Source organism: Lates calcarifer, linkage group LG9 (genome assembly GCF_001640805.2).
Source record: "Lates calcarifer isolate ASB-BC8 linkage group LG9, TLL_Latcal_v3, whole genome shotgun sequence".
In the NCBI taxonomy this organism is placed as follows: domain Eukaryota; kingdom Metazoa; phylum Chordata; class Actinopteri; family Centropomidae; genus Lates; species Lates calcarifer.
Genome location: NC_066841.1, coordinates 19,301,773 through 19,590,130, shown reverse-complemented (window position 1 = coordinate 19,590,130; position 288,358 = coordinate 19,301,773). Strand labels below are relative to the sequence as shown.

Genomic DNA, 288,358 nt, shown 5'->3' with positions numbered 1-288,358 from the left:
AGACTGAATCTGAGCTCACAGAATGCTCCTGTACACCCCTGTATTCACCCTATTGCTTTCATCAGCAGTGATATCATCAATAAATGCTGATGTGCCAGTTCCACTGACAACAATTCATGTCCAAAACCATAACAGAACCAGCACCATTTTTGACAGATGAGGTGGTGGCTATGGGTCATGAGCTGTTCCTTTTTTCTCTGCACTTTCCTCTTACCATCATGTTGACAGAGGTTGGTTTTTGTTTCATCAGTCCATAGAACTGTTCCAGAACTCTTTCTTCTCTTTCTTTTTGTATTTTTTTTTTTGTGGACTGTAACCCAGCTTTTTGAGACTTACCAGGTGCATCTTGTGATGAATCCTCTGAGGTTATGGTCATGAAGTCCTCTCTTGATCTTTGACAAGGAAACAGTGCAATTATAAAGAGGTTTTTCTTCACCATGCAAAGACAGTGTGCATGTGCTCAGTATATTAACTTGTTTCCTGAGTGCTGCTGCTTTTTAAAATTTGTTGATTTTGGCAAACTAACTCCCTTCAATATCTCTCTGATAGCTTTTTACTTTTTTCTGAGCCTCATTATTATCTTCCTCACTTGCATGGTCCGTATGTTTACCTGATACTCAAAGTCATGTTTATCTGTTATTTTCTATTACTGTGAAACAAAAATAATTAAGAACAGAATTAACATTTATTTATATTTTAAATAACAAAACAGCAGCAAAGTCACTCAAAAGAATAATAATATTCTTGACATTAAAATATTGACTTAAGTTTAACTGCTGAGCAGAGGGATGGCTGGTCTCTAATTCAAAACTTACACCAATCAGCCATCAGCCATAACATTAAAACCACTGACAGGTGAAGTGAATAACATTAATCATCTCTTTACAATACAAAGTTCTGCTGGGAAACCATGGGGTCTGATATTCATCTGGATGATACTTTGATACATGCCACCTAATTTAACATCGTTGTAGACCTGTTTTAGCAACACAAAGGGGACCTATGCAATATAATGCAAGTGGTTTTAATGTTGGCTGATCGGTGTATATTATCATAGACCAGATTATGTTAGCTTTGGCTGCTATCTACTTTGGTCAGAATTAGTTTGTGTGATGCATCCTGTTTTAATTAAGTGAGTAGGCTAATTAAGAGCTTGTGCAATTGACTTCATATTATCACAAATTTAGAACAAGTTCTTGTTCAGAACCAGGTTTTCCTGCTGACTGCTGTTATTCTGCATTTTGAGCCTTTACTCCTCCTCCTCCTGTGTATTCAGTTATTTCTTAAATAAGACATAACATGTCTGTCTCCACCTAGTCTCCCTGATTTCTCAGTAATAGAGGAGATTTAACAGTTTATCACCTTGGCGGTTCAGTGGCAAAATTATAAGGAAAAAGATGGAATATGTGGACAGAAGGCTTGAGACATGTAAACACAGTTTTTTTTTTTTTTTTTTTTTTTAGATTACTCTGGGTCAGTGTGAAACTCTGCTCACTCCGCTGTGTTGGGATCAATCTCTGTCTGATTATAGAGGAGTGTAAATCCAGGTCAGCAGGCCGACAGAGATAACAGGATATCAGCAAGAAACACAGAACATCAACAGGCGTTTTATCCCATCAATGAAGCGTTTACAGACTCAGAGAAACTCTGCTGAAATGGGTCAACAAACCAGATCAGGAGGTCACTAGGGTTTCATGCGGTTCTTTATACACTTTTATGATTTTTATAGAAGCCTTTTTGTCCGTGGAAAGTGGAAACTACCTGGCAGCGTGTGGCTTCTGGATGAGCTTTTATGGTCTCGCTCAGATCGGAAAGTGGGAGGTCAAAAGATCACATTCTGTGGGCATTACACAGATTAATGACAACCTTACGGGTGTTATTTGTCATTTAAGAGAGATTTATGTCACCTGTTGAAAAGGAACACAAGAGTTCAAAACTAGATACAAATGTTTTCAAAGACTCCGACTTTGCATCAGTAGAAGCCAAAAGTATTATTAAGTGAAGCATTATTGTATTTTCAACATATTTGGTGGGACAGTACTGGAGGACCTTCTGGATGCATGTACCATATTTAGTTCAGTTGACAAAAGTAATGCAATTACTTTTTCAATGAATTATGTGTAATGAGTAAAATGTAAGTAATAATTATGGTTTTCAAGTAACATGCCCAACACTGTTCACAAGCAATGTTCCCCCTAATTTTTCATATGTCTGAGCATACACACAAACTCCCTGAGAATTCCTTGGACCACTGTGAGCAACATCAGACGTGCACACTGTTACACACTGTAATTTTATGCGCTACATAGTTTTGCTGTGCGCGGAGAAAGCGGGAGCAGTGCGCGATTGCGCAGGGGCGCAGCTTAGAGGGAACATTGTTCACAAGTATTAACAAGACTAAAGGTCTGTGGCCATCTTAACAGCTCTGTAAGGCTGGACACAGCAGCTAAATGTTAAAGTCAGCATGCTAACATTCTCCATAAAATAGTAGTGATATTTCAGTCTGCACCAAAGTGGTGGACCTCCCACTGCCTTTCCAGCTGTTAAACAGGCTGCTGTTGGTTGATTCAGGATGTTTGTTGGCATCCTGCTGTGATTGGGCCCCACTGGTGGTTTAAATGGAGACGATATAAAAATCTATATATGACTGGAGGGGGAGTTCAGTTGTCCTGAGGCAGAAACCAGTCGAAAGTTGATCCAACATGACTTTCTGGTCAGCTTAAAAGCTTTAACTGGACCAGACTGATATCTGATTTTCAAATCTGGATCAGCAGGTCTCTCTCAGGCCTCTCTGGATGGAGACACAATACTGTTCTAAAATGGCTTTCAGGACTATATACCACAGACCACACAGATTATTTTACATGATATGATCAAACATTTACATTGTCTAATTTTTAGCACATAATAACAATTTTTACAAATTCTTACAAAATACAAAATATTATCTCAACCCTTCAATATGAACAGGTTTAAACTATTTTTTTTTGTGTACAAAATAGGAAATTCTACTCATTAAACTTAATTTCAAAGACAGCTATTGAGTTAATCAATATGGTCAATGGAGAGGAAACAACATTGGTCTCTGTCACATGTGATATTTAACTAGTTATCTTTAGGTTTTGGAGTGTTTGGTGGGACAAGAAAGGCAACGAGACCATTTAAAAGACATTTACAAAACATTAAGAGGAAATTGAGCTGGGTGTTTTCCATTATTTTCTGTAATTTTACAAGTGATTAAGTGATAAAATAATCAGCAAGTTAACTGGTAATGAAAATAATCCTTAACTGCAGCCATCATGCTCAAATCTTTTTTTCTCTCTAAACAATTATGGATAGTGAGTAAATGTACATTTTAAAAACATTGCTGTTTTTCAAAACAAATGTAGCTTATTGAATTCTACAGTAATGATTTGATTCCCACACAAATGATTAAACACAAAAAACAATTTGTAAAGTGCACTGTTGAGTGATTCAGATTATACTAATTACTGTGTATTTTCTAGTTGATCCAGTCTATCTTTAACTTCAAGAACATTTCCACAGCAGCTGCACCCAGTGGCAGTGCCTTAGAAAATACTTGTTCTCTGGAGTGTTAGTTAAGCCGGATCATTGTATTATAATGAAAGATTTGTACAATGACCATATACATCACTAATGCACTACAAGTACACATAGAAGGTTTTGTGCTTTGACACAAACCCTGAGGTTTAAGTGTGAGAAATATGTATGCCTTTATTGGTTTTCCACAGCACTGAGGAGAATATTGAATAGTTTTTTCCAACTGCAAGGACAAACTCTGCATGAAGGCCACGCTCAATATAACACACTGAGAGATGTGCACTTGACTGTTTCACTCGCGCACACATTCACAAACACACAGATGGAGGCACTAAAGCCGGCCCACTCAGAGGTGACAGTTTGTATAGCTGGACCAAACATGCCATTACACAGTGATCACAGAGTATCTGCAGGATTAAAGTGCAGCCGTTCACACTGCGAGTGTGTCCTGTCCTTTGAAATGCCTGCAGACCAGTGACAGCAACAACTCCAACATATTTGATGTGGTTAACTCCGAGGCCTACTGTTATCTGACCTGATGTGACACAGTTTGTGAACATGTACGTTATCACTGGTTTTATACTTGATTTTGCCCATTAACTTGAAATCATGTGAACTTTGCATTTCTGTTGGTTAGTTTCCAGCTTTTTACTTTGATTTCCTTCCCTCAGGCAGCCATTGGTTTCACTTCAAGTCAGCTTGCAGAGACTTAAAACTTGCTGCTGAGAGATAATCCATCACAGTCAACATAAAGTCACCTTTTATTTTATTCAGTTATAAGTGCAGATTTAAAAGTCTGCACTCCACTGCCAGGCAACAATAACTGAACTCTGACAGAAATAAAAACAGACATGACGTTCATTGTGATGGATTAGGTATCTGCATCAACTTTCTAGTCTATGCAAGTTGACTTGCACAATAATGAATGAATGAGTGAGAGGAGGAACACAAAAAAATGGAATGTATGACCAGGGAGGTGGTAGGGAGCAATGAAAACTATGTGATTTATGTCCTCTCCACTGGTTAGGTACCGCAAGTTTTAGTCTTATCATTGCCAGATTGTGTGCATTTCCACTGCATACTAACAGCAGGGCCAACTGTGCTGACCCATGTTATTATTCTACAAAAAGTTTGACTCTGTTAAATGGTAAACTGATGTGAAGCCATGAGGTGACAGTGATATGATTGGCAGGTCAAATGATGAGAAAACATCTGTATTCTTCTCATCTCATCATAATAAAATCCTAATGCACCATGGAGCATCTCTCCTGCACAGCTGCTAAACTGTCAGTTGGAGGGCCAGTCATATGAGACAGAAGTCGAGCTAACACTACCAGAGTTTGGTTTACAAGTAGTTCAGCCATTTTCTCTCGCATTCGCCATTGAAGCTAAGAGCATTGTGGCAGCAAGTAGACTGTTCATCACTCTTCTATATTTCCATTAGGGTTAGGTGAGTTCATGTTAAGACAAGGTCTAGGTTCATAGTTGGGCAGACTGTATTCCTGTGTTGCTCTGGGATGCAAGGAAAAAAAGGCTTCTTCAGCTGACAACATGAGGTTTGAAGCAGGGCCTCTTAGAATGATATTAATTCAGGTTTAGGGTGCAGCATCCCACACAATATTCAAGCAGGTTTTTGTAAAGTTTACAGCCTATGAAACCTCTACTTTCTGTCTTCCAGGTTTATGAGCAGGATGACCTGTCGGAGCAGATGGCCAGTCTGGAAGGACTGATGAAGCAGCTCAATGCCATTACCGGATCCGCCTTCTAACCTCTGACCCCAGCCCGGCCCAGTCCTCAGCCATGGTCCAGTCTGGATCCCTTCTTCAAGCCTTGATGTTACCTGCTGTCCATTCACTAAGGGTGGCAATAGGTCAATCTGGGTTTGAAGATGCCTCTGTGGAACCTCCCTCTGTGCTGGGTTGAGTTTCTACTGGTCTTGGCTAGTCTCTACTTTTTGGGACCGGGATTGGACAGAAGGTTATTAAACAGAGGATAAACACTACAGCAGCACAGCATCAACTCCAAGAACAGGACAAGGGTTGAGGGGCTTATTTAGGAGTTCAAACTGAAACCCCTATAGACCCTTCAACCTCAAACACAAAAATAGAAAAACCCAATGCCTAGCGCCTCAACATGAAACAGGAGGAAAGGATTATCACAAAAAAAGAAGACAAGGTTATAAGAACCCTCCTGTTTCTCTTCTTCGTGGTATTTATTAGCATCCTCCTCCGCTGAGTTCTCCACAACTCAGTTACTGTGACCATACCTCACTTATTTTTCATGATTACTGTTGAAAGTATTCCTTTGTTCTCCTTTTTTGGGGGGGTGGGGGGAAGGGTTACTTCAATTTTGTGCAGTTAAAGGATGTGTATATGGTTTGAAAATGCTACCAGATTCTGAAGCAAGAAACAGAGAACACATCCTCGGCCACCAAAGTTTCACCAAAACTCCAAAACTTTTCACCTGGAACCAAGGATGCCTGGCGTGGTGATGCGAGGTGATACTCTCGGGCATTTCTTGGCCATTTTTCCTCAATATTTCTCTTTTTTCTTCTCCTGAACAAGACAGTTTGGATTTCACCTGAATCAACCATCACCCATAACCCTTGCAACCCTTCTGCCTCTGGATCCCGAGGTTAAAAAAAAAGAAGGGGGAAAAAAGATAGGATTTTGGCCGGACAGAAAAAAAGTGTGAGAACCCACTAAACTGGTCTGAATCATCTGAATCTGGATCCAACTTACGCTACTCTTAAAGGACTGTATAGAACCCTCTATAGACTCCCACAGTCTGTTGCTGCTCTCGACCAAGCCTTTACTCGCCCTAACCAAGACGAACTACAGTCTTTACCTATAAGGACTTGTGTTGTTGCCAAATTTTCATCTTGGAAAGCTTATTGTAACTTTATTTGTTTTTGCTCCTTGTTACAGTCTGTCTAAGTCCAACATTGTTTGGAAGTCAGTGAAAAGCTGATGATTTGTATGGAACAAAAGCTAAAATCTGGATTTGGATTGGTAGAACCCATCCCATCCTGGACAAATGAAAGTTGGCTTTGGATGAAATGCAGTGATTGGTCCTTTTGAGTAACATGTTCAAATTCAGTCTTAACACCTCGTTCACAATTTACCACATTGCACTGTATGTACATCACATTTCAGTGCATGCTCTCCCCCTGCTGGTTGGAGGACTAAAGCGTACTAAAGCGAATACAGTGTTTATTTTGGCTGCACCTGTTGATGTGTTCACAAAAGACAGACAACAAGACAAAAGACAAAATGGTTATGAGAGCCATCAAAACACAGTATGTTATTTTGGGAAAGAGATAATGAAGTCATCATCATGAGACAGATAACTATCTCTTAATCAGGCTTCAGTTTTAAAATCACAAAAACGTCATCTTGTTTTCTTAAGAAAACAGTTTGCTATCTTGATTTGAAAAATATCATGAAGTCAGGATATTGAAACAACTGGGTCTAACATATACTGTATATCAACAGCAACTATAGTTGGATTCTGTTTACATAAACTATAACAAACAGCCGTGCACCATGTTACTCCTGTCAAATGAATGAAACTTTGGCATTACTGTGATGGAATAGTCAATTGTGAAGGAGGTGTTACAGCAACATGATTAATCAGGATTATTATTATTATTATTATTATTATTGATTATAAGAATGGTCCCTTTATTTTTTCCACTTTGCAGTTTCAGTATGTGTTTGACTGAAGGTGAGTGTGTTGTATTTGGGCCTGCTTTTGATGAATCCATATTTATTTTTCTTGAGATAAACACACATGTACCTCTGTCAACCTTGATTGCGCACATGGGAAAATTGCAAAACCGCCAGCTTCACTTTGAGTTTACTCCAGGTGGCTCCATTTTTATATGAAAATAAGGAAAAACAAAACAAAAACAATTACGCAAATAATACATATTCCACAAAGTATATTTTTACATTCTCTATCCTGTCAGAAGTGTTGTTTTTTTTTTGTTTTTTTTTCTTCAAATCTGGTTTTTAAAAACATTTCCACAGAGAACTACTTTAAATACAGTCATGAACCACTGTGAAAATTGATAACATACAAGCCACAGTTAAACACAGTTTAATTTGACTGTTCAGCCATCAGCTGGTATGTAGAGAACTCTTTGTGCCATTTGTTGTTTTATTTTGAGCAGTCTGTAAAAATTGGAATGAGGGAATCAAATCTATAGGATTTTGGTTTTGAGGTGTGGTCTGAGGTCAGGTCAAGGTGTGGACGCAGAGAGCATCCACATCTCAGTTCTTTAAAACAACTAGATTTATATCAACAGCAGGAAAGAATTGAGATTTAGTGTGAGATTAAATGGGTTTGTAAGGGAGGTCAGGATCTTTCTTTGTCACTCTTTGTGAGAGCTTTTGCTGCTCCTCAAGAGAAACGGAATTTGACCACTGCACTCTGTAAAAAAATCTAAAGTTCATGGGTTTTTGAGCCATAAAATTGTGTACTCAGATTATTGACGTGATCTGCCAATTTTTTATACTACTACAGTAATCCATTTTTCAAAATATCAGCCCTTATTTTTACAAATTTCCTGAATAAGTGGGAATAAGAAGAATTACCTCCATTGTTATGAGGAGAATTCTCATTTGGAGGTATATGAGTATGTGACCAAACGACTTATGAAGATGGATATTTTTTGGAGTGTGCAGAAAGTCAGGAACTTAAAAAGACAAATTATTCATTAATCAGCCTAGGAGAAAAAAAAAAAACAGGCCATCAGTATGTTCCATATTTGACTGCATCACCCCAGTCACCATATTGTAATTTACAGACCTTTATCTCTCTGTGATGAAAGGAAAAAGCTTGGGGGAAACAGAGAGAGGAGAGGCAGAGGAAGGTGACTTGATCTTCAGAGGTAGTTTGTATGTGTGAGCTAGGGCACAGAGGAATGAGGCCGGGAATTCATTATAACGCTGTTTCAAATATTATGATTCAAGCTCACGCTCGTTGGGCTGTTACAGCGGCGGGGAAAAGTCCCAGGGACAGGGTGGATGGAAAGGTAACGTCTCTGCAGAACGAGTGCGGGGATGAAAGGTGAACGAATGCAGGCAGGCAGGCGGTGTGGGGATCAAACTCATCAGCCTGTTCTGGGAGATACATCCAGCCTTAGCCAAGTGCTTTCATTCTGCTCTGAGTCGCTCTTCTCCTCCTCCTTCAGAACACGGAGCACAGCTGCAGACAGATGGAACGATCAAACACTGCAGGGCGAGACTGAAATTTGATTTAGAGAAAGGAAATCTGATTTTAACAGTAAATGCTAAATTAAATGGGCTGTTGACACGAGAGATTTTGTCTTTTCAGTGTCAAAATGGGAAAGAAAGATGAAAGCAGAGGGAATTATTAGAGCTGGATGATCATACGTGGGGTTTTCCACACTTGTGCTTGTTAAATATGAATTACATTAAATATCAGTACGGCTCATCATTTTCCAAATCAACCATTGGTCCTTCGATTGAGGTCTGTCCTTCCAGGCAGACACTCCTTCGGTTCATTCACTCGTGTGTGTTGTCACATGTGTTGTTCAATTCTATATAAATCAAACTGCAGAGACTTGCAAACCTCTGGATCACCACACACATATCAATTTTTTCTTAGTCTTGTAGACAGGATTAGGAAAGAAAAGGTCAGTGTTAGACGAGATCGACACAACTGTAAAAGATGTGGTAAAACAACCCAGAGACATGAAAAGTCTTAAATAGACCTTAGGTCAACATGACACATATACTACTGACTGATTAGACCAAACAGTGCACGTAATGGCAAACATTAACACAGTGTCAGACTGAATAATGAAGTGAAACTGAAATTCTGTCTCTATTTCAATCTTCGTAAAACTTGCTGCAGATAGATTATCCATCACAGTCAAAAACTGGTCAACTCAATTTTAGTCTATGTTATATGTCTACAGTGGACAGCTTGGAACTGTTTTGAAAACTGTTGCAGATGAACTCATTTGTGAATACAAATGTGTGGAAACACAGGAAATTCAAAAAGTTGGGAAGGTGGAAAAGTTTGTGTATCGACAAAAATAAAACGCAACAAAGTGCAATGGAAAGAGACTTAGTGAATAAATCATGATGTACATGAAGCGTCCACTGAAGCTTTCCACTTCACCCAAGAGATCAAAATACCAGCAGGTGATGTGTGTGGATGGCTGAGGAGACTGTAACCTTCCTCTATTGAATACATAAAACAAACAGAAATGTCATATTTTCTTTGTTTTCCACTTGGTTTCTGTTTGAGGTTTGACTGAAGCTCTTTCACTATGGTTTTATGGCACCTGACTGAAGAATGTTTGCCACCAGGGTAGTGCCAAATTTATAATATTCAAATAACATTAACACAATGGTGGAGGGAAACACACATTAACTCACACTGAACAGGACCAGGTCCAAAAATTTGAAACCACACAGACTTTTTACATCCAAGTCTCTGCAAAATTGATTTTCACAAAAAAGAACTGAGAGGAGTGGCAGCCTGAAAGGAAGGAAATCAATCTAAAAAATGATGGAGGATCTTCAAAATGACCAGCAGGGTTTTAGGTGAGCTAAAACAGGGAACACCACCAGTATGGTCCTCTTAGTTCAATCAGGAGAGACTTAGAGAAAAACGTGCACAAATCTGGATTAGAATAGAATTTTATTGTGCACGGGAGAAACAGAGTTTTGGCGCTTAGACCCCAGCAGGAAGTAGATCCCCATGGGAAGCATTCAGATTTTAAGTGGTGCTTCCGATATAGGAAACTACCCCCCTGGAGCCTAGACCTGGTGGCGGTGATGGTGAGTAAGGCTTAGTCAGGACAAGTATTTATAGCATGAACAAAGTTATCTCGTGGCACTTTTCGTATAGAGCATAGATTGTCTCTTATGCTATTGCGTGAGAGACCCAACAATTCCCACTATGAGCAAGCACTAGGCGACAGTGGCAAGGAAAAACTTCCTTTTAAGAGGCAGAAACCTCGAGCAGAACCGGACTCAGAGTGGGCGGCCATCTGCCTCGACCAGTTGGGTTTAGAAAGACACAGAGAGAAAGAGACATGGGGGAGGAATGAGGCCTGAGGTTGGGGCGGCTTTCTGTGAGGGGACTTCTGATCAGGGGTAGATTAAACGTGGCCAGGCATCCACAGTTGAGGTGGTGAAGGGGAGGAGGTGGGTCGTACAACGTCGCGATGCTGAAATGACAGCAGAGAGAGAGAACATTTTAAACTGATACGACTTACAGGTGATTGGCTCTAGATGAGCGACGGTTGTAATTGGATGAAAACAGAATTAGTGGGTGGGGCTTAGAGATAACAGGAAGCAGTTGAGAGTCAGCAGCCCAGTGCAGATAGACAGTCTCCCTGATTGAACTTTCGCTAAGCTTCATTTCTGTGTTTATGTGAGACATTTGACGACTGTTGCAGTGAGAAGTCAGGTGTAGGCCATGTCTAGAAACATTTTCATGCAATGCAGTCACATTTCATTGGCTGATTAAATCTGTTATTGGATGGCATTTCCCTTGCTCACTTCAAGGATCCCGATGATCTGAGTTTAGACATTTATGAGTGACTGATTACGTTAATTCCAAGTCACTCATCAAGACAGACATGATTAAAATACACATGATCTTCCCATTCTTTATTTGTCTAAATACCTGAAGAAATTCTCTGTGTTCATTTATCATGATTCATTTGCCCTTCAGAGTTTTAGTTGCCATTAAGATAAATAAGACGGTCTATGTGCCTTTACTTTTCACCACAGCATTATTTTTCTTTCTCTGTATTTAGTCACTTTATTTGAAGTCTTTGTGAAATGTTAAAATGTGCTCTGTGTTATGTTAATTTGTTCCTCCTGCACAGTCGACACACAGGGAACAGACGAGACGTTCTGCTTAGCTGAGGGCTTTTCCCAAAAGCACCATGTCCCTTTTAAACAGAGAGACTTAAAAGAGAACTGGTTCTGTTACTTCAGTGGCACAGATGCGGCGTTTCAGCAGCTGTCTGACAAACAGACACATCAGATGTGCTAAATCTAGTGATGACAGGGACCGTCCTGCACCTGAAATATCACGCAAAACAGCCAGGGTGTCTGTCAAAATGTCTCTGATCCAGATGCTAAATCCCCAACTGACTCACTCACTGACTCTCACAACACAAACATATCCATCTCAACAAGTCATTGAGTCATTGAGTGAGATCATTTCTTTTTTTTTTTTGTTGTTTTGTTTTTTTTTTTTGTTTTCAGGATTTTATAGAATTTGTCAATTTATTGGCAATAGAAGTTGATTTGTGTTGGAAGCAGATGGTGTATTACCACATATCATTGCTTGTTAGTTTTATTTATTTTTTTTTTTTTTTTTTTTTTTTTTTGCAATGGCAGGGAATAGAATTTGGCTGATTGCCCAAAAATAATAAACTAATAATAAACTAATACAAGTAATAATGAGCAATTGATATTGATCTGCTTCTTCACTGAAAACCCACTGGAACAGAATTGGATTCTTGTTTCTGTGCAGACATGCAGGAGGTTGTATCTGTGTCACTGGTGGGACAGTAACAACAGCAGCATAACATCGCAGAGAATGAATGCAGACATGTTGACTAATGATGAGCTCAGTCTCAATTTTCACAGAAATAACTGAAATCAATGGCTGTGTGAAGGGAAGTGAATCTATCAAAAAGTCCCAAAATACTGGTGTGGTTCTGATCCCAGATCAGAAACAATAACAATCATCCTCCCAAAATGAAATTATCACCACAAAACACAACAATATTAAACAGTTCCATTTTCTCAACTGTGAATCCCAAATGTTCCTTTACTTAAACTTTAAACACTGAATCCTGAACCAAACTTCTCATCTCCAGTCAGATATTAGGGTTTTTGGGTTTTGATTTTTTATTTTATTTTTTTGTTTTGTTTTGTTTTTTGTTTGTTTGTTTTTGTACATGTGTGTTTTACTGTGGAGAGACGCATTGCTGCAGCAGAGCATCATTACAGAAACCTGCTTTTTTACAATGTACAGTACCATTAGAGTAGTAGTAACTTTTTATAATCAAATTTAATATATTATTATCATTATTATTATTATTATTATTATTATTATTATTACTTTATTTCGAGTGCTCTTTCAAACTATTATTTATAACCTTGTGATGATATTTCTGCAGATGTAAATTTAGTTTAGCAAAGAACAAAATGAAAAGAGGACTGAAGCACCGTTCAGAAGTTTTGTTTTTCTTTTAGTTTATAGCCTTAAAGGGTTTCAGTATTTTTTTAATAATATTGTAGAAAAATTATTTATATCTCTTGATGAAACATTTAGATCACATATGTATTGTTCACCACCATACTGGGTCTACCTGAGGACACACAGTCACCACCACTTTATATTCATTTTTAGTCTCTAATCTGTAGATTGTTCCTCATCTATGCAGTCATCTATAACCTGTACATAATGACAGACATAACCCTACGGTCTGTTGATGTTTTGAAGCCAGTTTTGTGTTAGACACATCAACCACCACCTGGAGCCAGGAAATCCAGGGCAGATCCTGGGTGGAACTGAGGTGTGATTCATTTCAGTAGAATCTTGTTCAAGATCCATCAGTCAGTCTTTCAGTTTTATTTAAGGTGATGCGATTAAGAGCAGTGACTGTTTAGTGAACTGCTTTGGTGTGTTCAGGGACGCTCCAACATCAGAAATAATTTTTTAACTGGAAAAATTCACATTGTCCTTTCTATATTGTCCACCTTTCATTATTTGTCGTCTGACAAGGACACATACAAACAAATAAACAAAAACATATGTCGGCACTAGAGCCCAACCAGTGGTAAATTTTCTACATGATAGAGTTTAAAGAATCTGATACTAAAAAAAAGATATATTGGCCAGTGTATTATTAAGGGTCCCTACAATTTGGTTGTTTAAGAATTATGTAAACAAATGTACTGACTGGGACATTTACAGTTAAAAACAAACTTGTATGCACAAGTGTTATAAACGTATTGTTACTTATCTGTGGCAGTATGTTACCAATATCTTTTATCTGCAATAATCTAATATTGTAAGTCCATGTGGATTCCAGACATGGTGTTTGTTTATTTGTTTGTTTGTTGAAAAAAGGCCACCTGAGCATCCTTAATTTCCACCACCATAAAGAGTTTATTAAAAATAATCCCTACTCTCAACTGCCTTACCACATGATGACAACTTATCTGTGGCAAAAAATGGCTGCGTGGAAGGAACGTAATCATTGTAAAAACTGATGCTATTGGAAAATGCTCCACAAGAAAGAATAGTGAATATGATTTGTAGTTAATGGGCTAAAACCTGAAGACACACACCAGGATGGTCCTTTAAAAAACACCTCGTCCTCTATCTGTAAAGACCCTAGTCCTTGTGAATTTGTCCTGTGGTGACTGTGTGAAACTCAGAAACAGCAACCAGACCTGATAAGGTGGAAACCGGGGAGACTCAGGCTCCCGCATTTCAAAGGGAAACTCGACTTCATTAACTTCTTTCTTTGGGCGCTTTACTCCTGTGTGGGAACCACTGATGATCAAAAAAGGGACAAATTACACGCTCAAGAAAATAAAAAAAGAGAGGAAAAAAAGAGACGAAGTGAAGTTGGTCAGGGATGTGCTGACTTTGAAAGTGTCCTGCTGTTGGTGTGAAATTGACTCTGTCAGTTCCAGTACAGACAGTTTCGGGTCGACGACTAACAAAAAGAAAATAATGGTGCAGAAAAAAATAAAAAATGATTTGGACCTCATCTCATCGGGGTGAAAAGGGCCAAATTAAAACGGCCCTTATCTCCTCACACACAGACAATTACTTCATTTCCAGAACATCATTGTTCGACAGAGGGGCCGACAGATGGACAGCTCAGAATAAATACAGTTTGACTTGATCCTTTAAAAAAAAAAAAAAAGTCAAATCCTAGAGTCATTATAACCAAATTAGCTAAGTGACTGCAATATTTTAGTGTACATTTTGTTCATTTGAGTGAAGGGAAGAAAAGATGATGATGATGATGATGACGATGATGATGATGATGATGACGATGATGATGATGTATCTCAGATGAAGTAAAGCGAAGTTTCTATCCACAATGTTGTATACAATTGCTGGTTTTGTAATGCACTGTAGAACAGTCCCATGGTCCTTTTTTATAGAAATGTTATTTCAATGGTGCATTCTTTTTGTTTGATAAATAAAGTTTTGATACAAAAGAAAATATGTATTTGTGTGTGTGTGTGTGTGTGTGTGTGTAGTAGTAGTAGTAGTAGTAGATTATGTGTAGTCCTGCTAGTCCTCGGTGGTGCTGGAGGAAAGTCAAAGGGTCTTTAGAATTAATAGGGTTCATCATTGAATGTCATCAGGAGAGAGAAAGATAAATGTTGTACACATGCAGTGACAAGAAAAACTGTGAGCTCATCAGAATGATCTGGTTCATAACAGGTGATCTGACCTTCACCTGAGTCACAAGTACAGACAACAATATGCCTAAGCTAATAACACACAACACACACCTTAAGCACCCACAGTGCAGGTGGAAAAAGTAAGTGAACCCATGGATTTAATAACCAACTCAACCTCCTTTGGCTGCAATAACCTCAAACAAGAGCTTCCAGTAGCTGTGGATCAGACCTGCACAATGTTCAGAAGGAATTTTGGACCAGTCTTCCTACAGAACTGCTTCAGCTGATTATCATCATCGTCTGATCAGGGGTAGATAGAAGATAGCCAGGAATTTGCAGCTGAGGTGGTGAAGGGGTGGAGGCGGGTCGCTCAAAACCGTGGTGCTGAAACGACAGCAGAGAGAGAGAGAGAGAACATTCTAAACTTTCACAGCTTACACGTGATTGGCTTGATGTCACGCAGGTCAGGTTGTGACTGGATGAAAACAAAATAAGCAGGTGTAGCTCAGAGAAAGTGGGAGACTGTTCAGATGGTATGTGCAGGGGCAGCACGGTAGTACAGTGGTTAGCACTGTCGCCTGCATAAAGATTACGGGTTCGAGCTCCGGTTCGAGCCTAGGGCCTTTCTGTGGGGAGTTTGCATGTTCTCCTTGTGGGTTGTCTTAGGTGTGAATGGTTGTTTGTCTGTGTGTGTTGGCCCTGCGATGGACTGGCGATCTGTACAGGGTGTACCCCCCCGGAGATAGGCTCCAGCAACCCCGCAATCCTTAACGGATAAGATGTATAAATAATGGATGGATGGTATGGCTTCCTGACTGAACTTCTGCTAAGCTTCATTTCACAGTGTCTCAGATCTCAACCTCTAATGGTGGATTTTCTTCGATTGAAGTGAGTCTTCACATATGAAAGAGGCAAAGCTGTTAATTACAAGCAACAGCTTTGCCTCATAAATAAAGTGCTTAATATGTTATGAAAAGAATTAACCTGCTGATACCTGTAGGTTACTGCAGTTAGACTCCAAGAGTCATATTCAATGAGGTGAAAACAATAATGATCACATAGAAGAGCAACACCAGAAATAATTTCCAATTAACAAAATCAGGGTATAAATATACTTTAAATAAGTACAAGAATTATTATAAAGTTTCTGATTAATTAGTATTTTTGCTCTTTTACCTGATGATGAACAAACTATTAGGCAACACCATGTGATGCAAATAAAAAAGGAGAATTAAGTACTTAAGGCCTCATGAGGTCAGTCTGACTGAAATGTTTGTTTTTCATTTATAATCCTGGGAAATATTTAAAGCCATGAACATGATAGTTATTATGTATGCATGCTGCAATGGTACTCAGTTTTTTCTAGGTACTATGAATATTTTCAAGAATAACTTAAAAAGTTTGTTATTCCAGCTGATAGGTTCATTGAGATACTTTACAGAGAGAAAGAGATGAGGGACCAGCAGGGATAGGGACAGTGGCAGCAGGAGTGAGAATGGTAATTTGTTATGATTTGTATGTAATATGTTAAGTCAATGTCTACACTTGTTCAATTAGCTAATTAATTATCTCTTCCTCATAGACCAGAGAGTGTGTGGATGGACCTTTGTGTCCTTTATTGGGTCAGTGTTTGTCTAATGTAGAGAAATTGTGAGTATTTGCCCAGGTGGAAGTCCTAGGGTCAGGCTATATCCTTAAATCTTTGACCTAAGGTCCTGCTCCTTTCAAGTGGTAGCACCTGCATACTTTTTAAAACCATGATGGTGAATTGAGTACAAATATGTGCCCATGATTTAGTGCACATACATGTGATTAAGCCCATGGCATCACAGTCTCACTCCAGCCAGTTACCCAAAGTTGGTAACCCTGCAATAATAGAGTAGGAAGATTCAGGGAAGACAGCCTTACAGAACCGACAGACTGTGCCCAAAACACATGACACGGGAACGGGATGGGATGAGAGTGATTGTTCTGGGATCTGGATTTTTTTTTCTAATTTGACTTGGGATTGGGATGGGATTATGTTTGTGGGAGTGGGATGGGAGTGAAAGTTTCACTCCTGTGTCACCGTCTACTTCCAATACAGTTTGTATATGTTAGAGCTTTTATGCAATCACATTTAGCCCCATGTTGCCAAGTTGACAGAAATCTGCCTTGGGGCCTTCAGAATCAACAGGGCAGGCCCGGTAATTCAAAATGAATGGCAATGATCCACATCCAATGTTGCCTCGTGGATCATTTAACCAATCAGATTTTCCTATCAGGAACATAGCACTCAGGAACTGTAGTGACTTTTTTTCCTAAATCAGGTCCTAACCCTAATTACCATGGTTACCAACCCAAACAATTAAGGTTCCACAAGTTTCTGTATTATGGCCTCAGAAGCTCAATTCAGAGAAGTCAGTATAGCTCTGAGACTCTAGCAGCTAATTTCTGTCTCAGCATCAACTTCCATTCCCTAGCTCTGGCATCATCTTAATAGTAACTGGCAGAGGTGGATAGTAACTGCTTGCATTGCTCTGTTACATGATTTTAACTGTTTTGTGGCCCAGTTAAGAATATCCATAAATAAATCATGGTCTGTGATAAATGGATAAAAGGAGTACGGTCACACGTTTTTTACTGTGTTGTGAGATGTTCTTAAGTAAGGATGTTAACAATGTTAAAAATGCATATATCCATTTTATGTAATTTCTTTTGATAAAAAAAGCTGCTAATTGGATGTAGTTGTATTTTTCTATGGAAGTGTATCTAGTCACACAGGCTTTTTCTTGTTAATTGGCTGATATGTGTGTGCACACAGGGCTGGGGTGAGAGTGGGAGAGAAGAGTTGTAAGAATAAAAAGAATTGAATGAAGTAATGCAGTAGGTTTACCAGGGTAATTTGAGGCTGTGCAGGGAAAAAAAATTAATAACTGATTTCTGAGATAATCTGCAAGCTCTCGAGTAACGTTTCTGCTAGCTGACCCGCAGTAGTTTCATCTGGAGTGCATCTGACCTGGAAACAAGAAACATTTTAATAAATTATATTTGTCAGAGTTACACCTACTTTAGTAGATGTCAGGAGAACTCATTATAAATCATTACTGTTATTTTTGCTTTTGCTATCTGGATACATTAATCATGCAATACATTCCACATTCCATAAGTGCTGCTCTGTTATACTACCACAACTGTACTCATGACTCATGAAATTTCAGCAGGAGATTCAGATGAGACAAAACATCCGCATCCACACTTTTTGTCCTTTTTCCACTGACAAAGTTTGCCTTTACAGAGTCCAGCAAACTGGTCTGAGGCCAGTACATCTGACAACCATGCTGACACTGAGCTGACAGAGTGTGTGAGAGAGAAAACAAAGTGTTCCTGTTGTGTTAATGCAAATAAGTTTAATGCCGTATACATCATGCTGCCACTACTCCACTGTGACTGATATAATGTTTGAACCATAGAGTTCAATTCAATTCAGTTTTATTTATTTAGTGTCGAATCACAACAAAAATCATCTCAAGGCGTTTTTCATAAAGCGGACCATAGACCACACTCTTTAAAATGTGGTATTTACAGAGAGAGACCCAACAGTTCCCACCATGAGCAAGTACCAGGCGACAGTGGCAAGGAGAAACTTCCTTTTAACAGGCAGGAACCTCGAGCAGAACCAGACTCAGGGTGGGCGGCCATCTGCTTCGACCGGTTGGGTTGAGAGAGAGAGAGAAAAGGGGGGAAGGGGGGGGGGGAGGGGGGTAGAGAATAGCGAGAGAAGAACATAGCATAACGGGTTCCATGTAAAAAATGTAAGGTGATACCAATAATACAGTAGCAGTAATGATAGTAGTGATAATTAAAGTATTAACTGCTAATGTAGCAATAAAACTAATAGCAGTGCAGGTAATTTATAGCAGCAGGTGTTGAGTGGAGTTGTAGGAGCAGCAGGAGACTTGTCATCACAGATCAGACTAGTGGAAAGGGGAGATATTGAGTTAGTAACGTGTATTTATGGGATGTGAATCTGTGCTGTGGAGAGAGAGAGAGAGAGAGAAAGAGAGAAGCTCAGTGCATCATGGGAAATCTCCCGGCAGTCTAAGCCTATAGCAACATAGGGTTAAGCCTGAGCCAACCCCTAACTATAAGCTTGATCAAAGAGGAAAGTTTTAAGCCGACTCTTAAAGGTACACAGGGTGTTTCTGCCTCCCGGACTGAGACTGGGAGAAGGTTCCACAGTAGAGGAGCCATGATAACTGAAGGCTCTGCCTCCCATTCTACTCTTGGAAACTCTGGGAACCACCAGTAAGCCAGCATTCTGGGAGCGCAGTGGCCTAGTGGGATTGTAGGGGACTATGAGATCTTTAAGGTAAGATGGAGCCTGACCATTAAGGGCTTTGTAGGTGAGAAGGAGGATTTTGAATTCTACTCTGGAATATGACTCGGAGCCAATGTAGAGAGGCTAACACAGGAAAAAATATGGTCTCTTTTCCTAGTTCCTGTCAGTAATCGTGCTGTAGCATTTTCAATCAGCTGCAGAGTCTTTAGAGACTTGTTGATCATTGTCATTTCGCAGCTGAATGAGTTGTGTGAAATCAGACACTTCCAGTAAGACTGATTTGAGTACCTCTGTACCTCATCTTTTTATCTTCAGCTGATTGGATAGCTCTGGATATGTTGGATTCAGACCTGATTTGTGGGTGTCAGTGGTGGAAACTGTGACTTGGGACCATCTGTGCTGGAATGATCAAAGGTTAAGAACAGTATACATGTTATTACTCTTTATATTTACATGGTCCATGCATTAGTATTGCAGATTTATTTGTTTGTTGTTATCATTATCTATTGGCAACAACAAGCAAATAAACCAATGTCTTTACTTTATGTTCTTAATAGACTATATGGTAAATGGACTGTACTTATATAGCGCTTTGCTAGTCGTGTGTCACATTCACCCATTCACACAGCGCTAGCACATTCACACAGCACTTGCACTACTACAAAGCGCTCTAGCACATTCACACACCGATGTTACAAACAACAGGGGCTCAGTATCTTCAGTATCTTGCCCGGGAGGAGCCGGGAATCAAACCAGCTGACCTTCCGATTAGTGGGCGACCTGCTCTACCTCCTGAGCCACAGAATTCAGTATTCACATGGAAATTTTGTGAGCACACTTCATTGGATACAGACTGGGAATATTGTCATGGTGTAACTGTAGCAGGTTATATCCAAACAGGAGATGATGATGATGTGACATTTCATCACAACCATTAATACATGTATATATTCACCTGGAGTTTGCATGTTCTCTCTGTGCCTGTGTGGGTTCTCTCCAGGTGCTCCAGCTTCCTCCCACAGTCCAAAGACATGCAGGTTAACTGGTGACTCTTGCCCTTGTGTTTATATAGTAACTCAAGTTTTACTTGAGCTCCATTTTTGGCTTCCTCTGGGTAGTTTTTAAACAACAGAGTTTTTGAAAGGTTTCGGGCCACATTCTGCTTCAGAACAGCCTTTAGGAGTTCTACTGCACTCTGTTTGGTTCTACTGTCTCCTCCATATCGAGACTGACAAGTTGCCGTCTGCCGACTGATGAGGCGGATGAATGAGGCCTGTGTTGAGCTGGTTGTTAGCGGAGGACGAAGGCTGCAGAATAAACTGTCTGACAGTTCGTCTCTTTCCTCCATGCTGAGATGTCAACCTCCATCTGCTGCCTGCCAACCTGACGGACACTGCCGACCAGACAAAGTGATTAGTTGATACAAAAAAAGAGGAAGAGAAGAAAAAAATAATAATTTGCAAAGATGGTTTAGGACAGGAGGAAACAGTGAATCCTCATTTTACACGTGGAAGAACCAAGAGGCTGAACGTAGAAGAGTTCTGGTTTGGGAAAGCTTAGATTCAGAGCAGTTTACATTTTGAAAAGTTTAGTTTTTTTATTATGAAGTTTAATTTACGTTTGGTAATTACATTTAAGAGTCATATTTAAGAACACGATTTTCTTTGGTGAAAGACCTAAACTAGTAGCTCTTCAGTGAGGTGTAATTAAGCAATATTAACCGAGAGGGTGTGATGCTTGCGGGCCGCATCACTGTCGTGCTCAAATAACGTTAAAGCACACCCTCGAGTTTAATATTGCGACTATACAACTATACAACAAAGCAAAATGTATAATCAAAAATCTGTTCACGTTGAGGAGCAATTTGCTTTCAAAATTAAAAGGTTTTAGCGAGTGTTTTTCCCGTCATGGTGACTATTAACTGGAACACAATCAGTCACGTCAGTGGACTCCTACGTGCAATGGAACCGAGTTCACCACTACGGCAAATAATCAGACCCTTAGTAACGACCTAGCAACAGAAATGATTTTCTAGTCCCAGATGAGTGAACTCTGAGCTGACGTTAATGCTTTATCGAGGTCTCGGACTTTACCGAACTAAATCAACAGCCTACTGCACAAATAAATGTTACTTTTATCAACCACGTTATAACAAAGACGCTGCATTTATTTACTCACACAGATGTAGCTTCTGCAACCGCAAACTTTTACATGAATTTTGTGTCGCCGGCACAGCTGATGGAGAAAGCCGACGCGCTTTGCTCAAATGACATTAAAGGACACCCTAATAGTTGTGTGATCACACAACTATTACCAACAAAGTAAAATCTATATGGCGGAGTAATATTTTTAGTGATGAGTAAGGTGTGCTGTCATGCTGATTTGAGCACATTCTAAATGTCTTGTGGACCAATCAGATTGCTCGGTCGGAACTACTTGTTGTATAATCTGGAATGCAGGTACTATTGTGTGTTCTTTTCAGATATGCTGCCAGATGTGTGTCTCTTATATGTGCTGGCTGCATATCTGCAATATTTAGGAATTATTAGTTATTTTTATTACCATAGTGACAATGACAGAAATTTAAAATAGTCATTAACAGTAACAATACAACAGACAAAGAAAACTAGAGTGGTAAGGCTGAATGATGTTAATAAATAGTAATTGTACTCAATTTCAGGGTCTGACATCTCTGCTGTTTGTGCTCAGTGGGTTGTATTTTTGAGAGAGACAGAGAGGGAGCATTTTTGCCTTGATTTAACAAAAACGAGAGCAGGAATTCTGCCAAGTATGTCTACTATTCTGCCATTTCAATGACCCAAAATTGAAAATGACCACTTTGGTTTATTATCTTGATTGTTCTTTTCTCTCTAATAGCTTTCTGATATTATAACATCTTTAGAATAAAAACAAAAATGTGTTTGGACATTGACACAAATTTACTTAGAACAGACTTTTACTGCTTGATGAGAATCATTTTGAAATTGAATTAAAGATAAATTCTTTTAGTAAAAGAGTGGAGTTTGTGTGTGTGTGTGTGTGTGTGTATGTGTGTGTGTGTGTGTGTGTGTGCAGAACTTGCCCACAAATGCAGCTGAGGGATGTTTGTATTCAGGGGAAACAAAAATGAAACTGACGTTAAAATGACTGGCTGAAATTAGATTATCAGCTGCATCCTGTTTCGGCTCAGTTTCAGAGAAAGCTGGTTGTCTGAGACGTTCTGACTGCAAAGAAAGAAAAACAAGACATCCAAAACAGTTCAGGAGGTAAATGATACCTGTGATAGAGGTAAATATTCATAATTAGATTGCAGACTGTTGTTGGAAACCAGAAAAAAAAAGTCTCATATGACATAATAATTATCATTGGACATTTGCTTTTATTTTGAGTTGGGATGAGAATCAGCACCTCCAAGCCTGAGGCCATGGTTCTCTGCTGGAAAATGGGTGGGTTTTTCTCTCTGGGTCGGAGGAGAGTTGTTGCCCCAAGTGAGTTCAAATATCTCAGGAGCTTCTTCATGAGTGATGGAAGGATGGTGTGGGAGATTGACAGGCAGATTGGTGCGGTATCAGTAGTAATGCAGGAGCCCAGACATCCAGAGGGAGCCGGGAGTAGAGCCGCTGCTCTTTTGAGCCAAAAGGAGCCAGTTGAGATGGTTTGGGCACCTGATCAGGACGCCTGGGTGCCTTCCATTTTGCAGGCACGTCGCACCAGGAGAAGACCCCGGGGTAGACCCAGAACTTGCTAGGGAGATTATATATCCCAGTGTGCTGGTGAGAGGGGCATAAGCCTGCTGCCACCGTGACTTGAGAGGAAGAAAATGAATGAATGCATAATATACAGAGCATCCAAAAGGACAGCCCTGTCCACATACTTTTGTGTATTATGATCTGGAGCTTGTCTTCCGTTGTAAGCACCAGGACATTTCCCAGTGGCCTGAGGGTCATTTTCAGGGCCGGTTTTTGCTATGGGCAATGTGGGCGACCGCCCAGGGCACAATCTATGTGCAAAAAAAAAAACAAAAACAAAACAAAAAACTAAACTCAAAACAAAACTCGCAAGTTTTCTAGACTAATGTTCATTTCCATGTCAAGTTAGTGGAGTGGGCTCTGGGGCGCCATCATTGTCACGTCAACTTGCTGCTGAGAGTCATACAGGTTGTGTGTGTCCGAAGAGGCAAGGGGGAGGGGGGGCGGGGGATCAACTTGCGACTGCAGAGGTTGGCAAAGGGAAGCAGAGAAGCAGAGAGGAGTTTTTCCAAGCTGAAGCTTATTAAAACGTACTTGAGGTCCACTATGTCACAGGAGCGTCTCTCTGGACTTGCCATCATCAGCATTAATCATACCGTTGCACAACAGATTTTGTATGATGATGTAATTGATGTCAAGTCAAGTTTTAGATTGCACTTCACACCTGTTAATGTTAATGCCAGTTCTAAACAGGGTGAAAAACCCAGGTTGCCTTTTTTTGCTTTCTTCAGGGATTTCTCAAGCATGTGCAATTTATATACTGTATTTTATTTATTGATCTTGTTTTTTCTCTGTTCTAGTTACGTTTTTGTATTTAAGATTATATGTAATAAAATAATACAAATAATATAATATATTGTTGTGTTGGTGGCGGGGTTTGCTTGTCAGCTTGACCAGCGACATCATAGCAAGCAGGAATGAGCTGACAGTGTAAAAAATGACACCATCTCTCTGTGCATAGCAACCATGTACCTGTTTCTCCAGTAATTACATTTTAGACAAGTCACCCAAAATTGGACAGTAGACAGCTTTCACATTAATATTACTGTTTTTCTGTACCTGAGTACACTTGCATATCTACACATATTGCATTAGGTGGTGGTATGCACCTAGTTGGTTTATGATCTGCCAATAAACAAGAAGATGAGTACACTTGCATTCACTTCCTAAATAGCAGTCCACTTCTGTGTTTGGGTACAGTAGTTATGAACTTCTAAAGTAATGAAATGAAATGGATACTGAGGTCAAATGTACTTGGATGCAGGCCCAGACCCCTGATGTGAGAGCCCCTGAAGTTGACAGTTTGGGGAATGTAAAATATGGAGAGACCATGTGTGTGAAAAGTTGCTTTCTCAAAAGAATTTTGATTAAATTTCACTTGAGAGGCACATTATCAGTTTTCTAAAATGCTTGTCCTTCTCTTTTCTGTGAGTAAATTCACTTTAATTCCATGTTATCCTCCCACGGTTGCACTACAACATGGTTTTAAATAAAATCTGTTCTGTCATTAACATATCTTCCTACATTGCAATAACCTTGAATAAATAACTTGCATATATTTTTGTCTTTGTAAACTCTAATAGACTCTAAGTTTCTTTGTAAACTCTAATAGACTCTAAGTTTCTAAACCATTTTAAGTTCAATAATGATGTTCAACAAGGTTGATTAATGTTCTCTACAGATGTCAGTAACCTGTATAATTAGATGCCCAACCTGAATAATTAATTCAAAATGTGCTGGTATTACAGCAGTGTACAGAATAGGCTGTGCAACGGTGTTAATATGTAGCTTACCAGAATAAACTAGTAACCATTTAGCTCACTGATGATCGACATTCAGAAACATATTTATATGATACTGATATTTTACTACTGCCTTTGCCAAAGAAGTTAGCAAAGCAAGATTCTTTCTTCTGGCAGGTGTAGGTCTACCTTGTCGCTGCAGACGGCTTCTTTCAAGTGAACTGTCCAGCTGCTGCTCATGCACTGGCAAACCTGCCGGACTGCTGAGGTAACGTCACTGTGTGTACATGTGCGTACATGCCTGTATTTGAGGGTGTGGGGCACGGTCTCCTTCGTGTAACACCAGCCCGAGTCAGCCGCAGATACTGAAAAAGCATTGATTACGTTATGTTGAATGCTAATGAACAATCTGAAATTTCTGCTGCAGCTCTTATAGTTGCTGAATGCATGTAGGGGATACACTGAGCAGTGGAGATTTTTCCCAAGGGCCTCACTAGAAGAAAGGTCATGGGGTCATTAAAATGTAAAGGCTTCATCTGGGAAGAAAGGATGGGATCAGGAAATTACCTCACAATCTGGTGAGTAATTGTAGAGACATATTGCTCTGAAGAAATAGACTGGCAGATCGATATCATCATCATCATTAAGCTCCATATTTAGTGAGGCAAAACCAGATGTGATCAGCAGGTATGGAAACACAGATGCAGATGCTGCTGTAGGTGAAAGCAGCGACAACACAAACATCTCTGCAGAGGGAACTCTGACAACGTGTCGCTGCAGCAGCAAAGAAGACAACTTTTCACTTTAATGAAGGTTTCACTTTCCTCTGCTAATTACATCCTCTTATAAAAGAGCAGAGAAGAAAGACCTCTCCTGTGGATAATATAGGTGCACTGTGAACTGTTGACTGCTCTTGTGTTCAGGGTGAATTTTGAAACAGATGATAGATATTATGTTGCAAGAAAATCATAATTCGGATTGAATGTCCATTAAATCGTATACACAGATGTGTGTGTAAGTCTCCCCACTGAGATAAATGATTGGTTGCTGGTGATTATTGGCTGGTTGTTGATTTCTCATTGGTTTGATGCTGCTGGTTGCCAGTTGGTTAGTGATTGCTTACATTGTTGGTTGCCGGTAGATTGGCTGCGTGTAGTTTTTGTTGAATGTTAGTTGTTGATTGGACTTTAGTTGGTGGTTGCTGTTTGTTGGATCATTGTTAACTTGTTGCTGTTCGTTATTGTTAGTTGTCATTGTTGTTTTTTCCACACTTTTCTCTGTATTTCTGTTTACTACTTGCTTTGATAATGGTGATTTGATGATTTGTGTGAATTCTTGCAATAAATTCCTAATAGACCAGTATTTTCTTGTCGTTTTATTTCTGTTTTTCGACAGATGGAGATGGTAAGGAAGGTTGGAGCACAAAAGGTGGAAGTGATGAAAGATCAGAGACCTGTGCCAAGGAGTTAAGTGCGTGCGTGGTGAATGAGAAAAAGCAATCATCAATGGAGCTCTAATACTACAGTTCACCATGGCAACGGATAAAGAGCAGAGCCCCCAATTTAATCCAGTGAAGCTAGAAATATTAATGTGTGACAATACACATTTATCATTCTTTTTTTTTAAAGCGCAAGAACAGCAGTGAAAGACCCTGAGTTAAGTAAAAGAGTCAACAAGTTCACACTGTTACATTTTATTTAGTGTATTCCACTCATTAATTAAATAGCAGACTTGAATGACTTTAATTATACGGCTGGAATTCTACTGTATGAGTGCATATTACATTACATTTCTACATCACCATTAAACTTCCATCTGTGCATCTGTGCACATGCCAAAAGTAATGTACCCAAATTATAAAGAAAACCAGTTGAGTTTTTGGATTTGCTCTCCATGACATGATGTTTATTGCACTAAAATGTAGGTGCATTTTGTTCCATAGAATCTTGTGGTGAAAGTGGTGTGAAGTTTTTAGTGAATGGACATGTGTCTTCCCGCACAAATGACCAAAAACAGGTTAGTTGTACTTCCTGGATGTGCAGTGTGTGATGTAACTAAGGATTAGGGAGACTGAGGAGGATAGAAGGTAGTCAGGATTAACCAGCCATGAGAAGCTGCTGTCAGACTCTGTGTCTCTGCTGGAAAGAGCCTGGTGGAAGTTTGACAGTCACTAGAAGAATGAGAAGAACATCTTTTGCCCTTTGAGAGAGACACTGTGCGGCTATATATGTTGCAGCTGAAACAGCAGCTCTGTTGTCACAGACTCTCCGCTGAGGGGGGGAGTGTCAGTACATAATTGTGGTTAAACTAAATGTTTAGCAGCCTTAAATGTTATGTTGAGCTCTGAATACGGCACAGTTACCAGTTATAGTTACATTCTCACAGTTATAGTGAGAATTAGAGGACTCATAGTATTCCACGATGCATTGTGAAATGTAGTGTACAACTGATGGTCACCAACCAAGGAATATATACCGTCATGCATTGTGCTTATGCTGAAAGAGAGAAGAATGATCTAGTGCATTTTAATTTTGAGACAGCAGTGACGTAATCAACGGTGCAGAGAAATGACCTGAGTAGTGTCGGAAGTGCTCAAACACTTTGCAGTTGACCTCACTATATAGCCCTCTACAGCATCTTTACCACCATCCTCCTTTTACCAAAATCTTGATATTGAGCTAAAAGCTTGTAAAAAAAATAATAATAATAATTGCACATTCAGGAATGAAACAAAGTTGAGAACTGATCCTCTACAGTGCAGTGCAATGTCAGTCCTTCTAGTTGTGTCCAACTTTACTTTTAATCCACTTTATTTCTACATTAACAATTCAGAGTTCCCAGTTATGACCCCGATAATGTTTACTATTTCAGTCTTAGTCACATTAAACATTTTAATGTTTTTTCTCCAATCAAGGACAAGGAAAGTCAAGTCAGCGGCACAAGTTCTATCACATACCAGCATTCAAACCAGGCTCAAATATCCAGGATTTAGAGAATTTTCACCGCCCACCCCAGAGTAATAAAGCTCCATAAATATACAAACAACTGCTCAAACTGAAAAATCTGAAATAAACACAGACTTTACAAAAGCATCTCGTCTCAGAGTCTGCAAGTGCAGACAAGAGAGTATCCTAACTTATTGTATTCAAGGTTGAGCCAAAAAGCATGAGTAAGTGCTGGCTCATATGAAAATGTGTAAGGTTCTAAACATAAACTACAATAGCTACAGCTTTTTACTTTACTACCATTAAACATACATCACTGTTCTTTAAACAACTGCATGCCTCTATATACAGTGAGAATGAGAGGTCAGGTGTACCCTCTCTCTCAGACTGAGGAGAGCTTTGCAGTTTTATGTTACTGAGTACAGTTAGACAACTGGAGAAAAGCACTTGTGTAAATGCAACATATTTCTTGTATTTGCTTCACACTTAAAGTTTCACCATGACTTACCTACGTGAAGCTTTAAATGTGAAACTAATTTACATTTGCCGTGGTTGTTGTCCCTCAGGAAAACACTGATTTGTGGAAATTACAAGCTACAACCTTAAACAAAAATACTGTGGGTGAGGTAGGCTACTCAACAGGAAAGACACGATTAGAATAGACACTTTTTGTTATATTAGTTAAATGCACCTCAAGGTAAAATGTATTTTGGCCAGCGTGACCTTCCTCATCCTCTCTGTGTTTCAGACATAGTGTTGTGTACAACACATTCTTGTTTCCTTGATCCATCCATATTTGGTGTTGGCTTTGGCTTTATTCAAATCAAGTGCAACCTGCTTTACTCTACCTTGATCCTCAGATGATGGGCATTAAATTCAAATAAAGTAAATCAAGCATTATCACATGCATTGGACAGAACATGCATCAGTGTCATTTTATTCCTTTCATGAACCCAGACCTCATGTTCAGTAGACATACAGTATTTATCCCTCTGACAGGGGACTGGAGATTTTGAGGGAACTGAGGTCTTTGATTATTTTCCATCCACGATGACGGGCTGTACTCTGAGGAGTCACTTCAACCTGTGCAGTCTCCTCTTCATAAACTGTGTTTTTCATTTTCAAGGATGTTCCTTTTCATCAGGAGTGCAACAGAAAGGTGCAGATCGTATCAGCTGTGTCTAATTAATGTTAATTCCTTGAGTTATTTGATAACATTTAATAGATCTAATACATGGCAAATCAGTCAGAAATATCAGATATGCTTGAGTTTCAGGGCTGAGATGAAAAAAAAATAAAAACCCAGAAACAAAAATCAAAACATTAGTTTAAGGTTGGGGTGAGAATAGATTCAGCTCATAGGGAGAGCTCTTTATGTGCTCTGTCTGAACTCAGCTTGAGATGCATGAACTGACTTTAACAGAAGGTTGGGGTGAGAATAGATTCAGCTCATAGAGAGAGTTCCCTTATTTCTCTGCCTGAGACCTAGAAAAGGAGGAAAAGTTGTGGAAATCTGAGAATTATTTTAGAGCTCGATGAGATCTCTTTTGAAACTTAAAAGGAGGCTGATTTGAGACTTCGTGCATCTTTCTGTTTAGACCTCAAAGTTGTCTAGGAGAAGAAAAAAAAAGAAACATTTCTGAGAGTTCCTCTCGGGAGAGAACCCCCAGATAGTGAGTAAGTAGTAGTGAATGAGTGAGTGACTGCAGACACAGCCTTATGTGATCACTTGATAAGTATGTAAAGACCTTGAGGCTGTGGTTATCTTACACTGTACTTCTTATACTTGGTGCAACGTACAAACCAGACCATGGCATCTTACCTATTAAACCATCAGAGGATTCAAAAGATACAGAAGGAAACTAGCTGAATTTGACCCCAAAATGTTTGTACACACATAACAAATATGAATTTGTTGGAAAAATTCCTGCATCAACATCACATTACAACTAAGCTATGTGTGATTATGTGTACAGCACAGGAAAAAAAATTAGCATGTACTGAAATCTATTTATTTTTAGCCTTAGCCTGATGGGGACAAAGTCCTAGGGGAAGCAGATGATGAAATCAAACAGATAAGATGAGTTTATTTATAAGCCCATGACTGTCATATCATAGTCTGTAAACCTGAGTGTACATGTAAGTGAGTATAAATTAAATTGCTCTGACATACACTTTGACATCGACTATATGAAAGAGGAAATGCAATACTGTGCCAGAAGCTCAGGAGGAGGAGACAGAGAGATTCAGGGATTGTTGACATAAAGATTCCAGTGAGCAGGTTAGCTTCACAGAGCAAGTAACCACAATAACTGACTCAGAGTTACAGTCATCTCTATTTCTGGAACTGAGAAGTCAGTTTCCTTTAACTCAGGGTTAACACACTCACAGTTTTCACTCGGTCAACATTATGGAATAAATTTCTGTGTTTTATATCTGCTCTTTTAATTGCTGTTGTTGTGATTTATGTTTAAAATAAAGTACTATAGGACACACTCACCCCAAACAGAATATTTAAACATAAAAAAAGTAACAAAACAGAAAACAAAAATGAGAGTGGGAGTAAGTAAGAGAAAAAATAAACTAGAAAAGAAACATTTGAAAATATTAACAGCACTTGGTTGTTTTTGATTGTCACTGTCTAGTTATGATGTTTTCTATTTGCAACTACCTTTTGGTATTTCAAGCCCATGAAGCACCTCAGTATTTAAATGAGATGCAGGGAAGGAGAGGGAGAAGAAAGAAGGAGGCAAACTAACACGTGAGCTGGCTCTTGCTTGTTTCCGTCTGCAGTCTCAAGGCAAACGAAGACAGGTTACTTCTTGTGTTTATTTCACTTGCCTTCTATTGGCACTCATTAAAGATAACTGATGGCAAAAGACAAAACAGGACAGAGGAATACAGGGAGGGGAAGAAGAGAGTGATACACAAGAGATGATGGGACAAGATGAAGAAGAAGCCGTCAAAAAAATCTCATTTCAGGACAAGTTTGTATATCAAATCAGAAATTAATTAACGCTCTCTCTCTCTCTACATGACTCACTGTCTATAGGCAACCAACAAGACAAACCACCGCTAATGAGCTGCAGCAAAGCAGCTACATGCTGCGAAGAGCCTCTTCAGAGCAACACAGTGTGTGTGTGTGTGTGTGTGTGTGTATGTATGTTTGTGAGTGGAGAGTGTGCGTAGGTGTTTGTGAATGTTTTAGGTACATGGAGGTGGAATTGAAAACATGCATGAGACTGTGTGTGCTCTTATTTCTACCCCTGTGAAGACTTTTTAAAAGAAAAACCTTGAGAGTGAGGACATCTTTGGAAAGTGAGGATTTTTTTTTAAAAATACTACACACATGAATATGTTTGTATTTTTAACAGTACACAGTATATGCAAAATTTCGAGTGGTTGCCTGGCAACATCACTATGACGACAGCACTCACTACAACAGCTGGGACCAGTGGCAGAAAGTCACTTGTCAAAAACTAGTTCCAGCATATATCTCCCCCTGAAACCACAAACTGTGGTTTTTGGTTTGTGTACAGATTAAACAAACCAGACACACTGTGCTTTAGAGGATGCTAAATGCTGTATGGCAGCATCAAGAAGAGAGACCTTCTTGGCCTACTGGCAGAGAGCTGACCATTCACTGAACCACACCCCTCTGACTTACTGTTACAGCTGTCAGTTTTGCTGACTGAACTACCAATTACAGATATCACCAGCCAGATGATTAAGATCTGTGTGTTGGTTAAAAATTATAATATATTTTCACATCACGTTTCACTTTAAACTTACAAGATAAAAGGCTCTTAGGATGAAGTTTGGAAAATGTAATGCTATCTCAAATAATGTGTTTGGTTGGGTTTGCTTCCAATAAAGAGCAAGACAGAGAGGCTAATGTTAGCCTAAACTCTAATGGACTGACCAATTGGAGCTCATAGTGTAGATAAACACACTGTGTAATCCATTCAATACACCTTTCTGTCTTTTCTGTTTTGCAAGGAAAGACTTTTTTAATGCAGCCTGCTGCAGTCACTTCTGTTTGCTTTCTTGTTTTTCTATACTGTTGTAAAACTTTTTGACTAGTTTTACTAATCAATAATTGTCTTCATCAATATAGTAACATGGCTGCACAGGTGGTGCAGTGGTTAGCACTGTCGTTTCACAAAAAAGGTTCCGGGTTCGTGCCCCGGTTCGAGCCTGGGGGCTGTGTGGAGTTTGCATGTTTATATCCAGAGAAGGTCCCTGTGTTGTGGGACATCCTGCCTGATTCCTGGACTGAAGAGGACCTGTTCCAGTACTGTCAACAACTACAGGCTTGGAGAGTTGACCTCATACATCAGGCCTTTTTGAAAGACTGTTCTTAGATTCCCTCCAGTTCGCCTCTCAACCAGATGTCGGAGTGAACGATGACATCAAATGTGGGCGTCCACATGGACAGCAAATTTGACCTGGAACAGGAACTCAGGAAACAGCTCTCTACAGGAAGAGTCAGAGTCAGCTCTTTAACCTGTGAATGCTCTGGTCCTTCAACATCTGTTGCACCATACTGTGGATGTTTCATGAATCTCTGATGGCCAGCGCCTTTCTCTGTGCTGTGGTCTGCTGGTGCAGTAGCCTAAGGGTGGCTGACACAAACAGAATCAACAAACTGATTCAGAAGGCTTGATAGTCCCGGGGGTTGAGCTGGACCCTCTGCATGTAGTTGCAGAAATGAAGATGTTGTCAAAACTCCTTTTCATCATGAATAAAGTCTGCCACCTTCTACACAGTGCTCTGGTTAGCAAAGGAGCATGTACAGCCAGAGACTCAGAATAACAATGTGCTCCACTGAATGTTACAGCAGATCCTTCCTTCCTGTGGCTATCCAGATAATTTACTGTTGACCCACATTCATTCAGTTTATCTTTGCACATTTCACTTAGTTTACTATTAAATCAGTTTATTGTTAATCTGCTTTGCACATTTACATTTTTGAACTGTTGTCAACACTGATGATTCTACCTCACACATTACTTTTTAATTTTGCGCATTTGTTTTTATTTCTCTATTCAGTTACTGTGTCTTTGATATTATTATTACTATTATTATTTTTTAGTAGCTTTTACTTTTTGACTTATCTACTTCCTCATTCCTAATTGAGTATAGAGCAATTGTAACAAAGCAATTTCCCTGAATGGATCAATAAAGTTTTTCTAATTCCAATTGTGATAGATTATGTACTTGACACCATTTCATTGTTGATTCAGTCATTACTATCTGGGTTCACTGTCAAGTTTTTTCCCAGCACCCTGGTCTTAAGACCCATTGTTTTACAGCTGCTTTATAGTCCATTCACCTGTCTCAGGAAAACATGGCCGATCTCTCTGCTCTCTCTGCTCCTGTCTTGAGATCTTAAAGAATTAACATACATCCTTTACACAGACCAGAGGATCCTCAGTCTGACAGACATGAAGGTTCTGTTTCTCTGTGCTTCTTCTTCTCTCTGTGCTCAGACAGACAGCTGAGGTAACATCCAACATGTCCTTTCACTTCTCCTACTGTGTGAGGTCTGTCATTGTCTCAGTTTTTGCTTGGTGAGTTTGTTCCATTTTAATAACATTAACCCAATCTGAAGAGAAAAAGATAGAGATCTAAAAATCTGAGTATGGGAGAAAAAAAAAAAAGTTCTTTGAAGTTTGTGTGTATGTGTGTGTGTGTGCATGCGTGTGCAGATCTCATGCTGTGATATGAATCGTCCAAATCGCCTCAGTCCAGCCCTGAAGTTAGTCTGAGTTATTGGACATCACACACACGCGCGCACACAACCCTTTCCCATGATGCCCTGCAGGGTGCCATCTCTGAACAGAAAATGAGCAGGCGGTCAGAGCGGCAGGGAGCAGACAGGAAGGGCTCTGAGTGGAGAGTCGATACAGTCGCTTCTCACCATCAGATCTGAGTTTAAACAGTGAAGAGAAATGTCACAGGATAACCCTTTAATGAGACGCTTGAAACCTACACCGTTAAAGTACGACAGTACAAAACTGCTGCAACTTGTAAAATACATACTAGTTATGACTAATTTTTTTTGGCAAATGCATTTTTGAGGAAATGTAATCATGATCTCTGGCAACAGTTTTTCCAACAATTTGTACAGTTACCGATAGAATATAACTTGTTGATCAAAATTGATGATGTTGCTTCTCAGTTGAGTAGTTGTACTCTCCAAAACATGTGTGAATTCTTTCATAGTGTGAGTCATCACATACACAATAGTCCATTCAACTGTCAGTAATATGGATTGGACATCCACTAAATAAGCAAATTGTCTGTCAGGTGAAACTTGAACCAATCACACGATCTGTCAAGCTGGCTGACAGGAGCTATTCATGAGTATGGATTTTGACGAACATATTTATAAAGCATAATCACGATGAAATCAATACAACTTCTGAATGTGAGGAACCCAGCCAGGTAAATAATGAACAGGGTCAAATGCCTGCTTGAGGTGATGTAGTGAGGGGAAGACAGCAGAATAGTACAAAGATGTAGAGCTGTTCCAGATGAAATACAGGCTACAGCTGTAGACCATGTAATTAACAATGGCCTTACGATGACAGAGGCTGACAGCCAAATGTAAACTGCTACAGCGTCTTCAATTATCCAAACATTCTACAGGGAAAACAATTATTTTCTCAGTCAATACCATAATAATAATAACACATTACTGTATTCCAGTTATGGCAATATAGTAAAATTAAAGTTTAAGAAATACAGTAGAATTCTGTTGGATTGCAAGGAGAAACATCAGGCGTGATTATGCTGAAAATCTATGGCAAGACAGCCAGGAGTGACAAAACATCCGGTACAGTGTTATTTTCCCTTTTTTTGTGTTGATGGATTTTTGTACTACACTGTTCTGTGTAAGTATTGTGCTTACTGTAGTGCAAGAGACTTATTTTACTTAAAACAGGAACAATTTTCTCGGAAATGTGGGTGCAAACCTGTACGGCAGAAATCTGCATCTGAGTAGATAAAAATAATTTTCTACAAGCAAACAGTGTCAGTGAGTTAAATGTTTTGGGTGATAATTTGTGCAAGTGAGCCATAGTGTTGTTTTGACACATTCAATCAGAGCTGTGACAGTATTTATACTGTTCAAGAAAGGAGCCAAAGCAAATGAGAAAAACTGTAACAACATGTTCGTTTCTAGCAGCACATAGAAATGATGTGAATGACATCTTGCTAATTTTACTGCACTGAGGACATATTCTTTTTGTCTGGTGCATTTGAAGTTCTGTGTTGTTATAGTGTGATCCTTTTTTTTCATTTATAAGGAGAATTATTAGTTACAGAAATAATGTATAAATAGATATAGAATAAATAATCTATGTTGACTGGATTTTCCTAATGACATTAATGAGTCATGATATGCATTTTTGTATTTGTCTACTCTGGTATCATCATGGTAGTCTGCCATAATACTACCATGGTACAATATGGTACAAATCTTCCATAAGGCAAGAACCTGCAACATTGATGACTGTTGTTTTTTCATTTGTTTGTTTGTTTTATATCCAATACCAACCTCAAAAAAAATCCCTTTTACAGTATCATTGTACAATATTATAATTATGTACTGGCACTGAAATATCTCACTGAAATACTGATTAAGATTGCACGCTTATTGCTCCTCCCCCCAAGCTCCTCCCCTCTACACCAAAACAGTGACAGACAGCTGAAACTGAAAACCAGTGACATATCAAATCTGCAGATTGACATTGACGTAATGTTGATGAAACACATCGATCAATGCAAAAAAAAGAAGAAAAAAATAAAATAAAATAACATCATGAGATATGTCTGTGTTTTATTTTTCAATGACACTTTTTTCATAAATTGCTTCAGTGCCAGTGCAACTTTTTCCAGTACATGTATTTCAATGCCAGTGTTTCCTTTGATTTCAATGCCGAATTTTAACGCCAGCGCTAAAATGTTACTGTCACTGTTCTAGCCCCACACAGTATGAGAATTTTTGCAACTGCCAAATATGTTAATTAACATAATTTCTTCATTGTGTCAAAGGAAAATATAATCCAGTCACAATTTTGCAACAACACATTTTCAGGGAAACAATTAAGTTTCCCTGAAAATGTGTTGTTGCAAGTTAGCTGTATATCAACTTAATTTCTTGTTTTTGGTCCGTCCAGACTCCTGAGGGAAATATCAGGCTCTCTAGCTGCCAAATGCTCCACTATGTTCACCAGCCAGTCTCTAACTGTGTCTGTCTGCTGATGCTGAGCAGGTAGTGCACAGTTTATTTTTAGAGCATTTTTTGCTGAAAACAGTGTCAATCAGCCAAATTGTTATTTGATACACTGTTATGATAAAAACATATCACAGCCACTTTAAGCATCAGGGAAACTGATTGTTTTGGATAAAAATTTGAAAAGTACTAAAAAATGACTCGTGTTTCAGGTCAGGATCAGTCCAGTTTCAACCCTGAACCAAGACCACAATCTTTCCTAAACAACATAGTCCTTTCAGTTGCCTATACAGACATATAAAACCATTAGTTATACTTTAGAGTGGATATTGAGAAGAAAACAGATGACATACGTTGTCATGTCAGTATCATCTCCCTGCAGATGTTTTCAGTACATATCACAGAAAAAAAAAATCTTATTTTCACATTACATTATGAGCTTTTTTAAAAAAATAAAATTCAAACAAACCTGCTAAGGAGATTGAAGCATGAATAATAATCAGAGGTTGAAGCTGAAGAGCTTTTCACACATATAATTCCTGTTAAATGTATGTATAGTGTCAGCTGTGAGCCGATGAGAGGTGAGAACCTCATTCACAGCATGCTTTCATTTTTTTTCATTTCCACAGATAAACTCAGTGGAGCTGTGAGTGTCATGCATGTTTCATGTGTGACTGCGGCTCTTTGATGATGTGAGCAGGGCTTGTAATGTAAAATTCTGATTATTGCTCAGTGTGTTTTATGAATGAGCAGCTCACAACTCGACTGAAGAAACTTCACAGGAAAAACCCGACTGGCAGATTTGTCCTGTTTTGAGAGACATGATTGAACAGTTAATTATATTGATCTGTTGCAACATCAGCACAAGGAGACCCTTCATAACAGTAATGTGTTCATATATTCTGCATCAGTGATAGCCTCTCAGCGTTCAGATCCTTTTTATTTATTTAATATTTATTTAAATTTAACAAAGTAAGTCCTGTTGAGGTTGTATGACATAGGGAAAAAAATAGTTATAAAATCATGCAGATACAGATCGGGAGCCACATGTTCACAACAAGCACCAAAATGGGGGAAGAAATATGATTTACACCGTGGCGCTGGTTTGAGTATTTCTGAAGCACTGGGTGGCTGTTTCCTCACATTTACGTTTCATTTTGATTCCCAAATTAAAATCTCTTTAAACATTACTCTCTGACTGTCCAGCTGCCAGAAACCAGATGAGAGAAGAGGGGAACTGATAAAATGTTTCTACATTCATCTGCGTTATCTTCATTTATTACCACGTGCAGTAAATACCCTACCTGCATTAACAGCAGACAAGTGTGATAGGAATACCTGCAGACACTATTCCTTATACTTCCCCATGTCCTGCATGTGTTTCAGTGAAACAAACCAGCTACAATATATTTAAATTCACAGGTACAGATAAAAAATAATTAGATAATGGAAAGTGGTTACGAGTAGAAAGAAAGCGGAAAAGGAGAAAAAACAGAAAAGTCATGTTCACTTTACCTAAGTTTGAACTCACTGTACACTACTGGCCAGCAGACATACACACTTACAGGCTAGCTTGTGAACATAGCAGAGCATTTAGCAGCTAAAAAACAGAACAGCAGACAGATGGGTACAGGTATGGCAGTATTAGAATAACTACTCCAACGGATAGCATAGTCCCCAGTGGCATACTGGAAAATGCTGAAATGTATAGTTATTGAGACACAATATATGTCTTATTAAAGGATATCGAAGTGTGTAATATGGACAACTAAGTGATTACTCTGCTCATCTTGTGTGGGCTCTGCTGCTGGAGTCACCATCATCCCTCTGCCTCCTTGACTACTCATTGGATTTCCACCATCTTCATCTTCTTCATCCCATTGGGAGCCTGAATGGACAGTTGGCTTTGCTGAAGTGTAATGATGCACTCTTAAAACAGAGAGAACTAACACAAACACAAACTGATTTCATATCACCTTGGTTATTCCTATTTTCCAGACTGTTTTTATTTTTTTATTTATTTATTTTTTTTTTGTGGTTCTCCACAAAAGAGGTTGGAGCACACTGGGTTTAAAATTAATTAATTTGCCATATTGACTAACCTAGTTATCCATATTAGACTTTCTGTCAAAGGAACTTTGTATCGCTTCAAGTTACAACCAGTCTTCAGATGTGGTTGCAATTTGTTTTCAGGCCCAAGACGTGTAGAAGTTTAATTGTTCTCGTAACAAAAATGGAAAGTGTAGTGCTGCAAATCAAAAAGGTTATGTTCTAAAAATTGAAAGGAAATTAGACAGAAAAAGTGAGTCATGTAGGGAAGAATTAGATAATGCTATTGGCTGCTGCAGTACTCCATTGTATACCAGTCTTCACTTAGAACCTAGACGCTTAGACGTACCTGCTAACTTGGCAGAACACATCTAGTTGGGTAAAATCATTGGATGTATTAAGGGAAAAGTGGGATCCAGTGGATTGGGAGCTTTACCTAAACTATACTACTAGACTATAATTCTGAATATCTCTGCTGCCTGAATTTGAACAATTCTTATGGAAATGCTATGCAAAACCACATCAATCAAATAATTGACAGATTAACTGATAAAATGAGTAGTAGTTTAATCAGTAGTTTAAGCCCCTAACGACCTTGTCTGTGTAGGCCAGGGAACATTTTTTTTTTTTTTTTGTCTTTTTTGTGTGTCCTCTGTGTCACTCTGGTGCACATTATGCAGTGTGTATCCTTGCATGACTGTGTTCAGCTCCTCTCTCTCAACTGGATTCTTCACTTCCAGTGTCAGTGTGCTGCAGGATGCAGTCCCCTGATCAATAATGGAATCATTTCATTTATATACCACTTTTCAAAGCTATGTAGTTGAATCTCTCTCTCTCTCTCTCTCTCTCCTCTCTCTCTCTCTCTCTCTCTCTGTGTGTGTGTGTGTCTGTGTGAACTTGCACCACTGGTGATGAAAGTGCACTGCTCAGGTCAGACAAGGTAAGGTCAAAAATTATTTTTTTTAAAGTTTGAGAAAAACAAGAATCAAATATTGAAGGCCATGTAAGCTTATTGCTCAACTTTTCCTCCAGAGTATGTCACACTTCCTTACTTTCTTAATCTAACCTCTAAAAACTGCTGAAAACTATGAAACTAACCAGGAGAGATTAAAGTGAACTCCCACTAGAGGCCCCTAGAGGCTGCAGGAACAAACGAAGTACTGATGATTTAGCTATTCTTTCAGACTTACTGGCAGTGGGAATGATGCCAGGATCAAAAAGTGGCTAATGGTATGTCACTGTTGCTTCAGTGGAATACGATGATTGGTACTTTCAGACAGTGAGCTGTTACCTCCTGAGTAAACCTACACACTCCACCTTACATACGCCATTATTTGCTGCTACCGCTTCAGTTGTTGACAGTTGGGATTTATGGCACGATTTGTGGCACGTGTTACTATGGCAACCACAGAAACCACACCAAGGAAAATTAGCCTAACTGTGGCAACAGCTTGTATGATACAGGTTGTTAGTTAGGTGTAACCACTATTCACTATCCACTGTGGCACAATATTTTTTAAGATAAAAACTCCTTGGAGACAGATGTCATATTGGCAATAAGAGGACAGTTGAATACACTGCCGTCGCTTGTTTACACTGAACCACATGAAGGCGGCATAATGGTGCTCCAGTGTGATTTTATACAGCATGCCAGTAATGCAGATCAGAGGCATGATGTGTAACACAGCAGCCTCAGCGTTGGGTGGTGTCTGCTCCACCGTGCTGGCTCCCAGACATTGATTCAGCTCTGAGACTACGTCCAAAGTTCAAGGTCACTGTGACCTCAGAAATACATTTTTTAGCCATAACTCAAGAGGTCATACTCTATAACAACATTTCATGCAGATGTTTAATAGGATAAAATGATGAAGTGATGACATTTTATATCCAAATGGTCAAAAGTCAATTTCACTGTGACATGATGCTCAGCAAAAACACTTTTCCAGTCATTATTCAACATCATAACTCAGGAACAGAAGTGGGGATTGGGACTATTTTTCATATGTGGACAGATACTGAATAGGTGACACTAATTTTAGGTGCCCACTTTGAAACTGTGGTGATTGCATAGATTTTCTGCGCTTCATCCATATTCACTGTGCACTGTTCACTGTCATGGTTGCAATTCCTTCAAAGTCCTCACTAAATATATTATGTTACATCACTCTGAACAGACATGGATATAAACTGCAACTTGACTGGTTGGTGGGGGCATACAATCATGAGGAGGTAACTCTAGTTAATGATTTTTTTTTTTTTTTCATGGAAAGAAGGGACTATTATGCCAGGAGGAATCTGTATATGCTGGTGGGAAGTGTTATCTGCAGGTGGCAGCCACAGCATGCCACTAAAAATTAGCATATAAGTAACCCTGAAACAAGAGTGGCATACCATTAGCCTACTCTTTGATCGCAATGCAGTGTTTTTGTTTGTCCTGAGGATAGCAGTAGAGCAGGAGTTCTCAAACTTATTACTCAAAGGTCCACATCTGATTTTTACTCAAGGTCAGACATCCAGAGCAATTGGCAACTCATTGTTAGGCAACATACATTCAAGGTCAGGACAGTCAGGACAGATGATTTATGACAAAGTTTTTGTGTCCTCACCTCTGTATTCTGTGGAACAGCTGTTTGAAATTGCTGTGCTTGGTATCATGATGATGTTTTATATTGCCACTACACTGTTTCTGTGCAAATCAAACACATGGGCTGTGTGCTGGACTGGGGCAAAATGAATGCTATCCGTCTCTCCACTCATGTTTGAATACTTGGTTTTCTTGGTCAACTTTTCGATGTCTTTGGAAATTTTGACAACATTCTCATCTCATTGGTGATAGAACATGACCTGCTTGTAGGCTACTCATTGTTGCAAGTGATTCAACTGTCAGTGTTGTTTGGGCACATGCCCCATATCAGCCCGTGAACTATGATGTGTCATTACACCACAAACATGACTTCGCTTGTGATTGGGCCAGCACACAACTGAGGCAGATATCAGAGGAAATGAGCTGTTAGCAAAGTCACCTCATATAAAATTATATGTATAACATGAGGAATGAACTGACTAATCACCATTACTGGGCCCTTTTCAAATTGTTCAAAGTGGAAAAATTAACCTGTTAGCTTAATCATCCTTTTGACTCAGGCTTAAACCTTGCTAATCATCATTTGCAGCTTTATCTTGTGCAATTTTTTTGTTCTCTCTGAACCACAATGATTTACAACCTCAGAATTAACCTTGAGTCCCGGAACACCGGCATTACAACAGTAAGAACATGCAAATCACATTTTAGTCATCAGGCTGGCACAGGCTGTCGAATGATTCATTCAGTTCATTATTCATGACAAATCCATTTGTATTTGTCAGTGGAGATTCTCTCGCAGCTGTACAATAAGAGGCCACCAGTGTTTCCTTCTGTCTCCTCTGTGATTTTGAGAATATCATCTGGGGATAGATCAGTGATCAGTCGATTGACTCTGTCCGGTTGCAGGACTTTTCTACAGAAATACACAGAGGTGAATATTGTTAGAGTGACCTTGGACAGAGACACAGTGTGTGTATATAAGTATATGGGGATAGCATTGCCAAGGACACTGTACCTGAATACATACATGCCCAAGAATGAAGCTGCAATTTTTTCAACAAAAAGTCATAATTCTTAGCAATTTTTTGAGAATAAAGCCACTTCCCTAAACTTTGTCTCATCTAGAGATGGTCACAAACAGGTCTATAGATATCTGTCAGACCAGCAGAGCACGGAGCAATAATGTACTGCACAGTATACTGTGTGACAGGTAGTTTCTGGCTGCCGTTCATATAATTTCCATATAGTCCACTGAGCTTTAATCACATTCTGCTCCATTTGCTGCTTTAAAACATATCCAGTCATTGGCTCATACATCATGTGACTCATTTCATTTTAATATCCTAAATATAATACAGTGTTTGTTGGAGAAACCCATAACTTCAGGTCATCAGCATCATGGACTACTCTTATCTGTATACTACAATGTAATCTTGTTTTGTTTTGGATTTTTTTTTTTACTTTATTCCTAAAATATTTCCAATTTTTCCTGAAAAAATGACAACATGTTTTCTCAATTTCTTAACTTATTTTATTTTATTTATTTTTTTTAAAACAATTACCCTAACATTCTGTCATACAGTCTATGAAGATGATAACAAAACATTTTAGTGAGCACCATATATCATTTATTTACATACTGTATGTGTATGTGAGTCCATTCCTCTCAAATCTGTATAGTTTTGGCTCTGTGTTGCTCTGTGTTATCCACCAACGTAGTAATTTTATTTAGTTTAGTCTAGTTTCCTGAAGAACAGGGTGACGGGGGGGGGCGCCTGCCTATCTGTATGTCACCCTCTTCTTCTTTTTGTTTTTGTTTTTCTTCAGTCTTTCTTTTTATTAAACCCTGCAGGGTTTCATTCTCCCACCCACTCTCTTTATAGGTTCTGTTTTTCTCCTTCTTTGTAAATAAAGTGAATATTATGCTATGAACTTTCTTCTCTTTCTATCATCAGGGACTCAGTACAGCTGGAAAAATCCCAGGCTCACTTTTACTGTGATTCTGATGAGTTTTGAATATATTTCAGCAATATCGTAAATGAAAGTTACCTTAACTTTCCTTACCTTCACATTTACATGTCCATTATGATATACAGTACATATACAGTGTATATTAAAATATGACAGTTCTGTCATGTTATAAATATGTTCCACCATTCTTGTCTTCCTCGCTTTTTAAAGCATTTGGCAAATATTAAAATAAATCCTGATACAAATAAAATCATATTTAATGTGCGCCATTTTTTCTAGAGTTGAGCAGAATAATCCTCTCAGATGAAAGTTGTTCTGTCAGAGGTCACAGGTTCACAATGAAGCATGAAACCAGTTAGAATTCATTTTCATGCAGCGTTAGTGACGGCCACCGTGGTAATGGATTGCGATCGGTCCTTCACATGCTCTCAGACTGACGTGTGAAAGTGAAGACTGTAACTGAGTGTTTAATTTGACAGTGAGAGAGACTGCCATGGTATACACAAACAATAGCAGTGAAGGTTGATACAAGAGACCCATGACATGTCACCACAGAGTCAACGCAGCAAGTCCTGGATCATAAATCTCTTGAATAAACCCTTCAGTTCAGGTCTGAGGTTGAATTCTGGAGGACAAACTAGGGAGAGGAAGCCTGTGCCAAGACCTGTCCATATTGACAATGCTGTGGTGATGCCAACTTGGACAGCAAGAAATGTCTGTCATTGTCAGTTAGCATGGCAGCTCTACCCTCACCCCCAATCAAAAACCACAAAAGAGAAAGATTGTGATTCTGTTTGCAGGACTGTGATGGGACAAGAGCTTCACTGGATTTATCCAGCATGGATGTAATATGATACTGGGCTCAGGGCATTGGCCTAGGTGGTCGCAGGTGTTTGTCATCTCTTTTCTGGACAAGTGCAACTGCCTCCTGGCCAGAGCTCCTGTGTCCGCCATCAAACCCCTGCAGCTTGTCACTCCCACACCATATGTTCTTTGTTCACTGCACTGGCTCCTTCTTGTAGCTCACATCTAACTGAAGAATCTGGTCCTACAGGACAATGAAGAGAAGTGCTCCCACTTAAAAGCCGTGGTTAAGCCCTACACTCCAGACTAACTGTTGGCCAACTCAGGGGACCATGTGGTCATCCATCTCAGTCAAGGCCTTTCTCTGATCTGACCATACAATGAGGGAATGAACTCCCCACAGACAGCAGGGTCACGATTTGTCTTCTATTGCCAGCTATTAACCTCAGCTTTTCTGGCTGTAACTCAACACAGCAACTTACCAACTCACCTGAATACATGTCTGCTTATTTGTTGGGAAAGTGGCTGAGGCACAAAAACTTAAAGTTAAATCCCAGCAACATGCAGTATAGGTGTTTTTATTTCACAGTGGCCACCAACATTCCATATGTGCAGTGCTGTCCTGGTAACAATTTTTCAACATTTAGTTTTCAATTAGTTTTCAATTACCAAACATACTGTGCAAATACTCATTGTGAATCCAGTTATTATAGCATTGCTTTTTTGCATAAAAAATAAACACCCCTCCAACTCTACCGTACTTGTTGCCTTCCCCTGGCAGCACACAGGATATGTGCAGTAGTCTCACTATCATCAGTGTTTGGGGTTTGGTAAATGGACTCCACTTATATAGTGCTTTTCTAGTCTTATTGACCACTCAAAGCGCTTCACACTACAGGTCACATTCAACCACTGACACATTCACTCATTCATACAGCAAATACATACATTCAAACACATATAATAAGACTTCTACAAGACTTGCCTGGAGCTTAAAACCATGTATGTATTTATACAAATGGAAACAGGAACCAACAATGATGATAATGTTCCAAAAAAATACAAAAAAACATGCATCTAAAACTAAGAAAAAATCTGTTCCCTGGCCTATTTATGGTCTAAATATGAAAATTTAAACAATAAAAGCCACAAGCAGGTCAGAAAAACAGCTGGCTCTAATCTGGAGCAAATGGGGAACTATAATAATGACTAGAACAACAACAAACAAGAATAAAGTTTTGTATATATATGGGTATAAGGGCCTCAGAAATACTTTTTACTTCATGTATTTAACTGTCCCAGCTTGGCAGCCCTCCACTGGCATCTGTGGGCGATGGAGGACAAGATGATCATCATCCCTGGGAACTTGTGATACTGCAGGTCCTGCTTTATCACCAAGACCTATGATGTACCCATAATCTTCCATGTAATGCTGCACAGACTATGACGAGATTACCATACTGAGACAGTTAAGTCATAAAATAAACCAAGCTGGCATGATTTAATTATTCGTCTAGGTGGTGTGTGTCTTACCTTACAGGGTATGGGCTAACCCTGAGACAGACCCAATCTAACATCCACCATGACATAAGCTGAGTCTGAATGCAATTATAATGAGAATTATTATAATTCAGGACATCTATTTAAATGAATATAACATAAACCCTGATTAAAATCCAGTATCCCCTGAAATCATAGTCCTGTTAGATGAATTTGTACCTTAAAATGGATATGTGTAGAGGTTGAAGTTGTGTAGCACTTTCAACCCTCATGCAAATGACTGGGCATTGTGTTCCATCACAGACCCGCAGTCAAAGTTTGCCATTTTATTAACCCTATCAACAGTCTTTCCCTAACCTTAACAAAGTCTGAAATTTCCAATAGAAAATGGACATAAAAAAGCTTAGCGACGAATATAATCCAGGGTTGTGTCTCATACCAACTGTCTTGTCATGGGTTTGGTTAGACCAGGCCCGCAGTATCATGTTTCAGAAATGTTTGAAGACATGTAAATATGATAAATATGACAAGATATCTCAGAAATACTACTGTTACTACTGAGTATACAAAAGTTGTTCAACAAGATGTTTCCAGTTTCCTACTGCACTGTGACATCACACTTTTCATACTGATGTCACAAATCTTACCTGTAGGGACACACCTTTAACGCTGAGTTAGCATGAACCGTGAGAAATGTTGCTCTTTCAACTGTGAACGTGAAAACCTTCTTTTTCTTCTAGTGTCAAACGCTGCACATACGTGATTTTTGAGTGGGGAAGGACTTTATACAGCAGCTAAGCTAATGCAGAGCAACATCACCATAAACAGTTGTTTTTGTTGTCAGTGCCACCAAAATAATATGCTGCTTTTGTTTTCACTTGACTCTGGACATCTATCTGCTCGGCTCAGTGTAAAACACACTCACAAAAACACACACAGTTTATATGCCATTGTTTTGCCCATATAATTGTGTTGCTGTTGTGTTTTTCAATTTAAAACAAAAACAGGCGAACTAGATGAATAATTCATTTACCATCTGGTGTGTGTGTGTGTGTGTGTGTGTGTGTCTATGTGTTTGTGTATGTATGTGTGTGTGCGTGTGTGTGCATGTGTGTGTGTTAATCCCTTCAGTTTTGCTGCTGATTTCCTTCGTCAAGCGTGAGAGAGTAATTAATCAGATCTGAAATGAGATTCTGGAATTAAAACCATCGAGTGAGTGTGTGTGTGTGTGTGTGTGTGTTTCTCAAGTTTAGCCCTAATGAATTCTGACAGGCAAATTATATCAGCTTCCTCCTCCTCATCAGTTCTCTGCTGCATCTCCTCTCTGTCTTTTCTCCCAGCTTTCCTCTTTTCTGTTTCTTCCTTACTTTTCTTCTCATATCTTTTTCTTATTCTCTTATTATTTTCATTGTTTGACAACAGACTGAACGAAGATTTATAATCCTGAAACACTGAAACACTCTTTACTGTGACTTATTCTTCATTGAGACAGAAACATTTTCTACTGTTTCTGTGAAATGCAGTCAAATTGTAATTACATGTATTATGACAGGAAGTGATTATATTCTCCATATGACATGGAAGGTGTGTTGTACCCCTGACCTCATTACAGATCTATTATAATGACCCATGTTGAGCTCCTCAGGCTTGCTGACTACAGTCTGAAGAATTTTCACCCATAATCTGACACACACACACACACACACACATAAACACACACAGTGCTGCCTTTGTTAGATCAGTGTATTGAGCTGTGAAATGACTTTTTATTGGAGGACATTCGTTTATCAGTCACGCCAACATGCAAATGACAGTGTCTTCATTTCAACATCAGAAAGTATACAACAAAAATAAACAAAAATCAGTTAACAACAAAGACTGAATAAGCAAAGTTCTTCTCCACCTTTCCTTTACCTACACCCCTTGGCTGATGCACATACAGTACGTTAATCATGACACTGGCTGGCAGTAACACTAGACTCAGACTGCACCATGTTTGAGCCAATTTTCTCCACCAGGTAATCATGGGAAAGTGCTGATGGGACTTCTTGGTCTTGACATGTGACTTACTTACTACTTAAATAATAACTTTGTCTCCACCTCAACTGTAGAGTATCAGCGACTGGTGATGTATAGAGTAAAAGACTCAAAACCACAAAAAATACCAATGTTACTCTTGTCTGATGAGGGAATAAATCATGATTTCTGATGGTATATGGTTCCAGCAAACAACCACATAACCCTCCATGCTAGTTTTTAAAAATCAGATTTTATTCATGTTACGAGACACATATAGACTCTAATTAGAATTTTTCTTGCTACAGTGAAATTACATTAAATCAGAAAACTTTAAAAAACAACACAACAGTGAAACATGTCACATCGATTTATAATCCAAGAATAGCGTCTGTTTAATTTTCGTGTGGAAACTGGGCTAATTGGCTGTCAGTTAGCGAACACAGCGCTGTCAGATCCACTGCCTGCTCATTTTCGAGAGATTAGCAAACAGCATGCTCATAATGCAGCTGAGAGGAAACAACACACACAGCTGATGCTCTAATCCAGAATGACCTGCAGTGATTCAAAGAAATGCTGAGGAAAATGTTAAATTAATAGAGGAAATTGAAATAGTTGGAGAGGCTGAAGTTCTTACCTGCCAGTTACAGGCCTCAGTGCAGACAGATTTAAAGGGCCATACCTGCACTGTTGAAGTAGAGTAATGCTAATGGCAATAGGTTTGTTGTCAGAAGGAGGGAGGACACAATCAAAGATTTAGATAACAAAGACAACTTTAAAATATGTGAATGTTATTTCCTACATTTACATATATTTAAATCCAACAAATAACACATTAACTTTTTACTGTGATAGTCCAACAAACACATTAAGTTTGTATCTATCATCAAACCAGTCTACCAACACTTTGCAGCGCTATCATGGGTAAAACCTTCTCTGTGAGGGTCCCTTCTTCAGTCTGGAGTGGTACAAGGTTGCACCCTCTCATCTGTCCTCCTTCTTCCCACTATCGATTGGATCATGTCCCAAACCACAGCAGATAAACCCAGATGAGTTCAGTGAACCTGAAGATTTGGAGATTGCCAATAACCACCAGCTACCATAACATACAAGTAAAGACAGATAGGATAGACATATTTCCAAGTAAGCAGGTAACAACATCAGCACCTTCAAACCCTAGAGACACCTACAGCATCATATTTAATAAATGGAAAATTAGCTCACAGCAGATAGCTTATGGAAGACATGCGATGTTGCCACAACAATAGTAACACTAACACTACTGCAGAGCTGCATATTCATGCTGCTCATCTCCTGTTCTACTACATCCCAAAGATATTCTAATGGATTCATATCTGGTGACTGCAGAGGCCACTGAAATACAATGGGCTTATTGTTGTGTTCATGAAACCAGTTTGATACAACTTCTGCTTTGTGACATGGAGAATTATCGTGTTGGAAGTAACCATTAGAAGATGGTAAATTGTGGCCATAAAAGGATGCACATGGTCAGCAGCAATACTCAGACAGACTGTGGGTTCAGACAAATATTGATTGGCATTAATGGGCCAAAACGTGCCAAGAAAACATTCTCCATACTATTACACCACCACCACCATAAGCCTTTACTGTTGAGACAAAGCAGGCTTGGGTTCATGGATTCATGCTACTGGCACCAAATTCTGGCCTTTCCATCTGCATACCTCTGAGATTCAGCAGAAACTGAGATTCATCAGACCAGGCTACATTTTTTCCAATGTCAACTGTCCAGTTTTGGTGAGGCTCAGATTTCCGGTCATCTGCTGTAGTCCATCCTCCTCAAGGTTGGACATGTTATGCATGCATGCTTTTCTGCTCACCTCAGTTGTAAAGAGTGGTTATCTGAGTTACTGTAGCCTTTCTATCAACTCCAACCAATCTGTCTATGAACCTCTGACGTGTCTCATTAACAAGGCATTGCTGTCCACAGACCTACCATTCACTAGATGGTTTTGTTTTTCGCAACATTCTGAGTAAACTCTAGAGACTGTTGTGTGTGAAACACCAGGAGATCAGCAGTTTCAGTTTCAATACTCAAACTAGCCCATTTGACACCTACAATCATGGTCAAGGTCAAGATCTGTGAGATCATATTTCTTTCCATATTCTGATGTGTGATGTGAACATTAACTGAAGCTCTAGACCTGTATCGGCATGAGTTTAAACATTGCACTGCTGCAACATGATGAATGAGCAGGTGTGTACAGATGTTCAACAAGGCTTGGTGAGTGATTTCACTGTATTTTCTGTCCTAATCAGTAATTCAACTGATCTTTCCGGATGGCATTTTAATAGAGGAAATTACAGAATATAGACATGGACAATCTGCGATGCCAGTTGAAAGAGAAGGCAAAAAGCCTCCCCAGGGGGCATGGAAGGGCTGAAGTACAAGCACACAGAGAGAGAGAGACATAAGGAAAAGCTCCAGTGTGAGATGAATTTGAGCATCAAATTTTTTGATCATCACAGGTTTTCAGTATCACAATATCAATAACAGCATTCTAGAGATAACTGTCCATATATCCATATACTGCAAACAGGAGCCGCTAATAACTAATTCTGCATACTTTTAATGGTGCCAGTTTGCAAAAAATGTAATCAAATACAGGCTAAAACATGTTGTTTCAGCAGTCAGACATTTGCTGCAGGTCATACTACTTTCTCTCTTCCTTCATTTCCTGTCAGTCAATATTCTCTGCAATTAAGGCAAAAGTTTGTTCATGCACTGAACACATTTACTCAGACAGTCAGCATACACCTCGGGGAGTTTCTCTGTGCTCATTTTTGGCGGAATGGTGGTGCTGTGGTTAGCCCTGTTGCTTCTCACCAAGAAGGTTCTGGGTTCTGGGTTCTTTTCCGTGTGGAGTTTGCATGTTCTCCCTGTGTCAACGTGGGTTCTCTCCGGGTACTCTAGTTCCTTCCCACATCCAAAGACAGGCAAGTTGGGTTAATAGGTGACGCTAAATTGTGAATATGAGTGTGAATGGTTATTTGTCTATATTTTTTGGCCCTGCAATGGACTGATGATCTGCTCAGGGTGTACCCTGCCTCTTGCCCAGTGTCAGCTGGGATATGCTTCAGGACCCCCCCGTGACCCTTAATGGATAAGCAGTATAGATAATGAATGGGCTCATCTTGAATCAAGTTTTAACATAAGTATGTACAAAGAGGACTTTGTTTGTACATACCTTTAATTTGAATAAATCTAGAAGCTGGCTCACAATCTCGATACTCAAATAAAATCTCTGCCTCTAAGAACCATTTTTATTGAAGAATGATTATGTGATAAACAAACAATATTGAGAATTATAAATTTAAATATATATTAAAAATAATCTATTTAAGAAAGAGACTAATAGAGTGCATTAGCCAGTACAAAAGACATGCAGAAGACATATAGAATTCTCTATGAGATTCATGTTATTCTGTGTTAGCATCTGTGTCAAGTTATGGTTTACCAGAAAATGATTTTTTTCAGTCTCTAATTTTTTTTCTCTAACCAGAAAAGATGCTAGAAAGCTTGAAGCCCTACAAAACCTTGAAAACAGATTAATAAAATCAGGATATTGAAGGAAGACAGCAAGAGAATACACAGCACTGTAATATACAATTTAGTATACAGTTTAGACTGTTTGGTACAATTATTTGGGCCTTTGAAACAAATATACATGCCAGCCCACAGTCCTTAGGAAAGAAGAAACTCAAACTTTGATTTTGAAAGTTCATTTGAATGTTTATTCATGACTTTATTGGGCGTATGAACAGAAAGTGAACAGCTGCTGCATTCTGTTCCAGTGTTCAGTATTCATTAAAAGTGGACTGAATGAAATCCACAAATGAAAGTGTGTTAGTGATGATGTGATATCTGGACAGAACGTCAGATTAATTTCCTGCTTGATAAAAGAAAAATGCTAATTAGCTTCCAGACAGACAGCAGAGTCCGCTTTGTTTATCAGGACCACAGCTGCAGAATATTAAAGAATGTCTACACCATCATCATGTCTTTTTTTTTTTCTTTTTTTAATGCATTTTCACAGTTGTTTCTTACTTTATGTCTTAGGTGATATGTCAATACTGCACACAAATATGTTTAGGGACAGTCTCTTAACACAGATAATGTCCAGTGTTTTACTTAGTGTGTTGGGGAGATAACATGTTGCTGTTGCTGTGGTTTCAGCTCTCAGTCAGACAGCAGGTGATGAAGGCAGGATCCTCAAACTGACTGTCAGCTGGATGCTGGTCCAGCAGACACTGATCAATAACTCTGCTGTGGCAAGCTGAATCTATGAGCTTCCATTTGTGCCAAAAACAGACCAACTGTACATCTATCAGCCTCCACTGTCGTCATCTGTTCAGCCTGACAGACAGCTTTTTGCTGTGTTTGCTTTGTCACTGTCATCCAGATGTGTCTTTCTGTTAATGTAACTTATAACAAGATAACAGAAAATCCTGGTTTCTGATTGGCTGGCACCTCAGTTTGGCCATTCTTCACATAACTACTTATCTCACTTTTCATGCAGCACCATGAATGCCTTTGAGGAGGGACTTTTGGAAAGTGTGCACTGTTGTCTTTATTTGAATAATTCATCAAAAGACAGCAGGCTTTGAACCCCACCTTCAAGTGTGGTCATTCATAACAGGCAGACACACTTTTTGATGGTGGTCAGATGACACGTGCCTGCAGACTGCAGACATGGCTGGGAGTTGACAGAATTTTTTTTCCTCTTTTGACAGTTGAACATTTTTTGGCAAACTTTATTTAAAAAGAAGCTGAGGGGGACTTTGTTCTGGCTCCCAATGTTCCAGTCAAGCTTTTATTAATTCCTTGTACTCAGTAACAAAAGAAAGAAACAGAAAATCATAGACTACGACTGATTCATTTTAGATACAGTAGTTAAGAAAACCTGTAGGTACTTGTTTGCTAAAACTGTAAAAAAAAAAAATCCCATCCCAGATGCAGATGGAGTTCACCACAGCATCTTTAATCAGATAAGCAGGACGCAAAAGCTTTGTTTGGTTCTCGAGGAGCTGCAACATTCATAGTGGTGCTTGAAAGTTTGTGAACCCTTCAGAATCTCATATATTTCTTTAGAAATATGACCTAAAATATCATCAGATTTGGTGCAGGACAATTATGTTCATGTTTCTAATGTAGTGAAGTGCATTCCCTGAATGCACCCCAGAGAAAACCACTCCTCCCTTAGGCCCTCCCCCTAGCAGGTGGGGTATAAAAAGCCCTCACCTGCCTACAGTCAGTCTTTTGCTGGTCCTTGATGGTGTTTGCCTCTACATGAGGTGGTGAGTAGGGCTCCTAGTTTCTTTCTTCTGTTAAGTTTAAAGATCTGGCCCTAATAACTTTGTGTCTTTGTTTTTAGGCTCACCTGCTGCTGCTGCTCTGCTGTTTTGCTCAGTTCTGTTCTGTTGTTGTTTGTTGCTTTGTGTTACCTTTGGTTTTGCTAGGATTAATTCTAGTTTATTTTTCTTAGTTTCATCTGTTTTGAATAGTTCTGTTCTATTGCTTTGTGTATATATTGTTTGGGGTTATTGATTCATTTGTCTATCAATTGCGTTATGGCTTTTGTGGGATGTTGTTGGATGCTGTTGAATTTTGTTAATTCTCTCTTTGTGTTGTAGAAAGTCTCTCTTAATATTTTTTTTTCTTTCTGTTGCTGGGTGTCATAAGGTGGGGGGGCTAGGTACTGTGGTAGGGGCACTGGGACACATTATTGATTGCGTGTCTGCTGTGCTGCATCCAGGTGAGGGAGACAGGGCATCTAGGCTGTCATCTAGGCTGCCTCCCCACTGGAGGCCCCAGCTCACTGTTTACAGCTTTAGCAATCAAGTGAGTGCTGTACTGGATTTTTAGCCCACTGTAATTAATAGTCTGGGCTTGAGTAGTTTTAACTAATGTGCTGACTGTAACTTTGATAAATGAATCTCTCTTGCTAGTCCCCTCACCATTTGTTGCTAATCTTTGTCTTGTTTCCAACAGCTCCAGTGTTTTTTTTTTTTTTCTTTGTTTTTTTTTTTCTCTCCAATAAAATAAGTTTTGATTCTCAATGCTGTCTGCCTGTTCAGTCACGAACCTGTGTCCTTGTAGTTTACAGTGAAATAGTTGAGGTAGCCCAGGTGGTGTTGTTGGTTCCTTTAGTTAGTCCCTTGTATTCGTCCCTCCCTGATATTTTGCAAACCCAAATTCTACTCTGCTCACCCACACTAAGTTGGAAAACAAGGAGACTGCTTATGTGGGTTGTCGTTCAGAGTTTGTGGCTCATTTTAGTGGCTGCTGTCTGGCTCAGTGTGACCATCTGCTCTGCCTATGATACAACACTGACCTTACTGGTTTAGACAGGATTTGACCAGCAGTGTTAGTTCTCCATCTATGTAGACACACTGTCTGAATTAGTTTCTCCAGAGAGACCAAAAAATATGAAGATATTTTTGAATGGAATTCTTCATTTCAAATGTTAACATCAGCTTAACGGTGAAAAGTTGAATCTCTGAAAAATGTTTGCTTTTCATAATATCTTGTTTGGTATGTCAACCTTTTGCTTTAATGGCAACATGCACTGAAGTTGGCTTTGTCTGTTCAGGCAAAACCTGATCACCCATCTTATACCAGCACAATTTGACAATGCTCTAAAAGGGCTTCTTGTGCTGCTTGGTTTTTCTCAGTCTTCAGGTGCCCCCATAAATGTTCAATGAGGTAGAGGTGCAGTGACTGTGGAGGAAAGTCCATGACAGTCAGGACTTCCTGGTCTCCTTTGGTCTCTAAGTTTTCAGGTGTGCTTGGGGTCATTATTCTGCTGTAGTGGGTATGGGATGGTTCTGAAGAACGGGTCAGGCTGTAGTCAGTTCAGTACAGAGTAGGCAACACCAGAGAACAAAACTTGAAACTTGCATATTGCCACTACCATGTTTCACTGTCAGTGTGACACACTATGGTATCACTCTCTCTCCTGTTCATCCTCTTATATACACCCTTCTGTTACTGCCATAAATCTCAAACTTGGATGGATCAGTAAATAGGACTTTCACCCTCAGTAATCACTGTGAAATGCTGGTATCTTCTAGCCCACTTCAAGTGATCGACCTTGTTTCCCCTTTTGAGAAGTGGTTTAGAAAATATTATTCATCCTCTGAGACCACTACAAGACATCCTTCTTTTTGCTGAGTGGAGTCTTGCATTCTTTATTTAGCAAATTCTGTATTTGTGATGAGGTTGCTTTTCATCTCTCAGGAAAGTAACCTGGATGTATTGATCTTCTGGTGGTGTGGTCACTTCTGGTCTGCCTGATTGTGCTTTGGATACAACTGATCTAGCTTCTGCAAAGCATTTTAGAGTTCCATGCACTGCTCTCTTAGAAACCTTTAGTCTAGCCTGTGATTTGATGGTAAGATATCTTTGACTTCTGACACTTTCACTTAGTTCTGAATTTTTCCAACCATCACAATGCTATTTAGAAGAAATTATCTGCTGGAAAGTTGAGGCACAATATTCACTTATTTATAACAAGTGAACACACACTAAAGCTTTCCATCTTTGATCTACACTGATGAGTAGTGTGTCAGCTGAATACATGCTTCAATACAAGGGTAATAGAACAGTTACAACTCAACTCCTGTACAAAAGAGTTAAGTTGGTCAGTGCTTCATTTTACATGACATAACTTCCTCTGTTTTTGAATGTCTCTGAGTCCTCAAACTTTCTGATTAATTCCAGGTTTACATGAAAATATTTTAGATTTTCATGTGGTTCTTTTGGACCTCAAAAGAAATCATGGGACAGGTGATTTGCAGAGCAAATAAAAAAGGCATTTAATTTCATTTGGCTGTGTAATAATGACTAGCACTTTACTTCAGCTTTTTTCAGCATGTTAACCACAATGATTGTGTGTTTTGCTCTTAGAGCTGTGAAAATGCTGCTGGTTTTCTGCTGCTTCCACTACCCAGCCTATGTAGGGTCAGTGGAAGAATCAAGTTAAATGTAAAGGATGAGTCTGGTAATATTTAATACTTTTCTAATCATTGATTAAATCCAGTGAAAAGACAAAACCAGCAATGAATATATCCCACTGACATTCTATGTGTATGCAAAGTCTGATATATCTTATTTCTCTGTGCTGTAGAGTTCAATTGTTATTCAAAAACTGTTGAAACCACATCAGTAAGCCACACTGTTACACTAGGTGACATGTTCCTTCATCACCATGAACAACCACACTATAGTTTATTTTGACTCAATCTCACAATATCCTGCTGCCCCAAATACTCACTAGAGCACCAAATGTTGATTAATCTGCCACTGAAAAACTAGTCCAGAACTAAAGCACTATTTTCTCCTGTTTAATACAAATGACAGTGCCCAACTGTTTTAGGGAATCAGTAAGCCTTTTTTAAAGTGACCCCACTGTATTTATCTGTGGGCAGTGTTTAAGGATTTATGTTTTTAGTAGAAACCAGTGACCTTAGGACTGGTTTATACACCAAATTACCTCTGGTTCTTGGACCAGTTCTATTCAGTATTCTTGGAACCCCGGTGCAGTGCTTTTTAGCAAACCAGCCAGTGTTTCCAGCAGTTTTGAGTGCAACCACTGTAATCAAGAATGTGTCATTAACAGGGGGTGTTGCACAGCACACAACGGGACTATTTCCTACCTGTAAAATGTGACACACCCACTGAGGCTGTCAGTGGGTGTGTCACAGGTTCCAAATGGTTCAAAATTAGGTGTGCAAACCCAAACAGAACCTGTTCCATGCTAGTGGAAAAGGGGTATGTGAGTCACAGACAGGGGAGTTAAGCCTGAAAGCACTGAGAGACAGACTAACATCTTTGTCCTTTCTGTGTTTTTTGTCTTTGTGTTTGTTTTTTTCTTTCTCTCGGTCATTATCTATATCTGTGTTTTTTGTGTTTTCTGTCATCTTTCTATCTTGTTTTGCTGCTGTTATCATTGTATTGATGCTCCCAGAAGCTGTCTGACTGTGAATGTTTTGTAGCTCATTTGTGAACTGTTTTGTGTTTCTAAGTACCAACAGTGTACTGGAGGGGAAATCTGAGGGATTTAGGGTCACTGCTGAGCACTTTATCAAATGAGCTTTGCTGGGTGAGAGCTTTAGTGTGTGAACAGGCTCCATAATGAGCCACTGAGAGCTTCAGCCCTGAAAATCACAGAGCAAACAGAGTCATCATGGAGGGGAGTCTGCCTGTTAAACTCAGCACTGATACAGATTACAGCAGATAATGTGAGGAACCAGCCGCTCTCATCTCAGCAGCACTGAAAATCTGAATACAGACGGCTCTGCCGGAAACACAGCTCTCCACTGCCCCCTGCTGACCAGCACTCACACTGCTGCTGGTGGTTCCAACCTTCTGGTCCTCAACTGTGAAGGTAACTTCAATGCTGTCTTTCTTTACTTCCAGACAGAATTTTCAGGATAGAATTTGGAAAAAGTAAATAAGGTTTTTAACCATATCACCAGAAAAGTCAGGATTCTTTACAAATGAAGCAATCTGTTTCCAAACACTCATAGCCCATCCACCTTTTCATTTCCAGCTCTATGGCACTTACACCTACCTGACTGAGAAACCAAGCATGTATACTAGGGAGAAACTGGGGGGCATATAAATCTTAAGATGCCCATAGCTATGTCCTGAGTGGTCATTTACAAGAAACGATGCTCTGGCTGAATATAAGAAGGTCTGTTTTATGAATACCTACTGTAAGTGTGCCAACAACACAGCAAAATGACATTTTCACTTGGTTATGTGGCCTACTATTCTGAGGTGATCTGTTTTTGCCTCCAGCTAACATTGTGATGTAGTCGTGACATCAGCACCTAAAGAGTTCATATACATATACATATGTGTGTGGGTGTATGCATGCATATGTATACATATACAGTTTCAGCCATAACATCAAAACCAATATTTTAATGTTGTGGCTGGTCGATGTATCTCCACTGGGTGAAAATGGAGAAAATGGAGCCTCTGCTCTTTGCTTAAAGGTTTGCAATGGTGAAGTGTAGCACCAGAGCTCAATTTACGAATGCTTTTTGTTATTCACTACACGCTGACTTATCTCAGAGTGAACATACTCAGAGGGGATTGCTGTGCTGGAACCCAAAATTCTGTGATTCATGCTTGAGGGTTAGTCAAATCAGAATAAAGAGTTAGAGTTGAGGGTTTGAGAGTTTGTTAAACCTGCTCTCTGGAACAGGCCCCAGGCCTTGCTGCCAGCGGGACCAAAACATCAGCACCATCATCGCCACTGTCATCATCATTATTTCTAATCACAGGACAGCTCTCTCTGATTGTCTACTCTGTGTTTTTATCAGTGGCAGCTGTGACTCAGGTTGGTCTCTGCGTCAGCAGAGAGGTCAGTGTTTATATATGGCAGGTCACGTCCATTCCCATCTAGTCACAAAGTCTGCTAAAACCCAAACAACATTATTTCCTGCCAGTGACACTACATACAGTATTGTTTCGTCAGAGGCACTGTGTGGAGGAAAGGACACAGGGAACATCAGCTGAACCGTTCACTGATTTAATCTGTACAGAAACTCCAGGTTTTTTACATTCAGGAAATGCAGAATGATATTTTCAAAAATACAACTAATAAAGTGATGATTTCCAGTCTAGAATTTTGACTCATTATATATATGAATTTTATCTTCTATTTATAGGGTCATAAAAATATTTACTGGACTTTTAACACTGCAGTTATGAACAGAACAAATATACCTATATCAAAATATTTCTAAGGTTTAAGGAGTATTTACTAACTTAAATTCCATTTGCTAAAACTGTACACTACATGGCCAAAAGTATGCAGACACCTGAACATTCCACCCATCTGTGATTGCTGAGTTCATCTGCTGATATAACAGCCTTCCCACCAGATGTTGAACCTGCTGCAGGGATTTGCTCCCATTCAGCCACAGGAGCATTAGTGAGGTCCAACACTGATGCTGGGTGACAAGGTCTGACTCACAGTCTGTGTTCCAGTTTATTCCAAAGGTGTTGGGAGGAGTTAAGATCAGGGCTGTGTGCAGACTGAACCGTAAAAAAAACCCAGATTCATTTCTTTATGAATCTGGCCTTGTGTGTGGGTGTGTTGTCATGTTGAAACAGGAAAAGGTCCTCATCAAACTGCTGGATCTAAGAAGCAAAGTCAAGTCAAGAAAAAGCAGCCCCAGACCAAAAGTACTTTAAAAAATGTTGAAAGGGCTGTCCACATACTTTTGACCGTGTGATAATAAAAAGAAAAGGACATTTTTACATTGCTCCAGTTACTGGTTGGATGTATTACTGTGTGTTGCTGCTCCCTGCTGGTTAGGAAAAGAATTGCAGCTTCATTTAGCAGACTCCACGAGATTATTCCATCCACTTCATATAATAAAATACAAATGTCTTGAACAAATACCAAATTATACATAAAACATGCTGCTTGACTAGAAATCTGATGCCAATTTGGAAACATTGCAAATAACAAGTTAAAGGGTGACCTAAGATTTATTGGTTGATGTTTCCCTGACATTTTTTTCATGTTATTCAAGCAATGAGCAAGCCTTCTGTATTTATGTTAGAGTGTTGCATTGTGGGACCACGGCATTCACTGATACCATCCTGTACTTTTACACAGCAGTTCATTTTTAATGGTCATTTGATCATGTTGTTTTGTCATCCCTTTTTGTTTGTTTAGTTGCAAGAAACCACACCTACTTTTTTTCTCAGTTAATTTTTATTTGTGTGTAGAAAATTCAGCCTCATAACAAAACTCCACACAGGTTGCAACTTCCAACTATACATAGACATTCTTGTTTATATTTAGTCTGACACCTGTTTACACTAAGAAAAGGAAGTGCAGCTCAGTTAATGTTTATTTTCATGATCCTGATAAACATTCTGATCAGCTGATCTTCTCATCAGTAATCCATTTGTAATTATTCTGCATGTGACAGCTGATGTAGTTCAGAGATACCTGATAGGTGAACTGGTTTGTAACAGAAATTTTGTTGGTTCAAACCCTGCCTGGATGTTTAAATATATAGCTTGTCTCTTGTAAGATAAAATACTCCTATGTGTCAGTATCATTACCACATTTATTGATTTCAATAAATTAAACCTATCAGAGACACATTGATTTGTTGGGTTTTGTTTGCTCTCTACCTGCAAAATTTCAGCTGACATGTCAACACAAGTGAATAACATCGATCATCTCATTATAACACAATGTTCTGCTGAGGAACCTTTGGTCCTGACATTTGTTACTTTGTCACGTACCACCCACCTAAATATTGTCACAAACCAAGCACACACACCTCCAATTGCAACAACACTCCCCAATGTCAGCCATACCACAAAAACTGCTCATAAATGTCTTGAGTAACATGACAAAGAGCCAAAGCTGTTGACATGGGCTCCTAAACTCCCCACTACTCTCCTGTAGTGTCTGGCACCGGGACATTGGCAGCACATCCTTTGGGTCTTGTGAGTTGCAGGATGGTGGGAGCATTATCCTGCTTTGGGAGGCCCCTGACATTGGGGAGTGTTGTTGCCATTGGAGGGGTGTGTGCTTGGTTTATGACAGGTGGGTGGTACGAGACAAAGTAACGTCCAAATGAATGTCAGGACCAAAGGTTCCTCAGCAGAACATTGTGTTATAACAAGATGATCGATGTTATTCACTTCATCCACCAGTGGTCATAATGTTATGGATGATTGTGTATGTACTAAGTTACACCAAAGAATGAATAACATCCCTTCAGTTACAGCATAACTTTCCAAATTTGAAATGAAAATAACCCTCTTTGTTGCACTTATTTTCCCCATTTTAAAGATTTAAGTTCACCTCAAGCACTTTGGGATTGCACTTTTTACTCTTATCATGTTAGAAGGAAACGTCCTCCCATTAGGAAATGATTGCATAGGTAATTTGTGCAAGCAGCTTATTATGACCCATAGTTACATGTTGCAAGTGACAAAGTCCTCCAGTGACTGTGTGACAGCACCAAAGGAGGAAACCAGATGAAAATGTCCAAACCTAACCAAGTAGATCTGTGCCTGCACCTAACCAAATAGTTCCATAAGCTTAACTGCATATTTTTTATTGTTACCATGACAGCTAACATTTGGTACACCTGCCACTCTATGGGCACTATTTCAAGAGAGGCTCCCATGGGTCATATCAGATTGTAGGGACAAAAGACCTTTATAGATATTCAGGTTGGGGGACTTATTGAAATAAATTGTTTCAGGATGAACATGAGATGTTAAAAAAAAAAGCAATTGACCAAAAGAAAGAATTGAGCAGCTGACAGTGACTGAGTTGTTGTGATTTGTGTGTAAATAAATAAATCCACTGAAGACATCTGTTTCAGACCTGTTTGAGAACATGTATATTTGTGACTGTGAAGCATAGCTGGCTGGTGGGATGTGTTGTCAGTTTTGTGATAGTTCTGTTGATGAACTCATTCATTCAATAATTTCATTGAATCAATCTGGAACAAAAAAAAAGGAGAAAACAAAATAGTCTGCATGCCTTCCTGTTTTATCTTGAAACATATAATTACATTGTACCATGCCTGACAACTGTGCCTGTTTCTTTAAGCCGAACCTAGGGATGGAACATTACTGTTCTCTTTGATTTGACATGCTCCTGTCAAACAGCTACATCATAAGCATTATCAGTGATTGTGTAATCATTATCATGCTGTAGCATGACTTAATGTGAGAGTATAGTGACCAACCTTGCATGTCTTTCCAAAATATGGGTGAACCTTGGGTGAATGTGTTCACTTAGGCAACACATTAAACAGACCCATGCTAGATGGTTATTTAAGTTACACAAGATCACGCATCAGCATGGGGATTATTTTGGAAAGGAAGTCTTGTGAGAATAAACAAATACTGTGGGAGTTAGTGAATAAGTGTGAATGTGCTGGGGGTTTTTGTTTGTTTGTTTGTTTTTTAAATATATTTCTAATGTTTTAATTTCATCTATGAAAGCATAAGAATCACAAAAAAAACACTTCAGATATAGACTGAGTTTATTTAAGACCATCAATTATATGCTATGGAGTAACAATAATAGATCACAATAATGACAAAACACTGGCATCAGGCAGGAATGAAATGCAACACGAAAGGCAAAACATTCTCCAAGAAGTCAGTTATTTTAGATATTGTTTTTCACCAACAACAATAAAAATAATTATTGATTTTCATATGACAGGTCTTGTATTTTTCTCTGATTTTTTAGCAGATTTAGTCATGGTGACATTTTTCACTTTGTCTCTTTCATTTTTAAAATACTTACTTAAATATGTAATTACTTAAATGTGAATGCTGCCACTGGACAGCTGCTCTTCACCTGCAAGCTGATTGGTGGGGGTGTTAGTGTTTGTAACCTTCTTCAGGTTCATCTCCTGAGTTCAGGCTGAATTGAGCTTCCTGAAGCTCTGCTGAGCTTTCTGAGCTCGTCTGATTCTCTCCTCGAAGAAACTCTGCTGGTGCTGATTCCTCTGATCCAACCTGACCACCCACTGCTCCCTCAGCCTGGAGAGAGACAGAGGGAGAGAGGGCAATGGGTGAGAATAGAAATTAGCAGGTGTCCAAACAAACAATACTGCACAGTGTTTCCAATATTATGAGACAGGACTTAGCAACTCCAGAAAGTATAACGGCAGTAATCAAGAATTATGTTGTTCATCCATCGATCCTTTATCTGTACTGCTTGGCAGTCTGGAAAATCATTTAATGTCAATGGAATTAGCAGTCAGTGAATTCATGATACAATATATATATCTCTATATCCTTATAGAGAGGACAGTCTTTTGACAATTGATGGTGTCATTTTACTGTCAAGGACATTCTCTGACCCCACTGAAGCCCTTAGCCTTTTCAAGGTGGGGGTGTTGTGCTGAGATCGCACAGTCATGCTGGCCATGTACATAATGGCCAATCGATTTTCACTTTGGAGTGGGGAAACAAGAAAACAGATGACAAGCTTTTTCCCATTTTGGAGTAGGAAACTGGAAAGGAAAAACAAACAAGTTTTCCAATTTTGGTTTTGAAACAATGAAATTGGAAAATAAAGGACAACAAGTATGTTTTAATTTTTGTTTTGTGTTAACACAGGGAAAATGAGAAATTCAGTCATTTTATTTGTATTTTGCCCCGAAAGTAACCCAATGAACAATAGCAAAGGATCCCCATAAGCTAGCACAGTGAATAAAAGTGAATAAAGCTAGCCTTAGCTTAGCCTTCACCCATGTAAGGTGAAAATCGATGAGCAAGAACCACCCTGCTAAAAGCCCAAATCTTCGTGTTTCAGTTGTCCTTTTCTGTGCTGCCCAAAAACAGCGAAAATAGCTAGCTAAGACCAGCTGTATTAGCCTTAGCTGGGCTGTAACTAATTTTTCATTTTTCTGTGTTATCTGTGAAAATCGAGAAAAGGCTCGTCATCTCTTTTCTTTTTTCCCACTCCAAAATGAAAATCGATTGGCCATTATGCACACAGACCCTGCCCTGTACTTTATTCTCAGCCATGCTTTGAACAAAATGCTAACAAACTCACACTGACAACTGCTAATATGTTAATGTTTGCCAAGTTCACTGTCTTAGTTCAGCTGTTAGCATGCTAACATTTGCTAACTTGCACTAAACACAAACTACAACTGAGGTTGATGTGAATTTCATAGGTATTTGGTCAAAAATCCAAAGTGGAGGATCAAGTTTTTCAAGTTCGACCTGACGGTGGCACTATGTGTAAAATGAAAGTATTGCAATAACATGAATGTAACAAATTTCATGACAGTCCATCCAATAGTTGTTGAGCTACTTGAGTGGTGGACCAACTGACAAGACCAATATATTTAGCCTTTTTTTTAAATCCTCAAATCAAAGCAGTGCTCACTGAGACTCCCATAGCATCTTCTTTACGGTCCTCAGCAGCAGTCAAAGCCTCTTTTCTTTTGCAGAAAATATATATACCTCTTTTGCAGAAAATATATATACACAAAGTTTATGGATGACTAAAGTAATTTATATTTGGCATTGTGTAGGCTGCATTCAGTGTTTGGGAGGCAGAGATGAGCAGAGGTTTTGTCACAATATCAGAGGTTAGTATTTACCCTGACACCATAACTCCTGGGCTTAAATTAATCGTGCAGACATCCAGTGAAACTTGATCTGTAGGCATCACTGTCAGGGATAATTGTGTTACAGACAAAAGAGGAACCGTGTGTGTGTGTGTGTGTGTGTATGTGTGTGTGTGTGAGTGTGTGTGAGAGAGAGAGAGAGAGAGAGAGAGAGAGAGGCTGTGTTAGCTGTGACAGGATTAATATTGTGTCTGTGTTAGCATGCATTTGTCTGTCAGCACACTCTGTCATGTGTCTGTTAATCTGCAGCGTTCTGCTCGTCTGTCCTCAGATATTCACACTGATCTCCAGGATTCAAACGTATAGCCGAACTGCCTCTAATCAACATTCTCAGGCTACTATGTGATGACAGATAGACGAGCTGTAAACATAACTGAGGCATTTTCAAAACTAATCAAGTTATGATGCAGGGAGAGGGATGAAAACTGAGGAGAGTAATAAAGTTTATTTTTAACACTCCTCTCCTTTCTGATCTGGCTGGATCAACAGTTTATTCATCTTAATAAACTCATGTTTGTCAAAACTTTCTTCACACTCACAGACAATTTTTTGAGAATATCCCGAAGTTTCCAGAGATATCAAATATGTCAGAAAAAAACAAAAACAACATTTCACTAGACATACTGTATAAAATATTTCCTTTTGATAGAAAAGTGCAGCCGCAAAAAAACATATTGGGCTTGAATATTTCACTCAGTGTAAACATCATACAGCTTCAATGAAAGGCTGGAGCAACATGAAGCAGAATACATGTATATGACACTGTCAGACAGAGTGAGGAAATTAGATTTTTGTAAAATTACAGCTGCCAGTGAACTCGACTTCTGCGTTGTCTGTGTCTTGTAACCATGACCACCATCTTTCCCTTAAAGTTTAACTGAAAATCAGAATTTCTTTCACCTTATGTGTACAGCTATTGTAAATATTTTTTTCAAAAAAGGATAAAATTATTTTTGACACACAGTATTTGTGAAAATGAGTGGGTGTGTGAAGTGTCAAACAATCCAGCCAGCTAACATCAAATGCCTCAGTAGCACCTAATAAAGATGTCTGGATTTAATATATCTAGTTTCACAGTGGAGACACAGGCTTTATACACAAGTGATGTAGGAGTCATGCTGGTGGTGGTCATTACATAAAGATTTCTTGTTCATACAAATCGACAAGTTGTGCACCATGATGTACACTGCTCCTGATTCAGTACAACATACACCACACTTACCTGTATATGTAATCTCACATGTATATATGTCTTATCAACACACAGCACCTTACAGTTTGATAGATCTAGGTCGTATAGGTACTATAGGCTAGATATATGCTAATACTTTAATTATCACTACTATCATTACTACTGCTGTATTACTGGCCTCACCTTACATCTGATATGGAACCTGTGTTATGCTATGTTCTTCTTTCGCTATTCTCTCCCCCCCTCTCCCCCTCTCCCCCTCTCTCTCTCCTTCTTAACCCAACCGGTCGAGGCAGATGGCTGCCCACCCTGAGTCTGGTTCTGCTCGAGGTTTCTGCCTCTTAAAAGGAAGTTTTTCCTTGCCACTGTCGCCTAGTGCTGCTCATGGTGGGATCTGTTGGGTCTCTCTCTGTAAATACCTATGTTTAAAGAGTATGGTCTAGCACCTGCTCTATATGAAAAGTGCCTTGAGATGACTGTTGTTGTGATATGGCGCTATATAAATAAAATTGAATTGAATTGAATTGAATATGACATGTTATGACCTGGAGCATACGTCATATTTATATCACATACGATATGTGCTCCACTTACAATGCATACCCATACACACACCTAGATATCGCTCAAATAGTATGATGTAGTGTGGAGTAGGTGTATACATGTTACGCGTACTTTATCCATAGCAGGTATGTGGTGAAGGTACAGTGCATTAGTTGGCAGAATCATGTGACACCTTGAGTGTGTGTGTGTGTGTGTGTGATTGTTATTTCCCATTACTTTCTGACAGATAATGTTGTTTTCTTTACTACAGCCTGTGGAAAAGATGTAAAGATATATATAATATCTTTGACTGATGATTAGCTTTAGTGTCCTGGAAGGAGAATATTAACTTCAAACTGGAGCTATAAAAGTGAGGGGGACACTTGCGTTTCCATTGACATCATTACAGGGGATAGACTGGACCACTTACTGACATAGTCACCATTGGGAGTAGTAAAGATTATATTCAACATCGGGCTAGAATGTGTATCAGATTTCAGTCCAGGTTGAATGTTTCTTGGATTCGTTTACTCTTAGCTTTGATATCCAATACCAGTACGCAATCTGCCCACGATGCATGATGTAACTAAATGTAAATCTCCACTAATTTTTCAACCTAAACTCAGCTGGGATTGTAATGAACAAGACTCTCAGCTGATGATAGCTGTTTTGTGAACTACAGACTAGAAATATGGAACAAGCACCTACCAGAACTGCAGATTTGAATATCTAAAGTGACATATTTAATAACTTTGGTGCTGACCGTGCCAGAGCACTGCTCCTCATGCGGTTTTCCTCCTCGTTCATGTGCTCACTGTGCTGAACAATCCTCTGCTCCCAGAACGACCTCAGCTTCTGTTTGTCATGAATTCGAGCTGCGTTCATCACCTGACAACAGGAAACACACAGCAGCCACTCAGGAATGGAAACACACTCTGCAGAAGCGCACAGGTTTGCCTCTTGTTACTCGTCACTCGTGAAAAAGAATCATCTCTTCCATTTCAGTGGTTAAATGGCTGCCATCATCTGTCACATTATCCCTGAAGATCCTGACTGAATCTTGTTTGGTTACTTACTGCTGTTTTCCAGGTTTTAAACTTTTTTTGTTGTTTCTTTCTTTCTTCTGTCTTTTTTCTTTTCTCTTGTTTTTTCTCTTTCTCTTTTCTCCTCTCAACCTCTTGCTTTACTTCTCATTGTCATTTCTTCTCTTCTGTTTTACATCTCTTTCTTTTGCTTGTCCCCTTCTCTCTCTACTTCTCCTTTCTCTTTTTATCTCCTCTTTTAACTCCTCCCCTCCTCCTCCCCTCTGTCTTATCATCACTCTAATCATTCTCCTGTGTCCTGTTTTCCTCTTTCCTCTCCTTGTGTTCCATCATTTCTTTTTTCCTCTCCTCCTTTGTTCGGCCCTGCTTTTTCATCTTTACATGCTCCCTGTTCCCTTGCCCCTCTTCTTTCCTCTCTTGCGTCCTCTCTCCTCCCCTTTCCTGCCCTCTTTTTATCACTCATCTTTCCCTTGTTCTTTCATTCCCTCCTTCTCTCAATATTATTGTCTTTCTCTTAACTTTTATTATTCCTTTTCTCCTCTCTCCTTTTCACCTCTACCTTTCCTTCATATGACATGAAACAGCTTCATTCATTCTTCTTCTTCCTCTTTCTTCCTCTCTTCTGTATTCTCCTCTCCTCTGTTACTTCTTTTTTTGGGGGGGATGGTGACGTGTTTGTTAAAATCACAAAAAGGATGGAGGAGGATGATTGAAAAAGAGTAATTTTGTTTTTCTCATAACACTCTAAAAATCAGTGCACTGTGTGCCTTAATGTCTTCAGCCTTAATAATGTCTTGTATGGCTCTGAAGTCTTTTTTGTGGTATTATTTTCAGTTTGTATCTAAAAAAAAAATGGCTGTGTGAAGATTGACAGATGAGGGTCCATTATGGGAAAATGTAGGATCCAGTGTTTTTGGAGGTTGGTCAGAATATCTCTGCCTCTGCTGCACAGATTCTGACCATTGTTTTGTCTCTCACAGTTACACACTTTACTAGAGTAACCCAGTAATGGGAGTAGGGAGGAGAGACACTGTAACAGCGCAGCTTCTTCACTTAGAAGCAACAAGTTTCCATGTGTTTGTGTTTGCGTGACATTCCACAGATTGAAGCTCTTGAAGACAGTCACACCAATACCTGACATTTACTGATGATGTTTTACATTCACAGCACTGAATGTCTGTTCAGATTACAGAGTGTGAGGGCATTTAGATTTTGTTGTTTCTATTCATCCGTCCACAGATGTATTATTACACACACACACACACACACACACACAGTACACAGTACTGTACATAAAGGCACAGATGTCACTTGGCTTAACCAAATGGCACCAGGATCTTAACCACAGCTTATTTGTCTTTACACTCCCTGTGTATCAGAGTCTGTGTGTGTATGAGAGAGAGAGAGAGAGAGAGAGAGAGAGAGAGAGAGAAACTCTGATAGAGATATGTATTTCACTGAACATTATTTAGCAATATTGACATTCTTGTTTAATTGGTATATTCCAACCCTGTTTCCTAGAGATGATATTTATATATTACTAAATTATTTTCCCAATTATCTGCAGTGAAAAAGTAATTACCTTTAGAGTTTTTTTTTGTTTGTTTGTTTTGAATGAATGAATAAATGAATGAATGAATGAATGGGTGAAATGCTACATTTATGTGATTTATGAACCATGTCATTAGCAGGTGGTTGAGATGGATGGTGGGTGTACAAAGCACATGCCTGAGTTCACATTCCACAGTCCTATCTGTGGTTTAGACAACAGAAGCACTTTGGTTAAGGTTAGAGAAAGATGGTGGATTTGGTTCAGTGTAAATAAACCTGTTGTATCTGAAGTCACTGTAAACTTCTTCTCCAGACCTTAAGCGGATGTTAAAGTGTCTAAACATAACCATTAAAAGATTTGATAACACTGTAGTAACACTATAGTAACACACAAGTGCATATTGTGCAACAAGACGACATTTAGGCAGAAAACGACTTGTTGAGTATTTTAGTGACACATTTGCATGTTTCTGATACATGTTTGTGACTTGCCAAATAAGCCAACAAAATTTCCTAATCATGTTAATAGAAAACATATTATCCAGTCAAATGTTTTCTCCTAAACATATTTTCTATTGCAAATTTGTTGTACATAAATTTCTAGAAGACAGGAATGTACATAAAGTATACACTACAAGGGTTTGCTGCTCCTTTTATATGTAAAAAATTATTCAGTAAACCCATGAGTATGGACAGAATATGGGAACCATCCCTATACCTTAGAAATGATGTTTTTTTTAATACTGCTAATTTGCAACAGCAAACACATTTTCACCTGAATTCTGCTTTATATGAATAAAATGAGAAACATTTAAATGAATGTCTATGCAAAACATTCAGTGGCAATATATTTCATTTGTTTTCCCATCCACTTTTGCACTATAATACCTGCACATACGCAACTACAGCATAATTCATATTTTTATGCTTCTGTCTAAGGTGATTTGAAGACAAGACATGTTGTCTTTAAAAACATTTCACCAATTGCCAGCCCCGATCTTTTCCTAACCTTAAGTGGTTTGATTGCTTAAACCATGTGGGATGTGAGCTCCAGACTGTACATCCTACTATCCACCTCTTCCTCCACAATAAAAGCTTTGTTGGAAAGAGTGTTACCATTGCACATAATCCTGACCTCAAAATATATTTGGCAAAACAAATAAGTATTATGTAAACAGAACTTCTAGGAGTCAAGTTTGGATTTTTACTGAGGTTATGTTTCTCCTGTGTCTCTTGGTCAGTTGGTCTGTTTATTTGTCAGCAGGATTGTGAAAAAAGTACTGGACCAATTTACACTAAACCTGGTGGGGGTGGGGCATGGCTCAGGGAAGAGCCCATTAAATTTTGGTGCAAATATATCATTTATGTTATCAGACCATTTCCTTTTTTCCTTCTTTTCTATTATAAGAGCTAGACAGACGTGTGGGATTGTTTGGCCTTGGTAAAGGGCAGAGCGCTCTACTGAATGCCATTCTAGTTGTTACTTTTATTTACACAAAGTTCAGTGCTCGCTCTCTTTGTCCCTCTCTCCATCTCTCTTTCTCATTAACACCACAGCTGTTGGAGTTAAGCTGCATGTGTGTGTGTGTGTGTGTGTGTGTGTGTGTGTGTGTGTGTTCCCCAAGCTACTAATATACCCTAACATCATCTAATGTCATAGCAATGAAATGATGTACACATGGTCCACACACCCTTCTATGGAAGCCAAAAAAAATGAAGAACAAAATAAATACATTTGTTACATTGTTTCACTACATCTGATACACACTTCCCAAAAAGACACAACTCGTAGTGCAACTTTAAAGCTGAGGCAGGTGAAAAACAGAGCACCTGTACTGTTTTATTATTATTATTTTTTTGTAAATCAAACAATTTTCATATCTGAATCTTCAAATTAGAATTTTCATGTTTGTGCTCAAACTCCACTGATCACTCATTTAAATATGTGTGTGTGTGTGTGTGTGTGTGTGTGTGTGCGTGTGTCTGGGTGCATGTGTGTGTGTGTTGGGGGTGGGGGGGGTGGGGAGGTCTGAATTACATTTTAATGTGCGACTTCTTGCGGCTGCTGACAAAATCCCTCGTCAGGTGAGTCAGACGGAAGGCATCACAAAACTTTGATATCATGTCACACACACACACACACACACACACATACACACACAGACACCAATGACTTATATTCAAATCCATTCAGACAGCTGATCAGCGGGACAGAGCAAACTTCCCTGCTGGGATTAAAACAGCTGACAGTAGCATGTCTGTGTGTGTACAGTAATAAACCTGGATGTTATTAAAGGAGCATTCACTTGGTTTTGTATGTTTTACTTGTTAAAATGATTATCTGCCCAAACGCTGTGAATGTAGCATCAAACACTGAAAATTTGGGATTTCCTACTTCTGAATAACAATTGAATGCTATAGTAACATCTTTACACACCAGAGGACATAATAATTAAACCTCTGCTATCCATCTGTATGTTCAACATATTAATAATTAGTGCTCTCCCTGACCCATAACTATCTCATTATTTGGTTCAACTTTAGAATGTTATGGGACATCCGTCTAGGAAGGTGACATTTGAAATCCATAATAAATTTCTAACTGAGGTCATCTGACTCCAATCCCTGAATATGAAAATGTCAAACTTTGGTGATTAAAAAGAGATCCCTTAGCAGCAGAGACGTTCACATTTATCTACAAACAAAACCAGTTTAACGTTAATATAAAAAGCCAAGGTAGCTTTTAAACCTCAGAGCTGACTGCAGTGACAAAGTGTTATAAGGACTACAGTCATGTATGCCCTCCTTCAAGTACTGAGTACAGAGCTTTATTTATAGTATCATGTGTCAGAGCTTGCATCACATCAATTTTATCCATACCTTGTTTACTGATCATTCATTACGTTATGAATGCATGCAATAGGAAAAGACTGTTTCCCTTAGGTTAGGATGATAATATCAGTCTATGATATTTGGGACCTTATTGTATATCCATCCATTATCTGCTGCTAATTGCTTATCCACAAGGGCCGTGGGGAGGCTGGAACCTATGCCAGGTGACACTGGGCGAGAGGCAGGGTACACCCTGGATAGATCGCTATCACAGGGCTGACATATAGAGACAAACAACCATTCAAACTCACATTCACCCCTGCAGGCAATTTAGTGTCACCTGCATGTCTTTGGACTGTGGGAGGAAGCTGGAATACCCAGAGAGAACCCACGCAGCACAGGCAGAACATGTAAACTCCACACAGGGTTTGAACCCAGAACCTTCCTGCTGTGAGGCGACAGTGCTAAACACTCCATCACTGATATTATCCATAAACATTTTTGAAGAAGTTACAGAAGAATATATGGACAATTTGAAATGATAACCATCTGTGCAGGTCCTATAAAATGTATACATGTTTAAAATGTGGCTTTATTCGTCATTGTTGCTTTTCAGTCACCGGGCTTATTTTTTATTATTTCAGTATAATATCAACATTAAAAGACTTTTTAGAAGTGTATGAACATTTATGCTGAATCCATAATGTTGAGATTTTTATCATTTCAGTTTTTTTATGTTGGGAGATTGGTAGGCATGGTTTGTGTTTTTGTTTTGTTTAGTCAATTTATAATCATACTTTTCCAGAATCTCTTCGTTGTGTTGGACAGTGTGTGTCCTTTGCCTCCGCGAGAAGACCTCTGGACCACTCTTAGATATTTTGGGAGATGACACCAAGCCTGAACAATTCCATTTATGCACGGCACGTATGAATAATTTTCTGAATAAGAGCAAACTTATGTCATTCTTAGAATTAGAATGATTATTCTTAGACACTCAAACAAAATTGTTCTTTGGCTTTATTTATATATATATCATCTGAAAGTTTGGTGTTTCGGTGTGTAGCCTGTCAAAGTAGAGCAGCCATTAGCAGCTGAACTGAAGGAAAGGCAGTTCAATACATGAACACAAGGGAGTAATTTCCACTGGGAATGGGAAGAGACATGTTCTCCTAGCTTTTTAAATTTCTATTATAATTTTATATATTATTATTATTCCTACTTTTGCCCATCACTTTATTTTTAGGTGCAGTATAGCACAGAGCTCTTTGTAGAACAGATGCAAATAAAATATTTTTTGAAAGTGTCAGTATGTAGAAAGGAAACCTTTAACTAAACAGATGTTTAATTAGCATTTGTTTGTTAAACTGCCTTTATAAGGAAATGCAGAAGAAATTACATCACAAGTACTTCATTTCTTTTTCGATGGCTTGATTTCTTTTCATTTCTTTTTCGATGGCTTTGTTGGACAGTGAGAACATCTGGGGTTTAAATTTTTAAGGTGACTAAAATGTAAGAGAAGGTGTGTCCTAACAAGTACAGTAATACAAAGTAACACAAGTGTGTGTGTGGTGTGTGTGTGGTGTGGTGTTAATGGCAGATACCTGCAGTGTGTTCTCTCTGATTGCTGCTATCAGCAAGTGGAAGTGTTGTTTGAGGAACAGAGATAAGAGGCCCACAGTTTACTCCTCATTATATTTGTCTCTTGACTCTCTCTCTTCCAGCTTATTTGTTTTATTCAACTCTGAAATTGAAATGTACTTTTCTGAACTGCATCAGATGGAGCTAGAGTTTGACAGTGTACAACCTGACAATGGGTTGTTTCCATGTCTGCTTTTTTCCTCTCTCTCTTTCTCTATCAGCATTGACAATAGCTGAGCACCGAAGCATGATGAGACTGAGAATATCGCTTTAGTCACAGGAAGACGTGGAAATGTAGGATAAAATCATTAAACACTCGTCCGTCATTCATGCTGTGGTTAATCCTTTTAAATCTGTTCCAATCTCCTGCTGCTCCTCCTCTGTGGAAACTCCTGAAGCTCCTTCGTCTCTACCTGCAGCTCTTTAAATCTCCTGCAATCCCTTTAACCTCTTCAGGGGATCGAAAAACAGAAAATTCAGGAACCAGCAGACGTGATGCTGAGCAGAGAGATTTAAAACTTGTCTCCATCAGCCGGCAAACAGAACAGCAGGAGCTGTTTCAAGATCTCCTTAAGGAAGTTATCTGACCAGTCAGAACACCCAAATTACACAAAATGTTAGTCTATGGATAATGATAACAAAGGAGAGATTACAGTCTGATTACTATGGGATGGAACTATGAAAACCCCCTCTGCTCTTTGACAAAAGCTCTGATATCCATCCACTTTTCCTCCTCTTTCTCTACTTCATTCTTTGTACTCCTCTTCAGTAGCATAGCTAATGCTTTGTTTTACCTTAACAGAAAAGTGAGGCTAACTGAATGCAGCTAGCTGGACAGACAGATCAGTGGGGGAAGGAGATATACTTAAATACTTGAGTAAAAGTTTGAGGTATGTTACTTGAATGCTGCATATGAATTTTATGAAACAAATTAACTTAGTTATTAGAATCAGATTCTTTTAAGTTAGTCCATTGTTGGAACTTGTCTGATCATCTGATCGGTTGTCCTGTTAGTTAGCGATGTCACCATGTTCTGGGACAGTATAAAGTTAGTATTCCTGATAGAAATGGAAAAACTACAAACATGAGATGAAAAGTTTTAATAAACCAGAATGACCCTTTAAGGATCATTTATTTTAACTCTATTTCATTATCGCAAATTTTATTCTTTTAAAACTGTGAGCTGCTGCAGCTGGCAGGCTAACAGACTGCAGAACAGCAGCTGAAGTGTTTGTTTAAGATAAGAGAGCAGCTGATAGTCAATCCAAAACTCTGCAGATAAGAGACACAGAAAAAACAACTCCCACTGAAAATACCTACAGATAACAGAGAGAGGGGGAGTTTGAAGGCTTGGAGGGTCTGTTAGAAAATCAAAAATTTTGTTTTTAATATTTCCTTGGGAAGTGTGGTGTATTTTCATATCGTTTCATATCTTGTTATACCAATATACCTTCCACAGACAAAATAGTTTAACTCAACTCTTGTGCAACACAATAACAAATCTTTGATAAACACATAATGAATACATGTTTATATTTAAAGGACAAAATGTGACATCAGCTCAGTGTGCAAACAGACAGAAGACGCCAAATTAAAAACAATAAAATCTGCATCTTCTTTTTACAAAGAAAAAAAATTCGGCTGATATTTAGTTACAGATCCTAAAAACAAAAAACATATTTTTCATAAAAATCTTATGTACAACCTCCTTCACACACATCGTGTTCTTCAAGACATCATAGACACAAAGACAACCTTCCACTGGAAGGAAAAGTTTTTAGAAATTATAAGAAACACAGAGTTTGGACAAGAAGCATTTCACTGCTGCGTTCACTGTTAAACTGCTTAGTTACTTCACAGGCTTTAAAAGACACTGAGCATAAAATCATGCATAAAGCTGAAATACTATGCTGTAGTCATTGCTATATATTTAAACAGGTACAGCTGAGTTGTTTGAAGACAGACCACTCTGAGTTTACTGAATTATTAAAAATGTTAAATGTTAACATTGATCCAACAGTTAAAGTATATTCATCCTTCAGTCTTCAAAAAGATTCACATTTTCACACATTATTCAGAAAAGGTTTTGGAGCCTAAAACAGGATTTAACACTGAATACCTTGGTTCTGTGCAGAAGACCTCTTGTCCCCATAAACCACAACACAGTCTGACTGCAGGGTTTTAAATACAGGGGAATACAGGATGACTAAAAGCAGTATAGGAGGAAGGAGGAAGGAGGAGGAAGGAACAACCTCTGATTTCCAGTTTTGCAACAATATTTTTGGGCAAACCCAAGCAGTGTCATTTAAAAGTTTATGAAAGTCAGATTTGGAAATCCAGCTTGAGAAATCTTGCAGTCCACAGCTCAGTGTTTCAGTGTTGTACTCCTGGTGTTTCATCAGAGGAAGTGCAGCAGAGAAAGAAGCAGCATCACATACAGGAAACAGCTGTTCTCAACTATCCTTACAGCTGATGAGCGATGCCAACGTACCTCCTCTGAGTCATCTGGAAAGCAGAGAAAGAGAAACAAAAACAATGAAGAACTGGATTCATAATTCAGTGTATTCTCCGATGAATTATTTATCACAACTCTGTCATTTTGTTTGCAACTTATGAGTGATATTTTGTTTAATGATACACTTTGTAATCATTATATAATATCTTGTATTTCTGCGTTTCCGTGCTTCATTTGTATATCATTATGTTCATTATGCATATGGTATTTCTGGTTTCTTAAAGTTACATATCTGTATTACGTATCTGTTCTTGTACTTCTTTTTGCTGCTTCTAATTTCCCTGTGAGGTATCAATAACATTTGTCTTTGTTGTATTTTAATTTTAATTTATTTTAAATTCTTTGACCAAAGATAAATCAATTTTAAAAAGTTACTTAAAAAAAAGAAACGATATCAAACTGGAGAATGTTATATCAGAATAAATATGATTGTCCAACAAAATCTAACCATAGACTTTTTTAAAATGAGTAACCCAGGGAAAAGAAAGCCTTCCAAGTATTTGCTGCTGCTTGTATGGCTTAATAAAACTAACGTCTTTCAATGTGTACTCACTGGAGAGTTGTGGTTATGGTTAGAAAAAACACCAGATAAGTGTGGTCAGAGGGCTGAAATAGAGAGACACGATGTGTCTTTATAAATTATTAGCTTAATGTGATAGTACTTTATATCATTGTTGTTTGTGCAGGAGGTAATGCCTTGAATTGCTAATGAATGGGTGTGGTTTGTGGTCGTTCAGAGCTGCATTCACACACAGTGGGAGTTAACTGTGAACACCTGGGTGGATGTTTTTATTTTAAGGCTGAAAAGTGTGAACGACACAGTTTTCAAACAGATGCCTGACTGCTGGCTGGTAACAGTCCATCCACACCTTGGTTGGAACTCCTAAGCTGGTGAATGGAAAAATACCAACCCCTGTGTGTAAAATGTGTGAGGCGTGTGCAAAATGTGTCTTACCACAGTCTTTATGGAAGATGTGGGGGAAGCAGTGCAGGATGCCATAACCACAGCGACAGTAGGAACATCCTTTCTGAACCCACTCACCGTGAGGAATCAGACCACAGCTCCTGCAGAGAGGTGGAGAAGATACAAATTATAAACCTGGAAAACCCAAAACTACTAGTTTGAAGGACTGCTAAATAAAAGTTTCCTCCTTGATCACACACAAGTTTACTTAACGATTTTTCTTACTTTAGTGGGAATAATATATTAAGCAGGGTTTCCATCATGTGTTATGTGATATCAGTTAGCTTAGCTTTTTTTTTGCATTTTCTTAAATTGGCAATTCATGTTAGTACTGTAACCATGGATACAGACAACAATCAGTAGGATTTCTCTTGCTACTGAAGAAAAGGCCTAAATAAGGTAATTATAAGATGTGTGTAAATTGCACTAAATTATACTTCTGCCGTAAACAGCTAATGTTCAACCTGAATGTATGTGTAGACCAATGAACCGCAAGTGTTGCTGTGTCATTTTCTTGCTCTTTACCTGATGCGTTGGTCGTACTCACAGCTCCTTCCGGTGAAGAACGGAGGACAGGCGCAGAAGCTACCAAGGATACATGTTCCTCCATTCTTACAGCAGCTTCGACTCTGTTCAGCACCTAGAAGAAAAACCAAAGAGAAACATCAGAGCTGCAACCAACAACACCTGAAAACGTCTGTCCACATTTATTTCCTTCAGCTACATCCGTGTACTGAGACAAATATTTGGAGCATAAAACAAACCTTTACTTTCACACAGTTAAAACTCCAGGCTGCAGTGTCAAACTCAGCTGAATTTTAAACCATTTTGCCTTTTGCATTGAAGGTTTCTACATTTTTTTGTTGAGTTCCATTTTATTGAATTGTATTTTTATTAACCTATTCTCCCTGTGTTTCTCTTCAGATATTGCCCATTTGTTCCTGATGTTTCATTTTTTATTCTTCATTTAATTTGTGTATATTTCAGCTTTGATGCCAGTTCTTATTTTTATAATCTATATGGGTTTTTAATGTGTTGGATCAGGTGAGCTTTGTAAGTCCCTGTGAGATCCGGTTGTGGTCCTCAGACCTCAGGTTGAGCCTCTCTCTCCCTGTATCTGTGAGACAAACCAGACTCTCCATCTGGCAGCACATTCCTGTCAGTCTCTGCTTCACATCAGCAGACAAACACCGAGAGTCAGAACAAACATCCGAAAATAACGTAAATACATTAAACTGACGACAGCCTGAAACATCCAGAGGACTCTTCGTCCATCTGTTTATCACAACATCTCATTTTAGGAGATTTTTGTTTGTTACGTTTGTTAAGTCAGAAAACTGGGGAACAAGTTTAATACTAAACCTTTAACAGTAAACATATGACAATTAAAAAATGTAAATTTGTTTTTCAAAACCATTTCCAATATATAATATAATATATATGTTGTAAAAAAAAATTGACATGAAAATTAATGTGTTAAATATTTATCATAAACAGTGAGTTCACGAGTCCACACAGCACACAGCTCTGAAAATTCAGCGAAAACGTTTGTTAACTTTTTTTTGTCATTTCCTCATTTAATTAAAAACAGCAGCATGTCTCAGGGCTGCTCTGCATGGGGGTCTATAAGTCGTCTCCGTCTTGAATTTATTCTGGTGGAAACTGTTTAAATTGGTTTTTCCCTCCTTGGCCCACACTTGAGTCTAACAAACACTAGTTTACTCAATTTAAGAAACCCACTCACATAAGACATAACAAGTTGATTGTTGTTGGAAATATTCTACAGCATTTGTAGATATCTTTGGGTCCCAGCTACAGACAGTGAACTGTGAGATAAGGCAGCGCTCTTGCTGTGTTTTGGGTGAAATGGCAAGTTGTTGCCTTCATTGGTTTCTTGGGCTCATCACCTCCATCTGTGCATACAGTGGTGAAGTGTGAACTTACTGCCTGTGAGGCCGATGAAGGGCAGGACTGCGCTGGCGTCGCGGTGTTTACGGTCCCCGCCGTTTGGTGAGTTCACCTGGGTAAACTGACCCAGGAAGTCCTTGGAAGGCTGCTGGGATTTCACCGCTGAAGAAGAAGAAGAAGGAGAAGAAGACTGGCCTCTGATGCACCCATCTCCCTCGCAACCTGAAAAATAAAATGATTGTCAGAAAATCTGAATTGTGTGATGACAAATGTAACAGGACATCCAGATAACAGCTGCATTAAGTCCATTTCTCCCCCCTCCTCCATCCCATCCCTCTTTTCCAGCCTCCTTTCTGTTCCAGGCTCTGTTGTTTAGCCTACAAATCACTACATACTTTAAATCACAGCTAACAGCTCTGTTGGTGAGTTTTAGAAACTGAAACAGATTTTTGTTCAGTATGAAAATCAGTCTTGAGTCGTGCAATTATTTTTGTGAGATAAAGCAGCACAGACTTCTGCACTATAACTGCATTCCCATGTGAATATACTGTTCACTGTGATGGATCACACAGTGAAACCAACACCAGAACAGAAATAAAGTGAAGTGAATAAAACACAGTCTTGCAATAAACATGAAAAGGTTTTAAAACCTTTAACCCTTTAATTTCAGTTTGTCGCTTGTTGTTTTCTGTACATGTCAATCAACTGACATTTACCACCAAAAAACATTATGATACAGTGCCCAGTGCAGACAGGTATCACAGTAGAAGTTTACATCGTATCAAACTGAAAACTGACCCGCAAGTTCAAACGACCCAGTAAATATACAGAACTACTCACAACTGGAATTAAAATCAGGATTTTTGGATTTATGTCGGAGAAATCTGAAACATTTATATGTTTTACATGAATTTATAATTAAACCTCACTCACTCATAGAAAAATAAACACACCAGAGTGATGTTTGTATGTGGAGTGTGATAAACTGACCTGAGGCCGGCAGAGCAGCACCACCGTGGAGACAGATCACTGCACAGAGAACACTCCTGCAAACATCCAAACAATTAAACGTTATCAACAAGTAAAACAAACAACAGACTATTCGTTTGTAAAAAAAAAAAAATAATAATAATAAAATAAATAAATCAACAGCTCCTGGTTGACGATTTAAGAATCATTTCTTTGTTTCACAGATGTATTTTGTCTTCAGACTCACCTGAGCAGCTGCGACAAACTCATTTTACCGAAGAGGAAAAAAAAAACTCACTTCTCCTCACAGAGGAAATTAAAAGGAAGGAATATTTCAAAAAAGAAGGTAAAACAGTCCGTGAACAAAATGAATTCTTCACTCCACCATCAGTTTTTTTTTTTTTTTAAACGAAAAGAGGCCTCGAGGTTAGAAAACCGCCACTTCTCTTCTGCTACAGGAGGATGTACATTCACAGAAAGCCGGTAGATCCACCTCGGTGTGAGCTCTGTGTTCAGCAGGGAGCCTCTGCTGTTTCTCCTCTCCAGGTGACTCTCACTCAAGGGGAGGGGCCCCGGAAACCCCGCCCACTCTCGGTCGCTCCGTGTTTCCGCCCGTCTCGAGAGTTTGGATGAAATCAACGATAAGGAAAATGACAATAAATGAAGTTACATGAGCTAAGAAGAATAGTGACAATCAATTTCTCAGGTTTCCAGTGGGCTTTTAAACGTTGTAGACAATTTTAACTTCGGAATAGTTATGGTTTTAATTTAGTGTGGTTTTACTGGCAGAAAAGTCTTTGTGAAGTATTCAGTACAAAGACAGAGTGAAATGAAATCTGTAAAAAGAAGAAGAGAGTAAATTTTCCTTCTTCTTCTTCTTCTCTCCCGTTTTCTTCACCACCCCCCACCACCCATCCCCCCTCTCTCTCTCACTGAGCCCCTCTCCTCATACACATGTATATTAACCTCCCTCACCCATCCAGGCCTACCTTCACATGTTAATGAACCTGCTGCTAAAAGAGAAATCCACCTCTAAAGGAACATGCTCCTCAGTTTTCATTGCAGACAAGAAGAAACCTTCTTTTCAAACTTCTCAGTGTTCATTCCATTTAATAGCTTTTAACAGCTAAATCTACAATTGGTAAAATGTTTCATTCCTTTGACATATAAAAAAAATACACAAGCAATAACCTGAAGCTTAGGTTGAAAAAAAAAAAATCAACCATCAGTTTTTATACTGGCAGAGCTAAACACTAAACACTGAGATTATGTGTTCAGTGTGTTTTTTCTGGGGCTGGGAGTTAGAAACCTGGTGTGTTTACAGTCTCCAGTTCAAATCTTGGTTGATGTTTTATGTTTTGATTACAGTATTTTAGATTCAGTATATTAGTAGTTTTACCAAGAAAATAAACACATACTCAACAGAGGATTCAGCACTTCTCCGTCAGAATTTTATTTCTGTCAGCAAGGACTTTGAAGCGACAAGTTTAATGTTGACAGATAAAACGGTTTATGATTATGTCACACGATTTGTCCTGGAAAAAAATAACAATTTTGGTTGTGTAGGATTTATAATCACTCCTTTCCTTGAGAGAATCACTGTTTTCTAGTAAAATATATTTGGACAGTTAATGATTAACTGAAGGTTTGAAAAGTAAAAACATCTGAGACTTTTAAACTGTGAAGAAAAGAGCATAGGCTGCCCCATAACCTCTTACAATATATACCATTACATTTTGTTCAGCTTATGCTAAAGAGATTTCTTCAGATTCCTCCTCTTTTCAAATCTTGTACAATGTGCAGTATTTCACACTGACACCATTATAAGGCCTGTCAAGTTTCTTTTAATTGATGGCAATAAGAAGCTTTGTAATGGCAGCAGGAAATTTTATTAATGAGGAGTTTTTTAATGAACAACAAAAAGGCCATAATCCATGAAGAGATTTCAAATGATTTACATGTCAGTAAATCATATGAAAGCCACTGCGTCATTAGACCTCTGTGTCCGTCTTTGCATTCAGTATTTAATGAAGCCGGATCATTACCAGATCTGGCAGTAGCCAGGAAACATGTTTTTATCCATCTTGGGGATATTTTTCTTCTGATTTATGAATTGGTATGAATTACTACTCCCAAAGTTTTGTGTTTGATGAGAGAGAAAGATGGCCAGCTGTGCGACACATGGAAGCACAAAAATAAACATTTCTCATTCAGTTTCTTCTTGGGTAATCTGTATCTTTAAAGTGTAGGTTTTTGGGTTAAAACCAGGACAGAACCCCTCCCTCCCCTCCCCAGCTCTCTTAATCTGTCTCTGCTTTAACCACACAGGGACTATCAGAGGTGGAAATGGGTATTTTGTAATCTGTGCAGCATCACAATGCAGTCTGGTCTCATGCTAATACACAGCAGGAGAGTCAGCAGCAGGAGGCAAAACCTGATCTGAACACAACAGGAAATCTGCAAGTGAAAGCTCACAGACTGCTCAGAGGGGGAGAGGAAGACACATTTATATGAAAGGTATCAGAGCTTTATCACTACAGGATGATGCAAAGAGTCTTTCTCCTGACTGGCGCTGGCAGTGGCAGATGAAATCTATATGATTTTACTGTTGTACTCAAAGTATTTTGCATTCATTCATCCATTATCTATACCACTTATCGGTTAGGCTGGAGCCTATCCCAGCTGACATTGGGAGAGAGGCGGGGTACAACCTGTACGGATCACCAGTCCATCACAGGGCCAACACATACAGACAAACAGCCATTCACACTCACATTCACAGCTACAGGTAATTTAGAGTCACCCATTAACCTAATGTGCATGTCTTTGCACTGTAGGAGGAAGCTGGAGTACCTGGACAGAACCCACGCAGACACAGGGAGAACATGCAAACTCCACACAGAAGAAGAGCCCCAGGCTCGAACCCGGAACCTTCTTGCTGTGAGAACCACTGTACCACCATGCCGCCCAATTATTTTACACACAAATGTAAATGCACTAAATCAAAACTCTTTCATGTCTTTCATAATCATTTCTATAAAAGCATTTCCCTCTACACCAAATCTTTAGAATACATGAACAGTCCCCAAGTTATAATGATTTCTGTTTCATTCAGCATGTCCTTATCTCTGTTGGGTACATTGTATTTCTTATGGATAAGAGACTTTAGGTTTCAGGGTTTTGAGGCTTTCTTTATTTATTAATTACTTTCTATTACTTTGATATTTTGTTCATGTTTGATGAAAATAAAGTTGTTACTAAAACTTAATAAAATAATACAGTAAATCATTTTAAATGATAAGCCTGGTTTAAATTACAATTTAAGAGTTACATCAGCTCTTTCATCACACACTGCCAGTCAATTTGTGTTTTAGTTGTTTAGTTGTTTAGTTGTGTTTTGTTTACTGTCATAAGAACATGAGCACACCAGAGCTCCACAAAGCTGCAGGCTGAGATGAGCCTCAGGGTCTCTGTGACACTTTGTCTCTCTCTGGTGGCTGATTTACAAAACACATAACTGGAGAAATTAAAAGGTCAGATGATTTTTTTTCAACCCGGATTTTATTTAATTGTTTCTTCCAAATACAATTCAGCATAAATAACTTTTAACTTTACAGCTTTAGTTAGTAGAACCCCACTATCACCTCTAAGTAAATTATTTAAAGAATTGTAAATTGTTGGTTCGTTAGTTACTTTGTGGCCCAAGTACCATCACTGAAACTGCCCCTGTGGATATCAATTGATGCAGAAAAGGTTCCAGTAAAGCTGCACAGGGAGGCCAGAAGAGATAATATCAGTATAGTCAGTAATGTCAATAAGCAGTAGTGGAATTTCTTTAACAGGATAAATATGGTGTTTGTATAAGTCCTGTATAGTGTGTACAAATATGTGAGATAACAACATCAGCACTGCAAAACCCACAAAATGCACCTTCTGTGAATGCTGCAGTTTGGTTCTATGACTATGATTGTGAAAGCTGCATACAGTTACTATGTTTAGCTGTTGTTCGTCAAGAAATAAAACTCCCACATAAAATGACACCAAAATTACTACAGTGTAACCACATACAATGCTCCACCATCCAGACAACAACATAATTTCCTAAACAATCATCTTTCTATTTGTTGAGTTGTTGTTGTCATGCGTCCCTGGGACAGGCATAGAGCAATGAGACCAGTGATGTGAATGTCTCAGATCTATATTCCACTTAAAGTAACTCTTTTGCTCTGTGCACTGCTGCACCTGCATGAACCAAAGCAGCAGTTGCACTTGTAGACACCCACAGTGTTGAACTATTTCCTCAAACTATCTTAAATCACTGTTAAAGATGTGTTGCTACTTGGTACCACGATGCTAAATACAATATAAGTCACATAAAAACAACACAGACTATTTTGTTTGACAAATGGTTTAGAACTTTAATAAAAGTTGCAGTAAAAATGCATATCATTATACAAACTGTTAAGACGGATTTCCACATTGTGCATCTACACTGCCATCCATTCTCTCACTTCCCACTTTCTACATATTTTGACACATTCCTTCTTTGGCATCATCTCACCTTACAATTGCTTCATATTCCCAAACTGTCACTACCTCATGTTAGCATTTGCTGTATTTGACCGTGAATACGCTTACTGTTTAGTTCATGTCAAAAGAAAAGAAAAAGAATAAAAATGATTTGCCAGCTAAATCGCTCAAAATGACAAGTCAAGTGATACTGGTTGGAATTTGAGGCAGAATATGTGTTTCTTTGCCACAGTCATTGGCTTTCTAGCAATGGAACATAGTTAGCAAACATTAGCATTTTGTGACAGAAGTTAGGGGAATCAGCTAAAATAGTATAAGAGACAGGGTGGACTTTGAGGTGTCCACATAGCAACAATAATGATGTTATTGTCTAATATCAGGACACCTCCTTGTGCGTTGTTATTGTATTTTATTCAACCTCTTACCCTGATATGTTCGGATAACCTGAATCATGAGATTGGGTTATATACATGGGAACATGAGTACAGCATTATATTAGGCATTCAAGCTGCTTGAACACAGCCTGGAAATTAACACATTTTCAATACTAGGTGTGATTTGACACCTTGGCTTCTGTATCAACACCAAAAGTGTGTTTTGTTTTGTGTGTGTGTGTTTTGTTTTTTTTAATTTCGTGAAACATTTCATTTTCTTCTTGACATTTTACTAAAGAAGCCAAACTTCTCACACGTCACAGGAAACCTATGATTTTCTCACAACCTCTGTTTTCATATATCATAACGTAGGGTCATAGGTTCATAGGATCTCAGAATGCAGCAACATCACAACACATCCAACGGTGCAATGCACATGAGCACTCAGACAATCATATAGGTTGAAAGTAGGCTGATAGTAGCTATCACTTTATGTGAACATAAAAAAATCAGTTATCACACCTGTCAAATCAGTTATTATCCCTTATTGCAAAGGAAAATCACCTTCTCAAAACTTCGGTAGATATTGAAATCAAATATTAAATCAAAGCTGAAGCAGGAAGAGAGTCTGTAATCTGTGGTAAATATTTACAAAAGGATTGATTAATAATTATACCATTAGCCTGCTTTTCCATCTCCAAATAAGTTTGACTAACCTGAGGATTTAGTTTCTGTCCTGTATGATCATGTTTCTTGTCCTGCTGGATGTATTTTTAGCTGTGTTGCTATGCTCCAAGATCCCAGCACCTTAAGTCAAATGCAGTATGCAAGAATTTCAAAAGCTCTGAGGAGCTGCTCAAACCACAATGATATTTTGAGTTAGACTGTTGTGACAGGCAGACTACAAATTACAAAAGTCTTGTAGTCTGCGCTAGCCCTTCCTTTGTTTTATTGCATTGCACTTAAGCAGGTTTCATATGCCTTCTGAATTGCTTGTTGAATGGTCATTTAGCTTTAGAAAACCCCTTCCCCCACAGCTTTCCAATGGCAGATCCGGGAGGGGTCTATATCACCAATCCAACATTCACGCCCACTTCATGCCATGATGACTGTGTACTGTGTGGTGTTGGACCAAGGACTGAAGGTGTCTCTCTAACTCTTTGTTCGTTTACTGACTCGTTCTGTTACTTTTCATGTGAACAACTGAGAACAACACTACAGATACATACACACTTTGTAACCAGTTCTTTTCTAGCATGAACCGACCCTGAGCCTACTTTGTTAGTACAATGTTATCATAATCAGTATGACTACTCATACAAAGCCCTAACAATTTGATTTGATCAAAGTATAAGCAAGATAAAGAGCAGATGAATATGACCAGTCAGTCAGTGCTTTGCTATGGACACATTCCAACACATTCAGTACCTCAGCATTGATACCTAGCCCCTCTAAAGCTGGGCTCAAGTTACAGGAGTTTTGAATTCCTAACCAATTTTGAAATCCCAGATGTTCTTCTCTCTAATCTAAAACACACAGACACTGCAAGATTTGAAAAATAATGTCACATTTCAGTGCATCACCTCACATGATATCACAGGAAGCAGATGTAAACAAAATGGAGACTACAGTGCAATTTGCTGTATTGTAAGTAATACAGTGGTCGAGGAGCAGCAGACACACAAGTTGTCTATTCTTCAATTAGGACTGGATGTGAGATTTTAATATCTGTCAACAAGAGTGTGTTAGCTGATGGAAGGGCTAGTATGACAATTGTCCACTGTTGCAAAGGAGAACTGTGCTGGTATAATGAAAATAAACAGGTGGCGCTCTTGTGAAAAAAGTGGTAACATGTTTCAACATAGAGGCAGGAAATGCAGTGACTGTTTGCAACAGCTGGTCATCGGGTGTATGTAGCTGGTGACTTGCGTGAGTACTGACATGATCTTTATTGTAATCGTCCAGATTTTAGCTGGATTCATTTTCATATCAAACATGTTTGATATTACTGGGGCTGCAAGCAGTTCTGGAGGTTTAAGACAATAATGTGTAAACCTCTTACATTGTCAGATACTCTTGGGCAAACATTGGTACCAACCACGGTCCTAGACCAGATTTACACAGTGGTTGTCAGGAGGGATGAAATGAGAATGTATCGGTCTAAAACTCCCATAGTCTGAGCCCAGCGTAACTTTCCTGGGTTTCTTCATTAAAATGTCAGTGCCTTATTTCACAACTTGTAATCTTCAGCCATCATAAAAGTTCAACCTTCTTCTTCTTCTTCTTCTTCTTCTTCTTCCTCTTCTTCTTCTTCTTCTTCTTCTTCTTCTTCTTCTTCTGCAGTCTTGGTCATCTTCCAGCTGAGAGTCCATTCACTCTTTGGCATACCGTCGTCTTCACGCTTCAGTCCCATGTATCTCTGACTCCGGTTCTCGGTGGAGAAACACATCACCTCATCCTCATCCGGCTTCTTCCAGCGGCAAATCCTCCACGACTCTTTCCAAGCGTACCACTCCTCTTCCTCCTCCTCATCCTCCTCCTCCTCATTTTCATCTCCTGCTCTGTGAGCTACTGCCACCATCCCATGACCGCCTCCAAGAGGAGAAGGAGGCATTCACTTTGTGGAACTGCAAATGGAGTGGGACGTCAGGTTTGCATTTGACTCGTTTACGCAACGTCTTCTCCTCCTTTGTGTCTTCTACTTTGTTTTCCTCCTCTTTCTCGTTCACTTTCTCACTGTCATCATCTTCCTCTGCGTCGACTGCATCATCATCATCATCGTCGTCAGTCTCCTCCTCCTCATCTTCATCCTCCTCTTCCTCCTCCTCCTCCTTGTTTTTGTGTAGTTCATCCTCTTTGTCCTTGATTTCTTCACCCTCCACCTCATCCACTTCTTCATCATGGTCTTCTCCATCATCTGCTTCTTTTTCCTGGTCTTTGTCCACTTCCTCCTCCTCCTTCTCCTCCACCTCCTCCTCCTCCTCCTCCTCCTCTTCTGTCTCTTTCTCTTCTTCATCAACATTATCCTCATCATCTTCCTTTTCATCCTCTTCATTTTTCACCATCTTGTCTGCTATGTCCTCCTTCGCATCTAGATATTCATCCTCCTCTTCCTTCTCTTTCTTTTCTTGTTCTTTGTCCAGTTCTTCATCTTCATTCTTCTCATCCATTTCTTCATCCTCCTCCTCCTCCTCCTCATCCTTTTCATCCTCTTCATTTTTCACCCTCTTGTCTTCTATGTCCTCCTTCGCATCTACAAATTCATCCTCTTCTTCCTCGTCTTTCTTTTCCTGTTCTTTGTCTAGTTCTTCATCTTCATCCTCCTCCTCCACTTCATCCGATTTTTTGTCCTCTTCCTCTTCGTTTGCAGCTTTTTCTTTTTCTCCATCTTCCTCACTCTCCTCTTCCTTTTCATTTACTAATTTTTCCTCCTCCTCGTGTTCTTCTTCATTCTCCTCCTCTTCTTTCTCTTCCTCCTTGGCTTCACTGTCCTCCTCCTCCTCCTCTTCTTCATCTTCATCATCCATCTTGCCACTTTCGTTTGCTTCTGTGCTCTCCTCCTCCTCTTCTTCCTCTTCATCCTTGTCCTCCTTGTCTGATGTTTTGTCCTCATCCTCTTCATCCTCCTCACCATCTTTCTTTATGCTTTGGTCCTCCTCTTCTCTGTGTACTTGTTTGTCCCTCTCCTCTTCAGGAACATCCTTCGCTTCTTCTACATCCTCCTCCTCCTCATCTCCAACTGTCCTCTCCTCCTCCCCTTGCACTTCTTTGACCTCATCCCTCTCGTTTTCTTCGTCTTCCTCCTCCTCTTCTTCCGTATCCTCATGTACTTGTTTGTCTCTCTCTGCCTCATCACCTTCTTCCTCCTCATCCTCTTCCTCCTTGTCCTCATGTACTTTTTCGTTCTTCTCCTCCTCATCAACTTCTTCATCCTCTTCTTCGTCCTCCTCGTCCTCTTCCTCCTCTACTCCTTCATCCCTTTCCTCCTTGTCTACTTCTTTGTACTCCTCATTTTCATTGACATCTTCCTCCTCCTCCTCCTCCTCTTCCTCCTCGTCTACTCCCTCATCCTCCTCCTCCTCCTCCTCCTCCTCCTCTTCCCCCTCCCCCGTCTTATCTATTCTCTCCTCCACTTCCTCCTCCTCTTCTTCCTCCAGTTCGTCCTCCTCTGGTTGGATCCATACTTTAGGAGTCCTCCAGGCCTCTGTCCACTCTGTGCTGTCTGTGATCTCATCGTCCAGCTGTGATATGAGGAGAAGGTTTGTGGTTTTACGTCTCCTAGTCATCATGTTGCTGTGTTGATGATGGGACTCCAGTGAAGCCTTGCGCCACCTATGGATATAGTTGTAGTTGGGCTTTTAGTTTGATCAGATAAAAATAAGTTTTAACAAAGCAATTAAAAAAAGCAAAGAATTTTTTTTGTTTGTTGTTGTCATCAGCAAATTCCATTAAAAGACCAAAACCAACAACATCCAATTAACAAGTACAGTGTGTGTCTAAACCTTGCCATAGAGCTCCATTGTTGTCCAAAACTATTAAAAACACACCAATAAGCCACAACGGATGACACATTCCTTTGTGACAATGAACACATAGTGTGATAAAAACTACAGTGTCCAGCTGCTTCAGGAAATTAATGAGCCCTTTTAAAAAATGAAACAATATTTCAGTAGTTATCAGCAAGTTTGGGGTTGAGTGCCACTGAAAGGGCAGGGAAAGTCAGAAAGTAATTAGAGGTGGACTAATATGTTGACATGTTGGTCTTTTCATGGGACTTGTTGACAGTAAGAAAAATAATCAGCCTCATTGTTATATTCTCCATTATCTTTTCAGTAACAAATACTCTTTGTGTGTAGGACTGGGCAACCCACCTGATCTGCTGCCTGTATCCCCAGCAGGAGCTCCAGTTCTTCTCACGTTCTTCATCTTCCTGCTAGAGGAGCTGCAGAGATCAGCCAGGAGTTGCTCCACCCGGGCATGAACACGTCATTTATCCTCAACACCACTGTGATGTCAGTGGTCAAAGAGGCTGCAGATAGCGTCTCATCATCCTCATCTGTGACGTCTTTTGGTTCAAGTTCTGTCCCCGGACAGTTTCCATGACTCCTCCCAGTCTGAAAGCTCATCCTGTTTGACAATCAAAACACACATTTTTAATAACATAAAAATGAGTGTCCTGGTTGGCTCAGCGGCCATGTAGCATCTGGCCTCTGACTTGACATGTAGCTTTTGTTGGTATTTCTAATTTTGCTTCTATATGGCAAATAAAATTGAAAGAGCAAAAAAAAAAAAAAAAAAAAAAGTAACATACTGTAATTACGCTGATCCCAACCTGCTCTGCTAGTTGCTGTAGTTCATCAAACTTGTCAGTGCGGTTCTGTTGGTAGTCGGGCCAGATACAATCCCAATTCTGCTTCTGCTGTCTGAAGACAAAGTTCATAATCTTCCACGTACCGGCCCAGACAGGAAGAGAGAATTCTTCTCTTTCCAGCTTCGCGAACTACTTTTCTTTCAAACAAAATCTCCCACTGGAATTGTTTCTCCTCAGAGAGCTCCAACTGGTCTGGAATCTTCACCTGGGAACAAGAACCATTAAGACAAAAGATGGTTTACAAAATTTTAATCGGTCACTTTGTACCGGTCTCATAGTTATCTGGTGAGGTCATGAATAATTTAGCATGAGACAGATGTTTATTGGTCGTGATGCTGTGTCTAGTACTGTTTTCACCTCTCTGTGCACATGTGTGTAATTAAGATGTGAAGGAAAACTATTCCAGCTCTAAGATGGAAAAATGAAAACCTGGGAGGAACCACCACATGGGTGCTTTTGTTTATATATCTGTCTGCCTGTGGACAGATTTTGTCTTCACGATAGCATCACAACCATGCAATTCATTAACAATTCAAAAGTCCCAATTCCATAATAGATGATACTTCCATCACTATTCATGTATGTATAGTATTGAATCACTTACACTGCCTGTTGTCAGTGGTGTTCTGATTAAATATGCTCAAGACATTATTGTCTAACTATGCAATTGCCTTATTAGAAAGAACATTGTTTCTGCAACTTTGGTGATTTTGAATTCAAGCAAAGGAAGGATTAAGTGAGCTTTTATGGTCTCCTACTTTAAGCTGAAAACAGGCCTGAGTGCTAACAATGTAAGTGTTACTTCATTTATATTAAAATGACATGCTGCTGAAATTCTTCCCAACAAGATCAGTCATTCAGTACAAGGCAAAATCCTCATGTACAATACCAAGCGTCAGCTGGAGTCATATAAAACACAGCAAAATTCCAAAATCTTGCTGCAGATAGTCATGCGTTTGGAATCAACTATCACAATGGCTGCAACGTTAGTGTGCCCACATTCTTTTGAACTGCACTTTAAGTCTTCTCTTCTGTTTCATCGAGCCAACTCTCATCTTACCTGACTCACACACTACAAATACTTGGGACTTTGCCCAAACTCTCTGAAAATTGGCTCTGGTTCTTAATATATTTAAAGTGAAATTATGAGTTTGTGACAGTCTCAATACCTGTTTCCAGGAGTGAGTCCATTCATCAGACGTCACTTCAGCCTCTAATCTGTACCTCTTTGGTTTGTACTTCCTGTTGTTAGTCAGCTCTATTGTTGTGAATCCCAGGAGTCTGGTTTTGAACTCTTTGGCCCTCAGGTAAAGGTACTTTGGAGGTTTCAGGCTCATCCAAGACTCTCTCCAACAAATCCGGAAGGCATCCACCTCTACTTTGCGTCTTGGCCTGAGAGGTTTGGGAGAAGCTGTCCTCTTGGGAGGAGGTGGAGGCGGAGTAGGCTCAGGTTTGTGTTTGGGAGGAGGAGGGACGATTTTGAATTTAATTTTTGGCTTTTTGTCTGCTTCATCTATGCCGCTGGTGACCCTCTTGAAGTCAGACATTTCTCCATTGAGGGACCAGTGATAATTCCACTTTGAGAAAAGTCTGCAGGTACAAACACACACAAAAAAACATTCATATATTGTTAGAATGAATGGACACAATCAAATGTAGCTCTGGCAAGTACATTAAATGCTGAAATGCATTGAAAGTGGTTTTAATGTGTTTCATCTCCAAAAATCATAGGTATTTGAACAGAGGAAGACCAGATGTTGATGAAGCTTAAAACTGCTCAAATTATGCTTATTTCCATTATTTCAATTGTCAGACCTGCTTCATAAAGCCATACCTCTAGAGTTATTTACCCAGTGGTTTTACTGCATTATATATGTACATTCTACTTTGTATAATACTACTTTTTCAACTTTACAGATATATGTTGCATTGCAAGAAAAAAATTGTGTGTAGCTCTAGTGAGTCCAGTTTTTGAGAAGATTGTGGCCACAGTGTATCAATACTTTCAAGGTCTGTGGTGTATGGTGAGATAACTTTGTATGTGTAAACAGTTGCCTTATAATAAAAACATTGTTTATCTTACACTTTGACGGAACTCTTTTCTCTCCATTCAGCCTCTTGTTTGCACTGGTCCGCAATGTTCTGAGCTCTCTTCTCCCATTGGTCTCTCAGCGGCCCGTTGCTGAATGACCTCTTCTCCTCTTTTTTGGACAACATCATGTTGCCTGAGAGACACACACAAGTAGGCAATAAACAAGCCACAAACATGTCACTCACAGCATTTCTCACTTGTAACTTAAATTTTGTTGTGGCTGTATGTGGTGTGTTCAAGTGCTGGTGAAGACTCTCCGGATATCAGATGTTTGATCGTCAGCATAGTTTTTACAAGCTTTGCTGTTAGAATTTCAAAACCAAACAAACAAACAAGATGCATTCATTGAATTTGTCATAATAATATGACTTTCAGAGCTTCCTCTCTCACATAAGATGCTATTTATCAGCAGACAATAAAATACTCATAGTCTAAACCTTCCACAGAAGCTATGGGAGTATATCAACTACAAAATCTTGGAGAAAGCACAGACCAGATTTTGAGTGCTGTACATTTGTAAGAGCAAAATATGATTTGTGTGAAGGATGACAGAATCATGAGTGTGAGCATGCAACAGGAATTGTATAGATGTCATGATTCATCTCTGAGCTCTCTCATTCCCTCCCCTGGACTTAAATCCCTACAGTAATTATTCCTGTCTCTGTCCTGTACATTACCACTCTCCATCTGCCCACCAGATGTCCTCAGAATTTCTTCACTATCCCAGTCACCTGACTGCCAGATCCACCCATCTCCTATTCCTCATCTAAGCTTCCCTGCCCACTCACACACCTGGTCCCAGTTTCACCCCAGCCAGTATTTCAACCAGGCATTGCCACCAGCTTCTTCTCAATGAGCAACAGGCACTCTGCATCCCAGAGCGCTAACTCAAACTGAGAGCAGAGCATCACCTGTTCAATTTGATGAGAAGTGAAGGACCATCCTGTTAATTCGTTCCTTCTACTTTCTCGTTAGTCAAATTAATTTAAAAGTAGTTACTAGCTATATATGACAGTGGCTGCTAACTTCTGTTTCTGAACCAGATGTGGGGTTTTCTTATTTTGTATTGTTCATTTTTTACATTTTATCAGAGCACATTATTAGAACTATTATAAGAAAAACGTTTATGAATGAGGCTCATTGTCATTTCTGAGCAGAAATGTAGATGTAGTCAGTAATCTGAACAGATTATGATTATGATTATGATTATTACATTCAGAATGACATCATTTTCAGAATAAGTATGGAGCACATTCAACAAAAACGGTTGACAAATGACCTCTTGACAAATCCATGCCTGTATATTCTCAAATGTTAACTTACAGAATGAGTAGGGCTCAAAATTTGGTGTGTGATTGCTCAAATTTTTTGTTGTCAACATGCTTCCATAATGTAGTCGCAACAACAGTGGTTTCATTTCATTTTACCACAATATAAGAAGTGCGTTAGAGATGTCAGCCATCTCACAGTGAACATTAGCTCGGGACATACAGTATGTGATACGCTCCTTTCTGACCTTTCAGTCTTGTGTCTGCTCTCAGGTTTTGACAATAATCTACACATTCATCTGTACATTCAGACTTTGGTTAGCACTACAACACTGACCATATCTGAAAAAAAGAACTAAACTAAATAGGCGGACAAAATACTGACTTTCTGATTCCTTATCTCAGTCCGTATGTATAAATAAATGACCAACACATATGAAATATTAAACAAACAAACAGAATGTACAAGCTTCACTATTTATACAGTACATACCTACAATACAAGACAAACAGATGAATATATTAGTCCAGTTTTGGTCCACTTTTCAGTGTAGTGTCTTGTTGAAGACCGACTCACCAAACTGTGACACAAGACGACCAGGCGTCACTCTATAATTAAACACTGCTCAGCAACATGCTTCAGGGAGCAACAACAACAACAAGAAAACCACTGAGTGTGTGGTCTCACTTCACGATTCAATGATCGGTAAAGGGTAAATGGTTAACTGGCTGAAATATACTTAAAAGACCTGTATTGTTCTTTAAATTACTAATATCACAAGCCATAGTGTAAAAAAAGTCAGAGGTCACAGACTTTAACTCCTGTCTGTTAGATGATGGACTCTGGGACTTGTGCATGTGTTGACTTATGAGGCTGACTTATCCAAATGACGATAACTTAAAATTAGAAGATTAGCTCAGGCCTCATCCACCACCTCATCATATCAGGGTATTAGAGAAATCCCCAATGAAAGCATCTGAGAGTCAAATAACAGTGCCTCCAACATCTGAAGTCTTTCTTAGGACTATGAATACAAAACTATGTCTAAAACTATGTCTGCTAGAAATTACATCTATATACAACTTGAGAGAGAGCAGCCCAGTGGTGCAGTGGTTAGCACTGTCACCTCACAGCAAGAAGGGTCCGGGTTTGAATCCCGGTTCCCCAGGGGCTTCTCTGTGTGGAGTTTGTATGTTCTCCTTGTGCCTGTGTGGGTTCTCTCCAGGTACTCCAGCTTCCTCCCACAGTCTAAAGACATGCAGGTTAACTGGTGACTCTCCGCGACCCATATGGATAAACGGTGTAGATAATGGATGGGTGGACAATTAGAAAGAGCAAAATACACATTGATACTGACTTTTCTGTCAACATAATGAGGAAAGGTTGCTAAATTACCGTGCATTTGGCCAGTCACAAATATGTTGATATTGAATGTATTTGTTAGATGTTCACTTTTTTCTACCAAAGTAACTGATCAATACCTCACTTGCAATGACCACAACAGTACAAGTTTTTTTATGGTTAGGCACTAATAGCATAACGTAAAGAGTTAGAAAAGGATCGTGGTCTGATTTAATACAGAAAAAGTTCACATAATGTGAATTTGTGTGTAACCAAAACCATGATTGTTTCCTAATCTTAAATTCTTATCTGAATGGGAACCCTGGATTTTGGTGCCACAGTCCTGCCATCAAAACCACCACCTGATGTCTCTGGTGCATTCATGCATAAATAGTGCCTTGTGCAATCAATCACCCTTTCAATTACCCTTTCACAGATGTTGCCAAGCTATCCAGGCCATACTTCCTTTTTGTTTAACCACATTGCTATATATTGCTACCAGACTCCATTGACAAATATATATATATATATATATATATATATATATTATTATATTTTTTTATATATATATATATAAATATTATATTATATTTTGTCAATGGAAAAAAGAGAAAACACAGATAAATAAAGCCAAGGTTCAAAAAATACTAGCGTTATCCTTTTGCAGTGTCTCGGGCTACCTTCAGCAGTCACATGACCCTCGCTTTGAACACTGTAGTAGTTTAGAATGGTCCAGAGTGTTTAGCCTAGCTCTAGCTTAGCACATAGGCTTCTAACCAAGTTCTTTCAAAAGTGAAAAAAAAAACCTCCTTCCAACAACCTCAGAGCTGTTGTTTTAAAATATAAAATATTTGGTTCAAACTAAAACTGTGAAACTAAAAAATCTTTAAATTTACAAACTCAGGTGCAATAAAATCAGAGAGATCAGTCCTGACTTACCTGATCTTTCTGTCTCTCTCTGTCTCTGTCTCTGTCTGTTTACATCCCCCGTTGTGTCCAATAACAGTATATGTTAAGGTGATCTACAGTCTGTGTCCACTGTCCTGTCTGTGTTTACCCCCTGGCCCTGTCTGTCTCTAATCTTTACAGTAGTTATGGGTACCTGTCTCTCTGTCTGTCTCTCTCTGCTTGTGTCTGTCTACATTTAGTTTCTGTAGTTCACTTTTACAGCTTACACTCAGTCTGTCCTGTATATCTGCTCTGTAGGTGAGACGGTTTCCCACTGGGCTATTTTTACATTATACGTTAACAGATCCAGAGCTGCAATGCTAAATTTAGTGTCGGGGTGAGGCGATGCCAAACACGAGGAGAGCAGCCAACAGCATGGTAATTTCAAGAAGTGACATGAAATGAATGAAAATACTCAAGTGAAATGAATCTTTATTCAACAGGTGCAACAACAAAAACAAACAGAATAACTGTAACCAAGTTTGAGCCAATCAGAAACCAGTGCTGTGAGCTAACCAGACTCATTCTGCATGGTAATACACAGCAGTGACATACATTACTGTGACCAAATGCTGCTCCACCCCCAAACAACACTCTCACTGCCTGACAGCCAGCCAATCAGAGCGGAGAATGTAAAGCATTCTCAGTACAGAACTACAGGCATCCATGGTCCCTACAGTAAAAGTCACAGTGACTGTCTCAGCCTCAGGCATTCAGGAACTGTATTGAGTTGTAGGTCATATTGGAAGCACTCAGTCCCCAATACATGCACTTGAAACAAAGAGAATAGGAGTTGAAGCGTCCTGGTTAGACAGCTAGATTGTTGAAAATAGAAGCATGTCTCCTCCCCAGAGAATGAATTAAAATTACTTTGATCCACTGATATTCTATGCAGTGCCATTATCAGGTAAATTAGTAATAAATTTAGAACTAAATTTCGAAATACTTGCAAAACTGACGACGTCCCCATGAGCCTCACTTGTGCTTTGTGCTGACTACTAATTAGTGAATATTAGTCTGCTAACAAACTAAAATATGATGATGAACATGCCAAACAGTACAGTTGCAGATGTATGTTAGCATGCTGATAATAACATTTAGCTCAAAGCACTGCTGTGCATAGGTGCAGTCCTACAGAGCAGCTAACATGGCTGAAGCTTTTTAGTCTTGTTAGGACACTATACATGCGTATTACATCACTTTGGGATGAAGTTTGTTTTCCTTTATCATGTGATTGTGTCCTGATTGTCGGTGGAGAAAACCAACATAATGCGTCATAGCGAGGTGTTGGGCCACCACAAGCCACCAGAACAGCTTTAATACACCTTGGCATTGATTCTTTAAGTCTGTGGAACTCTACTGGAGGGAGTGAACATCATTCTTCCAAAACATATTTCCTCATTTGGTGGTGGAGAGCACTGTCACACACGTCAGTCCATTATCTCCCATAGGTGTTCAATTAGGCTGATATCTGGTGACTGTGAAGGTCATAGCATATCATTCACATCATTTTCATGCTCATCAAACCATTCAGTGATCCCTCCTGTCCTATGGCTGGTGGCATTGTCATCCTGTTTCTGCAATCATTTTTTCAGAATTTTCCTTTAATTTGTCACTTGTCTGTAAATTCACATGGATGTTTGCATGAATGTTAAAACATTACTTCATTAAATTTTTGGTGTGCCAACTATCTGTCTTTTTCTTTTGAATGCTGATTTTGTATGATGGACAAAATTACAAAAATAATATCTAAGTTGCAATAAACTGCAGTAGACCACATCAATCCATTTTTTCTAGCTCATCAGTATTTATGACAGTGAGGTTGTGCTTTAGTCTGAACTAATAATGCTTGTAAACAACTATTTCTTCAGATGATAAGTAAAGCCACATGGGTCAGTGACTCAGCAGAATAAACTGTGTTTGGATTTTCCATGATGTGTACTTATGATTCAGGGAAACACCTCTTGCCTAATTTGTAAACAGACAGAACCAATAGAATATTTATTTGTTTTGTCTGGAGAAGTGCACTAAACCTTAGGCGTGAACACAAATGAACTTTCGAGATACAAACCAAAGTGGGAGAGTTGTTGTTGCTGCTGTTCACAGGTCATTTTTCTGTGAGGTCATCCAGCAGCAGGAGATCCCTTCACCTGTAACAGGATCCTCAGATCATCCTGCTGCTGATGACAGAAAACTGCAGCAGGCCCTACTCAAGACCCACAGACCAGGCGGGTCTCAACCAGGCTTCACTACTATTTTTACACTGCGCACTTCATATCAAACTGCAGGAATCTACCCTGAGACCATGTTTACAGTATAGAGGTGCTTATGGAAGAAAACATTTTACTGAGGATCTCATGAATATAGTATATTTTCCAGACTGTATATCTGTATGGGTGGATTGCCACAAGCTGACATCAGTCCTCAAACAGTTGCATCCAATCTCCTCAATGTTCAGCATCAACATTGAAACGCAGGAGTCTCCTGGATAATTTAATCATGCTCTAGGTTTATGTTGTGACCATCACTTTGAATCATCTCACCTTTGTTTCTGAGTAATCTGTTTTTACTGTCTTTTGGTAGCTCTAAAGACTGTAATAGCCACGAGCCACAGCTGCTGTTGCTATGGGAGAGAAGTTGGTCTGAACTGTGAATCAGGGTTGTAGCAAATTAAGAGGATTTCACTGTTACAGCTGAAAACAAAACCTTTCTTCCTCGAACTGATCTGACCTGTTGAATCAGTATCAGTTTCTTCATCTTCAGCACCATGTCAGCAGTGCACACAGAAGAATGTTCAGTTCTTTGAACTGATGTTTTATATCAAGATGCACTTTAATGTTGCAGTTAACTTCCATCCTTTTGTTTTTGTCCTGTGCCTTTGTTTATTTTTTAGCCATACTAGCATCATGAAATCTTTCAACAAATATTTGATGGATTGGAATGACATTTTGAACTGACATTCTTACCAAGTGATGAATACATATGATTTTGGCAATCCCCTGACTTTTCTTCATAAGCAGGCTTACATTGTGCTTTTCACTAAAATGTCTCAACAACCACAGGGCAGACTCCATTGAAATCTAGTAGTAGTCATTCATGTCCCCCTCAGGATGAGTAGTAACCACTTTGCTGTTCTTTTGCCTTTTCCTCTAACATCACCATCATGTCAAATATTAATCTGTCCAGCAATTTGGTTTCAAAACTAATGACATACTTCAGCTAAATCCTCAAACTGCTTTCATTCTAATTGCGTGTGGGTGTTGCTGTTGCGATTTCCTGTTACGACTGTGCTGCAAACTCTCTCACTTCCCTTTTGACGTGACTCTGCTGCACTGTTAACAGTATACAAAAATTAACGCACTGTGTTGCACAGACAGGAAAGTATTCAAGAGCTGATTGGTTGTGGAGATACAGAATGTGAATAAATATGTGAAGGCCTAGCACACTCAGAGCTGCTTGACCTCCTTAGCCTCACGAATCTTCATCGACCAAACAGGTAAGAACACTCAAAAGATCTTAGGCACCCATACTAAAGTTAAATGCAACCAAAAAAAAGTATTGTTTGCTTAATTCAATTTAATTAACAACATTGCATTGATGGTCATGTAATGCTAATAAAGAAGTCTGTAAAAGTGTCACACACTGCAAACAATCAATTTTAAACTGGTTTTGTAACATGATTTTGTTTTTACAGCACATTAACTCTTTGGTTTAGTAACAGCTCTCTCATCAACCATGTTTCCAGCAGCAGCAGCAGGCAAGCTCTGATAAACTCACTGAACCTAACATGCCCAGAACCAAGCAGCAGGCTGACAAAGTTAGAGACTACTGAAAAAAGTCAAGCATTAAGAGCAGATATTTTTCCTTAGGGGATTTGGGGGGAGCTAAGAGGGAAGTGAATGCCTACACACAACAGCTATTTGGTTCTGATAAATCCTGTCCAACATTCACTCTCTTTTTGCCTTTTTTTTTTTTTCAAAATGCTACACTATGTTCACCATTCTCTAACTGTGTCTGTCGGCTTATTGCTGCTGAGCAGGTGGTGTAAAGTGGTATTGGACAAAAGAGAACCTGTACAGTGTTCTTGAAAATTTCTGTCACCTATTTGGCTAAAATGTTTGAGATAAATAAGTCAATAATGCAGAATGTACAGTCAAAAGATTTTAAGTCAGTGACTGCCTTAAAATTGTTTTAATCGGCCAGAGCCAGACACTAAATATGATACTCAACTCATATTCAAAATACACTGCTGTTTGTTATCACCATCTACAGTACACCATGAAATATGCCCCTTTTTTTTGCCTGTTTTCTGTAGGTCACACTAATGCACATCCAATACAACAAATTTGCAACAAGTTCTTTCCCGGAAGTGTTTCTACGAGTTACTAAGAAAAACCACAAGAGTATAGTTAATTTATAGTTGACGTTTATTTTCTTTTTCACTTCCTCTCATCCAGGGACCCACTGCATACAGTTCAGGCCTAACTCTGTGAAGCTCTCTGTACCAGACACTGCCAATGCAATGTGAGTAAAATCAGTCCTCAAACCTAAATGACCATATTGGTCATTTGCTCCTACTCTCATATAGGACTCATAGGAGTCTGTAAGGGACATGGTACATTTTATTGTTGTTCACTTTATATAAACTTTGACCCCATTCACACTCTTCACTTCATGTCATGTTTTGGGTCTGTCCCCCAACAAAACAACAAACAACAAATATAAATGCAAATATTAAGACAATGAAATCATATGAATTTTATTCACATATAAAACTATTAATTAGTGGTCACAATATAACTTAAAATGTTATGCACTATTATGTATTTCAAGAACGAAACACAAAACATCACCTTTGGTATAAAAAAAAAAACAAAACACAAGAGGCAAAATACTGAGAAAAAACAATTGGACTGGTATGTGAAGAGGTATGTGTGGTTATTCTCTAACAGCCTGGTGAGGTAAATGCTAGGATGAGCTTAAATAATGGCACTATGCTCTGTCACAGCAGTTCTCAAATTTGAAGCTGAGATGGCTGCAGGAATTTAATGAACTGTAGGAGGAGATTTTCATATTCATTTTTAGAAAAATGAAGACAAATTTACAGATATTCCCTTTTTAATCACATTTAATGTTGACTTTGATATACATCTGTCTACTAGTTAAAAAGTGTTAACTTTAAAATAATTCAATTTGACTCAAAGTGGTGTTGCACCAGGAACAGACTTAGTTGTGAGACATCTATTCCCATCACATCTAAGACACATTTCCCACTAAAATATCAACAGCTGGCTTTGCGCTGCCTTATTAGAGTGAACTACCCATTTGCTTGAGCTTCTCCTCCTGCCTATGCATTGTGTGCTTACCATCAAAATATTACACAGAGAGACAAAGCAAATTTCAAAGGTTAGAATGCCACTTGTCCTGGTCATTGTGTCACCAAGAAAATAGTGCCCTTGAAAATAAGTGTAATTGGGGCTCAGTGTAAATACTGATGAAAGGGGGAAAACCAAAGTTTAAATAATTGTTGAGTGAATCTTCTTACTTTTCCACAGGAAAAGTAATACTTCATCAAAATATGAAGGACATCATCTCCAGAAGCAACTGTATTTATTCTGGACATCCTTCACGATACCAGCTAATAGCAAAGACAGAGTATTTTGGAACTCTACAAAGAATAACCTTTGGTGTAAAAGATCACAACAAGATAAACAAAACCATCTTGCTTGTTGGTGAGACAGGAACAGGAAAGTCTACGCTGATCAACGCTTTGGTCAACTACTCCATGGGTGTAAAGTATGAGGATAAAGTCTGGTTTGAGCTCGTAGATGATGAGAAGACAAGTCAGACAGTCAGTCATACAAACGATGTGAAGGTGTATGAAATCTGTGACTTTAAGGAAAAAACTCTGCCCTACTCTCTGACGATTATCGATACTCCTGGTTATGGGAATACCAAGGGGATTGAACATGACACCAACATTACAGAGAGAATATGTGACTTATTCCGCTCTGAGAATGGAGTTCATGAAATTAATGTGGTGGGTCTAGTGCTGAAGTCAACAGTGAATCGACTGGATGAACGACTAAAATATATCTTTGATTCAGTGGTGTCTCTGTTTGGCAATGACATGGAGAAAAACATCGTGACACTTATCACTCACTCAAATGGGAAAAAACCTACAAATGTCCTGGAAGCCCTTGAGACTGCAGGCATTAAGTGTGCAAAAAATGAAAAGAATCAGCTTGTTTTTTTCCAGTTTGATAACTGCCAGCATGTACCAAGGACAGATGACGAAGACGATGATTCAGAAGGCGAAGAAGATCATTCATATAAAGTAACAATGAAAGGAATGAAACAATTCACAGACTTCATAGGAAAAACTGCACCTCAAAAACTGCAAAAAACCCTGCATGTCCTGAATGAGCGGATTAGACTGATTGCCTGCATCCAAAACCTGCAAGACAAGATTGAATTGATTGAGCTAAAACAGACAGAGATCCAACAGATCCAAGAGGCACTCAAGAAATTTGAACAAGAGATGAAGAGCAATGAGAATTTTACCGTAGAAGTGGATGAGGCTTACAAAGACAAAGAGCCTATCGACGGTGGGATGTGGTTGTTGGTTTTTTTTGCAGGAGCTGTCTGTTGTACAATCTGTGAAGAGAACTGTCACTATCCTGGATGCACATTGGCTTGGTATCCCAGGGACTGTGAGGTGTTTAAAAAAGGACATTGCACTGTGTGTACCAGGAAGTGTCCTGTATCAGCTCATGTCAAAGAGAAGTGGAGATATGAAAACAAGACAAGAAAAGTTAAGAGGACTACACAAGAAATGAAAGAGACATATGAAAAGAATAAGGAAGAAAGTGAGAAGATGATGAATATTTTGGAGAAGCTTGAAAAAAAAAACAGACACTTTCAAGTGGACAAAGCACAGTTGCTGGAAGAGTCTTATCAGCATATTGTCCATCTGGAGCAGATTGCCCTAAATGTTAATTCATTGTCCACTCACTTCTACCTGGAGTTCTTGATTGAGAAGATGAAGGAGAAAGGAGACGCAGTGAAGGTCCATAAACTGGAAGAGTTGGCAAGTCGAGTTGATGAAGTAACCAGAGCAGGGCTGTGCTACATGAAGACAGCTAAATCAAAAAAAAAAAAAATGATTTAAGAGGCAAGGCTAGAGATCTAAAATTCCATGCTGGAGCCAGTCCCAGCTGATGCTGGGCAAGATGACCAGTCTGTCTATACAGAGACAAGTAAAAAGTAAAATGCCTCGTTGCCACTCCATTTCCTTGCCTGCCTGCCAGTCTCCAAACCCCCCTCTTCACCATCACTCACTTGCAACCTGCCAGCCAGTCTCCACTATCCCTCATCGTTACACCCCACCCTCCTCATTCTCTAAGCTGCCACCTTCTCTCTGGATCCCCAGCTCCTTGATGCCCCCCCACATCCATTCCCCACCATAGACTCTTTTTTATTATTTATTATTATTATTTCCATCAAAACCACTCACATCCTTTTAGTGGATGTCCATGTTTGTGTCTGCTCAGGTGTCCAGAACAAAACACTTCTGGCACTTCTGGCTTCTGGCTGTAACACTGATTTCATATATAACTGTTCTCTTCCCTTATTCATATGCACATGTGCACTCACGCATCCTGTACATGCATAAAGAGCCTGATTCTGCAAGTTTAGTTAGATATGTATTCTAGGTATTTGCTAATATAATTTCATTGAAACCAGACTTGTATCATGAGTTTTTCTCTGATTTTATATATATATATATATATATATATATTTTTTTTTTATTTATTTATATTTATATATTTTTTTTTTTTTTTTTAATGAATATAAATCTGAGATAAAATGTAAATTTAAAATTGACATAAGATAGTCATGCCAATGTGACAAGGAAATAAATGTATTGAAAAAAAGAAAAACCTGTCAGTGAGGTACTCTGTCCCATCAATTAGTTACCTGTCAGTTTAAATGATGTTATATCTCTTAGTTTGTTTATAATTAGTGTGAACAAGAAAATGGATCAAAACTAAAAGGAGACAGTGGATAATTTTTTCCCTTGGACAAGACTGTCTTAACCAATTTGCACGTTTGGAAGCAACCTAAGGAGATGTCATCCTTTAATCCTCAGTGAGATTTTTTCATCAGGTTTAACTATGAGATTTGGTATAGAGAGTAAAAATATATAAACTGACAGACTGATTGAGATTCAGCCATGAAGGCTTCTTGTCCTTGTTGAGTGCTGTTGGCCCTCAACCGATGACCCAAGTGTGTGTGTGTTCTAATGAGTTTTAATATTTGATTTAAACTGAGTTGATTTAGAATGGAATCGAAGAGTTTCATAATACGTTTCTATTTCAATTCTCAGATAAAAACTAATAATTGGTTTTTTTTTTTCTCTACAAACTTGAAATTTCATTGTTCCTTATTTAGTCATGAATAATCAGTGTCATAGAGAAATATATAATATATAACTATCAATGAACACACTGTACATCACTTTAGACAAACTATTTTGGGTAGAAATACAATTATGTGTTTTCTGTAATAACTGTCTTGAAATTCTTAACCTGTAAATCCTTAACATTTTGAGTTACCTGTATTTTTGTGGTGCAGTGCAGAAATACAAACTAGAAATGAATATGTTCTGTATGCTTTAATCAAAACACAATTATTGGTGCATATCCACATCCATCCAGCAATGTACTTTCATGTACATTTGTCCTTCAATCTTTAATACTACCAATCCTTCAACATCACAATTCAAAACTCAACTCATAGTTTCCCTCTTTTCAAATAGTTTTCAGACATGTTAATTTTGGTTTTCCTTCCATCATAAGGAAGAGTTCGGATTATTATCTTAACAGCTGGCATAACTCTCACAGCAGTGTGTACCTAAACAAGACTTTGAACCTTTGAACTGCTCTAAAAAATACTCTGGTACTATTGGCTTGAGCAACTGTGAAGAATATTATTTAACATACAACATACAAAAAAGTGAAATCCAAATAAAATGTTCTGTCTGATTTGTCTGAGCTGAAAGTTGCTTGATCCATGCCTTCTACTTGAACTTGGGGCCATTCAGTGGTTGGTATGGTGGAAGGAGAAACTTCCATGACTCAACCCAACCTGAGAGTGACTTCACGGGCATCTGCTTACCAGGTCGGAAAAAGAACCTCCAAGATTCTACCCACTCTTCAAAGAATGTGTCTTCTGGGTCATCCTTCTTAAGCTTCTTTACTGATGCAGTGCCTCTCTTTGGACGTGGCTGGGTTTTCCCCAAAAGGTGGCATCCTGCCCACTTCCTCTCTGATTGTTTCTCCTTTTCAATGGTAGTGTACAAGTGCTTCCTTGTTTTGGTCTTCACTGTCACAATCACCCTTGAATCCTTAGGCTTACTTTTGACTTTAATCCGTGCACTGCCACCTTGCTGAAACTTATGGGAGTTTCCCCAAAGTCTGAGGGTTGCAGGGTTGTTGTTAAAGAAGGTGTTGATTTTGTTTTGTATGTTCTCTCTTCTTGACCATATAACTGTATAGTGACATGGGTTAGAAGAGGACTCCACCCAGGGTTGTTCCACATGGGGCATGGGGTTGGCAAGTCTGAATGACCTTCCCCAGTTAGATCCATGCTCAGTGTTGCTTATGCTTTTCAGAGATATTCCTGAAGATCCATAAAGATTTTGTTGATGAACTTTCCATGAGGCACTCCATTGTTTCTCTGAGTATCTTTCTCTGAACATCTGGTTATCAAAAGACCAGTTCATTTTAGCATTGGCTCTCTGCAAGGAAATCACCTCTTTCAGGGGTTGGATCTCCATTACCTCATCCACCCAATTCTCTCTAGGCACCTGCTCAGTCCAGTGCTCTGTGTGGAAGATGGACCACCTCCAAGCTTCCCTCCACTGGGTTAGTGAGGGTTTATCATGGTGGAATTGAGTTTCTGAGACCATCCAGGCTGCCTGCCAATCAGAGACTGACCTAACGTACCTCCTTTGAGCACCTAAATCATTAGGATGATGGCAAGCTACACTTGACCTTCCTTGGCTGGTTTGTATATTACCTTGCCCAGGTTGTGATCGGTGCTGGTGCCTAGAGAACCTCCATGATTCTCCCCAACTTCGCTCCGTAGTTGGCCCATTCTTAGGGAGTTCCACAGGTGCAAAGTGGTTCTGGTCCCTTGCCCGATTTACTCGAATTTGGGGTGTGGTGGACCAACCCTGCTGCCAGAGTTCGGGTTCTTGACGCAGAGGCTGACAAGTGAATTTCCACGAGTCTTTCCACTCTGAGGCAGTGGGCCTTGTGTTTCCCCTAGTCTCTGACTCTCTGAAAGGCCTCAAAGGGTCAGGCCTCATTCTTCTTCTCTCCATCCTCATTCTATGTTTCAGTGTACTCCATGAGTCCCTCCATTCTGAGGAAAACAAGACATTTTCCACATGTTTCAGAAGAAGCAGCTTAGATTGGGTGAGTTCTCTCTTCGGCCAATATATTATGCTGTGTTTCAGTTGCTCATGGTTTGGGTCTGCATTCTCTGATGTGGAATAATGTCCCTTTGGATTCTTTTCCACCTTCTGAGCTTCCAAACTAGTCTCCATCTTTGGTGGTGAGGCCTTTAGGACTTGCTCTATTTCCTCACATGGTTTCAAGTTGTTTTTGGTTACCTGCCATGACTTGTTCCACTCCAAGAGAGCCTTAAATTCACTGCAGAGCTGCAAATACAGATCTATGTACTTCTGCTCATGTGATTTTTTCTGGTGGAGGTAATCATAATAGGTATCATTGTGGTCTTCTCTCAGAGAGGGATCAGGTTTCTTGTGGTTGTTGAAGACCACTGTAGCTGCTCTCCATGAATTAGTCCACTCTGGACTATGAGATTTTTTAACTTCAGATATCTGGGATTTGTTGCACCCATGATGGTTGACAAGTTTCCAACATCCTTCCCACCTGGAGCTCATCTCAGTATTCTTATCTTGCTTGTTAGCAACAGACTCATTCATTAAACCATTGTTTGGAATAGTAAAGTCTTCCTGCTGACTTGCTGGTTTGGTGGCTCTCCATGACTCACTCCACTCCAATGAGGACAAGGCTTCATTGTGGTGCTGAGTCTCCAGCAACATAGTGAAATATCCATTCTCTTCATTTATGGTGTATGTATCCTCCTCCTTATTGTTTTTGGCAGATTTTGTCCAGGACATCTGCCACTCCTCAATGGGAAGACTTAAGTCTAGCACATCTAATTCCATCCTCTTGTAGTCAGGTTTCTTCCAGAGATGAAAACTATGAGGGTCCATCATGTTGGGCCCATTTAGCCAAGGCTTTCCTGCTTCAGAATAAGGCTGCTGAGTAGCAAACATCCAACACTGGCCCCAGTCTGATCTACCTCCCTCTGTTGGTAATGGCAAAGATTTGTTATATTTCCATGACTTCCCCCACACCATAGCAGAAGGTTGAGTCTGGGTGATGGACAGGAGTAACCATAACCTGTTGAAATTCTTGCCCTGTCCATTTTTGTCCTTGTAATTCAGGGCTTGAGAGGAGAAGCCTCTCCTCTGACCTCCTTGTTTGCCAAGTGGACCTGAACCTGCACCACGAGGAAGAGCAGGAGGAACTTGGGGTTTCTTGCTCTTCCAGACATTGTTGTCTGTCTGAGTCTCAGCAGTTTTAGCTTTCTTTTCCACCCTTCTGTATTTTCCCTGTTTAGCAGCCATACGATTTGCCCAGTCCTGATTAATACTGTGGAAACAAATATAAAAGAAAAAATATCAAATATATAAGATAAAAGAAAAAAGTCTTTACTCAATACAAAGACAGTATGCCAAATATTCATTTCATTTTAATTTCCAAGAAAACTGTAAATGATGGTGATCTCATTCTTCAATGTAGGTGCAAAATGATGGACCTACATTGCCATCGTGTGGCCACGTCATGAATGGAGAAAAATATATCAGGATCAGTCTCAGTTTTCAGGTGCTAAGATTGGTCACATCTGCATACTTTATGATGCTGTGTTATGTAACAGCTGTACTGTACAGTAATAAATGCAGAGTTTGTTGCTGGGTTTCAGCATGTGAGATGCATTACTATCCACGAAGCAAGTTTGGAGGTGTGAGGTCTGCATTATTTATGTTTTTTATGTATTTATGTTTATGTTTCAAGTCAAGAATTATTACAGGGTTTGTGCTCTTGAGTCCAGGTTTCTGACAATAAAATAAGATACTCTAATGATATTCTCTGCTCCTCCTCTCTTTCTCACTACAGAGCATGGAAAGGAATGTAAAGATTATCTTGTATGTGTGGACTCTTCCTGCCCCCTTGTGGGGTGACTCACAGATCCCTTATTACAAGAAAACCACCACATTCACAAGTCACTCTACAAGCAAACCCTACATCACCAGTTGCACATTTGTTGGGGTGATTTACCTTCTCCCATGCCTGTGTGGATGTCAGTTCATCAGACCTGCTATAATACACATGCTGGAGCACACATGTGCTCAGAAATGATTTGAAGTCATCTGTTGTAAGATATTTTAAAGAAGTCACTCTATGCCAAACATGTTGACAGTTCATATTTCGACCTATGGCAACAGTCTGTTAGGTGACATAATGCTGCTGAGTGATGCACTAATAATCTAGTTGATAGCACTTAAGTAAACCACAGATTATATTTATATAGAAGAACTGAGTGGTCTGCTGTTAGGTCAACAGATATGTTAAGGAAAATGTACTACTGTTACTCGTGTAGATATAATGTTACTTTATCTTAAACCTAAAAATTACTTGCATCTTGAAAAGTAGTACTACTGTGAGTAGTACTCACATTAGTACCTAGTCTAGGTAACCTATTTACTATGTTATTACAAAATACATTGCAAAATACATTGGCACTGTAGTTGAAATACTGAGTAGTTGTCACCTTAAAGTTGGTTTAAAATGTTGTATGTCATTGAACAGATTTACACAAATCTCCATAAAGAAACCTTGTATTTACTGTCTTATGTGCAGTAACTCTATCCTGAGCTGCCCTCCTTCAGTGTTGAGTGTCAGGTTTAAAAACAGTATTTATGTCACTTTGTTCAGGTATTCATTACTCCCTCCACTAAATCTGTCCAGCTGTCAAAGCTATAAAAATGGTTGTTGCATATAATCCCCTCTAATACTTGTAGCTAGTGTGTGAGCTCTGGTTTTGGAGTTAACTACTGATCTTTCAGTGTGCTGACAGATTAAAGGCAGGCAGGATGCCTTCATTTTCATTACTCTAGATGTAAGAATCTCTTTGTTAGTAGAATAAAGTGATTCCAGAGATACATGTAAATTGCATGTAATGTCTATCTCTTAATATATTCGTATGAAATGATTAGATCCAATTTTCGGCATAAGAAACCAAAACATTTGTTTTTGACTGCTTGTTGTCACTCCATCAGTCATTAACCTCGCCTGTAATTTCAGAACTAGTCATTCCTTCCCTGGACACAGAGTCCCAATTCCTTCATTAGCTCTCCAGTATACACAGCATACTGTATATACCTGCCCTCAGCTGTAGTGGTACATTTTTTAATTTTAGCTTTTAAGTACACACCTGGAATTATCATATCTACATACACTCAGTTGGCAATTTTCTGTACAGAGAGGTGTTTCTGTTATTTAGCCTAACCTCAGTGATATAAATGCAGGGGCAGAACAATTCGGCAACATAAGCCAAAGCCATCAATGCCTCTCCAAGGCAGGTTCAGCAAAAGCAGTTTGACCAGAATTTTGCGAATCAAGCAGCTCAAGTAGTAATTCTGTGATTTCTTAATGAATTTATTTTTTACAAGGGGATCCAGGGAGACTACACCTTGTTGAAAGGTGACATATGGACTTTATCTTTCTAGTACTTTAAAGTCTGCCAATTAGTAAATATTAGCATCCTTCAGGATAAATAACGGAGAAATTATTCTATAGTGTATTAAATTACAATAGCCAAAAGCGTAAACAAACAAACAAAAAACAATGGGGTTTCAAAAAATCTCATTGTGCTGCTGAAGATGTTGAATCATTTCAAATCTCTATTAATAAACTAAAAAAAAAAAAAAAAATCAGAAAGGAATGTTCTGTTGGGGTGTCTTAGTGGCCACAGGACACAGGCTAAAATATTGCTGTAAACTCCCCCCAACACTCTACTAGTACTATCATGTAAAGGCATAAATAAATGAAATCATATTTCTGTGGGAATTTTTATAGATTTCTAAGGACTTAAGACAATCTGCACACAGACAAAGAGTTTCAGTCCTTACGAGGGCAGAGCGCTCTTCTTTATCCGCTCATGCTCCAGCTGCATCTTCAGTCCACACTCTCGCTCTCTGATCTCCCAGACGTTCCTCATGATGGAGGCATCACAGCCAACCACCTCAGGGTTCTTCTCACCAGACATCTCCACACTGCTTCAGAGAGAAAAAGAACTATTAAGAATTATAATTATATCCACATTTTGTCTCATTTGTCAATGCCAATAATATTTGTCATGCTTCAGAGGGGGAGGTGATGTACCTTATAGTGGTGATCCTCTGTGTGGAGGCGCTGCAGACAGCTCTGCCCCATATATACTGCAGCTCTGAGAGTCATTAACCTGCTGTTAGATGTGTGAGGGGCTGTCCAAACTAAAAATATAACACCCTCCAACACACACCCACTCAGATCTACTGCTGCTACATGAACATGCCTGCAACATTACTGTTATCTGTGCTGCATGTTTGGTACCGATAACCCCCAAATTTCCCACAAGTATACATCAAATGAACTTTTGTGAAATCAAAATATTTGACTCACAAATGGTTGATTTTTTAAAAATTGTTTAAGTCCATGAAAATGTGTTTTAAAATCTTTCACATGACTCTGAACTGAAGAAGCAAAAATTAGTTGGTGAGATATGCATGGGTAAATCAGCCAAAAATGATAGTGTGGTGAGTATAGTTGTTGGAAAATGTTCATGTTCATGTAGGACCCCATCACTCACTGCGACACACTAACAAAAAAAATGTTTGTAAAAACAGAATGAAAAAGAAAATGTTATGATTGATGTTTGATTTATTCTTTTCCTACACTGAAATCACGTATCAGGATTGTCCTTACACTCTTACGCACTGAATTCACTCGAAGCATTGTGGGAAAGTCAAGTCAAGTCAGTTTTATTTATATAGTGCAAAATCACAACAGAAGTTATCTCAGCATATTTATCTATATGAAAAGCTCCCTGAGGCAGAAACTTTGAGCAGAACCAGGCTCAGGGTACCACATAACTGATCAGTAAGGCAACAAAGGAGAAGGCTATAAAATTTTAAATTGATTGCATTGAGTTACTGAAGCAAGTGGAACTGCAGCTAGCCTTGATGTGAGGATGTGACTTTGGTTCTCTATATTACTGTAATGACAGCTACATCTGTAACAGTTGTGTACAATTATATTTGAGGTTTAGAGAAACTGCCTTTGCTTCAGTAAATGAAATATTTCAGTAGGGCAGAAAAGCCTGCCATATGTAGACACACACGGACATGCTAAAACTCCAGGAATCTCACAGGTAAACAGAACCAGATTTTAATGAGAAATCCCAGAAAATTCCTGGGATCTCAAATCCTGTATTTGTTCCATTTCATGAATTTAGGTCAAACACACTCTATCATGTTCTTTAGCCACTAGATGATTCACTTTCTTCATCACAGTTGCTGAGAATTCTCTGACACTTTCAACACTTGTCATTTTATTCATTACTCGATGCATGTTTCTTGCAAACTACCCTTAGACTATATATTAGCAATTAGCAAACTCAAAAGCACAAGTCACGAGTCATATGAGGACGGGATATTTCTCTTTATGGTGACTAGTTAAATTTAAAGTTAAAAATGCAACAAAAACATTAAACTGTATCCACCAGGGACCATGAATATTCACAGAAAAGATCAGTTTTGCAGTATCTTATTCTAAACAGTGTTTGTTTGGACAAACACAATTTCATTGCAAAAATATTACTTAATAGGGGTCAGAGATTGTCTAGTTCCTGTTATAGTCTGCTGTCCCTATGCGTGAAGCTGATCACCGCTGCTGCTGTCATGTGTTATTTGAGGTTTAAGTTTTATGGAGCATATATCCGGTCACACCCTGAGGCTCACTCCTCCCGCCATAAATGTACAGTGGGCTGTGTAGAACGGCATGCTGGCAATGTCAGCCCTCCTCATACACAGACACGCTGACATCAACCAGCGACGGCCTCATTTCAGTTAGACCAGAAATATAAAAGGTTTTCTCTAATAATACAGAGACTTCCATGTTTTATTTATCTTGTGTGCACCAATTAGGACATATAGGTGATGAGCTACACTGCCCTAACAAAGGTTTCACATTCTTCCACTGATCAACAGGTGGCAGTAACACTGAATATAAACATAACTCTTTATTTCCATGAAAGAAATCTGGAAAATACCTCTTGAGGCTACACATAAGTAAATTAGCACAGGTGTCATTTGGACATGTACAGATAACTTTATCAGCACCAATGTCTTGACAGAAAAACGAAATCGTTATTTCATCCCCCTGTGTGTGTTTTGGAGATTGCAAAAACATTTGTTCCATCTGTCAGAGTGCTGTGACCTCTCACACTTGCTGCCTGCCTATCAAGCCAAGCAAATTCCAGTCCTTTCTTTTTTGCGCTCCACTGTGTTATGTGCTTCTCAGCCTGCTAAAGTTGGAGCACTGCATCATAGCTGGGCCCCACAGTACAGTATTCTGCTGCATATCTAAATGAAAACTGGAATGTGTGAAGGTGAGAACTTATTTGGGCCTAGCAGCATCCACTGACTCTGAGTTTAGACACACAAGCTGGCAAAATACACAGATTCTCTTCATTGTGATGAAAACAAATCCTACTATCTCTCCTCTCTATTTCTTATTATCGCAAAGGTCAGTGTCCGCGCTAACCATCACTTTCACCAGTTAAAATTACAATGCCCCCAATGGCAGGTCACATAGCTCTAATCTCCTGCTAATCAGTGTTAATGCTGTGAGTAACATGATGACAGGCCAAAATCAAACTTGTCCGTTGACAGGTTTGTGTGCTCTCTGCAGTCACTGTCTCTCTTTTGGCTTTGGCATGACAGAAAACGTTCAGCTATAGACTGTTTTTTAAGGAGGAGCTCCAATTTGTAATAACATTACATATCTGTGCTGCAGTGTTTCTGCAGTTCCAACAAGTCCAACAGTGGATCACTTCACATCTGTTTCAGAAGTCACATTTTCTCAGTTAAATCGTCCACTGATATGGAACCAGGACCTTCAGTATTTGAATCAAGTAGATTGTGAAAAATAAGGTGTGCCAAAACTTCTTGCAAAACTGTTATTGTTTGGTTTTTGCTGGATTCAAATGCAGACTCAGGTTGAAAGTTTAAGATGGCTTTAGGGCACAGAGTGATTAGGGAATGACAGCAGCACTTAAGATGGCAGGGGACAGGCAGGTGAAGATAAGGGGGAATTGTGGAGTCTGGCTGGTGAAGGCAGCAGGAGGGTGAGCAGTTGCAGGCTGAGTGGCAGGAGCAGAACAACAGGGCTAGCACAGTAGTGGCACAAGAGCAATACATGAGAGATAATTTGCAACTATAAGCACTAGAGAACCAGTTAGCCAAAGGCACAGCTAGGACAGAGTGAGAATGTAACAACTGAGGAAGGTGAGCCGAGGTATTTGAGCAGGAAAGCTGATGGGTTGATAGGAAGCAGGCATGGAGATTGAATCAGGAACCAGTAAGCTGTCACAGTATGTGTCTTCAAGACCACATTTTACCTCGATGAACACACATACACACACACACACACACACACACACACATATGGGGGAAATGAGTGGTAAATTGTAGGACTGCTTTGTATTTACCACCTGCCAATCAGTCTTAGGAACAAAATTCTGGGAATTCTGGGACAGCCTCAGTCTAGGAATAATTTGATTATTAACTGAAGAGGAACCAGCTGTCAGAGTGAGTGTAGTTGATAGGTGTGGTTGATAATGGGATATTGTCAGCATGTTGTGACGCAGTTACTGTCTGTCTTCTGTGGTCTGACATTTATCTTTTTTTAGTCTTAGAGATACCGACTTCCTTGATGGTTTTTTCCTCCTATTTTCTGTGTACAGGTAAAATATGTCAAGTGTGTCCAAGTTTGCACAAAATGTTGTAACAAATGAAACTCAAACAAAATGCTTACAGACAGTCTGACTTTCTGATATGGCACCTACTTAACAATAAATATCAACATGCCTTGCCACCTCCTTAGCAAACTGTTTATGAGTGGCTTGTTTCTTCAAGGGACGGGATGAGGAAGGAGGAAAAGCTGGAACTTTAAAAAGAGTATCCTGAGCTGTGACCAAATGACAGCACAGATATTTGTGTGATAGGCAGATAAACTGACAGCATATGGTGGTGGTGGTGGTAGTAAAAATAGAGCTGTACAGAATGTCCCCTTGTCTCATATGTGACATGTTCTTTGGACCATGATGTTACATTTCAGATGCGAGAATACAACCAATCCTTAACAAATATATATCATGTTTATATCCTGGATCCATTGGTATATTCAAAATATGAATTGATGATAAGTCATTGAGCACACATGGAATGGACAAAATATTTTTCAGTTTGTCACCATAGCTACAGCAATGTATGTACCAGTACATTCTGAGCTGTCACTGTGACAATTGTAACAGTAACATGACCAGCTGAATCCAGCACTGTGAGGGAGAACTAATCTAAAGACATGGCACTTGTAGTTTGTCAGATGGCTGGGAATAAAGTCCATCCTTTTCTCTCAGCTCTGTCAGTCCTCAGTGCTGTACCTCACACTGTAAAACAGCTCAGAGGTTTGTTACAAATGGTTCAGCTTGATCACAAGCAGCAGATGTCAATCTACACAACGTGACCCATTCCCACTTCCAGTGTGGAGTGGTGCAGTATTTAGTAAGAACAGGGTACCCGGCCACAACAAAACAGCTGCTGCAATGTAACCCAATGGCCAGTTGTCCACATCAATGTACTTCCACTAGAGTGCTTGATTAAAGAGAAAGATCCTCTTTGTTAACCAGAAACATCACCATATGTCACTACCAGAGTCCACTGACAAACACACAAACACACACATCATTTTACTCAGCAGAGCATTTGAAGGTTCTGGAGATACTGCTGCCTCAATTGGTTAGTTTGTTTGTGTTATTTTGTGGTACGTAAAATATCTGAATGCTTGTATTTCTCATCACCCAGAAACAGGACATTGAGGACTAACCTCCTCTTCTTCCTCAACTAGCTAAAACATCCTTCTCTGTTTCGGTAAACTCCGATCTGGTCTGGTCTGACTGGTTCCTCGTCCAATTATCAGAAATGTTTTTCACTGTTGAGCAGATGATATTTTGCTTCCACGTTACATCCTCTGCTCTCCTACTGACTCATGACACTGAGGTTTGGAATTTGAATGTTTGTTTTTTTCTTGCACTTGATGTGTTGGTGAAATCATTCACTTTCTCTGAGACTGATAGATAGATATGAAGCATGTTTCCAGAATATTCCCAGCCTATGTGGCATTTTATATTTCCAGAAAGACAAAAACAAAACAGACATTAACATAGTATTTTTTTGATTTTCTTTTTGTGTCAATCACATCCATTTAAACTTTAATTTGAGGATTTCCTTTCAAGGCCTTCAGTTTTCTCTTTGCATTTCAATTTCACTTCGAAGACGACTAGGGGAAACTGAACAAACAAAAAAGGACAAGTCTTTTTATATTAGTGTTTTTAATTAAAAAAAATTTCGATTTTACATAAATCTATAATTACGATGTCATCAGGTGTGTGGTTTTAAAGAGTATATATTCAGCCTGCATCTTCTCTCATCAGTGGTTAAACACAGACGTTAAATACCTGTCTGTCACTCCCAACTTGTCTGACAGCCAAAATTCCATCAAGAGTCTGAAACAAGTTCAGTTGCTTCTGACTCAGCACTTGACATGCATAACTGAGTATTTTATGTATTTGACAGCCAAGGTTAAAGTGGTACTGTCCATAATGAATTTGTTTAGGCACTGGAGCAATGTTAATTTTCAATATTTAACCAATACCACAATTTTTCCTGAATCTTGATCTTGATCACAGCTTGATCACAAGCAGCAGATGTCAATCTACACAACGTGACCCATTCCCACTTCCAGTGTGGACAAGAAGTTGCTGCCAGAGTCGGAGCACTTACTGCACACTTGTGCTTGTTCCTGTGATCCTGTTGATATGTTTGGTTGTTTTGCATTGAACAGTGCTACACATGTTTCCTGGCAATAGATTTACACATTAAAGCCTCTACCAGCTAAAATACAAACATGCTTGTATTTCTCATCACCCAGAAACAAGACACTGAGGCTAACCTCCTCTTCTTCCTCAACTACCTAAAACATCCTTCTCTGTTTCGGTAAACTCCGATCTGGTCTGGTCTGACTGGTTCCTCATCCACTTATCAGAAATGTTTTTCAGTGTTGAGCAGATGATATTTTTCTTCCACATCCTCTGCTCTCCTTGTGCTACTGAATCATGACACTGAGGTTTGGAATTTGTTTGTGGGGCAAACCCTGTTTTTTTCAACTCACTGACACGACAATAATTTTCTGGAATGTTTTTATCAATTATCAAGCTGACAAACGCTTCACCTCAGATCATAACCATAAACGCAGACAGTGTTGTTGTGTCAGCAGAGTTGCAGGCAGATAGCAGTTATAATCTCCAACAATCTCAATCTGACAACCACCTAATTCTTTTTTTTTCCAGAAGCTGATTTCTCACCAAGAGTCACTGACTAATCTGTAACTGTAAAAATAAATGAATAAAAAAAACATTAGGAAACTCCAAAAATGAGAATCAAAAAGAGGAAATGAAAACAACATAAAAACATTTTATATTACGCATCTAACTTTCTTTTACTTTGTGTGTCTTTTGAAATTCTGATTTGAAATTTTAATTTGACAATTTTCTTTTAAGGCTTTTGTCTTTCATTAGCTTTTAACTTTCACTTTACATTTTCTAAAAGTGTCAGATGTTTCTCATCTTTGGAAATGTACATTACGTGTTGTTTGCCTGACAAATTTTCACCTGACGACAATGTAAACCTTAGGTGAAGCTGCTCTGTCTTCGCAGCATTGAATTTTGAAAAACTCTGAACTCATCAGTCTCATGCACGACATATAAATGTTGTACTTTAAATAATTCATATATTATGATTTTTTTTGCAGCTGAAGATAACTGAACAAGCAAAGAAACACAGGTGGTTTTTTATTTTATTTTAATGATTAAGATTTAGTCATCATTAGTTACCACTGACCCTCTGATCTAGCACAAAACGATCAACGTCATCTGTCCTTTACAGACATCTGAAAGCATCAACAGAAATACAATTTACAGGTAATACAGATTTATATACAAACAGCAGATAGTCATATTGATAAGAAATATTTTATTGATAAATAAAATTTTATTGATAAATATATTTATTGACATTTGATTGACATTTATTTCAACATACTAGAAGATATGTACATTAGTACCATTGCATTCATGGACTACACACTGGAAAATAAAACATGGAGGACAGTAGGGACCACCACTTAATCAACTGACATACTGTTTGATCACAAATTCAATTACACTTTCTACAATTCAGTTTTCTCCAGCTACTGTGTCTGGTTGTACAAAATGTTTCATTCCCACACAAAATCTGGATAGCACTGAAGGTTGTTTCTGTCAGACAGGTCTCACATTGGAGTAGGAGGGGTTGATGGAGTGGTCCAGGTTGTTGGTGTCCTGTGCAGCTGTAGCTAAAATGGCCTGGAACAGGATGACCCTCTGCAGCAGATCAGACATGAAGGAGAAGTTGTAAACCTGCTGCTCTGCTGCGTCTCTGTCCTTCCCCTGCTGCTGCAGAGTCTGCTGCTGCAGAGTCTGCTCTGCCTCCTCATACATTTGCTCACTGAAGTGCTTTCCCCCATTCGCTGCCACCATGTCATCGATCTTCTTGATTAGTTCAACCACTTGAGTTCTGTTCCTCCTTCTCTTGTTATTGAACACATGGTACCTCTTACCACACCTTTCTATCACCTCTTGAAGTTTCGGGTGGCCGTTTTGCACATATTGCTGTATGGTTCTGCCTTGCAGCTCATCACCACGTGTGAACAGAACAATCATGTACTTGGACGCCGCCGGTCCAAAGATTTTCTCCAGGGCTTGCACACAGTTTTCTTCTTCTTTGGTGAACCTGCCAATCTGGATAATCAGCAGGAAGGCGTGAGGGCCAGGAGAGGACACCTGGATGCATTTTGCAATCTCTTTCTTGATGCTCTCTGCAGTTTTACATGTATCCAGAATCCCAGGTGTATCCACCACATGGATCTTTCTGCGACTGTGGACCCGTTCTTTCTCACAGCTCTCTGTCACAGACTGGGCACTTGCTGAAGACTCAAAAACCTTTTTACCCACGATGGTGTTACCAACAGCACTCTTCCCGACTCCAGTTTTCCCAATCATCACAATCCTAAGTGGAGGACCTGCAAACAGCAATATACACACAATATACAATAAATATACTTCCCAAAAAAAAAATCACAAATGTATGACAAAGTGCTGACTGCAGTATGGTGAAAGGAGCAAATGAATGTTGAAAAAGTTCTAAATTCACCGTCAGGGATTGAGGGGCAGACACCCATCTCTGTCTTTACTTGATCTCTTGTGAGAATGAACAAAAACAGAGCTCACTATTGGTTTTGTGTGAAGCGGTTTTCAGCCTTCCGCCTCCGCCCACTGGGCGGATCAGCCTTTATTACTAAGATTCAAGTCTGACAAAGCTTCAAAGCTGATGCAGAGACTCTGGAGAAACCTACCTGCTGTCTGTTCCCTACTAAGCAGCTAAAATGTATTCTAAGAGATTTTCTCCACCACGTAAGTGAAGCTTGTTTCTTCTCTTTTTTTTGGGGGGGGGGACTAACATTGGACAAAATCTCTGGCTAGACACTAATCAGGAATATTGCAATTACATGGTCCGTATTTTTAGCTCCCAGGCCATCAGATTAAGATGTAACAAATTAAGTCTTTAACAGGGGCTCTGACAAACTGAAAAGCTGCAAGACTAAATGACTTTAAGAAATATTTTTGTTGGGCATCCTGAATAATCCTGATTATTCCAAATCTCAGTCTCAACAACAATCACTGAATTGAACTGTCTTGCTGCAGCTGACGGGTATTTTTGAACTTGATACCACTTAGAGTTCACGTTTATAGTCTTATTTTTTTATCTGACATAATGTTAGCTTTCTCTGACATTTTGTACTTTATTTTCATTCTTCCTATATTTGGCATTACTGTACACAGGTTTTAAATTAGTGCACTGCAGCATAATGCTGTTGAAACATATTTTGGACCGTGGTTTCCCAACTTTCAGCAGGCCAGCTACTGTAACTAAACAGCAGTGCATAACACCAGTATATTTTAATGTAGTTAAGCTGTTACCTGTGAAAGCTTTAGTCCTAACCTGTAACAGAGTGAACATGTTGCCAGGTGTTTGACAGCCTATAGAGGACACTGAACAAGTGAATGCATTAAACTGAATTTACAGTACATTGGACATCACATATTAACTGAGGACCATCTTACAATGGGATCACACCAGCCACTGCTGTCACAATGACAAAATCTGTCGAATTTCTCAAAACCCCTTCTATAATAGTTCTTGCTACAGTACGTGTCCTCAGGACCACATTTTACCTTGATCACACACACACACACACACACACACACACACACACAAGCTTTCTACCTTTCGTCACACTGACTAATGGGCCACAGACTTTGAGCAACACATATTATTGGTTTGTGGTTACATTTGCATCCAAATATAGTTTCACTTTTAATCAAATTTCCAGAAGAGTTAATACTGCTCTCACTGGAGAAAAAAAATAATTCCTCTGCCTCATGTGGTGTTGACATGTAAAGTGACCACACAGTCAGTTTCTTCTATATATTAAATGTGATTGTGATCGAGTTGTTTTGATGAAAATTAAAATTAAAATGACAGGTAATCATAGATTATGATGGAATTCATAATCCATAATTAACAGATTGGTTATTAAAACATAAACTGTTTTGTCTTTCTACAGCGTATCCTGAGCTGTTAACCATCGCGCTTTTTGGAATGAGAGCTCAGTTTAAGAATGCCCTTGGAAATATGATCCTCAATTGTCAAAATGCTTTTACCACAATATCTCACAAGCTTGTCGTCGGAGAGACCAACTCATTCAAGGTCTTCAATACATCAGATTACTTTAATGAAGAAAATATGCACCCAGACCAGGACATTATCGACTTCATGGCATGTTCTCATCCTGGCATCAATCTGTTCATACTGGCAATAGATACAGAAAACGCCCAAGAGGAAAAAGTCGTTGCTCAAATCAGTAAACTTCAAGAAGCCTTGGGAGAAGAAGTCACAGAACACTTGGTCGTCATTTTACCAGACATTGAAAGCTTCCATTCACTCGCTCATCTGAAGGAACTCTTCAACATTCGGTTGGCAATTGCCAATGAAAATCTGGCCAAGGAATGCAGGGCGTGGTGTGCGAACCATCAGTCATTCTTGTATGACTACAAAAACTACAGTCAAGATGTTGTGATACGAAGAAAGGCAGCCTTAGAGAAGAGAAGGTAGAAGATTCATTTACTACATAACAGTTGTGACCATATACATGTAGAAACAGCAGAGGTCCCACTTTACCACAGAGCCAGCTTGTGTTCCACTGGTTTCGATGCCTAAGAAGACAACATAAGGGCAAGAGCAATAACACAGATCACCTTAAATATCCAGTGAGTGTTACAGTTGTGAAATGATGATTTGCTCTCAATTTACTGCCCACTCAAGTAGGAACAATGACTTCATCTTCAAACACAGCAGCACATTTTTTCTGGCTTCCAGTAAGACCAATTTCAGAAACCTAATATGAGAAACGCAGATGAACACAATCTAGCCCCAAAGAAAGATGGGACTTCTCTCTGTAGCTATCATTTTATGACATCTATATAGTAATTATGATAATTGTTTCAGATGCAACCCTCCATCTGACCATGGGAGAGCAGGTAAGTCTGTGGTTTTAATTACTTTGTTGTCATGTTGAAGGGGTGATCTGGCCTTTGAAATTTGTCATAGATTCTTTTCATGAACAAAATCAAGCCAATGCAGTGATTTCAGGATTGTTATCAACGTTTTGCAAATAAAGTTGTTGGTTTCACTGGTATCATTTACCTGTGTTGCCTTTGGATATACTCACAAAAAATGAGAGAGATTAGAGTTGTGTGAAGAATGACAAAAGAGAGCATGAGAGTTGTTCAAGCACTTCTCACTCTCTCACTGCTACACACCTTGTAAATCATGGTGATGGTGGTGAATGTCCATCTCTCCTTGGGATCTGAATATGAAGGAACAACTCTGCAACAACCAGAAGAATCTTCTTTATTTCACCAATGTATTTTGGCACAGAGCCTTCATCAGGGTGATTAACTTACTGATTTACCTTCTGTAATTCACCCTGATGAAGATGCTGGTGGGTAGTTTTTTTTTTTTTTTTTTCAAATTCAGTTGTTATTTGAGCACCGAGTTGTCTGAAGTAGTGACACACTCCTTCAATACCTTGCGATCTCCCAGGGACAGGAGGATGTAGCCGGGGAGTACTATTAGGGTCCATAGTTCTAAATCTGGTACAAGCTGCCCATTTACAGTAATGTCTATTAAAACATAAATGAAAATGGGATGAAACACAGTAGTTAGAAAATGAGGCACTGATTCGTTGAATAACAAGAGAAGAGATTCATGACGGTGGGTCAATGTCATCTTGAAAAAAAGTCCAAAAATTACATTTCACCTAGTTTCTAAGGATTTTTTAAACTGTTCTAAATAGATAATTTATTTGTTGTGTTGTTTGTTTTCAGAGCCACTCTTTATTGAATATATACTCTCAACAGAGATCACAAATGCTAAAAAAATTCCTGCAGCTCATTATGTTTTTAAATGCAACACAGAGCAACAGTGAGCTGTGAGTGAAGGAATGAAGGAATGTGTCTTAATGGCAGTATGTGTGTTGCATCTTTACAGGTGCTGCCCCAAATGGTCCATCCACCTCACAACATGCCTATACCGCAGGTGGATTCTTTGCTCATCACAATGGTATGTTTTTAAAGATGCAATATAACACATACATCAGACTGTAATAAGATAGGAACTGAAGAACATTTGACACGTTTTTGTGTCCCTTTACTTAATTCAGAGTCAAAGAAACTCTGAGATATCTACGCTTGTAATCTTTTGATGAGATTATTCTGTCAGAAATGGTGACAAATCTGCTGCAACTGTATCTTCCAGGTAACGGTAACTATGGAGCGCTGAACGACATATTCAACATTGTTCTACTAGGACTAACTGGAACCGGAAAGAGTGCATCTGCAAACACCATCCTGGCTGCTGGAAACTCCCAGCTTGATCCAAGCCAACTTTTTAAATCTGAGCCAAGCTCAATGCCAGTCACCACCCAGTGTGAGATCAGAATCATGGAGAGGCTATATGGGATGAGCGTGAGAGTGGTTGATACTCCAGACTTTTTAAATGACCAACTCGAAAACACTCCGGCACAGATAGAGGAGTGTAAGAAGTACTGTCAGCCAGGGAAATGCGTGGTGTTACTTGTGTTACAGCTGGGCCGGTTCACAGATGTTGAGAGAGGAATATTAGAAAACCTAGAGGTCAAGTTAGGCTGGAGGATCAGGGAGAGCACAATCGTGGTGCTGACCCATGGAGAGGACCTGAGAGGAAGTCTGGATCAGTTTCTTAAGGGACACACTCCCCTCAAGAACATTGTTGATATGTGCGGTTCTCGATGCCATCTACTTAACAACCACTCCAGAGACACTAAGCAAGTCATAGAGCTCATCAAGAAAATTCCAAACTATAAAATTATTTTCCCAAAGTTCTCAAAAAAAACATTATCTCCTGATTGTTTGATATGTTAGATTTGCTTAATGTGCTCAGCAGTGCAGAAATGTGCAAATGACAAAGTGATCTGACAGGGCCCTACCACTCCAGAGAAGGGACCCTAAATTCTGGAGCAGTGGGAATGGGGAGATATCTCCTGTTTGAAAATACACAAAATTGGTTTTACAAAAAGTGTTTAATGTGTGTGCTTTTTTAGTATGGTAGAAGAGTCATTGATTCTTTTCTCTGAGCAAATACAGATGTATTTTATGAATATATCAACCCTGTTAGTGCCTTACTCACCTACAGTATGATGTCAATTTGTTAGCATGACTTTTGATTATCGGAGTTTGTGTGAATAGTTTATGTGAGCCAACGTCAGTCATTATTCATTATTATTATAAATATTCCACAAGTGTTTTCTGCATGTTTTCTTAAGTAAATACAAAAGAGAGGTCAACAATAAAAATATGATATTTTGTTAAAATGGCTAATAAATTATTTGTTTTTCAATCACATGTTTATTGGTGTACATTAAAGTTTGGTCTCCTCGTAGTCTTTTCTGTTATTTATTAATTACTATCAGCCACTTTGGTGACTTTAATAATAAAGTTAACACACATTCTCAGAGTATGTCAGAGTTGATTCGTAACAGACAATCTGATTGATTGTTATGTAATTTGACATAATGAAATAAAACTCTGGCCTGGAGCTTTCAAGAAACCAGAGAAAGACTCATTGGTAAAATATTACTGTACCAGGTGAGGGACTGACATTTACATTGCATTAAGGTCACGATGGGGCATCTTCCTTTCAATTTTATCTTTCTGTTGAAGTACCTGAACTGCATATGGTATATTATGGGTTCATGTGGTCAGTAGAAATAGTACACAGAGAAAAAAATAAAAGCAATTTATGTACATAGTTTAATAAACTGTGCTCTTGAATTGACCATTCAAGCTCACAAATAAAGGCAAGATTAGATTTAACAATATTGATTGTTAGTGATTTATTTTATTTATTTATTGAGTTTAGGGTTTGCAGATAAAGTGCTACTGGACACAGTTGGTCTGAAGAAGCAGACAAAGAAAAGGATGATACTTCTACACATTTCTACGACATTCTTGTTCAGACTTGTCATTTTGTTTTTAAATTAACTGAATCTGTGATCATCCATATGTGTGGGTTTCATCTGACGTGTTTCACAGTAAGAAGAACACAAGAGCTGTTGAGCAGTTGAGTAAAACAAAGTTTTTGAGGGCTTTAAGGAATAGTTTGAGGTTTTGAGGGGATTAAGCTTATTCTTGTCTTTCTCTGAGTGAGATGAGGTGATCAATGTCAATCTCATGCCTGTCTAAGTACAGATCTTGAATCAAGATGTGGTTATTTTAGCTCTGCTTATGTGAGGGGATGAAAATCCACGAAATCAAAATTTACTCTGCTTTTGATTTGAAATTTGAGTAATATTTAGGCTACTGCTTGCACTTACATACCTTTACAAATGCAGTCTGAATGAAGGACAGCAGGTTTGTAATTAACCACCAGGTGGTGACACAGAGCGTTCACCACTTCGTGGCACGTCATCATTCAGTCCCGGACACAAAGATTTTGTATATAAAGCAGAGGGATTACTCAGGATTATAACACTCGACCAGGCAGTATTTTCTTTTTTCCTCTGTTTTTTTTTTTTTTTTTTTTTTTAACAAATATTTACTATATATCACATTCCCGTTCCATGCTACTGTTTTCAAATTGGTATCAAGTCGTTTTTACTTTTACTTACTTTTATACCATGTTATGCGTTGTTATCAACTGATATTGCTTATAGCTCTACTTCCCTACAATCAGTTATCAAACTCTAAGCAGTAAGTGTAAGACCCTAACCGTAACAAAAACAACGCACAGTAATCAGCTTGAGCAAACTGTAGGGTAATGATACATTAGAATAAGACTCAAAATTAAAACAGTACAGTTAAAATAAAACATAAAATAAAACATAATAAAAAGAGATTAAATGAGGAAAAGTTAAAAGAAAATACAAACTGAATAAATAATAGATAAATAAAATAAACCATAAAAAAAAGGTTGCTACTGCTTTCGAGGGATCCTTGTAACAAAATAATTCAGACAAAAAAGCTCTGTGGAGATGATTTGACATGTGAATAGCAGTGACACCACAGAACAGGTCTCACCCTGAACATTCTGAATGAATGGAGAGAGACCCAAAACCAAGAAACAATGTCACTGACAGGAAGATGTAAAAACAAAAAATAGATCAGAAAGGCAGAAGACAGAAAAAAATATTTCCAAAAGAATCTTCTCCAACCAACCTAGAAGAGAAAGAGAAAAAGAAAGAAAATTATTAGAAAACAAAATAAGAAAAAAGTCACTAAACAGAGAAAACAAACAGAAGCTTCTTCATCATTGTTTGCACATACGATCTTTGATGCTACGTCATCTTTCCGTTCCGTCGCGTCCTGATGCTGCAGGCAGCGTGCGACAGGGCAGCCTGGGCTCCCGAGCTGGCAGCGGCAGCCTGGCGGACAGAGATGGCTGCGTTCACGGAGCGAAGACGCGGAGGCGGCGGGAGATTTGCAGGGTGTTCGCGGACGGTGTGTCCTTGGTGGCGGCTCGCGGTGCTCCTGTTCTCCGTGTCCTCCTTGCCGGCGGTCACGGCGCTGGTGGAGGGCCTGTACTGCGGCACGGAGGTCTGTTACGATGTACTCGGCGTCACCCGGGAGGCCTCTAAGGCGGAGATCGCCCGGGCTTACCGGCAGCTGGCTCGCCGGTACCACCCGGACCGGTTCAGGCCGGGAGAGCCCGGCTTGGAAGGTGAGACCCAGGAGTCCGCACAGAAGAAATTCCTGCTCATCGTGACCGCGTACGAGACGTTAAAGGTTGGTACATGTCTCTGTCAGAGCCTCTGGAAAGTTTTCAACAGTCCTCCAGCAGCCTTATGACTGTTTTTATGTTTACTGAATACACACTGTGTGCAGTGAATAGTCCTATGACTTCTTTAATGTTCCTGCAATATTCATTAAATTTCTGCCTTATAAAAACGCCGTAAGACCACTGTAGGTATTCAGTGTGTGTTCTGTTAACATCCTCTGTATTCCTACATTGTGCATTCAGGGACTGGTGTGGTAGTCCGCCACACACATCTTATAGTCTACTTCCTGTGGTGTTGGTGTAAAGTTCAGATACTGTTCCTGTAATACCCCATTAAGATATTTAGCATGCTTTCCCTCACAGTGACTGTTAGCCTGCTGTAGTATTCTTTTGATATTTTGATATATTTTTTTCTTTTGTTATTTTTGATATTCCTAAAATTACTCTTTAGACCAGCATTTTCACCTGCTGCCAGTTTTCTTCTTCATGAAACATTTTCATATTGTTCTAAAGGGATTTATTACATCTTATAACATATAATAAGCCATATAATCCATAACGAGACCAATGTTACCATTGATTTCCCTGTGAGTTGGATTTGTATGTCCCTTACTGTTACCCACCATAGTTTTCCCTTACAGTATCTCTGTAAGAGTTGCTTCTCTCCATCCTCCTGTGTGAAATATGCGAGTACTTAAGGGATTTGCACAGTATATATGTCCTACGATATTCTTTTATGATTTGTCGAGTGATGTATTCCATCCCTGGAGCTCATAATTTCTCCTATTATATCTAGCACTACTTTCAGTTTTATTCACAGTGTGTCATCTCCCTCAGTTAGAGTCTGTGTAGTAATAATAATGTAGCAGAATAAGGAAATACTGACTGTTTTCTCCCTTAGGGAATATTAATAATAGTGCATGTTGACCTTGTACTTCTGTAGAGCTGCTGCACAGAGGACAGACACAGTCACAGACACAGACACAGACAGAGGACAGACACAGTCATTCTGGATATTATATTTGTAACATTAGCACTCAGGAAAATCCTGCTCTTACCTCAAAATATATGTATATATCTATAATATATATAAATTTTGAGGTGTTGTGTGCAAAAGCTCGTATGAGATTACTGCAGTGTATTCAGGAAAAACATCACTCACGAGAAGCTCATGTCAATAGAGAAAATCTTTATTGATCAGCCACAAAGGAGCATGAGAAACTCTGCACAATTGTTTTCTGAGTTATTGTGTGCATCTCACCAAACCTCTGTTACAGAGCCTGATAAATGTGCCATTTACACAAGTCATTGAACAGCCATACCTGAAAATGTTCAGAGTGGAACCATCCTATTTTGCACCACATAAACCCCCTGGTTCTGTGCAGATTGCTGGAGCTAACGGCTAATTCCTCACTCTGAGCTGAGGTTTCCTTCTTGAGATAATGAACATTTTCCACCCTTTACTTCTGTCATTTGTGCAGTTCAAGGCACAAAAACAACTTTACATAGTGATCTCTTTATAAACACTTATTTGGGTTTGATGTTGCTTAGAAACATGTCTGTAATATTCTTGCAGGGAACTACAGTGCTATATATATATTGTATAGAGTCTTTGTGGGTCCTCTGCCTCTGTCTTTATGTCTATTTAGTATCCCTGCAGTTTTCTCATAAGGACTTGTTTGTGTTCTATTTCTCTCTATGATATTCAGACTGAATGCTTTGGTTCTTTTTGAAAATGATTTAATGTAATATTCCACATCCTGATCATCATGTTTCATCCCTGCAGTTATTTTCCCAGAGCACCTATTCCCAACCTTATTAGCAGTTCAACCTGATGTGATTTTTCTCAGCAGTCAAAAATAGATTTTTCAAATGTTCTGTGTTGCCCTAAATGTTAGCAGTTTATAAGTTACACCTAGCTAAACCTAATACTGTCTAATACAGTGGTCTTCTATAAGGTTGTAATGTTCAGTTTTTGCTGAAACTCTTTTAAAGTTAATTCAACTTTCATCATCATTTTGGAGACTGTAGTTTGTGATGCTGTTGAGCAGTATTGCATTATACAAAGAGATGTGTCTGTTTTAAGTTGGCGGGAGGGCAAAATAATAGAAACACTTGTCAGTATTGCACTACAGATCACATCCTGTTTAATACCTAAAAGTTTTTTAATGATGAAACCAGTTTTGGCTAGGTGTTCATTATAGATACCTTCAAGTGAAAACACAAATAATGCCTGGTTGTCTGTGTGTGTAGGATGAGGACACTCGGCGGGACTACGACTACATGCTGGACCACCCTGAGGAGTACTACCAGCACTACTACGCCTACTACCGCCGACAGCTCACCCCCAAAGTGGATGTCAGGGTCGTTATCCTGGTCACCATCTGTGCCATCTCCATCTTCCAGGTACGACTGCAGCCTCCAACAGGTTCAGAAACAACCAGTGGGTTCTAAAAACATCCTGTTCCATATTTCCAACGGGTCTTGCTGGACCACAGATGGACCATGTGTTAACTTTTCAAAATTAGAAATTAGATTAGAAAGACCTTGGACCGACACCTTACACCTTTCTGTTAAGATGACATTAAATTTAGGTCAGTCCAGATGCATTGTGGTTGTGTTTGATCAGCTTGGTTAATTGTTCAGTGCTAATCATTGTGGCATGGTCACTGAATGCCCCAGCAACAATGCAGTGTCTTCCTTTCTGGACGGAGTGCAGTGATCTACAGGTGTGAGACTGGCAGGTGAAATCCATTAATCCATCCATCCATCCCTGTCTCTCCCCCAGTACTACAGCTGGCACAGCAGCTACAACGAGGCCATCAACTACCTGGTGACGGTCCCCAAGTACCGAATCCAGGCCACGGAGATCGCCAAGCAGCAGGGCCTCCTCAACCGCACCAAGGAGAAGGGCAAAAACCGCCGCTCCAAAGAGGAGATCCGGGAGCAGGAGGAGGAGGTGATCCGTGACATTATCAAAACCAAGATCGACATTAAAGGAGGCTACCAGAAGCCCAACCTGTCGGACATCCTGCTGTGTCAGATTGTGCTTTTCCCCTACTATCTAACCAACTACGTGGCCTGGTACGTCTCCTGGGTGTACCGCTTCACCATCTGCAGGGAGGAATACGGAAACGAGGAGAAACTCTACATCATCAGGTCGGTTCTAACGGAACTTAGCTTAGCTACAGTACAGTGTTGTACTACCTTAGTGAAAAAGATGTAGACACTTTTGTCTGTTTTGTACATCAACAGCCTCTCAGGATCAGGTTGTCTCACAGCAGACTGTCTGTGTTTTAACTCTCAGGAGGTACATGAAGATGTCTCAGTCTCAGTTTGACAGTCTGGATGAAAACACCAGACAGTCCTTCCTGGAGAAACAGCTCTGGATCAAAGAAAACTATGAGGTTTGTGACTTACTGGAATTGTCTCTGTAAACACTGTCTGTCTTTTGGACCTCTACACGTTCTCTTTTGTCCTCATGATTCATCCTTATAGGTTTTCCATCCTTCCTTAATTCTTCCTCCTTCCTCCTAATCTAATTCTTTCCTACATGCTTCCTTCAGTTCAGGTGTTATTGTTACTTTTAGTTTGGCTTCCTTTTTTTCTTTGTCCATTCACTCACCCTGTGAACCAAAGAAGTCAGTCAGCATCACTTTAAATGTTAAATGATCCAAGGTTGTATCACCTCACAGTAACCGTATTATTTTTAAGTTGAAGTGTATGGTATTTGAACTTCCACGATTAAAACCAAACCAATACCAAAAGTGATTGCACCTATGATTTCCACTTAAGGCTCGTTGCGTGAACAACACCACCACAACTTTCTGAAGTCGGCTTGGGTTGCATCTAATGCAACATGGCTCCACACTGTAAGAAACCACATTAACAAGTAAGAAACCTGATTGTGAGACTTCATAGAAGAATATGAAGAGATATAAGGAATTATAATAGAGCCATACTACTAAAAACAGAAGGCACAGTGACTGTTCTTGAAAAATGAAGACATGCACAACTCAGTACTTACGAAACAGGGTCAGTGCTTTTGCCTTGGACAGGTCTGTGGAAACTGGTGTTTCATTGATCAGACAGGACAAAGGACTTTGCAGAAAGTCAGCCTCTCCAGACTGCTTCCAAGAAGAAAACCATTACTCTCAAAACCTGGGGGATTTAACTTTGCCAAAGAACATGAAAAGAGGCCTGATGAATGTTTTGGTCGGATGAAAGAAAGTTTGGATCAGATGGGCCCCCAGCAAGTTTAGAGTGGACCTGGCCAGTACTACCACACTGACTGCATAGTGCTCACTGTGAAACATGGAGGTGGGAGTGAGCTGTTGTGGGGCTGTGTGAATGCAGAAGCTTTAGGGGAGATGACATTTATAGCAATATGAATACAAGTTTGTATTAGGGATGGGCATTTTGATTACTGAAGTGATTGAAGTCGATTAATCAAGTTGATTGCTGTCACATGAGCGTTTAAGTACAACAAATCCACAGTGTTTTCCGCTAGCGCTGGCTGTCAGCCAGACATTAAAATATATTCAGCAGACTACTTTCTTAATGTTTCAAGTCACATTAACATCACTCTTTATAATGTTATAGCCATAATATTAAACCAGATGAAGGATTTTTGTCATCAGACGTCTGGATCTTAAGTAAACAAGCTGAGCAAACAGCCCCTCTCAATGTCCTGTGTCCACGTCGCAGAGAAACATTGTTTTTTTATATATGAGACTGCTTTATTCAGTGTTTCAACCGATTTAATCACTTGGTCTGTTTCTTTTGGAGTTAATGGGACCTCTGTAGATAATTCAGCTCCCTGTAAAAAACCTCCTAAACAATGAACAATGAAGGAATCCTAACCTAAAAACAAGTTAAGCATCTAGCAACAACCTGAGCTAACGTTAGCGGCAGTTTGTTTAACAGCCATGCGCGCTCAGGCAGAAACAGAACCATAAACATTAGTTCCGCGTCTCCATGAAGTAAAACATAAATCTCCTCCCAACCAAATAAAAGTTAGTCAAAGAAAAATTAGTCGATTCTTTAAAAAAAGGTGTCGACTATTCTTACCAGTTTCGACGAATCAACTAATCAGTTATTCGTACACATCCCTAGTTTGTATATGTAAATACTAAAGGGTAAGATGACTCTCGCATTTATTTGAAGGATGGTCTGTTTTTTTTCAGTCTGCCTCCACAGTAATGTGCTGTAGGAAAACTTCTGTTTGCAGTGAAGTGCCTCAGATGCAGCTGTAACTGTAGAATGCAGCAATAATGAGTTTGGCCATCGGTCATGTGTTTGTTTCAGGTGTACAGAAAGGAGCAGGAAGAGGAGATGAAAGTTAAGATGGCGACCGACCCAAGGATGAAGAGATACCGCCGCTGGATGAAGAACGAAGGTCCAGGCCGGCTGACATTCATCGACGACTGACGGCTGTATGCTCCGTCTGTAACATACACACCTGCCTCAGTGCCAACATACACAGAAAACACACGCCATGCTGTGTGGAGAAATACCTGTACAGAAAGATTAACTATGCCTGTTTATATAGTGAGAGATATTTTCATAGCGATCAGGCCTCAGAAAGGGGACAAAGTGGATTAAACTGTGAGCTGAGAATTTTGAGTAATTTTTTTACATGATGCAGTGTTTTTTTGTTTTTTTTTGTTGTTGTTGTTTTTTTCCAAACCATGTTCATTTCACCTTTAATGAAGTTTAATGATTCTTTTAAATTTTTATTCTGTAATTTTCTCCAGCTGCTTTTGTTTTCTCCTGCTGGTAAAAACAGATGAATGAGTTTTGGTGCCTGAGTTATTGGCAAACGATTTCTGTTGACATCATCCAATTGCAAGGTGATTAACATAACGCTAAGTAACCAGTAGGCTACCAGGTTGCCACAGCCAACAGTACAGTCAAAGCGCCCTTGCGTCACCTGCTCACTCTCTATGCTGCTTTAGAGTGTCAGCTAAATGTCTGAAGTGCTAAATGAGTGCAGAGTATTTTGCATGCATTGCTTTTTTGATGAACAAACCAAGGCCAGAGTGTATTTTTTGAGAACAGCTGACAGTTGATTAAATCCTCCATGTTCGCTGTCTGTCTCGCAGCCAGATGAGAGGATGGATATTAAATTGAACTCTGCATCTTGGACATATTTAGCCTAGTTTATCACAAAGACTGGAAGCAGGGGGGGGGGGACCTAACCGTGTACCTCTGATGGATAGCCTAGCTCGACCAGAAGTAAGAATATCCACCTTCCAACTCTAGAGCTGTCACGTTCACATGTTTCACTATTGCTTATTGAACAGGTATAGAAAGAGAAATGTCACAATTAGCGATTTGGTGGCTGGCTTGTTAGCGAACAAGATACAAGAAATGCGTGAGAGGTGATGAGGAGATTAAACTGATGTCCAGCTTCTCATCTGACTCTGAGGAAGATGACAGTAAAAAATAACATCAGTGGTACAAACATGAAGAGAGCACTGATAACACATGAAGCTAATGAACTGGGTTAAACAGGTGAATTTTCTCTATAGATTTTCTGTCTCTTCTGATCTGATCTGTGAAGCTTTTCTATCAGGAAAAAAAAAGCAGAAGCAAAAACAGATGAGCACATTTCAGATGTTTGCATTAATCCGTTTTTTTTTTTGTGTGTGTGTGTGTGTGTGTGTGTGTGTGTGTAAATGGAAGCCAAAGTCACAACTGCAAGTATCTGTAAATTGTGCTACAGCAGATGTTTATCGCCCAGGGACTCTGTAATTGTGGTTTCTGCTCTGTTTCTTCAGAAGTTCAGGTGACCGCTTACTGTTTACTGCATTTTGCAACATGGTTTTACTTAATATTATTTATTGTTTCACATTTCCTTTGTCTTTTTGTTGTCATTTTTGTGCTGAGGTGGCATTAAAGTCCTACTGTAACTACACAGTCATTCAGTCATACGTTATGAACAAAAGAAAGTTTTTCTCTTTATGTCCTAAAAAGTAAAGTAAAGTACAGTCATAGCTTAGCAGGCCTGTAGCTATTCAGTGTCCTCTCATTAAGACCCTTCTACAAGATCTTGTAAAACAAATCAGCTGGAAACCTTGCGAAGTCAGCCGGACACATGGAGCTGACATTAGCTTAAATCTGCCAGCAACAGCTGTCGTTTCAGCAACAAAATCTGCAGCCACCAAGCTGAACTGAGAAGCTGTTTTTCCCTAGCTCTGTTTAAAAACAAGTTATTGTTTCAATAATGATTAATCTGGAGTGGTAAATCTGCCATCTGAAATGTAAAGGTGTAGCAACACTAAGGAACATCAACATCTACAGAGAAACACTGAATCTCAACCCTCTTGTTGCCCTTAAGGCCTCAGTATGCTTCAGACAAATTCATGTGTCCTTTCAAACATGTCGCAAGGTCAAAATGTTTATGACCACACTCTAATGCAGGGTGAAAAACTGGTCGTCAAAGGGTGAGACACTAAAGGTATGGTCACATCACACATTCATACTTCATCTATCTCCCATTCACTTCTATTGAAGCCCAACAACAGTATGTTTCCTGTTCCACTGCTATCTTCCACCAGTTACAGCCCACATGACACGGGGCGATATTCTTGTCTAATATTTACACAATGAAATAATGCAAGCAGCACAGAGGGACAGAGAGTGAGCACAGGTTAATGACAGTAATGTTTGATAAAAACACATTTTCATGAGTCCACAAAACTGTGGACTCTTATTGCTAGTCCACTCTTAGGTTATGTTTAGTAGTGATGTTTGTTCACGACTGATCCAATTGTTCTTAAGGGCTCTTTGGAATGAACAAAGGGAACCGGATCATGGTGAGAGGCATCCTTTTTATTGCTGTGCCCAAATTTCACTGCCTGCCCTAAATCCACTCACCTTCACATGAACAGAACTGTTGGTGGGCTTTTATATACAGTCTATATTGGTGGGATGTCCATGTTTGAATCTGATCCAAATCTTACCCTATCATCATCCTAGTGATTATTTCACAGATAAACCTAGTAAACCCAGCCCCCTAAAAAATAAGACCAGGTAAAAACCCAACATACAGCTGTGAAAATGTAGTCAATTTCTTATAGGATATTCTATTCAGTATGGGAATTTTGGAATGAGCCTGTGCTGTTTGTGCGGATTCATTTTGAAAGAGCAAACAGGTCAGTTGGTCTAGGACACACACTGGCGTTTACAGGACTGCTGTTACAGTCTAGCCAAAAAAGCAAAGAATGATGAGCTGTTCTCTGAAAGGAACAAGAGACCCAGCTCCTTTCAAAGTGCTATAATTCTTATCTCTAATGTTTATAACCATGTCCACACTATTTCCTGTCCCCTCCTGCCTTTGGCTATACCTTATGGGTATATTTTGCTCGGTGGTTTTCGTTCTGCCTGCGCCATCACCTGTGTGACTGATGTCAATTATTCTACAGTGTCACCATTTTTAGCATGTTGTCACAATGATTTGATGAAATTACAAACTATGACATTGTTCTCATGCAGTTTTATAAATAGCCATATATACAGTAAAGCCTGAAAATCTAAGGTGATCTTGAGAAATGCTGTACTGTTTTCACCTCCAGTAATAATAATATCCTTCAACTGATGGGGCTTGGCTTCAGTTAAAGGGAAGGTGATGTGAATGTCAGTTTATTTCAGAAGAAGTTACAGAAGAAGTGTTTATGCTGAGTCATCTGAAAAAAGGAAAGGCAACAAAGGCTTGGTGTGATGCAAGAATTCTCTATTATCTCTGAAACAGAGGTGCAGGAAATGTGTAAAGCTTGAGTTCATGTCAGACTTGACTTTAAGCTACTGTTTTTCATTCTTGCTGATGAGACAAAACAATGTTAACAGTATTTTTTTCCTGTGGTGCAGATCTAATTTGTCACAGAAGCAGGTAAAGCTGGTTTACATGTGATGTCAAGACAACTGGATATCGTCACAGTGTGACTCCATCTGAGCATCTTGGTTGTTCATTATAAATGCTTAACCCCATCCCTGAACACAGCTGGAATTTCATTCTCAGGCTTCAGACTAAGACACATATTAGTTTGAGTAAGTTTCTCACTATAATGTTAATTTACAGGATCTATATAAAAAATGCCCTTAACTATGTCTATTTATCTATGAAAGGAACATGGAAAGACAGTGGCACTTTGAACACTAAATGACAATACATTAAGCTTTCCATGTATGTTTTCATGTTCCTACTAGCTACCCCATGTACCATGCTACCACATCTTGTTTAAGTTATAATATCATTATTTCAGTTAGTGGTAGAAACCTAAATATATAATTATGATTGATATAAAGGGGCATTTAATACCTTCAATGTCACCCTTGGTCAGGAATTTTGCACTTTTTCCCCTAATCTAGGGGGTTATTGAAAATCAACTAAAATTGCTGCCCCATGGTTGTATGCCTCGGCCAACCAGTCCAGTTGCAGTTAATTAGAATTAACTTATTAGTAAATTCTTCCAAAAAACTGTTTTGTGTGGTCACAGTGACCTTTATCTTCAACCACCAAATTCTAATGAGTTCATCTTGAGTCCAAGTGAACATGAAGTGAAATTCCCCTAAGCTGTTACTGAAATATCACAAATGGGAAGGAATGGATGTGCCTACAGGTGGATGAACTGACAACCTGAAAAAACCTCCAGCCAAGGTTGTCACCAGCATGGAAGCATAAGAAGCATGCAGTACAAATGTTAAATGGTCCAGTCATACTGAGAACGTGTTTGTCTTCCATCCTACAAAGTCTATAATAATAGGAATAATAATTTTCAAAATATTAATATCCAAATATGGCTTCCCAGATACAGATTTACACTGTCCTGACATGGAATGACCCATATGTCATGTGTTCTGAATATACCTCCAAACAGGAAGTAAAGTAGTACAAATAGAGAGAGTGATGCTGAATTCTTTAGGCTGATATTTCTATCTGTTTGAAAAATATAACATATCAAACAATTCTGACATGATGTCTACAAGGATCCCTTGAAGTTGTTAAAGAGCTGTGACCAAGGTTTGTACTGAGAAAGATATTATACAGCTGAAAATTAAACTTGTTCTCTGGATATGCAGTATTTTGCATTTCTTCACTTAAATATAAGTGAAAAAAAATTATATTTAAGTTAAATAAAATTTAACTTAAATATAATTTAAGTGAAGATGTGATATACCGGACAGTAAACCATGGTGGAAAGAAAACAAAGCACTCCATGTTAGGATTTCCATTAACGATAAAAATTATTAACATACATTTTAAAACATACAAAAACAAACAATACAAGGCAGAAGGATGATAGAAGGCCAATGTCATTCCAACATTAACAACAATAATCTGTTTTCAATATAATAGAATGAAATGAACTGACTGAACTGGACATAACCTCGCTGTGAATCAAGTCTTTGTAACAACACTTTATCTCGTTAATTCAAATAGTGCCTGCTGAGATGATCACAATCATACTTCTCTTTAAAGAAAAACAAAACAGATACACAAGTGCAGAAATCTACAGATCTCTTGAAGAGTCTGTCTTTTTTTTTTTTTTTTTTTTTAGTGCGGTTATAATAAGAGCTGTAATCTGCCTTGGCAACTAACTACATCACAGGAAGCACACAGACTGAAGGTTTTATGTAAACAACTCTGTTCTGTGAAAGACATATTTCTCCCACAAAGCACTGCTCGACAACCCTTTACTGAATTCTTTTAAAATTCTTATTAAATTCTTATTAAATTAAACCTCAAAAACTAGAATGACACCAGAAATATCCTTTTAACTACTCAATTAGTTCTCATTCTATCACTGCGGTAAAGGCTTTTAAGGATTCTTTTCTCCTCTAAAAATGTCACTGGCAAGTAAAAAGAGTTTGATTCTATCCTTACACTACATTCAAATTGCAAATTTCAATCAACCATTTATCCTCAAACTACAAGTGCAATTCAGTACAGAACACAAGTTTATGAAAAACCTTCAGTCTTGAGTAAATCCAAATAAAACAAAAAGTACATTTGTAAAAAAGAAATTTAAAACTTCACTTCTTGTTAATCTCTTCATATACTAAACACAACCGTGTCCTGTCTTACTGCATACATGCTGTGGAACAGACCGACTCGTCCTCATGGGCATTTGACAGAAACTTGTGTTTTTGTCAGACACACAGGAGAACATCAGATCCACACCACAAGGGGTCCGTAATCGTTTGCTTTGTGTGTAAATACAAACTGGGATACTTTTATTTCAGTAATAATTTTATCAACTGCACATGTAGTAGTGAGCTGGAATCACAGGCTTCCAACACTGAATGTCTAAACTGTCTCACAGATGCATTCAAAACTGCAGATTTGTTTTCCTCGTCAACTCTGGTGACATCAGAAGTCCAACACAGTCATGAACTGTCCAGGGAATATTCTTCTCATCTCATCCCCCTAAATTTTTAAGGTGCTTTAAACCATTGTTTCAGCACCTTAAGTCCTTTGTGTTTCACTGTGTTCGATGTTCAATCGGAGGGAGAGGAACCCATGAAACTGCAGAACCGGGTGTTTGTCCATCTGTAACAAACTATTTAACATTAAAACAAATTACCAAAGACAGAAAGGGCTTTGGCCAAGTTTCAGTTTTGTCTATCTGTCCTTTTACTCCTTAAATGACAATTTAGAAAAGACAACACAAGAGCAATTCCAAAGGCTTTAGTGAAATCACAAGAAAGCTGTCCGATCGTCTTTAACATCAAACAACTCCACAACAGGAAGGGGTTTTGGCAATGATAAAAGCAAAAAGAAAAAAAATCTGTTTTAACTGCAGATACTTTTAGATGAGGATCTGTTGACCTTCTTCATCAATGTTGAGTTCAAGCTGGTTAAATGGAGCCTGTATAAGTAGCACACTGTGATGAAGCAGTCTATCTTGTTCTGTACAACAGGTGGAAAAGAATCCCACATCAGTCAACCTCCAGCTGAACAAAAGGGGAAATTAAGTTTTGAGATATTTCCATAGATATTTGGATATTTTTAATAGCTCCTCTTTCAAATATGTCCCTTTGTGCGTGACAAAACCATCTGGCTTGGTTGAAGTATTTTTTTAAATTCTCATAATAATTATTATTAATCACAGATTTAGAGGCTTTAAACAGTCTCCGACTTTGAGGTGAAACTGGGACCAGTTCCTTTTGCTTCCTGTCCTTTCATCTTAGTCTATCACAGTTGTATAGGAAGCCCATTTCCGCCAAGAGCAAAAAAGATGGTTTTTAAAGGTAATGATTTAAGTAAAGATTTAGACTAAAGGAGCCAACATTGCCAAGAGTTACAAAGTCAAAATTATGAGATTATGAGTGAAAATATTTTTTTGAAATACAAATTATGAAAGTTTAGCATAGTAATGCAAAATTGGGATAAAAAAAAATTCAGCATTATGACCAGTAAAAAAAAAATTGGTTTGCTTAGTCACATTTGTGAAAAATTAAGTCAAAATTGTGTGATTTACCTATGTCAAAATTACATTTTTTTGAAGTTAGAATCATGACAAAAAATTTACTAAGTCTATTAAGTCTCAAAATTTTGACTTACCTTGAGTTTTTTGTTTTTATCACTATCCATCAGTTTTTTCCTGGCAGAAATGGGCTTCCATACGGTTGTGATGCCAATCCTTACTGGATGTGACAGATGAGAGGGATTACAAAAGTTATCCACAACACTGAGCTGTATTGTTTGTTCCTCATTCTCCATAGTGATAGCAACAGTTTGTTTTTCTGGTCCAAGAATTCACATTCTTCCAGTCTTTCTTTTTGAAGCACCATTCAACGACCAGCTCCAGACTTCATTTCTTCACTAGGAGTCTGCCCATTTTTCTGTGGCCAGTTAGCTGATGTAGGAAACATAACAAGAATTCTTTGAAGTCTTTTAATTTGGTCATGTTACCATGCTGCCGCCAACTCCAGTGACCATCCTCATCTTGTTTCTTTGTTTTTTAGCACAGAGGAGCTGGCCATGATCAAACAACCAGCAACCAGCACACTGGCTGAAATCAGACACTAAAAATTCATCTGAAGGTTTAGTTTCTTTAGGTGTAACATGGCCTTGGGAAATCATGAAAGCATTTAGATTTTTTTTTTTTTAGAATGTGATATTGTAAAAAACCTCCATCTCGCTTCAAAGCAGAATTTTTAGACAGCTTTCCTTTTTTCAGAAAGGTAAGGGGCCTTAAAATGTTTAGGACCTTGTTCCGTAAAATCACTGCCAATTTATTCTTTCTATTTTAAGAGTCTAAGAAGGTCATAGATGAGAGGCTTCAACTTCACCAAGCCCATCCTCAAAAAGTATCTATCCTGTGTTCTTCCACAGCAAGAATTCGTTTTTCAGGTTTCTGTTTTGTGTTTGATGCTCTGAGGGACAAGTGCTGGATTAAATGCTTCAGATATTTCAACATGTGTTGCATTTTGTTTCTGTCTTGGGGGATGGATTCAGGACGTCCACTAAGTTTTATGAAGTTTTGACCAGGTCATAGACGTAAATGAGGAAGTCGTCGTCAAACTTGATGAAGTAGACAGAGGGTTTGGCCTCCACCTGATGGATGACCATGCCTGTTCGTTTGCCACCGTCATCTTTAGCGTACTCGACCTGTTTACCCACCAGGCTGTCCACCACCTCACCAGGTTCCCTCTCCGTTGGGACACTGTCGTCTACAGAAAGATGGAAAGAGAGATGTTACCTTTCAACTCAATGAACCAAGTACTTACTTCACACCAAGTATGATGGTCAACATAACATCATATTTGGTTTTTATTTATCTACTAAAAAAAAGTAAAATGAAGACAAACGATGAAAGGGCGTTTCTGACTAATTTAAAGGATCAATTGGAACAATGCTTGTTTGCCATCTTACACAGAGACAAATGAGATCTGTATCTCATAAGAAATAAGTAAACTAAACTGTAAATCAATTGATGGAAATGTATAAACAATGTGCTGCTAGAATACATAATATAGCTGTGACCTTGGCTGTTGTCTTTTGCCCTCACTGCTACTTTCTGATCACAAATCTAAGAGATATAGTTGAAATTAATATGCAAAATCACATATAAATTATCAATCTGAACAGTGTTCCTTTGTTAGACATTACATCAGAGTTCAACTCATTCCATTTTTAATAACAATTAGCTCAGAATAATTCATTTAAACATCTCAATTTTCCATAAAACAAAATATCATTGCAGTACCATTACAATAATTAGATCAGATTATCACACAGTCTTATCTGGGTGCATTTACACCTGCCTTTTAAGGTGGGTAAAGTAACTATCCAGATATAATCTAAATGTTCAACACATAAAATGAGCAGGTGTGCTCAGGTAGGTTTTATTCAACAAGGTTGAATAAAATAACTTCACTCACTAGAGTCAGGCATGATGCGGAGGTCTCCTTCTTTATAGTCGTCCAGCAGCTGGTACATGTAGAGGACGGGGTCTTTCTCATAGGTGATGTAGAACCAGGTGGTCATAATGGGAGCCCGGGCCAGCACCATCCCCCTCCACTCCTCCTTTGGACCCTCCTCTGTCTCAAACATGTGTTCCACTGCTTTACCTATCATGGCATCTGCCAGACTGACGTCTGTCAGACGGGATTTAGCTGAAGGCGTAAAAATGAAAATTAATACATATCAATAAAAATAGGTATGCCGTGTTAGCATTCTTGTGAAGCTGCGCAGTTCATTTCATAACAGAAAACAAAACTAATGGCTAGAAAATGGAGAGACCAGTTGTCTGTTCTCTGTCTATCATGACCACTAGCTGGACAAGAAAAGGTAAGCTTGTCCAAAGGGCACATGAGGAGACATCATGTTGTTAGCTGAGGGTTTATCCTAGCATTAGCTTGTTACTAACTTGTTACGACTGCATGTTAGCCTATTATTGTGGTCAACCAATATTAACAAGCTAATTTATTAGTATTTAGTGTGTTATGTTTGGTGTTCAGTCAGTGCGATCATGCTCTCTGTTCAGTCTTACCCAGTCTGTCAGGGAGCACCTCCAGCCCCTGAACTCTCTCGTCTTTATGAAGCTCCAGACCATAAACACAGTCAAAGCCATCATACTTTATCAGATAGAGAGCCGGATTCACTGGAACCTGTTTGAAACACAAACAATTGAAAACACTTGTTTTTCTTTGTCTATCTAGATCTAACCCCCCCCCCCCACCCCCTTTTCTTTAATCATACACTGCAACAACAATGCACATTTTAGTTTGCTGGAAGCAGATACCATTGTAGTAAACATACAGTGCTCTGCACAGGTATATGCAGATAGAATGAGCACCTGATGTTTAATACAGACTGCCTGAATTGTAAGAAAAGGATCATAGACATATGATTGGACAGTATATGAAACGGGAATATGAAACAACTTCTGTGCCTGTGTGATCCAGTGTAATCAGTACTTACTGAGCTCTTTGATTACCTGGTCGAGCACTGTTCCTTTCCAGATCACATGGCCTCCTCCTTCCTTCCACACATGCTGGATCCTGCAGCCGACAATGTTGCGTCGAGGCTGCGACAAAACTTTGGTGGTCGGACCCAGGCTGCTCTTGTGTTTCCTTTACAGTAACATGAAACAACACAGTCAACATGATCTGCTTTGAGAGCGTGTTTGTTGTTTGTACTGAGCTGCATCTGCTTAATACCCTAATGTGGGAACAGAAACATTATCTTTTATTCTAATCTCATGTTTCAATGAGATTTCCGGCTAGAGGAAATTTGAGTCAGATTATTTTGGCCATAACAAAAATAAATAAGCTGCAAAGCATCTTAACTTACTTATGGGGATTCTTTTTCTTCATCATATTTGCAGAAACACCTGCATGCCCTGAGGAGAAACACAAAGCACAGCACATTTATCTATCACTGTACAAATTACAGCTTTCTACCAAAACTAAAATAGTGGTTGTTTTATGTGTTTTAGTCAGATTACTACAGACCTTGGATACTTTATATCACTGTTGACCGTTTTAGAAACATTTCATTAAAAGTGATATCTCTGCACACTGTCTTACATAGTACTTCTTTATTTTGCCCTCTGCATGAACAAAAAAAATCCATCACATTTAAGGTTTAGTCAACTTAGTCAATAGTCATGACTGTTGTGCAGTAAAACAGTTGTGAGCAGAGTTTGAAAACGTCTATGTTTAGGGACCATACTGCACCAGTGATTTTGCACAGTAAATCATTTGTGCTTACAGCTTCCACTACTGACGACCACGTCCCAGTTCAATCAAGTGGTGCTGTAATTGTAAATTATTTTTCCCCTGCCGTCCAGATTGGTCACTATGCAGCAAGTTCAAGACTCGGTGAAGCCGATTTTCATAAAAATGAACTAAGACCAGTGGATAGCTATCGGAAAACAAATACTACCACCGTGGAGAGGCTGTAAGTTAAATGTACGACAGGATAAAGGATTCCTTTGACTGTGTATATCATGGCAGTGAGGGTGATCTCTGACCTGTATCAGCTGTGTCTCTGTGTCCCGGAGTGTTCTTCATTCATCTGGAGGCAGGGAGGCAGCCAGGCTGCCCAGCCACACAGCTACAACACAAACCTGTCCAGGGCTGAAACAACAGAGGGAGAAAAACAGAGAACATGGTATCTACTGTGAGGAATAAGAAAATGACAACCAGCAACCGCACATACCAACTGAAGCCTGTCCCTGGCCTCCTGCTGGCCTGGGATCAGATCATCAGTAACCTTCACTGATATATATTGACCATAACTGTGATACAGACTGCAACACTATCATGTTATATGCTGGCATATTATCCTTTTTTTGCTGGTATACTGAACTTTACCAACTTGTTAAAGGAATGAGTTCACAGTTTTTAAAGTCTTAAAACAATAGTCAGGTGCCTCTGGGCTGGAACAGGTTTTGCTCGATGTTATCATACTCCTCTTCATCTCCTGCTCATAGTGGTCATTAAAAATTGTGAACCCATCCTTTAAAAGTGTCACTAACATGGGGTGAATTAGATTTTTTTTTATAAATGAAAGTTTTGCTTGAAAGGAGAAATATAGCAGTGACCAACAACCAAGATCCTATTTGATCCTATTGATAAGTTAAGAATAATAAATGGTAAACAGTAAATAAACTGCACTTATGGTTCAATTTGAACTGGACTAGCACAGACTGAGTAGCTTTGATGAGAGTGAATCAATCTTGACCAATTTATTTTATATTTGGAAAATAATTTTAAAATCTCAGGAATTGATGTATTTATATTGGACGAGCAAAGTACAATATAATCTGCTTTGTATTTCTTGTAGTAATGGTATACTGTATAGTATTTGCACTACTATTGAAAATTTTCAGGCAATAGAGTCCAATTCTTCAGCAGTTTATTACTGCATTTTTTTCTAATACACCTGTAAGCTTTTACAGTAACATGATGATTTCAGGTTGTTAAAGCTCTTCACCTATGGGTCTAAACAGGTGCTCCACAGAGGAGGACCACACAGGAGGGGCTCCCTCCAAAAACTCAAAGTCTAGTTAAAGTTAATAAAGTACAGTAATTAACAAACTTTACAATTACCTTTGAGTAAACATAAGTAAACATGTTAATGACACAGCCTTAGAGTTGTTGTAAGTTCCCAACACGTTTGAACATCAGTAACAAATTACACTGACAGGTTTTACCCAGGCTTCAGTATTCAGGAACAGTGAGGAGATGTTAAGCACTGCTCTGGGTTCTGAGGAGTCAGGCTTCACGTCTGCAGGGCAAAACCAGGATCAGACCTGTGATAGTAAAACACAATTCAACATCACTGTGAGATGACTGATCTCAAAACAAATGCACCAGGTCACACTTTTCACTGTGACTCTCAGTTTCAGTTTCATACTTAAGTCAGGCAGTGACCGCTGAGCTACTATGACACTAAGAGAGCTCCTCAGTAAAGCTATCCAGTTAATGATTCTGGTTGTGAACAGCAGGGGGCGACATGTCGACCATCTGACTGCTCCAGTCAGACAGTCTGCTCTGACAGTGAAGGTGTCTGATGAATTATGATTCTGCAGCCTCTCTGCCCTGAACTCTGACTGCAGGCTACAATATTCGTCAGCAGGAAGGGCTCATCAGACCCTTGTCTCATTAATCATAGCAGCACTTCGGGGGTAAAACGCCTTGCTCAAGGGCATGTCAGGTGTACTTCCTGACTGCACGTGTGTTCAGAGAAATTCTACTTCCTTTTATCCATTAAGGAACAATGACATTATTATCATGATTTAGTCTGCAGTCACAAATAACATTGAAGTCACTCAGGCCAGCTGTCAACTACTGTCAGATCAAACTTTGAAATCCTGATCTGAGACACAAATGTACCCACACATCCACAAATTAATAACTCAGTGTCAAAACTGATGACAACAATAACCAAAAACCTGTAAGCTGAAGCCATACCCAAAACACCCAACCATCTCACAACACAAAATTGTGACTGAATGAATAAGCAACAAGCAATTCAGACAATAAACAACTGGCACTTCTGTTGTTCTAAAGCCCCAGATTTTCCACATATTTTTAAGATAAAATGTGAGTATTTAAAAAAATGTATCTAAACCAGGAAGTGGCCAAACTGTACCTTGCGTCTCACAGTGAAAAATGAAAAACATAATGTGGATTGGCGGAAGAGTAACAGAGCAGCGTCACTTCAGCCCACATTGGATCAGCCTTCAAAAGGTTTCATGTCCTGAACATGAGACTTCAATTATTGATCAGTGGAGCCTGTGAGGAAGGCCTGCAGTGTATCATTTATCTGTAGGCAGGGTGTTATGTAACACATCTGACCCTCTAACTGCTCCCAGTCTGCTCAGGAGCTTAAACCACAAAACTCTTCCAACCCACAGTTACTAATGTAGAGGCAAACTGAAAAAGTTACAAATTAAAAGTCGTAAATAACTGAAAATAAAAACTGATAAGTACAACTGTTTCAATGCTTGATTATATGACACATTGCCCGCTTGTACCCACACTTGTACCCACATCACCCGACTGAACACCAAATTTGAAAACCCAAACCCACACACAACACAAACAATTAATCACGAAAACACTGATAGAGGAGAATTTGAAGGAGGGGAATGGTTGAACGTCTCGGCAGAATGTGGAAAATATGTTAAGGGATCAAAAGGGAGGACTAGACAATACGAGCTATTAAATGGATATTATCATACTCCAGTAAGACTCAGCAAAATGAAATGGACAATTTGTGGTGGAAGAGCAAAATGGATTTGGAAACTTCTCTACATTGTATATGAGAATGCACATTAGTAAGAACAGTCTGCATCAAAGTTATGGAAGTCCTGTATGTTTGGTTTGGTTCAACAGTCCCTCTGACTACTGTTTTATGTTTATTAGGAACCAGATCTCAAATTCCAAATATATCATAGTGTACAAGTTATTATAGTGGGTATGATTACAGCCTCCAGAATTACTTTTGAGGCTTTGGTAAACAGTTAAAGCTCCAGATTTGAAAGACGAATCTTATGAGCCTATGCATAATCCATTTAAAGGTAGTTTGGAAGATGAGACCTCGCCCTGGGGTCTTTTTTGGACCTACACAACAACTGATGGAGAGCCTCTTCCTCTGCGACTGTGACACACATTGTTGTGGACTGAATTTCTCACTGCTACTTATTTCTATCCATTTTATTGTTATGTATTTTGTTTGTTTTTGTTTTCAGCACCGGGTTCGTCCCTGTGATGCTGAAGTGATGTGGATGTTTTTCTAGAGCTATGCACCAGCCGTTTCCTTGAGAGATGTAATAACAGGTACTGAAAAGAATTGCTATTTACAGCAACTGTGCAAAAAAAATAAGCATTTCAACCCCTAATTGCAAGTGGTAATACACATGCTTTGTGACTCAAACACACTCCTGCTCACTGTTGGTTACCTGCAGAAGAAACTAACCTACAAGAAACACAAGAGACATTTTGCAGTGTTTGGCTGCAGCTGGTGGTGATTTCCCTCCCGTTGCCCAGGGCAACACATGATTAGTCATCTGTTGTCATGAGGGGCCGCGCAGTGCTGGACAGGAACGACTAAAACGTCATTCTGTCCAGTGCGTAACTTCAACACACTGGAACCAGAGAGGTGGAGTCTAGGGCCGAACTAAGAGCTACAGTAGATTGCGACTGAAAAATGTATAAAATACTGAAGGTTTCACTCAGTCTCCCCCAAAACATCTGGATCACATCAAGTCCCAGTGTTGCCCAAACTGTTAGACCTCGGCTCCATGGACCAACAAGTACTGTAACTAAATCTTGTACTTTAACACTGATTCTCCCTGTTCTTTTCAGTGGGTTTCTGCATTTAAAAAAAAGAAAACTTTATCACTTCAGGATTTTAGTTCAGTCTCTTGTACATCATTTTGCAGAATGATGGATTTGCTTTTAGTGCTTAACTGCATACCAGATATATTAATGATTTGACAAAATTTCAAGCAAACTGAAGTTAATAAATCGAAACAATAAAATATAGTTTTAAAGTTTTCAAACCAACTGTCATCACAGAGGTCCCTCAGGAGTCTATCAGCAGGAGGGGACAGGTAACACCAATGTTGGCATCCTCAAGAAAGGGTGAATTTTGACCATCAGCCAGGCACTTTTACATCTGGTCCTGACAAGAACCTTTTACTGAAGTCTGTATGCCAAAACTACAGATGGAAAAAGGAACTATAGTGTTGTATTACTCCAAATGTTTTTCATATTTGAATGCTGTGTTCAGCACAAATAAAACCCAATGGTCAACTCCAGTCCAATGGACTGTGGTTGAGGCAAACATTTCAGGGACATTATCTCAAAATATCTTTCAATAAAAACTAACAGCATGCAAAGATGGTGGGATAGAGTGATTTTATCGCAGTTTGGGTGAACTGAGCTTATAAAGAAAAAGACAACTGTGGATGCAGATTGTCATTGTTGCAATGAGAGAAGACAGATGTGCTGCAGATGTGTTGAAACAATACATTTTTAGGGACCGCAAGAAGAGCAAAAACCCAAAACAAAACAAAAACAGACAAAAGCACACTGTTGTAATCTTTTCCTACACTTAATCCTCAGTTTTTCTTCAGTGGGAGAGGAACGTCAGCATGTGGGCATGGGGGTTGTAGTCTTCGCTGCAGGATCAGACTGCAGTTGACCTTTGATTTGATTTGGTTACAAGTTGGAAAAGGGGGCGTAGCTACCAGTGGACTGGAGCATTCAAATCATCTTTCAGTAACATCAGCAACGAATTTCACTGCTGGACTTGCTTTATTACTTTACTGACTGCATTAGAATGAAAAATGCAGCATATACATCTGTGACAGGCTGTGCCAAACCAGACCCTGTGTTAAAAAATCAAGGTTTTCACTGTTTTCAGTCTGCACTTTGGCAGCGGTTTCAGCCCCGTTTCTTTCGTTTCTTTTTTTCTGCCTGCCTTTGTCTGTCAATAGATGAGGTTGCTAGTTTGACCACCACCCAGCTAACTGGCGTGGTTAAAAAAAATTAATAAATATACTGTCATCATCTGCACTGACAAACGACCAAGCAGGTTCTGCAGGGCCAGCGTCAGCCATGTTGCTCGCTTTTTTTACTCACTATTATTTACAGCTCCAGATCAGGTGAAAAGGGGGCGGATAGGGGCCTCAGACTAGCAGACAACGGGGGAACTGTCCGACAGCATTTCTGCAGAAAAGGTAGAAATATCCCAGACAGAAAGACAGCAGCAGACTGGGTTAGGTCTTCCCCCGCCCCTCCCCCGCAAGACCAACCGTCGGCGGGAGAACGCAACTGACAAAACGAGCGCTCAGTGTGTGTTGTTTTTGGCTGTTTACCTGCGGGCTGACTAGCTAGCTAACAGACAGGTGCATGTTTGTTTCTGTCTTACCGTTATTGTTTTTTAAAAATGGAGGTCGAAGGGGACAGCGGCGGGTTTTCTCGCCTCCTTCTGTCTGTCCACAGAGCCCGTTTCGACTTCACAGGAACCAGCACAGACTCCACGGCCATCTCACCGTGGTAGTTAAGCTAGAAACGATAAATCGTGAGAAGTCCGGTCAAGCCTTTCACAATAAAAGCGCTTTTGCGTGAGATTGGATGGGAGAGACAAGAGTACACGTTCCAAAATATATAGGGTAGTTGGGTTCATGTGCCCACTAAAGTTAGACATCTCTAAAGAAACATTAAAACGGGAATATTTTGTTATGTTCCCCAGCGCCAGATGAAAAAATGGCTATCAATTTTTATTTCTGTGCATCCAGTACGTAAGTCTAGGATATATTTAGCTTAGTTTAGCACATAAACTGAAAGCAAGGGGAAGTTGCTAGCTCAGCTCCATTTCAAACGTCGTGATTTTATTCTTTTGCTAAACATCAGTTTTGAATAAGCAAATGTAAAATTGATGGTTCCCGGTTTCACTTCCTTTATTTGAATCGTTTTTGTCTAAAAGCAGTAGTCTATATTGAGTTTATTGAAACCCACATTGAATAAATAAGGGTTATAAAACACAGAACACAAACCCTGAGAGATCCCGAGAACAAATACCAAAGAGGTGGGAGAGAAATTGATAGACCATTAAGAAAGATCCAACTTTTATTTTACTTTATGGCCTCCCTTCCGGCCGTATTGATGTGAACGTGACGCTCTTCACTTGCCCTCCCCGCCCCTGCCTCTCTCTGCCAAATAGTGCAACTGAGGGGAAATACAAGGACACAGACTGGTGCATTACGCTGTTTTTCCTTGCTTAATAGTGATCCATTCTGGTGTTGAATGCGACAGTGGAGGAGACAGACGGACATACGGACATATGAACAGTCAAATAGAGAGAAAGGTTCACAGCATAAGGCCAATCAGACAGATGTAACAGTTCAGACTGTTAGGCTAATTAAATAACACAATGAGTTATGCAGTGTCTCGACAGTTAGTAAAGCAACATATTCCTAATGTATTCCCTCTGAAAGAGCTATGATGCTACTTTGTTAGTGGAGTTTATTGTGCCTTCATATTCTGTTGGATTGATCAAAAGAACACCACACCATTGTTTTGTCTGTATTTTTGTTCAGTCTGAATGTATTGCTGCTAACATACAATCATGCAGTTGTGATGTGTGTTTTTCTAAACTTGTAAAAACAATCAAACAAGTTTAATTCTGGAGAATTTCACATGAATAGTAGGTTGTGCAGTGAATATTGAAGTATGAAACTGAATGGTGGCTGTTTCTGAACGGTTACTTGAGAGTATCCAGTGGCTGAACCAAACAATTTTCATAGTGGTGGTTAGACTGAGGCCAGCATCCACTGTTAAGTAAAGAAGTGCACGCATTCACCAAGGAAAAAAATGAAGACCTCATCTTGTATCATGACGTCTGTATCTCATAACTATCGGTAAATAGTAGTAGTAGAAGACCAAAGTGTCAACTAAATATTGTCAGGTGTTAGCGCTCTACAGACAGACCTGTACAGTAAAGTTTGTGCTGTCACAGCTATCAAAACTCTTGTATCTAATATCTTAATTTTTAAGGTCACAATTATTGGTTAATAACAATCAAAATGTTTGACCCTCTCTTAATACTCTAGGGGTACCACTTTAGTCAATAGGCCTACCTATCAAAATAAAGTATGTGATGAGGTTTGATTTAAAAAAAAAAAAAAAAAGGTAAAAATGTCTACATTTTATGATTTAATTTAAGTTATTGGTTTTCTTTTGGTGGGTACAGTGAGCTTCAGTAGCACCATGCAGAAATCTGTGTCTTGCTGAGCTGTTTTCTATGTGGTGTATTCATCCACACACCACATTACATTGACCAGTGATAATGAACATGTATACCTTTAGAAATCACAGTACACAGTATATGAGTATATTCTTTTTTAATATAAATTATACTATTGTCAATCAGTGGAGGTTAGGTCATATTTGCTAATAGCCAAAAACTGTGTATATTATGTAATATAAGCCCCTAACAGTCTTGTTGAAACAAATAACAGAGACCAATTTTCCATTTTTAAAAGTCAAGAACTTGGAGAAATCCCAGCAAACACAAAAATACACTATGATGAGGTTGCATTTGAACCTGCATGGCCACTTTGGGGCAGCACTGATATCATCTACTGAGTTAATATAGTGAACTGAAAATGAGCAAAGTCGCTGCTTCAGTCCAGCATAGAGAGCCAAGTTTTTAAAAAAAAAATCCTATTGACATTTGTACTACTGTTATCTATAAATCCAGCCTTAGAACTTGTATTCCTTAACAGTCGCTTGGTTCTCTTGATACATAGCTTAATATTGTTGTTAGGTTTAAACAACAACATAAATGGTACCATTTCCCATTAGCCCTAGACATTCGCAGACTTGTTGAACTTCAGTGGTTACAATGAGAAAGGTGAAAAAATGACATTAGAAGAGAGTGTTGATGATGAGTACCCTCACTGCTTGTTAGCTTGTTGTAGTTTAGTTCAGTGTAGTAGAATAAGAATTTGTCTCAGGATATAGACTTACTGACATAAGTGGAACAGAGGCTAATCCAGACACGGTGTCATTGGCTATTCTCTCTCCCTTTGGCTCTGTTTCGGTCAGCCACCAACTCCTGAGGGGAATACCAGGCTCTAAAGCTGCTGAATGTTGTTCACCAGTTAGTCGCGAGCTTTTGTCTATGTGTGCAGAGCTCTGTGTGAAAACAGCTGCCTGTAGCAGTCTGAAAACGATGTGATGATAGTGGATAAGACCAAACCATGACGTTGCATCCCAGAAACCAAAAACAATGAGCTGAGCAACAAGAAAGACACGTTTAACTCTGTAGAGCTCTGTGGATCTGCAGAGTCAGGTGAGAATTCCCTGGTTCGTCCAAAACAAGCAACTACTTTCACATCCATGTGAACTTCTCAGGAGTGCAGGAATGTTTCTGCACAATAAAGGAGTAACCTGAAATGCAGTCCTGTGTGTAGCCACTGGCTATCTACTGTCCACAATAACCTTTGAGATGTGAAACAATTAGAGCAGGTGAAGCCACTTGAAGCGTGTGCACCAACCCTCTGAAAATGTCCAGATGCTCTCTGCTCAGTAATTCAACACAGTCTTCAACAAACTGGACACATCGTGAAGGACAGCTTTGGAAAGCCATTTCCTGACTTTGAATGGAACAGTGAGTTCTTGTGATAGCTATGGTTCAGTCACATACACAATGTAATGCACATTGTAAAATGTTGCTTCCAACACTGTTGCATGGCCTGCAGCAGCAGCTGTGCAGATCCTAACGGTTCAGTGGTTTTTTTTTAAAGACAGTGTGGACAGACAAACACATCTAACTGGTAGAAGTCCTGTTGTCGGTTCTCAGCTGGAGTCTGGTTTTACAAACAGACAAAACAATGAGAAAAATACAACAGATATATACATATGGCTCTACTACGTTACTACATAAATATCTCCTCACCGAGTTACATGACCCATCACATACTGCTAAACAGTGAGTGTATAAGTTCACAGACAAACCACATTTTCAAATGCTCAACACAAAACATTATAGATTATTTTCTTTAGTTTCTTGGTCAGTCACAAATATTGAAAAAAGACCAAACTAGTGCTAGAGTGGTAACCATGGTGACAGCCATCTTTCTGGTTTACCACATCTTACATCAGGACATTTTCTCACTTATGTCAAGTCTTATTTTCCACATTTTCGTGCTTTCCCGTGAATTTTCTGGGATCACAACTAATTTGTTTCAAAGCACTGACAGTGATTTCTGATCCGTTTATGAACCAAGAAACTTCCCTGTCCTTTGTTTCCTGTCTGATGTACTCCACCTGTCAGATGAATTCAAGTAACCCTTCATCAGCATCACCAGTAAGTTCAGTTCGTTTGAAACTGGATGATATTTGTCATAGAGAGGAACTGTCAGTGCTTAGTCAAGTTTGCGTTTATACTGCCACCACTGTGAGTGGAAGCTGGACATTTCAACCACTGACTAACTGTTTACTTATTTCAGCTGTTTGCTATTTCATCTATCTATCTATCTATCTATCTATCTATCTATCTATCTATCTATCTACCTATCTATCTATCTACTATCTATCTATCTCACATTCCTTTGAACTGCTGCATGATGGACAGAAGATGTTCGCTGCGTTTCTGGATGCTGTTCTGCTCCTCCTTCAGCCTCTCCTGTTCCTGCAACACCTCCTCCTGTGGAGACAGACAGACAGACAGACAGACAGAGGGTTTATTTAAATTCAATGCTAACATTTCAAATCCACAAGTGTGTGTGTTTGTGTGTGGACAATAAAACCATCATGGTGAGGACATTTCTACACTGTGAGGACATTTTGGCTGGTCCTCACAACTCCAAAACCTCACTTGGTTTTAGGGTTCAGGTTAGAATTAGGTTGAGGTTAGGGCTGGGGTAACAGGTTGGACATTTAGTTGTGATAGTTAAGGTTAGGGTAAGGAGCTAGGGCGTGTGTGTGTGTTTACTGACTCTGAGTCTGCAGAGCTCCCTCCTCTCTCGGTCGTTCTCCTCAGCTCTGGCTCGGAGCCATGCCTCATTCTGAGAGCGATGTCTGTCCAGCATCTCCTGCAACTCCTAACACACACACACACACACACACACACAGAAGTTACACTAAGATACCGAAAACAACATGAAAATGATGTTGATTAGGCTGGAAGATTATATCATATTAGACTACAGTTTACTGAATTAGATTAGATCACAGAAAATGAAGTGGATCGGGTTAGATTAGTTTAGATAGACTGGATCAGATTAGATTTGATGGAACTGATTAGATTAGACTTTGATTAATGACAAAAATAAGATTGTTTTACAGTAAACTAAATTATGGCAAATTAGTTGGATATAATGGACTGGATTGCAGTAGACTGGAAACATATAATGTATTATATTAGATCCAATTAGTTGAGATTAGATTGGACGAAAACAGTAATGGACCTGTTGCTGCTGTTGTCTGTGGGCCTCATGAGCTTCTTTATCTCTTTGCAGAGCAGCAGCAGCTTTAGACAACTCTGACTTCTCTCTGGAAAAAAAGACATTTTGCTGTAAAAATCAATCAGAGTTTGGTAGTTCTATGGATATTCACAGTGAATTAGTAACTCAATCAGCCTGATGATCTCTTCAAAGCAATCCTAAATTGTGACCAGCTGTATTACTTTTACACAAATGGCGGGGCCGCTGTATGAACGACTCTTATTACATGCATTAACATGTGGTCTGAAATACCGATCTAGTTTCTGGAACTCCTGGTCCAGTAGAGTGAAGGCTGTCTGGATCATTTTCATGGCCTGATCTCTGACTGCACTGAAGTCTCTGTGGACAAACACCTGCAGGAGGAAACAAATACAAATATCATCTCTTGTATTATTAGTATGAGCAGAGAGAAACTGTCATCAGTGAGTATATCAACTTGTAGGAATACTTACTACTGCTGCTACTCGTACTGCTGATAGTGCTGCGACAACAACTATTACTGCCACTGCTATTCACTTTATTGTGTCTTAGTGTTATTACTACTGCTACTGCATCTACTGCTCTTTCTACTGCCACTAATGCTACCACTACTACTACTACTACTACTACTACTACTACTACCAGCCTACTGCCACAAATAAGCTACAACAAGGAGAGATAGGGCACATGCAGAGCTAACACCTGAGACATAATCCCAATAACATAATCAATATTTATGATATTAGTTAGCTAAACTTACTATACTGATCTGTGCCATATTGCTAACTGTTAGCCATTAACCACAGGTCTCTACATCTTAACCACCCAGTTACTTCTTTCTCTCTTACAACATGCACATAAAGGATGTGGTTTCAAAACAGAAAATCTTAATAATTAAGAAAAAAAATGCAATCGATAAATTGCAAACCATATTATAAATAGAACCTCCCCCACCCCTCCCGCTCCACGTCTCTCTAGTTTGGCTTAAGCTGCTTTGTTAGAGCTGTAGTACACAAAGTTCTCCATATGTATGCATGTGTGTTTGTGTGTGTGTGTGTGTGTGTGTATTGTCATCACCTGTGCATTAGCCACTGTGTTCCTGGACTGGATGGGTGGAGCCGAATCGCTCAGCTCATAGCGGACATTGGGAACCTTTGTGGGTGTGAAGCTGTTAACAGTCAAAACCAGAATGAAACCAAAATGTTAAAACTGAGAGCTGAGACTCAAACAGAGCATGACAACAAGGCTGAAACTGTTGACACGATGATGGAATAGAAATGCAGGTGTGTGCAGCAGCTGCTGACCTGTGGCTGACTCCCTGAAGACCAAACTCTGACAGAATCTCCTTCATCACTGGGGAGAAAAAGTTAGCTTTTTTTTTTTTTTTTTTTTTTTTGGTTCAAATTTTCCCACGGCTGCCTCTGTCACTTTTTGTTCTTTAGCACCTCTACTGGTAAGACTAAGAATAGTTAAATCCCCATATCTTGTTTGTTCTCTCCAACACTTTCAGAGTGTGGTTTTAAAGAACATTGCAGCCCCTAAACCCTAATATTAATGTTATTTTAAAATAAAATAGATATGAATAATATACCTGGTTGTCTCTCTGAGGGGTTGATGAGTTTCATCACCTTCAGGTCATTAAACTCCTGCTCTTCATTCTTTCCTCCAAATACATACAGCTGCCAATCCAACAAACACACACAAACATATATTCTATATTAGAAGACATGGCAATAATAAACATAACTATATAAATATAATGTTAAACTATTTAGTGGCATACTGACATGACTGTGGAGGATGAAGGCTGTGTGTCCGTGTCGTCGAGCTGGAGGAATCCCTACGTAAAGCGGAACCTTCCACTTCATCTTAGCTGGATAGACACAGAGTGAAATATTTGAAGATGATAAGTTAAATTTCTTCTGAATAATTAATACTTTAAATTATCATATAAGTTGCAGTGTCTCACTCACCAATACTGAGCTTATGGATTTCATTGGATGATGTCACAGTGCCATCCTCATTTGTGCTTCTGCCGCCAAACAAGTAGATGTCCTTCATGGGATTTAATGAAGGAATGAGGAACATACACTACGGCTCAAAAGTTTGGGATCACTTGCAATCACTTGTTTTCCAAAGAAAAACTTTTTTTTTTTTCATGCAATGGTTTAATCCATTTCATAAACAATTAAAATTAATCAGATGATTTTTAAAGAATGATCTACATTTCTGCATAGAGGCCTAATATCAGCAACTGTCAGTCCTCTGCCTCAATCTCCTAGTATGGCTAATTGATTAATAGAAAACACCTTTGCAATTGTGTTGCACAGCTGAAAATCGTTGTACTAATAAGGGAGCAAGAAAGGGAGCACGGCAGTCTTTAGGTTAGTTTAGTATCTGAAGCATCAGCAGTTGTTTGTTTGTTTACAGGCTTAAAATGGCCAGAAAGAAAAAAAAAACTTTCTTTAGAGACCTGTCAGTCTACTGTTGTGCTTAGAAGGGAAGGCTATTCAATGCGAGAAATTGTGAGAAAATTTAAAATCTCTTACCATGCTGTAAACTACTCCCTTCAAAGAGCAGCACAAACTGGCTCTAACAAAGAGAAAAGGGAGTGGGAGGCCCCAATGCACAACTGTGCAAGTAGACAAATATCTGAGTGTGTAGTTTAAGACAAAGATGCATAGTTTAAGACAAAGTCCTACACCAAGCAGCACTGCTTGGTGTAGGACCCATCAAAGACCAGTGTCAGCATCAACATTAAAGGGACAACTTCAGGATGCTGGACTTCATGGCAGAATTGCAAAGACAAAGCCAAATCTCAGACCAGTGGCCAATAAAAACAAAAGACTGAAATGGGCAAAAGAGCACAGACATTGGACACTGGAAGACAGGAAGAAGGTGCTGTGGACAGATGAGTCCAAGTTTGAGTCTTCGGATCACAGAACATTTGTGAGATGCAGAAGCAAATGAAAAGATGCAAGAACAGTGCTTAATACCATCAGTCAAGCACGGTGGATTTAAAGAATAAGCAGTCAGCCAGAATTCTGACTGTAATGGAGTGGCCAGCACAGTCTCCAGATCTGAACTCTATTGAGCTGTTGTGGGAGCAGCTTGAACATATGGTATGGAGGAAGACTCCATCAAGCCAATCCATCTTGTGGGAGATGCTCCAGGAAGCATGGGGTGAAATCTAAACAGATTACCTTGAAAAATTGACAGCTAGAATGCCTAAGATCTGCCAGGCTGTAATTGCATGTCCTGTTCATTTGCTATATTTCCTATTCAGACTAATTTCATGTGTGTTTCCATGGAAAACAAGAAAATTACCAAGTGATCCCAAACTTTTGGGCGGTAGTGTACATAGAAACATACTGTATATATACACTTAAAATGATTAAGGCTATGTATATTGTGTTGGGATCTATACCCTGGTTCAGACAGAAAAAAAAATCCATTCAACCATACTGCACGTATTTATGGCTGAAAAGACAAAATAAACTTGAAAACGACTTAGAAAGAAATGTATAGAGGCTAAAATGTGCCATTATAGTTATTCTAGACTTTTTCAGTCAAATAAAGTTGATTGAATTATTGACGCATTTAATGAAAAGCTTCTCAATTTTATGAATAGTTCATAAATTATAAATGAACTCTGTGTGCACAGAGCTGTGGAAAAGCTGAGGAATATTTGGCATAATAACAACAACCACATTAAAAGAAATGATCCATATATTTGATAAATATATTTACTACAGCAGCTTTTACAAATGAAAATAAAATTTAAAATGTATAGATACATGGGTGTATACCTACAGTATAAATGTTTGACCTGACCTATATCTGCATCTGTATTACACTGCTGCCACATGATTGGCTGATTGGGTAATTGCATAAGCAGGTGCACATATGTTCCTGATACTGTGCTTAATGAGTGTATAAGCATATCTATCTATATAAAGAGATATATATGTATAACAATCACATCCGTGTGTGTGTGTGTGTGTGTGTGTACTTTATCATGGTGGGCAGTGAGTGTCTGTCTCATACAGGCTGCAGGTGAGTCTCCCTTCACCTCCCATTTCTGCCACAACAGGTTTTCTAAGGACAGACACAAAGGTCAGAGGTCAAAGAATAATCTGTGGAGATAAAATTGCCGAAGCTTAGGTTTGTTAAAGGTTTGCTGAGGCATTTTTGAGCTCTAGTGGTGCCAACAAGATGGTTTTCTATGAATAAACCCTCGCTTTGTTTGAGTCATGAACAACAGCAGCACACAACGCCATACACTCCTACCAATGGTTTCACACTATTTCACTAAACTACAAGTGGCAGTAACACACAAATATATGCAGCAATGCACCAACAAAGGCAGGAAAGGGAGACTGCAAGGTAATCAATGAAATAAAAAATACGTTTAGCTTTGCAAATGCAGAAAAGAAATGCAGTTAACATGTTTGTTAGAGCTCACACACAGTGTGTTTTCACTGAATTCTCACACTTTCTTTTACTTGCATCAGTGGCTGAATCAAGTGTGTTTTGTTGTGTTGTTATATTGTACATAAGAAGTGAGGTTGCATGAAAAAAAATCACATCAGAGATAATCTGAATCAGTGTCTACCTGTGTTGAGGACATGAAGGTCTTTACAGAAGTCTCCACCTGCTCCGTAACCCCCGAACATGTACACCTGGTCACCAACCAGAGCAAAACTCTGACCACACCTACATTCACACAACACACAAGGTGCACGTCAGTGTTAATGAGCTGCAGATGCTCTGACAAGAAAAATGCACATTTTAATATAATCAAAGTGTCTTACAGGGCAGGAGGCAGCGATCCACTAGTTTTAACTGGTGTCCAGGTGAGAGACACTGAAACACAGTCAGAGTGTAAGAGGTAGATATAAAAACTGTTCAAAACAATACAAATGTTTTTTGTGTTTTTTTTGTTGTTGTTCCTTTTTTCTTTAAGCATGAAGCATGCTGTCCTCATAACTTTAATATAGAGATGATGAAACAATCATCATAATAATGCTGTACTGTGTATTTTTATCTTTTGGACCTGTGTTGAAGACCAGGAGGTCATCAGTTGGATTCCCTCCCAGAATGCCTCCATACACATAGATGTTGTCTCCCACAGCAACAGAGCTGTGTCTGAGGGTTCTGGGGGCCACGCCCCCGATTGCTAAGCATTCCCAGGTCAGAGACACTGTTAGAAAGAAGGCATACCATCACAGCCATGTTTGGCTTTGGCAACACAAAGAAGCTATTCCCCCACCTGCTCTGTATCATCCTCACCTATGTCAAAGCTGTAGACTCCCGGAAGACACTCAGCAGCATCAGGGCTAGACACTCCACCAAACAGATACAACTTCCCTTTCACCACACTGACAAGGAGACGAGACTGCATTAGTGTAGAGTACTGTCATTGCTAGTAGCTACTGATTATCCCATCAAAGAAGAACCACTCTTTGCAGCCCTCCAGTCAGTGCCTTCTTCTTCTCTCATCGGAACAGTGATACTTCTTATGAAATTGTGGGTAGCCACTGTCATTACAGGAGCTAACTATATGCTGCTACTATTAAGCAAAACTGTGGAATAGCTTACCTATAAATATCCAATATGCCGTCTGTTTGATATTTAAAATTTTGTTTAATTGGTGTAGTTTTTATATAATATCATGTGAAGCACTGAGCTTCAACGGAAGTTTTGAAATAAAGTTTGTTAGCTATATTTGGGCTACTACAAAGTTAGCCCAAACAATGCTCACTTTGCATAGCTTTGAGTCAGACCAGGAGCTTAACAGTGTGATACCCACACAGATTAGCTAACATAAATAACCAGTGAGGATAATAATAATAATAAAACTTAACCTGAACTACTGTTAAGACACCAAGTGATAATAATTTAAATATAATATGATTATAATTAATTAATTATTATACATAATATAATAAAAATGATGGAAATGATTGTCTTGTTTTACAGTTTGTATACTTTGTACTTATGATCCATAGCACAGGTATTTGAGTGATAAAATTCAGCTTGTGTTTTCTAAAATTTTAACTCAAGGTGTATAAATATTGAGTAATATTTGAAATTAGGAGTCACTGCTGTAGTTTACCAGAGGGTGTGTCCTTCTCTGGCTGAGGGAACCTCTCCGCTCTGAGGAATCTCCTCCCATGTGACTTCGTCAGGAGAAACTACAAACAACAACAAAACCCTTGGATTGTTATTTGTTCCTCTCAGTTACAGTGGGTCAGCAACAGCGGCCCTGAGTTTACAAAGAGAGCCTCTGATCAGAGTTTCTGTAAACTATCTGTGCTGCTTGGAACAAATCTGACCTACTGGGGAATTGTGAAGATAAATAAAGTAAAATCAGTGTCAAATATATATTAATAAAAATGAAATATATTGTAATCGATGCAAAATCAAGAAAAAAAAGTTATATACTTTTTTCTTTTTACTTGTTTTTATTATTATTATTAGTAGTAGTAGTAGTAGTATTAGAGTCCCCAAAGCCCCCAAAACATTGTCAAAATATCATCTTTCAGGAATGTGGGGGCTCCATAGCATGTGGTTTTCATTTGTACCTGTTAGCATGTAGAAGTCATTGAAGTAAACAGTGTTGTCCTCCTAAATAAATGAGAACAGACCATTCAGATTTCATGTTTCAGTCATGTTTTACAGTGCAGCTTGACACGTTCAAATGTTTATGAGCATAAATGTGAAACTGGCTTCTGTTTGTAAAATCTCCCCTGAGTGAAAAAGTGGAGGAAAAGTTTAAATCACCTCTCGGTTGATGCTGGAGGCTCCTCCAAACAGAAAGGCAACATTTCCTGCCACAGCTAAAGCATGTCCATACCTGTGGAAAGGGTCAAACACAGGAACAATAAACTTCTTTTTATGCATGTAACTTTTGATGAACAGCAGTTACTGTGGTCACAGCTTAAAACTACAGACAAAGGGTAAAGCATACAATACTATGGCATTTTTATGGTAGAAGAACAATGTGACCTACCTGGGACTGGGGGCTTCTCCCCTCATCTCTTTCTCCAGCCAGTGACCGCTGGCTAATGCCATCTTCTCATCTGCTGTCACACACATATAGATATTAGTCATAGCAGTAATCACTTACACTAGAGTGGAGTTTATTTATCAAAAAAAAATCCATATCTATCATATTAATTACATCATACAATGCCACCATATGGCATTAATGAGGCATCACATGGCTTGTTTGGCTCATAATCCCTGAACTGTGAGTAAACTGTGAGCCACTTTTTGTTCAAATTTCATGATCCATTTTACAATCTACCATCACCATTACACACATCATGCAGGTGCAAGTCAATGATGACAGATATCAACTCCTGAGTGTCAGTGAGACCCTCAAGATTTGATGCCATTTAACCTCTAGGTGGTGCTACAGCAGCATGATGAATATGAAATGATATGTCTTGATGCAAACTAAAATAATCTCCACATTTTCTGTCATAAACATACCAGATTTAGAGGATTGTGAGGCCTTGGTGGACATAATTCTCTCTAAATATTTTCCAGTTATCTTTATGAAAACAGCATCATCAGGATGAAACCTACCTGTTAAGTTTGTGTCTGTCAGGATGTTGACGTCGTTGTTATCAGATCTATTCTCGTTTTGTTGAAGCTGTAGCAAGCCACAGATGAGTCGTCTCAGCTCACAGTCCAATAGCTGCCCTGTGTGTCTCAGCTTACAGGTAAACTACACTTTCCTCTCCAGGTAAACTGTTGCCTAGCAACACCTCCAAACATACTGTTCACCCTGGTCAGCATTTCACAGGACAGAGTGAGAAAAAGTCTGTTATCATTGTAGCTGTGACAGAAGAAGAGAAATACTGGGAATGATTTAAAACAACTAATATAGCATAAAACAGAACAAAAAAATAATCCTTATTATCCGCAACAGAAACATACAGTAGCAGCTGCTGCATGTCTGACTGCGTGACCAGAAAAAAAAACCTAAACAGTTATTAAACAGATATAAAGAAAGTGTATGTATATAACCCTGTTCTTTGTTTTTGTTTTACATTCTCTGAGGGAGATGGCAGTGACCTGAATTTGAGGAATGAAGACCTGGGAGAGAATCAGAGAAGAGACAGAAACAGAAGCTAATGAAGAGAGACAAAGACATGGGATAGAGATGCCCCAGTGCCTGCCACAAATCCAACTGGACCTCCTGATATGTTTGCTCTCTGTTATATAAATTCTAGTACACTAACATTGTCATTTCACTCAGGCAGATCGATATAGAGGGCAACAGTATTTATTTATTTTTTTTTATTTTTTTTGCTGAATCAGAATCAGTTTTATTGGCCAGGTATGTTTGTGCATACAAAAAATTGACACCATTTCCACACAGTACCAATGACAATGTCCAGGGAGATGCATATGGACAAATAAACATAAACATGTGCCTATTATGTAGGAACCAGATGCTGAAAATCAGATTTTTCAAGCAAAACTGCTCAATAACAAATAATGAAACAAAGAAGGTCCAGCAATTTATAAGATGATGCAGTTTATGTATAGACTGGATGATTAGTATGTATGTACGGTTTAGAACTGCTTGAACTGCAGACATCATTAAAACCAAACACCACATCTTTGTAGTCTTGTACAAATCTTTATAATCTCCCTTTTAATTCAGCCCATATTTGACAAGTCTTAGTACTGTGTTTTTTGATCTGGACCAGGTCTGATGCAGTCTAGATGTGGGGAAAAAGAGAGAGAGGAATTGTTATGGTCACTGTTGCAAATATAAAAAGTTTGAGACTGCGTTTTAAACAGTGGAGTCTTATTAAACAGTCAAGTGCAGGTTTGATTAATTAGGATTAAGTGTGGTTTTAAACTAGACCCGGTGGCAAAAAAAAGCAGTGAAATGGTTTAAAAAATAAAGATTTCACTAATTTGACAGTGGGCTGTCTAGGAGCACATTCTCACAATAAGAAAGTATGAAGAAAAAACTGGATTTACTCAATATTGTAACGTATATCGTAAAGTTTCGTTTAACTTTTCTTTATATATACAAACTATCATTGTCAAACCAAGTTGAGTTAACTATCACAGTCCCTTCTCTGTCTGTTTAATCCCAACAGATGCGTGCTCCTCTGTCCCCAAAAAGCCAATAGAAACACAAAGTGAAAGTGCCGACCAATCAGCACTCAGCATTTTAATCGCATTCTGACCAATAGTGTTTCAGGCTGTGAACGTTACAGCAGCCAGCGATCTCTGCAGTGCAGTAGCCAACCAGCAGCCAGCTAGCCAACTTGTCTACTCAGAGGAATATGGATGAAATAATGATACAAGTCAACGGGTAGGTTAACTGTAATTTAATGTAGGCTCTCTCTGCTTATCTCTCATCAGTCATACAGTGTTTGTTCTTCGGTTATGTGTGTTAGAATTTTCCCTGCGCTGCCTGCGCTGTGCTTACAAACCTGTAATAAACCAACTTAGCTCAACTTAGCTAGCGAGCTAACCATTTGAATTGCCTGTGAGTGGTAGCTCTAACTGTGAGGTTAGCTGGGTAACTAACCAACCCAGGGTCCCACGTAGTTGACAGGAAACTTTAACCGTCTGCAGCATCTACTGGCTCTGGCTGACACCGTAGCTAAAGCAGCTACTGTAGCTGGTGTTGTTAAATTGTCCAAACCGCTGCATAGCTAATGCTATCTGTCTGTGCTGTGTTGATTCTGTTGTTATTGGTGAAGTTAATCCGTTATTCAATCAAACCTGCCCACTTCGACCACCTTCTCTATACTATTCAGAATCTATACTTCAGACAGGCTCTTACACACGGGACAGACAGGAAACACAGGTCATGACAGACAAAGACGACAGAGAGGTAGATGCTAATACGTATCATTGACACATTAGCTTGAGCACTTGTGTTTATGTTTGGGCTTATGTTTTGTTAACTGTTGAATGCTGAAGACACATTTATATCGGTAGTTAAGGGAAACCTAAGTCAACAATGAATAAAATGAAGGCTTTTAAATTCTGAAGCATGTTTTTTTTAAGTGTCTAACTGTCTGTCTTGTTAATCTAGTCCAGATTTGACAAGTCAAGGTGCAGTGGTGGTTGATCTTGACCTGGTCTGATTTGGTCTAGGTGGGGGTAAAAGCAGTGACATCACCTTTGTATGTGTGTGTGTGTGTTTAACAAATAGATTTAAAGTTTCAAACAGTCTTTATACTCTCCCTATTAATTTACCCCAGATTTGACATGACTGAGTATAGTGGTTTTTGATCCGAACCTGGTCTGATGTGGTCTAGCCATAGGGGAGAAAGGGAGAAGCACTTTTCTGTCACAAACAGAATAAAAGCTTAATAAATCTGAGTGTGTTAGTGGAGTCTGCTTTTATGGTGGTCACAGTCTGTTGTCTAGATAGAGAAAATGCTATAACTTGTATTTAACTATTTATTTATGATTTTTGTTTGCCTAAAAAAAAGGTTTCACTAATTTTAAAGTAGAATAAGTAGAATACCATTAAGTCTTTAACTAGGCACCCTTTCACAAAATAAATGATGCAAAAAAGAAAAACTCAGAATTTTCTTAATATTATAATTTAAGTTTCCCTTAACTGCTGAATCAGAAACTCTGAATACGAAATGTTCAGCATCATTGCAACAGCTACATATTTCACAGCACAGTCCAGTATGAGCTGGCATGTTTATGCATTTTTAAATTGTTGTGAAAACTGAGGAACAGTTCCTGTTAGCTTCCTGCCAATGCCATTTTCAAGAAGTCCTGCATTCAAAAATTTTACTTAGAAGTAAAAGTATGGAAATTTAAACAGGAAAATGTACTCAATGTATCAAAAGTAAAAGTACTCGATGCAGACAAATGGCCCCAGTGTATATCCAGTGAAATACTAGATATTATGTATTAGATTATTATTACTCAGGCATAAATGGTTAAGCAGCATTTTACTCTTGAAGCTGGTTGAGGTGCAACTGATTTTTCAGCTACATTATATGTGGCTTCAACTAATGATTATTTTCATTATGAAACGATCTGCTGGTTGTTTTCTTGATCAATCCATGAATTGTCTCACAAAATGGAGTTATTAAATGTTTGTTTGTTGTCAAAACACTTGTAGATTATTTTTTTGATAATTGACTGTTTAAGCTCTTATTGTATTGTTGGCTAGCTGAGTTTTTTTTTAACAATGCATCATATTTTAAGTTCTTCATATGTTTTGTATGTAAAATCTGAATCTGTAACACAGCTAGTAACTGAAGCTGTCATATAAATATAATCCAGTAAAAGTACAATAGTTCTTTCTGAAATGTAATGGAGTAGAAGTATAAAGTAGCAGAAAATGAAATTTCTAAAATAAGCCACAAATCTCCACTGAAGTACGGTGTATTGTTAACACTAACTGCTTCTTGTCTCCCCTCTCTTTGTTTCTAGCTGTCAGACTGACCCCCTCTTCATGGGCCCATAAACATGTCCACAGATGACAGTATCTCTGAGGATGTGTCCAGCTCGGGGCCTTTGAGCCATTGCCATGTCAGTGCTGACGGGGATGGGGGTAAGGAGAGTGAAACCTCTTTGGTGTCCTCTGAAGGGACATCAGCCTCGGGGCTGGCTGTCTCAGAGGATAGACACACAGCCTCCCAAACAACAGGAGGCACTGTGGAGAGCAGGCCCATGGACATCACACCAGCATGCAACAAGATCAGGTGCAGCATTTGTAAACACACTAAGCACACTATTGTATATGGAAAATGAAAAGAATAGATTCTCTGTGCTAATATGCTGTGGAAAATAAGACTAACTTTTTAGTCATTTTAACTATCGATTAATCTGCTGATTTTTTTTTTGTGACATATTTTGTGTGAACTGTTGAGAAATTATTCCAAAATGACCATCATAACTTTTCTGAGCCAAAGGAGATGTCTTTAAATGTCTTGTTTTGTTCAGCCAACAGTCCAAAAACCTAGAAATATTTAGTTTACAATTATATGTGACAAAGAAAACAGTTAATCTTTTCATTTGAGTGGCAGGAATCAGAGAATATTTGGCATGTTTCACAATTTTGCTTGATAAATTAGTTATTCATTGTTTTCTGATATTTAATCATGAACGACCATGTATCTATATCTATATCTATATTATGCAGGAGTCTGTGTCTGAGCACAGATGAAGCATTTGAACAAGGGAAGAACCTCCCATTCATCAACCCAAGCTCCCTTGAGACCCTTAGGGCCTTGGTGCAGGAGATCCAGAGCAGTGGAGAGACAGACCCTGAGATCTGGAAGGATTGTGAGGTGGGGAAATATCCCAGGGCCTTATTGTAGAATGTGCAAATGAGATGATAAGTGCACATTGATGATGTTGAAAGTGAAGCTGGGGTTGGCTGCTGTTGCAATTGTTCCTGTGCGCTGCGTTTGGCAGCTGGCAGCCTCATTTCTAGGCTGTCACTTTTATTTTTTGTGGGAATCACACCTGACAGTAAGACAGACACACACTTTCACACATAAACACACACAGACGCACACACACATACACAGACCCCAATACCCCACACAGCACCACACTGCAGCTGATCTTTTCAGACACAGGATGTGATTTGTAGGGAACAGACAAGTCTGATGTGTTACAACACAGAGGCACATTACTGCAGAGTTCATCAGGCTTTTTAGTTTATATACCTGGGAAGAACACTGTCTTCTCTGATTATTAAAATGTTTACTGTATAAATTATTTTATGTATAAAATAATCAGTATAATGATATAATCATTGTTCCACTATATAATACTCTCTGATGGGAGTTTGCAGTGGTGCACTGTTGCTTCCCTCAGCCTTCACAAATGCACATGTGGTGCAGGCAGAAATTAGTCAGTTAAGGAATTACATACTTCCAGATTCTTTGGCATTCCTGCCTTTATTAGACAGTTGACAGTGAAGAAGCAGACAGTTTGAAAGAGGGGGGTATGACTTGCATCCAGCTTCTTTGGTTTCTTGGGAGGGTCGGGGGTCAAGTTGGTGGGGCCCCTGCCAAGACAATGGAAGTTAACTTCATTGTTTGTGCACTGGAAGCTTCAAGTTTCCACATCACACTTGTGTAAGTTGCATACTGGACTGTGATTGGCTTCCAAATTATTTCTAATGTCATAAAATCCTGCTGAGATTTAAGGTGATCACAGAGAAACCTTCCTCTTCTGCAGATGAATGTCAAAACAGTCTTCTAGTATCAAACATACGTCATTCTGCACAGTGAAGCTCAAACATGTAGGTGAAGTTACAGGAAGCAAAACATGTTTTTGAGTGAAGGGGAACTTTAAGATAAGTAAGGCTTCCAAAATAGGGCAGGTGGTTCACTACAGTGAATGTGAATGTGAATCATGTGTATGATTAGCTGTGTAACCTGGTTTCTTGTGATTCACTTGATAAGGTTTCTTATTTTAGCCTTTAGATGATATGGTGATTCATACATTATTTTAGGATCATTAGAAGTCACGTTTCCACCTGTCTGCAGTGTGAAGATGAAAAGCCCAGTCAAAGGCAGATATAGAATATCTTTATTGACAGTGTCTTTCTGTGAGTACTGATGGTACATAACACTTTCCTTTTTTTCTTCAACAGAGCCGATGGCTGCATCTGTTTCAGCTGGTTGAGAAGCAATACCAAGAGCAAATACTCGCTCAGCAAGAACAATACCAGTGCCAAATACAGGTTAGCCTGCATTTGGTCCTCTCCTATCACATGATTTTAAAGGATTTGATCATCCAGTGACACAATAATGTGCTTTTTCCCAGTTGATTCAGGATGAAATCAAGGCCCTGGTTCAGCTCCAGAACCGCCAGGCGAGTGTCCAGCCACACACAGAGTTTTCTCCAACACCGGTGACCAAAACTACTACTGACACAAAGGACTATATTTTCCCCCTCATCTCCAGTGACTGCACAATTCCCAAAAATTTGCCCAGTGACAATGACAGCCTGGCAGCCCCTGCCCATACACCTTTTAGCTCCCCCTCACCTCCACTCCACAGATCAGAAACCGCTAACCCAGGGGAGGAGCGGCCGACTACAGTGCTCAGCAGTGGATATGGGACTCTGTCTACTTGGGAAACAGGTCTGGAACCTGCTGGGTCGCCAGGGGAAGATGAGGATGGTAGTCAAGGGAGGGAGAAGCATCACTGGTCCTCTAACTTCCAGGAAGCCACAAAGACAACTGTGATTGGGTGCCAGCAGGATTTTTCTGATGAGAGGACTCTTGGAGTGGAAGAAGTTAATCCTTTAGTCTACCAGCAGAAAACCTCTGGGTATGTCTGAGCGTTTATGAGACATGCTAACTGCAACTCCTTGAGGCAGGGTATCTTTATTTCTTTGGCTGGTATGACAGTGAAACATACTAAATTGCATTTAGTGCCTTTAAAAGTCTTAAATGTAATTGGGTGAATCCTGCAGAAACCTGCTGAGATTTAGTCAGCATTGTTCCTGAGGAATCATAGCACTGACCTTGGCCTCTTCTGTTGGCAGCACCAGCCAGCCTTTGACCTCCTGGGCCCAGAGGCAGAAACTCAGGCCCAAGAAGAGCAAAGCAGGACAAGCTTCGTCCCAAATCCCAGAGTACCAGGAGCTGCCACGCAGCACCAGAGAACCCCACAGACAAAACCCCCTGGAGAGCACAGACTCCCAGGACCAGGTACAACTCACCAAGTGGTAACAGCTGCTCCTTCAAGACAGATAAGATTTTGCAAGGATAATAAAAAAAAGATAACATTGCCCAGGGTTTATCACTGCCATGCATCTGTAGTGTTTTTGTTTTTGGTGCATATGTCTGTTGTGGTTGTCCTGATTACAGTCCTGCTGCTGAGTCTAATCCACTCATCTCTATTGGGTTTTAGCATCGACCGGCTGGGCCATCGTCCAGTGCTTTTCCCCTGAGGAGGAGTGACAGCCTGATGTCTGAGGCATCAGGTAACAATTCACTGACTCAGACAAAACACAGAACTGCAAGGCTTGGACAGTGTAAAGAAATCACTGACAAAATGACTGTGATAAACTAAACAATTCATGATATTACAGTTTTTATGAAAGATGAAACTCTGTAGTAATTACAAGAAGTAACAGTAGGATGGCACTGTTGCACCAGCTAGACCTTTTCACTAGCACCCCTACTGGTCTGACCTAAAAATACTTCATGACAACACTTCAGTTGACAACAGCTCCCTTCTTCATTGTAACAGTTGTTATAGTTGCTGGATATTATATAAGCTGCAGATTTACTCATGCAGCCAGGGAAATGTTCATTTCTGAGTCTAGACCAACCAACAAGAGTCTTTGTTTATAGACCTGACCTAGTCACACACAGTCTGTACTCACACATCACTGAGGAGAAGTTAATGACATTTTTATGAAACCCTTGAATTATACACAATTTAAAAAACTTTGCACTGAAATATGAATAATGTTCTCTATTTAATACTTGCAGAAGCCCTTAGCAATAGACAAAAAACCATTGATCAATAAAAATGAATTTGTTGACTATATTAGGGCGGCCGTCACTACCAGAAATACACAAGAAATGTCTAAACTACTGTACAAATGATTATTAATTACACTGCATTCTCCTCTGTGTCGTAGGCCTGACTTATTGGCGTCTGAATGAGAGTGAACTGTATCGGCCCTTGCCAGACAGCTTTGACACCGGCACTTACCTCCTTCTGCAAGAGACATCGAGTCTAGTGAGTAAAACACTGCAGTTCTCATTGACAGTCAGTGACTTTGACACTGTGACTGAAGGGATGTCCCACAGTTACTTCTGCCTCATCAGTGGTGAATTTTCAAGACATGTTATCAAGACATTAAACTAACTGTTGAAGCTGTTTATCAAGGCTGTGGATTCCAGGTTTCACTTCCTATTTTTACTGTTCCAAAATGTTTTGTTAAATCTTATTTCACACTGGTGTAAAAAATCTAATCATCAACATCAACATTCCTTGACAACAAGACTCACTGAAATCATAGGAAGGCAGGAAAAAAGGAGTCCAACACAGAAATACTCTAAGAAATATTTTTCTTCATAATTAACAATTAAGTTCTTAAGATATAGACCTTCTTAGCACAAGGAACATCAACAGGTACATCTCTCAATACATTGCATAAAGTGAATGTGGTTCAAAAAAACAGTTTGTGTTTTTTTTATTTATCTATTCAAGAACATCTTGTACAAGTTCAAAGTGTGTTTTAGAGTACAAAAAGACAGGAGGGCCTGCACCAAATTGTGTTTGAGGAGATTGACTGATAATATTCAGAATCTACTTGCATTTGGCTAGTTTGTGTTAGTTCTCCTAAATATCTTATCTCTGTGTCCTGTAGAATCCAGCTCAGGAGCCTCAGCTGTCTCTCAGAGAAATCTATCAGAACAAGCAAAGAACAGATTGTAAACGTTCAGACTGGGAAGGCTCTGTTATATCCAGTTCTTCGTCACCACAGGTATTTCACGCGATTCACACATCAGTGGTTGATTTAGTCCTTGGCCTCAAGAGAAGTACACTATGAAATTGGGCATAATATAGAGTGTATCCCACCAACTCTTAAATGTCAAGATCTGTAGATGTTAGCAACAGATATGATTTGTATAAAGATGAAGACACAATCAAAAATTATTCTATGGATATTCATATTTATTGAAATTGGAAATTACATTGAGTGTGTTAATGAGTAATAGGAAACGTGCAAACAGTCAGCCTGTTTCAGACGTTCAGATAGACTTAAGAAAATACCTCTTGCAACTTATTGTATATACAGTTTATTCATAGTTATTTTAAGATTTATTTATTTGTCTGCTCAACTTTCTTATTAGTAACAGCAATAATTTATCCTTCCTCCCATTTTGGGTGCCATAACACCTATGCTCTGTCTGTTTGATATATGTTCTAAATCAAGTCTAAATAAGAAAGAAAAAAAGGTTTAGTCCTTGACTGAGCCTCTAACCTATACTCTCACTCTTTGTACTTCAGGTGTTGACCTTAGACCCAGCAGTGAACATGCGGCAGTCAGATCGCACTTCTGGATTCACTTCACCTTCTCACTTCAGCAGCCCTTCATTTGCCACTCAGCCCCAACCCTACCCCAGAGTTGGGACCCCGGTAACCCCTGACAGCATGGTGGAGTGCAGTCCTAATCCTGGAGATACAGACTGTATCTCTGATACCTCCAGTGTTTCAGTCACTGGAACTTCCCCCTCTAAGTTGCAAAGCTTGTGGGGAAACGCATCCCAAGCAGTCCTGTCTACCTCCCAGGATAAGACCCAGCCCAGCTCCCACACAGCCAGCCAGCAACGCAGAGCCAGCGCCCCCTTAGCCAGCGAAGAGGAGGGCAGTCACACACACACCAGCACCCTGAAACCTTGTTCAGCCTCTGGTGCTACTCTGCGGCCTGCAGTCAGTCCAAACATGGAGAGAGCGTCATCATTAGAGGATCCTGTTGTCCTTTCTCTGTGAGTGTAGCATAAATAGGTGCAGTCACACTGGGATTCTCATGCTTAATGTAAAATAACTATTTATTTTGTACATTTCAGAAACATGTTTGCAAAGTTTTCTTTCACAGTAAGACAAGAGGAAAAGTAATAAATCAAATGTAAAAGCCTAGCAGCAGAGAGAAGTTATCTGCTAAAACTAAGTACAGAAGGCCCTCAGGGCAGTGAATTATGTGCTCCACAACATCATGCAAAGCATTTATGCTGCTTTGTGTTTCATTACTGTCAGATCCCAGTAGCACTTTCTGGTGCTGTTTTGTTTGTATTACTGTAGTATGATATATCATCAGGCTTAATGATAACAAAGAGAAATCATTCACTGCGAACAAATTCAGTCATTTATTCTTCTCTTCTTTTTCCTCTTCAGACTACGGCAGAACCTGAGAGAGAAGCACTCTCGACATGTGGCTGACCTAAAAGCGTATTATGAATCTGAGATCCAAATCCTGAGAGACAAACTCAAACTCAGAGATCTGCCCCAGGATTTAGAAAAGAGCAACCAGACCCTTACAGAGAGGTTTGTGGTCACTCTATATAATTTATTTATAGCATAGTTTATTTTATTGTATATATATTTTACCATTTTTTTACTGCTTTTGTTTTTCAAACAAAATAAATGAGACAATGCAGTCTAATATAAAATCAATACACTCAAAGACTACTGAACAAACTCAGCTGATGGAGGCTGAGAAACGTAGGTGAAAGCTCCTGAAAACACAATTAAACCAAATGTCACCAAAAACATTAAGTTCTGTTGGATCTCACATTGCCCCTGCATGATATTGTACCCTCTATTTTTTGTATGTTTGTTTTGTTTTGTTTTTTAAACCTTATAATAATATGATATTTGCTTATCCACAGGTGTAAGCGTCTAGAAAAAGCTCTGGCTGACGCCACCAGTCGCATTCAAGAACTAGAGGCAACAAACAGCTCTTTGGAGAAGAAACTGGTATCTTCCCTCAAATTTCTTTTCATAATTTGTGATTTGTCTTACAGTGTACAGTATGTTTATGTACTGATGAAAGTATTCCATTGTTTAAAATATACTAATTTAACAAGGAAAGTATTTTAATTTACATAAGCATAAAATGACCCACTCTGGCCCTGAAAAAGCAGTGAAATGTCTTCAGTTTACCTCTTTAGTCAATAAAGTTGGCCGTCTGTGGTTCAAACAAAACAAGCTGCAATTCATGCATGTTTTGTTCCAAAATTTGTTCTCAAATGTCTTTAAATTTGTCTTTCAAAAGAAAATCATTAAAATCAAATTAAAGGTTAATTTAGCCTTTTAATCAGCCTATTCATAAAGGGCCTTTTACTCAACTCTCTTTTTAAAATTGTTTTAATGTTTTTAGTTTTTTCAAGTATAATGATAAGTATACACATTCCAGTAATATTTAACCATTATTCCTTTCCTTAATTTTGATGTGACTTTTCGTTGTTAGGCAGAATGGCCGGAGCGGTATGCTGTAGCAGGTGCTACTGTGAAATCTTTGCAGCAGCGACTAGAGGAAAGCAAACGCTTGGGCAAAGAGAAAGACACCCTGGCAGCACGTTTGAAGACCCGCATACGGCAGCTGGAGGAGGCGTCGCAGAAAGCCTGCAGGGAGGAAGATGAGAAGGAGGCCCGGAGGGAGAGAGAGTACAAGATGCTGCAGGATGTGAGTCTGAGTGGGCTGTGGGAGAGAATATCATGAGATAAATATATCATGAGTAGCTTCAGAAAAAAACATATAATCTATAACCTCTCATGCACTGGAACCATGTAATTATCATCCTTTTGGTTTTTTATATTAAACCTTTTTCCCAAGCAGAACTGCGATATTGTTGATGTGCTCTGCAGTGTGATTGCTCCATAATCTGTATTTCACCTTCACTGGAACAATCTCGATGATGTATTCAGGAGATCATGAATTATATGTTTATCTTTACCTTGGGGATTTCATTTGTAATTGGAAATGTGTGTGAGAGTATCTTCCATTTAGGAATGCACTGATTGGATCTGCCTGATTGGTATCTGCTTCAATACTGATTTTGCGAATCAGGTTGGGTATTAGCCAAACGTAACTGATTCACAATATATACTTACTGTGAAATGCTAGCTGTATTTAGCTGATTTTACCATAGATTGACCCAATCTAAATTTTGTACCTTTTTTGTGTTTGTTGTGAAGTGATGTGTTACAACCGAATGATCCAAATGCATTCCAGGTAACCCAGAACCTATTATGCAGATCTCAAATTAGGGAAAAGAGAGCATTGCTATCAAATCTGCTCTGTATTGGTAGGTATCCTGGTTTAAGATGTTGTATCACGAGAGAAAAGCCTCGTTGAACTGACCCCTCTTCCATCTAACGTAACTGTCTGTCAGCTCTAAGCCTTCATGATTAAGGTCTCTGTTGTTTTGTGTCCTCAGCTGCTCGGAGAATACGACTCACTGATGAAGGAGCACGAGGGAGCAAAGGTAATGGTTCTCCTACAGGAATTTATATACAACATTTAGTTTGATTGTTTAATTATCATTGTCAAGTCAAGTCAATTTTATTTATATAGCGCCAATTCACAACAGAAGTTATGTCGAGGCACTGTACCATATAGAGCAGGTCTAGACCGTACTCTTCATCTTAGAAAATTTACAGAGAGAGACAGATCCCACCATGAGCAGCACTAGGCGACTGTGACAAGGAAAAACTTCCTTTTAAGAGGCAGAAACCTCGAGCAGAAGCAGACTCACGGTGGGCAGCCATCTGCCTCGACCAGTTGGGTTTAGACAGAGAGATGGGGGTGGGGGGGATGGGGTAAGAGAAAGAAATATGAATATTTCATGAGATATGAAAGAAATATGTTCTGTAATTTTAACAATAACAAACAAAATCATTCCTCAGTCACTCCTCTTTTTGTATCTGCAGAACAACCTGGTGTCCGTAGAGAACAAGCTTGTTGATGCCAACGATCAGATATCTGAACTGAAGAGGTGAGTGGATGTAACACACTTACTGGCAGTTAGGTTTGGGTATTATGAATTTTATACATGCTATTTTTTATCCTGTGTAGATTCTTATCAAATCTCACCTTTTCCCCCTCTACTTCTATACTACTTAAACTCAGTCCTGTGAGTCACTGAACTATCTTCCTATTCTGATGACTGCGCAATGACAAAAAAGTGGCTCAGTCAAGGGTTACAAAATACAAGTGTTAGCATTTTGTTACCATCACTGAAATTACCTTTTAAATTAAAAAAAAAAAAAACTTTTTAAAGGCTTTTACATTTTCATTCAAATTTTAGATGAGAAGATTGATACCACAGTCACATTTGTCTTGTGTGTTTAATCCATAAAAGGAATTTAAAAAAAAACACAACTTAGGTTTTACAGGGGGATTGTGTACTGAACTATTTTTTGGCTCGGAGCAATGACTTATTTGAGTTTATGTTGGTTGCCTGGCAACCTCACTGTGATTCAGGATTTTCTTTTTTTTTTTTTTTTTTTTTTACTTTTGATAGAGCCAGGTTATCTGTTTCCCCTTGTTTCCAGTCTTCATGCTAAGCTAAGCTGTTTCCTGGCCACAGCTTCATATTTACCCAATAGTCTCCTCATCTGAATCTCATGAGCAGAGATGTAACATCACAGCTGTTGTCTGGTTAATGCTTTTATGTCTGTCATGGCTCAAGCAGTTCTGTAAAAAAAAAAAAAAACTGCAGTGGAGGGTAGTTGACAGAAGCAAGAAAATAGAGAATTAATCAATAGAGCCTAATGATGGTCTCTGTTGAAAATAGATGATAGCACTGCTGATGCTACACAGCAACTTTCCTTTGCAGTATCAGCTCTGCCTGCAAATTGGCACCAATACAGGCAGCGCATGGACTCTGCATTGATGAAGTCTCTCAAGTCGATTCAGCGAATTCACAGACAGATAGCAAACTTCCAGCTTGCAGAACATCAATATGTGTGCCATATGAAGGCTTTAGCACTAAAAATTACTTACCAGGAGGGACGGTAGGTCTGACAGCCAAGGGTAAAAAAGATGGAGAGGTTCAGGCACCTGTAAGTAGAATTGTATAATGAAGGAATTACTACAGTATACAAGCAGACATAAAATAATCAGTTTGCGTGAAGGATGTCAGAGAACCATTAGAACAAGTGAAAAAAGACAGAATGAGCTACAGCGGCATTTTAGCAAGACTTTCTTAGATTTTGCCAATTCCCTTGTGTTGTGACAAAGAACAGCACAAAAACTAAGACATAACTCTGAAAAGACAAATAAATTGGGAAAAGCATAGCGACATGAGGATCCTTCCAGGTATCCTATCAGTCAGGGAGCCAGAGCACTGAGTTGATGTTAGATCACCAAAATGGAAAAGGTTGTAAAATGCAGTAAGATATGCAAGAACATTTCCATCTTCAGGCTCTAATGGAATCATATAGCAAGTGCAAAAACCTCCAAAAGATGTCTTAAGATTGTTAGAAAGGCCTGTCAGACTAAAACAGGAGAAGCAAATTAGAGTCAGATCATGACAACTGAGGGAATTTATAATCCAGAGGAGAAAGTGTTGAGATAAAGGTCAGCTTTTGGTCGTATTACTTCTCTGTGTAGAGGGAATGATTTTCAGTGAGGCTAATTGATTTATGAGCACATAAAGGAGGAGTTTGTCAGGTTGCTTGGTGCAGAAATGTGCATGTTTTACTCAGACTGGACTGAATTAATAAGGTGTGACAAGACAAAATTTAATTCAATATTTTTGGTAAATGATAAATGTTTCACTGCTTTTAAACAAGTGTGAAAACTCCTGTTGAGACATATTCCACATTATGTAAATGTGATGGCACTTTTATATGTCATGTCTTAGAAGCCCCCTGGTCACATTTATACAAAAGTCTCAATGACAGGCACTGTTTTCTCATTCAGGTCAGCTGCGTGTATGAATGAATGCTTTATGCACTGCATGTGAGTAGACACAGGCATTATAAACATCATACTTTGCTTGTGCACTGTCACTATAAAATATATAACATTTAAAAAGAGAGCAGAATTTGCTATCTAATAGGCCTAACATTAAATGATGAAATTGAAATCAAATTTTATTATTATTATTCACTGTGAGGGGTGAGAGACTTCTGTCTGCAGACAGATGAATCCAGCAATGTAATGTATTCTGTGCCTAGAAAGGGCTTTTTGCTATCACTACATAGCCAATGTTAGCATTAACAGCTGTTTTTATTATTAGTGATCGTCCTTTGTTGGGGGCACCACCTTTACCTGGTTCCCTGTAATGGCTTTTTAAAATTGCTTTAATATTATTTTAACATGATACCTGTTGCCTCCTACTTACACATTCTCTAACAACTCATATGGACCTGAGATTTGAGGCTTATCACGTGGGAGCAGCCACGGCAGAACCGATGCTGAGGCTGCTGTGTTACACCTCTGATTCTGCGATGGGGCAGCTGGGGCAGCATTATGCTTGCTGTGTATGGTTCTTTGTAAACAAGCAAAGGTGGCATCTTCTCCAATACTGCGCGACCTCTGTGTAAGAGGGTCTAATGAATAATAGTCAGCCAGCTTAATCACATGTCTCTTTGAAATTTGTAATGTTGTAACCGTGTGCGTGTGTGTGTGTGTCTTTGTGTCTTCTCAGAGTCATCTCCAAACTGGAGTCTCAGGTGAAGCAGCTGGAGCATGAGAACCAGGCCAGGGCCCGTTACGTTTCCCACAGTAATGCACAGCCCTCTGGAGCTGGGTAAGCACTTAAAAATGTATAGCCACTATTATACTTAGAATTTTGATATTTCCAACTTCTGTGGCATCCATATCATCCATATCATATCATTATATCTGTGTCAGATGTGGATGTTCAGAACAACTGATGTTTGCCAAATATTGAACTTCCTCTTGACGTGTCCACAGTCTTTTCCACCATCCTGACCTGCTGCTGTCACCCAGTAAATGCAAGGTAGAGCCAGATATCAGCCGTCGGAAATCACCATGTCCTCTAACTGACCAACTGAGTAACGGCAGAAAATCCCAGTTTCCTCAAACTAACCAATCAAGCATCCACAAGAAGCCACTGTGCACATTAAATGATCAGTCATCTGGACCTGGAAGCTCTGTGGACACCTCTTCAGCTGGTGGGAGCTGGAGGTAGGTTTTCATTGTTGTGGTTATGTCGTCAGCCAGAGTGAAGATTATAAGCAATTTATTGAGATTCTGTCCTGCAGGTGTGCATCTCCTCCAGAGTGTGAACAGTCTCTGCCTCAGACCAGACACCAGGAGCAGAGCCAGCGGGAGACCAGCCGGAGGGAGGCATCCTGTGCCCTAACACCCATGATGAGGGCCCTGATAGAGCTGGAGGAGACCAGAGCCACAGAGAGCCGGGCCCCCTGTAAGAACAGCTCCACCACCCACAGTATGACTTACACACACTCACAACACACAGCTTTAAAACTCTTGTCTAACTTCTTTCCTGCAACTTCTTACTTGAAAAACCACAGTTAATCGTTAACTACTAGACAAGGAGATTTTGAGTGTTTGTAGTCTCAGTTTGAATTTTGTCGCAGTTTGCACTTTACACTTACATAGTTCTTAAATGTAGGTTATAAGGCCCACAATCCAGTCCTGGTTAAAATAAACACAGCTAGTTACTATTAGTAACTTATTTAGTTACAGTTGTATTTTTCAAGGTTTTGAGACACATTAAACAAAAGGAGATGATTAGATGCCATAATGAGTACCAGAGAAAATACTTGCATTGTTTGTAAAATTTGAGGAATTTAGATAACCTGACTGCTAAAAGTATAAAGGAGAACAAAGTCTGCATGTTATGGCGTTTGCTCCAAGAAGGAGGCAAGAATGAATGAGATGTGCTGAATCCAAATGTCTGGGCTTCAGCACAATTGCAGACTTGCAGACTTAGCAGGCTCATTTCTGGGAAGACTTTTAGTGCTGAGGCACAATCCTGCAAATCCACAAGGGCTCCAAGCAAATTTTCTGTAGAGGGTAGAGAGTTTGGAGTGCAGAGCGCACCAGACAGGAATCATTATTAACAAACTAACAAACTAATGCATAATTTGCATTAAAACTAATGCATACATGCGTACATATGACTGAAGTCCACCAGGGTGGAATTCACAAGGTCTGAGGGTGGTTCTTTGGATTTAGCCTCGGCAGCAGAAGAAGGGAACAATGATTGCAATCAGTTTTTTAGTATGGGGTCTTAGACCTTGTTGTGATGTGGCTGGGACCTAATCAGGACACTATTCTAAATGCTCTGAGTGGTCAATCATAGCAAAGCCAGAGATGTTTCTTAGTATCAACGAGGGAACAGACTGGACGTTTACAGAACAGCTAACTGTACTTTTAAAATTAGAAATCTATATTACCTACCATTATGTTTGATCTGCATCTGAAGACTCCTGCTTTGCCTTCATGTCATGTTAAAATATGTCAGGAAAAAGTATATCATGCCCATCACACTTTCCTAATGCCCAATATGTTGCCTTAATCGTTCTTTCACTAATCAATGAATTCATATATTGTTACCACTACAACAACCAAATCTTTTTGTTAATTCATTACAGGCAGATGAAACAACAAACAACACACACAGCTGTATGTAACACACATTTTGAGTCGTCATATCTATGCGGTTTGGCTCTGCAGGGGTTGGCAGTCAGAGGACCACGGTGGGTTTCGTGGAGCGGAGACACAAAGAGTCGATTCAGGAGCGAGTTGGACTTCAGGCAGACAGAGAAGTGGTTAAACCCGGAGCGGCTGTGGTTGGACCTGAGCGAGGAGGAGCAGCACAAAGTCACAGTGGAGCAGAAAGAGCTGCAGCTCTGCTGAGGGCTCAGCGGAGTCTGTCTCCAGAGGGCCATAGATCCTCCTCACTGCCTCCTCCAGCACATCGAAACATACCCACAACTACACCCAGTATGTACTCTCAGTCCTTTCATGCACACCTAGGCTTAAGTTTTTACTTTGACTTCTCTATGAATGTATGTTAAGACAGCTTACGTATTAAGGGAAAACTTTGAGGGTGGCTGCTTAAAGGCAGAGTCAGGCACCTGTGGAGAAAGACTGTTGATATCTGAACTCAGAAACCCACGCTAACAACTGGCCAAGGAGGAAAATGGCAGAATCGAGTGCGTCCGTCTTTTTATAGCTGAGGCAAAACATCATCAGTGGAAGGACATGCACATAAACACAGCATTTGCAGCATAATGGAGTAAAAACTAGCAAGAGAGACAGACAGGCCTTTAGTTGTAGCTTAGCTAACAAGGAAGGTAGCTTCACCTGGCATTCCACTTTGCTTGCAAACTTTTGTTTTAGATCTTTGTGTCTATAAAAGCCTTCACAAAATGTATAAATACAAATATCACAATATAGAGTCAACAATGACGTTTGCGTGTTACATAAGCTGCAGTAAAGTAAACATGCAGAGTGCGCAAGACAGTTTCTCAGAGCTAACACAGTAGATGCAGCAATACTCACAACTCTCCTCCTAGTCTAACATTACATCGAGAACAGGACAAAAGAACACTGCCCTACTGGGTCTGTTCATAGCCTTTGTTTTATAGTTATTAATAATTTATATTCCTCTGTCCACTTCCTCTTAGGCAGTTTATCTGCCAGCACCCCGTTAGCATGCACAGGAATCCCATGGCCCCCTTTATACCATCCTACCTCCTGTCCATGATTGGCTGGAATGGATCACGCCGGTCCACTTAATTTATATCTCAATTCTAAAGCCAAGGCTGTGTAGAAACATCAGTTTTTTTTTTCAGAACAGACACAGAAAGGGAAGCTTGTGGACTACAAGGAGATTTTCCTTGAATTTGAATAAAAGTTCATTAGATTATAATTACTGACACAAATTAATTGAAAAGGTATGACTAACAATTGACACAGAAGGTTCCACTGATTTTTTTCATACTGAACTGGGATTGCACATAATGTTTCTGTTCTACCAAAATAAAAGAGCAACTCAACAGACTGTTAAATCTTTCTAAATGTTATTAGAGCATTAATAACTCTCTGGAGAATGCAGTTTTTAATTAACATTTTGCTGGTGTATTGAAGTTTTATTTAACGGTGTGCTGTTCTCTTCCTTCCAGCAAAGAGAGAAACTTTACTCATGCCCATGTCTGCCAAGTCCAGCCCTAAACGCTGCCCCACTGAGAACTACTCCACTGCTTTTGGTCACTTGATGCCAAGAGAGGAACACCTGCTCAAAAGGTGAGAAACAGGTCTCGTCAGAAGCAAGGCCTGCATTACAAGAACAGTTGAATTATATTATCTCTATTTGTTTACATTATCAAACAAACAACAAATCATATGTTTGTGTCTGGTTGCTAGAGGTAGCATTAGCAACATGGCTACCACTGTCAGCCTTGCTACTGTCCAAAGCAGGTAACAACTTTAAGAATCCCAATTTGATCCCAATCTGTTGCCATTTAAAGAGGCAGTAGTGGGAAAACTGTTACAACTGTTAGAGTGAGGTGCTTTATGACTTTAGTCCAGGAGAAAGTGTGGTGTTGTTGGAAATTACTTAGGATAGGTCAGGGGTATAAATGGCAACGATATGAAGAACATCATCATTAGTTACAATGATGATTTGATGTGAAGAACATCAAGAGACAAAACACAAGCAGAGAAGTGTTTAAGAGGGGAAACATGAATTTACTTTTAGGACTACCAGTGTAAAGATATGAAAACACATTTCGTGGCTGCTTTTATCCAAAGTGCCTTTTGGTTTCTTATCTTCTAACCCACAGCACTAACTATACTGATGCTAAGGTTAGTCAGCATGATGGACATTACGTCTGTAACATTAAAAAGAGAACAGGACCAGAGGCGAAGGCAGTGACATGGCTGCTTTTCCTTCCCTCTCTCATCAAGGCTGTCACATCTTTGTACAACTATGAGCTTTTTCTCTACAGCTGTTGCTATAAACAGGCATACTAAGTATATTGATGCTGGCCACATCAAAATCTTTAGTAAAACACTGCCTGTTGAAATGCACACAAGGTGTCAGCCTGCTACCATCTTTTACACATTAAACCTTTTGTTTTTCGTTATTTGTTTACTCAGCAGCAGATACAGTAATGCAAAGTGGGTCACACAGAACTCACAGCTTGTTAAAATTCATTGAATAAGTCTCAGCATGAACTAAATATAAACAACTCACTGAGTCAGGGTTAGAGACAGAACTGCAGTGTCTTGAACAAGTTTTGTATCCAAAATCTCCATCTAGCAAGCCCCCAAGACAAAGAAGGACAACATTCACAGGTTCAGTTATCATTTTGGCACTGGATGTTCTGCATTACACTTGTTAAACTAAATCTAAAATCACATTGTGTGTCATCTACAGGTTTGATGAAGAAGTTGACCAGAGACGTCATTCATTCCACAGCAGCAGTCCCAGGAAGAGACTCCACTTTACATCAACAGAAAGAGAAGATGGTAATATGTTCAAAATCTGATAGATATAAATACTAAAAAAAAAAGTTAAAGTAAAGAAACCTCTGTCTGATGCTCAGATTATGTTAGAATGTAGCCCTGGTTTTAAAGTACATTTAAGCTTTGTGTGTTTTTGGTCTAATATTAATATCAGACCAGTGTAAATAATTCTTAACAATACTGTGAGAACGCCAAGATTTGCCATTCTATGATTCACAGGGCTTCAGAGTTTGACTTTGTGGTCGCACATGCGATATAATGTGTTAAGGAATTACACAAGTTTGTGGGAACTGACAAAAACGGTCATGCTTAAAATATATTATTAGGGTGAAAATTTTAGGTGCTAGAATACAGGTGGATATATTTTTCTTACCTTTGGCAGGTGATAGCTCTGTAAGGCAGTTTCAGTGAAGGGTAGATAAGTTTAGGAAGTGGTGCTAATAGGCTACAGAGATGTCTAGAAAACAGGTTTTTGACTGTCTAATGTTATATCATGTGAAAACACTGGGTATTTAGCTGGTAAATAGAAATAGAACATCAAGTCAGTAGTGAACCAGGTGTAACTTTGAAAGAATCATGTGCTGTCATGTTGAAATCTTTGAATATACCTTCATTCGGCTGTTTTCCCTGCCTTCTGGACCTGCCAGTACATTTTTTACAAGTTGGACTTAATTCAGTAGAGCATGTCAAACTAAGATACGAAGTGGCCTAGGTTAGAGCGTGGTACAACGGCCGTCACACTAATAATTCTTCTTTACATTTATTATTGCAGTCATAGTGGTTAGCAGTGTCGTACTGGAGTTTGTTATGTTGAAAGGTGTATGTAATATTGTGCTCCCCCCTCATTTATTTAATAGAAGCGGAAGAAAATGTGTAGCCAACAAAGTGGCCAGTGTAAATGTCTGCTCACAAGAAGGAATAAATCCCATTCTATGTCTTTCTCTTCCTTAGACTTTCACCAGCCAGACTCCTCTGGCAACATGAACCCACCTGATGGAAACTCCCAGCTGGGCTGGGAGGAGCAGGGAGCCTGTAGTGGACCTGACCTGCAGGACTCCTGCGAGGACTCAGCCCCACTTTTTCTGGACAAACTCCACTCGCTGGCTGAGGCCGAGAAACTGTTTGACGAACTGACGCAGGAGAAACTGCAGGTGAGCGTTTTATCACTTTGATGGATGCACACTCACTTTCCACTTGGCACTTATCAGGACAGTTAACTGAGAAGAGGAAATTTACTAAGAGAGCTATGTGTAGTGGCACACTTGTTCAGTTTAAAGAGGCTTGTATCTCTGACACACAGGCCAAAACAGAACAACTCTAATCCCCACATGACCTCTTATGTAACATGGGCTTCATTGTTTTTATTCCACTGCTAAATGACTTTTATTTTTAGAAGGTTTATATCTACAACCCCCTCTCTGCCCCCTCCTCCTCTCTCTGCCCTGGTCATATAGGGACGTTTACCTCCCCATTTGCACAGTACACACACACACACACACACACACACACACTCATGCACTCACGCACACATCATTTCCCTGCCAACTAATCTAATGAGTCCAGTGGAAGTGTTTCAGTTGGTCATGTGCTGGCTGTTTCATCAATACAATATTTGTTGTTAATAGATGATTAACCTTTATTTGTGTGTGTGTGTGTGTGTGTGTGTGTGTGTGTGTGTGTGTGTGTGTGTGTGTGTGTAGCAGATTGAGGCAGCTTTGAGCCGGATGCCTGGAGCGGGTGGTAGAGTGAGTCTACAGACCAGGTTAGATGAGGTAAGACCACTCAGATATTGATCATGTTTATATAACTTTCCCCATGTTGTTTGTCCTTGATATAGAGCTGAATAGTCTGAAGATAAATTGTTTTGTCATCTTTCAAACAAAAATGTCAAACTTTGGTGTGTTTGTTTGTTCCAGCTTGTGAGGATTTGCTGCTTGTCTTTGTTTTATATCAGTGTAAATTGAAAATCTTTGGGTTTGTGACTGTCAGTGACTACCAGTCCAACATTGTGGTTCAGATGGATGGAGTGCCATGGAAACAATTGAAAAAGTGTAATTATTCACATCATGTATAGGTTAATTAAAAGGCAGCATCAGTGAAAAAAGTAACACCCGCACCCTGACTCCAAGCCTCAGAGTCAGTAGGATGTATCCTCTGGGGAACATGGATATCTGTCTAGCCATCCAGTAGTTGCTGAGATATATTCAGCCTGGACCAAAGTGGTGAACCAGCAAAGAACTGACCAACAGGCTGACATTGCCGTCCATAGAAACATGCGAGTAGAATGGCCAAAGAGCTGTTTGAGAAGTGGAACCAAAGTATATTTGATATTTTTGCTTGAATGAATTTAACTATTAATTGATTATCAGAGTAAACTCATTTCTACTTTACTCCTCCTTCTCAGGTGGCCTTAGAGAATCGTCTGGAGAGACTGAATCGAGAGCTGGGATCCATCCGCATGACTCTGAAGAGATTCCACGTCCTCCGCTCCTCTGCCAACATATAGCAATGTCTGTCTTTTTACAGTGTAGATTCTATGACTTGGTGTCTTGGTTTTATACACAGCACTGATTGTCCTTCAGTCTCTTTCTGTGCCATAAACCCATCTGTACAGTAACTCCACAGCATCTTTTTTTATATCTATTAATTATTACTCTGGGATATTTTTTATATGTCAGAAAGATATTGCAATTTTTGGAGTATATTTTTAGTAATACACAGATTTGTAAAGTCGTTTACTTTTTTAGTCACACAGAAATATTAATATGATATGTTTTACTTGCCATATTCAGGTGTAGATTTTTAAATCAGCTACGTTTCAGTGTAAATGTGAGCGATTTAAAATACTTTCCAGCAAAGACATTGATCCACTTGGGAAATATCACTGCCATTTTTGTTCTTTTGTTGATGGAAATTTTTAATGTTTTTCCATTTGACATGGCATAAAATTTATTTATTTAATGTTTTTATACTTCAGAGATTTAGATTTTGCTTCTCTTTTTTTGCATTTTCTCTCTCATTATAGATATTTACTCTTTGTTTTTGGCCAAATTATCGAACTTGAAGGAAACATTTGTTTACTTGAATCAAATTGCCTTTTTTCTTTGTTTACATTCCATTACTGCTTGTCACTTTCTTGCTTCATATTTTACATTTCCTATAGGACTGGATCCTCTGGATTAGAGCCTCTTGTAAAATCCAAACCAGCACACTTTTCCAGCACACACACACACACACACACACACACACACATTTTCACACAGTGTCAAATCCTCGTTCGGTTGTTTCTCCTCGAGGGATACTTGTGCATGGAATTTTTTGCTGCTACTTCCTTTTGCCATGCAGTTTTCCTACAATGACATGGGCTTCACTGGAACTATAATATTGTTGTTGCACAATAAATGAAGCTTTTTTATATCCCGAAGCATTGCTCCTCTGTTATTCCCTTTTATGACAGCCTAGTTTATTATTCCTGTAAAACAGAGCAGTGAGTCTTGAGAACTGGAACAAAACAGATCTGACACATTAATAGATGGAATTTGGCGTAATTAGTGTATTGAACTGGGGAATGTTCAAGCAAGTACAGTGTGTTACAATTTACCTTTAAAATGCAAATGATTTTATGTGATCATATGTATACACTCTTGCCAGAAAATCAAAAACAAACTGAAGGAAAAAGTCAGACACAAGATCAGCACACTGCACTGACAGCTCCCAGCAAATTTAATTTAACAGCAATTAGCTTGATTGAACAGATTTTTGTCAGGCATTGACATCACAAAGTGGACAAAGCAACATATAGACACAAGCATTCATCACTCAGGTGGCTATAATCTGTGTGAGAATGAAATCTGATATGCTGTGGAGGACAAAGCATGCCTCTTTGGGACAAGGGGAATTTTTTTTTATAAAACAGGACATATAACGTAAGTTAAGAAAAAAAATAGCTTTTATCATTTAAACCCTTTTTCTACTTCTCTACTTTCTGTGTGTATTTTTCTCTATATTAGTTTCTATAATAATTGTTTCCTCTGGATGATTTTATTTGCTTATGCTTTAGCCTATAATTGACAATTGAAATTTTGACTTAGATTTAATATGTTCTTGTACAATCTAGTATTTTTACCACTTGCTGTTGAAACTGATGATTCTTTGGTGATTTTTATTCCCTCTGTGGTGATTTTGTGTATTTGTGGTCAATTTGTTGCTGTTTTGTGTCTCTTTGTATTCGATTATGTCTCTCTTTATTCATTTTTGCGTCTCTTTGTGGTTGTTTTGTATCTTTGTAGTTCTTTGATTGACTTTCCAAAGAAATGTTGGCAGTCCAAATAAAAGCTCTGGTTTAGAGGCCTGGGCTCAAAAGAACCCCTTCAGTAGGCTAGTCTTTCCATGCCTGTCTGGGGCAGGACTTGTTACAAAGTATTTCGACGCTGTGCTGTTACTAAGCACAAGATCTGGGTAATTCCTTCGCCTCTGATTGAAGTAATCTTCCAGCAGTTAGTCGGTGTCACAATCATAGTATGACCCCTGCAGGCAGCCGTGCACCGCTGGGCGGCGCCTTTCTCCCTTGTTGTCCTGCAGATGATGTCCTGTCTTCTGATGTAACTGCTAACCGGGGTATATCATCATCATCATCAGCCGCCGGTAACATAGCGGAGCTCAAGACATCCGTGTGTTGGATGATGGAGACGCAGCGGTAACATCCGTCCACAGCAGCGGGACTGTCAGGCGGACACACGCCGGGGAGTGAACGCCGTGTGCGGGAGGACAACAGGAGGGACAGCCCTCACCCACCACAGCAGAATATTAAAACCCGACACTGACGCTATCACCTCTGCTGTGAGGATACACCTTTCACTGACAGCGATGTTGCACACAGGATTCTGCTCTTTACCGCGGAGATCAGCGGAATAACCGGGACTGCAGACTGAGTCAGAGCTGCAGGTGAGTCGCCGCTGATGGTTGTTGACCTGATAACACGGCGTCACTGCTGATGAACTCTCAGATCTCTCATTAACTGACGCGATATACGTTATTTATCTCCACCGTTTCTGTCAGTGTTTGATGGGAATGGACAGTGATCAGGCGGCATCCATCATTCACCACAACAAACCTGATCAGTGGGTTCTGATATAGCAGGGTCGTTTAAAGGAAAATATATTGTGTGTGTATTTGTGTGCTGTGCAGATAACGACTCGCTTATATCACCACCAAGCAATAGAACTTCAATCTGCGCGTATAAACCCCTGAATACCTTGTACCGTTCCTCTCATTAAAATAAAACACAGACATTACACTTGAGGGCAGGTACTGGCTCTACAGACTGCTTCAGTTCTCCACAAAACATATCCAGTATTCGTACAGTGCTCAGTATGCACTAATGTTAGATGGTTATATTTCACTGTTCATAGCTGGATCAACTTAATGATGAGTCCCAAAGAGATTTATTTTTGCTGTTGGGTCTCTAAAGAGTTGCAGAACCCCACTTCCAGCCCTCTGTGCATTGTGCATGAACCTAGTCAGTCATGTACAGCGGCAGCAGATTGACTTTGTGACAGCTAGTTTGTCACATTTTTATTAAACACAACCTTATTAACGAAGATAAACTGCGTGAGCACAATATAAACAAAAAGAATTGAAGGTATGATGGTAATGGAGGTTTTTTTTTTTTTTTTTTGTAAACAGAGAAAATTATGTTTCTCAGTGTGCATCCATAAAATCTAACAGTTGAGTTGAGTGTATGTCCTTTGTCTTGTAACGTGATTCTCTAAACATTTTAATTTGTGCATTGTTACTAGCTGTTGCTAGCTTCTTGCCTTTGGTTGGTGCATTGCTCCATTACTTGGTGTGTAACCACCAGCCTGATGTATACCCTCTAAGTCTAACATTGCCTCATAACACTGCTAGTGTTGAGTAACTCCACTGGGAACCTTTAAAGTCTTCAGACTAGATTATGGAAGAATGCAGGAGCCACAGTTGTTCAAATTGTACTATAATGTCCCAGCAGATTTGCAAGTAATCAACACAAGAACAAACCAACTGCCAGGCTGTGAGTCTGAGGTTTTTGGGGGGCCTTAGGGTATTTGCTCATTTTGTGCTGCTGATAATCCAGTTTGGACCTGCTTCACTCTGAAATATAACCATTTAAATGCTGTTGTAACAGTTATTATAACCCAGGTATCTAGATCAAATTCAGCCCTGGTTTGAACCCAGATGTCTAAATGTTTTTTCACCCGAAAATCACAAAACTTGTGCTTGCTGTGTGAGGTGGGATTGATGTGACTTCATACATTTTGCTCAAAGTGAGTAGAACTGCAGCTAATCTTTACTTCCATCATCAATGAATATATCAGTTAATCATTTAGACATTGATTAACTGATTAACTGTCAAACGAGTGGAAGTTGAATTTTCTGCCAGTTGATAAATCAGTTAACCGGTCCATGTGAGCTGCTGTCAAAGCTGGCTGATGACGGGGTGGTTGTGGATAAGATGGGAGTGTCCCTTGGACTGAAGGGGGGCTGAAGATAGAGTTATGAGGAGGAAGGAGGGTTGCAGGGGGTGGTGGTATTGTTCTCTGGGGGCCTGGGGAATGTTGTCTGCTGGTGTTTGGAGATGGGCAGTGGCTACCATGCCCCAGTCTTGTGGTGCCACGAGGAGGCATGCAGTCGAGGAGGTAGCTGAGGTTTGAATGCAGACATTAAATGAGGAGGTGGAGGTAGGTTCAGCCTGCATTGGGCCTGCATCATAGAACACTAGGTCCAGTACAGGAGGGATATATATCAGCCACAACAAGAAAACCACTGACAGTTCAAATAAATAACATTGATCATTTCATTACAATACAATGTTTTGCTGGGAAACTGTGGGTCCTGACATTCATCTGAGTGTTAATTTGACATGTACCACCCACCTAAACATTGTTGTAGACCAAGCACACACACCCCATGGCAACAGCACTCCCCAATGGCAGAGGCCTCTGCCAGTGGGAACAATACTCCTACCACACCACAAAAACTGTGCAGAAATATTTCGAGGAACAAGACAAAGAACCCTGGCCTCTGAACTCCATAGATCCCAATCTGATCCAGCATCTGTTGGACCTGTCTAATGTTGTGTAAGTCCCCCTTGTGTTGCCAAAACAACTCTGACCCATTGGGGCATGGACACAGGACCTCTAGAGGTGTCCTGTGGTGCCTGGCACTGGGACATCGGCAGCTGATCCTTTGGGTCCTGTGGGTTGTGGGGTGGTGCCTTCATGGATCTTACTTGTTCCAACCCATCCCACAGATGCTGGATCAGATTGGGATGTGGGAAGTTTGGAGGCCAGATCAACAGTTTTTGTTGTGTTCCTTGAGATATTGCTGAGCAGTTTTTGTAGTGTGATGGGAAGTCAGTCACTACAGTGGACAATTATTAAAAAGCTATTGTATATGCATGGGTTTTGATGGTAAAGTTGCACATCAGCCACCACACTGGACACTAGAATGTTGTTCCATACACTTTAACCTACTGGTCAGCCGATGTAAGTCTCACACAAACTACTCAAAACCAAGATGGCCAGGGAGTCAGATGATGGATGGCCTTAAATGCTGAGCAGCTCAGGAATATCTCACCAATCTTTCTATAGAAGGAGACCCCTGCAGGCAAAAATAATAATTGTTAACATCAAGTAACATCTAAGGAGTGATACCATTGTTAAAATTTTGAAGTATTGATTTTATATAGGAGGAGGAAATTACAATTAATTATCTGTCCTTTAGATTTTTGTTTTTATCTAATTTTTTGTGTTTGCCTGTTTTATCGAAAATAAGTTCAAAAATGTTTTTTTTCATGCCTAAAGAAGAATAAAAACACATAAGGATAACATTCTCCCTGAGGATTTCATAATTCATGCATTAAAGGGTAAAGACTAGAGCTTTCAGTAATGGACCGATCTGTAGAGCTACCTTTAGATGATGTATTAATTGGAATAAGACATCTAAAAAAAAAAATCCTGACTGAGGATTTCATAATTCATGCATGAAAGGGTTAAAGGCTCAATTAAAATCAAAAATGCTGATCACTTATTTTTGGCTATTACTTGTCTGTGGTTACTTAGTCATATACGGTATACAACTCCACCTGTCTTTGGCACAAATGTGCTCTATGTCCTGCTAACAATGTAGACACCTACAGAGCTGGAGCTATTCTTAGACAGTGAAGGTGAAAACACTAAAGGAGCTGTTGTTTGTTTGAGCCTCACCTGGCCTTTAACTTATTTAGACGAATGCTGCAGTGGAGCCAAAACTTTCTAGGAAGCACACTTTAAACCTGGAAAGCATTTATCAGCCTGTCACCTCAGTGCTCTAAATAATCAGCATTACTACTATTCTGTGCAGTAGAGTGAAAGAATTATATTAATCTTCACAAAATAAATCATCCGTAAAATGTGGGCAGATATGATTTTATTCGTTTTATCTGATCATTTCTTTCAGTGGCAAATACTGTTTTTTAATGAGTATGTGTGCAACTGTAGCTGCTCTGTGAGGCTGTGCTCAGACACCACAGTGCTTTGTAGTTACACCAGATAAACAGCCTTAATTAACTTCTTGTGTTGTATTTTTAACAGTTTGTTATCATATAAAACCAGATATAAACAAACTGATTTAATTGTATTAGTGTTATATTGGATTTTATTTTGATATTACTTCCAGCAGTGGTGCATTCGCAGCCATTCTACCAACAGTTTGTTCTCATGCCTGAAGCTGGCAGAAAATTCCTGATATCTCTGACTTAGAATCACAAGTCAGAGGCTGAATGAGCCTTTTTTTCACACTTGACTGGACGTAATTATAGTTTACATTATATCACGTGAGCATGTTTTGCAGGTATTTGGTAAATCAAAGTATTAGGCCAGCTGAAGTGACCATATAGTGGTGCTAGATGAAAAGCTAAGGGATCATCTGAGAAATTACATGAATGTCTGAAGCGAATTTTATGGCAGGCCGTTTAATAGTTCTGGAAATATTTTACTCAAAACCACAAATGGTGCTACTAGGGGGGAAAATCAGGGGCTCACCAGAGTCAGTAAGGTTCATCCGGAGGGGAACATGAATGTCTGAATTTCATGGCAAGCCATAGTAGTTGAGATATTTCAAAGGTGTTCCAAAGTGGTGGACTGACCACCCAACATTGCCATCCATGATAAAAATGCTGAACAGAAGTACCAGCTTTTCAAATTGTATTCTAAGGTACAAATAGAAGAAAATATCACTTTGAGCACTGGAAAATTGAGGTGCACATTTTTAACCTGTTAGTGGTGTAGCTCTTGGAATGACGATGTTGATCTGTATCAGATTTTATAAGAACTCATTCAGTAGTTCTTGAGATGTTTCACTCAAAATCACAAATGTAAACCTCATGGTGACAGAGTCAGAGGATCATCAACGTCATTATGATTAATCTTCTGGAAACCATGAATGTCTGTACAGAAACACATGGCAAGCCATGTGATATTGAGATATTTCAGTGTGGTTGGTTGGTTATCTAAGAATTTCACCAGCTCCAGCACCAGATGCATCATGCAGCTTCCCTATCACTACAATCATCCCATCCACTGCATAATGTACCGGTCCTATTTCCTCCCATTTCAGGTTCATTGTGCATGTTTTTAATGTGTGTAGTGGGGAGTGAAAGAAGATGGAGCCTGACAGGATCTGATTATCGGGCCAAAATGATTAGGTTTGCTTTAATGAATGCTGTTAGGAAGTATCCACCGCAGAAAGAATGAGTCATAGTATTGATTGCAGCCACCTCCTTCACTCCCCCCCCCCCCCCCCCCCCCACCCCCACTGTCTTGTCTATCCATCCATCTTTCCTTCCCTCTTTCCTTTATCTTAGAATTCATTTTTTGCTCTCCTCCTTCCCCTCCCGCTTTGCCTTTTTTCTCATGCAACATGTCAGATTTCTTTTCCCCTCTTCTCCAGAGAAAAGACAGACAGGATTGGAGGACAGGTGGCATACAGTCAGGCCGAGTGTTGCATACCAATAACGGCGTGACTCGCTACAGCCTGGATGAGAGAGGAAGGGGGAGGAGGGTGATGGGTGGTGGTGGTGGTGGGGGTCTTGTCACGAGATGCCACGTCATCACGGTGTGTGAAATCTATTTTTAGCAGCGTAAACAGAGGGATTCCAGCCCACTGATCATGGCTTCACAGTCAGGGCTGTGTGGTGGGAGGCTGCAGGAGACGCTCTGTAGTGTGTGGCGCTGGATGTGAACGAGCGACACTTGTATTAAGCCCTGTCTGTCTGCCTCTGCTATCCCCTCCCCTCCCCTCCCCTCCCCTCCCCTCCCACCGCCTCCGCCTGTCAGGGCAAAACACTGCGCCGCAAATAGACCATCGAGCTCACAGCCTGCCTGTCTGTCGCTTTCTGCTCCTCACTCTGCTTCACATTCATTCACATATGCACCATGTTGCTCATATAGAATAGTGTGCATACCAGTGGCCGGAAAGTCACCATTAATTATAATGCAGATAAACACTGTCATATACAAACAAGCAGTATAACACCTGTTCTGTATACAGGGCGTCAAGCTGAAGCTAATTTTCAACCCCTGTCCCTGGTTAGACTTAAACAAATGAGCTGATACAACAGAATCAGAGTAATAACAACAGGACAGACAAAAAACAACTGTATACATGTGTATATGCATGTATGTATGTGTGTATGCATTGTACATTACATCCAAATATCCAGTCAAAAGTATAAATAGCTAGTATACACTCCTGTGGCTGTTTATTGGGGACACCCAGCTAAAACTAACACAGTCTAATAAAAATAATCCTGCAATAAATCCTCCTTCACGAAGGTTACAATGTTCAGTTTTTGTTGAAACTGTCTCAGAGAGGCACTGATTCAACTGTGTGAACCTTATTATTATATTATTACACTGTGTATGAGAACCATCAAAAAGTCATTAGTTTGATTGCAGTGAACATTTCATGATATGTCTTTCTTTTATTTAGTATTTTAATAGAATATTCAATAGTGTTTGTTTCTCTGTTTTTACAGAGAGTAGAGGCTTTGAATACTTCCATGACTGGTGCATACAAGACAAGCTGTATTTAGACTCACATTGTCAGTGTTTATAGCCGGCAGTCATTTGGTGCCCTTGTTGTAGATATAGATCCATACCTACCTGACATCCCCAGTAGCTGTAAAGAGTGGAGTGGGGTGGGGTGTCATGTGAGACCGAGGTTGTGGTGGGGGGTGGTTCTGAGAATCTAAAGCTGTGACCGTTTGGCCACGTTTGTGCTGCTCGGTTTGAGCACTTACTCTAATTAATGATCCTCTGGCTTTGTTCAGACGCAGCCAGGCAATGTTTCCTCATCAAATATTCAGATGCACACACATATTCAGGGGTATGGATGAAGCAGAGCACCCTGCTTACTCGATACTTAGAGCGTCACTGTTAGTTAAAAGTAATCTCTCTGCATCTGTTTCCTCAGAGATTAGACTGTCAACATGCATTGTTCCTAGCTGGTCCAGAGTGTATACTACACCACAAAACCCTGCTCCTCACATGTGGCTTAACTAATTCAGGCTAATGTGATGTTATCAGGTTAAAGTAATCCTGTTTATTCTCATCCAACTAATTTGTTTTTTTGAAACCAGTTTGAGGATCATTATTTTGAGAGCACTCTTATTTTGAAATAAAGGCAAAACGAGCAGAGGGTATGCTCTTCATGTCATCATGTGGTTACAGGTGCATGGGGGAACAGATTAATAGACATACATTTCACTCTGTGCGTGTTCCTGCTTTGTTATAAGTCTCATTTTGTAACTTATTCCATTCTTTAATGATTCCTGTTCACATTTTCATTGCCGTTTAGATTTTACTTTGTGATTATGGTCAGACTTTGAATGGAGAGGCTGTCCATATGGATATGCAAGAAACTTTCTGGTGATAATCATAAGTCAGATTCTTAAGTCTGTACACATTTTGGGCCACTCCATCTAGTAGATGGGCATGTTAGGATATTCTACTGAATAAAGTGAAAACTTTAACCTGCTAATGGCACTAGATGAAATGAGATAAAATCAGGATTCATCAGGATCAGGATTCATCCTCTGGGGAGCTTGGACATCTGTACTAAATCCATCCAATAGTTGTAAAGACATTTCACTAAAAATAAAATAAAATTCACTGGTTGAAATGTCATCCATCCATCAGTTATCTAAATCCTCAGAGGACTGCGGGGGGCTTGAGCCTGGCCTAGCTGACACTGGGCCAAAGGCAGGGTACACCGTGGACAGGTTCCCACTCTGTGACAGCAGCATATACAGGCAAACAACCATTCATACTCACATTCACACATATGAGCAATGATTAATCTAATCTGCTTATCTTTAGGCTGTGGGAGGAAGCTGGAGTACACACAGGGAGAACATGGCAAACTCCACACAGAAAAGGCCCTTCTTGCTTTGAGGTGAAGGCGCTAACCACTGCTTTACTGTGTCGCCAATAAAAAGTTAGGGCATCACAAATATTAGGATTCATCCACAGTGGAACATGAATAACTTTGAAACTTTGCCCAATTTCATGACCATCCATGCAATATCTGTTGAGATATTTCAGTTTGGAATAAACAGATGGACACACCAATCTTGCTACTGAAAACTGTGATGATTTTGAGCGTGGGTGATGCATTTTCCCTCAGCTCAAACTCTTTTTCAGTCAGACATTATGAATGTGAATAATCAAGAGATGGATCTGTAGTCTTACCAGATGCTTAATCTCTGTGACAAATGAAAGTGGGTGAAAGGACCTGGTGTTGCTGCAGTCTGGCTCCTGACGGTGTGCTCTGTGTCACCCACACTACATTGGCAGAGGTTGACTGTATATTAGCCAGCCTCAGAGGCCTGGAGCTGGGCCAAATGGTAATGGTATTGGATTGAAGAGTGGAACTCCCCCTGCTTTATCTCTGGGCCCTCAAATCTCTCCGCTCAATTAACAATGGTGTCTTCCCCCTGCTGTCCTACTGTTTCCTTGTCTATATCTCATTAACAGCAACCCCTCAACCCTTCTATCCCCCCCCCCCCACTTCCACCTGCTCACCTTTTTCACACAGGTATGTGTGAGCAAGATTATTAACTGGGCAAAGAGGGCATCTGCCCAGAGGCCCCAATAGCCCCAGGTTCACTTTGTATAATTTCTGCCTACATAATTTGATTAATCAGCGTGTGTTAGAAAGGTTGTATGTAAAGCAGCAAACAGTTGTTACTTTATCATAAGGTCTGACAGTTGTTCAGTTTTTCATGTCTAAAATATCAGAAAACAGTGAAAAGGGTCCATCATTATTCCCTGATTCCCTTACTCTCCTCCAGTGGTGGGCTGTCAGGCAGCAAGGCCTTCTCTGCACTGTCACTGTCACTGTCACAGTCACTGAATTCTACTTTTATATTTGTTTTTTTTTTTTCATTAATACTATATGTATTAAATTGTTTCCAATAGTCTATTCTCTTCATCTCATCTCATTTCCTCTTGGCTACGCTGCTTAAAATACAGTCTGTTTATGTTAGAGCTTTTATCCAATCAGATTTCAGCCCTGTGTTGCCAAGTTGACAGAAATCTGCCTTGGGGCCTTCAGAATCAACAGTGCAGGCTCCGGTAATTTAAAATGAATGAAACTTGCTTCGCGGATCCTTTAATCAATCAGATTTTGAGTTGGCGAGGCCAGGGCCATCGAGCAGGCCTTCGCTAACACCAACATTTTCAAGTCATTTGATTGGATGGACGGTCAGAGAGCGTACTGGTCAGGGCTAACAAACAGCATCTATAGCTACTAGTGCAAGCTAAAACATGTTAGTGTAGATTTAACAGCTGTTTTTGAACCCACAATGGCTGCACGACAAGGAGGAGTTCAGTGACTCTGTTGTAGAGGTTATCTGTGAGTCTCAGTTCCAGTTTTAAGTCCTTTTCTGTCACTATGGAGGCTAACGCTGAAAGACGAGTCTGCCCACTCGTATTTCTCACACAAGTTTTAATTGGCTTTAGGGCTGAGAATAATCAGCAGTTTCGGTGAGTAAAATACATTTCAGCTATATTTTATTGTTTACATCTTTGTCATTTTCTGAGTTAATATTGATGCTTCTGCTGGAGATGATGTGTGTGGCTCAGCTGTGGCTGCAGTGACCTGTTGAATTGTGTTAATTGGGTCTTTATATCATTGCTGCACTAATAGCATTTATTCTGGCTACATGACATGTCTGTCTGTTATACTAAGTTCTGTTATACTGTGTTTCTGTTTATTGTTGATGGTATCTATAGCCGTGACATCATAATGATGGTATTAAGAGGTGGGTTAATGCAGACAGGACACCAGTGAAGACCTAGGTGTGAAATGCATGGCCTGCCACTGCTCTACTCTGTATTTCCAACAAGACGATGAAGCCATAAGAAGTGATGCATTAATAGAGAATTGTGTTGTGTGTGTGTGTGTGTGTGTAAGCAGCAGTGTGTGTATGGATGATGAGGAACCAGTAGGTGCTGAGGCTCCTTCTCTGATCTCCACATCCTGCAGCTTTTCTTTCTTGGAACATCTTATAGTTGTTATTTGCAAGAATAGTTTGACATATTGGGATTATTGTTCATCATTCACTTTCTTACTTAGTTTCTTAAGAGTTAAAGCACTGTAACTTCCAGAAATTAGTGTTTGGCCATTTAGATCCCTCTACACTGTGCACTTTCATTATTTCATCTGACACCAAAAGCAACCAGTAGTTCAGAGGTTAAATAGCTGATAGGTCGATAGACATAAAATTACTTGGCAACAACTTTGATAAATGAGCAACTGTCAGTTATTATGCAAAAAATCTCAGTGTCTCAGTGTTGACTGTTGATCAGACAAAACAAACAATGTGAATATTATAACTTAGGCCTATTAAGCATAGTCCTTCTAGGTGAGTCTCGCCTCTCATCTTGGCAATGCCCTCAGATGGTTGTTTCAGACTAACAAGACCAGGCTCCTATCTAAATCAGTGAAGAGAGAGCCCCAGCCACAGGGTTGGCAGTTCAACCCCAGCTCCTCCTGAAATGTCCTTTTGCCCCCATCACTTACACTGAAAGCCCTTTAGGGAGGCATCTTTCATCGGCTAGCTTAACCAGGAAGAACGATTACAGCAATCTAAACCTGGTCCAGTTTAATGTAAATACAGTGTGTGTGCCACACATACACATTTGTCGACATGAAAGGGTGATAAATTCAAGAGCTGATCTCTATGTGATTTTGTTGTTCTTGCAAAAAGCTAGTAAGGACTCCCAACTTTACTTTATGCATTTGGCTTCTCTTCAATTCTATATCGATTATAAGATTACAATCTGCTTTATACATTCTTCAGACATCTCTGCATAATGTCAAGCTTGTACAAAATGTGTTTCATTCCCTCGAGCCCATAATTCCAGTTCGCAATCGCTTAGTGGTGCTGAAACTGAAACTGTCCAGTCTTATAAACATCTTGGAACTTGTCCAGACAGCAGTCTGACTTCTGAACTGGCACAGAAACTAAAGATGAAGATGGCTTTCTAACATCAGAATAAAGCATGTTCATGTATCTTGAGGACAGGAAACTTTGTACGATCAACCATCATGTCTTGACCATGGTGATATTCTTTAATCTCATGCTGCTCAACTTATCATACTCATCAGTGTGTACTGTGCAAAAAAGTACCTCATCCTAACACTTTGAAATATCAGTGTCTCCTGCCGAAGTTGCTTCAGTTTATCACTTCTTTGCTCCATTTAAAACCACTCCACTGCTCATCAGAGCTGATCTCAGAGCTGTCATGTTAATACCGAATGTGGGAAGATGTTCTCCTGTGCTACTACACCTTATGAATGGATTGAATCACAGAAGATTTTAAACTTGAACATTTCATCCCACTGGGATTTAAAGTTCAGATACTGTATATTTAGATATCTGTGACTGTCTCTGATGCTGTTTGTGCTTATGTTTGTCTGGTTGTGTTTGTTTGTCTTTCTCTCTGCTGTTCTCAGGCCTCTCTTACAATAGAGATCTTGACTTCAATGAGATTTCCTGATGAAATAAAGGATATACTGTCTACACATGTAGTGATACGTTCAGCTTTTAGCTTTCAGCTTTATTATTATTATACGATACAGGATTTCACAGTGAAACGCAATTGTAGCCCCCTCCTCACTACACACAGCAAACATTCAAAAATTATACATTAGAATAAAAAATTAATCAGCAGTAAAATAGAGCTAAGTATATACAAATAAAACTGTAAAAAAGTGTGTTCTATATCAGTGTAATTAAAGTTATAGATATTAAATGTTGCCACCTTCAAAGTAACCAAAGAAAAATCTGGGAACCCATTTATTTTAAATGCTGTTGCTCTAAGTGACCTTAAGAAAAGTTAGCTCTGTTTTAAATATCAGGCCTCAAATGACTATGTTTAAGTGCAGCGAACACCATAATAGATGCACAAAGTAACTGCAGGCCCAGATGAACAGGGTGAGCAGTGATTAGCTGAGTTCCCCTCTGCCCTCAGAAAATAATGCATCACCGTCATTTATACAACTAACCCCTGCTAGCAGCCCCCACGGCCGTTGCACTGCTCTCTGCAACCCCCACCCCACCCACCCCACCTTCCCTCCTCCGCCGCCCTGAGCTAAAAATAGCCCGTCCTCTCTCATCACCCAGCCGTCGCGTCAGGGCTGCGTTCACTCTCATTTGCTGCCCACGCCTCTTTTTTTTTTTTGTTGTGATGTTGTGACAGTGTCAGATGATCACATTAGCTGTGGGTGAACATGTTTGTCATCCATCAAGGAAAGGAGACTTCCAGCTAATTCCATACACAGAAACCAGTGTTTAAACGAGGTGTCCTTTCCCTAATATTAAGTTCTCTTTTTTATTCCATTCTCTACAAGTCCTCTTACATCTTTTGTCTTCTCAGACTGGATTGAGGAAGGAAACTGTTTCGAAACATGACTTCTGCTCCATACTGTGTATTATTTATGGAATATGAGTGTGACATTTCTGAGGGCACACTCTTTCATAGAGCAGTGTGTTCAGTTATGCTCTGATTTCATGTTTTTTTTGTGCATGCAGCGTTAAAAAAAAAAAAAAAAAAAACATTAGCAGGACATCGGCTGCTCATTGAATCTCATCTCGGCTGTTTCTCATTCACAGGAAGACGTGTGGAAGCCATCACTGGAGATGGACTGCAGGTCAGTGACAGCAACTCATATCTGTAGTTCTGAAAAGCATTTAAAAACATCTTCTGTCAGCTGAACAGTGGTGGAAGAAGTATTCATATCCATTACTTAAGTAAGATTATCAATACGACATGCAAAAGTACTCCATGACAAATAAAAGTCAAAATCCTACTTCAGCAAAATATATGTCAAATGTGACTGTGACTGACATGTTAGTATGTATGACACACCCGAGCATTTTACTGCTGTAGGTACTTTAGGTGAAGCTAGTTTTACTAGCTAACCAATTTATATAGTTCAATAGTTTAATGCAAGTGGTTCCAACCGAGGGGTTGAGCCCCTCTAAAGGTTCGTCAATTAAATCTGAGTTGAGATTTATTCATTTATTTCACAAGCCTTTTGAGATCAACCATCTCATTTTCACTAGGGTCCTCAGACACCAAATCATGGAGATTAACAGACACTGAAGCAAAACAAACAAACAAACAAACAACCCAAAAAATAATAGCAATGGTGATTAAACCTGCTGTGCAGAACTTTTGTCTCCCCCCTCTGGCAGTGAGAGTAATTACAATCCATGTTTGTCCTCGCCACCGATCGTTTTGTGTTTTAACTGTAATCCTTCCTCTGAACTCAGAGGGGGTTTTTATTATCTGGAGCACCAGAAACTTTTTCTGCTGTAGGCTCAGCCATACTCCTAGTTGTGTGGCAAACGCTGTCTCCGTTGCTTCAGTTGCTCCTCTCTTCAGCTGTGGCAAACCAAACATTGCTGGTTGACGTAAAACACATTTCTATTGGTGTGCCAGTGCATAGCCTAGTAAATGAAGTAAATGTGGAGAAGAAACCATTTTTATGAGGAAACAAACAAATAACAAACCATGATGGCCTTTAAATATTCCTTACATTGTTAAGAATATAAACCAGTGTTCTCCAGCCTTTTTGGGTTATTATACTCTTACAAAAAATGTATGTGGCTCTTTGTCACATTACAGACATCTGTGAGTTGTTAATAGTTCCACCAAAGAATCATTTCCTCTCTTAACTTCTCTTTTTGTACTGGTGTGATGGGACAGTACATAACCACAGACAGAGGTGGAGAAATAAAAAACATAGGAGCAGATGGAGGAAAAGGGATTACAAGACACATTTACCATAATCCCCTTTGAACTTCTCACATGGTTTCACTTAAATAACTGAGTCTGAAGGAAGTCAAATTAGCCAATATTTGATTAAAAAAGAACAAAGATTGGAGGAAGGTCTAAAAATGATATTCCAAATTTTCCATCTTTCCTCAGCCCATGAATCATCTCAGATTTAACTCCATCAGATTTATTTTGTGATCCCTTCTGCAGGGTTTGCAACATCTAATGTCATATAGAATGTATCAGTCACAGGAGTCATGTTACTGCAGAACAAGTACTTTTACTTTGATATATTAAGTACATTTTGCAAGTTTGGCTTTGAATGCATTGCTTTTACTTGTAATTGTAATTGAGTATTTTACATTTTTTTATTGTTGTATTGATACAAAGTAAAAGATATGAGTATCACCAACACTGGAAAAAAAATAGTCAACTGAAGTATCTCAAAATCATGGTTAAGTACAACACTTGATCATATGTTTCTTTTCACCACTGCAGCTATGATTATTTTGAACCACTGTGACCACTTGGTTAATTATGAAACAGAAACTCAGCTGAAGTGAAATATAAATACCGTAATCATCTCAGTATTGACCTAAACACATTGTTCAGCAGCCGGTGTGACGTCCTGACAAATGCTGTCAGTAACATCACAGCAGCCGACGTAGAGTAGCCTGGAACCAGTTTGATGTGTGATATGTGCAGGATGAATAACAGGAGTGTCTGGTGAGGAAAGATGCGTTTGACAAGATCACAAATTAACAGCCATAACAGCAGCAGATCTTCATGTGTAGCAGGAATACGGTGTTTAGAGGGCAGGTTGATTCTGTTAGCGTGTGCTCTGCTGATGCTCAGATAAAAGTGTGTGTGTGTGTGTGTGCGTGTTTGCTGGGCGGAGTACCCATCAACAAGTCATTTCATTTGGAGGACGTACATCCCTGCAGCGCGCAGATAAAACTAGAGGCTGAGAGCGAGGAGAGCGACGTACCGCAGGGCCGCTGGCCCTGCTTCTGCTGCTGCTGCACAAATCTCGCAGCTCATTCTCATTCTGAGCCTCACTCCCCGTTCGTTGGTATGGCAGTAAATTTAATGTAGGTGTAGGTTTGCCTTTCGTGATCTCCTGTACTAAACGTCTTCAGGTTCATCCTCAGAGCCAAAAGGCCTCACTAACTCTCAATTCTCATGCCGTTTCAAATGTCCTTAAAGATGAAACAGCAGCTTGACAATCTGCTATAGAATAGGTCTGGCCAGCAGGTGAGGTATTTTTAACCTCAAATCCACTGAGATGTGTCAGCTGGATGTAATCAAAGAGACATTTATAAAGCGTAGACACGTGAGTCATAGTGTTTGTCCTATACTTGCAGCAGTCACTCAGTGCACATCAGGTCTCATTCAAAGAAAAAGCACCAGCGTGTTCCTTCTATGTATCGCCATTACGTTTGAGTCACAGAGCTGAACTTAGAAATAAATAGTGAGCGTTCTGTGAAGAACCCGAAAGGTTGTTTGACAGTGCACTCATTTGCTTTCTTGCAGAGAGGTAGATGCAAAGATCAATACCATATCTCATATCTCATATATGTTCATTCATTACGAGCTAGGAAGCAATTAGCTTAGCTTAGCATAAAGACTGGAGACAGAAGGAAGCAGCTATCCTGGCTCTGTCCAATGGTAAGCAAAGCAGTTTTAAAGCTCACTGGCAAAAAAACATGTAAAAATATATGGTCATGAAATTATGTCGATGATACAACAATGTTTTGAAGGAAACATAATGGATTATGTTTTCCATTAACATAATGACGATATTTTGTGAAGGAACATCTTCAGCAAGTTGCAAAAATGTTGACACTGAATGTATCTGTATCACTATCAGTCACCAAACAAATAGTATTTATAGTATAATAATGTCCATACAGGTTTTTGTTTGTACTTAGTCTTAACAGTCTTAGTCTATATAGTATATAAGTTGATTTTTTAATTTTTTTTGTTTTAAAAAATGGCTTTTAAAACTACGAAAAATGTAAGAGTCTTAAACACAACCAAATAGCCTACAGACACACTGCTTTGGAGATTTGGTTGTGTTTTACATATTTGAAGTGTGTTTGGTTGTGTTTCCAGAATTTGGTATTGTTTTCTCACTTGATGAGGTAAACAGTTACCACATCTGATTCTGGATCAGTGTTGGACAATGATTTACACTGAAATGAAAAGGCAATCAATCTGGTGGGCTGCACCACCGTCTCGCTGCATCACAACAAACCCCACCAATCAGGCTTCAGCCTCATGCATCTCCATGGTAACAGAGCTTCCTTGGTCCCCGGGAGGTGGAGACAGTGAGGGGAGGGGGGAAGAGGGAAAACAGAAGAGAGGCGGATGGGGGAAGAGGAGAGGAAGAGTAGGATGGAGAGAGAGAGAGAATCAATACCTTCTCTTATTTCACCGTGAGGGTTTAAAAAGAGAGGCTCCCTTCCTGATCGGAGTGGGGGTGGGTGGGTGGGGGGGCGTGTGATCGGCTGACCGCAGACGGCAGGAGAGAAGGAGCGGAGAGCAGGGATGGGGTGGAAGGATGCCTGGGCTGGGAGTCTCTGGGGGACCAGGATCTGCAACGGCCCCTGAGCCTGTGCTCAGTGGCTCAGTTGGGTATCTGCGGTTAGGTGGCTCCTTCTGTGAGGTAAACATCTGATTTCTTTCACTTGTACCTGCGCCTTCAGTCACAGAGCTGTTTCCTCCCTCTCAGCTGCACTGTCAGGAAAACACAGGTGAATTAAAATGATGGCAACATGGATGCCTGCCTGTTGGACTGTGGTACACACTAGTTCAGACTGATGTGGATGCAGAGGGGGGAGGAAGACACGGCTGGAGGATCTGCAGGTGCTGTGTAATTATCTGCATGGAAGCTATGAATGTGAAAGCATTGTGTGGTATTTATTCGTCAGGATTGGTGAGAGCACTTTGGTGATGAAATGTTCTGTTGCAGTGAGGCTTCTGTCTTGTGTGCAACACATGTTTAATGGTCATGTTGTGTGGCTGTGATGTGTTGCAGGTTCAGTGCATTTTTAAGGAGCGTGTACTGATGGGAGGAAGCTATTGAAAATCAGTCATTACAGGGGGTAATGCTTTGCACTGGGAAGATGTTAAATATCATTTGAATCTGATTTATCTTTTGCTATTATTATTTTATTTTATTTTATTTTTTTACTGTCAAGTAGCCTAAGTGTTGTTCAGCCACAGTTAATAATAATAAACTGCTGACAATCAGCTGTAACATGTTTAAATCTACACTGCCTTGTCGCTCTTCCAGCTAATTTGAATTTAAGTACGCAACAAGAGCACACAGCACAGTACCTGACACTTTCATGAAACCTGGAGAAACTGTGTGCAAGGCAGACATTATCTAATTCATTCGGCACAACCAGCATGTTTTCTCAGATGTGAACAATGCTGTGGTGTGTTTTAAATCCGTGTTTGTTGTGATTACCAAAGCAGAGGCAAATCTCGTCAGGGGATCTTGTTAGCGCAGCACGACTCTGTGTGTAACTCTTCAAACTGCTGAGGAATCACATCAGATTCATCCTGGTGCATCAAAGTGTGATGTAACAAACAGAGGATGCACTGGCTTCCTGCTCTTAAATTTGTCACATGCATATCAGATTAAAATGTGGACTATGTGTGATTCTCAGTACTTAACCTTGTGATTATGGTTCTATATTGCGTTCCGCCAATATGTTCCAAGGAATTTAAAAGAGCATTGATTTTCATGAATTAAACATGACTGTCACATGTTAAACAAGGATTAACAAAACCTCACACATCGGCAAAATCATTGAGAGGTGAACCTGTAAGAATAGAAAACTGAGCTTAAGTGGAGATTAACAGGCTGTTTTTTGCCTCAAACTACATAAATCACACGCTGTTATTTTTTCGTGCTAGCATTACTTTACCTCTTGCTAACATTACTTACTTTCCATATAAGCATGACCTTTTTCTGCTATTCTAACATGACTTTTTTTATTCTAATGTTATATTCATTCTAACGTTACCTTTTCATTACTTTCACATGTAATTTCTCACTAAACACAAGCGCTAATGTTGTGAATTCTTGATTAGCGTTGCTGCTACTAGCTGCTAATTCTCCCTGGAATTCCATGTGTGAAGTCGGCTAGCTAGAGATGACAAAAGTCGCTGTGTGTGGTAAGCTACATAAATTTTGTGCTTTATACGTATGTACTTTACTCTAATTTTATATAAAATATAACCTCTCCAGAACATCACTCAAAATAAATTACAGTGGTGCTGTGTAACTGCTGGATGTGTAAAAAAAACCCCAGCTTTTTGCTAAAAAGTTCACAATGTAAACTTGTGTTTACAGCATGTCTGCTGCCTCCAAGTGGCTAAAAAAAAACCTGACCTGACCTTAACTAGTGTTCTGTACACCTCTGTGGTTTTAATAGAATAAGTAACAATAACCTCTGCATCAGATTTTATTTTATTTTTTTTTTTAGAGCAGTAGAACAGTAGTAGCAGTAGAAGATTCTGCAAAGGGCAGAAAGGTGTGGAAATATCCAGCTCCAGAGGAAGGTTGTTGCAGCTTTTAAGATTCAAGCTGAAAACATTCATAGTCTGTCTCCATGCTCGGACAATGCACACGGGGTGTGAGTTTAATTTGAATGGGTGGATGGTGTGCTGGGGTGTGTTTTTCAGGGCGTTGGCTGAGCAGAAAGTCAGCCCCCGGGAACAAGCTGCTGGCAGGCTGCTGTGTTTAATGACAGCTGCTATCCCTGAGTGGTGCCTCAGTGGCAAATTTGGTGCAATTTAGCTGTAGGCTTTCTCATTCTGCCATCACACAGCACTTTGATAGAGGGCAGCTGGCAGCCTGTCACCCTCTTAGTGGTGCAGATGAGACATTTACTTTCTCTGTGGTGGCAGAGCAGACACTGAAGGTGATTTTCGGCTGAGAGTTCAGTCAGGAAGCTTTCAAATTTAACAGAGAAACTATGGGTTGGTTGAAATTTTCCAGCAGCTGCATAAAGACAATCTTCTGTTCTGGTGACTGTGAAAATGTTTCCAAAACATCACTTTTCTTCACATTTCTATAGAAACCAATCCTCCTTTATGATTTGCTCCATGTTTTAATCCTAATGCCACAATGTGAGGTGCAAACTTCATCAGTTAAATGGATTAGAGAGGATGGAGGTACGCAAGGGGAAAACAGAGAGCTAATTTCCTACGTGCTGTGGTTTGGTAGCTGTGTGGGAAATAGGCCAGAAGCCCAAGGGATCTTTGTTTAGGGTTGAACCCAGCAGTGGACATTCCCAAAGTAATTAGAGGGAATAGCCATATTTCAGGCCCTGAGAGAGAGAGAGAGAGAGAGAGAAACAGATATTGAAGGATGCTGAGATGCTGAAGAGCATCACATCACATCTTGATAAAGTACTGAAAAAATTTAATGGAAGTATGTGGTTGTCTGCCAAGTCAGAGCCCAGAATTTTAATGCTCTGGTTTCAGAGCTAAGTGCTCAGCTTATTAGTAAGTAAGTACTGAGATAAAACCTGTGGTTTACTGTACGTTTCCATCAGACTTACAAGAAAATAATGATGAAATACACATGCATGCATATTGTACAAAATGACAAGCTTACTTTGTGTACAAAGTGGAAAAATTACAGTATCATTATCATCATCATTTATGGCCATCATCATCTTTGATAGTTGATATGACAAATTTAGGCAGATAGAGATACAGAGCAGCAATATCATTCATTTGGAGTGCTGAGCAAAACGTCCGTCTCTTCTGAGCTTTTTTTTACTCAAAGCGTTTGCCAGCTGTGTCTGGAAATGACACTGAATTTGAACCAGAACAGTAAAGTTGCAGGCTGGGAAGCCAAAAATGCTCCCTAGAGCTGCAGACGTTCATCACTACCAGCAACACCCTCACGCACAGTCAAGTGATCCATCGTTAATATAAAAAAATTGCATCTCTCAGTATCGTTGTATCTCTTGAGTGAAGCCAACCCTTTTTTGAATGGCTGTCAATTTTGTTAAAGCCAGTAGCTAACAGCCATCAGTTAAGACATGTCTTAACTGGCTTTAGCTTTTTGCCATGATAGTTGCCACTTTAGATTAGTTTGATCTATAAAATTCCAGAAAACAAAGAAAAATCTCCACAACAACAGTCCAAAATGTCGATAGTCTAAGATAGTCTTTTTACACTGACATAAAACTGAGAAATGCTTAAAAAATGACTTAGATGATGAATTGATTATCTAAATAGTTGCCAGTTGATTTTCTGTCAAACAACTATTCAACGCATGGACTAATCATTGCATTCTCACTGTATACTAATCATCCTCTTTAGTTTCCTCAGTGAATGCAGGCTGCTGTTTTTGATGTGCTGACTCATCGCTGACTTTGCTGATGGAGGCAAATAAAAAAAAACCACATCTGCATGCATGACTCCGTCTATCTGTCTACGTGTCAGCTTTCATCTGTCTCTGTCTCACTTTTTGCTTCATGGGGATTACTGTGTCTCTATTTCTGGCAGTTCTTCTGTAGGTTAGGGACTTCATATTCACAGGATTCAGTGAGAAGACGCCGCTACATTTCTCTCTGCTGTAATGGTGACAGAGCATCTCTGTCAGCTCCAACCAGTCTGACCGTTCTCCTCTGACCTCTCTCATTAACAAGTGTTTCCATCCACAGAGCTGCTGCTCACTTGTTCTCCATGACTGTATTTACGAATTTGGAATATAGAAGTCAGAATATAATATTGTTGTGTTGAGATATGGGTGTAATAAACACAGCTGTGGTGAGGAACTTTTTAATGGATGATGTTTCGAACCTAATGAAACCACATGTTGTGCTTTCAGCTTTCAGGTTGTCTCCACTGCCATACTGTACAACCTGACCTCTACGGCTCATCTGCTACAGCAGCTTGACCAAACATGCATAACCTAATCATGCACAGATGGACAGACTGTGGGACACAACCACACACCCACACACACACCCACACACACACACACACACACACCACTTTTCATGTGACATCTCAGCTCCCCCTCTCCCACTCTTCTCTCATGTTAAGACAGCATCAGATTTACAGTCTTAATCTGCGTAAGATTAAGTAGCCATTGTCATGTGACCCTCCCGTGCTCATCCCTGTCTGCTTGTTAGTGTGTGACTCTTGTTTCGCCAGCAGCACATACACAAACGGCACAGCAGCCTCACAAACATCACGCTCCATCACTGCTGTTTGGATAGATGCACGTAGATGTCGGCAGAGAAGATGGCTGTGTTGATTGTTTTTTAAGGGGGTGGATGAGTCGTTACCTTTAAGACTGTTTTCTTTATGGACCCTGAGGGAGAGCAGAGGAACCCACAGAGCAGAGGGGCCAGAGCCTCTCATGAGTAAAAATACCACACCCCTGCAGAAGTCCTGCAGAATGGTGTCTGTGTATGTGTATTAAAAGTCTCAGTACTATTCTTGAGCACAGAACTTGAATAAATTTACTTTCCACCACAGGAGAGGAGCTTTGTTGGATTTAAAAGCTACACTGACCACAACTTGGCTGAGTCCTCAGTGTATGTAGACAGAGTTGGGATTTAGGTTGCTGGGGGATTTCAGGGATGTTGCTAGGTCAGTGGATTACCTTGTAATAGATCTGTAGGAGGGCTGGCTGGAGGACACACACAGGATGTGTTGGATTGTGTGGGGGATTTAATCCTTGAGACAAACATGATAACTCCTCCTCTGGTTTGTAAGTAATGCTAGAAGCTAAAATCTACATATTCTTATACGTTTCCCCCGTTTAAAAAATTGTTTTCTTCTCTCTCTCTCTCTCAGGTGTGAATAATGGTGACTCCCGTGCTTGCTGTTTGAAAATGCTGCTTGGATAGCGGAGCGACCAAGAGGAGCGTCTACCCTCTTACACTCCGTCCCCTCTGGACACACACGCGCACACACACACACACACACAGAGTCGGCCCAGTTCAAGCACAACCATGCTGATCAAGGAGTATCGAATCCCCATGCCGATGAGCGTGGAGGAGTACCGCATCGCTCAGCTCTACATGATCCAGGTGAGTGTTTTTTTTTTGTTTTTTTTTCCATCTTTAGTCTCAACTTCACCATTGCATTTCTGTTATTTCTCCTATGGTTCCACTCAGACACGCCAATGGTACAGCCAGACTAGGCAACAATTAAGAAACAAGTTGGAATAAAGCAAATACCAGATGTATGTGCATCCTTAAAGCCTAAAGCTGGAAAGAAAATGTTGTGGTATCAATGCAGCACAATCCTCTAACATCAGCTGATTTTACCAAAAATACCAAAACACCAAATTGGACTACCTGGATGCAAAAAGGAATTTACCTCCTTTGTCACTTAATAGATTGGTTATTAAGTGTACTTTTAAAAAAATGCACAGATAAAAAGCTGCTGTAAATGAAGCTTTAAATGTGGAGGAACTTGTAGAACAACTTTCCCAATATGTAGAATTACTGTCCAGCTACCGAATTCATAATACAAACCTTCACTTTTTTTTTTTTCCACAATTTATTCCAAACCAAAACAGTGGTTTATTTTGAAAGAGGGAGGTCTGAATTGGATTATCATTTGAAAATAGTTAACCTACATATTTATTATTTAGTAGCAGTATGTACTTGTTAATAATGCTGTGTTTACTATGTTGTCATTCATTATCTGTTTATAAACCAACTCCAATTATGAGTGTCCACAGGAGGAGTTACAGTTGTTACAAATACATTAATAAATACATAATAGTATTCTCTTACAACTACTTAATAGTGTGTTATAGACCATATTTTAAATGTTTATTGTGCTGCTAATAAATGATAATAGAGGGACTTGTTGAGAAATGGATGTAAATGATATAAAACAGACTTACCTGAAAACTGAATAAAATCAAATGCCTCCACTGATGACTGATGAAAAAGTAGTGGTGTTGAGTTTAAGTCCAGGAAAAGTGATATTAAGACTTGACTGACTTGACTTAGATGTTTTTACTGTGACCCAAAGTTATTTATTTGAGATGTTTGCCAATAGTTAACCAAGGTATTTCTCAATGTTTCATAAAGATATATGAAGGGGCCAAAAAGTCACACACACACACACACACAACACTTGTTAGGACACATTCATGGTTGCTTTTCACCTGGCAATAAGAAAAACAAAGAATCTTAAGTTTGATGCTTCAACCTTAACGCTCTTTCAAACTCGTCACAGCTAAATCTCTTACCATGCTACCATTCTCACCGTTAAGTGTTCAGTAAATGTAGTTTTTTTTTAACTGGAGGAAAGCCCTTCTCTTTCCCATAACAGAGGGAGAAATTAGTTTACACTGGTTGTTAATGAAGTACAAGGAAGCTGGACTGTTTGTTCTGAGACAGGTGATGATCCAGGTCGTGCGCTAACATGAGTCAGGAGTTGAGGTTTGTGTGTGAAGGTGAGGGAGGTCAGGAGTTTAAGGTGTCATTGTGTCATACTGTACTGAAACAGGAGCGGTGAGGAACATGGTTAGAGGGTCAGGGGGGCAGTGTTGTTCTGCAGACCAGATGGTGCTCCATATGCCTGTGGATTCTGTTTCATTTTATAATTTTGTACATATGCACACATGTACACACGCTGAAAGCTACACTGAAAAATAACAATTTAAAATTTATAACAAATTATTACAATCACTGATTATTATAAGAGGCAACACTGAGAGTAGAGCTGAGTTTGTTATTATGTATATAGAGTCTATATGTGTCCAGTGTTTTGAATCTATGTGTACTGAGACTAGATAAGCAGAGAAAAGATTTCTGGCACAATGTCACTTATTTTTAAGGTTCATGAAGGAACAGCAAGACTTGACAATAACTGTTTTATAGAGAGACCAACTTCTCATTTAGTGACTTTTCCTAGTTAGTGATGTTTTATGATTTATCTTGGCTTTTACGTTTTATAAATCCTTTGTTAAGTGTTTTTATAGTATGTCATACTTAATAACCACCTTGAGGGAAAAGACCTCCTCCATACAAGCTTGTGTACCCTCCCTTCTCCTGTTTATGGACTAGATACAGTGTCACCCATGTCCATTATGGAGCCAGTTTGTGAAAGAGATTGGCCTTAAGCCACATGATCATACACCCAGCCAATCCACGAACCGTTTATTTTTAAAACCTTTTTGTTGTTGCTGTTGCATGATGAGCCGGATCAAATGAGAAAGTCAGCTAAGCTAAGCGTGGAACAAAAAGGCTTGCTTTTCAGAACAGCAGCAGTTTTAAAGCTAGATAAAAAATGCCAGCCTCTAACCTCACCTGCCAACCTCTAAATCTCTAACTTGTAACCCCCACTGCTGAAACTAAACCTACTCCCTTGAGCTTTGATAATGAATAATATTACATGCGTAAGCATGCATACATCCACTGCTGGACCCCTCCTCCTGTTCAGCGTCACAGCTGAGAGCCAGGTTGCCATGATAACCAGTGACATCAGCTGCAGCATGGCTGTTGCTACCATTGTATGCTTGTGATATGGGCAAGAGAGAGAGAGACTGAAAGAAAGAGAGAGAGGGAGGACAGACTTAATGGTGCAGTCGGCATTACCATGATAACATTAAGTCTCGCTCTCAGTAGAACAGTAAACAGTTTATGTTATATGCATAACTCATACTCTGTACAGGAGGTGGGCACAATTACATGAACCTTACAATATGTCGTAACATATTCCAGTGTTTGAGCACCTTTCTCTCTCCATCATGGGAAAGAAAAGGGCTTCCCCCCCCAGTTAGAAGACTACATATTATGGAATAGTGAAATGTGAGAATGGAGCACCAAATGTGGATTAATCTGCTGCTGAAAATAGTCCCCAACAAATGCACTATTTCCTTCCTGTTTGAGTAACGTTTGTTAAACACTACGGTGGCCAGTAGTTTAGAGAGTTACTTTTTCTGGTGTATTTTTCCTGCAGCATTTGATGAATTGGACCAAATATGCCGTGGACTTGAAGAAATGACCAAAAATAAGATTTTAAATTTGAAACTTGTGATTGCCTGTCTCTTTGGGAGGTAGTGTATGTAATGCATAATATAACTTTGCAAAGGTAGCATTTATTGATTTACATTGCACTGAGTATACCTGTGTTCCTGTTATTGTGTTTATACATTTGTTATCTGTTTTACATTTCCAAAAACAGCTTGTCCTCTAATCATATTTACTAATTGTAGCTAAGGTTACTGTATGGGGGTGTTATTGTAGCAATATTATTTACAAATGTGTGTGGAGAGTTGTGAAACTGTATCTCAGTCAGATTGTTAGCGGTGTGTGCAACAACCTGTAAATGTATAGCCTGATTTGTGTGTGTTTACACAGTGTGAGGCAAATCTGTGAGCCTAAGAAAACCAGACTGAGCTCCAGACAGATCCCCACACACATTTGAATGTTAGGAGTGTAGCAAAAGTCTCATGCAAAAAAAAGAAAAAGAAAAAGAAACAGCCAATGGAGAGGTTCAGTCAGGGTGAGGTGAAAGATTATTGTTTTTCTAAGTTCTACAAGTTTTTCCAGATTATTGTGTTTCCAGCTCTTGAAGCTAAAGACTTAGTTTTCACTCATAATAAAAGGGCATCTGCATTCAGTTCTTCATTTTGCAGGTATTTTGTCAGAAGTAAAGCACCGGACAAATTAAGATTTGCCTGATGGTGGCGCTAGATTAAAGTTAGAAGATAACCAATATTATTAAATTTATCCTGAGGGGGACATTGATGTCTGCAGAAGATTTCATGATTTTAATCCATCCAGTAGTTGAGATAATTCAGTCAAAACCTATTGGTGGTGGCAGAGGGAAAGTCAAAGGATCATCAAAGTCATTAGGAGCTATTTTCTAGTAAAAAGTAAACAGTAACTCTCTTAATGATCCATTAAGTGAAAAGTTTTCTGTTTTGGTGCTTCTTGCTTTTTTACACTTTTCCTTTTATAATCTTGTCTATAATCTTGTCGAATGTGAGTTGCTTTGTTATTTATTTTAAGCAGTGATCTGACAGTTTGAAACATGAGTGTTGTCTGTTGCCAGTTTCAAACTGAAAGCAACCGCAGAAGTTGAAAAATGGCAGGACGGCTAATGGACTGGGTGTATGAAACCTCTGAGCAGCTGTTGATAACGTTTGATGCATGAGGTCCTACTGTTGCTTTGGTAGGACTGTGTGTGGACCTGAGGTGAGGAGTTGTGCACTCCTGGTTTCTGCTAACCTTGTGGTGTCACATAAATTATTCAGGGACGGCTAAGCCCGGCAGAAACGAGACCCTCAGCAAAGCCAGAGCCATTATAATTCCACAGACGTAGTCCTCTGAGCGTCTGCTCAACCTAGTGGCACTTCTCAAATTGGACATGGGCCCTGTTTTCTTTTACTATTTTTCCTCATCTTTCTTTCCCTGCCAACTATTGACACCCTCCTCTCTCTTTCTGCACATTGGCTGAGGCTCTTTAAAACATGTCTTTACACTTTTCTTTACCCTAATTTCATTAGTTTTCCTCCTGTGTATATTTGGTGGTCAGCCAATTTTGTTCACCCGTCACATTAAAAATCTATTTCCTGTGAAGTTATCTGGAAATAACTATGTATTATGGTTCTAATTACACAAACTCCAAATAAATATCAATTCATTATTCATTTATTACTGAAAACTTTATATATGTTGAATAACGATCGCCCGAAGCTGAAGTGATTTGTCGACTGTTTAATTAGTTGATCAACAGATTTCAAACTATTTTTATGATCGATTTATGATTTTAGTCATTTGTTGAGCAAAGGCCAAATATTCTCTGACTCCAGCCTGTGAAATGAAAGGATTTTCTAATTTTCTGTCATGGACCATTGTAAACTAAATATCTTTGGGCATTAGGGCCTTTGGATGAACAATTGTTAGTTCAGGATGAATATCTTTGGTTATCCTTTGACTTTTCATATAAGCCATTATCAGGTCACAGTTTAGTTTAGGATCAAATACCTGCAAAACAGATGATAGGCCCATCATCCTCAGCTGGATTTTTTGTTTACTGTTAATTATTAAATAGCTATCTATCCTTCTCTTCATACGGAACGTGCAGCCCCAACAGAAATTAGTGCACTGCAGTTAATGAAGGACAAAGCCATAAACCTTCTTGAGTGAAATGAGGTGCGCCACAGTTCATGCAAAGTTAACATGATGCTACGTAATCAATTTTAATGGCTATTTTAAATATGTACATGGATGAAGAACTGCAATAATGCAAAGCAGTGAAAGCAGCAGTGGGGAAATTGAAGGTTACATTACAGTGAGGTGGATGTACTAACACTGCTGACTGCAGGACTGGTCGTCTGAACAGTTCCATATTTAGCCTCAGATTTTCAGTCTTGGTTTTCTTTAAAAGTTTGACGTATAGAACAAGAGAATAACTTTAAAGGATAACGTGTTTTTAAACCTGGGCCTTATTTTCCCATGTTTTGGTTTTGTTTTGTTTCTATGATTGATAGGAACAATGCTGCAGTGTCATCTAATGGGGAATTGTCCATCTTAAAGTCTGTCCACTTAAGTGCTTGTTTTTGCTACTAACAGGCTCACATTGTTATTATATGTATCTGACAACATTATAGATAGGATTCCTACAGAGATAGACCCTTTTGTTTAACCAGAAACATCAGCCTCCACTGACAAAAACAGTAAGAACACTGTGCATTTACACTGCAAAACAAGGGTCAAAAATACTGGAGTTATCCTTTAACTTTGTACACAACAAAGATGTCTAAAGAGTAAGAGACTTAACATCTTAGAATCACCTCTGTTGTTTTCATAAAGATCCATAAACTCCCTCGAAGTGCCCGAGGTAGCACTGTGTAGTCGACACTTTAGCTCTTTGCTCTGGGCTCTGAGATGCGTGCTATTAATCCACATCGTCGGTGTTGTCTCTCGTGTGCTGCAGCAGAAGGGATGCAGACACGGGGAGGGTAATTTAAGGCCCTTAGCTCCTCACCTAAATTATATTACCTGCTAGATTACAGCAATTTTCCAGCTGTTTGCCTCCTCTGACCTTCATTACAGATATCACCTCCCTGAAGTCTTGAGGAGAGAGAGCTCCGTGTTCAATCTGAGCTCTCGTTCTTGACCCCGAGCACCCCACTCTTGCCGCTAATAATGATCATGATGATTTGTATTCACGCAGTGCTATATCTTGACCCACAGCACACTACAATGGAAGGAATAAAAAAGCTTTTCAATCATCAGTTTGAAACTAGAATATTGTGTCTACAGTGTGGTCATTTGACAGTATTCACATCACTCAGCAACAAGATTAGTGACCTGTGCTAACAATTTTAAGATTTTATCAATTTATTTAAATTGCAGACCACTGGATAATTTATATTTTGAGCACCAGTGTTTGTTATGAGTGTGAGTTTGGGCCAACCAGGGACTGAAACATACAACAGACACACATTCTAACTAATTATTGGCACCTGAAATGACCTGCTCCATCATCATCATCACCATGTGTGTATTTGTACTGAGGCTGTTCCTATAATATATAATTATAGGATAATAATTATGTATCCCTATAATAATTACCAGCCAATCTCAAAGCTTTCGTTTTGGCCCAAGATTCCTGAAAAAGTAATTTTGTCTCAGCTCATCTCCGTCTTGGACAAATTCAGCACTGTACAAATTTCAGTCAGATTTTAGGAAGCACCTGAATGAAACTGACAAGATTTGAAAAGATTTGTTCTTGACTTTAGACTAATCTCTAGACTCCTATTATTACATTTCTGAAATATGATCAGTGACGAATTATAGCCCTCATGTTGAAACAGACTTTACAAATCAGACCACTTCACCGTCCCGAATAAACTTAAAAGATCATTGATGGGGAAATAATGGCTTGAAGGTAAATAAGCAGAATGATAAAGTTATTTTATAATTAAACTAATGAATGAGCCTTTAGTTTTACATTTTGTTCAAAAATACTGAGTGAAAAACACCTAAATAAACAATGCTCATCTTCTTTTATATAGAATCTCCTCATCATTTCAACTGCATCTAACTCTAGAAAACATATTCTTTGGGTTTATAGGCTGAAAATGGCATATGCATTTTTGTACATCCACACTGTTTATACAAAATTGTATAAATGTTTAGAAAAACTGGAGTCAGTCAACTCTGCAAGAAATCTCCGATATCTGATTGATCTGACTGAAAATTCAACTCATTCCTGTGCTGTTAAGGATTTGGAGGCCATAGTTTATGCTTTTCTTTCCTCTTGTCTCAACTATTTCAATTTTCTCTATGTAGGAATCAGTGAGTCAGCATTAGGTCACTTACAGTTGGTTTGAAATGCAGCACTGAGTCTCCTCACTGGTGCCAAGATGAGAGCCCATGTCTCCTCTGCACTGGCCTGCCTTCACTGGCTGCCATTTTGTTTTAAAGCATTTGCACAGACTGAGCTCATCATCCCCTATTCCCCCCTCCAGATCCCTCACACCTGCTTACTGAGTGTGCTTCCCTGATAGCCGAATGGTTAGGGTGCGTATCACATGGACCTCAGTGCTCTGAGGAGCATGTCCCCGTTTTGACTCCCGATCTGTCTGGATCCTTTGCTGCATGTCACTCCCCCACTCTCTCTCCTCTCACTGTCCTATCAAATAAATTCAAAAAAGCCCTAAAAGAAACTATTGAAACTATAGCCCCAAACTATTGAACAACTATTGATCAGATTGTTGCTTTGCTTTGGCCTCAGAAGCACTGCTTTATGTGTGTTTTGGTCTGTATTGTATTTTAAAATGAGAAAAAAATACAGTATATACCTGTACATCTTAACCATCTTAACCATCATTTCTGTGCCCTATGGTAACATAATACTCCTGTATTCAGGCTAATTGTCCTAGACATCTTGGTCCAGAGTACATTTTCCTCTTTGAACATCCCTTAGATCTCCCGGCAAGTAGTCCATCAGAGGCTGCCATATATCCATAAAGTCATTGTCATTTCCTTTATAACCTGGCACTGAGCCTCTCCATTAGAAAAACCTGAAAAATGTCTTTATACCATTGTGTTACAGTAGTGGTTTTTCATGAATCGATCTTATTCTATAGCTCAGAATTCCTTTCATTCATAATTTGATCTTTAAGAGGCAACCAACAATAACCTTTTTATCTTGGCTACATTATTTTCTGGCCTGTGCACAATAATGAGGGTGTCTGAGAATAGGTTAATAGCCACCATGAAGACATGACTAATTTCACTGATGGATTCATACATTTTATCAGCCATATGAAAACCCCATGTTCTTCTGTACAGCTGAATGCTACAGACGGCTACAGTCTAAACACAGAGCCTCACAGAGGAGATGTAGTGTGTTTATAAACTGATGCTGTAATCCCAAACTAACTCTGTGCTGCAATAGGCTTAATGCGCAGCTCAGTCTTACAGGATCTGTGCGGTCTAAACCATCTGCTGCCTTTTATTACAGGATGTCACATACTCGGAAAGAAATGGAAATCTTTGATTTTACCTCCTCTGTGTGACGACTGCTTCACCTTAACCAAAGAGTAAAACACTCACCAGAGTTTGGATTATTTAAGGAGAGCAGGGAAAAATGAGAGGAGCGAGCGAGCTGTGGAGGAATTAGGAGGATTTGAAAAGAAGATGAGTATAAATAAAAGGTGGGATGTGACTAAAAGAATTCTCTTTTTCCTTGTGGAAGCTTTTTTTGCTCCCAGCTCATCACTTTACCTCTGCTGCATCATCCATCCAGCTCTGTGATGGAAGTGGACTTCACAACATTCACCAGAATGAGAGACAGTAGTGCTGTGTTAGGGAAGTAGTTGGAGGATGTGTGTCAGGGGTCCAGAGCTGAGTCTGGATGAGGTTGGGTGAACACGCTGCTTACATTTGCTGTTTTTGCACTAAAATACCTCTAAACCACCAACTATAACAATGTGACAGGGGAAAAGAATGATGATACATTCATGTAGGTCAGCTGTTGCCAGTAACATTCATACTGATTCCTGTTATCTCTCTGCTGCCTTGCAGAAAAAAAGCCGAGAAGAGAGCTGCGGTGAGGGCAGCGGGGTGGAGATCCTGGAGAACAAGCCTTACGAGGACGGCCCTGGAGGTTCGGGTCAGTACACACACAAGGTCTATCACATCGGGAAACACATCCCGTCCTGGTTCTGTGCCATTCTGCCTCAAGCTGCCCTTCGAGTGGAGGAGGAGTCCTGGAACGCCTACCCCTACACACGAACCCGGTGAGACAACCACACAAAAACCGTGAAAATCAAACTGCTGCTGGACACACAATTGAAGTCAGAAGTTTACATAGACTGTCGCAAAATCTGACCACAAATTTGACTTTATTATGCTTAAGCCATTTTGCCACAACTTTGAAGTATTCTTGGGATTCTTGTTGCTTCCAAAGTAGCCACATAGCCTTTCTTCATCATGATACCATTTATTTGTGACCATACTGCAGGATCGTTATGCTCACTTAAACACTGCTTTAAGTTGCCACTTCAGAAACTTCTGTAGTTTCATTCTTCTGAGTTTGAAAAATTGCAACCCTGGTCTGAGACTCACACTGTACATGTTTAAGAGGAAAATGACTTAGCACACAGATATTAAAAATGATGACAGGCCATTTAGAAAGCACGGTTTTGAAAAATTGCTTAGACTTTAAGAAGACAGACATTAAGATCATCCCTGTGGCCCTAGGGAAAACATTTGCTCCATGTTAACACTAAAGCATACATTACATTAAGTGGTTTTTAGGCAGCTGGCATTATCTAAAGTGGAAAAACTGATCTTTTAGTTATAAATGTTGTCAATGGTTTTCATTTTGCGGCTCACAGATTCATAAATGTGACGAATGAAATAGCACTTGCTTGATATTGCTGAGGGAGACATTTTTTACTTGGAACAATTTCAGCAGAATAATCACATATTCATTCATTGCACTGTTGCCAACTTTGTGGCAGATTTCACAACTTTTTATATCCTATCCTTGACTAAATATCTCTAAACCAACCAGTCCAGCTACTTTCTCAGACCAGCAAGATTTTATGTTCTTGGCACCAAGTTAGGACAGTTGATGCTTGATGCGCTCAGAGTAGATTTGCAGAACTTCACATAAGCTTTGTAGCTTGTGTGTGTGTGTGTGGTGTGTGTGTGGTCTTTGTTTTACGGTCATGCTAATATTTCTGTTCCGAAGCACAGCAACACTTTGTACTCACTGCTAACAGAATGCTAATATTATCATGACGACAACGCTATGATGACTATGTCAGTCAAGTATAATGCAGGTACTTGGTCATAAACCAAGTTAAATGTTGTCTTGATGACGGGATCACCAAAGTTATGACGGTTCATCCTGTGGGGATCATGAATGTCTAAATCATATCCATCCATCCCGTCATTTTCAAGACGCTTAATCCTCAATCAGAAATGTCAACTGACCTGACCACCTAGATAAAGAGTCAGGGAATCACCAAAGTCATTAGAATGAATCATCAGGGGAACTGTGAATGTCTGCTCCAATCCACCTGCTGATGGGGCTGGATGAAAAGTCCAGGGGATCATCGAAGTAAATGTTTCAGATTAAATCGATCCAAACGTTGTTGAAATATTTCAGTTTGACAGACCATCTGTGCCAATGAAAGAGCCAAGCAGCTAGTGTGGCTAAAACTATCAATAAAACCTACTTTTATTGTTGTGAAAATAGCTTCCCTGTCAGTTTCATTGTATCAGAAATGGGAACCACGTTTAGATGCTGTGATTTCAGTGAAGGATGTAGAGGTTTTTGTCTGGCGTTTGAGAGGCCAAATCTTGGTATATTTCTATTTTGGCCACAAATCTCCAAACTGATGGTGAATGGAACTGGATGGAGATGCTTTCACTATTTCACCTTCTAAATAACTGTTTCTTTTTTTTTCTTCTCAGGTATACCTGTCCCTTTGTAGAGAAATTCTCTATAGACATTGAGACATATTATAAACCAGATACTGGAAATCAAGTGGATGTCTTCAATATGTCCTCTGCTGAAAAGAGGCAGAGGACTGTAGGTAAGGAGATCATCATGCGCACAATAACACACTCTCCACTACCATCAACAACACTTTCAAACTTGAATTGTGTCTCATGGATCTTCTGGTCGGTCGTCATCTCTTCATAAGCAGGATCAGACATCAAATGTCCACAGTGTTATTTGCGGTGAAAACACAGACAGTGTGATGCAGAGAGAAGCAGACTGTGGAGTGTAAGAGCTTGTTGAGCCTCTGAATACTAAAATTCACTGGGGTGCAGCGAAATGTGCAGTCCAGACACTTTCCCTGCAGGGAGTGATTACATAAAAGAAGCACACACACACACACACACACACACACACACACACACAGACACACACACCTCTGGAGGCAGGTGTTCAGTGAGGATGTCGTGACATCTGTCCTGCTCTTACCTGCTGCTCAGATCTGCGTCAGTTTTGCATTTGTGTGATTCCTGATTCTTCTGTGCCCCCTGTAGACCCCATAGACATCGTAAAGGACTATATCGCTCCTCATGAGTACCTGGTGGAAGAAGACCCAAAGCTGTATCAGTCTGTTAAGACTAAACGGGGTCCACTGTCAGAGGACTGGATCGAGGAGATCAACCAGAATCCTGGTCAGAACCCTGTCATGTGTGCCTACAAGCTCTGCAAAGTGGAGTTCAGATACTGGGGCATGCAATCCAAGATCGAACGCTTCATACATGACGTGGGTAGGTATGGCAGATTGTGTGTGTGAGTGTGCGTCCTTAAGAGTGTTTGCACTTTATGACAAAAGACACCTTTAAGGCTGCATGTTGAAGAAAAAAAACAACATAAAAACATTCAAAAATAAATTATCGGAACAGAAACCTAAATTAAAACGTTAGGAACAGACAAGTCCAGACTAACCCTGGAGAAATCTGGGAATAATATCCTGAAAAAGTAAAAGTTAATGGTGAAAATGTGGGAATAGACTGGAAGGTTCTGGAATAGTCCTGAAGAGTAAGGGTGCTGATAACTTGAGAATTACTCAAAAACATCAGAGGATAATCCTGAAAATTTGAGAATATTCGTAAAGTCTAGAATAATCCTGAAAAAACTGTATTAACCCTAAACAGTCTTTGACCTTAAAAATTAAAAGTCATGGATAAAACTGAGAAAGCTGGGAATAGCCTTGAGAAGTCGGTAATAATCCTACAAATTGATGAATACCCCTTATAAACCTAGAAAATGTGGGGGTAATTCTGAAAAGTCTCGACCAATGCTGAAAACAGTCGTATATAACTTAGAAAGGTAAGGCAAAAAGAACCTTTTTAAGTCTGGAATAACCAAGAAAAGTCAAAAAGTAATCCTAAGCATCATGAGTAATCTGAAAAAATGGGTATACACAAAGCTGAACAATCAGCAATTGAAATTAAAAGTCGGTGATAACCTTGGAAAATTGGGAATAAAGATATGAAAGTCAGCCATGAAAATGAAAAGTCAGGAAAAAAATCAGGCAGGTATAACTGAGAAAAACTGTGAATAACCCTGCAAAGTCAGAGATATTCAGGACTTTTCAGGGTTAAATATGTTTGTGCCTGCATGTGTGGAATTGTGTGTTAATATATCAAACAGTGAGTAACTAACAGGACTTATCTCTGTAATGATTAACCACTGATTAATGAAAACCCTCTGGTATTGAGCAGAAACAGACAGCGGAGAGATAGTGGAAAAGAAATGATCGAGGTGAGTGTGAGAAGAAGTTAGAGGAAAGGTAAAGCAAATAAATAAACTACTAAAAGCAGCTGGCAGAGGAAGTGTAGAAAATGTTAGAGAGGCAGGAGCAGAGAGAAGTATCTGCTTCCCTCAGATAACAGAGCAGACTGGATTAATTTCCTGCCAGTGTTGGGCTGTTTCTGTTTCACTGCTGTGATCTAAGACTGTTTATGCACTCTCCCAGGCCTCAGCTCACTCCCTCACACCATTTACTTCCAGGCTAATGAAGCGGCAGCTGCTTTGTCTTCATGGCATTTTCACTCTGTGGTCTAATCAACAGATCTCCAACTACAAAATGTGTTTGTTTTTTTTTTCTACCTGACACTCTCATTGCATCCACTGCCACTTTATCCTTCAGCCAAACTTTTCCTTTGTTTTTATGCTAATGTCATGGGCTTTTTACTCATTATGATATTTCACCACACCTCATCTGCATCAGGCCTGATTCATGGATAATATCACATATCAGTTTTAACACGTCTATATTGTGCTGAAAGGGTTTTTGGGTTATATAATTGAGAACCTTTCAAGCTTTGTTAATAATCTATTCAGCAATTTCCACTTTCATGCGCAATTTCATAATGTGTTAGCGGTTCTTTTCACTGGATATTAATATAATAGCTTTCTCTGTTTGCTAATTTTGGCTTTTATTGCCAGGTTGGATGTTTTAATCATGATCTGCTTGAAGGGGTTTTAGGGTTTTATAACCAGCTGGTGCTTGTTTAGTTCATCAGGAGGAAGACATTGATTAAAATTAAATCTCTTTTGACATGACAGAGACTGGCTGTCTAAGGTCACTTGTTTCCACTGAAATGTATCTCTGCTCTGTCAGCTCATTCATTGTGTGAAAACCTGTAACTATAATCAGTGTGAAGTCACATGGACTGTAAAGAGACACAGAAGGTTGGTTATGTGGTGTTCAGCAGCTGGGATGTAGGGGTGTGTTGATGTAAGGAAAATCACCTACTGAGGTAATTCTCTGTCTTATACATACAATCATGATACATGCTGATTCAGATTGTTAGTATATACTGCAATATGTTCATGAAATATATTCAAATGACACGTTATGCAAACTAAGTAGTCAATTTCTGAGTGTGATGTTGATGGATGCTATTCTCAAACAATGCAATGCACTAAGCATTTTAGCAGCCATGAGTGTTTATTGGGTTTCTCTGTGAAAGGTTTTACCTCTCAGGACACATAGAGCCGGCCTTAACGTCTAATGGATGGAGCCTGGTGGGGCACTATGCAGCCCTGACAGGAAGCTCTGCAGACACAACTCAGGGCTGCAAAACCACACACCCTGATCTACATGTACATCCCTTTTACCTGACACATTGTTCTATAACTGTGAATCTCTGAGGAGATATTCTGTATAACTATATATTCATCAAGGTTAATCCACTGTCCTTGCTGCCATCCTTCCAGGTCTGCGTAAAGTGATGGTCCGAGCCCACCGGCAGGCATGGTGCTGGCAGGACGAGTGGTATGGCCTGACCATCGAGGACATCAGGCAGCTGGAGCTGGAGACCCAGCTAGCTTTAGCTAAGAAGATGGCCCAGTACAGCCTCAATGAAGAGGGCGGAACGGAGACCAACGGCTCCTCTGTCAGCCAGGACCAGGAGCCGGGAGCTGAGACCGTGGGATCCAACGCAGAGGCAGAAGGAGGAGGGAAGCTGGGGGATTCACTGGAGACGCGAGGGGAGCTCACCAAGCAGTGGTCAACATCCTCTAGATCCTCCAACAGGTCATCAAAGAGAGGAGGTGAAGAGGACTTTCTGCTTTTTTCCCTTTTCTTTTGTTGTTTGTCATTTAGAACTAGCGTACTATTTGTACTGATATTTTCAAGTAAAATATTTGGTCTACATGAAATGAAATCTTTAAATCTTGCAGGTGCATATATGTGGTTTATTCAGTGTTTTTTTTTTTTTTTTACATATTTTTCATATCATAATCTTCAGGTGATGGTCAGTTAGTCCATGCACTTTATGTTTATTAACCATGTGTAATTCAGTGTGCTCCCTTTAATTTCAATGTGGTTATTAAAGTCATCTCTGACCATGTGTACAGGTAGTCCATCTCATCAGAGCATTTCAGAGTGGAGGATGCAGAGCATCGCCCGGGACTCAGAGGACAGTACGGACGATGAGTTCTTTGATGCTCACGGTAAAATCATCTGTCTCTCTATCATCCATGTTGTATTTTAAACACACGCTATTTATGTTATGTTACAGAGTTATGATGCAGAATTATAGTTCAGTAGAGCTAAACTCTGAGCCATGCTCAGGTTGAGTTTAGCCATGGATGAGAAAATGCAGCACGCAATCACACGTTCCTGATGGTTGATCACTTTGTAACAAGGACACTGTGTCGCTTCTGTTTACCTTGTTATTGCCACAATAAAACATAGAATAATTGCTGCTGTGATAAGTTTCCAGAGTTGTAAAATCCTGTCTGTAAGTATTAGAAACCTGAAGCTGACTCATTGCTTTGTATCTTTGATAATATCCAACGTTTCTGTATATCACGCAGAGGACTTTTCTGACAACGAGGAGATGTTTGCCAAGGAGATCACCAAGTGGAGCTCCAACGATCTGATGGACAAGATAGAAACAATAGAGGTGGATGAAGCACAAGGTAGGTGACCCTCTGTGTGTTTTGAATAGAACAAGGCATCCACTTGGTTCCACCAGATCCTGTACATTTATAGTTAAAATCACTTTTACTTTGAATACCAATGACTGGGTGAATGAATTGTGTTTTCACAGAAACTTTATATCAGGAGTCAGGCGGGGAGTATGCCGTGATGAGTAATGAGGAGACACAAATGGAGGTACAGTTTCTTCACTATTTTCTCATTTCATTCATGTCCCTCTCACACTGACACTCTTAATTAAATAGCTAGATAATACCCCCCTTTTCTAAATTAGCTTTCAGTCATCCTGCCACTGTAGTGAAATTAGGATCCACTCTCCTGCAGCCAGACTTTTATTTCACCAGAGGTAGAAGTTTTCTCAGTTGACACCCCCTGTGTGAGTGTATTTAAATTCTGTTTTGGGGCTGGTGTGTCTTTGCTCTTTGTGTCTAGTGGTGTGATCTCAAGAGGGCAAGAACTTCAATCCATCAGAGTTCCCAGAGAACCAAATGTGAGTCTGAAAGGCTATGTTCTAACTGCATAATCCTACTTAGAAAAGAGATTGGTATCCCTTTAGAAATGATGGGAATAAAGCTCAGAACACGTTACAGGACGTGTAAGAGAACATGATTTAGTGTAGAATATAACATAGAACTCAGTGTTTGAGTTCTGTCCTCAGTCATGACCAACAGAGGACAGGGTCCACTCAGTAGCTGTTCTGGAGCTTTCAATCATCTAACTCCTCACATCCTCAGCTCTGATAGAAATGATATAAATGTTCAAATTTCCATTTTTTTTTCTGAGCACTTGAAGGACCTCCTCTACATGTTGGCTCAAAGGTTGTGACTTAAGGTCCACTCTTGACCTCGGAAGTAGCAGTTGCCAAAACAGTCTAACCACAAAGTCCATTTAGTAGCTTTTCTGTAGCTTTTGCTCACATCACACAGTCTTCCTTAGCAGAGAGTCAAAAATGAACTCAATCTCAAATCTCAGATCTCAAGACATTGGCATGGCTTTCCTGTATTTTGTCGTGTCATATTTAGTGTTTTCTCAAGGTCCTAGTCATGATTCAGTTCATTATTGCTTCATCCTATCAAAGTGCCAGAAAACAGTGAAAAATATGTACTGCACCACAAATTCCCAGAGCCCTAAGTGATGTCTGCAGAATGCTTTATTTTGTCCAACCAGCAGTCCAAAGATATTCAGTTTACTATGATGTAAAACCGAGAAAAGCAGTGAATCACATATGAGAAGCTGAATTTAGTGAATATTTGGCATTTTTGCTAAACAAATGGCTCCAGTGATTAATCAACTGTCATAATTACCGTTGATTTATTTTTTGTTGATTGTCTAATTAATGCATGCAATCTAATGCATGTTGATCATTTGTCTCCCTCCGTGCTCTTCTCTCCTGTTGCTCCTGTATTCACTCACTCACTTCATCTATTAACCTTCTCTCCTTTTTTCCCCCTCATTTTCTCATCTCCGTGTCTCCCGTCATCTCACTTGCAGGACTGTTCGTCTCAGCAGTGTCTTCAGCCGTCCAAAATTCACGTCCTCATTCTGGTCCTGCATGGAGGGAACATTCTAGATACTGGCTCTGGTACAGCACCAACCTAATCCTGTAACACTGTTATTAAGTTACACTTCATACATGCTAAAATCATCGACTCAAACTCTGTAAATACTTAAAAATCCCAAATCTTGAGAACTATTTATCTCATCTGCTATAAGCTATAGTAGTGCTCCCCAACTTGTGTAGTTAATAAATAATTGTGAAAACAATACAAATATGCCAGGCTCAATAATACAGAACTTTTTGTTTTGTCTTAACAACAGTTCTAAACCAAAAAATACTGATGTAACGTAACAATAAAAGAGAGATCAGCAAGTATTCAGGACCTTTGTAAATCTGAGGGTCTGCAAGACAAATAACAAGTATAAGTAACATTTCAGCTTGACATTTTTTATTTTATATGAAAATTTTAAATGAAATACCAGTTCTACCTCTTTGGGCCTCGTAAGTTCTTTAAATGAAACCATCAAGTTTTTTGAGAAATGCATCTTGTATTGTAAGAACTGTATTTCTTTTTAATGGTCACAAGTTGAAAAGATTTGGAGCCACTGATCTAGAGTCCTGCAGAAAAAGAAGACTGAGTTTCTGTTCTTGTTTGTCTGCAGGTGAACAGAACAGCAAGCAGGGAGATGTAAACACGCTGAGTGGGGCCTTTGAGACCGTGATGAGGGTCCATTACCCCGCAGCGCTGGGACGCATTGCTATCCGTATGGTCCCCTGTCCTGCTGTGTGTGTCGACGCATTCTCACTAGTCTCCAAGTGAGCAGTAGTCTTGAGTATTCATCAATTAAATAATCGCCTGTAAAGCATGCACAACCTGCTGTGCAGATGTTAAATGTGCATACAAGCTCACAGACGGACAGATAATGACGTGTCCCTCTCTGCTCTGCAGTCTGAGTCCCTACAGCTACGATGAGAGCTGCCTGTCCAGCAGTCAGGACCACATCCCGCTGGCTGCTCTGCCTCTTTTGGCTACCTCTGCACCACAGTATCAAGACGCTGTAGCAACCGTCATCTTACGAGCCAATCAGGTGTATAATGACTTCATCAAGTCTTTAGAAGGAGCATCTTTTAATGGCCAGGTCAGTGAGACACCTGAAGGCAGGGTGAAGGGGATCTTACTTATTATTCTGCCTCAAATTAGCCTCAATATTTCAGTGTCAGTGCCTTGGTTGTGCGTGTACAGATGGAGCTGATTTATGTGTATGAGAATGCATATTTTTGTGCTTTGTTTTCTGATGCAGGTTTGTGTTATTGGGGACTGTGTTGGTGGTATCCTGGGATTTGATGCTCTGTGCAGCAGCTCTGTGACGGTGTCAGAAAGTCAAAACAGCAGCAGACGGGGCAGCGCCGTCAGCGTGCAGGTATCAATCTGAACACCCTGTCAACAAGCTGTGCTAACAGCTCTGTGGGGTACTTAGGCACAGCAGTGCTATCAGCTAAACGGTAATGTCTTCATAACAATACGTTCACAATGACAGTGCTGACCTGCTGATGTTAAACAAATATAATATTTATCATGTTCATTGTCTTAGGATGCATTTGCTTCATTTAACTTCATTTTGATGGCCATGTGAGCAGAGTCTGTGGAATTAGTTTTCAGTGCAGGAGCAGGTTCCTAGACAATGAAGAGCTGCATGTCGTGCTTCCTAGAGAGCTTGAAAGAGATGGCTGTCATTAAATACTAACTAGCACTAAACACAAGGTACAGCTGAGGCTGATGGGAATTTCATTTTGCAACTTTTAATAGAAATTCGGTCATAAACCAGTATTTGACAAATTAAGATTTTAAGTAGTTGTGGAAATAGATGGAAGGTCAGTGAATCAGTGAAAATTTGTTTTTTTCCTGAAGGGAACCCCAAATTTAATGGTACTCCATCCAATAGTTGTTGAGACATTTTACACTGAATCTAAAATGATGATGCTACAGGAAAAGTCAGAGGATCACCAAAGTCAGTAGGATCCATCCGCTGGAAATGAAAGTGGTGAACACGCCATCATTAGAACAACTAACATGGATAAAAGCTCAACCCGTAAAACTGCAGAGAGTGTAAAAAATACCATTTAACTGCATTTTCAAGCCTGGCCGTGTTCCTTTTGTTCTCTCCATCTCTTGTCTCTCAGGACACAGACCTTCTCTCTCCAGGTATTGTCATAAACAACGTCTCTCCTTCCTCGCCATCCCTTGAAGGAAGCCGCCATCTCAGCCGGAGCAACATCGACATCCCTCGCTGCTCGGGCCCTGACGACCCCAAGAGGCAACTCCCACGCAAGCGTAGTGACTCCTCCACGTACGAGCTGGACACCATCAAACACCACCAAGCCTTCCTGTCTAGGTGAGACACAGTAATGGACACAACCATCACAACCATCTCTCACAGATTCCAGCTGATGTATCGGGCCTAAAGTTGACTTCATCCACAACGCTACTGGAAAAATGCTTTGTGAACTGATGAAAGTTAAAGTTGAATTGTTCGGGAAGAACATGTAGCACTACAGGTGGCGTCACTGCATGAAACATGAAAACATCATCCCAACAGAGAAGTACACTGGAGGGAGCATCACGATTTAGGAAAAGAAATTCCAAAGGTTATCAAGGTATCTTTCAGGATATTGTCAGGGTGGCTGTCTGCCAGCTGAAGCTCAGTAGAAGCTGGAAGATGCAGCAGGACAGTCTGCCTTTTGAAGTGGCCCACCAAGGGTGCAGAACTTGAAGAAAATGGTTGACCTGAAGCAGTTTGTGTGTGGTTCAATTCCTCCTGAACATTGTGCAGGTCTGATCCACAACTACTGCAAGCTCTTTTCTCTTTCCCATGTCTATTTATTTTAATCTAGCTCCTTCTCCAAAACAAAACCAGTGCCATTTTAGTGTTACCATCATGCTGAGTCATTTTTTCTTCAGGGCGTCTCCTTGATGTGCTGTGGTTTGGATCGTATCTTATTTGGAGAAAAGCATCTGCCAAGCAATGGTGGAGGAAACAGTTTTACTAATCAGCAGCTACAGTGTGTAGCTGTAGCAGTGTGTAGCTGCTGATTCACAGGCAGTGAAACAGTAATGAGTTAATGTCTTTTCATTCATAATCATTAGTTTTTATTCATTGACAAAAAGTGTAAAACATTTCGTCTTGGTTCTTGTTTTCAGAGGTTACTCCTTTATTTCATTTAGTTTTTGTAATGAAAGAAAGATTGTCAACAAACTTTTTATTTTTTCACTGATGAAATTAACACTGATGTATGATTTTTCTTTCTCTCTGAGCAGCCTTCACTCCAGTGTGCTCCACGGGGAGCCCGGGTCACGGCGCTCCAGCAACAGCACCATGTTGGAGGGAGGCTCCTTGGGAAAGTTCGACTTTGAGGTGACTGACTTCTTCCTCTTCGGCTCTCCTCTGGGGTTGGTGCTTGCACTAAGGAAGACTGTGGTGCCCTCATTAGATGGTAAGCAAGGTTTTCTCCCCTTTTTGTGCCTCTTGCTTTTAGTTTATTATGACGTTCCTTGTATATTTAATAGAGTGTATACTGTCAGACTAAAAACAAAGGGTCTTTTCTTTTGCCAGATGAGCAAGAAGTGGATTTTGTAGCCTTTGATGTTTCTTCCTGTGAGGGATAAATGTCTCTAGCAGCTGCAAAGCAGGTGTCAGGGGTTAGAGGTCATGTTTTTGAGCTCAAAGGCTGAAAAAAGACTTCATCAGGGAGACGTGACTGAAGACAGAGCTCGCACAGGCACCAATCTGACTGTATCTTGTGTCCTTTGGGGTTTAAAGGAAAGCGGTTATTGACCTGCAGCTGTGGGGTTAACATCTGGACCAATTTCAAATTAGATATGCTGTCACAGTTGTTCACAGAATGTTGCATGTTTATTATTTCCTTTTATTTTTCCTAAATTTTCTCAGCCATTTGTTTTGTTTTAGTTGTCTTAGCGTATTTGTATTGTTTTGATGAACAGAGATTTATTTTGGGCAGTCAGAGTGGTGACCACTGACAAAAGATCCCTTATAAACTGTAGTGAGTTTGAGAATCTAGTCTTAATGCTAAGCTAAGTATGTACTTGCTGTATTTGGTGGTATGGGTTTTCTCATCCAAGTCTCAAAAAGCAAGCAAAAAAGTGTATTCTCCAAAATGTCAAACTATTCCTTTGAATATATTCATTTCTCACCTGGCTGTAGTGATGTAGCACTGTACTCTAGGGTGTGTCAGTACACTGTGACATCACTGCTGGGTGTGGTTACAGATGCAGCTTTAAATCAGATGGAACAGTGAAACACTATTTTCCAGCCTAAGTTATATTTTTAAATAAGCAGAAGGATTAGTTGGTCATTGATAACTACTATAGTTTCAACTCTTTTTAAATCTCTTTTTACTAGGGGTGTAACAGATCTCCAAAGCCACAGTTCAGCCGAAACCTAGATTTCTTATTTAATTTTTTGCCTTTGTCCCACACTGCTGACTTGAATGTGATCAAGGGTCTGCAGTCTTTATAACTTTATAAAGCCGTGCGGATTAAGCTCCATTTTAACCCCAAATTGATCACTCCCAATCGATTTTGGTTGTTGTTGGATGTGCAATCTGTGATTTTTTTTTTTTTGCCTGAATGATGAACAAACTACGTTTGGATGATTGGTTGACGTCAGAAAATTTGGTCACCTGTCTTGCAATTTGAACAGTCCCATGGCCACAAGGCTACTGTAAAATATCTGTTACAAACTGTAGTGACCTTGTTTTAATATTACTGGAGCATTATTTTAGTAGTATTTTACTTTTTTCTTTCTGTCCATAATAGAATTGCTCAAAGTAATGCTGCGTCTCTCTCTGTTTTTGTCAGCATGGAAGTCATGGTTATCTTTTCTGAATAAGCTTTATTGGACTTGTCAACGAAAAAAAAACCATGCTTACATTCAGTACGAGCTCACTTCAGTTGATCGGTACAGCACATTGTGAACATATCAGTTGTAGGTTCGGGCTTGTGCAGAAGGCCAAATGAAATGTGTAGTATGAGTTAGCATAATGTACAAGATTAATTAAAACACATAGTGTCTGCCCAGCTGAACTCTCCTTGTGTTTCTTTCTCCTCTCCAGTGTCAGCTCTACGTCCAGCCTGTCAGCAGGTTTACAACCTGTTTCATCCAGCCGACCCCTCTGCCTCGCGCCTCGAGCCGCTCCTGGACAAGAGGTTCCACCTGCTGCCTCCCTTTAGTGTTCCCCGCTATCAGCGCTTTCCTCTGGGTGATGGACACTCCGCTCTCTTGGGTGAGTCCATGCACATACATACTGTACACACCTCACTGCAATGCTATCTCTACACTACATATGAGTGACTCTTTACAAGCTGTTATATCTCTTGCCTCTTTCTTCCTCTCTCTGTTTGGCTTCCTAGTTGAGACCGTGCAGAGTAACCCTCAGCTTCTGATGGAGTCTGGTGGTGCAGCGCCCCAGCGCTACCAGGACAGCAACATTAATGAGACCTCCATCCCTGTGCCTGTTCTCAACTGGCCGACCTCGCAGCTCCACACAGAGAGTGTGTTTCTGTTCGCTTTGTCTTGTTACAGTCTATCAGTCCTCTTGTTGTTCTCTTTATCCTTTTTATCTCTCTCCTGTTTGTTTTTCTAATACAACCTCTGACAAATTTTCATTGGGAAATTCTAGACTAGATTTACATACTGTCATTTTCATTTCCACTGAGTATGATAACATTATAGTTACCAAATCAAAAGAATAGTTCAACATTTTAGGAAATGTTTTTAGCATAAAGACTGGTGAGAGTACCAAGCAGTACTAAACTCTATCTATGTACTAACACCTCTAAATCTAAATCACAGCGAGACAGGGAATAGGTGTATTTCTAAAATGTTAGAATATTCCTTCATTGTTGAGATCACATCACAGTAATGCTAAAAAAAAAAAATAGCCCGACAGGACAAGAAGCACAAACAGTTGGATAATCAAAGACATTTTAGAAAAGAAAATTAAGGCAAAACTGTTCAACATAGTTTATTTTATTTCCAACTTTGTTGCTCAGTAACAATAGACCAGCTGTACTTCTGTGCAAACACTGCACTGAGAGATGATTAGCGACATTTCAGGTCAGCTCACTTCAGTTTTACCTCCAGAAGTGGTTTAGGTAATTTGTATAAACAGTTTGACTGCACGTATGCTCTGCCCTGAACTTCATTCTCAAATATCAGCATTTACTTTACTTACTTTATAGTAAGTTTCATCTCATTGTTTATCACCGCCTCACACTCACTGCTCTCATAGCGCTTTCAGCAGCAAGCAGCTGTTTTCAGAGAGAGGCTCTAAAAAGCCACTGTACACTGTCTGCTCAGTATATTTAACATGTTCGTTCATATTTGCATTGGAGAATATGACTCAAGCTTCTCTCTTCTGTCTCTGCAGCAGATGCTCCTCACTCACATATTTTTGTCGATGGCCAGTATCCAGCGTCCACATCGCCGGGGGTCCCTCACCTTCGCTTCAACCGCAGGGCCAGCGAGGCCAGCATAGCCAGCCAGGTGTCAGGCTTAGCCGACTCTTACACTGCCTCCAACATCGCCACGAGTAAGTTGACCTCTAACCTCCTGCGGCTGACCCAAGTTTTGGTATAAGGTGACTGTTTATGTGTTGACATTATCATTTCCTCCCTCCAAACATCCCCTCAGCACAGAGAGTGAGGCCTGCTAAAAGGCCCAGTCTGCTGTCCCACCTGACTCTGCCCTACAGTAAATTTGCCACTCGGAGCCCGTCCCCCCGGGGGCGCAAGAAAATCCGTCAGGTGTTCCCAAGACCCAATGGTGTGGAGTCCGAGCCAGAGCTCGGACATTAGCTCTGACATGACCTCTGACATGACCTCTAACCTCACCGATGTCACGTCTGACATCACAGACATCAGCTCAGCCCCCCCGTCACCTGGGGTGCTGAAGAACATAGAGCAAGGTACCCTGGGAGCTGTAGTGCGAGGACATGAGGGAAGGACGCTAGGGTCCATCCTCATTCCCTGAGTTTTTTCCTTCCTTCTCTGGCATAGTCCTCCTCAGTAGTCATGTTTCCAAAAATCACATGAACCTTCTTGTGTGACTTCTCAGCTCAGTCTCATGAAAACCAAGATTCTCATAGAGTCTGAGCTGTTATTCTCTTGTGAATGTGCGTTTAAAATCTTTTTATTCATAGTTCAGATTCTAGTGCCTCCTAGTGAAACCCTTGAAACTGTGCTATCTTTTAACTCCCTCCAGTTTACGATTATCCTGGACTGTTCATCTCTGCACGAGCAACACACTGATCTGCAGTGCAGATCACGATACTCAATGCACTGATTCCTAAAGTCACACTGTCTTGCTTTTTTCCCACCTTTTCCTTGTTACCTCCATACTGCAGTTGCTTCTCGGTGGTGGGGCAGTAAGAGGATGGACTATGCCCTGTACTGTCCTGATGCCCTGACAGCGTTTCCAACAGTGGCTCTGCCTCATCTCTTCCACGCCTCCTACTGGGAGTCTACAGACGTCGTCTCCTTCTTACTGAGACAGGTGCATAGGCTCTTAGTTTCTGATCCTAAATTTGGATGGATGGATGGATGGATGGATGGATGGATAATGTGGTAGACAGTAAAATTTGCATGATGAATCCTACTGACTTTGGTGATCCCCTGACTCTTCCTGTAGTACAGGTTGACATATTGGTTTTAAGGCAAAATGTCTCAACAACTGTTGGATAGATGGCCAGGAAACTTGGTACAGATATGCATGGTAGCCAGAGAATGTATCCCAATGACTTTAGTGACTTCCTGACTTTTCAGGTGGCCTAGCAGCAAATACATTTTGTTTTCTGGCTGTCTGAATTCTGCTCCATTTAGCTTCCGCTTCTGATCACCTGATCAGAAACCTGCTTGTTGACATGTGCATAACAGGGATACTAGTACTACTACTACTCTAACAACTGGTACTCTAATAACCAGGATAATCATGCCGATGCTCTCATTGTTTATTAGTGAAATAAGTCAACAACTATTGGATGTATTACAATGCGTTTGGTACACACATTAATGCCCCCCTCAGGATGAACTGAAATAACTTTGGTGATCACTTAACTTTCATCCAGCGCCATCATCAGGTCAGATTTCCATTAGTGTAGAACCAAATGTCTGCAAAATTAATGAGATTTTCATCAGCCTCAGCTGTACTTTGGAGCTAATTATCGAATGTTAGCACACTCTCACACTAAAATGATCATGGTAGACGTATCATATCTGATAAATATCAGTATGTTAGCATGCTGAAGTTAGCATTTAGCTCAGAGTACAGCCTCACAGAGCTGCCAGCATAGCTGTAGACTCCTAGAGCACAGCTGTATTCACCTCTTTAATATCATATCATGTAAGTAATAGTGCAGAATTACCTGTAGTCTACACCTTAGTTAATTAGTAGATTTTATCACAGTTATTCTTCAACGTCTGCGACAAACTGGAGTCAGCACAGATAATGGAGGGCAAAACCACAAACCTTGCTGCAGTTCACACTTCAGTCAGAGCTAACATGCTGCTACGATCTATCATCGACTTTAATGGTTACTTTAAAAACGTCCATTTATTTTTAACGATATGATGAACTCGAATGTACAGATGAAGAATTGCAGGTGAAGAAACAGCTGTATGCCAGTAAAGAAATCATAGAAAGTCTAGACTAAAATGAAACCTAAAACTTAAAATTGACTGCTCTGCAGTGACAGAGTAGCTTTGGTGGAGAGCTGAGGCAGGCGTTGACTATGAGCCTAAAACCTACTTCTTTACTACTTAAATATGAAACAGAGACAGAATAAAAATGCTCTGGTCTATTATTCATTTTAAAGTCATTTTCTTTCTAGGTGATGAGACATGAGAACTCCAGTGTTTTGGAGCTAGATGGTAAAGAAGTGTCTGAATTCACTCCATCCAAACCTCGTGAGAAGTGGCTCCGCAAGAGGACTCACGTTAAAATCAGGGTAAGATCTCTCTTTGTTTTTACAGAGATGACTGAGGGGAAGTGCAGAACTTTTATAAGTAAAAACATTTTTTCATATGCAATTTTACTTTAAGTAAAGTTTGAATGCAAGGCTATTGCTTGGAATTGAGTGTTTTCACACTGCTGTATTGGTACTTTTACTTTGGTAGATGATCTCAGTTTGTCATACAACAAGACAGGGATGCTCCATGTTGCCTAAGAGGCAGAACACAGGGCAGAAAAGAAGACTTGCCACTGCTTAAAAGAGAGCCACTTGATGATGAGCATATGAATATTTTTGATTTTGGATCTTGGCAGCTGAAAAGTAAAAAAGAAAAATCTGATTAGAAATACTGGAGAGAATGAATGATTCCAGCTCTGATTTCCTGTTTCTCCCTCCTCTGTGTGTCAGAATGTGACAGCGAACCACCGTGTAAATGATGCTGTGTTCAGTGAGGATGGAGCCCAGATGGTGACTGGGCGTTTCATGTATGGCCCCCTGGACATGGTTACCCTCACTGGGGAGAAGGTAATAACACTTTCAGCTGTGATGAACCAAAAAAAGACCAGTTATATAATCATGTCACCATCTGTGTCATTAAGGTCATTCAGCAATGTGTCATGCTAAAAAGATCTTTGTGGGTTTTTTTTTTTTTTTTTTTTCTTGCAGGTTGACATCCACATTATGACCCAGCCTCCCTCTGGAGAGTGGGTGTACTTTGACACAGAGCTCACTAACAGCAGTGGACGCATCTCTTATGTAATTCCTGAGAACAAAAGGCTGGGTATCGGTGTGTATCCTGTCAAAATGGTGGTCAGGTATGTGAAGTCACTGTAATTTCACATTAAAAATATGCAGTTTCTTATTATCTGTTCATCATACATCCATAATGTGTACACTCATTGGCCACTGTCAGCCAGTCATGTGGCTCAATTGTTGTTCAATGAGCAAGACCCCTTCACTGAAAGAGAAAGCATGGCATTGGGGTTGTTTTGTGTTCCTAGAATGAAATTTTGCATTTATTAATGTTGGTTTTGCATAATTTTGTGTCTCAAAACGCAAAGCATGTATGTATGGTTAACAAATCTGTGCCACAAAGAATTCAGGCTGTTCTGGGTCACGTCTATTAGAATAGTTGGCCTTATAAAGTAGCCACTGAGTGTATATTTGACTTGAGCATCTTCTCCTTTCCCTCTTTCTCTCCTTCCCTCTGCTGTTTCTCTAACAGAGGTGACCACACATTTGCAGACAGCTATCTAACTATTTTACCACGGGGAACAGAGTTTGTCGTATTCAGTATTGACGGGTCGTTTGCTGCCAGCGTGTCTATCATGGGCAGTGATCCCAAGGTTCGAGCTGGAGCTGTGGATGTGGTGAGGTAAGGATCACACAGAACAGAACTCTGTAGGTCTGCTCTGCAGTAATCTCTTTCAAATCCTACTACATGCAGATGCATTTCATGTGATTCCAGCATTTTTCAAACCTTTCTGATCATGTGTATTATATGTGTTTCTGATGTGAAATCTAACAATATTTTAGACTTGATATTGATTATACAGTTCCTCAAGGAAGCATTCTGGGTACCATTTATTTTTCCTTTAAAAAACTTTGTAAATAAAAGTATAAAAACTCAGAGACTCTTGTACTCAGTGTTACTAAGTCTTAAGATTAAGATTTTAGGCTCACACCTACATTTTTTCTTATCTTAGGTATATTGCCATAATAAGAGGATTTCTAACTCAACTTGCCAATAATGAAGACTACTGCAATTCCGTCCTAACTTTATTACCAAAAATGATTGAGAATGCTGCAACCAGGATTATGACTAATACTAAAAAATGTATATATCATATCATATTATATCACACCACTTCTCACAGCACTGCACTGACTGAAGTTCTAGAACCCTTTTTCATAGCTGCACCTATATCTGTGATTATTTCCTGCTTCAAACTTCAAACTTGCTTGTCATCTGTAAAAATAAATTAAAGACTAAAAGGCTTTTTTAAAATGGCTTCTGTTCCTCTAAGCAAGCACTTGTAATTGTTATTATCTTTTGCAGGTACTGGCAGGACTTGGGCTATTTGATCGTGTATGTAACGGGTCGTCCTGACATGCAGAAGCAGCGCGTGGTGGCCTGGCTTTCTCAGCATAACTTTCCTCACGGCATCGTCTCCTTCTGCGACGGGCTGGTTCACGACCCGCTCCGACACAAGGCCAACTTCCTCAAATCCCTCATCAACGAGGTAAGGGAGGCAGGTGTGTGCTTGAGCCAGCGATATAATGAAATACCTGAAGTCTCTAAAAGCGGACCTCCCTCTGTGATCAGGCTCACATGAGGATCTTTGCAGCCTATGGCTCAACCAAGGACATCTCAGTGTACACGTCTATTGGCCTGCCTCCGTTCCATATCTACATAGTGGGAAGACCCACAAAGAAAATGCAGCACCAGTGTCAGGTAAGCAATAATTCCTGTTTGTAAAAGCCCCAAGGAAGACAGTGAAAGCACATTATTGTTGTTTTCACTGTCTTGTATGGTAAATTGATGAATATGCAAAGTAGTTAATTATAATCACCATTTTAAATGGATGGTAAATGGACTGTATTTATATAACATGTTTCTAGTGATATCAACCACTCAAAGAGCTTAGCCAGTACAGGCCACATTCACCTATTCACAGACATATTCAGTATGAGTCAGGGAGCCAGGGATCAAACCTCTGACCTTTCTGGTTTGTAGGCAACCTGCTCTGCCTCCTACACCTTGGCTGAGTCAGCTATTTGGCTGGATGGCATCTTTTAATTTACCCCACCAACTGGGACTAACATGCACGACAGCCTAGGAGAATGAGACCTTGCAATCACAGTGGGGGATTCAACCTTTGCCAGTGGCTTTAAAGCATTAATTGTGAAAGGATTCAGAAAAAAAAACAACAGGAAAACATCAGCAGCTGGAACTTCATCATGCCACAAATAATATAACACTGATGCTGTACCAGATCAGTGAAACATGACTCTGAAAAGAGAAGTTAGCAGTAATATCAGTTCCACAATGTGAAAAAATTCAAAATCCATTTTAAATATTTAAGTAAATATTATCAGCAACAGGAGGTAGAGCAGTCGTCCACCAATCAGAAGGTTGGTGGTTCGATTCCCGGCTCCTCCAGTCCTGCATCCCGATGTATCCTTGGACTAGATACTGAACCCCAAATTGCCTCCAATGTGTGTCATCGGTGTGTGAATACGTGTGTCTGCGTTAGAAAGCACATTGTATAGAACAAGTGCTGTATGAATGTGTGTGTGAATGGGGTGAATGTGATCTGTAGTGTGAAGCGCTTTGAGTGGTCAAAAACACTAGAAAAGCGCTATATAATTTATCAAAAGTAAAAGAACTCATTCTGCAGTAAAATGTTCCCCCGTGACTGATACATTATTATATGTGATATACTAGATTGTTATTACTGATGCATCAATGCTAAAGCAGCATTTTACTGTTGGAGCTAGTTTTAACTACTTAGCTAGTTTAGTCCAGTGGTTCCCGACTTAAAGGCCCCTGCACAGTGTTGCCAGATAAATCTGAGAGGCTAATGGAAGAGGAAAGAAGAGAAAAATGAAAAAAACATCTGCTGTGCAAGTCACAAGCCAAAAAAAAAAAAAAATGTATTCTTAGTTTTTTGAGTAGAATATTTCGCTCTGAGATGTAGTGGAGTAGAAATATGAAGCAGCATAAAATGAAAACACAAGTAGCTCAAAATTGCACTTAATTATACAGTACACAGACCTGGAGTCAGTGCACTTTTTGTTATATTCCACTGTTAGGGCTGGAAAAGTGTAAGCTGTTTTCTGTCAGATATGAAAAGGTTTTTGTTATTATAGTGTGTATTGGGAGATTTTGTTTATATTATTATTGATCATATATTTCTTTCAGTTCATCTCGGACGGCTACGCTTCCCACCTGTCCCAGCTGGAGTACAACCAGAGGTCTCGCCCTGCCAAGTCCGCCAGCACCCGCATGGTCCTTCGCAAGGGCAGTTTTGGCCTGGGTGCAGCTGGAGGCGATTTCCTCCGTAAACGCAACCACATCTTTCGCACCATCTCCTCTCAGCAGCCCGGAGGAGCGGGTTCGGCCTCCCCCAGCCAGCCGGGCCGGACTGAGCGAACGCTGAGCCAGTGCGAGATGGAGCGGGATCGAGGGGTCGCGGCAGCAACCCAGAGGAGTATGAGTATAGCTGCGGGGTGTTGGGGCCGCAGCGGGAGCACCAAGGAGGGCAGCGGAGGGTTACTCGGCCCTAAATAATTCAAAAGGGAGCCACAGTGATAAAGGACCCGGCCTGAGCCACCATGATCTCTGGACTAGAAGAGAGGAGAAGTAAGGGGAAGTGGATGGAGGGTTTGTTTTTTAAAAATAAGATGTAGGTGAGGGTTATAAAATAAACAACACACTTGATTGGTTGAGAGGAGAATAGGGAAGGAGGGATAAGAGGGATCTGTCCAGGAGGAGTGGACTAATCAGACCAAGTGGGATCCAGCGATCAAACGACAGTTCTGTAGCATGACTCTTTTACAGTAATACTTTTATAGGATACATCCTAACTATTTAAAAAATGACAAGGAAGGATAAAGTGAAATATTGTAAGCCTTAAACTAACTTGTATAACGGGACCCCCTCCCTCTCCCCTTTTCCAAACACACACATATACAGTACGCTGTCCAAGAATTCATGCTCATGAGCTCAGGACAAACTGCAGAGCCAGATTCATCTTCAAACAGTCAAGCACGGGTTCTAGGCCACATTAGTTTGGCAGCCATGGTAAATATGCCAATGACTTTCACCTCCGTTTCTGTCCGACTGTCAGCTGAGCGACATGTTTAAAACACTCTACCCAGCAATGACTGGCAATAAGTACGAAAAGAAAACCCTCACAGTGCAAAAAGATGGAAAGAAGAAGATTAGGAAATTAAAATTAACATATTAAGGGGTCAGGTCTTCCAAATTACAAAAAAATATCTTTTCCCTTTTACTCCTTGTGGTATTTAGTCATACAGATAACTTTGCTTTCATGTTTTTCTCTGACATTTCTGCCTCCTTCAGAACTACTTTCCACTGAAGAAATAATCAGTTTTTCTTAGCAGTATTATTTTTTGACCACTTGAGGGCAGCAGATAAAGCTGTAAACACAACACCGCCATATTGTCATCTTACTAAGTGTACTAACTTTACATGGGTAAAAGCAACATTTGCCTATTTACATATCCGGCAGACACAAAGCAAATTTATCATTCTTTTGGAGAGCTGATGATGATGATGATGATTGATGAATGTCATTCTCCTTTTAGCTCTGTTTTGGTCTCCATCAGCTCCTGAGGGAAATATCTGCCTCTTTAGCTGCTAAATTTAATTCATTTTTATTTATATGGTGCCAAATCAGTTATCTCAAGGCACATTCCATATAGAACAGGCCTAGACCATACTCTTTAGACTGTTGAATTAGACTGCACTAGTTTTAGTTTGGTGTTCCTGATAAACTGTGTGTGGGACTGTAAAAAATAATATAGAAAAAAAAAAAAAGAAACACAAAAAACCCACATAGCTGACCCACCTTTAATACAAATATATTGATCACTCTGACTCTGACACCCAAAAAAATCCATTCACCTCTGTTGTATCAGGGCAGAAGCAGAGACTGATATCTCAATACTTGGGCACATAAAACAAAGATTGCCTGCACAGCTAGATACCACAAGAGATAACAAATTTAGATTTTTTATAATTTGGGTGAAATGATCCTTTAAACATGTGAGAGCTGTTTTTGGAAATCTTGAAATACTCTATTAGAGAGAAAGGTCTTTGTCTTAGTCACAGAACTAATGTGTTCATCATCGATGTGCTACTTATACTTACGTCTAAGTCGAACTGCTCGCTCCAGTTTCATTCCACTGTGTGTGAGACTCTGTAGTATTATTCCCTTTCAGTGTGGCCTCTGGGCCGTCCAAGGCCTTAATATCCAACAAGACACTTAATCCACAGATGGAACAGGAAGCAGAAAAACAGGGCATGCAGCATTAAAGCAACAACTGAAACTCTGTACAGTCCACAGCAACAATCCCTTTATATATTCATCTGCTTGCAATACCTCTGATCCACCTGCTGGTGGTGTTCTGTTTCCCACTTGTGCTGCTGCTGGTAGACACTCGGGTGGTGTTCCCCGGCTTTTTGCTCTTTTTGCTCATAGGATATCGAACAGGATGTACCTGGTGTTTCTGCTGAGGAGCCTGTTCCATTTCAGGCTGGACACTTGGTGAGGGGCGCGGAGGCAGGATTTCCACTTACACGGACCTGTGAATCTTTCAGTATTTTTACTAAATGGACCGAAAAATGGGCGGGAAGTGATTCAGCACGAATGTTGTAACGGCTGGATTGATCCTTGCATTGGTGAATGTGGCAGTGGGGAGAAAATCACTGGTGTCCTCTCGAGACTCGGTGTTGCTTCTGTCTGCTGAGCTGAGCTGTATATTTTCATTCAAAGGGACGTTGAAGAAGAAGCCACCTCACATAAACACTCACTAAACACAATGTGCACAAAATGAATTTCAACCCTCATTCATTAAATGACAGGTTTTTCAAGCCCGTCTTAAGACAGTAGTCAGGTGCACATATGTACACTGAAACAGGTCCTGCCTTCTGCAATCATTCATCCTGCCTATACTGTTTCAATGGAAGAGATGGGGGAAGTTGTTCACTTAATTACAGTGTGAACATAATCTGCAGTCTTGATTAAACCCACTGATGAATAGAAAAAAAGAAATGTTGTTTTATTTTTGAAAAGTACTAATAATTAATTGTATTCATTTGGAGGCATGTTACAGTCTTATGCCTGTATGAGAATAATGAAATGAAAGTGTTAGTCTAATGTCTTGGGTTAGAGGGGAAAAGAAAGAAAAGCAGTGTTCCAAGGTGAAACGGCTTTTGAAATGACCACCATAGTCACTGACCAGAGCTGGCTAACAGTATTGAAGTTTACGCCAGTTGTTTGGCTCAGTTATTAGTGCTGGAGTTCAGTGATCCACTAACTTTAGTCTCTGGGTGATGACATATGAAGTTTTGACAAAATACTTCAAGTTAATCCAATATGTGCCTCTATACTCCTATAGTCCACCCCTATATACTCATACAGGTCTCAGACTGTGGATTTTGTTTCCCACCACTTACACTGAAAGGATATCTTCACAGCCAGTGTGAACAGCAGGAATGATTGCAGCATGTAAGGCCTGTTTCAGTGTTCAACCAGGCACTTTACTGGTGTTTAAGCCTGACCTGAAATCGTGAACCTGTCCTTTAAACCCATGAGAGCTTTCAGTGTGCAGATGTGTGGAGCAGTTGTTCCCTCTTGCTCACTTCATTTTACTATGCTGTTGTTTTATGCCCAGCTTCCACACGGCACAAGAGCGTGTCTGTCTCCACACTCTGCGTGATCAGCAATGTCTCCAACCCACCACAGAAGCCAAAATCATTCTCTAATACTGTAGTTATTCAACTGTGTAACCTCATTGTTGTTTTTTGCACTAGTTTACAGTGGAAATATACTGTAGTTACCATCTCATGTTGCTACATTTGAACACTGTAGTGCATGACACTTTTTATTTATTTCAGGGTATACTGTATGTGCAGGTATGCACATGTCTGTACATTTTGTCAGGATATGAAAATAATGCAAGTAAATGTGCCAAACAGTAGACAGAGACGTATTTAGAGAAGGGGTTTTCAAAGTCTGACACTGAGACAACTGCGCCCCCCAACACCCCCCCTGCCCTCCTATTCTCCTATTATTATTATTATTGTTTGTCTTACTTCTCTTTAGTAGATAATCATGCTCCATGTTTTGAAACTATAGTTCCCATAATGCTGTTAGTGAGTTACTCTGTAGGCTGAAATTTGAGTCCAGTTTTTGATGCCTGTGTGTGTTTACATTTAGGCAAATTTGCACCATTATAAGTGTGCTGAATTAGCTGTAAGCAGTTAATGTTTGTACTGTACCCACAGATGTACAGACAACTATCAGTAGATGACACTGACACTGAAGGAAACGTTAAAACGTGATGATTCTCAGGCATGTTCTGGAGTTAGAAAGAGTATCTTTTTTCCCCCATGATTTCTAAGTATGGATGTTTATTTGTAAGATAGTAATATCCCTGGAAACAAAGTCATGATTAATCTAAACTTGTGTGGTCAGCTGTGACTGAGTTACGACTCAGAGAAGGAGTGCAGTTTTGACACTATTGCAGCAATGCTTTTTAAGTACTTTAATTGCAGAATCATAGGTCAAACCACTAAAATCACGTACCTGTCCATTTCAACACAGTATCTTTGTCTCATGTCTGTTTGAAAGCCCCTTGATTTAGACAGTACCCATGCTTTTGTTACTATAAGGAGAGGAAGGAGAGATATATGCACCAAGAGCATTTGAATGGTTTTTGGTGACTGCATCTTTTTAACCTGATATTGTCCATGTCTGAGAGAGAGAAGAACGGCTTTAACAGAAAAATGAATCTGTCTTAAAAGCTTTTAATTGAGGGCAAAGCTAGAGTGAATCCCTGTAATCATGGACAATAAGCTGTTTTGCAAATGGACCTTTGCATTGAGTTTCTCTTGTGCGGTGGGTGGCAGGTTTTTGGATACAAACACATTGTTCCCCTTTGGCCGTTTGGCTGCTAAGTTGAATGTCTCCCCATTTGGATCCTGAGTCTGTTCAGGAGCCATGGATGTGTCAGTGTACATAATGTAAAGATGTATATGTAGGACCTAAATGGTTGAGAGTTATTTATTTACCTAAAGTTCATGATGTTAATATGGAAATTTCAGGTGAAATATATTTGAAATATGTAGCATTTTATTTGTCACTTGGCAGTCATCAAGGCTACGAACCAACACAGGAAGGTTTTTGTTCTTACCAGTGCAATATTATTGTTCCAATCACAGCCAGGCAAAATAACCACTATCACAGCAGGGGCACAATCTACACCAATACAAGCTACAGGCAATTCACAGTCTGAAATCAGACACACCACCTGCAGTTGTGTTTCACTCCTCGTGAAAACTATTTGTATTCAAGCTACTGTTGACCTCTGCTGTCTCTTTACAACAACTGCTGAGCATTTTATAGGACTTACTGTACCTATTTTTCAAACTGGAGTATTTTACAGAACCTTTGAAATATAACGTGAGACTGGTTTTTCAGTCAGCAGTGGGTGCATGAAATAGTTAAAACCCCATAATGAAGCAGCTCTATTTAACAAGCTGTTGCATGTCATCCAGTCAGATTGGAACTACTTAACCTTCATGCTTAACAATAATAAACCAGTTATGTTGTCCACTATGTCCTCACTGTTCAATGAAATATATCAAAACATTCTGCTGGTTATATTTGAGATTATTGCAATTATTGCCACTTTTGGATAAAAAGTAAAAGAGACCTACATGTTTACCTATAGCTCAGTTCTAAGTCCATATGCCAGTGTTGATTTTGCTTGCTGGCACCTTGCCTTTGGTTTACTTTAAAGCAAGGTACCATTTATGATGGGTAATAGTCCATAATAAAAATGATTAATAATTAAAGTAATAGTTTGACATATTGGGAAATACAAATTCTTTCTGAGGGCAGAGAGTTAGATGAAAAGATCAATACCACTCATATCATTCCATTCAGGAAAGCTACAAGGAGCATCTGGTTTGGTTAGCTTAGCTTAGCATAAAGATTGGAAACAAACAGAGAAACATCTATCCTGGCTATGTCCAAAGGTAACAAAACAATGCCTATAAACCATGTTTTATGTCGTTTAATTTTTACAAAAACAAAAAATTCTACTTCAGTTAGCTTAGCATTAAGACTGGAAATGATTAGCCTGGGACACCGACAACAGGTTCGACATATTCCACCATAAATGGTACATTTTTTACACTTCAGTTTTTGTGGGATTGAACGACCACATAATGTCTTAATTAGGCGGACTTTGTTACTTTTGGACAGAGCCTTGTTTCCAGTTAAGCTGCTGCTGGCTGAAAGAAACCAACATCAGGGTGGCATTGATTTTCTCATTTGACTTTTCAGCAGAAAGCAAATAACCGTATCTCCCAGTGTCAAAGTATTCCTTAAATAAAGAATTGAATTTATAGATCAGTTAAAATCCATTAGTAACAACAATCTGTGGGTTGGCAGGTTGTGAAAAATCTCTTAGACTGGTGAGACCACTTTGACCACTGATCTTATGGAAAAGAGCTGAAGATAATTTGGACTAAAATCCAGTTATTAACATCTTATTTAGCACAGACTTGATGATTTAAATTCTTTATTAATCACTTTTTAACATTACAACTGCAGTCTTAATAATAACAATTATAAAAAGAACATTTCAAAACACTTTTCTGAACAGATTACAAAGTGCTTTACAGCCAGCCCATGAAGTGTTTTAAATGTAGGCTCTAAAAAATCTTATTAAATCTTTAAAATAAGAGAGAGAGAGAGAGAGAGAGAGAGCAGAGCAGAGCAGGAGTGACACAATCTTGTCTTTTAGAATATGTTCAGTGTGTTTTGGACTAAGTGAAGGCACAAGACTGTACTGTACTGAACAAGGTGAGGTCACCATTATAGACTACACCCAGTTTCTGGCTGTGAGGGTGGTGTAGACTTTGTAAGACAATGTTTTTAACTGGTCTATTAAGTGTTAGTACATTATTTACTAACCATTGATAAAGTAAATTCAGCTTTATAAGGGATTCTTATTATAAAGTTGTGTCAACATTGTATCAGTATATATACCAGCAGTAGGTTGTTTTTTCCACAGCTGGTGGTAACTCTGCACAGCAGCCTGGTGACGTCCTGCTGTAAAACTACTTTGTAGTAAGACATCACAAATACAATAGAGCAGTGGTTCTGTGACAAATATTGAGGGGTCAAAATATATGGTGGCAATAATCCATATATATATATTGGATATATGCAGCATTTGAAATTAGATTAACATGCTCAAATTCCAAACTGTTTGATGAAACTTCATCCCTGTATACAGCATTTATAAGCAGTGCATAAACAATAAATAGTTTTCAACACACTTTACACTATAATGTAGCAGCTAATAATATGGTTTTAAACACATTTAAAAACAGTATTAAATCTAAATGTGCACAAAGAATAAAGACTTATTCATATACGATTACAACCTTTGTGTTATTTAGCTTCAAAGTATTCATTTACTGTTTATACAGTCATGAGGGTGTCAGGATGGGTTATAGTTTTCAATAAATATACTTCTTATAAATATTCTTTAATTCAAAGAGCATATATCTGTCCACGTAGCATTAGAAGGTGTTATAAACCATTTATTAAATGTTTACACATATACTGCTCATAAATGCTAAATGGGGGGGGCTACTGTATACAGCTGATCATAACCCATTTTTACGTGTTGTTGACAGTGTTATCCTTTTATACATGGCATTGACACACACTGATAAAAGCACTGTGTGTAATTAATGAACACCAGTATCAGAATTACCTCTCTAAGTGATTTTGACTCACATGTTGTTGTTTTCAGACAGGGGATACAGTAGGTGCTGATGTCTCCTAATTCATACAGTATATGTGAGAAGTCTGACGTCTTACCCCGACGCTCTCTACCATTGTCTGTACTGTGGAATAAAATCAATTGGATGGTAACGCGACATGAGTATGTGTGTTTTATTGGATCTGTGGATTGGCTGGTACACATTTTCGGTCAAGACTGAAATATCTCTGGATAGATTGTCATGACATTCCTGACTTTTCCTTAACGCTACTGCTGCCAATGGGGAGGTGGTGTGGGCTTGGTTTGCAACAATGTTTAGGTGGGTGGTACATGTCAAAGTAACATCCAGGTGAATGGAAGGACCCTAGGTTTCCTAGCAAGAACACTGTATTGTAACAAGATGACCAGTGTTATTCATTTCACCTGTACTTGGTTTTAATGTTGGTAAGTGTATATTTATTTAAATCATAACTTGTATTTCTTTAATGATTGGAGCTACTTCACAATATTTCCAGATACAACCTGGTAAATGCATAATTGTGGTTAATCCACTACTGAAAATAGTCCCCAACAAATGCATTATTACCTCTTATTTGAGGTAATGTTAGCTAAAAACTGCTGGTTTTTGGAAATTACTGAGCTTTTTTAAAAACAGAAACTATTTATTAGCTTTGTTTTTTTAAGTAATTATATCCTCAGTAAGGAACAAATTGTCACAAATTTCCTGCAAATCACTGAGCACTTACAAGTCAAGTTCCTGCGAATGTCTAAAGAAATACTGAATTCTGAATCTATATTCTGATTATATAAACTTTTAATGGTTTATAACACACTATAATTGTGTAGTTGTTAGCAGATCAAGGTCTATATTAATGTATTTGTTAACAACTGTAACTCCCATAAGGGGAGGCTGCTGTATAAACAGATAATGAATGATAACATGGTAAACAACAACTACGTCTTAATGGAGAAGTTATACTTGCTGACAAACACTATACATGGATATAACTACATGGCAGTGTGTTATAAACCATTTTTTACATGTTTCTATACTGCAAGTAAATGCTTAACTTGGAAACTTAAAGTATTACTCAAAGTCTGTCTGCAGGGACAGTAACAACCGCACACGGCTCAAGGCTTCTATCATAAACATTTTAAAAGGACATTTTTACAGAATAAATAAAAACAGGTGCAGCAGCAAGAAGTAGCATTTCTTTATTATGGCAAATGAAATAACACTTTCTGTAAATGTTTTCTGGAAAAGTCTGAAATCAACTGTTTTGTCTTTGATTATAGTCCCTTCATTAGGTCAATTAACGTAGTGTAAGGTTAGTTTTGTGTTTTAGGCTTTCTCTCAGTCAAACCTATATTACATACAGTATCAACACAAACACACAGTGGCTCATTTTACACACAAACTCAACATGCCCTGTTCACCCCTGAGCTGAAACAAGGGGAAGAACAGGAAGAGTCCTCCAAATATTGCACAAAATGGCAACAGCTGTTTATAAAATTGGCCATGGTGAGGATAAGATATGATTGACTCTATAAAAATTTCTTTTTAAAACAAATAATTATTCACCTTTTTTTGTTTAAATGAAGCACTTGTGACTTATCACACATACAGAAAGCTTGTAAATACACTTCACAGGAGGATGGAGAGCAAAGACGGCCTGCTCTTTGGATTTACAGATGGACGGATGGATGATGGGAAGTGATGGCAGCCTGTACAGCAAAGAGTTTGAGGGGAAACCAAACACACAGAGACAGTAAGTCATAGTCATCACAGCTGAGCTCCTCATACAGGCCTCCATCTTTCTCAGGACGAATCAGTATTACACCAACATATCATGTGTTTTGTGGGTGTCTATAGTGCTCGAGGCCTCTTAGGGGTTATTTGTTTGCTAGCTTGCTCTTCTTCCTGCAGTGCACAACGGAAAGACTTGACTTTATCTGAAAGAAAAGAGAATGTCACAGCACAGGCTGCAATGACTGAAATATCAAGAAAGAAATGAGGCTGCGTTTACAATCTGTAAAGACCCTCTGAGATATGAAATACACAACAACTGCTGGCTTCATCTGTCTCTTCGAGTGATGGCTTTTTGTCAGATGTTTTTACATTAATGTTTGTTGTGACTTTATTCAGACATGACGGGACATTTATGAAAGAGCCACAGTATTTGTCACCTCATGTGAGAGAGAGAGAGATGCTGTTCCTCAAACTATTCTAACTTATTTGCAGTTGAATCCTATATCAATGACCATCCTGAGTGCAAAGGATGCTAACCCCTTCATGTTTTCAGCAGATCATTTCATTATGGAATTATTTTACCTTCAGCAGCTTCAGAATCATTGTGATAGTGCACTGACTTGTAATAGGGAGAATGTTGCCTTTCTTGTTCCCACTCGCTCAGCGAGACAGGGCGGGGAGTCTTCCTCTAACTGAGCGATAGTTAGCAGCTCAAACTGTCAGAATCAGACCCAGCAAGTTCAAGGGTAAACACCAAACTAGACCAGTTACAAAGACTACAGAAGTCTTTAAAAACCAGCATTCATCTCTGATATTCAGAGACATACATCGTTTGGTCTTCCCCACTGAGAGAAAAAGTAGCTTCATCTCTGATCTCACATAAGAAGAACTGCTTATTTAACAGCTTTATGGTATTTTGTGCGTCAGAGATATGGACTGAGATAATAAATATTTATGTATATTAAATATATTCATACATATTATATATATTAAAATGATCTTAGAGCATGTAAGTCTCTTATTCCCACTGTCTCTCTGTATGTGCTGTTGCAGCCTTTACTCTAATCTGACAGCACTCATTTAAGACTGTGCCATGCAGAAATATACAGAAATATTAGAGATAAATATCAGAGAAATATATAGAGATTTTATATTATTACTTTTATGTAGTGCGTAGTCTGGACACTTGTTCAGACATCGGACCATCAGAGATCAGACTAATGTAAACAGGTGCGTGTCTACACTTTGTGACTGGACAAATGACTTTACCTCTCAGCTCAGTGAGAATGTCGATCTTCTGGTCCAGGATTTGTTCTAGTTGAGTTGCATATGACTCGACATCGTAGTCCACCTCCTCTGTCATTTCCAAAAGCACCTTCTCATCTTCCAGCCAGCGGATCGACTCCTGTAAGAGACACACAGCACGTCAGTTCTGTGAGGTTTAAACTTTACAAGTGCAGACATCAGACTGATAAAGAGAACGGTAAATAAAACATCTGCCTACACTGAACCATGAGGACTAAATGTATCTCTACAGGATGAAGCATCTTGAATATGGAAAATAAAAACATATAGATTACTAATGGTGGGTCACATTTTTATAGAGCTGTAGTTAAGGACACATAGATTCGACTTTTTCTCTCCTGACACTGATTCCAACCACCCATCTGAGTATCTGACAATGCCAGGTAACACTAAGAAACCAGTAAATCTAAAATCTCTCATGTATGAATGACATCACACTGTAACCACTGAAAAAATAAAAATAAATGAAAAAAATCTTAAGATTCCACCTCTATGGAATTCCCACCTCACATTCCCACTGGCATCACATAATCTCCTTTTTTAGAAGTCTGTCATTTGATGAGATTAAAATATGAGAATGTATGAGATGTAGAGATACAGTTTAATGGAACTGGAACTTCTTTCTTTCATTCTTTCTGTCTCTCTTTCTCTTTTTTTTTTAAACATTAGAAACAAACAAACAGTGTGGGTAAGAACAATCTGCTGAGCAGGGTTGGGGTTGAGGGTGTGGGTGGGAGAGTTAAGTTGGGGAGATGGATGAGGGTATGTAAGATGGAGAATGTTTAAATGCATACCTTTCTCTTTTCTGTGCACACATTCCATTTTTCCCTTATTCTCAACAATAATCCCCTTCTGGTATAATACACAGTGGATGACACACACAGTTTCTGCTGTTGGATTATTGATGGTGTTAGCACCTGACTTTGTCTTTTTTTTTCTTCTTCTTCTTTTAGCTCAAAATCCAAAACCAACCTAGTTGCTAAAAGTTTATAGTTTAGTTTACTTTTAGAGAAACTGCCAGTAGGTCACTTTTTGTCAGTGTTAGATAATTGCAAATGACAACATCGCCATCATCTTCATATGAAGATGCAGTGGCAGTGAAGTTACACAGGAGGTGATGAATAACAGCAGAAGCTTACCACATAAAAATGATCTTACCACAGTAAATGAATGGAGCAGAAGAGAAAACCTTCAAGTTGATTAAAGTTATGTCAGGTCAGTGTCTGGGCTGACAGTCATTTGACAGGTCAGTGCATCAAAGTACCTGGAACACAGCCCTGTGATCCTCCAGAACCTGCTCCTCCATCTCCACCAGCTGAGACACGGCTTCATGGAATGTGAAGAGCTGCGGGGAAACCTCTTCCTCCTAAAAAGATAAAATACCACGTCTGTTCACACCAGTGCTACTGTGATCTGAGGGTCTGCACTTTGAAGTCTTTTAGGATGTAATTACACATTTGTGTTAATAATATTCCTGTGCTTCATACCTCTGAAGCCTTTTTCTGCAGCGTTCACAAAGTTACATTTAAGAATTGACTTTTTAATTCCACCTAGAATGTAATTTATTAGCTGTTCAAAGTATGAGAGGATGATGGAAAACCAGAGGAGATGATATCATCTACAATTACTTATTATTATAGAACAGTTCGTCAGTACGTCTCAGCAGTACAGTATGTAACAGGGATTCCTAATGAGTGAATGAACTAAATTAAAACAACCTGGACTGGGACAGGCAGCAGAAAATTGCTGAATGGATTACCAGTTAAAAATGATTCATTCATTTAAATTCAATTAAGCTCTTGCTAAAAAATCGACTCCTCCTGGCGTCTGTAGCAGCAGTGTTAACAATGTTTTGCTACATCAAAAAGGACTGAACCAGCCTCCTGTAGCACAATCCACTGTCACAACAATCCTACTTTTAGTTTACTGGTGTGTAATGTCGCCTGCAATCAGAAACATTTAGGAAAATTACTGCCTATAGCAGCCAAAAGACAGATTTTAGACCTGCAGATACCTTCTCATTTTAAGTTTCAGATTAACTCTATTAATGTAATTATCATACAGAGAGCTGATGTCATGACATCACAACACTCTCTTCTAGTCATTTTTTCAACACTCTGTTCTAATCTCTGAAAGCTTTCTCTGTCCATGACCTTTAGTCTCTAAACTCTATGGCTTATGGGAAATGCTGTTCCTTAAGGACCTCTAAAAAAAAAACATCAGTTTTAAAAGAAACTACCATTCATATCTTAACAGGCCGGATTTATAGTTATTAACAAAGTTCTAATTATATTTTGAGTTAGATTTTTCTCACTTACTCTACAGGTCACATTCACAGCATGTGAACCTGTCCTGCAAGCCTACAGTGTGACTCTGTGTTTGTCTTACATTCTGTTCACACAGCAGCTTTAGATCGTCTCTCTGTGGAGAGCTCCCGACGCCCCACTGAGCCTCCAGCACCTCCAGCTGGTTGACGTGTCCTCCCTGACGGCTCTCCATCGCTGCTGCAGGGTCCACTGTGAGCTCCTTCACCCTGACAACACATCAGAGCTGCAGGTTTAAACAGCACTACTGTAATTACTGCAAAAGTACCTGATGAGCAACAGAGGCACACAGCTGCATGCAACTTGTGAATACCGACATGTGGACGGTGAAAATGCAGCATGCCATGGGCAGAAGCAATTATGAATACTGTGTTATCATGGAGCAACATTTGGAGCATCAGTGTGGTGATGAAGAAACTGATTAATATTACAGAATCCATGCAGGTTTTTAGGGAAATGAAACCTGGAGGAAAATAAAAGAAGGTCAACTTCAACAGATATTAATGCAAAATTAGCAAAACATGACAAAAAGCAGATGTTACACCTTCTACTAACAGTGAGATTAAGTGACTTGGACTTCAGTATATAGCCTTCAGGTGAGCTGCCATCTTTAAAGATCCCCTCCAGACATATTTTATGACTCATAAAAATACTCTGCTTGAGATAAAAATGTATGTCTAGTAATGTGGTTTTTCCAAGAAAAAAAGTTCATTTACTTTGTTAAAAATTCTATGCAAATATGTCTGATTTCATAGGTTTAACAAGATGTCTCTTACTGTTAGCTGTGATATCCCAGTGAGCACAGAGAACTGTTTTCCTCGTAACTGTACTTGAGTAAATGTACTTTTACTTACAAACTGTAACACTATATTGATATATATCTACTCTACAAAAACAATGAAAACTATCCATGCGTGATTTGTTATTTTTCATTTAAAACAAATTTATCAATATCTTTTTTAATATCAAAATTGTATCAAATGATAACATGGAAGCTGCTAATGACAAACCCTTCAGCAGATGAATGTGAAAACAGACACATCTGCACCTGGGATGAACATGTGATCTGTATCTGGACATATTATCTGGATGACAACATCCGATCCGTGGGTCTTTACGCTGACACCTGTCCTGGTTATCTTGATCATGCCTACATTGTGATCAATTATCAATATGCAGAGGCTGGTGGACTTGGCCTATCCCAGGTCAAAGTCTAAAGGCTAAGTGGATTTATTTGATCATTAGCATCTGTTTCATCTATATCTAGCAATGTATGCAGATACAGATCAGATTATAGTGGTGGGTGTAAATGGGGGCCACTAATGTCAAACTGTGCACATGCATCATTCTGCACAGAAAAGATCAAACATCCAAGTGAAACCCTTTTTGAATGGAGGGTGACTTTAATTACAACCTGCAGTAAAAGCATAAGGCTGGTGATATTCTATATGTTACTTATTGTCAACAAATCCAAACAACCGAGTCTTTACTTAAACAGAAGGAGATATAGAATTTTTGGGGACTCTTTTCAAGGATGGATTAATCCACATTTGAAGTGATGTGAGATGACAGAGTGATCGTACTCGTAAGTAGGAGAGAGCTCAGAGCGACCCCCTCCGCCCCCGCTCTGGGAGAAGGGAATGTCTGAGGGACTAATCCCAAACTCCTTTACCCTGGAAACATGGTGGTAGAGAGAGAGAGAGAGAGAGAGAAGCACATAACCAAGAAGAAGAGACAAGAGAGGACAGTGGTGAAACAAGTGGTCAAATCTTAGCAATACCAGAGTTTTGAAATACTCAGTTACAAGTAAAACCTTTTTTTTTTCCAGTTAAGAGCAGTTAAGTTTTACCTGTTGGCATATCTGAGCGTGTTCAGGGTGTTTTCACAAGAGGCCATTCCAGGAGAGATAGTCGCAATCTATGCGGGGAAACATCAGATCAATATTTATCAAGACGTTATTCATAACTGTTAAATGCTTCTGCCAACAGAGGGTACAAGTAACACGTGGTAGTGCTGTTTTCTTACCATGCATGTTCTGGAGTTTTCTCCTATGAAGGAGTCCCTCAGCACTTGGGTTAACTTGCTGGCTCTGAAAGGAGTGTGAGGTTTGTTTCGGCCCAGGGCTCGAATACACTCCTACACAAAGTCAGGAACATCATCACTGGTTGAGTAGAGTGACGATTTCTAAATTACACAGGCTGAAACATTTAGTTTTTTTTCAAGGAAAATAACAAATATTCATTGGTTCCAGCCTCTGAGATGAGAGTATCTGCTGTTTTTTTTTCCTGTTTTCTATTATCAAATTAAAAATCTTGGTTGGACGAAACAAGCAAATCAAAGATGTCACATTTTTTATATTCAACAATTAATCTAAAGATAATTGATAGATTTGACCAGAAATCATTAGTTATCATCAGTCAGATACAGTATCATATCAAACAACATGCAGGTACTACAAACTGATAAGAGTCATCCCTCTGGTCCTGCAGAAAACACTTCTGTCATGTAGGAAAAAAAATTACTTGCTTAAAGAAATATGACCAGTAATCCACAGAACCTGTTCAATGTTGAAAATACAGTCGAAATTCAGTTTTCAACTAAATTTAGTACAGGCAGCTAGCTGAGGAGGAGACCTTGAGTGCCAGCAGGCTCTTGTTGATCTCGGCTCCTTCCAGCCGAGTCTGACGGTCAGCGCTGGATGTGTCTGCCCCTCTCTCATTCCCCGCCAGGTCAATGAGGGAAAACTTTCCATGCATCTTCCCCCGTCGACGCAGGATGATCTGAAACACGGCGTGGCTCCGAGAAGAGTGAGCATTCGCCGAGGTCTGACCGGAAGTCCTGGAGGAGACACGGAAAAACAGCACAAAGCTTATTTTTGAGAATCAGTCCAAGATTTCATTCAGATCTTGTTTGTGTGTTGTGACAACAATCTGCTGTGTTTACCTGCAGCTGTTTCCCACTTCGATGAGTTTGAGGACGTCCTCTGTGCATTTCACCTCCCTCTCCTGCAGCCCCACCACCTGCACCTGCTGCTTCCCGTCCTCCAGGACTCGTAACTTGGCTTTGCGGTTTAGTAGGTCAAACACCTTAAAATGCGAGCACAAATTTACATATTGCTACAACTTGCATCATTTACTGTGCCACAACAGAAAAAATACATCATATCATATCACAACATATCAGCAGTACAGAAACATTTGATAATGGTTTTTAATACGTTATAAAGTAGTTCTCAGTACTGTGTTCAGGATCTGATACAGAACATAACCTGACTGTAGGAGAGACTCTGATGCAGTCTATGTCATTCCTATATCAAGCTGGAGGTTTTACTAATGTAAGACTGATGGATGTCCTGACCATGTTTATGACCCAGTGTTTCCTTCATTATACTACCACCAATCCACACTTCAGGCCTGCATCACAATTAGCTAAGTAATGTAGATATGTTTTACAGCTGAATAACTCTGCAACATGCTTGTTTCCTATAGTTTTTTCCTGTAGTATCAATATATAAAAATGTCTATAATATCCATATTATAGAAAATATAGGAAGGATGTTTGCATGAGTCTATAGCAGGAAGGTTTGGACAGATGCTCATTAACCTCAGCATGAGCAAAAAACTTTAGAAATGTGGTTCACCTGCTAAACGTCACAAAACAACCGCTCTGCTGATAACGAATCCCTGCTGGTAAAAAAATGACAACATAATACAACACGCCTGTAACTATATAACAAGTATGTCAGATGTAGTCTTAGGAAAAGGTGAATTGTTATAAAGTTATAATAGCTGAAAATACTGTATATGTCAATAAACACTTAAAATGTCCTTATATCTGCATACAACTATAATATATGTTTACAAATGCTTATGAATGATAAATAATGGAGCTTAAGGTTAACTCAATCCCCTGTTTGAATAAATGAATACATAAATAAATGAATTACTAATCATATTAAAACAGACTTGCCTTCCCACTGTAAATCTCAAAAAATGTGGCAAAGACTTGCAGATCCAACTTCTTATAATTTGGCTTCTTTAACATGAGGAAAACATCTCTGGCTGCACAGAGAGAGAAAAACACACACTTATATAATGTCAAATTCAGTATACAGTGTTGAATATAGAGGTAAAGGGGAAACTGACCAGACAGTGCATAGATCCCTTTAGAGCAGTCCTGGTTCTTTCCTGAAAAGTCACCTCCCATCGTCTAAAGGGGGAGATGAGTTACAACAGGAGGAGGCCACTAAAAAACAAAACGCTTCTCAAGTTCAAATCAAAGCACTCACATGTGTTTTTCCACTTCCAGTTTGTCCATATGCAAAGCAGGTTGCCATCCCCCTCTCAAAAATGGTCTCAACCAGCGGCTGAGCGGTGAACCTGCGAGCAGAGGAGCATCTTCTTTAGCAACAGGATTTCTGTGTAGAGTGCTGGCATGTAGAAAAACACATTACCTGTAAACCATTTCGTTGGTGGAGTTCTCATCAAAGGCATAGTCAAATCGGAAAGTTTGGTTCTCCAAGTAGCGAGTCAGGTCAACTTTCTGTTTGGGCTCATGCACCATTACCACGTCCTTACTGGGAATGGTGATCACATCCAGATCCTTCGTTGACAACTCTGATGTTGACGAAGAGAATTTTTTTTTTTTTCATGCGATTATGAATGCTACAAAGAAAACATTCAGTGAAACTGCAAGTTAAGACAGAACATTACCTTTTTTATTGAGGGGACGTGCACGCACACACACACATATCCTGTGCTCCTCGATCTGCAGACAAAGGAAAGAGCCTCTGTTTAGACATTTAACTTATCACCATTGCAACTTTCCCCCTTTATTACTCCTACAGAAATCTCCTTATTCCACACAGACAGCTTCACATATACTCTGTATCAGCTTGTTTCAGCTTTTCACTGAAGCTACATGATGTTTACTGTGAGTGAAATGTTCGAACCCAGCGTGTATTTTATGACTGCAGCCTGCCACCAGATGGAAATATTCTAAATGTATTTTGCATAATTTTATACACATTTTCCCCAAATTCGATCTGACATATTTGGTATGTTTGGAAACTAGATCTTTTCTAAAATTCAAAATAAGGATTCAACAAAGTTTGGCTGCACTGCATGAGATTATAACAACTAATGTGTCTCAGAAGCCAAAACAATGACAAACTCCACAAAAAGGTTATTTTGGCTGAATACTCCAGTTATCTCTAATGAGTGCGTACCTACATCTTACATAATATATAAGTATGTGAAATAACCAGATGTCCTCATGTCTATTTACCTATCAACCAGACTTACCAGATCATTAGTGGTTAAAGGCCTGTAGTCCAGACTTGCTCTGAAGTCTCTGATCATGCACATGATTTCATAGTTTGGTAAATTAACATCCACCTCCTGTAATGGAACAGAAAACAGAAGTGTCGGATGACATTTACAAGCAGTAAGTTGAACATTTTGTACATTTTATTTATGCAGACGGGCAGAGCAGAGAAAGATACACGTCTTCATTCACAAGCAAACAATTGAAAAAAATAATAATAATAATATACTTCTGCCTGTGCTTAAAACAGAGACATGAACGCAGCACAAAACCTGAAGCTATAACTAGGCATTTTGCTTGATAGGTTATTCACCATTAGTGCACCAGACTAAGTTGGTAAGTTGGCAACACTGACTCTTTCCCTCTTCCCCAAAACAAACCATGACTTCCATTTACTCCACTGGTTAAAAAAAAAAAAAAAACACACACACAATCCGAATAGCAGTGGAAGAGTAGGTTTCCAACAGAACACATGGCAAAACAATCTGCAGGAAATGAATAATGTTTTTAAACCATCACGGACTAAAATATCTCAGGGAGGGTTCCAGGTCCTTGTGACTAAATTCCTAAGAAATGTCTTTTTTTTTCTTTAAAATTGTGATTATTCATGGCTTTCAAAATCTGCATAGTGGAGTGGTGTTATGAAGTCTACTGAGATCAATACAGAAACAGTAGATCTCAAACCAAAGATGGTTCTCCAGCAAAGGTCCTGCGATAAATCCTCCTTCAGTTTAGAATGTTCAGCTTTATTCCAAACTTTGGTCATTAGGTGTTCCCAATAAACTGCAAACTGGTTGTGCGTGTTTCTTTGCTCCTCACCTGTGCTCTCTTCTCTCTGAGCTCTTGCTGCTGAAGTCGTCTCTTCTCTCGTTTCTCTTGCAGTTTCTCCACTTCCTTCACACAGTTGGATTTCCTCCGTGCTGAAAAGGAAGGAGCAAAACTAAATAATCAAACTTTAAGCTGTGTCTTTAGCCCTACGTTCATTCAGGCCAACTGACAGAATACATTTTAAAAACACAACATCACAAATATATAGTTTCATTCTTGAAAATAGCTCAACAATATCCTAAAAAATATGTTCTGTAGTGTTCAGTAAATGTAACTCAAACAGGAGAAAATAGTGCATTTGTTGGGGACTATTTTCAGCAGTGGATTAATCCACGTTTGGTTCTACAGTGAGTATTTGGGGCAGCAGGATGGTGTGTGTGGGACTGAGTATTTGTACTCAAGAAGCACTCAACTTAAGTACAATTTTACTTTCCTTGCATAGTTTCATTTTGTGCTAGTTAACATTTCTAGTTATTCTGCAAACTAAAGGCTCTGCACACCCACACAGATGTTTTGAATTATACAGGCTGATTAGTCCTCTAGTCACGTGTAAGTTGGATGGAACTATGTTGAGAGGTACGTGATTTCACTAAACTCTATGTACTAATAAGAATGATAACAGGGTGAGTTGCCCCTCCCAGCAAGTACAACACAATCATAATGATGGGGAGGGAGATGTCAATCAAGCACAGCACTAATTAGGAAACAAAAGAGGAAACACCTGTGTGGATGGATTTTGGGTGTGCACTGCTTTAATTACTTAAAATTATATGATGAATTACCATTGAATAAACTACCAGAGTATTTTCACACCGTACTCTTACTACTTTAACTTAAGTAAAGCATCAAAATTCTTCTGCCACTACTGGTTTTTAATAGTTTTTGGTCAGGGCTATGGCACAGACTAATTTATATATATATATATATATATATATATATATATATATATATATATATATATATATATATATATATATATATATAATAAGATATATATATAATAAGATGTATCAAGTTTTAAATGCACAGGCAGTACTTTTAAAAATCAATCCTTTGTTAGTTTTGGTCTTTTTAAAGGGATTTGTCATCCATTGTATGACAGTAAAAACCTTATCCTTAACTGTGAGTCCACACTGTCATGCTTTGACAGTTACTGTATATCTGCTTTTATTTCCACAGTAGCATACATTTATGCTAAGTTCAACAGTCGCAGCACAAAACTAAAACAAGTGCTGTAGTATGAGACAGAATCCAGAAGCCAAAGCCAGTGAGAAGCTGTGAAAGAGCCTTTGAGGCCCTGACACTCACAGCTGTGTGGGAGCATGACATCACTGGATCTGGCCTCAGCAACGTACCCTCCACCAGAAAACAACAACAGAGACACTGGGCCTGGAAACCACCTCAGAGAATATAAACCTGATGCACGTGGACATGAATTTACACACATACAGACAGACTATGTGTTACCGTTCTGCTGCTGTATCAGGGCCTGGTTGAGCGCAGGCTGGGGAGCGATGGCGGGTGGAGGTGGCTCTGCAGCTTGGCTGTGCTGGCTGGGACGGGCCCGGGTGGTTCCCACTGCTGCAGCTGAGGAGCACACAGTTCAGGATAATCAGTCATTTATGCAAGTTAAAGGGTCAGTTCACCCAAATTGTAAAGCAAACATACTATTTTTCCACTTAGCCCTTCTCATATCTATCCCTGCAGATACTTTTGGTTTCAGCTGAAATGATTAGTCAATTAACTGAGTAGCTGATTAACAGAAAATTAATTGGAAACTATTTTGATAACACATTAAGTAATTATTTAAGATTCTAACTGATTACTATATAGTTTTCTTATTCCTCTTTGATAGTGGACTGAGTATATTTTGCATGTGGACTGTTGGTCTGACAAAGAGACACTATAAAATTTTTACTTGCTGATATCCTCCAGAACAGATTATGAAATGAAAATATTATCAGTGATCATGAAAATATTGCCCAGTCATCACTGTAACTACTTCTTACTGAAGAAACAGGTGGGAAGACTGATTACAGTGAGATCTGCTGATCCCTCGTTGCTGCTGAATTTCTTTTATTTAATTTTCAATGGTTTGAGCACCATAAATAAAACTTCTCTGTTTTGGTGGAGAAAATCTCAAAGATGGAAAACTTAGAAACAGGGCAGCACTACAGTACTTGCTAGAACTGTACAGTGGCATCTCCCATCATCAAAAAAATCAGTCATGCAAATTTGAAAGCTGTTTTATATGAAAGTCTCAGTACAATTACAAAGTTATGTGTTGTTTTAAAAGCACTGTATTTCAATAGGCAGGTACAGCAACATGTCAAGTTAGTTACCTCAGATTCAGATTGTGGGTCAGTGGGTTTCTAGGTGTCTGCACATTTAAATCAAACCTACCTCTGTTCTCCCGTGGAGCATTCTCAGCCTTGGGTATTGCTGTGATCCGTCGGGTCTGAAAATAAAAAACAAAGAGACAGGTAAAATTAAACCACAACACAGTCTGATTTCACAGACACTGTTCAAGAGAACCCCATGATTAAAGGTGATCCATGTCAGACAGCTGAACAATCACATGCTGAAACGCTTACAGCGCAAAAACTCAGTGTACTGATCCCAAAGCACAGGTCGAAACAAGTCTGACTGAGAGTTTTGTTTCTTACATAACAAAAATGCAGCTAAATTTACACGACTAGACTTTAATAAAACTTTAATAATGAGGTGTGAAACATTGAACATGAAACAAAAAATTTAATGACTTACAATAAGTCTTCAATTTCTCTGCAAGTAGGCAATCATCTTTAAATACCTCAGTAGTCTGTAATTATGTTCCATCTCTAACACTGAAAAGCTGACAGTGGTTTCATTCAACAGAATTTCTGCTAGAGAGAGAACAGAAGCTGTAAATACAAGAACTAGAGGTGGATTGATTAGTAGATTGACAGAAAATTATAGATTCTGATCATTTATTAATTATTTTAGTATATTTTCAAGCAGGCAAAAATGACACATATTTACTGCTACCAGCTTCTAAAAGGTAAAGATTTACGTATGTCTATCTTAAGGTTTTAGACCATTGATTGGACAAAAACTGGTCATGTGAGTATGTCCATTTTGGCTCTGGGAAAGTTTTTCACTAATTTGTGTCATTTTATAGACAAAACATTTGATCAAGAAAATTGTTGGCAGATGATTCAATAAATAGAAAAAGTAATTATTTGCCTTTAAAGGAGCTCCTATCTTTTTATACCCTGGCTACCAATAAGTTTCAAATCTGATTTACTGGCAGGTGTGGATTAGTAGTCAGTAACCAGACTGTGTAACTAGAAACCTATAATGCAGATGTTTGCAGTTCTAAATTAATGTGCCAATACTAAACTGTGTGTAAAGACTATCACCTACCAAAATGAAAGAAGTCATGAGTTCATTAGTTGCAATAAAATGATCTCAAACAAGAGATTCAGAAAATGATATAAAGTTGAATAAAAACATGTTCTCTTCAAATCAGGAATAATATTCTATTAAGATGGCATGTGTTATGAGGGGGAGCTGCTGGTGAGGGGGCAGACCTTGGGGACTTTGCTGGTTTTGGCAACATTAGAGGGCGGAAGAGGAGCCTCAGGACTCTGTGGTATCTCATCATCAGGAGCAACATCTGGATTCAGAGCGAAGATGCTCTCCAGGTCAATCTGAGGCAGAAACAGAAGAGTGATGAAGAACGTGTGAAGGAACACATTCACACACACACACACACACACACACACACACACACAAGAAAAAAGCAATTACAGCATATAAAATGCTTGTTTCTGTGAGGTACTGCAATATGTGTGACCCATACATAATAAACATCTGGTTACACATTCTCCTTGACCCACTATGATCCAACACAGTAACTGAGAGAAAAAGGTCACCCAGATGTAGAGCCCTCGGCACTTAGCCATACTGGGCCTTCCAGGCAGCTACTGTCTGTGTTGAATTTGAATCAGACTCAGAAACAAGCATTTGAAACCATTCATGTAAAAATCATGTGTATTGGGAAAGCTCCAGGAGAGTCTTGCTTGAGGATTTCATTTTCTCAAATGCATGTTCCACTGATACACATGATAACCAGTGGGGGCTCTCAGTGACTTAAAGATCAAGCCCTAACCAGCTGGACTTTGCACTTCCTGCTCGACAACTCTCCTCATACAGAAACACAGGCACCAACATCTTATTAATACCGCTACAGGATGTGCTGCGGCACCTCAAACTCATGGACCACAAAGTTTAATAAGACCTGGCAACCTTTTCTGCACTGTTTTGAAAATTGGACAAAAACTTATTCATGTGTATGATTTTACTTGTTTTTTCATTGATATTATTACATGTGTGACATGGCTGTAGTGCAGCTATACCTCTTTCCCTTTGGTGTCCCCATTCTCGATCCACTCCACTGTCACACTCTCATTGTCTTCATGCAGTGATGTGACCATAGCCTGGTGTATTCGTCCTGCAGTGGGGGTTACAGACAGAGGATGTTAAGAGATGCCTGGCCTGCTCAGTGTCAGTATCTATAGGATATATACTATATGCTGCATCAGCTTTAATTCACATGCAATGAGCCGTGAACCACAGACACATATCTCTGGCTCAGGATATCATTTGCAAATCTTTGCATGCAAGAGGAAAAAAAAAGATCCCTCCTGTCTCAAGTCACAATTTTAACACTAAAATAAATGCTAATGGGTGTGGCTCATGAGGGATGACGAGAAGACTTTCCCCTGTCATTCACTATGTGTGGCACACAACTTCAACAGCTGCATTTACTGGCTGTTAATTGGATTCTTGGCTAATCATTGAAGTCATACATTTGCAGCAGGAAATGAGCTTTAAAGCAGGCTATTTGTTGTGCCAGTGAGATGAGATGCAGTCATAGGGGAGAGGCCCCATGCATGCAGCCAGCCATCCATCAGCCCATGATTCACAGGCCACTGCTGGATGATGCAGTGCAGGTTGGTGCATGCATCTCATCCTCTGCTGAAACCATGATGCAGAGGAGAGGAGAGAGGAGACACGAGCAAAGGAGGGCAGGTGTCATTTTTGGCTCAAGTCACAGCCGGACAGCCGCACACAGGTGGACGGACCCGCCCGCCTGGCAGCTCGGCCGGCCGGCGTGTGTCTGTTTGACTGACAGACGACAGCAGCGTGGCAATAAAACACAATTTCTGCTGGTTTTAATGTCGTAACACTTCACTCGCCGGGTTTTTACCGCGGTAACCCAATGACAACGCTGCGGAGAGGATGATGTAGCAGCTTGCTAGCTAGCAGAAACACCCCGCTGCGGTGAGCGGCAACGTTAGCTCCGCTCATCCGGACCAGCCGGATGGAGAGCGGTGTCTGTGTGTGAACGTACCGTCGCTCCGTTTTATTTCCACGTAAATACCCACGAAGATCTTCCCGAAAATCCCGGCCATCTCTCCCTCTGCGTGCTGTTTGTTTTTTTTGTGCAGTTTGTGTGTGTGTGAGTGTGTGTGTGTGTGTGTGTGTGAGTGCAGAGCCGGTCCAAGTTGGGTGCTGCTGCAGAAACTGAGGTCACTGTCGGTCAGTCATAGGAGAGGAGAGGAGAGGAGAGGAAGCTGCTGCGCATGCGCGGGTGGTGTCGCCCAACAGTTTGAGCTAGAGAGCATCTTCTGTCCAACTGTATCCATTAATTAAACATTTATTACTGACATAGCTACTTGTTCTGACCCAGTGATGGAAAAAAAACATTTGTGCTTTCATTAAGCACAATTCTGAGGTATTTGTAGACTTTACTTGGGTAAAGAATTTTATGCTAGTTTGTTCTTCTACTCCATCTATCTGACAGCTGTTGATACTTTTCATATTGATATTTTACATTCAAAATGTGTAATGAACTTATAAAACAAACCCCTTGCAAAGAGATCCCTTGTTAGTTCTATATTAATCATATCACAACCCCTGAGTTTTATCTTGTGACCCCCTTGGAAGGGCTCAACCCTTAGGTTGGGAACCACTGGACTAATCTATCTAACTGTACATTCAGTTATCCGTTTATTAGGAACACCTAGCTAAAACTAATGCAGTCTAATACAACAGTCCTACGACAAATCCTCCCTTAATGAAGGTTATAATGTTGAGTTTGTGTTAAAGCTGTTTTTGAATCAACTGACTGTTTTGGAGGATGCAGTTTGTAGTGCTGTATTTCATTATACACATAGGTTTTGCATGATTTCTTAGACTTTTGCTGCAGTAAGATAGATGAAATTAGACACAGAATTACTTCTGTACTTCCAGCCTGTTCTGCAGAACCAGCTGAGCATTATGTTCAATCCCTAATCCCAGTCTCTTAATAATTATCGACCAGTCTATATTTTCATTTTCAAAAGTAGCCCACATTTCTAACATCCATTTGAATCTTTTCAGTCTATCTTCAGGGCTTGTCACTCCACTGAAACTGCACTTGCTAAAGTGGTAACTGATTTTCTGCTTTCTGTGGATTCAAATTCCACTGTGCTTCTCTTACTCAGTCTCAGTGCAGTTTTACCACAGAGCACTGTGTACTCCTAGAGCAAATGGAAAATCAATCTGGCATATCAGGCCTGGCTCTCACATGATTAAAGTTTTACTTGTCTGAAACAACACAGTGCGTTTCCTGTGATAATACTCCATCATTATTTCCTGATGTGAAGTATGACACACCCCAGGGCTCTGTTCTCAGCCATCTGCTTTTCTCTCTTTATATTTTACCTCTTTGCTAAATGATACAGAGTTGATACAGAGTCATGGATTTAAGTTTCACTATTGTGCAATGATACACAGCTGTATCGACCTTTAAAGCTGATGGCCTCTCAAATGATTAAATTAGAGTCCTGCTTGTCTGCTGTGAAAAGCTTGATGTCAAAAATTTTCCTGCTCCTAAATTTAGATAAAACAGAAATGCTGGTCATTGGTCCCAGCCCGACACAGACGCCAGTTTGAACAAGTAACAGTAGCTCTCTACAACCATGTGATATCTCAAAGTGTGACAGCCAAGAATCTTGTGTGTGTTATGTTTGATATACCATTTCTTTTCATCAGCACATTAAAGACTATATGAATAAAACTCTTACTTGACTTGACACTCTGTTGTTTAGTCTACTTGAAATAAATGAGGTGGGCAAAATACTAGAAACACCTGCTCATATAACATAATATATTTCAACTGCACCATAAACTGCCTCCTCCAGAATGACCATACAGCAACACAAGTAAACCAATCACAGGAGACATTTTTCTTTATCATGAATATTTTTATTTATTTATTTATTTTACATGTAATGAGCTTTTACTTGTAATGGTGTATTTTACATCATGTATTGGTATTTTTACTTAAGTACATGATCTGGATGCTTCTTTAATACTGCAAGCCCAGGCCTTAAGGCTGTTTCAAACCCTTCTTCAGACCACCAGAAGTATCATGTGACTAAGGTGGCTCATGTCACATTGTCATCTGAAAGTGATGCAGTAGAAAAGTGGCAAAATAGTCTTCATTTGTCAAAGAAAAAGACAGTTTAGAAATAGTTTTTAAGACAGCTTTTGAGTTCTCACATCAGGAAAAAAAAGAAGAAAAAATTATCCCAAACATTTCCATGTTGCTTAAAATTAAACACATGTAGTCCAATATGACACAATAAAAATCAAATCAACTCAAGTCAATATGAGTCAAGTCAGAGGTTAGCAGCTGGCCCGATTAGAGCTACTGTTACTACATTTTAATATATTTTAAGATCATATATTGTGCATACAAATAAAATAAATATGTATGTATTAGGCAGATTTATTATTTTGTTACATACAACAGAATACAGATGAGAACTGAGCTAACTGGTTGTAAGTTCTTCTTACTGAACACAGGATGGCACCAAAGACCATCACAAAGAATGATGCAGAATTAGGTTTGTAAAGCGTATTATGCTGTTCTGACTGTTCCGACAATCTTTATAAGTTACATTTCTTTTAAAATAAAGGCTCAGTAATTTCTTAAAACCATTGTACACTGTAGTTTTTAGCAATATTACTCAAACAGGAGGAAATTGTGCATTTGTCAGGGACTAGTCTCAGCTGTGGCTTAATGCGCATCTCATGCAGGACATTTTGAAAGGTCACACGCAGATTAACAAGAGAGAAAAGTAGAAAAAACATATTTCTACTGCAACAAATTGTTGTTTTTTAGGACTTTCCTCTAACAGGTTGAAAAACAGTTTCTCAGGTTGAGAAACAGTTTCTACCTCAGGCCATTATCACACTAAATACTGCCAAAACCTGATAATCCATACTCAACCTCTGTGAAAAAACCCCAGTAAATGTGCAATAAATTCTCTTCTGTGCAATACTTCATTTGTCTACGTTGTAAATATGTAATCATACAATGGTGCTTTGAGCTAAATGCAAACATCAAGCAAGATAATTCACTCACAATGACAATGCTAACATGCTGATTGATATTTAGTACATATATTTACAATGTTCACAATCTTAATTTAGTGTTCTAGTATGCTTCCATCAGAAATGACTGTGTGTGTGAATGGATGTGAATGTGGGAATAGCACTTTGAGTGGTTGTGAAGACTAGAAAAGTGCTGAATACACACAGTCCATATACCACATCACTGAGCCACCCCAGTAGTTCACCTGGTAGAGTGTGTATCACACATAAAGCTGAGCCCTTACACAGATCTGCATGATGCGCATGCAAGTGCGAAAGTGACTTCATCTATAATTTGTATGAGGCGTGGTTCTCAAAAAAGTTTGGATCAAAACATACCAGTTAATGTCATTTTTACTTCTCACCTGCCATTACTCGCTCAAATATCTGGTTTTATAAAATCACTACATATTGTCTGAGGCAGTTCATCTTTAATAACTGAGATTTAACCAGGAGTTTCCAGGTGAGGGGGCCTGTGCCCTGTAGAGCTTTATGCCGAGCAACGCCCCTGCCTCTCGGATTTGCGTTCACTCCAGAGAGTAGAAAGAATGACATGACATGAATATAACTTGAGAGCTGTAGCTGTAAAAAAAAAAAAAAAAAAAAAAAAAATCTATGAATTGTTTCTGTCACTTTTTAAGTCAAATGATGCCAAATATTCTGACTCTGACTGATTTGGACTTTTGGTCGGTCAAAAGAAGACATGAAACCTGACTGAAAACCTGAGACAGTAGATTAATCTATGATGAAAGCAATGATTATATACTGAGATGTGTTCACAGTGGCTCATCCAAACATCTGTCAGTCTGGCACAGTGCTCCCCACCCACCACCCTCCGAAAGCCTGCCCTAAGCTGTAGCTGTCACTCCCCCCTGTGTAACAACCATCCATCCACTCCGATGACTGAAGACTGCCTCCTCAGCTTATCCATCCCCCCACCCCCCACTCTTTCATTAACAACACACGTTCTCTCTTCCTCTGTCTCCACATAGAGCGACAGACACACAAACACTGACACATCCCCTCGCTACCCATCCGTCCATCCAGTCCCCGAGGTGTCGGCCATCACCGTCTCTCGTTTCCCCAGCAACCACAGCCTCCCCTGTCAGACTTGAGAGAGTGCTTTTCTCTGTTTTCTTTGGTTTCTAGAGGATTAATGGACATGCAGTATAGTTCTGGTGTTGTGTCTAGGTTTTGGAGGATATGCTGAAAACAAAAGACATTGACTCAGAGCTGCAATAAATCAGTTAGTAGACTGAGAAAATTAATTGGCAAATCCTCACATATGAATGACACATTTTTTTGACATTTTTACTTGAAAATGACAAACATTGATTATTAAAGTAGTTGTAGAGTTTTCTGTCAATTAGCTAATTGTTTAATCAGTTAATTGTTGCATCTGTAAAACAAACTTGGGCATCACAGGTTTGTGTCCACTTGCAAACACTGCAGCTGTCTTGATAATTAATGAATTGTTAGAGTTCCTTTTCAAGCAAAAAAAAAAAAAAAAGGCAAAAATTCTCTGGTTTCAGCTTCTTTAATGTCAGGATTTACTGCTTTTCTTTGTTCTGTGTGATAGTAATATGAGTATGTTTGGGTTTTGGAGATTTGGTTGGATATAACAAGAAGTCAGCTGATGTCAGCTACATTAAAAAGGGCATTTTTCAATATTTTCTGACATGTTACAGGTAAAATGATTTGAGGAAGATTAACTGATAATGAAAATAATCCCAACCATGAATTACATTTTGAGAAGAATCATGCTTCTGTAAAAGGATGCAAACTCCTCTCATTTATCCAAACTGTTCTGTCATTTGACTGTCTTAGGAAACATGCTCCTGAGCTAATTTGTCTGGCACGAAACACTGACTGAACCCAGGCCGACAATTCATGCATATTTCTGGGGATCATTCGCATTATTTTACATACCAATATTACATGTAGTGCAGCTACTGCAAGGGATCTATTTTGCAATCATGGATAATTCATGATCTGCACAGACACTGCATATGAAAATCCTTTGAAGGTGGATTGGGACTGGGAAATTCCCTTTTCTTACACTTGCCTTCACTTTGTTAAAGCCTTGCTTCTTGTGTTTTAGTACGTGCAAATTCACACAGTGAGGTAATGGTCTTTTCCTCAGGTAATATGACTCACCTGTGGTGTAGAAGCTGATATCAGCCTTATGTGTTAAAATTAATTCTGCTGTAGTTTCATTCAGACATTTAATGACATGAATGGTGTTGATGGCTTAAAGAGACAGACAGAATCAGAGGGGCTGATGGGCGACATACAGGGAGTGTGGGTGTGTCTGGTTATGATCAGGAGTATACTGGTTATTGCAGTGGTGGATGACATACTCAGATCTTTTTCTTATGTATAAGTGGCGACCTCAATAATAACACAATGTTACAAGTTACAAGTATTAGTATCAAAAATCATTGACAACAGCTGTTAATTTTTAAGTTAAAAAGACTTTTCATTTTCAAGATCAAAATTCAGTTAAAGTCCTCTTAAGGTGCACATTAAGGAGTAAATGTAATTGTTATTTTGTAAATGTTAAGACTTTAAAAGCCCTTAAACCATACATATAATCTACTAAGATACCTTCATAAATTGTAAATCACCTGAATGCTGAATACCTGATACTATTTGGAAAACAAATTAAATTTACCTGAAAACATGGAGTCCCTTATTTTTTTAAAATTAAAATTTGTATTAATTTACCCATCAATAATGATAAAACTATGGTATTTTTATTAGGATTTACAGGAATAATGAATGGACTGAAAAGTATCAGTGTATTTTAAATTAGATTTAACAGGCTAATTAATGTATAAGTTGATAGATTGAAAATATTAAGGTTTTAATGGATTATTTACAATGTTTAAGAGGGTATAGACAGGATGAAACCATGAAAACCGCTCATTATGGTAATTTTCATGTTTTGATCAATTTAAACCCTTAAAAAACCTTTAAAACTGTAGATAATCCATTCAGAAATACCTTAGTAAATTACAGTCCATTAATTCATCCTTTTAGTACACTCGAGTTTGATGAAAATGCCTTATTTTTTCCCTGAACTGAAAAATGAAAGTTCTCTTTCAGGGGTATATATAATATTATTGTAGGGACTTTGAGGAGTTTTTACCCCTTGAGTATGATTTTGAATGCAGTATTTTTTTTTGCAATGGAGTGTTTTTTCATTGTTGAATTAATACTTTAAATTAAATAAAGGATCTCAGTTCTTCTCCCACCACTTACTGTATGTGAGGTGGGTTGGCCATGTCAGCAGTTGGCACATTGTTGACTCCAAGATGACCCATGCAGACAGATGTCATCTACTCCATTCCACTACTAATTAATAATCACTGTCAAATCTTAAGATCCGTGCTGAAGAATCAGGACTGAAAGGTCTGAGGACAAAGGAGGCAATTGAATTACCGTCCATTTTACTGATTTCATTTACATGGTGGAGGCTGTGGCAGTAGAGCAGCTTCAGTGGGTAATGGTTTCTGGCAACGATGGAGCCCTTAGTCCTGTTCACTGGAGCTGCAACATCCCCCCAGGGCTTTTATTGGCAGTTAGAGCTATGGTTTCTCTTCTCATGAAGTCATTTAATGAAAAAAAAAGAAGTAGTTATGTTTGTTGTTACCCTCACGCACTGTTCTTCTAGGCATAAAAAAAACTAGGCTATCGTCTCATCTGAACAATGTCCTTGTGTAACTGTTTAGGTCAACTGAATGTGAAATGAGATGATTTAGAATTCATATATGTGAGCCGTATCTTTATTCAGGCTGCAAACAAAATGGAAAGCTGCACTACATTACAGTGATTGTCAGGGAAGGGGCCGGAGACCTTTAATTGGAAAGTTGGAAACAGAGAGGAGGAAAAGGAAGAAGCAGAGGGCAAGAGGGGGAGGATGCTGCTGCAGTATTTAAGGCTGAGAGGAGGAAAGGGAGAGACTTCTTCAAAGATAGGGTGCTTTACTTTGAAGTGTGTGGTGGGACTGTGTGCAGCACAAAATCCCCCAATCCTTCGTCTATCAGGCTTTCTTTACTGCCATGTTTGCTCATTATGTTTTCATGGGCTGATTCTAGATGCCTGAGTTGAATCTTTGGGCCCAGGAGAGAGAAAGTCCGAGGGAATAGGAATAAGGCAGAGACGCTCATGTATTTTCAGGTTGGCTGTCAACATGGATTGATGCCACTGACATCAAAAATACTCAACTGAATCCAGTTGATACCTTGACATGTAAAGAATATGTTATTGTGTGCTTCCTTGATTGACAAGTCATAGTGAGGTGGCTTGTATGAACCAAGCTACCTCAAATAGGTCTCTCCTTTTAAGACTTAGCAATGACCTTGAACCATTAACATCACATTATCTTTCTTCACGCTCATTTTCCCACATTATATTTTTCTTCTTTGGTCCTAACAGAGTGCTCCTGCCTCAATTTCCAAACCAAGCTTTTTCTTCTAATTACGTCACACAAATGACAAAAATCAGATCAGTTTGACATTCTCTAACAATGTTTTATATTGTCTTGATTATTTGTCTTCAAATCTTTGTCTTTGTTCACTTTAATATCCATCAAAGACAAGTAGAAACATTATGGATAATGTAATGAGACACAAAAATGTCATAAGATACAGGATTGGAAAGTAAACCACTCAACACAATAGTTTGCTACTGATTTGTCCATGTTAGCAGGCAAGCTAACATTAGCCAGCTAGAACCAGTATCCATGTAAATTTCACAGGCTTTGCAGTAATGTTAGCTCACCTGTCCAATGGGAAGAGAGCCTGCTCTGGGACAGTTTTGATCCCCAAAGTTGAACAGAGGTCCCTCCATAAGTCATATGTCCTGCTGATGTTTGACAGCAATCAGGAGTAATATCCACAGGCTAACAGGCTAACAAGCACTGAGTCTATTGTCTGATTTTGGTATATGAATGAATGCAGCAAGCCTTGAAGCAGCAGCCTGGTTGAGTCAACTATATAGCTTGCTACAGGTTTGCAGTGCTAAATGATCTCAGCAGTGAGCATGTACAATAATCAACAACAAGAACAACATTAAAATCACCTGTCTAATATTGTGTAGGTCCGCCTTGTGCCCCCAAAACACCTCTGACCTGTCTTGGACACAGGACCTCTGGGGGTGTCTTGTGGTGTCTGGCATGGGGGCGTTGGCTGTGGATCCTTTGGGTCCTGTGGGTTGTGGGGTGGGGCCTCCATGGATCTGGCTTATTTCAGCACATTCCATGGATGTTTGATCAGATTGGGATTTGTGGAGATTGGAGGCCGGAACAACGGAGAGGGCTCTTTGTCATGTTCCTGGAGCCATTTCGGAGCAGTTTTTTTTGGTGTAGCAGGCATATCGGCCTGCTGGGGGAGGCCTCTGCTGCTGGGGAGCACCGTAGCCATTGGGGGCTGTGCTTGGTCTGCAACAATGGTTTGTAACATCCAGATGAATGCCGGGACCCAAGGTTTCCCAGCAGAACGTTGCATTGTAACGAGATGATCAATGTTATTCACTTCACCTGTCAGTGGTTTTAATGTTGTGGCTGATCAGTCAGTCACCACCTGCACTGCTTAAAGCTACAACAGTGTCAAACAGCACTCAACTGGGTTTGTAACACTGTTTAAGGTTGTAATGCTTTCATTTAGATGGGTGGCAGTCAGTTTGGTAACATATAAAAGCCTGGAGACAGTATGTAAAATACTGGTAGAAATTAGTTGAGATGAATTTGTTCATTGTGTAACATAAAACACAAGTACAGACATAAATGTAGATTGAGAAAGGCCCTGTATTACAAGTAAATACATTTATCATCCTGTTGTTTAAGCTATTTTGAATTAGTAAAATACATTAATCCAGTTGTTGAAATTGAATGTTTGCAAGATGTTGTTGGGACTTTATTTTGAAGGCAGACACTCTGGCAGCTGATGGAGTCCATCTAATGCATTTCTTTCTGACCTGATGCTCACTCTGAACCAAATCTATGTGGACTAGCTCTGTAATGAGATGCATTAGAGTCGTGTGGCACAGAAATCCAATACTCCCAGCCATCCTCTCTCCACCAACCCACTATCAACCAGGCCATAAACTGGGCTAAATTTAGGGGAGTCTTTTGTCTCTGGCAGATATGAAATCTTATCGTTTTCACTTCTGAGACTTGTCAACACGCTGAAAATGGATGCTTCGTCAGATGTTGTTCGCACAGTTTTAAATGTGATTCCATCGATTCCTCTCTGCCAACCCGTCCGTTATCTAGCTCATGTGCCCTTCCTGTTGCACTGGTTGTCACTTATTTCACTATGACTGTTTCATGGCGAGATGATAAAGCCATTATCCAGCCTATTCAAAACCTGTCACACGCCATCACTGAGCGGGTAACAATTAATTTTCTCCAGTGACAATGTCTCAACCGCTCCCTGAATTGAGATTAAATTTCTTTGTCAATTTTTATTTGAAAATGTATGTTTCACAAACGGGTGTGTGCCGTTCAATTTGGCACACATCGCTGTGCTCACAATCCATTTGATGCCCCTCAGTGGGGCCCCAGAGCTGTCAGCCGGCAAGTCAGTGGGATGCTGTGGATTGTGACAAACTGCAGCAGATGACAGCTGAGAGATGATGGGGAGCGATTGTGCTGCACTGCTGGCAGAGGGGAATTTACCATTGTATAAGTACCGCGTCACATTTCACATGCATGTAAATGTGTGCATGTGATTAGGGTGCCCATCAAAGCCAAAACACTACGACATTCAAGCAAAATTGGGTTTAGACAGGAATTTTACTTTTTGATGTTTTTTTAATAGTAATTTGGTAACATGCAGTATATTGACATTTAATTAATGGTTTATAGCACACTTCTCTTGTGGAGATGTATTTTTTATGAGTTACATTTGTTACATCTGCTTACAACTGCATTATAGTGTAAGCAGATTAAAGCACTTATTATGCCCATATTCTGATAAATAGGGGGATTTTAAGTGTTACTGTAACAGCGCAGACAACAGTACATATTAAGTGTTGAGCATTATTTTTAATATTGCTTATTAAATTAAACTGGATTTGGCTATTTTTAATCTTGAGTATTAGACACAACATGCTTGGGTTTGACCTCAAGTGTCTTAAATAAATAGTTAGTTGGAAAAATCATTAAAAACTGGATATATGTGTTATTCGCAGTCAGTCTAAAGAGCTAGAGTAGAACAGCTATATTAGCCTTATCCCAAGCTAAAACTGAACCTACTCATTTTTCCATAGCTGTAATGTGCTGGCATCATAGTAATTCGCTCTGTTATATATTGTGAAACTGAAACTAGTTATGCTAACCTATGGTCAGAATAGCAGAAACTGCTATCTGTGAGAGTAATTCATTAGATTTTGTTTGGTAAACTACCCATAAATAACACATTTAGATATATAATAGAATCCAAACGGTCTGAAAATTTGTTTTTGTGTGTATTGTCAGAAACGATTCAGTGTGGAGTTGGTCCTTAATAATGAAATACTGACAGTAAATAATCAAAATTAAATATATTTTCAGGAAACAGTTTCTGCTGGTCATTGTTTATGGAAATTTAGGTACCAAACACAAATAAAATACTATTAGCAGTATGGGATATTGTTGCTGGATGGTTATGATTTAAATATGATTTATGTACAAAAAAAACAAATGGTTAAGAATAGGACCTCAGATGAATACCTCAGTTTTCTCACATTTCTTGGTTGGGAAACAGTGCTCGATCCCTCTTGAGTCCATGCATCGACAAAGCTGGTGGAGAGAAAACATTTTTTTGTTATGAAATATGCATGTTTTTGTTCAGCACAAAATATGTCACTGCTATCCTACTCCGAACTGCTTTCCATGATCCGTCTTTTATGAAAAATGCATGTGTTGTGCCTGAGAACTTCTGTGCAGCTAAACTTCAGTTCGATTAGGGAGAAATCAAAGCGCGGATCCTCAGTGAGAAATAATTCATCTTCGCTGAGATGCAGTTTGGTTTCCCAAAAACTTACATGACATTGACTAAAGTGGAGAGTGGAGGATTCCTCTTTTGCACGAGCAGCCTCTCAAATCCTCGAGCTCAGCGTGAGGATACACAAAACAGAGCCACAAGCTACAATAAATCTCCCTCTGTGTAGAAGTCTGTGGCACTGATCCTGCAAATACACAAATAAATCAATAATTACAGCACATAGCCAAGGGATAAAAGTTCTTAAAAGAACTTCATAAAGTAAAAACACACACTTTATTGTATGATTGATGGATATAAGTTTAGACAGAGATGCATCTGAATGCTGCGTCTGTCTATCTTTCCTTGAGAAGTGTAGATTTATAACAGTATTAGACCTGCTGAAGGCCTCGTCCTCAGACTTTCAGACGACTATTAATCACCTGGATTAGAGATGCCTGAATCACTTTAATTAATATCCGGAAACCTCAGTGAATTTTAAGCAGCCGGTCATATTTGTTTCCAGGAATCTTTTGGACACTGATGGACAACCACACCTTCAAGACCCTGAGCCACTCAGTCACTCCTAATAAATGATCAAATACTCCTCTTTAGGCTCTTTTTCTTATAATAAGTGGTGTGGTGTGTGCAAAACTTTGGTCCAACTCATTCCAACATATACATCTGCGTGTGTTTGTGTATACATTCACACAATAGCTGCATTAACAGTTTTAAACCTGTGAGTGGTGCTGCCAGCCACTGAACATGCATGAACTCTTTGTGTGTGTGTTTATACGGCTTCTTCTTCAGTGACCACAGGACAGTGTCTGCTAAACCGAATACTGTGACAATTAAGACAATGGACCAGACAGAATGAGGCCTTCTGTGTATTCCCCCCAGCATTCAGACACACACACACACACACACACACACACACACACACACACATCCTTTCTTTCACTTCATCTATTAACCACCTCCAGTTGAGACAGAATGTCCTTCTAAAATTGGAGCCATCTATCACTTATCATTTTATCTCTCTCTCATTATGTCTTCCAAAATAAAAATAATACAAACAAACAAAAACAAACAAACAATGATTGTAAACAGAATAAAGTAGCGTAGAATGGTTATTTATTAAAGTGGAACTTAATAAAGGTCTAAAAACAAATTGTGAGAAATTGCACTTTTACATGAAAATTCACTCCTTAATTATTCTTATTACACGTGCAATTTACCATTGAAATGCTTGATAATTTCTGCAGCGGTGAGCCCTTGATTTTTTAGACAGAAATAGACCAAAGGAACTTCTCACCATCTATTTTGCTGACTGAAATCACAGCTTGTTGTAGATTTTTTGCTAGCTAATAAGGCTCATCATCATTTATCTGCAATCACAATCATTTGCACCAATACTTCTTTCAGCTACACATTTTCAAACAAAAAACCCTTTGTAAGAGATTTTTAATGTGCTGGTTAATGGTGCTTCTTGGCCTTGGGCTTGGTCACAAATGTACTGTAGCTGGAAAGCTGATTGATTAATCTGCAAATTGTGTCTTTGATCAATCAATTAATCATTTAGTCTTGTTTTGTTTGACCAAAAGTCCAAAAATCCTAAATATTCACTTGGCAAATGTTTGGCTTTTTTTTTTTCTTTTACAATTTTTACTTGATGACTGACATGATTCATTGATTATAATAATCATTGCCAATTATTTTTCAGCTTATCTGTTTTCTATCTATCATATCAATGTCCACAACTTATATTTGAGTAGATAAACACTGATCAATTTCTTTCATTTTTTACATTTACTTTTGTGGTTGTAAAGGTTGTAAAGGCAGAAAAAGAAGACACAACCCTTCAAGCTATTTAAATGCTAGACATTGTTTTTATTACAGCTCCATGCAAACTCCTTCAAACTGTAATTTCAGTTGCTAAGCTGTGACTTGTTGGTGTTTGAGGAAGGTGTTAAGTGAAAAGTCAATCAGACAATAATTTAAAAAAACATTATGCTGTGTATGAAAATTGTATTCTATATGAAAAAAATGAATCTACAATGAAAAATACTAATCTATAGTGAACTTGTGGTGTTCAGTGATTCCAGTGCAGTTACAGGGAGTTTTATGTTCCAGCTTTGTGTTGTTTTGCTTCTGGCCTGTAAATATATGCATGTGGTGGCTCCCTGTCTCCTCCTCACACATTCATTTGGTTTACTGGCAGCTTTGGCAGCAATCACTGGAATGACCTGGCCTAATGTAGCGAGGAGATCAGTAGACCACGGTGAAAATCATCCTGCACACTCCCTCCCTCACACACATGCGCACAGAGGTAGAAACATCTGCGACAGACTAAACAAAGGACCAGAGAGCTGAGTATCAAAACTGGATCATCAGCACACTGAGCCAATACCCACATGTTTGCTCACAGCTGAGCAGCTATCTAAATGTCTAAATGTTAGCTGTACTCCCATCCTGTTATTCTGTCTTCCTCAGTGTGATATATTGTATATATGTAGCCTGTTCATACGTACTCACCCCTCTGAAACAGCTTTGATTTGATGGTAGTTGACTGATGCTGTGAAAAGAGCCCGGGGCAGTGTTCTTGTAAGCATTAAAATGCGTGTTTCATCATGACAGCACTCTCCCAGATGAATATTGCAAGCAGGAGGTGGGAGGGCAGCAGTATCTGGTGTTAGAAACAGTAGACATGGCATGAGGAGGAAAAGGGTTGGTTCAAATGGAGTTCTGTAAAGTTAGCCTGGAGGTCAGTGAACTGCAAAAAAATTTAATTTAAAGTTAATTATGTGTTGAATTGGCTTGCAAAGTACAATGCTAGGTAACTAGCAAATATCCAGAGTAATATTTGAATCATGCAAACAAAATGTTAAAACCATAACAAATCTACATTGTTTGCACATTTTCCAATAACACTGTTTAATTTGGTAACTGGTTTCTGTATTCGTGTTTTTGTATAGTTGTCTTTTTTTTTTTTTTTTTTTTTTTTTTTTTTTTTTTTTTTTTTTTTTTTTTTTTTTTTTTTTTTTTTTTTTTCTTTTTTGTTTATTGTTTTCTTTTTCTTGATTTGCTGGCTTTTTGGATTTGATTGTGTTTTCTGTATTTTGTAGTATTTGGTTTCCCTTTTTGTATTCACTTTTGTTGTCTGACTTTACAACAATTTACAATCAAATCAAACAGTGGCTCTATATATTGTCTTTCGTGTTTTTTTTTTGTTTGTTTGTTTGGTTTTTTTTTTTGTTTGTTTTTTTTTTGTTGACACCACAGCTTGAAAGAAGACGAAGAGGAAGAAGGGAAAGAGTACATGTCAGCTGTTACCTATAGTTTGAAACTAACAACTAGATACAATATCAAAATATAGCTATATAAATGAACCTCTTCACTGACAACTAGTTGATTGAATAGTTGATTGAATACTGTTTTGTCACCTGGCGCCCACTGTAGACTGGTTGCAATCTACATTCTCACCACTAGATGCCACTAAATCCTCCACACTGGTCCTTTAAGCTAAATGCATAATAAACTGTAGCAGTGTTTTTAATGGTTGACAAGCAACAAGAGATTAAAATACTCTAAAGCCAAAGATAGGTGCATGAATTACTTTATTGCCGGTGTCACTATTGTGTAGTTTGTCCACTAGAGAACACTGTTGGCAGCTCAGCTGACCGCTGTAGAGCAGAGTCGGTGTATGTCAATTTGTGTCGTCAGGGTAACATGCTCATTTTCACTTGTGATACATTACTTTAATTATTATGAACCATTCCCAGTGATTTCTCCTTTAGTATAAATTACATAAACCTGACAGCAGTCATGTCAGTCTGGCCTGGTTTTGCTGTAGGAGTCAGAGCTACCTGTGGTAGTTAAGTGACGTAAGGTGTAGTCTGTTGACAAACTGAACAAACATGTTCATTACATCAGATATTCTTTTTGAATGGAGAATTATCAGTGTAACTGCAAGTGTTAAATTGTGTGTTTTTTTTTTTTTTGTTTTTTTTTTGTAGTATTAGTGTTGCTAGCCTTGCTGTTTATAATGAATCATTCAGAGAGTTAAGTTTTGGTTAGTTCAGCTAGTGTGTGACCACCACATTTCAAAACTAGCTGGATAGCACTGATAATATTAGAGGGTTGTGGCAATTTTGTATTTGTTATATATCTGTATTTACAGCAGGCTTTTGTATTTGCTTGTGTTTTCTCTGCAGTTTATGCTTTTTTTTTTTTCGCAAAATCAGGAATGTGTGTGAAAAAAATGTAATATTATCAAGCTAAAAGGTCTGTGTGGGGCACTGTTATTTTACCATACAGTACGACCTTTTGTGAAGCTTTACAATATTGAATTAGGGGATCAAGAGTTCTTTACACAATTCATATCCATTGACATTTTGTGGGCTCATGGGTTGCACATTGTGCCCCTGTGGAGAAAGCAATCGATGGCCTCAGCATTTCTCTGTGGACCGACACTATTCTGCAGCACAGGGAGAGTATTTGCTACACGTCCTGTTCCTGTGTTCAGCCCATGGGAGAGCTGTGCACACAACTCTGTAGATTCACACAAGGTGAAAAGGTGGTCAAGATGCTGCTTATTCATCTATTCTGCTCACGTTTGGACCAAGAAGGCAGACAGACGAGGAGGGGAGGTGGGTACCTCCTTCACAGCTGAACCCCCAAATGTCATGGAGGGGGCAGCATGTTATTGCCATGGAAACCCAGCCTCAGTAATATTTGATTTTGATCAGCAGCAAGGCTCTGATGAGATCCCTCTCACCTGCTCTCTGCTCTCCAGGTGACTGGATTTTCAAAGCTGGGAATCAACCTGGAACACATTGTAGTCACTGAGCTCTTGTGGCCACTGGGATTAGTTTTAACTCTGGTGATAATTGGACTGGGGAAAAGAGAACGCTATCTTCATGATTTCTCCTACCCTCTCCATATGGAGTTCTTCTCAGTCTATAAGTTTGTCCTAAGCATCTCTCTGAGCTGAAATACCAGCTCACAGCACAAGGATCCTGCTCTCAACACATAGAAATACTGTGCAATAAGTGCTCAAATGTGCTACTAAATTACATCAATTTCCAATGGACAGAAATACACAAAACAACACACCTGAATCATGAACAACACCAAGATTACTGTATCTAATACTGCACAGGCCCTACTGCCTGCAATATGAACCTTTCTGTCTAGACACCCATTACCCGCCTGCACCTAAAACAGTGGAATCAATACCATCGCAGGGAGTTATAATGGCCCAATTACTGTTTGTAGGTTTGTCAATGCCACGTCTCTGAGGACGCCTGCAAAAGGCCACACGAACACAGTGTGTGCAGGAGCAATGCCATACATTTGTAATAGTGTGAGCATGGGTGTATGGGTGTGTTGGATTGTATTTCCTAGCCTGCACTGCCGTGACATTTAAGAGAAAAAGGTGACTGAGCTACTGTGTGTTCAAACTTGTGTTTATATTGTGGCACCGTGCACTTGAATGTAATGTAATATGAGATATAGAATAAACAATAAGTCCAGAGTTAGTATTTTAATCAGAATTAGTTCTTTTGGTGAATTCTATTAATAAGATCTGTCATCGTATTTACTTATTGTTCTGTTTTATACTTTATTATACTTTTAATTCAGTTGTAGGTAGCTGCACTGATTAATGAAATAAAAAAAAAAATTTACTCAAACTTGTACTTCAGTGCAGTAAAAGATCTATCTTCTACTGAATAGCATCTACCAGCAGCCACTATCTCAACACTTTCCGATAGCGACTCACTTTAGCATCCAGACTGCCTTGAAAAAGTAGCGCTGCTTAGAGGGCGTATTTCAATTTCTTGTATCGTAGATAGGCAAGCTACTATCACCACCACCTGCTCCAGGAAAAAAAAAAAACATGTTTGGCAGCAGAGAAGACTAACTAATTTAACACAGGCGTATCACTATGCATTTTTGATGTGTTGAAATTAATAGTTGAAAAAGGCTTGACAGATAGATTAATAGATTAGATATATTGGATAGATAAATACATAAAGATGAATTAGAAATTGATGGCAGGCAAAATGAAAAGAATATGTAAATGTAAAATTGTACGATCCAGGCAGACTATTTCATCAAGTCTTTAATCATGATTCAGTATAGTTTATTTGTCTTGTTATATATTTGAGCCTTACTTTTCTCAACTCTAACACGTAATTGTTGTTTTATTGTTGCTAATAGTTGCTATTAGTAGTTAAGATTAACAATTTTACTGTCATGTTTTTGACTCACACTGAATACATATATTTTTGCCTACACATTAATAATATGATTTTCACTGATTCTTATCAAAAACCTGTGATGATATGATTTGTTTAAGTTTTTTCAGGTAATTTTGGCCAGCATATTGTTCCCTAATATTTATTTCTTAAACTTTGGATCTCATCATCAAAATTCCAGCATCAGTCAGGCTGTACTGTATTATATAAAACTGACTTGACTTCAGTTGACTTGACTTATTGATTTGTTGTGCTCACACTGAATAACATGCTACACTCACACATTACTGATGCTCTTAAGTAAGAACACATGCTGCTGAGGAATACAGCTACAGTCGCAGTCACAGTTCTCATACCGTGTTATTATGGTTCTGTAATGTAACCGCGTCTCTGGAGGTCAGTATGAATGTCACTGTAATAGTTGCTCTAATAATATATGAATGAGAGTCATTTGATTTTGTACAGTGTCATTAATTAAAGTGTGTCTCTGTGTTTGCTTTCTTTGTATTAGCACTTTCCTACCCTCCATCCCTCATCAGAGTCTCCACCTCCACCTTCACATGCTTGTGAAGAATGGCCTCAGTATCAGCCACATAAATCAACAGCCACAGAGAGCAGGTACCTACCTCCAAACAAGGGTGTGGGTTTAGTTTAAGAAGTGGAGCGTTCTTCATGGAGAGCAAAACAAAACAAAATAAAACCTTAAATATGTCAATTATTTTCCCTCCATTTATAAGTTTATATCAATCTGGCAGATAAAATGGTTATCTGGCTTTCCAAATTAACAGTAGTCTGAAAAAACTTAGAGATCTGATACTTTATGATGGATATTTAAATATTATATTTGCCTCTGTACTGCCTTATCTTTGATTGATGTTCAGTTGTGTTTTTTAGGAGAATACTGACTCTAAATGTGTTAGAGTGCTTCATATATATACAACAAGTGCTGTATGAATGTGTGTATGAATGGGTGAATGTCAGCTGCGGTGTTACGCACCTTAAGTGGTTGGTATGACTAGAAAAGCACTATATAAGTGAAGTACATTTACCATTGAAATAATAACATACCGTACATCAACTTATTATTTTTAGCAGAGGTGTTTGAAGTATTTTTACCATCCTCAGGGAAATATTGTACTTGGCTTATGACCCATTACAAAAACAATAACAACCACAACAAAAAAGAACCCTACATCTACCTCCTCCAAGGAGTCCCCCCTTTTCACATTTTGGATGTCAAAGAGTTGTTAGCAGATTTACCAAAGAGACTTTTCCCCTCTAAACTTGACACTGGTGAAGGCCCACAGGGGTTGAATCATCCAATATTTCAGAAAAAAAGCTAAAATTACAGAAAGGATCCAACAATAATAAATACATACTTATCTAACAGAACATTCTGTTTTTTCATCTGTCCTTCCCCATTAGTAATCTCACCACCCCTCAGATTTATCTTGTGACACTTGCAGGGTTGACCCCTAGGTTGGGAACCACTTGACTAAAGTAGTTAAAACTAACTCCACTTTGAGCAGCTACAATAGTAAAATGCTGCTTACACATTAAATCATCAGTATTAACAATCTAATAATGTTACATATAGTAATACATCAGTCACAGGGAAATCTTACTAAAAAACAAATACTACTACTAACTTTTGATACTTTCAGTGCAATTTTCTTACAACTCTTCTGTACTTTTACCTCAGTTTGATTTCGAATGCAGGACTTTTGCTTGTAATGGAGTATTTGTACATTGATGTATCGGTACTTTTACATGTCCTCCCATCCCCAGTGGAAATTACGCCCTTGCGTCCAAATGAGAAAGGTTTACTATAACTCAAGGTGAAAAGGGACAGAAAAAACAGGCTTCATTTGTCAGTATCATTCCCTTACAGTTCACACTCAGGTATCTCACCTGAGTGACAGCAAGGTTGGGCTGACGTAAAAGATCCGACTTAAGTCACCCTCCCACCCTGTTGGCCTCTCTCTGGAGGGATAAGAATCGAATAGGCAGGCTGAACGAGGCTTCTTTTTGGGACCATTAGTCAAAGGTGGGGACACTATCAAGGCTTTGATTACAATGGTGTGGAGTATTCCCTCAGGGTCCTCTCTTCTTCATTCATATTCTGCTCTTTAAACATCCCATTCATCAATTACCACCAGCACTGCAGCCACATGGTCACTATTGTTCATGTGCATTTAGTCTCACACACAGTGGGTGCACACACATTATGCAGTGTATGCATTAACATGTATAGGCCATTATCATATACATGCACAGATGCACCACATGTATGCACACACACTCACACACACACACACACAATGATTTGCTGGATGTAGCAGCTTGGTGTCCTGACACAAAGATAGTAGTGATCTGGAGAAGGGTGCAGGAATTTTCTGACATGTTTTGGTGCCTCGGTTTGGGCGATATGAACATGTTTAAACCCTTTGAAGCTATGCTAGGCTCTATAGGGATGGCAATGTCAGTCAGCTGGACTGTACTGAGGCAACTGAAACCAAATTTTGTACAGACGTTCATGTTCCCCTGAGGATGATTCTTAATGATTCTGGAAATTCTCTGACTTTTAATCTAAATTATCTTTTTTTTTTTTTCTTTTATCTTGTGCCATCATCTACACTGACTGTATTCCCATCAGCTTTAGCTGTATTTTGTGTTTTCTGCTAACTGGCAAATGCTAGCATGCTAACAGCCTGAAGTAAGATGGTGAACATGGCAAACATTAAACCTTAAACAATAGCATGTTAAAATTGTCACTCTGATCATGTTAGCATGCAGCCAAAATAAAACCAAACAGGCTTGCTAAGACAGAGCTAAGTAAGAGAAATATAAAGAGAATGATTTGTTTCTCTGAGTAAAATCTAGTCCAAAGTCAGAAGAGTTTCATAGTCAGTGACAAGCAAACAAACCTGACAATCTCACCAGGCATTTGATGTTAGCCTGAAATACATTTTTAATTAACATAATTATGAAATGTATCTGTCAAGTTGTAACTGAACGTATCTGCAAAACATACACCAACAAAGTGACTGTGAATAACGTCTTATCTAATGTGTGGGTGAGGCAGGTAGTAGCAGCTGGCTAATGCTTTTCATTTGTATGTGTTTAATTTGTGGCAAGGAAGATACACATGATGCTCATTACAGTCACCAGCTACCCAAACAATGAAACTCACCTGCTTCATAAATGAGCGGATGTAAACAAAGCAGAGAGCAGAAAGCAGCACCGTGCGATGCAGAGCTGGACTTCACAGAGAAATCTACCCCCTCTGAGGCAGGCAGCTTCACAGTCCATTTGTCAGTTTACAGATCACTAGCTCCTCTAAAAGACACTGAGGGCCACCATCCAAAATCTGGCACAGCAAGACGCGGGACTGGGATGGTGGTGGTGGGGTTGGGGAAACTGGCGGACGTGGGGGTGTGTGTACTGGAAGGGGACAGAATTATTATATGTTAGGCACGTTGGGGTCTGGATGTGTGGAGGAAGGCAGACTCAAGTGTTTTTAAAATCTTACACTGTGGGAACCAGAACTTGTCAGAGCCAACTGCAACCACCCAACAACCCAAAAAATGTAAAATATTATTATTATTCTTTGTCTTCAATTGACCCAGAGAACTATTTCTTTCTATTCTTTCTATTTCTGAATTATTTCATTTCTCTTCCATCAGTGGTGCCACATTTAACATCTAAGCAGTGCAAAAAATACATAAGAGACAGACAGTAAACATGAGAGATAGATAGATAATAGTGACAATGACAGAGTACACTTGTAATAAGCAGATAAGACATGTTACTCATAACATTTAAATGTTAACTGTACATGAATGTGTAAAGGTCATGTGCAGGTGGATCATGTAAATAGAGGTAGACAGCAAAAGCACAATATTTGGTGGAAGATTAAAAACAAAAGGGCGGTGTAAATAGTGTAACAATGTAGAATGTACATACTGTTTCTAAACATTGACCCTCGTGGTAGAGTGGTTGTTGTAAAGTGGGTGTGTGCATTTGAGATGGAATAATGCAGTCTGTTTGGGGGATAATAATGCTGTAAGCTTTAGAACTACATGGGTGGATTGTGGCCAGTGATGATGACATTGTTTGAAATGGATGCATCTATTCTTGTACATAAAGGGAGCATGCATGAGCCTTAATGCATGCACCTTAATTGCAATGTCACTGATTTGATTCCTGGCTGGGCGACCTGTGTTAAAAGTTATACCTCTCTCTCCACAATGTGAGCCACAGCTTGAGCCCTGATTTCTTTATTTATTTTTTGTTTTGTTTACATTCTAACAAATTGGCTCCATTAGCTATTAGCTAATTAAATTAGCTATTAGCAGTTTAATGTACCCACAGATGTACAGAAAACTATCTTTGGATTACTTTGATACATTAATTTGCAGCATGTCTGTGTGTGTGTTGAGTTATTTGCTGCGATTGCGATGCGATTTTTGGCACAAATTGTGGCAATCTGCTCTGTCGCTTTCACCTCATATGGTAGAGAGAGACAGACAGGAGAAAAACATCACTGTTGTATGCAGTCTGGGTCCAGATGGGAAATAATATATGCATGAGTTGCTTGCAGCTTGAGAAATAATTACAGTCATTTAGCTAAGCTACATATAGACTGGACCTGACCCAGCAGTGAGCAAATACACATGTACACACACACATACATGTGCAGATGTACATAGTTCACATACAGTCAGATACCAACAAATGTATGAACACTGCAGATCCATGAATGACAATGGAAATATTACCTTCTATTGTGTCTGTATGTACTGGAAGAGTGGGAGAGACTCTTATGGATCAGATCATTTACAAACCACAACAGACTGTCTCAACCATTTCCACCACAGTGAGTTCTCATCAGCACTTTGTGTACAGAGCACAACTTCTTCACAATAGCTGGCTCTGAAGAGCAGTGGGAAGCTATATGAAAGAGTAATGATTGATTGATTGATTATTTTATTTAAGTGTCTTGCACCTTTCTGATGCCCAGCCCATATGGTGTTAGTATTAATGATAAATGCTAATGTTGACAATGTCTTTAGGTAACTATCGGCCTGTCTCAAATCTCCATATTCTTCTCTAAAATACTAGAAAAAGTGGTGCATCAGCAGCTTTCAGCTCATTTAGCTGATAATAATCTATTTGAACCTTATCAGTCTGCCTTTAGGGCCTTTCACTCTACTGAAACAGCACTTGCTAAAGTAGTAAATGATCTGCTACTCTCTTTGGATTCAGACTCCACCTCTCTGCTCTTATTACTTGATCTTAGTAGCAGCCTTTGATACTGTAGATCACTGTATACTCATGGACCGACTGGAAAATAGATTTGGAATCTCTGGCCTGGCCCTCAGCTGGTTAAAATCTTACTTATCTGACAGAACTCAGTGTGTCTCTTGTAATAACACCTGTATCATCCTTCTCTGATGTGAAATACGGAGTACCCCAGGGTTCTGTTCTTGGCCCCCTGCTTTTCTCTCTTTATATTTCTCCTCTTGGCCAAATTATTCAGAGTCATGGAATTAATTTTCATTGTTATGCTGATAATACCCAGCTGTATGTGCCCATAAAGGCTGACAATGCCTCTCAAATTAGGGAATTAGAGATCTGCTTGTCCTCTGTTAAAAGCTGGATGTCTCAAAACTTCCTGCTTCTTAACTCAGACAAAACTGAATTGCTGGTTATTGGCCTGGCACGATATAGACACCAGTTCGATCAAGTAACTATATCCCTTGACAACTGTGTTATCTCTCAAAGTACAACAGCCAAAAAGCTTGGTGTCACATTTGATCCTGCTCTTTCCTTCGATCAGCATATTAAAGACATTACAAAGACCGCCTTTTTTCACCTATGCAATATAGCTAGGATTCGGTCTTTTCTTTCCATGGCAGACGCTGAAATTCTAGTCCATGCCTTTGTTTCTTCTAGACTGGATTATTGTAATGTTTTGCTTTCAGGACTACCGCGTGCTAGCACTAAAAGTCTGCAAATGGTTCAGAATGCTGCAGCTAGAATGCTGACCAAATCGAGAAGGTTTGACCATATTACTCCAGTTCTAGCCTCCCTTCATTGGCTCCCTATTCATTTTAGATCAGACTTTAAAGTTCTCTTAATGACTTATAAAATTCTAAATGGGCTAGCCCCCTCATACCTGTCTGATCTTCTTAACCCTTATATTCCCTCCCGTGCTCTGCGTTCTCAGAGTGCAGGGCTGCTGTCTGTCCCCAGAGTTAAAAAGAAGTCAGCAGGCTGCAGGGCCTTCTCCTATCGGGCCCCCTTCCTCTGGAACAACCTCCCTATTGATATTAGACAGGCTGACTCAGTTGAGGCCTTTAAATCCAAACTAAAAACTCATCTTTATGCCTTAACTTTCGACTAGCGTATTATTCTGGTTCCTATTTCAGGATACAATTTTTCCCTCGGTGGGTTGGATCAGTCTCAATGCATCAGTTAAGCTTAGTAGTTAGTAAATGTTGTCCATGATGTCCTGCCGACGAGATTATTATCAACTGTCTTAATATCACTGCATCACTCTAACTGTGTGTTTCTTCCCTCAAGCACATTACTGCCCAGGCTGTGCCTCTCTCTCTCTCTCTCTCTCTCTCTCTCTCTCTCTCTCTCTCTCTCTCTCTCTCTCTCTCTCTGCTACTGTCTCTTACTGCAGGGTTCTGCCTCCAGAGCTGGAGAGTCTCCTGCTGCTCCCATGATCCAGCTCAACCCATGATGCGACAATAATTAAACATTTACTAGTGTTATTGATAGTGTTAGTGCTATTAATGTTTCGCTGTTGTCACTGTTAATAATAATAATTATTATTATTATTATTATTATTATTACTACTACTACTACTATTTACACTTTGACTTAGTCTGTGTATCTGCAATGTTGTCTTTCTCATACCCCATTCCCCCACCCCCTCTCTTTCTGTCTAAACCCAACCGGTCGAGGCAGATGGCCGCCCACCTTGAGTCCAGTTCTGCTCGAGGTTTCTGCCTCTTAAAAGGAAGTTTTTCCTTGCCACAGTCGCCTAGTGCTTGCTCATGGTGGGATCTGTTGGGTTTCTCTCTGTAAATTTTATAAGATGAAGAGTACGGTCTAGGCCTGCTCCATATGGTACAGTGCCTCGAGATAACTTCTGTTGTGAATTGGCGCTATATAAATAAAAATTGATTTGACTTGACTTGACATTTAATTAAAAACATCATCACAAGGCAGAGGCTGATCTGCTGCTTTATTTACACATCCCTCAGTTACAGAGCAATATTAGCATTCCTGTTCGTGTCCATCTGATGAATCTAAGTCAAAAATTCACTGTCTCTTTTAGCTCTATTTTTGGTCTCTTCCAACTCCTGAGGGATATATCTGTCTCTTTAGCTGCTAAATGCTCCATTATGTTCACTGGCTAGTCTCTAAGTGTCTATGTGTGCTGTTTGTCACTGAGCAGGTAGTGTACAGCAGTGCTATGAAAGCAGAGAGAGTGAAGTTAAGTTGTGGGCTGAACAGCTAAACAATGAGCTGAATCTTTCTATGAGGCTCAGTAAAACTGGAGGGGGAAAGTGTAGCTGCAGATTCAGCCGAAAGTTCACTGCAGGTTCATCACTACAAAAAACCCCCTTTTACGTTGTCATCTGACAACCGCCTGCCTGTGACTACACTTATTCAGCAGAGCATTTTTTAGCTCCATATCCTCCCTGTCTGTTACAGCCTCCCCTCAACCTTTCATCCGTTCTCTCCTTCATCTTTTCCCCCTGGTGCCTCATTTGCCCCTCTGCTCTGTTTGTTTGCTCTCTGAGACATTCAGGTGGGCTGGACCTCAGCGAGTCTGAGCCTGCTCTCAGGAGGTTTGTCTGTAAAGCGGAGATGAGTTTAGGGTCAGAACTAATTTGGAGTAATAACACAGAGGCTACCTTTACCTTTGAAATAGAGTGAGCGAGTGAGAATGTGTTTATGTGATCAAACCTAGCAAACACAGTGTGCATATGCTGTATGTGGATGCAGAGCCTGCTCTTGCCATTTTGGTGCCCTAGGCGAGATTATGGTTTGGCGCCCCCCTGCAACTTTGCTTTATTTCAACTTAGCTAGCCTCTAGCTAGTACAAATGAAAAGGCAAACAACATTTTTTAATCTTAGAAAAGACGACATACCTCTACACTGGGACCTCTTTTCCGCCTCCTCTTTTCTCTGCTTTCTGAAAGCCGCACCTGAGGGCTTGGACGGTCTTTTCATGACAACAGTATCAATGACAAATATGACTTGTTGTTGACGACGTCTATCAATGAGAACCGCTACCTGAGATGCACACCGATAACTCGTTCCATCTTACAGTGAACTGTGCGGGGGGGGGTTCAAGACAGAGCACAAGGAAAGGGTGCCAGTCAGGGCTGTAAATTGTTACTATTACTTATTCTATTTTATTTATCATTCAATTTTTTTTTTTTTTTTTTTTGTGGCTTGCAGCAGTGCCCCCTCCAGCAGGTGGTGCCCTAGGCGACCGCTTGTATGGCCTCTGGCAAGAGCCAGCACTGTGCGGATGACTGTAATAGTCAGCCTTTTGGACCATGAGGAGCAGAATCAGGGGCATGAGTGAAGACCCAGAAGTATCTCAGTGGGAGCCATGACAAGAGCTGGTCGAATTCTCTAAATGTTAAGGAAAGAAGCCTCAGTGCTTCCTATCTTATCTCCTTTAGGATATGATACACTTCCTTTACGAAAGGAACGGAGAGAATGCTGTCCCACAGTTCCTTGCAGCAGCAGTGTTTAAAGGGACGCACCGTCGTCGACTTTCTCAACTAGTACATTCCTTTAATGTTATTATTAGTGTTGGACAGGAAATCACTGAGCTCAGTTGGTCACTATGTCTTCCATGTGTTATAAATAAAGTTAGCTTGACTTCATGACGTTTTCTATCGACGTCAAGGAAATGTGGTTAGGAAGGGAGATTTTTTTGAACATTCGACCGCAGCCATGGTCTGGTGGTAGAAGAATTTGTCAGTTGGTGTAGTCTTTCTTACAACTCAACATGTCTAAGACAGAGCATGTGACAGCAGTTCAGTAATACAAATACTGGCTGATAAACTGACCTTTGATGCCACTTTGCTTTTATTCATAGAGAGGCAAACCTTAAAAACAAGCTGTGAGAAAATCACTTTACATATATTTTAGTTTTATTTCTTACATTTTCCAGCTGTGTTTGTGTGTGTAAATAGTGCAAACATTTCTCACAGCCTTTACTGTTGTATGGTAACACTTTGAGGAATTATCACGTAAGATGTGTAAATGTTTATGGCACCGTTTTTCTCAGGTTCCTGGAAGCTTTATATTCTGTTAAACTGACAGCATGATAAATCAGACTTAATCAGAATCAAGCTGACTTTGTGCTTGTGGATTGAGCATATTTTAAAAAGGTTAATTAACCAAAATGAACCTGGATCCAGAGCATTTTAAGAACCTATTACATGTGTGGCACAACCATGCTCCCATCCGCCACATTTTTTTTTTCATGTCCCTGCTCCAACCCTCAGGTTCGTGTCGAGCATCCAATTTTGAGAGGCACTGAGGGGGTTTGAATCGCTCAGGAGGCAGAGTTTCATCTTTTATCTTCCCCCTGTCACCCTTTGTCTCTGTGTCAGACTTTCACATCTGACAAGCTAACATGATATCTCAACTTGACGTAGGGACAGGGCCTGGCAGAGATAGAAAGACCAGGATGGGTCGTCATATGAGCAAGAAACACATTGCAGACCTTAAGATGCTCCAGCAGGGTAGATTATTGTGTTGGTTGTCTTGTCTTGTGCCCCTACACTGGTTTTCAGATCATTCTAAAATAGACACTTCCTGAGTACTGGGTATGACCTCCCTTTGCTCTTAGAACAGCCTCAGTTCTTGGTGCCATGGATTCCACAGATGTTGAGAACACTCAGTTCAGATTCTGCTCCATGTTGACATGATTGCATCACATCATTTCTGCAGATTTGTCAGCTGCATGTTCAGGCTGCCAATCTCATTGTCATGACCATGAAAGCAGTTTGGGTCCATGGATTCATGCTGCTGATGCCAAATTCTGACCCCTCCATCTGTGTACCTCAGCAGAAAACCAGATTCATCAGACCAGACCATGTTTTTTTCCAGTCATCAACTGTCCAGTTTTGTTGAGCCTGTGCCCACTCAAGTTTGGACATGATGTGATTTTCTGCTCACCACATTCGTATTAAGTGGTTCAGCTCCAACCAGTCTCGCCAGTCACTTCTGATGGCTCTCATCAACAAGGCATTTCTGTCTGCAGAACTGTTGCTCGTTGGATGTTTTTCATTTTTGGTATAATTCTGAGTAAATTCAAGAGACTGTTGTGTGTGAAAATCCCACGCAATAGTTTGTTTAGTAATAGCTCCACATGGGTTTCAGCGTCTGTCTGAAGATGCTAGTGTAGCTTCTTGACTGGTTTATTTCATGGCCAGACAGTCAGATCTGTTAGTGATGAAATCAGCAGAAGCAGAAGTGGCTGACTGTAAATGTACTGCAGCCTGGACTGATAGAAACATGCATAAAAGTAGATTTTGCCATGCAGACAGGCTGGGAGGACCTGGCTATACCAGATCCTGCTGTACACTTAGCAGATAATTACACGGTCAAACATTAACACCAATCTTTTAACAGCCCACTAAGCTTGAGATAGCAGATATAGTCTGGGAAAGCACATTAATTAACTGCCCCTCACACTTTAATACAGTATAAAGGTAATAGATACCCTCAGGTGAAATTCCTCTGCTTTAACAAAGGCATATAAATTAACTTTAATGTATTAATTCCCTTTTATTTTTTTCCCTTTATCGTAAATCTCACAGGGAGATTACATTACACATTTACATCAGGAGGCAAGGAATTATTACAGGCACGTTGAACGTTATCAAGAGGGGCAATTTGATGTTAAAATCTGCTGCTTCTTTTCACGCAGTAATGGATTTGAGTGAAATGATCTCTTAATTTTATTAAAAGCTGGGTTCACGGACTTGTTAGGTCAGTGAATAAATGGCAACTATTAATCATCTGATAGAGACAATGTGGATGCCACTCAGGTGTAAAGCTTTAGATGTATTCATTAGC

At 39.4% G+C, this 288,358-nt stretch overlaps 14 protein-coding genes across 25 annotated transcripts in view; 6 read left to right on the top strand and 8 right to left on the bottom strand.

Annotated features, from left to right (window-relative positions):
- Positions 1–11,904, top strand: part of dcc (DCC netrin 1 receptor) — a 239,746-nt gene extending 227,842 nt beyond the window's left edge. The window contains 1 exon segment of the mRNA XM_051072616.1: positions 5,240–11,904. Coding sequence (XP_050928573.1) covers positions 5,240–5,329 — 90 coding nt within the window. The 3' untranslated portion in view covers positions 5,330–11,904.
- Positions 11,905–61,010: 49,106 nt separating this feature from the next.
- On the bottom strand, positions 61,011–66,128 carry LOC127142754 (protein FAM240C-like). Its single transcript, XM_051072615.1, has 3 exons — positions 65,934–66,128; positions 65,621–65,745; positions 61,011–61,518 (listed from the first exon to the last, which is right to left on the bottom strand). The coding sequence occupies exons 2-3, from the start codon at positions 65,740–65,742 to the stop codon at positions 61,395–61,397; spliced, it is 246 nt and encodes an 81-aa protein (XP_050928572.1). The 5' UTR covers positions 65,743–65,745; positions 65,934–66,128; the 3' UTR covers positions 61,011–61,394.
- A 7,302-nt stretch (positions 66,129–73,430) lies between these two features.
- On the bottom strand, positions 73,431–78,899 carry tdgf1 (teratocarcinoma-derived growth factor 1). Its single transcript, XM_018694333.2, has 6 exons — positions 78,525–78,899; positions 78,299–78,354; positions 77,345–77,530; positions 75,926–76,040; positions 75,392–75,501; positions 73,431–74,426 (listed from the first exon to the last, which is right to left on the bottom strand). Exons 1-6 carry the CDS (start codon positions 78,545–78,547, stop codon positions 74,320–74,322), a joined length of 597 nt encoding a protein of 198 aa, XP_018549849.1. The 5' UTR covers positions 78,548–78,899; the 3' UTR covers positions 73,431–74,319.
- A 3,770-nt stretch (positions 78,900–82,669) lies between these two features.
- Positions 82,670–94,480, bottom strand: LOC108895491 (myb-like protein X). 2 transcript variants are annotated; one of them, XM_018694334.2, is made up of 6 exons: positions 94,194–94,480; positions 90,636–90,777; positions 89,722–90,142; positions 88,514–88,757; positions 88,053–88,308; positions 82,670–87,513 (listed from the first exon to the last, which is right to left on the bottom strand). In XM_018694334.2, exon 6 carries the CDS (start codon positions 87,468–87,470, stop codon positions 85,731–85,733), a length of 1,740 nt encoding a protein of 579 aa, XP_018549850.2. In that variant the 5' UTR covers positions 87,471–87,513; positions 88,053–88,308; positions 88,514–88,757; positions 89,722–90,142; positions 90,636–90,777; positions 94,194–94,480; the 3' UTR covers positions 82,670–85,730. The 2 variants fall into 2 exon arrangements, with proteins under 2 accessions (XP_018549850.2, XP_018549851.2); XM_018694335.2 differs by lacking the exon at positions 94,194–94,480 and adding an exon at positions 92,406–92,564.
- Positions 94,481–97,505: 3,025 nt separating this feature from the next.
- LOC108895488 (uncharacterized) lies at positions 97,506–101,996 on the top strand. Its single transcript, XM_018694330.2, has 3 exons — positions 97,506–97,698; positions 98,660–98,726; positions 99,758–101,996. Exon 3 carries the CDS (start codon positions 99,781–99,783, stop codon positions 101,371–101,373), a length of 1,593 nt encoding a protein of 530 aa, XP_018549846.1. The 5' UTR covers positions 97,506–97,698; positions 98,660–98,726; positions 99,758–99,780; the 3' UTR covers positions 101,374–101,996.
- Positions 101,997–102,864: 868 nt separating this feature from the next.
- On the bottom strand, positions 102,865–108,639 carry LOC108895489 (uncharacterized). The gene is made up of 2 exons (XM_018694331.2): positions 108,496–108,639; positions 102,865–105,955 (listed from the first exon to the last, which is right to left on the bottom strand). Exons 1-2 carry the CDS (start codon positions 108,630–108,632, stop codon positions 103,285–103,287), a joined length of 2,808 nt encoding a protein of 935 aa, XP_018549847.1. The 5' UTR covers positions 108,633–108,639; the 3' UTR covers positions 102,865–103,284.
- A 6,889-nt stretch (positions 108,640–115,528) lies between these two features.
- On the bottom strand, positions 115,529–117,015 carry LOC108895502 (GTPase IMAP family member 7). Its single transcript, XM_018694353.2, has 2 exons — positions 116,935–117,015; positions 115,529–116,803 (listed from the first exon to the last, which is right to left on the bottom strand). Exons 1-2 carry the CDS (start codon positions 116,960–116,962, stop codon positions 116,004–116,006), a joined length of 828 nt encoding a protein of 275 aa, XP_018549869.1. The 5' UTR covers positions 116,963–117,015; the 3' UTR covers positions 115,529–116,003.
- A 61-nt stretch (positions 117,016–117,076) lies between these two features.
- Positions 117,077–121,821, top strand: LOC108895501 (GTPase IMAP family member 8). 2 transcript variants are annotated; one of them, XM_051073088.1, is made up of 5 exons: positions 117,077–117,194; positions 118,409–118,952; positions 119,350–119,381; positions 120,394–120,441; positions 120,661–121,821. In XM_051073088.1, the coding sequence occupies exons 1-5, from the start codon at positions 117,167–117,169 to the stop codon at positions 121,302–121,304; spliced, it is 1,296 nt and encodes a 431-aa protein (XP_050929045.1). In that variant the 5' UTR covers positions 117,077–117,166; the 3' UTR covers positions 121,305–121,821. The 2 variants fall into 2 exon arrangements, with proteins under 2 accessions (XP_050929045.1, XP_018549868.1); XM_018694352.2 differs by having other exon boundaries at positions 120,394–120,465.
- A 1,899-nt stretch (positions 121,822–123,720) lies between these two features.
- On the top strand, positions 123,721–131,074 carry dnajc25 (DnaJ (Hsp40) homolog, subfamily C, member 25). The gene is made up of 5 exons (XM_018694337.2): positions 123,721–124,163; positions 126,409–126,561; positions 126,944–127,314; positions 127,463–127,562; positions 129,463–131,074. Exons 1-5 carry the CDS (start codon positions 123,747–123,749, stop codon positions 129,583–129,585), a joined length of 1,164 nt encoding a protein of 387 aa, XP_018549853.1. The 5' UTR covers positions 123,721–123,746; the 3' UTR covers positions 129,586–131,074.
- A 3,304-nt stretch (positions 131,075–134,378) lies between these two features.
- Positions 134,379–146,212, bottom strand: LOC108895495 (spindlin-1). 6 transcript variants are annotated; one of them, XR_007813896.1, is made up of 9 exons: positions 146,057–146,212; positions 141,828–141,926; positions 140,643–140,748; positions 139,961–140,009; positions 139,605–139,740; positions 139,158–139,275; positions 138,547–138,780; positions 136,724–137,835; positions 134,379–136,069 (listed from the first exon to the last, which is right to left on the bottom strand). XR_007813896.1 is itself a non-coding variant. In XM_051073087.1 (8 exons), the coding sequence occupies exons 3-8, from the start codon at positions 140,680–140,682 to the stop codon at positions 137,636–137,638; spliced, it is 777 nt and encodes a 258-aa protein (XP_050929044.1). In that variant the 5' UTR covers positions 140,683–140,748; positions 141,724–141,926; positions 146,057–146,212; the 3' UTR covers positions 134,379–137,635. The 6 variants fall into 6 exon arrangements, 4 of the variants coding, with proteins under 4 accessions (XP_050929044.1, XP_018549855.1, XP_018549854.1 ...); XR_001962971.2 differs by having other exon boundaries at positions 134,379–135,719; XM_051073087.1 differs by having other exon boundaries at positions 134,379–137,835; positions 141,724–141,926.
- A 3,754-nt stretch (positions 146,213–149,966) lies between these two features.
- zmp:0000001301 (rab9 effector protein with kelch motifs) lies at positions 149,967–158,195 on the bottom strand. Its single transcript, XM_018694336.2, has 18 exons — positions 158,134–158,195; positions 157,905–158,028; positions 157,706–157,748; positions 157,237–157,315; positions 156,411–156,499; positions 156,175–156,321; positions 155,933–155,984; positions 155,734–155,834; positions 155,131–155,216; positions 153,092–153,173; positions 152,906–152,991; positions 152,710–152,797; positions 152,423–152,471; positions 152,196–152,286; positions 151,392–151,492; positions 151,104–151,188; positions 150,633–150,737; positions 149,967–150,340 (listed from the first exon to the last, which is right to left on the bottom strand). Exons 1-18 carry the CDS (start codon positions 158,193–158,195, stop codon positions 150,236–150,238), a joined length of 1,575 nt encoding a protein of 524 aa, XP_018549852.2. The 3' UTR covers positions 149,967–150,235.
- A 2,173-nt stretch (positions 158,196–160,368) lies between these two features.
- LOC108895498 (M-phase phosphoprotein 9) lies at positions 160,369–182,516 on the top strand. 3 transcript variants are annotated; one of them, XM_018694348.2, is made up of 24 exons: positions 160,369–160,467; positions 162,567–162,838; positions 163,279–163,426; positions 164,746–164,835; positions 164,919–165,427; positions 165,645–165,810; positions 166,013–166,085; positions 166,752–166,852; positions 167,487–167,603; positions 168,131–168,609; positions 169,016–169,165; positions 169,510–169,597; positions 170,091–170,306; positions 171,061–171,108; positions 171,554–171,618; positions 174,280–174,381; positions 174,549–174,782; positions 174,860–175,023; positions 176,301–176,570; positions 177,755–177,875; positions 179,011–179,102; positions 180,051–180,250; positions 180,803–180,871; positions 181,504–182,516. In XM_018694348.2, exons 2-24 carry the CDS (start codon positions 162,603–162,605, stop codon positions 181,603–181,605), a joined length of 3,840 nt encoding a protein of 1,279 aa, XP_018549864.1. In that variant the 5' UTR covers positions 160,369–160,467; positions 162,567–162,602; the 3' UTR covers positions 181,606–182,516. The 3 variants fall into 3 exon arrangements, with proteins under 3 accessions (XP_018549864.1, XP_018549863.1, XP_018549865.1); XM_018694347.2 differs by having other exon boundaries at positions 174,860–175,047; XM_018694349.2 differs by lacking the exon at positions 167,487–167,603 and having other exon boundaries at positions 174,860–175,047.
- Positions 182,517–183,681: 1,165 nt separating this feature from the next.
- On the top strand, positions 183,682–238,412 carry LOC108895497 (membrane-associated phosphatidylinositol transfer protein 2). 2 transcript variants are annotated; one of them, XM_018694344.2, is made up of 27 exons: positions 183,682–184,043; positions 196,297–196,334; positions 205,304–205,539; positions 214,519–214,733; positions 216,421–216,542; positions 217,003–217,236; positions 219,695–220,030; positions 220,337–220,432; positions 220,799–220,903; positions 221,035–221,099; positions 222,414–222,504; positions 223,083–223,236; positions 223,370–223,559; positions 223,722–223,841; positions 224,602–224,813; positions 225,737–225,912; positions 227,551–227,721; positions 227,849–227,989; positions 228,868–229,029; positions 229,843–229,991; positions 231,325–231,441; positions 231,853–231,969; positions 232,111–232,259; positions 232,670–232,819; positions 233,504–233,687; positions 233,771–233,899; positions 235,370–238,412. In XM_018694344.2, exons 3-27 carry the CDS (start codon positions 205,462–205,464, stop codon positions 235,736–235,738), a joined length of 4,032 nt encoding a protein of 1,343 aa, XP_018549860.1. In that variant the 5' UTR covers positions 183,682–184,043; positions 196,297–196,334; positions 205,304–205,461; the 3' UTR covers positions 235,739–238,412. The 2 variants fall into 2 exon arrangements, with proteins under 2 accessions (XP_018549860.1, XP_018549861.1); XM_018694345.2 differs by lacking the exons at positions 183,682–184,043; positions 196,297–196,334 and adding an exon at positions 199,975–200,132.
- Positions 238,413–244,192: 5,780 nt separating this feature from the next.
- Positions 244,193–260,151, bottom strand: LOC108895499 (kinesin-like protein KIF2A). 2 transcript variants are annotated; one of them, XM_018694350.2, is made up of 21 exons: positions 259,931–260,151; positions 258,933–259,027; positions 258,105–258,224; positions 256,936–256,990; positions 256,000–256,119; positions 254,524–254,624; positions 253,683–253,778; positions 253,092–253,146; positions 252,833–252,995; positions 252,668–252,758; positions 252,525–252,588; positions 252,349–252,440; positions 251,323–251,465; positions 251,013–251,217; positions 250,405–250,515; positions 250,229–250,296; positions 249,963–250,052; positions 248,444–248,588; positions 247,320–247,421; positions 246,020–246,155; positions 244,193–244,953 (listed from the first exon to the last, which is right to left on the bottom strand). In XM_018694350.2, exons 1-21 carry the CDS (start codon positions 259,989–259,991, stop codon positions 244,868–244,870), a joined length of 2,199 nt encoding a protein of 732 aa, XP_018549866.1. In that variant the 5' UTR covers positions 259,992–260,151; the 3' UTR covers positions 244,193–244,867. The 2 variants fall into 2 exon arrangements, with proteins under 2 accessions (XP_018549866.1, XP_018549867.1); XM_018694351.2 differs by lacking the exon at positions 249,963–250,052.
- Between the last annotated feature and the right edge of the window lie 28,207 nt (positions 260,152–288,358).

Coding starts and splice junctions, on each gene's coding strand:
- LOC108895488 (XM_018694330.2), top strand. CDS start 99,781: ATGAAGGACATCATCTCCAGAAGCAACTGTATTTATTCTGGACATCCT.
- LOC108895489 (XM_018694331.2), bottom strand. CDS start 108,632: ATGTCTGGTGAGAAGAACCCTGAGGTGGTTGGCTGTGATGCCTCCATC. Junction 105,956..108,495: donor AAGAAGAGCGCTCTGCCCTC/GTAAGGACTGAA, acceptor TTGTTTCCACAG/TATTAATCAGGACTGGGCAA.
- LOC127142754 (XM_051072615.1), bottom strand. CDS start 65,742: ATGAACGCAGCTCGAATTCATGACAAACAGAAGCTGAGGTCGTTCTGG. Junction 61,519..65,620: donor AGGAGCAGTGCTCTGGCACG/GTCAGCACCAAA, acceptor GTCTCTCTCCAG/GCTGAGGGAGCAGTGGGTGG.
- LOC108895501 (XM_018694352.2), top strand. CDS start 117,167: ATGTATTCTAAGAGATTTTCTCCACCAC. Junction 117,195..118,408: donor TAAGAGATTTTCTCCACCAC/GTAAGTGAAGCT, acceptor GTCTTTCTACAG/CGTATCCTGAGCTGTTAACC. Junction 118,953..119,349: donor GCAGCCTTAGAGAAGAGAAG/GTAGAAGATTCA, acceptor TAATTGTTTCAG/ATGCAACCCTCCATCTGACC.
- LOC108895491 (XM_018694334.2), bottom strand. CDS start 87,470: ATGATGACTAGGAGACGTAAAACCACAAACCTTCTCCTCATATCACAG.
- LOC108895499 (XM_018694350.2), bottom strand. CDS start 259,991: ATGGCCGGGATTTTCGGGAAGATCTTCGTGGGTATTTACGTGGAAATA. Junction 253,779..254,523: donor TCAGAGAGAAGAGAGCACAG/GTGAGGAGCAAA, acceptor GTTCCATTACAG/GAGGTGGATGTTAATTTACC. Junction 248,589..249,962: donor GAGCTCTCTCCTACTTACGA/GTACGATCACTC, acceptor ATGTGTTGTCAG/GGTGAAGGAGCTCACAGTGG.
- LOC108895495 (XM_051073087.1), bottom strand. CDS start 140,682: ATGAAGAACACTCCGGGACACAGAGACACAGCTGATACAG. Junction 140,010..140,642: donor CAGAGACACAGCTGATACAG/GTCAGAGATCAC, acceptor GTTTCTCCTCAG/GGCATGCAGGTGTTTCTGCA. Junction 139,276..139,604: donor AAGGAACAGTGCTCGACCAG/GTAATCAAAGAG, acceptor TGTTTCAAACAG/GTTCCAGTGAATCCGGCTCT.
- LOC108895502 (XM_018694353.2), bottom strand. CDS start 116,962: ATGGGTGTCTGCCCCTCAATCCCTGACG. Junction 116,804..116,934: donor CTGCCCCTCAATCCCTGACG/GTGAATTTAGAA, acceptor TGCTGTTTGCAG/GTCCTCCACTTAGGATTGTG.
- LOC108895498 (XM_018694347.2), top strand. CDS start 162,603: ATGTCCACAGATGACAGTATCTCTGAGGATGTGTCCAGCTCGGGGCCT. Junction 168,610..169,015: donor GATCCTGTTGTCCTTTCTCT/GTGAGTGTAGCA, acceptor TTTCCTCTTCAG/ACTACGGCAGAACCTGAGAG. Junction 180,872..181,503: donor TACAGACCAGGTTAGATGAG/GTAAGACCACTC, acceptor CCTCCTTCTCAG/GTGGCCTTAGAGAATCGTCT.
- LOC108895497 (XM_018694344.2), top strand. CDS start 205,462: ATGCTGATCAAGGAGTATCGAATCCCCATGCCGATGAGCGTGGAGGAG. Junction 217,237..219,694: donor ACGCTTCATACATGACGTGG/GTAGGTATGGCA, acceptor CCATCCTTCCAG/GTCTGCGTAAAGTGATGGTC. Junction 233,688..233,770: donor TCAAATCCCTCATCAACGAG/GTAAGGGAGGCA, acceptor CTCTGTGATCAG/GCTCACATGAGGATCTTTGC.
- dnajc25 (XM_018694337.2), top strand. CDS start 123,747: ATGCTGCAGGCAGCGTGCGACAGGGCAGCCTGGGCTCCCGAGCTGGCA. Junction 126,562..126,943: donor GTGCCATCTCCATCTTCCAG/GTACGACTGCAG, acceptor TCTCTCCCCCAG/TACTACAGCTGGCACAGCAG. Junction 127,315..127,462: donor GAGAAACTCTACATCATCAG/GTCGGTTCTAAC, acceptor TTTAACTCTCAG/GAGGTACATGAAGATGTCTC.
- zmp:0000001301 (XM_018694336.2), bottom strand. CDS start 158,195: ATGGCATTAGCCAGCGGTCACTGGCTGGAGAAAGAGATGAGGGGAGAA. Junction 156,322..156,410: donor AGTCTACAGCTTTGACATAG/GTGAGGATGATA, acceptor TCTTTCTAACAG/TGTCTCTGACCTGGGAATGC. Junction 152,287..152,422: donor CTTCAGGGAGTCAGCCACAG/GTCAGCAGCTGC, acceptor GACTGTTAACAG/CTTCACACCCACAAAGGTTC.
- tdgf1 (XM_018694333.2), bottom strand. CDS start 78,547: ATGAGTTTGTCGCAGCTGCTCAG. Junction 78,355..78,524: donor AGTTTGTCGCAGCTGCTCAG/GTGAGTCTGAAG, acceptor GGATGTTTGCAG/GAGTGTTCTCTGTGCAGTGA. Junction 75,502..75,925: donor GAGTACGACCAACGCATCAG/GTAAAGAGCAAG, acceptor ACCTCTCTGCAG/GAGCTGTGGTCTGATTCCTC.